The sequence below is a fragment of the Saccopteryx bilineata genome, chromosome 1, assembly GCF_036850765.1.
Source record: "Saccopteryx bilineata isolate mSacBil1 chromosome 1, mSacBil1_pri_phased_curated, whole genome shotgun sequence".
Lineage (NCBI taxonomy): Eukaryota > Metazoa > Chordata > Mammalia > Chiroptera > Emballonuridae > Saccopteryx > Saccopteryx bilineata.
In genome coordinates, this window is record NC_089490.1 from 69,797,907 (window position 1) to 70,086,264 (window position 288,358).

At 36.5% G+C, this 288,358-nt stretch overlaps 1 protein-coding gene across 1 annotated transcript; it reads left to right on the top strand.

The window, feature by feature from the left end:
• The first annotated feature begins 5,232 nt into the window (after positions 1–5,232).
• On the top strand, positions 5,233–208,873 carry FUT9 (fucosyltransferase 9). The gene is made up of 3 exons (XM_066254336.1): positions 5,233–5,413; positions 107,389–107,477; positions 204,888–208,873. Exon 3 carries the CDS (start codon positions 204,896–204,898, stop codon positions 205,973–205,975), a length of 1,080 nt encoding a protein of 359 aa, XP_066110433.1. The 5' UTR covers positions 5,233–5,413; positions 107,389–107,477; positions 204,888–204,895; the 3' UTR covers positions 205,976–208,873.
• The last annotated feature ends 79,485 nt before the right edge of the window (positions 208,874–288,358 follow it).

Below are 288,358 nucleotides of genomic sequence, written 5' to 3' on the forward strand. Positions count from 1 at the left end.
ATAACTTATCTTCTTTTGTACTCATTAAAATTTTATTTAGATATATAATTTTCATATTGTCAAAGTCTATAAGATTTACATTTTATTATTTTGCTCTAATTCTAACTTCACATTTCAGATTAACAGTTATATACACTCAATATTTACAATCAGCCCTTGATCTAAGACATCTCTTCCTTTTATCTCTTACTAAATTTCATTCTTTATTCTGATTTCCTGAAAATGGGTTTGTGAGAATAATATTTCATTAGTTCCAGCATGTTCAAAACTATTTGTTTATAGTTGATAAACTTGAAAGACTGGCTAAATTAAAAAATATAACACTTACCTCACTTTATTTTCTTTGGTATCATTTGGGCTTTCCTCCACTGGTATTAAATGACTATCCTGAAATGAATGTTATATTAAAGAATTATGAGGCCAATCTCAGTATTTTCCTTATTAATTTACTGATTGGTTTTGCCTGCATGCCCCCAAAATTCTTTATAATATTTACTGTACTAGGAGCTAATGATTACTAGAACATAACTTGATGATGATAATTCTGTGGCAATTTTCCCTAGAAATCATGTCCTTTAAAAATAAATATTCAAGTCTTCATTCATTTCAAAAATGTTTCTTCTTAAATATTTAATACTATGTTTAATTCTTTATTCTTTTTTATTATTTTTTTTCCTTCGGGTTCTCTAATTATGTATGCTAGATTAACACTATCTCCTCCATCTTTTATGTTCTTTCTAATCTTGTTTACCTCTTTATTTCCACTTCATTTTGCTAGCCTTTCTCATTTCTACCTTCTTTCCCTTACTGTGTTTACTTCAGTGTGTATTTTAACTTGTAATTCTCCAGTATTTATTCTTAATTTAGGATGGTTTTAATTTTTCTTTCACTTTTTTCTTGAGTTTTGCCAGCTTTGGAACATCAGCTCCTACTGTTTCATTAAACCACTCCCAAGTTCTTGCATTTGTGCCTAGCAGTTCTCATTCATAGAAGCAATTCTTTCATTGTGTTGTTGGGAAAATTCCTGGCAGAATGTTAGACAAAATTTTCAACTTCTACATAGTAACATTGTTATGGTATGTGTTCTCTAACAATTGGTAGAGTTGCTGCTCTTCTCTCTTTCCCTATATTATTTTTGTATTGATACTGTAACTATTCTTTATTACTCATAATTAACCAAGTCAGATTTTTCTCATATACAATACTGGGCAGAGGAGAGGCGGAAATAGTCACTTAGGATTTACAGAGTTTTGGTCTTATCTGCTACCACAGATAGACGGCTTTTTGCAAATCTCTCCTCTTTCTGTAGCCCACAATGACTTCTGAGAGGATATATCCAAAAGGCTTTTTGTCACCAGCTCTACTCACTTCAGTTCCTACACTGATTGCTGAAAATAACTGTATATGATTTGCAAATCAAGATGAGCAATTCAGCTGCAGGAAGCATATTTTTTGGGGGTTTGTGAGATTAGCCCCAACTGAGTCCTCTTTACACTTGCCAGGCTTCTTCCTCACCTCATTTTGCCTTTTATCTTCCAGTTTCAGTACCTTAATTTGCTGTTGTAACCAAGAGAAAGAACCTTTGCATTTCACAGTGAAACTTTCTTTTGAGAATTCCATTTGTATCAATGCTATGTTTGTGTATCATTGGGCACTTTATCCACTCTTCTCCTTACTTCCTCTTCTGTGACTTCTGGTTGGTCTCAGCAGTTTTGGCATCTTGTACACACACATTTTGAAAACCACAGGTTATCTTACCTCCTGATTTTACTGAAAATAGAATTTGCAAGTTGTTGTTCTTTTTAATTCTCCTTGTTGATTAGTTTATTCTTCACAAGGAGAAATGGAAAGACTAATTTTTCACCATCTTCAGTCCAGATTTTGTTCATGTATTCAGGACTACTAATCATATGTATTATATGGTATATTTGTAATATTTCCGAACTCTCTACAACCTCAAAGACATTTATTACTCTTTATTTCCCCCCCACTGATATGAGTAGATGTTAATTTTTAAAAGTGAAGACTCCTCAAAATTTTCACTTTCCCTAAGAAATTGCCATTGTTTCCTTTTACAATAAATGTTACTTTTTCCTAAATCCTCTTTCTCCTCTTTTCTTCAAGAACTTATAGAAAAATTGGCTATAAGTATATCCTACTCATCTGAGTTCTGATATCTTTAATTTAATTAATAGCCATTTCTTCATTGGGTTTCAAATTTATCAATATCATAACATCTTTCTTAGTGATAAAGCACTATTATTGGCTCATTAGACTCTAAGCTTCATAAGGGCACTGTTATCAATTTTCTTCACTGTGTTATCTTCTGGACCTAACATAGTACCTGTCCCCAAAGTGTGCTTATTAAAGCTGCTCAATAAATAGAAGAATGGTATTTCTTTTACTAACCACTCTCTGGCACCTGTGCAGTATTTGTTTAAAGATATGGTTTTTAATCTTTCCGAGTTCAGAAAATTTCAAGGTGAGAACCTATTTCCAACTCAGTAAATTCAAAGGGTCAGTGTTAAAAATGAAGTTTTGAATTTTATTTATTTGGCCTCCCACGTTTTAATGCTTAACACAGTTTGACACTAATGGAGATGTAGGGAAAAGAATATGAAAGGGAGAAAATGCTGTGGTACAGGTGACAGAAAAGTTTTCACCCAGCCTGAGAATCTAAATTGAAATTCAATTCCTTCAGCAGGAGAACTAGAATGCCTTTCCATCTTTTGTCACCCCATCGATTCTTGTCTCTGGTGGGCCAAGTGACTGGAGACTAGGAGTTAAAACCCATCTTTCTGTACTATAAATGTCATCTCTTTTCTTGGCTTTAAGGCATTTTAGTTAACATTTTTTCTCTAAATTTTTACAATCATAAAATGAGACTATACAAATCTTGCTGTTACAGTTTCATAATAAAACAGGAAGGAAAAAGCACATATTCTCAAAGACAAGTCATGTTAGCAAAAGAGGAATGAAGTATATCCTAAACTGGGATAAGAAAATGAAGATTGAATTCTTGATAACCACTTCTTGCACAAAGCAAAGAATCACTAGTATTAGGAAAAAAAATTACTGCTTCCTACTATAATATAGTCACAGCTGAGAAGACTAGAGTCAAATGAGCTGTATGTCTTCACCAACCATTTTCTCTCTATGGTCTTCTTTGAAAGAATAGCATATGGTGAATTTGCACGAAGCAGTGCTGAACATCTGGAGATAGCAACACATGCCTTTTTTTTATTATTATTATTGATTCTAGAGAGAAAGTGAGAGAGAGATATTAATGTGTTGTCCTCCCACCCATGCTTTTTTATTGGTTGATTTTTGTATGTGCCCAGAGAGGGGATGGGACACAACCCTGGCATACCAGGAGGACACTCCAACCAATTTAGCTACCAGCCAGGGCAGTAACACATGCCTTTTAAAGCTGAGGTGTATTAGAAGAGTTTGATATCTGTTCTCTTAATAAGGAAGTGCGTCTGTCATTCAGATTGTCAGGTAGATGTGAAACAAAATATTTTCATTGGCAGATATATTCCACAGGCAAGATTCTAGCAAGTTGAAAATACATAGAGCATCTAGTAATACTATATTCCCAATATTTTTTTCCTTGTGAATGTATATGGGCTTTTCATCAATGTTTGGATATGGTTTATTTCATTAAAAATGTTTCTCCATACTGCACCATTCTCAATAGTGCACCTATTTTAATATAAGCACATTTGTTATATAAGACATACTTAGTTAAAATAAAATGCCTAATTTATTTATTCTAAAGGTCAAGTTCTTTTCAATTTTTAAAAAGATGATTCAAGTAACTGAAAGACTACTAAACTTAAAACACACACTTAAACAAAATCGGAAACTCTTTCCCTCTAGGAAAGAGTTTCCTCTGCTCACAGGAAGTAATTTGATCACTTTATGTTATGTTATTTGAGAAGAGATTACTACTCCCCCCCCCCCACACACGCACCCGGTTGTATCTTTTACACAAATAACCTATTTGATTCCTACCTACCCTCAACTACCAAGTGAAGATTATGAAACAAAAATATGGTTCATGAAATTAGTCAATAATGTCCCGATTGCTTTTATATTTACCGAAAGTGTGGATGTACCTCCTTTATCTTGCGAGTGTTGAAGCTACATACAGTATCTATTTTCATGGGAGTCTTTGTAGTTTGCGAATAACCAGGGCTGATTCATACTCTAATAAAGCCAAGAAAATTCACAATAGGAAAGAGAAGCCAACCCTAGAAGAATTGGCACGAAGACGAAAAGCTTTGCAATAAAAAAGTTGAGTAATATTTCGATTAAACGTGTTTAGTCTTGTCCTGGTTTTCTAGGATGTTGTGAAAAGGAAGAGGGGAACCAAGGCATAAGGTGATTGTCTGCCCCTGTGCCATCCATGGTCCTAGGCAATAGGGTCACAGGACATTTTTTCTTCTTTTTTTTTCTTTCCGTTTTTATCTCTTTAGATGGTCAACCTAGCAACATGGCAACAAACAAGCATCGCCTCCTTTGCCCACGCAACAGCTCTAAGGGGCAGGCGATGGTGGCCTGCATAGAGCTTCCTGCCGACGCCTTCTGGCCGGACACTTTGTGCCAGAGAGCGCCCAGGAAAGCAAACAGCAATAAGGGGGACGCCACAGATGTCAATGAGGCACAGTCATGATTCTAATCTGACCAAAAAGCCGAGAGAAAGAGAGTAACGGCCCGCAGATACCTGCCCGGGAGCCGCCGCAGTGGAGCGGTCGGCAGTCTGTGCGCGCACAGGTGCCTCAGGCCCGTGGAGCCAAGAGCTGTCGCGGCCGCCTCCTGGGCTCCCAACCTTAGCAGCGCGCAGAAACCCAGGCTGCTGCCGAGCCTGGGTAACCCCCACAGCCCGAGCCTGGGGAGGAAGGGCCCATGGAAAGGGCGCGAAGGGAGAAAGGGGAGGGGAGGGGAAGTGGGGGAGGGGAAGAAACCCATCTCATCCAGAATTTCTCCTTCCCGAGCTCTACTGGTGAGAACCTTTGATGGGTTCGTGTGCGCCTCCCTCCCTCCCTTCTCTCAACTCTGGGTGATCAGCACCCTTCTCCGCACGCTCTCCCCCACCCTCCCTTCCCTCCCCTCCCTCCCTCCCTCCCAGCCGCGTGCCTCCTCCCCTCCCCCTCCAGCGGCAGCAGCAGTAGCGGCTTTAGCAGAGCCGGAGATGGGCAGAGAGCGCGCGCCGCGCAGCAGCTCGGGATCCACCGCCCTCCCCGCCCGCAGCTCCCGGCGCCCCCGCCGCGGCTACCGCCACCTCCGTGTCCCCCAGTTCCAGTCCCGCGCCTAGTACAGCGCCGCCGCCGCCGCCTCCCGGCCCTGCCTGCCGCCTGCGCCGCGCAGCCCTGGCGCGCGCCCGGATGGCGCTTTCCTCCCAGGACCGGTGAGTAGCCTGGAGGGCGCAGGGGGTCGAGCGCCGAAGCTGAGCGCGGAGAGGACCTCTTTGCTTTAGGAGGTACCCCCAAACCACCTGCTGTGGTTCCTCAACCTTCTGGCTGGGGGTCTCGTGAGGGCGCTACTCCGTGGTCCCTGAGGGGCTGTACGATTTCAACTCCACCTGCTGGCAATCGGAACCCCTCTCCCTCCCCGGCATCTCGCGGTCTCGCCTCATTCTCAGCTCTCACACTAGTAGCAGGGGTGGATGGTCCCGACCTCCTCTTACTCCAAACAGGGTCCCGTCTGTCCTCACCCGGCCCCGCGTTTCGCTCCTCTGATTTCCCGCTTCTGGAAACCCACAAATGCCCCATCTGCCGCTTCTCACCCGGTCTCGCACTGACAAAGCCTGCTCCACGAAGTCCGCCCCTGACCCACCTTCCTCCTTCTCCAAAGCCTAGATCGTGAGCCCCCAATGCCCCGCCGTATTCCTTCGCAAAATGAATGGTCCTTCCAGTGTATTCTGACCTTAATCCCTCGACACTACGGTGCCCCCTCCAGCTTTTCTGACAGTCCTCTCAGAAAATTGACACAGACACGCGGTGATCCTGGCTTGTGTACAGTTACTCTGAGTGCTTCTCGGCACCTGGGCTGTTGAGGGTATAATAACGCATAGGAAAGAAAAGACAGAAACAAACCTTTTGCAACTAAAGTTTTGTTACTGTTATTTTAAAAAGCACAGGCATTTACATCGCTCAGATTCGTTGTATTCGTTTTGAGGCATCTTAGCCAATAACAAAGAACGCCCCTATTTTTACCTGTTCTTCCGGAATCGGTCTTAGTTCCAGGTTGAGAACCGTGCCCCTAACTGGGTGGTGAATCTCCTTTACGAATTGCACTATCAAGAGCTCAGCAACTCTTACGGAGCTTTTTCTTGAAAGAGAATAGAGTAGCACCAAACTCACCCTTTGAGATCTTTAAATTTCCAGTAAGCCAAAGCTCTTCTTTTTCTCAGGTTTAGTGGCTAACAGAAACGTACAGTAGGGTCAGAAAACGTAGTGAGAAGCTCCTGTGCTGTCTGTCTGGGTGCTCCGGAGGTTGGGTAGCACCTTAGCATCCAGTCTTTCTGCAGAAGTTTTCTTTGGGCTGCAGCCCTTTGTTTGCAAACCACGTTTAACGTTTTAGTATTTTTAATTGGCCTGAGAGAGAAAAGGGAGTTGTGTTCAGTGAATGAATATGAGCAGGGGAGATGAAGGAACGAGTGAGCACAGGGAGAGAAAAATAAATACTAAAATTTATACTACTGATTCCCCATGGTATGGAAATCTTAAAAACAAAACTACCCTTACATATTTATGATTTCATTTATTTAAAGAAGTGATAAAATGGCATTAATTTCATCATATTTTATTCCATAGAATAATTGGTCATAGAGCTTCTGGTCTAAGCAATGCAGATGACAGTGTTCAGAAATAAATGTCAGAAACTTTTAAAAGGTGCCCCAGTAGTAGTGTGTGAATATCAATTTCCTGGTAATAATATTATTTTAAAGAATTTTAAGGAAATAGGAATTAAATTGTCATTCTTACTGTCCCAGTTGATGAAAGAGATGTATGCTTCCTCACCTTACATGAGAAAGTCTCTCTACCTATACAAGAACTAGAGAAGAAAAGTTAGACAATTATCTAGAGAATTTGTCTAGTGAGATTGCTTTAAAATCTTGCCTTCTCCAATGCCATGATTTTTTAAAACATTTGTTTTAACTCAAACGGTATTCGAGCCATTTTTTTTCTTCTATTTTCTTGTGTAGACACAGACAGAAAGGCAGTGAGCAAGTCACTGTCAAAAATGGTTTTGTAAATGTGGAAAACTGCATCTAAAGTCAGCAAGTGCTATAAGTAATGACTTTATTGTTGGTTTCCTATATTCAGAAATTTTAGTTGGTAAATTGTAGTGCTTGAGTAAGAAGAATATTTAAAACTAAGTATTTAACCTTGCAGTTACTATAAAGGGTCACATTGGTGATATCAGGTGAATAGATAATAGGTAAGTTATTAGCCAAATCAAAAGACCATTTTTTTTCTCTCTAAATGCTTTTATTCTTTGGACAATAGAGGAGTGTTTACTATCTGCAATATACCCAACAATAATGAACCTGTATTGGAAAAGATACATCCCAACTGAACAAAAGGGAAAGCAAGGGGCAGTACTGACTTTGCTCAATTATTGCACATAATTGTGTAAATATTTATTTCAAGACAATATATAGTCTCATGATTATAATTAATGTCAAATTCTAAACCATGTCAGAAATGTCTTGTTATTTTTTGTAAGGACGTATACTTGTACTATTAAAATAGTCTCAGAATTGTCTATCAGGATGTAAATGATTAATCTGCCATAAATTATGGCAGGCATTTTTGTTAAGAACTCTTGGTGAGCTGGAACTCAAGATCTGCCTAAATTTGATGTCATTGTCTTTATTAAGGCTATGCAAAACAGCTAAATATAAAACTTGGGGAAACAATATTTGAATAGCACATCTTTGAATATCATTAGGTTGTATCTTATAATGCTCATAACTATATGCCACCTAGAGGATGGGATAGGTCTAAATTAAATGTTTTTTAGTAAAGAGTAATTTTTTTTAGTCTTAATCATTTTTATTTGACTTGATGAATAAAATCACGGGAACAGTTGTGAAACTACTGGCAATATGGTAAACTTTAAAGCCTATCATTCATCTTCACTCACTTATTATATTTCTTAGAATGGGAATAAATACATTTTTTCACCAATAAGTACTTTAAATTTATAATTACCCTATTTTTAGAAATTTAAAAATCATGCCAATTAAATGAAATGTTTTTTTCTTACAATTTAAAATATATTCAAAATAACATTTTTACAGCAGCAAAAATCTTTAACCAGAAATTCAGAACTGTAGTTTTACGAGCTTAACAAAATGACACATTTAACTCAATTATTTTGCTTATCAGCCCTGAAAAAAATTACAGTGGCTCCTAAAATAAGGCAGGCTGGCAATTGGTACAGTTTTTCCTTTTAGGAATTCATAGATTTGTCCTTCATTATTATTTTTATTTCATCTGTTTAAACACAGACAACTACTCCAACATTAAAGAAAGTTTAAGTGAACTTTGGGCACTTAATATTGGTGATGCTTGCTAAGATTTAAGAATTCCAACAATGAGAATCAGAAAACGAGCTTAGTAAAGAGTAATTTAAATTGTCGAAATGATGTATATTATTTCTACCAATAGAGACTTCTGTTATTTGAACATTCATGTGAAATCACTTTTTGGCTTGTGTGTGGTGAAGGAGGTGGACCGAGGAAGGGAAATCAGACAAGAAGGGAGAAATAGAAAGGATAAAAACCGTGGATACTTGTTTAAATGATTTTCCTCAAGGAAAAGTAACTAAATACAAATTCCATTACTCTGGCATTTGGAATAACAGCTGTTTCCCAACTTTAATTTTAAGAACTGTCTTCTTTTTTTTTTAATTAATTTTTATTTTATTTTTTTTTATTCATTTTAGAGAGGAGAGGGAGAGGCAGAGGGAGAGAGAGAGAGGAGAGACAGAGAAGGGGGGAGGAGCTGGAAGCATCAACTCCCATATGTGCCTTGACCAGGCAAGCCCAGGGTTTCGAACTGGCGACCTCAGCATCCAGGTTGACACTTTATCCACTGCGCCACCACAGGTCGGCAAGAACTGTCTTCTTATTTACAGCAATAAAATACAATTTTCAAAATAAAGTGATGCATTTATTTTATTAAGGAAAACCCAAGCATTATAGGCAAACTATTTTATGTAAGTTAATTAATCTAAATAAAATTCTAGACAAATTTAAAAACAACATCTTGAAAGATGGAAACACACATGCGCACACTTAAAATACACTATTAAGTAAAGAACTACGTGACTTATTGTCTTATGAAGCCAGGAGAGTCAGTGGAATGATCACTAATATTTTCAAAGCTTTGGTATATAGCTCTCTTGTTTTCTTATTTACATTTGTTGATGTACTATTCAATTTTTATTGATTATTGCATTTTTGTATATTATAAAATTCTGCAAATTTTATGAATTCAAAATAATCTGCAAATTGTAGTTGTCAATATCATATTCCATAAATGTTTACAAATGGCTTTGTCATCTATCTTTATTCTGTAGTGAAAGGAATATTACAAAATCATTCTCAAGGAGCGCATACACAAATGAATATTTAAAAGCTAGCATGATAATTCAACCAAAGTTTTACAACAATGCTGTCATTCTCATAAGATCAAATCTCATGTACAATTAAAACTCCCACAGGAAAGAAGTATTTAGATTCTGCGGTTTTACAAGGAAGGGTATGAAAATAATTTTTATTTCTTTAGCTGCACACAGATTTTTGTTTCTGTAAGCAAAACAGTGAAAATAAACTTGTAGCTAGCTTCTTATAGTTTCATCTCTATGCATATTTAAACTTTTTGCTACCAAAAACAAAGTTTATGTATCCATTTTTTTTTTATTTTTGTCACCTTAGTCTGTGCATAGGGTCAGATAGTCAGGGAAGATAAATTTGTTTCACAAATTTCGAAGTCTGCAATTAAAAATCCTGACACTTTTAGCTTTCTCTTCACTGATGACCACACATGTCAGTGAAAAGGTGATTTAATCAGTGGGAAATCATCATTATTAACAGATAAAAAGTAAACTTGCAAATGTGTTCATGGTGATGGGGTTCATCTGTGTCATGTCATCTAAGAAGAGTAACATGGTTTATAGCAGGGGTTCCCAAACTTTTTACACAAGGGGCCAGTTCACTGTCCCTCAGACTGTTGGAGGGCTGGACTATAAAAAAAAGCTATGAACAAATTCCTGTGCACACTGCACATATCTTATTTTAAAGTAAAAAAACAAAACGGGAACAAATACAATATTTAAAATAAAGAACAAGTAAATTTAAATCAACAAACTAACCAGTATTTCAATGGGTACTATGGGCCTGCTTTTGGCTAATGAGACGGTCAATGTCCGGTTCCATATTAGTCACTGCTAGCCATAACAAGTGATATGACGCGCTTCCAGAGCCGTGAGGCATGCGTCCCGCGTCACCGGAAGTAGTACTGTACATCAGTGATGCAGCACTTTGCAGCGCCACCACATACAGTGCTCCTCTCACCACCAATGAAAGAGGTGCCCCTTCCAGAAGTGCAGCGGGAGCCGGATAAATGGCCTCAGCAGGCCATAGTTGGGGACCCCTGGTTTATAGATTGATATCTATATGGAAGAATACTTCATTGTTTAAGTGTGTCTGTGTCGATAGAGGTTAGGGGGCTCTGTGATCTTGGACTGCTGTGTGGCTGCTTCAGAAGCAGAAGAGAAAGCCTTGTCTTAGGAAATGCCCTTCTTAAACCAGTCTAGATGTAGACTTACTTGAAAGGAGAACTGCATCTAAGGCTTCCATAACCTAAATTCCTCAGAGTGTAATTCAGCTTCCACTGACTGAGGGCCTCCTACTTGTCAAGGTCTGAAGGCACAGAATGAGTATGATACATGTTCTGACCTCACACAACTTACAGTATAACTGGAGAGACAGGACAAACAGAAGGGAGTGATGGGACATCAGCTAGCATTAATCTAGGAGATATACCACATTACCGAACAAGATGTCTGGAGAAAAATAGGAAGGACCACAACTTACTCCTAACATGCCTTGCCAAAATGGATGGCAGTATGCCATGACAAATTTTTGCACAAAAATAATCTATTTCTTTAAAATATCATATCCTTACATTGCTTTCCATATTAATTTTAACTTTGACCAAAAAAAATTTTTTTGACAATGCAAGAACCTATTGTAGAATGTCCAACACTAATGAAACCAATGGTTATTCAGTTGTTGTAGGTGATAGGGTCATTTTTCAAGGAAATATAACTAATTTTACACTTTTAATATAAGTTCAAAGTATCCATTTTGTCTTTTAAGAAACCTAAATCTTTAAGATACATTCAAAGGAAATGTCCAGAAGAGGGAGCGACTGGAGGCAGCGAACAATATTTATAGTATCTATTTAACAATTCAACGTTTATAAACTGCTTTAACAAAATATATTTCCATTTAAACAGGTACTTTTAAATCTCTGTATTCCATTTGTGCTGAAAACAAATCTTGATTGAGTAGGTATGATTGTACGATACCAAAGGACATAGGGCGGTGCATGATAATAAGAATGATGTCCTCACGGCCTTGACCTGTGGGCGATGACTATCGCAATTGCTAATCCCTGCTGACTTACAAGACCCAGGAAAGGTCTTGAATAATTTATTTATTATTTAAGACCTCTAAGTTAAGCATGAAAAATTGATTTTAGTCCTTGTCTTGGAGGGTCTGCATTAGGGCAGTCAATCTAATTTATATTATTTGTCCATGTCAACAGCATGGTGGCATTTGTCTGTCTCACTAAATGGCTGAACAATGGATACAGAAATGGAGTTGGAAAGAGAGGCAGAGGTGTTCATAGGTATTTCACATGGGAAATGCAGGTGCTGGGACATCCCTGATGTTTCTGATACATTGCTCACTTAGATTAAGGGGAGAATAAATCAAATGTTCAGAGCTGTCTGGCAGGGAATGGCAGGTCCAGTAGAGAGTTAAAGTTAGGACTCTTGCAACAGTTAGGGAGAGCCATTTTTTTCCACATGCAAAACTGAGATGCCACAGGAGCCAGGCAAGCTGAGAACTTGAATATACCGTTTCTATTTGATAAGTGAGTCTGTAAGACTGTTTCTCACACTGTTAGTCACTGAGTCTGGGTTGACTCACCCCAAAATGAAAATGGTAGGTCAGAGAGTCATAAAACCTCCATGAGTAAGGAGCTTACTTTTGGCAAGAGCTCAGTATCAATAGGTTTTTCTCAAAAGACATATCACCCCTGTGTTAGGGAGATGACCAGTCCAAAATCCCAAAAGGAACCTTCCAGTGAAGGCTGTTTCCTTTTTACAGAGTTGAGTCACAGAGACTTGTATCTTGCAGTTCTATTAGGGATGCTGGGTTCCAGATGCAGAGAGCATGCTATTGCTTACAAGACAACTTCAAACAGTGTGTATTGGTTTGGGCTTCAGTCAAGGGAAGCTAATTTTTGGATTAGCTGAAATGAAAGTGTAATTAGAATATCCAAGTAAAGAACATACCGTCTTTAGTACCCAAAGATTCCTGGTCAGGTGCTGGTCATCTTTTTTGTTGGTTGGAGTTGAATAGACAGCAGTTTTCTTTGATTGCCAGAAAGCTTGAATATTGAAAATCTGCCTATATAGTCCCAGGAAAATTTATTTGACAAGCAAATCCCTGATTTTCCAGGGCCTATGAGCCTCCTTGGCTGGTTGAAATATGATCACATCACAGTCAAGGCATTGCTAATGGAAGCTTCTGACTTCATCATCAACAGGATATCACTATATATTTAAAGCTTCATTCAGAAGAGGGTAGAGCCATTCATGCTAACCACCTGATGGCAAATGACTGAGGAATTTAGCTATCTCTGGGGAAATCCTGCAGTAACTTGAGTTAATACAAATGTATATTGGTGGTGATGGAATGTGAATTGGTGTTTGTCCTCAGGATCCCATGAGATAGAAAATAAAACAGTAACATCATCCTAGATAGTATAGCAAATGTATAGTGTGTAATGGTTCAGTCATATGAGCTGCTGGGGATAATCCATTCTAAGCTTCTAGTCCTCAATATTTTTCACTGGTCATACTGGGTTATTGTAATAAAATACTGCATCTCTTGCTACCTATATTGTCTTCAAATCTGTAATCAAGGCTGTGGTTTCCTTTTATCCTCCCAGGATTGTATACTGTTTCTGTTGGACCATCTGGGAAGACACAGGGAGAAGACAACTAGCAAGTGATTTACATGTTTCATTAGCATTTCCCTCCCTACATGTGGCCTTTCCCAGTTATGATAATCTTCTCAGGCACTTAATGAATGATAAAATATAAGCATGTAACACATTGATTCCTATACTATACAATCAGATGTAGAAACAACAAAAATAGTACATTAAATTGGCCCAAAGTTGTACATCTAAAAGGTTATATTAACTTGCCTTTCCCACTGTGAATTCTACCTAAACCCTATCAGCTGAATCTGAGTGTTCTATAAATCCAGGTAAGAGAACAACTTCAGCATCCACATTCAATGTATTCATAAAGGTTTGATTCCTTTTTTTCCATGAAATTCTCCAGCATACTTAGATGGATGCATATGTCCTTTGATACCTGTTGGAGATAGAGCTACTTTGGCCTCTAATCATGTTTCTCTTTAAGTTATAGGTCAAGGTAAAGGGGCAGAGAGGAATCAGAGAAAGCAAAGAAAATGAGAGGTTTCATATGTACTTTCAGTTTTGGGTTAATATGGTGATGGCTCATGGAATAACCAAATGAGCTTTGAATATTTTTGTCCCACCCAATACTCTTTACTGAGGATCAGGGCCCTTGTGACTGATACCAACTATGTCAGCCTTGGAAATCCCTGGACACAAAAACCATAGCCACATTGCTTTTCTGCTAAGGCCTTGTAATTTGTGACCTTTGACTGAATCAAACTTGGCTCACAAGAGTGAGACCTTCTTTAAAGGCATTTACCTTCATCTGGGGTACTTGCTGTCCCATGGTCTAGATAGCATCTTTTAAGGTGATTTCAACATCAGGGCTGGGGGAGTTTTCTTGTGCAGTCATGGTGACCTAATAATTTATCTAGATTTCTTTGGGTTTCTTTGTCATTCTTTAGTCAGTCAACTTCACCAGAACTCTCAACTCAATCCAGGGCAGTAAGAGCTCATCTGGTAGCCAAGTTCTCATCCATGGTTTCCTATCACAGGAAAATCTCCCAGGGAACCAATGTTCCCATATAGCAGCCAGAATCCACTGTAAAAAATTCAGAGATTTTACCGTCACTTCCAAAAATGGGTCTGAGTTTGGCATGATAGAAAAGGAGAAGTTTAGCCATAGGACAACCTATTATTTGCTGTTATTCCTTAACAACCAATGTCCATCTTGGCTCCTTCTTTCCCATATGAACCAGTCCAACTTTTAATGATTCATCTGGTTTATGGTCATAGAGTTTCCCCTTTCACACTTACTGTATGTGCACATCTCTCCAACTGTTGTCAGAAATGAGGAGTGACCTTCTGCCTACCCAGTACAAATCTTAATACTAAGTTGTAACTGGTGCTGAAGATCAGAGGATGGCCCTCAGTTTGGCAAAGAAGTCCTTCACCTAGAAGAGAATGAGTAACAGAACAGCATTTTGGCATCTGTAGTTTATCCATTTCTTGTTACTTGGCCTGCAGTGACCTCCTCAATTCCTGTTCATTAAGCAAAAACATAGGGGTCCATTTATTTATTGCTCAGTTGACTGTGTAATTTGCTACTGATTCCTATAGACTTCCCTCATGTTCCATTAATGGACCAGTGTGGCCCTCATTCTCCCCTTTTCAGAAAGAAAGTCATGTCTCTGTCAGCATCCCATCTTCATCACAAACATTATCTCATATTCTGAAGGGCCTGAGATGTTATTCTGCTTTTAAGCCAACATGAAAGCCTGTCACAAATTCATGGATCCTAGAAGACATTAGACTTCTGGATTAGAGATGAAGGAGACTTAATTGTTCACAGCAATAGAGTAGCAAAAGTATCAACATTTTTTTGCACTGGTTCTCAATTTCCAAGGTAACATGGAGCAGACCAAATCATCCATAAACATGAAAAGAAAAGGATCCTCTGAATATAAAGAATACCAGTCTTTTATAATGGATGGTAAACATGCTTCCTCTTGCTCTGGAAAGATGCTATTTTTATCTTCCATGGTTGTTTGCTTTACAAATATCTTTTTTAAAAGTTTTCAGAACATAAGTAGCCAACACTTCTTTTATAAGATGTGCAGAAATGTGAGAGACTCCTGGGAAATTGTTTTCCAACAATGACAAAAGACTTCAATAAATGCTTGTTTTGGAAGACTCCTTATATATGGCATACTATATGTTCATCCTTGCTCCTTTCTAATGATGGAGTACTTTAAACATGTAATAACTGAGATTGATGAACCCCTCACTTGGAGACCAAGAAGAAAACTTTTAAAACAAATATAATGCATTTAAAGTACACCATTATACTCTTAAATAGTTATTCCTAACTATATAAATTGTAGTGTGAAGCAAATTAAAGAATTGAGAATTTTTTATGTGAGGAAGTTAAAACTTGAGCCTAAACCAGAGGATATAAGAAATGTCTATTTTGAGTAATTATACTAGATTATAAATAAAAATCATCAAAGATTGGATGGATATACTATATGCATGTTTCCCCTTGGAATTTCTCCAATACTTTATAGTTTGAAGTGTACCTAAACTTTTCCAAATTAAAAAAGAAAAAGAAAAAAGGTTCATCGCTATTTTATTTGCTTACTTGTAGGCTATTTCTTCAAGACTAAACATAGCTGTTATCTTCTCTAATAGACATTTAGACATTTCCTATATCCCAAGCTGGGATGCATGGCTTTTATTTGTATTGGTATAATATACAAGCTTATTTTTTTTTTGTATTTTTCTGAAGTGAGAAGCAGGGAGGCTGAGAGACAGATTCCTGTATGGAGCCATCCTTAGCGCCCTGGCCAACTTTACTCCAATGGAGACTTGGCTGTGGGAGGGGAAGAGAGAGAGAGAAAGGAGAGGGGGAAGGGTGGAGAAGTAGATGGGTACTTCTGTATGCCCCAGGACATTCACATGCCGGGCCGACGCTCTACCACTGAGACAACTTGCCAGGGCTGTACCATATTATAACCTTACAACATCACATTGGCTTGATATATTTATATTTATTTCCCCCACTGAATTAGTCTAAAAATCATTGCTTATTTTCATACTCCCAGTGCCTAGCTCCTCAACTAATGCTTGAAGGTTAGTCAGCAAATATTTTTAGGGGTGAACTGAAGGTAAGAATGTTCAGTAACATTGAGCTTACCATGAGATATTTTAGAAAATTTTGTCTCACAAGAAATAACTCAATGGAAGATGTGTAACATATTTGAGCTGAAATAATCTTTAATAGTTATTAATGACCTTTGTTTAGTTATAGCCATATAAATATCCAAATTCCAATGGCCTTTCCTAGTTTTGTGACATCCTAAAGCATTTAAAATTACTTCATATTTATAATGAAACCTCAAACTTTTATATAGTTTATATACTTTGAGAAGTTGAGGGGTGGGTCACAAAATTAAACACAAGGCTTTGGTTTAATCATCAAAGTCTGGGAGTCACATGTATACGGAGAGAAGTCTAGGGTAGACTTCTCTTTAAATCATAGGTTAGAAATGTCAAAGCTTCTGACTTTTCTCCTTTATCAAGAGGTAGACTGAAGATAAGCATTACCTTTTCCCCTTATGCACAAATGTTCTCACTTCATTTCTTTGTCATATTGTTTTTTCCCCTCTGATGTTCCGATGTCTGCTGCTTGTGCACGCCTGCCTATGCAGGTTCGGACACCACTGTGCCCTGATCATTATTGCTGTTATAACCAATGATGCTAACCCTGAGTCTGGGGAACATCTTTTCTTCCTCCCCCCCCCCCCAATTTGTCAATTTCTTTTGCCTCTTATTGCTTATCTGTGTTCTAGAAAGCAGTGAGAACATAAACAACAAGTCTTTTTCTAAATCAGGTTTCCCTTTCTATGCAGTGAACTTGAAGTGTCAGATGGAAGGCTGGGTTCTCTGACCCTTGCCCTGTGTGTGCTGCTTGTTCCGGGGCTGGCTGCATCTTCAATTCAAGGGCTGTGTTTTTCTGGTTTTATTCCAGAGACACTTTAGATATTTGAGAAATCTAAATTCTTGAATTTTGACTAATCGAATTTTTATTATTTTTCTCATAGTAGACAGGTCTTTGATGACCATTCTGTCTCTACATTGTCTTGTTGCTTTAATAGAAACATTAACAAAAGAATACTTTAAAACTTATAAAATATGTACGTTATTCAGGAGAATGAAAAGGTTTGAGTGGGTTAGATATAAAACAAAAATAAGGTTTTATGGGAGGCACGGAAGGTCAGAAAATGACTTAGGTTTATTTGGAACATGACGGTGACAAACTTGCACAGCAAAGGAAAGGGGGGAGGGGACAAAGCAGCAAGTGATAGGCTGATAAATACAAATATCTACCTATGTCGTGATAGGGCTCCAAGGAAACACCACATTATTTATTTTTTTTTTTTTTTGCAGTAAATTTTCAGACATTTCTTTTTTCTTTAATTTTTTTATTATTATTATTCATTTTTAGAGAGGAGAGAGAGAGACAGAGAGGAGAGACAGAGAGAGAGAAAGGGGGAGGAGCTGGAAGCATCAACTCCCATATGTGCCTTGACCAGGCAAGCCCAGGGTTTCGAACCAGCGACCTCAGCATTTCCAGGTCGACGCTTTATCCACTGCACCACCACAGGTCAGGCCACCACATTATTTTTGTGGAAGAAAAGCATAGAGCTCTGACTAGACATAACTGGCATAATAGTCCCATCTGACTGTGTAGTAGCTGAGAGACCAGAGTAAAACATCTTTTATGACTTCTTGTCCCATTATATAAAAATTTTTCATGATTGTTGTAAATGTGGGATTAGATGATATGTAGAAATCCTTACAACACTGACTGGCCCTATAAATTCTCATTCAGTAAATGTGTTTTCTCCATACTTCATAATTTGAAAAGCATAATCATTTCATTTTGTAACAATGAGTGTATTATCCAATTACATATTTATCAAGTAACATTTAATCTTCCATGACAACTAGGAAAATTTTAGACCTTTCAGAATATTACATAGTACCCTGGCCAGGCAGCTGAGTTGGTTAGCACATTGTCCAGATATGCCAAGGTTGGAGGTTCAATGCCCGGTCAGGGCACATACAAGAACCAACCAATGAATGCATAAATAAGTGGTACAACAAACAGATGTTTCTCTTTCTCTCAAATCAATTTTAAAAATTAAGAAGATGCCTGACCAAGCGGTGGTGCAGTGGATAGAACATCGTACTGGGACATGGAGGACCCAGGTTCGAAACCCCGAGGTTGCCAGCTTGAGCGTGGGCTCATCTGCTTTGAGCAAGGCTCACCTACTTGAGCAAGGTGTCACTCGGTCTGCTGTAGCCCCCCCGATCAAGGTACATATGAGAAAGCAATCAATGATCTAACGTGTCTCAGTGAAGAATTGATGCTTCTCATTTCTCTCCCTTCCTGTCTTTCTGTCCCTATCTGTCCCTCTCTCTGTCTCTCTCTCTGTCTCTGTCACAAAAAAAATTAAATTAAGAAGAAAATACTATTATACAGCAATGCCAGAATTGGATATAGTGAGTACAGAAAAACAAATAGGAGTCATACTATCCATTACAAAATTAAATAGAAACATGGGAGATACATTTTGTACTTTAATTATTATTAGGTTAGTGTGTTATAACATTTTCCCTCAGAATTAAAACTCATGTATTGAAGGATTCTTGTTTTACCTAAATGAAAAAGCTGGAAAGAATGTGTATTCCACCCTAACAATAAGAAAAAACCACCTTAAGTACAAAATCAAAATTTTACTAGAATCCGTCAGAAAACTAAGTTCCTAGGGAAAATAAATACCTAGAATTGCGAACCCATGGGTAGATCCCATGGTTCTAGAAAGAGAAAAGAGTCATGGGGATGGTGTCGCACAAGGGAGAGAACAGAACACCTGATCACCATACAAGTGTCTAAAAAAGAAATCAGCTAAAATTTTAACAAATTGCTAATGGCTGAATAAACTTGATAGAACCTCTGCAAACCTGTGATGCAAGGGTAATGTGAAGTCACTTTTTTTTTTTTTTTTTTTTTTTTTTTTTTTTTTTTTTACAGAGACAGAGAGTCAGAGAGAGGGATAGACAGACAGGAATGGAGAGATGAGAAGCATCAATCATTAGTTTTTCGTTGCGTATTGCAACACCTTAGTTGTTCATTGATTGCTTTCTCATATGTGCCTTGACCGCGGGCCTTCAGCAGACTGAGTAACCCCTTGCTGGAGCCAGCGACCTTGGGTCCAAGCTGGTGAGCTTTTGCTCAAACCAGATGAGCCCGCGCTCAAGCTGGTGATCTTGGGGTCTCTAACCTGGGTCCTCGGCATTCCAGTCCAACGCTCTATCTGCTGCGCCACCGCCTGGTCAGGCTGAAGTCACCAATGTCTTTATGTGAACCTGCATCAGTTACTTATGAGAAATACTGAAAGCAGGGTGAGAGACACAAGGGAACTTCCCTCAGTAATAGAAGTGCAGAGTAGGATTGGCCACCATGTAGGTAAAACAAAATCCCACTCTTTATCCTCAGTCCCATTCTAAGCACAAGGCAATTCTATAGGAATTTGGAGTCTTTGGTGCACTGAAGCTCTGCTTCTAACTGGACTAACTCAGTACCCCAACCTAATGGCCTTGAAGTAGACAAGGCCTGACCTATTTCCAGGCGTAAGTGATTTTCATGAGTCTCAATTGTTTTACACTTGATGTTTGGCATTTAATGAAAAATGACAAGCTATACAAAAATGTGAGGGAAAAACAGTCCATTGTCAAGAGTAAAAGCAATGGAGAAAACCAAACTCAGAGATGACCTAGTGTTAAAATTATCAGACAGGCACTTTAATATAACTATTATATTATTAATGTTAAGGGACCTAATGGAATAAGTGAACAATATGCATGACCAGATGGAGAATTTCAGCAGAAAAATGGAAACTACAGGAAAGATTTAAATAAAGATGCTAGAAATAAAAGGAAGTATTATAACAAATTCCTTCAAAGTGCTTATTAAAGTGTGCTGGAGCCAAGCCTAGAAATTTAATACAGAGGCATCTAACCTCCATGCAGAATTAGGGTGGTGCCCCCTAAGAATATAACACAGTGCAGCACTTGGACTATTAAAAGATTACCTATACCTTGGCAGGTGGTGCAGTGAACAGAGCCTCATCTTGGAGTACCATGGTCACTGGTTTGAGCCTGGGTGTTGCTGGCTCTATCCTGGGGTCTCAGGCTCAATTCTGAGGGTGTTGACTCTTTCCCAAGGGTGCAGGCTAGAGCTCAGGTCAGGGCACATATGAAAAGAGATTAATGAGGGCACAACTAAGTAGAATGGGTTAATGCTTTGCTTTCTTTCCCTTTCTCCCTTCCTCTCTCTAAAAATAAAACATTATCTGTTCCCACCAACTGCACTCTACTTTTATTAATATATGGTGTATCCTTAGGTGGTACTACAGAATTTTTGTACCGTAGTAACATGAAAGAAAGTAAAACTTTGGAAAAGTGAATATTGCTCTAGAAATTTGGTCCAAAATTTAGCTATTTCCAGTTGCCAAGCTTACAATCTAAATGGGTAAAGAGGGTCCAAAGTAAGACACTGGATCGTGGTAGGAAGTGGAGTAGTGGAAGTAATTGGACCCGTCGATATAAACATGCTACTGAAATCTGCATGCCCAGCTTTGTTGGCAAAGTGTTTCTTACAGGACCCGATAAATGTAGAAACTGAGAGGAAGCATCCAGAAAATTTTATAGGAAGTTGAAAATAATTTATGTTTCTTAAATCTAATAATGAAAAACATGGGCTTATATTTTTGTCTTTTTCATTTCTTTTTGTCTAATTTATCTGTAATTACATTTTAGAAAACTAGGGATTCATGAAGGATAGAACATTTAAAAATAAAACTAGTGCTTCACTGAAATTAGTTTGAGAAGCACTTACCCTAGGCGTGCAAACTAACTAAATAAAAGTAAGACAAGTGCAACAGATCTGTGACCAAACTTGGCCTATGGCTTTCCAATTTCCAAGCTTGCTTTTAGACACTCTAAAATTGAGACCTATGAAGGAGGAATACATTGTTCTCTCCTTGTTTCGGTCTACATTGAGCCCTATGGAATATTAGTGTTAAATGTAAAATAAGAATATTATGAAAAATCCAGTTCCTTATGTTATGTTATGCAGGGCCCCTTTATAATAATCTGCAGAAGTGTTTTCCACACTGTTTTTCAGAGGAGTCATCCTGATTTTATTACTGACCATACTAATGAGTACCGGTAATTCTCCCATTCAATTGCTTGAAGCCAAATTTCTGTCCCTAACAACTGTAAAGAGGCTTGTGATACATATTTTTAAAATATATAATTTAATTTGTGAATGATAGGCTTAATTTCATGCTCCTGCCCTATATAACCATCAATTTTTTTTTTTTTTACATTTGTAGCAAAGTGAGAAACAACTAGAAAGAAAGATGACAGGTAGTAGAAAAAAAAGGAAGGAAGAAGGGAGAACATACTCAAATATGCTTGTATATTGCTTATTAAATATCTGAATGAATCTGAAGTACATTAGTTCTTCATTACATGGTACTGTCACTGATGCATAGTTACAAAGGTTCTGTGGAAAATATAAGTTAGAAATGTCAATGTTAAAATATATGTGTTAAGGAGAAATATACCAGAATTTTCTGTACATAATAGTAGGCAGTAAAATTTGTCTCCTCCATTCAAAACTAGCTATTCTGAACCAGGTATGAATACTGGGAGTCATTTCATTATTATCTCCATTTTGTGCATTCTCACAATGTTTCAGGTTCCTGATTTCAGCCAGGCCCTGTGTGCAGGTAGGCTGTGTAACCTTAACAATAACAGCATCCCAACAAAATACTATGCTTTTATTCCTAATGGCAACCTGAGGAGTAGATGAACAGTGCATATTATTACAGCAATTGTATGAAAACTTCAGGCCAGATTTGTGTCCAGTTCAACTCGGTACAAGTTTGTGATTCCCAGAAAGAAGTTTATAGATGCTGCTAACCAGGAAAATAATCTAAGCTATTTAAAAAAATTACATGTGGTTCTTAGCCTTCTGTGGTGGGAGTTGAAATTTTGTATAATTAATTATAGCTCATGGTGATAAAAAGAAAAGTTTAAGAGCAAACTACTTTGCTGGTAAATGTATGAAAAATATTGAAAGGCCATTTATTATCAGTAGTTTTATAACCACTGCTAAGCTTTGTTCTAAGATTGTGAATATATTGGGTTGAATTTCAAAGAATAAAATTAATTGTACCTCATCTCTAAGACTCACTGAGAACTTCTTGATTACTAATTAAAACTGTGAAGAAGTTGGTGAACTTCTACTGAATAGGAGCATTTTCCTTGCTAGTGAGACAGAGCCACCTAACATGGGGTATAACAATCCATAGATAGAATAAAAATTGCTTATAAAAGAAAATGAATCCTCATTCAATGAGTCAACAGGGTCCAGAAAACATACAAGTCACAATTAACTACCTAGCTTGAAAATTGACCAAATCCTTGGAAACTGTCCAAGCTCAATTTTCTTTTATACTAAAATTATTCTCCTGAAGCACACAAAAATTTTATTGACATTGACCTGAATATAAATAGCCTAGAATGATTTACAAGTTCATTTTGAAACCAACAAATCATGCAGATGAGCTATGTTCTCAAAGTTGTCTTTCTGATATACCAAAATATAAACAGATATGCACACTCAAATAGACACACACATATACTGCTCCAAAAATTAGGGGATATTTAAAAATTAATATGAAGCGATAAAAGCATTTGAATATTTTTATTAAACAAGAACATCAGAAAGGCAAATGACACGTCAAAGAAAGTTATTTGATTATGCAAATGAGATGCAAAACCAGCTTTGTCAGCGAAAATGCACCATGCAAAAGGCTGAAAGTACTGGCCTATCTGCACGTTCCCTGATCCCCTAGATTTTGTGAGCGGTGTATATACACACGTAGACACATCCAAAAACAAACTGACAAATATATATACAAATACACATACAAATAAACTCATGTCCAAATGTAATATACATATGTACACTTCTATTTACACAGAACACACATCTATAAATATATATATGAACACATATACTCACATATGCATGTCTGGCTTATTTAAATATTCTAAATTCAGAAAATGTCAATTTCTAAATATTCTAGAGAAACATACGCAAAGACTTCCAACCTGTGAGGGAAACCATAGGACCAACAGGACAGGAGAGAGGTGAACCTGATGCAGAGCTGGTTGAGCGGATGAATCTGACTTCCCTTTGCTGTAGTTTTCCAGCATCCTCTTCTTATTTTGGTCTTAGTTCATGATCTTCTGTGGACTCTTTCTGCCCTTCTACCCCTTCCTGGAGCAATTCAGCCCTCAGCATGAAGTAGGCAGGAGCAGAGGCAATCTCTACATCTGCTCTGGAAGAGGTGGATATACATCATCATTATAACTGTTAGAAGGAGAGTATCATCATTAAAAGATAATTGTATGTGACATTATGGTTAGGCGCTATAAAACCCTATTACCCACTATGACAGTCCCTGCTTTACCTAGGAAATGATACCTACTATGAAGTCAAAGCTGCAGAGCAAAAGAAAAAAAAAATCAATGCCTAAATGGATTGTAAAGCATAAATCACATAGGAAATGGAATGGTGCCTATTCTTACATCATTTGCTTGAATTGTTGTTTTGATTCAACAAACATCTGGTAAATTTAGTAAACTAGTATGGAAAAGTGCAAAATAAATACTCTAGGTTAGCAAATGAATAAGCTGGCATGAATCAGTTTCAGGTGCAACAGAACAGAATGGTTCTTTATCAGACACTACTCACAGTGGTCGTTTAGTTCTGTGATTAGGAAACCATCATCTACATCCTATCACCTTTGCCTCCCTGGACCCAAACCTTGCCCCTGCCTTGAATGCAGGCAGTGTCCTTATTTAATCAGTGCAAAGAAAATTACCAAAACTTTTCACTGGAAGTGAAGAAGGAGAAATTAACCTTATTTTCTTGCTTTTTCAGCTTTTATGTTTGCAAGAAAAATCTGTTTGGGCAGTGACTGCCCATTGTTCACAGAGCAGAAGTATAAGATAAAAGGATTGGAAAACCAGAAGGTACCAGTGGCTTAGATAAGAGGAGATAAGCAAATGACTGAAATAAGTGAGCATAGGTAAATGAGCTCATAGGTTTTCTGAAAGTTCTTTTCAGAGCAGGATGAGTAACCATCAACTCAGTTAACTCACATGAGGTCATAGAGTTACTAACATAAGAAATCTTTATTGGAAATAAAATGATTCAGCCATCTTTAATATACTCTTTTTAGAATACCAAGAAGCACTACTACAATAACACAAAGAAAAGGGAAGGAGGAAAAAAGAGAGGGAGGTTATTTAACCTAATTATGAAGCATTATTGAGTGACTATTATTAGTATGACAAAAGGTGCGTGAATACTTTAAAAACATCTTATTTTCTCCCTTATTTTTTTTCTTGGCTCAGTTAATGTCACCTGTGAATTTATTCATGAAGATTCATACTCTGTTCATTTCATCTCTAACTCCTTTGTCATCCTTAACCTATGTCCTCTTTATCTTATTTGGTTTTCTTTTATCCCTTAACTCATACATCTCTCAAGCTTCTAACACATTTAGTTTCTCCCATTTTAAGAAGTCATTTTGGAAGTATAGGATTTCACAGTTTTGCAGACTAATGTGGCATCTACTTCAAAAGTTACCTTAATTTTAAGCAGATATAACACAAAAGTGTAAGTTTAAACCCTGCAAATAAATGCATATGGTTTTTAAGTCCTTTAATATAGTTTGAACCAAAAGATTTATACTTCAAAATGGAGATCCTATATATAATAAATACTAAATACCTTAACATAATAAACTAATTTTTATCTGCCTTTTTAATAATATTTACCCTAATTTGGAAAGTTTCTGGGCAGATTTCCATGCTGCAAGAATAACAAATTATGAAAACTAAATGTATCTGAGATTTGTTACTGTTATTAAACAAAACTTACAACACTGTTAATCTGATACATTGAGTCTGTTCTTGGGTTGCATAATCATTATCCTATATGGTTGTTAGGCATAAATGCTAAGTGGCTCATATAAGTGACTGTCATTAGAATTACTTTTACATAGTCAAACTAACATTTTTGTATCTCTCTTCCCATTTTGTGAGTGGGGCCATGAGTGGTGATAGCTTCCCCAAATAGCATGTGTATTTAATCAGGATTATTTTTAGTACCAACATCATAACAAAGTATAAAGAAATGCTTCTTCCGTGATTAAAACAAAATTCAGAATCTTCAATTTCTTTCATTGGATGGCTCTTTAGTTCATCCATGGACCTAAGTCCCGGATCAAAAACCCTTGCTGTGGTTTGTATTTTGGGACATCGTGGAGAAAGAGAAAAGAATAATCATCATTATCTCCCTTTCTGCTTTTGCAAGAAGTTTATTTAAACCAAACTTGATCACTGTGCTTCTCAAACTTTAAAACTCTTATGAGACTTCTGAAGATATTGTTAAATTGGAGATTCTTATTCAGTAGATTTGGGCCAGGGACTGAGATACCTAACAAAGTTTGAGACGAACTACACTTTTTATACTGTAGCAAGGTTCTATGAAACTCTAAAGATAGAGACCATCTAATCCAATGGTTCATAACTAGGAACCTACGAATCTCTAAGCATTTATATACGGGTTTTTGGATTTCACAAGTCCCAAGAAATCAATGCAAAATTGTATGTGTCTGTGGATGAGTATATTTTTACATTTCTGGAGAATGAGTTTATAGTTATCAGATTCTACAAGAGGCCTACGACATAATGAAGATAAAAAGTTCCTGCTTTAATTCATTCCATTATTGGATGAGTAAACTAAGTTTAAGGAAACTAAATTATCTGGCTCACAATTAATTATAAAGCTAGGACTTGCATCCAGGGCTCTGGTGCCTAATCCACAGAATTTTAATGGTACTAGTTTGTCTTTTAAACTTTGAAGGAAGTTTTAAGAATTTAGTAAGTAATGAAATAATGAAGAAATAAATAAATGAATATAAATCCATTCATGCAAATGAATTTTAAAAATGTACTTTTGCTTCTAGAGAAAAGCATAAGTGGCCTTGGCCAAGATTGGAGAAGAAACTGATTGTCTCCGTGGTATTCAATGGCTTTGATATGGAGGAAGGTAGGGAATCACAGAAAGCCAAACACTGCAGAAGGAGGGTAGAGACACAAACCCATACTTTAAAGATCAATCCCTCAATTTATCTTTATCTTTCTCTGAATAAACTCTGCAAATCCTCAATCGTTAGTCTTAGTGTGAAAATAATCAATTATTAAATGTTAACAAAAAATCCTAAAACTATATCATGTTTTCATTAGCCACTTATGCTGGATTAAAAATACACAATGTCAGAGGTACAGGTTCTTAAAAGAATTACTCCAGTGACAGGTGAGATGAATGGGACAATAGTTTAATAATGGGTTTATGTAAGTATTGGCCAAGACTAAGCTGGGCTATGATTTTGAAGGTAGTAGGAGTTTCCAGGCAATGGAGCTAAGTAGGGTCTCATACAGACACTTGAATGTACAGCTGAGACCTCCATCCTCACCATAAGTGAGTGCTGGCTTGAACTAAGAGCAGTGCTTCGTGACTTGCCCAAAGGTCAGTGGACTGTAAGGAAGATGTGTAAGCTGACAATGGACACACTCAGGTTAAATGCAGAAGGTATAATCATAGGATTTTTAAAAAGGTATGATTTCCCATTTAATTTCCAATTACTTAACCAAATCAGAAAAAGAATAAAATTTTTAAGAGGCAAGATGCAGAACAGTTGCAAATCCTCACAGAGAGGATTCCTGTCATATCTGGGTCAAGTGAATTCGCTGCTATCTTGGAATCTGAAACATGAGTCATATTAGAAATCTAAGGACATCTCAGGCTTCTGTCAGCAGAATGTATGACTAATAGGCGAACCACAAGTCATATTTTTATTTTGCCTCTTCAGCATCATGTTCCTAAATTATGAAGTTAATCTGTAACATTCTAAATTATGTAATTATAGAAATTTATAAATAAAAGAAAAATGTTGGAGTGTGTTGTTTTTAATGTTAGTATCCTATCACTAACTAAGTGATAAGGACAGAATAGATGTTCAGGAACTGTTGTTGTTTTTTTCAGCTTTTTTTGTGGTGTGATTGACAAATAAACTTGTAAGATAGTTAAAGTGTACATTGTGGTAATTTTTGTAAATTATGAAAGCATTGAAACTATATAATAAATTACCACATCCATCACATTTATTTATATATTTATTTGGTAAAAACACAAGTTCTACTGTCTTAGCAAATTTCAATTATATAATATAAAGTTACCAACTGTAGTCACTATGTTGCACATTAGATTCTCAGACCTTATTCATCTTATAACTGAAAATTTATATGCTTTTACCAAAATCTCCCTATTTCTCTATTCTATAACACCTGACAACCATTTAGCTACTTGCTGTTTGTATAAGTTTTATTTTTATTTTTTCAGATTCCACATATCGGTGATACCAGGCAGTATTTGTCTTTCTCTGTCTGGTTTATTTCACATAGATGTCATCAAGGTCCTTCCATGCTATCATCAATGACAAAATTTTCTTCTCCCTAATGGCTGAAGAATATTCCTGTGTGTGTATTACATCTTCATCAGCAGTTGTTTTCATATTTTGGCTACTGTGAATAATGCTGATAATGAGCATGGGAGTGAAGATATCTCTTCACTATCATGTACTCATTTCTTTTATATACACTCAGAAGTAGGATTGCTGAATCTTATGGTAGTTCTATTTTTAAACTTTTGAGGAACTTCTATGCTGTTTTACGTAATTGCCGCACCGATTTCCATTCCCACCAACAATGCCCAGGATTCCCTTTTTTTCCACAACATTGCCAACATTGGTTCTCTCTCTTGTCTTGTTGATGATGGTCATGCTAACAGGTGTGTGGTGATATCACATTGTGGTTTAGATTTGGATTTCTTTAAAGTTAGTGATGGTGAACACCTTTTTATATACCTGTTGACTAATTTTATGCCTTCTTTGAAAAAATAAATGTCTATTTAAATCCTCTGCCCATTTTTTTTAATGAGGCTTTTTTTTAAAGTTTTGCTGTCGAGTTATATTATTTCTTTATATATTTTGGATATTAACTCCTTATCATATATATGATTTGCAATTATTTTCTACCCTTCAATAAGCTGCCTTTTAATTTTTTTTGTGAGTTTTCTTTGTTGTGAAGAAGCTTTATAATTTGATGTAATCTCACTTGTTTATTTTTTATTTTGTTGCCTTTGCTTTGGAGTCAGATAAAAAAAAAATCATTGCCAACACAGATGTCAAGAGAAGAAATGTTTGCTTAATTAAACTGAGTATCACTCAATTATATATATCATTGGTGGAAACCATGGTGATGGAATTCAACTAGTGCCAATTATGTGAATTGCAGACATGAAACACGAGAGAAATTTCACAGTCCTCAAAGCATGTTTCTGGTGGTGGTCCACTGCGTCTTCAGTAGTAGTTATTTCCATGCTTACTATACTCTCCATTAGCTTTCCATCAATTCATGATTATGCTTCTAAGACTCTATATCCCTGGGCCTATTGACTTATCTTCATTATATACCAAGTATCCTCTCCCTTATTTTTATTCATTCTATATCTTGAACTTGACAACTTTGTTCCCACTACAGGGCCTGTGCTTATAATATTTTCTCTGTCTGGGTTCTTCTTTATTCATCTACATCTCAACTCTGGTATTGCCTCCTCACAAAGGCTGTCTCAGTCACCTTATTAAAAGTAGCCAAACTCCCAGTAAAGCTCTTTCAGTCACAATATCCTGTTTTGTCATTTTCATGTTATACCATTTGAAAATTTCTCATTATCTATCTTTACTCATAGAAGTGAAGCTCGAAGAAGACAGATCCTGTTCTTTGCTATTTCTCTGTCACCTAACACAGTCCAAACATGCAGAAAGCAATCAATAAGTATGTGTAAGCCTAATGGAATGGATAATAACTTTTCTTTACATATTGAGGTTTCTTATAAAATAGTATCTATATAGGAGTTTCTTGAATTAAAAATATGTGGGAAGATCATACCTTGGACTTTTAAATCCAAACTATTTCTTTCTTATTCTTTCTTTCTTTTTTTTTTTTTTGTATTTTTCTGAAGTTGGAAACAGGGAGGCAGTCAGACAGACTCTTACATGCGCCCAACTGGGATCCACCCGGCATGCCCACCAGGGGGGATGCTCTGCCCATCTGGGGCATTGCTCTGTTGCAACCAGAGCCATTCTAGCACCTGAGGCAGAGGCCATAGAGCCATCCTCAGCGCTGGGGCCAACTTTGCTCCAGTGGAGCCTTGGCTGTGGGAGGGGAAGAGAGAGACAGAGAGGAAGGAGAGGGGGAGGGGTGGAGAAGCAGATGGGCGCTTCTCCTGTGTGCCCTGGCCTGTGAACCTGGGACTCCTGCACGCCAGGCCGATGCTCTACCGCTGAGCCCTACCACTGAGCCAACCAGCCAGGGCTTATTCTTCCTTGCTTTTTTGTTTTCCTGCTTTCTTTCTTTCAGTTTTATATATATATATATATATATATATATATATATATATATATCAGGTTCCTATTACATGTCTACTAGGTACCAATAACTACTACATTATTCTATGTACTATACACTTAAATAAAGTATTTTTAATTTCTAACTTTTTCAGAATATTGTGTGCTATTTTGTTAGGCAGAGATTATAAATGATTCGGCCTTATTATTCAAGTGTCTAATATAATGCCAATACATAGTTGTTTAAATGGTCCATCTATTTAAAGTCCATTTAAGAGAACAGAACACACAATATTTGAGACTGAAAAATTCTAATCAAGAAGGAAAACAACAAATTTATTTATTTATTCATCAACTCACTAATGCAGTCTTGTGCTCTAAATAGAGCATTGCCTAGCAGCTGGTATTGCACAAGTGAAAAGACACAGCAGTGTGAAACCACGGCATGTTACTATAGTTATAAGTATTCAGTATTGTTCAAGTATTATTGAATACTATTGAATACTTGAATGATGCAATATGTGGGCTGAAGGTCAAGGAGCAATATATAATAATTCCCTGATTTTGGCTTGGTGGTAATGTTCAAAGACACTGGAAGGGTGTCAGGTTTGTTGAAGTTGATGTCACAGCAGTTTCTCTGTACTTGAACTTTATTTGTTTGTTTTCATTAATGCATAAAAAGTGTGGTAGGAAAGGAAGAGAAATCAATCTACCAGAATTCTCGGGTTTTAAACTGAACTGATTTTGGTTTCATTTGTGCCTACCACTCCCTGCTCACTCCCCCATCATCAGAGGCCTCGTCCCTTAGTTTTTCCTATGCTCGGTCCTAGACTTGCTCCTTTCCAGAGAGAGGACACAGGGGATATCATGGGATGCACATTGTGGAGGGTGTTGTATTGAGTGGGACACTTGAATCCATGTTAACACAATAGATTTAAAAATTTAATAAGAAAATAAATTTAAAAATAAAGATGAAGTAATATCTTCATCTGTGCTGTTACCCAGGACAGAAAATAAAGGCCAGTTTTATTAAAAAACAACAACAATATTTTATATAAAAAATATGTATATATGTATTTTACAGTTCTACAGAACATTTAGGAGTCTAGTATATAAATATATACATAGATATGTGTGTATATACACAGGCACAAACACCCATAAAATTTTTAGAACAGAACCTGTCTCATAAAATATATATTTAAATATATAGTTACATATAAAATATATAATTATATATATTTAAAATAAAATATATATTTTAAACAGGAATAAAGCCATACCAGGTGTTTGTTATTAGTTATGAAATTGACTCATATTTATTGTCTTTCATGTTTTTGCAGTTAATGCACTATTTCTCCAGGACATTGCCATCAAATTTCAAATTTGCTACTTTCCAGAACTTGATCCTGACTAGAGACTGACTTACAACCTTCAGTCATTCCCAGACCCTTCTCACACTTACCCACCCCTTCCATACCCCTATGTCTAACCCGGTCAAGTAAGTCAGAGCTAGATGTCAAATTTTGCATATAGGCACCAGGGTCACCCACAGCCTCTGATGCATGGTTAAAATGAGAGTCAGGGCAAACACAGCTAGACTTACAGGGGCACCATTACAACTAGTAATTTTGGACCTGGAGACTAGCAGGAGAAATTCTGCCCTTAAATATAGTTATGGACTCCCAAATAGATTTAGTAACAATGTCGTCATCTGGTAGCTTTTTTTAACTAATAAGAGCTAGAATTTTTAAGATTATTTCTTTAAAATTTTGCACACTTTAATTGTTTTTCTATTTTTTATGAAAATGTGTGAAACATGAAAATTTGAAAAAATATTCTATATACCTTCTACCTAGATTCCTCAATAAGTGTTATATTTGCTTTGTGCTTGGATATCCATCTGTTTATCCCTCTGTCAGTTCATCTTTTTCTGTGCAAAGTAAATTGCAGACATTAGTACCCTTCACCTTTACGCTTCAACATGTATATCATAGAATACAATATCTGTTTATAATTTTTTTCCTTTTGAGTTATTTTGTGTGGATTTGAGAGACGAATAGTTTAGAAATGAATCAAATCTTAGATTATTGAGGTCACTAATTCTACTTTAACAGTAAAAACAATAGCTAATATTTATTGAGCACTCACCCTGTGGGACAGATTTGGTTTTAAAGATTTTCAATATGTTAACTCATTGGATTTTCACTACATCTCTCTAAGATAGAGCCTATTTTTATGCCCATTTTCTATATAAGAAAATTAGGGCCTATGAGAGATAATAATTAGGATTAGTTTTTTAACCTCTGTTTGAGCAAATAAAATATGCACTCAGCACTTTAGAAGCCTTCATAATAGTGGTTGTCAGACATGAGTCTGGACCACTGTGATTCTTGACTAAATTTTTATGGTTGTGGCAAAATAAAATACAGTTTTAAAATAGTGAGTTTCGCCTGACCAGGTGGTGGCACAATAGATAGAGCATCGGACTGGGATGCCGAGGACCCAGGTTCGAGACCCCGAGGTCGCCAGCTTGAGCGCGGACTCATCTGGTTTGAGCAAAAGCTCACCAGCTTGGACCCAAGGTCGCTGGCTCAAGCATGGGGTTACTTGGTCTGCTGAAGACCCGTGGTCAAGGCACATATGAGAAAGCAATCAATGAACAACTAAGGTGTCGCAATGCGCAACGAAAAACTAATGATTGATGCTTCTCATCTCTCCATTCCTGTCTGTCTATCCCTCTTTCTGACTCTCTCTCTGTCTCTGTGGAAAAAAAAAAAAAAATTAGTGAGTTTCCATAAACATAATTTTGATCAATTCATAAGATTGTAAGATTATAACTCATAATTGATGTCTAATGGTACTGATTTTTAAAATTATAATAACAATAGATAACAGGTTTATTTTGTATGGTTGGTTGTTTTGTTCTATTGCTCTTACTGGAAAGAAAATATCAATATTAATTTATTTGAACAATTTCTGGTCTTTAAAAGTCCTCAAATCTGGGGACTTGATTTTTAACACAACTAAATAATTAAAGAAATTTTATATATTTCACTTTTTTATTTCATTATTATTTTTTATTATTAAGTGAGAGGAGAAGAGGTGGGGAGGCGGAGAGACAGACTCCCACGTGCACCCCTACCAGGATCCACCTGACAAGCCCTCTACAAGGTGATGCTCTGCCCATCTGGGGCCACTGCTGTGTTGTTCAGCAACTGAGCTATTTTAGTGCCTGAGGCAAGGTCATGGAGCCATCCTTAGTGCCCAGGGCCAACTTGCTTGAACCATCTGAGCCATGGCTGCGGAAAGGGAAGAGAGAAAGAGAGAAAGGGGAGGAATGAAGAAGCAGATGATCACTTCTCCTGTGTGCCCTGACAGTAATCAAACCCAGGACTTCCACATGCCAGACCGATGCTCTACTGCTGAGCCAACCGGCCAGGGCCACTCTTTATTTTTAAAAAATTAGATTATAATTATTAATTAATAAAGAACAGAGTTTCTATGAAAGATTAAAAATTTTGCTTGAATAGCATATTCTCTCCTAACAGTGAGAAAGAATGCTCCCACCATGTCTTTTTATAATGTCACACAGCTCAAATCAAATGGTTTCTAAGTTTTCTTTCTGATAGTTGACTCTTATATCCAAGGGATGTTTCTCCTTTATAAGAGCATAAAATAGAGAAACTATAAACGCATTTTTAAGTGACAAAGATAATAAGGATATCAGTATCATTTAAAAAATAATTTTTAAAAAAAGAGTACTCCTGTTGCTATCTGTAAATCTGATCAAGAGTTATCAACCACTTTATATAGCTTCAGGTTTCAAACACCTTGAAATAAATCTTGTTGTCTTTTGCTCAATTTGATTTTGTCTACTTTAATGTCACTTGAGTTCAAACATGCACCATTCAAAACTAATGTTTGATTTAAAAAAAATAACAGTAATTCTGTTTATATACCTCTGTGGGAAGGTGGATATGGGGAAGAGGGAGGAACAAACAGTATCAAAGGCATTATAACTTACAAACATTTTGTACATGTCTGCATTCAAAAGAAAATGAATACAGATATGTAAAAAAGTTATTATCCATGGTGATTCTTCCATTATCTACAATTTGCCTCTAAACTAAAAGAATGCTTCCATGAGCAAAGAACAAGTTAAGACAGCATGACCTAAATAGCTGTTCTTAAACTTGACTGATTCCTCATCGAGTTTTCTGAATTTAGTCATTTAACTTTTTTGGCACAGGCAGAAAGAAGACCTTATTTAACAGGCCCTTTTGCATTTATGGTTACTCAAATTTGGATAGAGATATTCTAAAAATCCATGTAGACTGAATAAAAAGCTCAATCATGCTTGATAAACTAAAATTAAAACCAAATATACTTTATTTTCCAATAGTGCTGCTGAGTCCTATATGTGACATTGTTTCTTCTTACATTGTTTGATATTTGCATTGAGACAGAATCTCTCAACTAGCACACAGACATTATTACATAACATACTCTCGGATTAGGCATGAGAATCTTAGGTCAGTATTTTTTTTTTCAGTTTCTTTTTCTGGCTTAAACACAGCTACAGTCACATTTCTAGAACTGCAATCTGCTAGATCTTCAGGATAAAAATTTTATTTAGAAATACTTTTAAAACTTCTCTCATTACCATATTAATGAGTCATATGAATTTTAAGTACTGCTTTTCTTATTTTCAATATGAAAATACTGTGTAAATTACCTATTTAATAATTACAATCTTAGTATAAGTAAATTTACCCTGTTTATTTTATTTAACGTGAACTGCTGCTATGTACAGTCTTATAGTTTCTCCCTGTCATATGAATATTTCAAAATGCTTGATATGCCAGGTGACTCATATCATTTGATAAACAAAGAGAAGCTAATTTGGGTGATATGAAAGGGGTGAGATGGGTCAGGCTCATTGGAGGGGAAGTGTTGGGACTCAGGAGTGAGACATATGGCAGATGGATCTTTCAGCATTGGCCAAATTGATCAATCAACCGTCATGGCTAGGGGGGCAACAAAAAAGTGGAAAATGGAGAGTAAGGGCAAATTATGCTGGAACAAAATGACCAGTGTAAATGTCAAAGCAAAGCTTAGCAATCATGAACAGTCAAACTGGATGAAAGAACAGTGGATATTAGGGAAAAGAAGGAGCAGAAATCAAGTAAAGTAAGCTGAAACCAGTGGGCTCAGGATCTTCCAGAGCACCAGAAAGAACTTGGCCTGACTTTTAGATGTTTTTCAGCTGTCCTGTATTTTAGGCTGTTCCATGTGCAACTTACAGGTCTAGATTTCTGACATCACCATATATATTCATTTTGTTGACTCCTGCTAGTTAATTCTTTAATTAGTTGCTTCATTTTTAGCATAATTTTAAACCAGACCCTATATATATACTGATAGTGACTAAAAATCCCAAGGAATAATAAGTGAACAATTACCATGCAAGATAGACAATACTGTTGGAATTTGACTGATAAGGCACCCAACAGAAGAGATTCAGGGGATGCCCAGGAACCCTGCATGTGGTTGTAGTCCTGCAGGGAAAAGGGTACTTACTGGTCATTTCTTTTGCAACCTGACCTTTTCAAGGGAGCATCTTGTTTGCAGTTTGCTCATGGCAGCTTAATGGGTGCCTACAGGAAGAGGATCTTTAGTTAAACCACTAAAAAGCCACCCGGCTATAAAATGCACCATGACCTGGGGTCTGATTTCTCAGCTTTTTGAATACTTAAATATGATCTCACCAGAGAAATGAGAGTGAATCAATAGATCTAGCTGTAGAACAGCTCACATTGTTTCTTGTAGTTCTCCAGCTGACTGGGAACTTCTAGTGTTACAGGGAAAGACTGCTCAAGACACAAACTGTTGTCAAGAGAAGAGGGAGAGGCAGTCAAGAGAGACTAACCTCCTAAGTCTCCTTCTCCCAGAGCTTTTATTGATCAGAACCAAAACAAAGGTAGCAGGATTGCAAGGGAGGGAGAACAGGTGAATAAGGGGAAAGAATGACTACTGTACTACTTGTTGATATGGAAAAAGGGCTAGTTTTAGTCAGTACATTAATTTTCTTTTGCTAATTAATAAGCACAAAGGGAAGGACAATCTATAAACCTCTAGGCTAATTTCCTTAAGCCTGTTCACATACATTACTTTGTGTTTGCACAAAGGTCACTCATTCACACAGTTTCCTGGTGTTTGCATCCAAGAAACCTATTTCCCTGTGTTTGCAGCAGGAGATTACATTCACATCGTCAACACTTAGCTTTTTAACTGAAGTTTCTTAATCCAAGTTATAGAGGGTCCAAGATCAGATAGGCGATTCTCCATACTTTCCTTGTATGTACATGTATGGCTTAAATCATTCCATCAGTGTCTTATTACATATGGAGTAGTATTCAGATCACTTGGTAAGCTCTCTGGTAGTATCTGTCAAATGTTTACTGGGAATCATAGGAAGAAAAATCATTTTGTATCGATTTATATATGCATACACACATGCATACAATCACACACATATGAAGCAATCATTTTGCAAAAACTACACTTTTGATGTATGCAATGAACTCTCATTTTTATATTTTATTCTTATCTGATTATGAAAAGGCATGATGGAAACATTCCTTCCAACTATTTCAAGACTATAAAAAAAAATTGTTGCAACTCACTGAGTTGATTTCAAGACCCACAAATTGGTTACAAACCACAATTTGAAAAACATTGATCTATAGTTCCCTATAACTTAACTCTAAGACTTTTTCCCTTTGCCTTAAATACCTCATCCAGAAATCTCAGTGGGAATGGCTTCTTCTTTTCTTTTAAATTTTCACTCAAATGTTACTGCTTCAGAGGAAACTGCCTTTATCAGCCAATCTAAAGTAAACTTTTATCTCAGCTCTATGGACAACAGTCTCATTCATGTATTTAACTGTTTATTTTTTTCCTCTCTCCCACAATGAATATACAAGCTCTGAGAGAGAAGAGAGTCCATTTTCTCCCATGAATCCTGGCATGTGGCAAGTGATTAATAAATATAAATGCTTCATCTGTTATATATGTGTATCTGTTCTAAAATTCCCAAAGATTATTTTACAATGAGAAATATCATTTAGTGTCAACCTGGAAAGCATTATCAGCCAATCACTGTGTCCTTCCTCTAAGGGCATGCCACATAACACACCAAGTTATTATCAGAATGAGGGGGAATTAGTCATGTATTTTGACTTTAGTGACATCAAAAATAGCATCTTGATAATGCTTTTCCTCCCCTAGTGACTAGAAAACCTTGTCCCTGGAATAACACATTTGCTTCTTTTTACTGTGCTTTAATGGCACATTTAAAAATCTATGTGGTATTCACTTTTCTCGAAGTGGAGAAAGATCCATGTTTTCAATGGCCTGAAGCTTATACAATTTAGAGGACCTCTTTAAGAATAGAAAATTACAAGTGCAACATGTTCCTCCAATGTCACCCAACAGAAAGTAAAATGTGATGGGAAAATGCTAAGAACAGTAGTCTTAACTGATTGCAGTAGAAATATTTTACTTATGCAAATTTACCAGACTGTATGATCCTTTCATGCTTCTCTTGGATATTAGAAGGGACATGCAAGTGTGGAGGCCAACATGTTGAGTTACATTCACTTATAAACTATATACCCATCTGCTTTTTGGTGCACATTTAGTCACACATCTTTTTTTTCTACAGGAAATTAATACTAGTACAATTTCCACTTACTGAATAGCAATCTCATTTTTTTTCTTCCTGCCTGAGACTATTAATAGGGATCTTTGTAGAGAATTGTTGGTATTTCCAAAATTGCTCATCATACTTTTTTTTTTAAGCAATAGAGAGAGGTAGACAAGGATGGACAGGCAAGAAGGAAGACAGAAACATCAATGCCTTGTTGTAGCCCCTTAATTGTTCACTGATTGCTTTCTCATATGTGCCTTGATGGGGGGGGGGGGCTCCAGCAGAATGAGTAACCTTTTGCTCAATCCAGTGACTTTGGACTCAAGCCAATGACCTTGGGCTTTAAGCCAGCAACCTTTGGGCTCAAACCAGCAACCATGGGATTATATCTGACTCAAGCTAGAGACCCCCACACTCAAGCTGGTGAGCCTGTGTGCAAGTGGGATGAGCCTGCACTCAAGCCGGTGACCTCAGGGTTTCAAACCTGGGTCCTCAGCATCCCAGACCAATGTTCTATCCACTGCTTCACCACTTGGTCAGGCGCTCATCATACCCTTAACTCCTCAAATTTTGTTTATTCCCTGAGATAGCTAATTACATTCACTGAGTGTGCATTTTGTGATTTTAATATCAGAAAGAAAATGTATTTCTCACAAGTAGGTAGGAGCCCTTTCTGCCACTCCCACACCAGTATGAAATAGAATAAGAAATATAATAGGAAACCACAGTAGGTACCATGTGAGAAAATACAATGGGAACCAAGCCAGACACCAAGCATTAAGAAAGAAATCCCTGGCCGGTTGGCTCAGTGGTAGAGCATCAACCTGGCGTGCAGGAGTCCTGGGTTCAATTCCCGGCCAGGGCACATAGGAGAAGCGCCCATCTGCTTCTCCACCCCTCCCCCTCTCCTGCCTCTCTGTCTCTCTCTTCCCCTCCCGCAGCCAAGGCTCCATTGGAGCAAAGTTTGGCCGGGCGCTGAGGATGGCTCTGTGGCCTCTGCCTCAGGTGCTAGAATAGCTCTGGTTGCAACAGAGCGACGCCCCAGATGGGCAGAGCATCACCCCCTGGTGAGCGCGCTGGGTAGATCCCAGTCGGGTGCATGCGGGAGTCTGTCTGACTGCCTCCCTGTTTCCAACTTCAGAAAAATACAAACAAAACAAAACAAAACAAAAAAACCTGAACAAACTGCTTCATTAAGCCAAGTTTCATGTGAGGTGGGAGAAAAATGATCCTGTCTTGATCAACTACAGGTTCATTCACAATATTTTGCATCCCTACTTCTAGAGCTTCATGTTTTGGCCACTCCTTCTGTGTCCAGTGTTTCTCCCGAGCTTGGCTGTCCCACAAACACAGAAAGCAAGGATACTTCATAAAACCTCTCTGTTGTCCTAGCAGGAAATTTACCATTTTAAGATCCACACAAATGATCCAGTTATGCTCCTCATACTTCAGAAAGTCGAGGACAATTTTTATGTCATTCTTACTAAGTCATTCAATTGGGGTTGGCTAAACTGCTGAGGGGTTAATGACTGCTTTGCATCAGAAGAAGACCCTTCAGATTCTACAACCATTTCCTCATGCATCTTATCAAAATACACTTGATCACCATGTTCATTTTCTTTGTTCTTAGAAGAAATAAAACCATTGAAAACTGGGACTGGGAGTGTCTCAGAGTGTAGGATAGGTCACATTGCTGAAGGAATATTAGGATATGCAATCATATGCCTTTTTTCTTGCCGATGCCCTTTGTATGGATCAGACAGAAATAACAGTCACTGCTGTGGTCCTTAGGTTCACACCAAACCATGGGAATACCAAAAGGCATTCCTTTGCATTTTCCTTTTGTCCAGTCACAAAGCATTTCCTCACAATTATGACACATAATATGAGGAGCCCAATTCTTGTCTTGATCACCAAGGGGAACTTGAAAATAGGCAATATATGCACGTGTCACAAATTATGAAATATTGCGCCTTTGACATTGAAGTGTGTAACAGCCACATATATAACAGAAGGTGTCAGGACTATTCTTACACTTACGCCTACTCAAAGAAGCCATGATTCAATCTTAAAACAAAACAAGAGGGTGTTTTTATCAGATAATAGTTTTTTACATTTAAAAACAACTACAATTATGTAAAAGTGATGTTTGTAAAACATTAATTGCCTTGTGGTTAGGTTCAATCCAAGAGCAGTTGTCCTTTAACTCCAATTTAAAAACAATGCATGCCATTAACTGTAACAAAAAGAAATTAAAATTGCATAAAAACTAGAGTATGCACCATAAAAATGGATTTCAGCTTTGTAATCAGTGATGCAGAAATATATAGAAACAGCTCTAAAACCTCATGCAACAGAAAATGAAAAAAAATTGTTCCCCAGTGTTATTCATTCTACTATAGAGTTATCAGAGGTTTAGAAGGATAAATCTGACAAAGATGTGACAGTAAGCTTGGAAGCTATTGAAGGGTTCCCACCATTACTCAAGAAATAAAAGACAAATTCTTTAATGGATATGCTGGTGGTTTGAGAAGAAAGGTTTGCTATGTCATATATTTAAAAAAGGCTGACAATGAGGAATAGAAAGAAGAAAAAAGCTACTGCAAGTTTTACAATTTAGGCAGAGAGTTCCATGGTAGTTCCATTCAGGAAGATGGAGACTAGGAGAGAGGATAATGGATAGTAAATTTATATCATTATGATGGCCTAGAGTTCCAGTGATAGTTGTGCTACATTCAGGTGAAGAAGCGTATTCTCATGGGAAAAGCTCAAATGAAAAGATCTGCACTGAAGATTTTGATTTGCACATGTTCACTCACTTAGCAAATATTTCAAAATACCTTCTACATGCCTAAGTGTGGAAAATAGGAAGGAGGAACTGACTCAGTACAGTTGGAGCCCATCCAGTGTATGGAATGGTTTCTGGTGGATTTGGTGCAGGGGTAGCAAAGCCAAGTGATGAAGAGCTAGGACCCTGATGTTGAATTGTGTGCGACTGAATCCTGATTCTTCTACCTCCTACTAGGGTCACCTCTAGCAAATTACTTAATTTTACTATGTTTCAGTTTCTTTTCCTCTGAGATGGACATAATAATATAAGTGTCTTCATCATGAGTTAATACATGTAAAGTTCTTAGAACAGTGCTTGACATATATTAACTTTTAAATAAATACTAATTATAATTATGTAAAGGAAAGGAGGCAGTTATAAAGGGTAGTTGTGTGTGTGTGTGACAGAGACAGAGAGACAGGTAGGGACAGAAACACAGGGAGGGAGAGAGATGAGAAGCATCAACTCTTTGTTGCAGCACCTTAGTTGTTCAGTGATTGCTTTCATATGTGCCTTGACTAGGGGGCTACAGCAGAACGAGTGACACCTTGTTCAAGCCAGCGACCTTAGGCTCAAGCTGGTGAGCCTTGCTCAAACCAGATGAGCCTGCACTCAAGCTGGCGACCTCAGGGTTTTGAACCTGGGCCCTCTGCATCCCAGTTCAATGCTCTATCCACTGCACCACTGCCTGTTCAGGCTATAAAGGTTTAAGCTCAAAAGTAATGGAAAAGAAGTAGAAGAGAACATAAAGCATCTTAAAATAATCTTTTTCACAAGAGTATGGCCTTCTCACGGTGGTCCTCTGGAATCCTAGTTCCCAAGTTGCTATTCTGAAGCCTTTTTCTAAGAATTACACAGCTAGTAACACTCAATTTCTGGAATGCCAATCATCAATATATCGAAACACATGCTACTTATTGACAACATTTAGTATTTACATTGTATAATAAAACACTTATTTACTCCCAATTTATGTATCTGGGTCTAATAAAAGAAATATTTTTTATTCCTATCATTAGTTCAGTGAAAAACTAATCTCTCTTTTATGTCTAACAGGAGGCCATTCTCTTCTAAAATCAATATCCAAAAGAAACTATCAGAGTTTTCAGAAAGGGGTGATCTACCAGTCTTCTGGCCCAAGTTTTACAAATTCTGAAGCAAAAAGCACAAATAAAAAATAGTTTTAACTTTTTTTTCAAATCTGTGATACTGTTTTTTACTATTTACTTGCATTATGAATTCTTGGAGCATCTATTTTTACTTACAGAACAAAGAGACCCAAAGACTTGAATAGTAGTAAAATCTTGGTAAAGAGGTGAAAATCCTCAACATTTTGTCATAGTTAAAATAGACGGAAGAATTATGTGTCAAGCACTGTATGAAAAGGCTATATCTCATTTATTTCTCATAATAATTATGCAAGATAGAGGTGATCTTTATTTTGCAAATGAGGAAGGTGAGAAATAAAGAAATTTGACTAATAGAAGAAGCCAAGATATGAATATAGTTGTACTTGAGATATTCTTTATTTTGGTTTTTGATTATTTTCTTAATTCATTGTTTCCATGTTTATTGAGCATATGGTATATGCCAAGCCATTATGAGTAACAGTTTATATTCCTATAAAGTGTTCTGTGTTTTATTTTTGTTACTCCATGGCAAGCAAGATCTCCCAAAATTTCTAAAGAAAATAATTCATGATGGGAAACTAATTATGTTGTTCCAACAGAAAAACCTCTCCATATATAATTGATATCTGGAAAAAATGCAGTAGTAAAAGTAAGTATGCATTAGATGCTGGGCATATGCTAAAAGATTTAATCTTTATAATAAACATTAAGTTAAGCATTCTATTTGCAGGAGAAACTGACATCCAAAGAAAGTAGGTAACTTTTGGAGCTACTGAGTGGGGCTGCCAGATTGCTCAATATGGCCAAAGGAAGATTTGTCTCCGGAAATACTAGAAAACAGTTTGGGGCTGAAATCAGGGAGGTCATGCTGCTTACTCTATGCCTTTCTTAAATCTTCACAGCATATATTGACCTGTTAAAGGTTTTAAGCAACTTTTGTGGCACAGAAACCTGTTTCAGATTGTTGAAGTTATCATCCCTGAACTTACATGACCGTAGAGGCTGGCACCGTTTAATCCAAGCATCATAATTCTGTTTAACCAGGGTCAGAATCATAACTTATGGGACCGGTGCAGAATGAAAGAGTGGAGGCCCTTGTCAAAAGCAGGGAAAAAGTGTCTCTTTCAAGATATTAAATATAAAATCTTTTCTTTTGTAGTCTCTCTCATAGCATGTCATGGCATTTTTCATTCGCTATTCAGTGTTGTTCTAAGTAAAAAACAAACATTTTTTTCATTAGAAGCATGAATTTTACTGTTCATCTTTATAGTGTGTAATTATAGTCTTTAATGCAAATATTAGATCATTTAATTCACATGCAAAATTACCAAAAATTATAATTCACATTTCATAGCTGATATATGAACGTGTATTTTATTCTTACTACAACAATGCAAAGTCTGCACAAAACTCTCTGTGTTATGATTTCATTTCTTGATATGTACACATTCTACAACCACTCTACTTTTGGCTTACTCGTGAATAAGAAAGAACTAAAAAGGAAAGGAACTGTCATTTGCCTTCTCTTGACCTTTCCTTCTAGCTCATCATTTTTAGTGTAAATGGTTGGCTAATACAGAGAAGGGACAGGAATAAGAAGAAATAGGATAAGATTACTCGGTTGTTTGTTTTTCTTAGAATAATATTGCTTCTGTCTGCATTCAAAGCATATCTGGTTCAAATGGAAAACACGGCCTCCTGGTGTGGTCAGTGCCATCCCTTCCCTGACTCCTTCATGGACTAAACACTTACCTGGAGCTCACTTTCCCTGAGTTGTGTTGAAGGTTCTGTGCTGATGAGCCATCAGGAAGGCTCTGTGCAAACAGGACAGCAAGGAGTGGTGGCCACGCGTACTGGCTGTGTCTGCTCTGCTCATATACATGCTCCATTGGCACATTAGATTCCACTTACAAAACAGAAGTTCAAAGATAAAGTTATTAAAAATTTCAAGAGCAGAACATTAAACCAAGGCTGGGGAGCTCTGACAGCAAAACCCCGTGTGACTGCATGGGACATTTTCCCATGATGCTGTCTCAGTGTTTAACCCAACCTCATTTGAGATACAATTTATTATTTTTAAATGATTAAAACACCAATTTTTATTTCTAACAAACAATTCTGTTTAACCACCATTTCTCTCACTTAAAAGTGTGACCCACGTTCACACTTGTGGTTTAGTGTTCTAGTTATGAGCAACTAGACTCTTCACTCCTAACCCAGTGCTTTTTCAAGCTGCCTTAAGAGTGGGAGTTTTACTTTCCAGCTTATCACCAGCTGATAACTTTATAAAACAGAAAGGCACACATGTGAATATCTTTGTCTTATTAAATTGCTATAAAAATACTTACATGCCTGTTTCCTCTGTCTTGATTTATTTCAGATGCTTGGGAACAACTAGTCTGCAATGCAAACCATACCACACTTTGAGTAGCACTGATCTAAGGGATATCCCATTAATTGCATTTTAATTATGAAGACTATTGTTTTATGTTAGTCCCTAGTAATGAACTGACTAAATATATTATCTCTCTTTTAATCCACTCACAGATGGTAAAGAGATACAGAACTGTCATGTCTCTTGTAAATTTCTATCTTGTGAAATAGTATTAAAGGGTTTTTAAAAAATTAATTCTTGCTAATCCAAAACAGTTACCTATCTTACTTGAAATTTTCTTTTATAAGCAAGAAAATAAAACAAAATTAGTTCATTAAAAGTTTGCAGATCAGTTTTATAGATTGAATATACATGTTTTTCTTTGACTAGAACGCTCATGGAAAAAAAGTGAACATCCGACCCACTGAGTGTCTCTGGAAGAACGTTGGTGGTTTTCCAGGACCCTGTGGGATGTGCAGCTGTGCTGCCTTTCTTTTTCCCAATGATATTCATTCTCTGCAGTGTTCTCTGCTGGTTCTTCCTTCATTCTTTTACTCCTGAGACTTTCAGGAGTTGTATCCCAAGCTTCCAAGTTTTTAGCTCCTAATGCTCTTAAACACAATTCATTTTCTTCCATTTCCAGTAGGATGAGTAAATACAGAAACGACACGAAGCTGGCGGCTAAATCTCACGTGCTCTGTCACGTGGCCATGCTGCCGCAGGCAAGAGATAGGAGCAGGAAAGAGACCATTACAAGGTTTTCCCAATGGAACCAGCTTGACTTTCCTATGCCACTCAGATGCTAAGTATCCGAAAGTGTTGGGGAGCTGATCACTTCCTTTTCCTAACACTGTATTTAAAATGAGATATTTTTGCTTTTTTAATGCTTAAGATATGTCTTGAAACATCAAGAAGGAATCTCTGAAAAGGAAAATACTTGTCACTTTCCTTATTAGAGTAGTGAGGAGAGAGGGATATAGGGGGGAAATTAGAAAACAAGTTAATATTTAATGAGATTGAAAAAGATTAAAACTATAAAAATAAAGTCTTGAAAATAATCTCCACTCCACCAAGCACACCTTCAAACGCAGACATTACTGAAAATTTAGAAGAGTGAAGCAATGTAGACAAATTTTGAAACCATCTACCCAATGAGATTAATTAGCAAGCTCTCTACTTGGTGCACGAAAGGATCATTTCTACATAAATCTAAAACATATCAATATGACTCAGCAGTTTCTATTTCCATAAAATTAGTTTCTTGTATACTCCATCTTCAGGATTATCCTAGATTTTAGAGCTTTCACATATCTCAGAAATATTAAAGCAATGCATTTTATCCAACCACTTGTTAATTTCAGTTACTGTTGTAGTTTAGAAACTTCAAAATTATTATATCCAAACTACTACTAAGGCTATGACTATATTAAATGGAAAAAGAATTTTTTCTATTCTCTAATTTAAAAACAGAAGGAAATTTCGAACCATTTAAATTGAAGTAAATATATTTAACAGACACATTTACATACATAAAGAATCACTTCAACGCCTGCCAAAATATCATATGTTGCATATATACTATCAATTTTTCAAGGTTCTCTTGGAAAGCTATTCAATAGTTGATTGGATACACCAGAAGCATATTTTATACATATTTATTCATCTCTAATATTAAATTATGGTTCTAGGGAAATTGTGAAGCTATATTATTTGTGAATATAATATGATATGAGTTATAGAATTAATAAATCAAACTAACCAGGTTTATTTCTAATTTTTAGATACATTTAACAGTGCTACATAAAGCACAAGATATCATAAAATTTCACAATATAATGATGCTTTAGAGCAGGGATCTCAAACTCTCGGCCCGCGGGCCGCATGCGGCCCGCCGAACAATTTTGTGTGGCCCGCAGACTAATCCACGGGTTTACTTAATTTTATCCAAAATATTTTGAACTTCGTGGATTAGTCTGGGGGCCGCACAAAATTGTTCAGCGGGCCGCGAGTTTGAGACCCCTGCTTCAGAGAGTGCTGCAGCTAGAATAAACTCTTTTTGGGTCTACTTCACCCAGTAGTCATAGCTGACAAGACCTTTTTGGCCTAGAAGTCTTGTCCTTATTTAAGAGGATGAACGGAAAAACTCATCCACTCATTCACTCAATCAGCTCTTCTTTACTAAACCCTTACTCTGGAGTAGGTACTGTGCTCAGTGCTGGGGCTATAACAAATAAGAAATAGATATGGATCTATTTAATGGACTACACAATCTAGCAGCTACTTACAGTTTACCAGATACCATAACCCAAGCCCAAGTCTGCGTGCTAGTATACAATATGAGATGTACCTTCCAGAATGCATTCATTCACTCATTCATTTAGTCAACAAGTTCTGAGTAACTATTATGATTCAAGTCCTCTCTTGGATCATTGGACTGCAAAGATTAAAAAGAAAATTCCTTTTGCTCTTGCAGGATTTACAATCTAATAAAAAATAATAATAAAAAACCCCTCAAACTATCAGCCTTTTAAATAAAAGATATATATAATACAATGAATAATGCAGGAAAATGGGCCCTGGCTAGGTAGCTCAGTTGGTTAGAGCAGTGGTCCCCAAACCCCGGACTGCGGACTGGTACCGGTCCGCAGAGAAAGAATAAATAACTGACATTATTTTCATTTTATTTATATTTAAGTCTGAATAATTTTTTATTTTTAAAAAATGAAAAATGACCAGATTCCCTCTGTTACATCCGTCTAAGACTCAATCTTGACGCTTGTCTTGGTCACATGATACATTTATCCATCCCTCCCTAAAGGCTGGTCCGTGAAAATATTTTCTGACATTAAACCGGTCCATGGCCCAAAAAAGGTTGGGGACCACTGGGTTAGAGAATTGTCCAGATAAGCCCAAGTTATGAGTTTGAACCCCAGTCAGAGCACATACAAAAATCAACCAATGAATGCCTAAATAAGTGGAACAACAAACTGATGTTTCTCTCTCCCTCTCTCTAAAGTCAATTTTTAAAAGTTTAATTAAAAAATAATTCAGGAAAATGTCTAAAAACCTAATCCTCTAGATGAATCATTTAATACAGTAATTATCTCACATAGTGACCATATGCATCTTGATTATCTATGGCAATAATGACATAAAGAGAGCTTGGCTAGATGAAAGCTGTTGCAGTCCATTTTTTATTATCAATCTATTCATTTTCTAATGATTTAAAAGTTAGGGGAATGGCAAACTATTTTAGTTTGTGTCCACTTCTTTCGTTTTATATCTACCATTAGGAAATGCTAACAATCAGTAAACCAGACTGTCTGGAAGGCAAAGGGAAAAGAGAAAGTCCCAGTAAACCCCAATGCTCTCCACACATGCTCCCTGAATCATACAGAAACAGTAAGAAAAATAAAAACTGAATTGCTAAAGCCATGATATTGCCACTCATGTCTAAGAAACTCAACTTAATCAGCCATAATCATGGGCAGAATTTACATTTGTTGATTTTATAAATTTATACTTTATATAGCTCTAAATTATTCTCTCTCAACCCAGACTACTGAGTTAAACCCTCTTGCTTTCAAATGTTAAATTGGGGGAATTCTTTGCAGCCTTTTTTTGTTCCAGAAAATTAAGGTTAGCACAGGATAAAAAACAATGTATAAATGGGAAGCAACTGGGAGAATGAGATATTGACATAGGCAACAATACTGCACAAAGATGTTTCAAGGCATCCAGAGAAAACTTGCAAAACCTCCCTTCCCTTACATTTCATGCTATCTGTACAGAAGATGTAATTACAATGTATGCCAGTGACTTTAAAAGAGGAAAGTTTAAGACAGAGAGGGAGAGAAAAGAGACTACGATAAATACAAATAATTAAACATAAAAAGAAGCATGGGGAATTTCTAAAGTTAAGGTTTCACCCTTCTCCTCTTTCTGTGAATGTACTGTAGATGTCCATATATGAAGTAATCAGATAATATTCTCCTTTTCAAGGCATAGAACTAACTAAAAAGTAGCTTCTTTTGGTTCAGGTTTATAGAAACATGCACTGGGAGTCTATTCAACACCTGTCCAAAAAATTTGGTATGTTTATGCTCTAAATAGAAAAGAGCCTGACATTGCATAGTCGTGGCTTTACCACTTATTAACAGCAGGGTCCTGACACGTCAGCACCAGAAGGATTCTAAGGTCTTCCATTCATTCTAAAACTTCCTGAGGCTCTTCTTTCTCTATATATCTCCCCTTCAGCCTTACATATGTCTGCTGCCACCTTTCTCCCCTGCATTTCTTTGATCTACCTTCATTTTTTTAATTTATTGATTGATTTTAGAGAGAGAGGAAGGGATAGAGAGAACAAGGGGGAGAGGAAGAAACATCATTTTTTTGTCTTATTTACTTATGCAGTCATTGGTTGATTCTTGTATGTGCTCTGAAGAAATTGAACCCACAACCTTGGCGTATTTGGGTAATGCTTTAACCAACCAAGTTCTCTTGCTAGGCCTGGTTCTTCCTTTGTAAGTTAATGTAAGGTCTCTGTAGCTATCATGGAAACCCCAGCTGTGCAGCAATGAGCTAGAAAGAAAAAAAGGGAGAGAAGCAAACAAGATAGCCCACGAAGTGAAAGCACCCCAAACCTATCGACTTCTCCATGCCCTGCTTCCTCTTTCCCACCAATAATATCAAGAATCAAATCAAGAAATCGAAGGAATGCCTGACCTGTGGTGGCGAGTGGGTAAAGCTTCGACCTGGAACGCTGAGAGGTAGCTGGCCCAGAACCCCAGGCTTACCTGGTCAAGGCACATACTGGAGTTGAAGATTCTTGCTCCCCGCCGCTCTCTCTCTAAAAATGAATAAATAAAATTTTAAAAAATAGAAGTGGAAATATTTTCTCATCTAAACACAAACCAGTAGCCACGGTGGCTCAAGGTTCAAATGAGAAAAATAAAGTAAAACATATTTAATTTTTTTCTAATTTGTTTAGGTGCTTTGTAGAATGAGAGTGGCTAATAAAATATTGGGAGTGCTTGACACAGACAGTATTCACTAGGTTCACATTCCTGCCAGAGGCCTTCAACAGTCTTGTGACCTAAATGATATAACATAAACCTACATTTTGAAGTAACTGATAAATCTATTTACACAGACTAGACAGTTTTCTCAAGATTTATTCTTTCTATTTCTCAGACTCTCATGATACCTCTATCATCAAGTGTTAATTCACTCACGTAGAGAAGCCTCCAGCCCCTCCCAACTTTCCTAAATTCTGTAAACCAAAGACATTTAAAAAGAATTCACATGATCTCAGCTGGACTCTGCTTGATTTTTTTTGCTATTCTTCAGCATTCTTCTTATAATGGGTCAATAGCGTAGGGGCTGTAACTGATCACCTTATTTCAGCGCTGGAAACATGAGGCACTTTGCTTTGGGTTCAGTTCTGTTATGTTATGCTACCCCCATTTGTAAGTAGGTAAAAACTTTCCCCGTTCCCCAGAAGGCAGTACCTCCTGTGAATAGTTGCTTTAGACAAGCATTCATTGTTTAGAGGGTTTGATTCCTTGCTGAGCAAAAAGCAAAAGCATTATAAAGATGCCAGTTTACATTTTTTTTAGGCTTGAATTTTTAAAAGCGAGAAAGGAGCCCTCACTGCTGAGGGAATCATGAAAGAAAACCTCTTTTCACAACCCCTGGAACAAGTGGATGAAGAGGGTAAGAATGAAAGTGCAAAGACTGTGAACTTGGCTCTTCTCCAAGAAACAGAAAAGGCCACAGTTAGGAGTAATTGAACACTTTGGAAATCTCTTTGAAGACCTAATGCAGTGGAACTTTTAAAGTGAATTAAAAGCTAACTGCATAATAATTTTGTGTAAGAAAATATAAATGAATATTTGAAGTACTAAGTAGTGAACTGATAAATGTTGAAAGTAGACGGACCTAGCGGTGGCATCCTTCGATAATATGTGTTTAGCATGGGCAACGTTGTTACTTAGAGGAGACAAATGAAAACCCTGGCCAAGATTTACCTCTGGTTATTTCATATCTTGAGTGCTTTGCTCGATTTCTGGTCATAATATTAGCTGTATTCATCACTCTTATTCAGTAGAATGGTGTGTACTTTCAAACTGAATTTTGAACATAGGCCAGAAAAGGTGAAATAACTAGAAACTATAGAAATTGTTCAGTCATTCATACTGTGATTAATGATACATTAAACAATCTTACATTTCACGTATAGTAACAGGAAAGGCAGTTGTATTTACCATGAAAAACGTTGGAATAGATATTACCTCTGTTAAGAGAAGATACGATATGAGATTTTTAAAATATGTTGCTACATGTGGTATTTTGTGATGAAAATCATTGATACTTGAAGAACTTTAATATAAAATCAAATATGTGTAGAGGACAGTGATGGCTGAAACCAGCCTTAAGAGTATTTATCACTGGGAAGGACAATGTGTTTTCTCTAACTGTGGTATAAGATGTTATGCATTTAATAGACAAGATAGGGTACCGGCAATCCTCCCTAAATATCCATGGTTTCTTTGTGCCTGATTTCCCCAGATTCATTTTTCCATATCCATTTGAAGTGACTGTAGCCACAGGTAGCCAGAGAATAGTGTGAGGCTTACCGCCTTCACACATGCACACACTTGCACATTTGCACACATGTACACTTACACACATGTACATTTGCACATACACATAACAGGCCATACCAATCATTCTATTTTGGAGCAATGATTTTACACTCACCATATAGATGCTGCAGAAGAGTAATGGCCATCTAGCACACAGGCGTTTATAGAGAAGAGATAACTGATCTAGTGGAACATGACAGAACCTTGAGTCAAAAAAATATCAAATAAAAATAATAGAATTTTTGCATTGGAAATGATTTGAAAAATCATCTGTGCCCTATTTCTGAGTGCCACTACCATAGAAGACCACTAATTTCTAGCTTTTGTTTTGAATTTAGTATGTGGAAGGATTTTCCAGCTGGCCCCACAATATGTTTACTGTATGGAAAAATGTTAGTTTTTTTTTTAGCATAAAAGTGAAGATAAAGCAATGAGACTTATTTTCTTTTGTGAGTCATATCCACTCTCTAAAAACAGTTCCTAAAATGGAGTTGCTAAAATATTCTATAGCATGAAGCATGGTTAGAATAGGCTAATTGAGGTGAATATTCTGAATGTTATCTTAGTACTCATTTTATAGTCTTGTATCTCTGTATTCACAAGCTGTACATTAATACTAAACTTTAGTAGCTTCTGCACTGTGGGTGGGAATGCAGACTGGTGCAACCACTGTGGAAAGCAATATGGAGTTTCCACAAAAAGTTAAAAATGGAACTGCCTTATGACCCAGCAATTTCACTTCTGGGAATATATTCAAAGAAACCCAAAACACTAATTCAAAACATTATATTCATTGCAGTATCCAATAGCCAAGATCAGGAAGCAACCCAAGTGCCCATCAGTAGATGTGTGGATAAAAAAAGTTGTGGTATATTTACACAATGGAATACTACTCAGCTGTAAAAAAGAAGGAACTCATACCTTTTGCAACAGCATGGATGGACCTGGAGAGAATTATGCCAAGTGAAATAAGCCAGTCAGAGAAAGTTAGTACCACATAATTTTACTTATATGTGGAATATAATGAACAAAATAAACTGACAAAAAATACCATAGGAAATACATAAAAACATGTTGTTATTGCTTGCCTAGAACAATAGCATAATTTCTTTATTAGTATATATCACATTGTGAAAGCAGTTTTACAAAATTTTATCTTGCTCTCACTCAATTATCCAAACACAAGGAATGGTTCTGATATGACTTAAAACTGTTTAGTGTCAAATAGAACAGATACAAACTCGCTTATAAAAAGCCTCCCCTTGGGAAAAGCTCTTTAATTCGATAACTGTCTAATATCAGAATATTCCAGAGAATATGAGCACTTGGTTAAAGTCATTTCCAGTGCCAAAGAATATTTCAGTAATAATATTTATATAATAATTTAAATTTAATTATACATCATAAAACAGAACCATTAAACACATGAAGTTTATGTTAAATGAAGTGCTTCTAACATTCACATATTAATATAATATTTAATAATAAGGAATTACATTTTAAGTAAACCCCTATTATTTTATTCTTAAAAGTTATTTGGAACATGCAGCACACCCAGCATCTACAAAGACATTACTAGCTGAACATTTGTTGCACCTAAATTATGGAATTCAATTAATTAAAAAAAAGACCTTTCGAGATGACGTCAGAGTAATGGCGGAGTAGGAAGCGATACCGATAAATCTCCCCCAAAACTCAACAAGATCTTCAACCAGAAACAGAAAAACCTATACTTGGAGCTTCCAGATTCTTCGCAATACACCCAAAGGTATGATTGAGTGAAAAATTGGCTAAATATATAACCAAACCCCGAAGGAAAATAGGGAGTAAGAAATGCTCCGCCTTCCTCACTAACCTAAACAGGGCGGCTTTTTCTGGTAACTGTGAATATAGAAACTGAGGCGGGCAAAGGGGGTGAATAGATCCAGGCCGCCGCAGCAAAAACGGCCGAACCAGGCTGTGGCTCAGAGATCCAAGCCGAGGAAAATCTGATCCTGTGGCAACCCGGGCAATACAAGCTAACATTCGCGCCAAACCCAAAGAAAGACAAGCGGAGCGGCCATTTTACCCGGTCTCCTGGTCGGTGCGCAGTTAGTGGAAGAGAGATTTCTTCCTAAGCCGCGGAAGTGGGTGCCTGTGTTGCCCCAAGGAGAGGCAGGGTGAGAGGCCTTTCTGTGGGCTGAGGGCAGAGTCTCTGGGCAGCCCCAGCGCCCTGGGAAAGCCACGCACGGGAGGGAGTGAGAACTAATCCCAACGGTGGAGATTTTCCGTGCTGGAGGCTGTTTCACTCAGAGGGAACCGCGGCTGGCCTCATATCCTGGTTTGCGCGCGCAGATAAGGAGTGAGCGATTCCTCCGAGTGCCTCGGCAGTGCGCGCCCGTGTTATCGCACAGAGGGGCAGAGTCAGGGGCCTTTGTGTGGGCCAAAGCGGAATCTCGGGCCGCCCCAGCGCCTTGCAAAAGCCGCACACGGGGACAGAGCGAGACTCAATTCCAACGCTGCAACTTTTCCCTGCGGTTGGGGGTTTCACTCAGAGCGTGAGACTGCTGGCCGGATATCCTGGTTGCAGACAGTGAGTGAAAGTTTCCTCCAAGCGCCCCGGAAGTGGGCGCCCGCTTGTGTTACCGGATAGAGTGGCAGAGCCAGAGGTCTTCGAGTGGGCGGAAAGCCCGCCTGATTATGCTAGCAGCTCTGACTGACTGAGCCTTACCCAGAGCCCTGTGCTGAGTGGAAATAGAGTGGGGAGTTGCCAGCAATTTGAGCCTCTTACTATCCAGGCAGAGGCAGCAGCAACCCCATACCTGGACTATCAGGCTACTAATTGAGGAAGGAAAGACTAAGAGAAAGGCTCCAGGAACACGGACTCTCTCACTGTCGGAGCCTATAAATGCTAATGAGCCTCGACTCCCAACGAGAATAAAGCACAATACATGACATTGCCATAGAGACTTATCAACTGCAAACCTCTACCTGAGCGTGCCAAAGGGGCAGAACCCGGGGTACAGAGTCACCGACCAGGAAGAGGGAGAGAAAAGAAAAAGCAAGAAGATAACCTCTCAAAATCAAGAATAATCTGCAGACTTTATAACCTATCCCATTTTATTATATTTGTTCGTTTGTTTCTCTTATCTTCATTCTTGAGACTTTTTTTTCCTCCTCCAATTTGGCCGATTAACTCTCTACCGGTCTTACTCTCTCCTCTCCCTGAACTACACTACCCATAAGTGTTACATCTCCCATTATCATTTCTCTTCTCTTCCTTTCTCTCTATGAGGGTTGCACTCCAAAACCCTTAACTCTCTCTCTCTCTCTCCTTTCTTTTTTCTTCTTTTAGTGGTTCCCTCTTTTTTTCTCTCTCTCTCTTTCTTTTCTCCCTCTATATTAGTTTCTTCCTTTCTCCTTTACATCTCCTCTCATTCAAACCTCAATAACAAACAAATTATCTTATCTGGGACTCAAACCTATGTTTGTGGCATTTTGGGGGGTTTTTACTTCACCTTTTTAACTCACTAGCAGTGCTCTCATCCCTGGCTCTCCATATTATCTAGTTCTTGTTCCACTAAATACAATAGTAAGTTTTTAATTTGTCCCCCCATTTTTCCATTTTCCTCTTATTCCTCTCATCATAACTCTTAGAAAACCAACAACTAAAAGCAAATCATTTTATTCTTGACCCAAATTTTTTCCTTATTTGCTTTTTGTGGGTCCATACGCTCTTTTTTTTCCCTTTTTTCTTTTTTCCTTTTTTTTTTTTTTTTCTTTCTCTCTTTTTTGCCCCTTTATTACTTTTCCCCAATTCAGGCCCTCCATCACAGGCATTGTTTGTTATAACTCACAGTCCACCACAAGATTTTCTCAAGAAAGAGGGGAGAGGAGAGGAGAGGAAAAAAAGAGGGGGGGAATAATTTCCTTTTTTAAAAAATTTTTATTTTATTTTATTTTTCTTTATTTCATTATTAATTTTTTTTTAAAAAAACAACTCTTTTCGATTTGTTATTTTTTTATTTTTTTTAACTTTTTATTCTTTATTAAATCTCATTAATACTATCAACAAAACCACCCTCAGATGCCATTAAGGAAGAGAAAATCGAATATCATGGATACAAAAGAAAGAGAGGTAACACAGCTAGATGAGGAAAAATCTATGGAGAAAAAATTTAATATATTGGAAACCTTGGAGCTAAATGACAGAGAATTCAAGATAGAAATCCTAAAAATCCTCCGAGATATACAAGAAAACACAGAAAGGCAATATAGGGAGCTCAGAAAACAACTCCATGAACACAAAGAATATATGTCCAAGGAAATTGAAACTATAAAAACAAATCAAACAGAGATGAAAAACTCAATTCACGAGCTGAAAAACGAAGTAACAAGCTTAGCTAATAGAACAGGTCAGATAGAAGAGAGGATTAGTGAAATAGAAGACAAGCAACTTGAGGCACAACAGAGAGAAGAAGAAAGAGACTCAAAAATTAAAAAAAATGAGATAGCCCTACAAGAATTATCTGACTCCATCAAAAAGAATAACATAAGAATAATAGGTATATCAGAGGGAGAAGAGAGAGAAAATGGAATGGAGAACATACTTAAAGAAATAATTGATGAGAACTTCCCAAGGCTGTGGAAAGAACTAAAGCCTCAAGTTCAAGAAGCAAACAGAACTTCAAGTTTTCTTAACCCCAACAAACCTACTCCAAGGCATATCATAATGAAATTGACACAAACCAACAGCAAAGAAAAAATTCTCAAGGCAGCCAGGGAAAAGAAGAATACAACATATAAAGGAAGGCCCATTAGATTATCATCAGATTTCTCAGCAGAAACTCTACAAGCTAGAAGAGAGTGGACCCCAATATTTAAAGTCCTGAAAGAGAGGAACTTTCAGCCACGAATACTATACCCATCAAAGCTATCCTTCAAATACGAAGGAGAAATAAAAACATTCACAGATACAGAAAAGATGAGGGAATTTATCATCAGAAAACCCCCACTCCAGGAATTACTAAAGGGGGTTCTCCAATCAGATACAAAGAACAAAAAAAAACAGCCACAAGTAAAAGCTCCAAGAAGAACACAATAAAACCAAATTTAAACTGTGACAACAACAAAAAGAAAGAGGGGGAGAAGACGGAGATTAACAGTAGCAAAGGACGATGGAGTGCAAAAGTACTCACAAAATAGTTCGCTACAATGAACAGGGTAGGGACCCTTTTCATTACTCAAAGGTAACCACCATTGAAAAAACCACCACAGAAGCACATGAGATAAAAAAGATAGCAACAGAGGAAAGATGTATGGAATACAACCAAATAAAAACAAAAGATAGAAAAACGAAAGAGAAGGATCAAACAAGACACAAAACTAACAGAAAGCAAGATATAAAATGGCAATAGGGAACTCACAAGTATCAATAATTACACTAAATGTAAATGGATTAAACTCACCAATAAAAAGGCACAGAGTAGAAGAATGGATTAAAAAAGAAAATCCAACTGTATGCTGCCTACAGGAAACTCATCTAAGTTACAAGGATAAAAACAAATTCAAAGTGAAAGGCTGGAAAACAATACTCCAAGCAAATAACATCCAAAAAAAAGCAGGTGTAGCAATACTCATATCGGATAATGCTGACTACAAGACAGGAAAAGTACTTAGAGACAAAAATGGCCATTTCATAAGGGCTAAGGGGACACTGAATCAAGAAGACATAACAATTCTTAATATATATGCACCAAACCAAGGAGCACCAAAATATATAAGACAGCTACTTATTGATCTTAAAACAAAAACTGACAAAAATACAATCATACTTGGAGACCTCAATACACTGCTGACGGCTCTAGATCGGTCATCCAAACAGAGAATCAACAAAGACATAGTGGCCTTAAACAAAACACTAGAGCACCTGGATATGATAGACATCTACAGGACATTTCATCCCAAAGTGACTGAGTATACATTTTTCTCCAGTGTACATGGATCATTCTCAAGAATTGACCATATGTTGGGCCACAAAAACAATATCAGCAAATTCAGAAAAATTGAAGTTGTACCAAGCATATTTTCTGATCATAAAGCCTTGAAACTAGAATTCAACTGCAAAAAAGAGGAAAAAAATCCCACAAAAATGTGGAAACTAAACAACATACTTTTAAAAAATGAATGGGTCAAAGAAGAAATAAGTGCAGAGATCAAAAGATATATACAGACTAATGAAAATGACAATACGACATATCAGAATCTATGGGATGCAGCAAAAGCAGTGATAAGAGGGAAGTTCATATCGCTTCAGGCATATATGAACAAACAAGAGAGAGCCCAAGTGAACCACTTAACTTCCCACCTTAAGGAACTAGAAAAAGAAGAACAAAGACAACCCAAAACCAGCCGAAGAAAGGAGATAATAAAAATCAGAGCAGAAATAAATGAATTAGAGAACAGAAAAACTATAGAAAAAATTAATAGAACAAGGAGCTGGTTCTTTGAAAAGATCAACAAAATTGACAAACCCTTGGCAAGACTTACCAAGGAAAAAAGAGAAAGAACTCATATAAACAAAATCCAAAATGAAAGAGGAGAAATCACCACGGACACCGTAGATATACAAAGAATTATTGTAGAATACTATGAAAAACTTTATGCCACTAAATTCAACAACCTAGAAGAAATGGATAAATTCCTAGAACAATACAACCTTCCTAGACTGAGTCAAGAAGAAGCAGAAAGCCTAAACAGACCTATCAGTAAAGAAGAAATAGAAAAAACCATTAAAAACCTCCCCAAAAATAAAAGTCCAGGCCCTGACGGCTATACCAGCGAATTTTATCAAACATTCAAAGAAGACTTGGTTCCTATTCTACTCAAAGTCTTCCAAAAAATTGAAGAAGAAGCAATATTTCCAAACACATTTTATGAGGCCAACATAACCCTCATACCAAAACCAGGCAAGGATGGCACAAAAAAAGAAAACTACAGACCAATATCTCTAATGAATACAGATGCTAAAATACTAAACAAAATACTAGCAAATCGAATACAACAACATATTAAAAAAATAATACATCATGATCAAGTGGGATTCATCCCAGAATCTCAAGGATGGTTCAACATACGTAAAACGGTTAATGTAATACACCATATCAACAAAACAAAGAACAAAAACCACATGATCTTATCAATAGACGCAGAAAAGGCTTTCGATAAAATACAACACAATTTTATGTTTAAGACTCTCAACAAAATGGGTATAGAAGGAAAATATCTCAACATGATAAAGGCCATATATGATAAACCATCAGCTAACATCATATTAAATGGCACTAAACTGAAGGCTTTCCCCCTTAAATCAGGAACAAGACAGAGTTGTCCACTCTCTCCACTCTTATTTAATGTGGTACTAGAGGTTCTAGCCAGAGCAATCAGACAAGACAAAGAAATAAAAGGCATCCATATCGGAAAAGAAGAAGTAAAGGTATCACTTTTTGCAGATGATATGATCCTATACATCGAAAACCCCAAAGAATCCACAAAAAGACTACTAGAAACAATAAGCCAATACAGTAAGGTCGCAGGATACAAAATTAACATACAGAAGTCAATAGCCTTTCTATATGCCAACAATGAAACAACTGAGAAGGAACTCAAAAGAATAATCCCCTTCACGATTGCAACAAAAAAAATAAAATACTTAGGAATAAACATAACAAAGAATGTAAAGGACTTATATAATGAAAACTATAAACCATTGTTAAGGGAAATCGAAAAAGATATAATGAGATGGAAGAATATACCTTGTTCTTGGCTAGGAAGAATAAATATAATCAAGATGGCTATATTACCCAAAGCAATATACAAATTTAATGCAATTCCCATCAAAATTCCAATGACATTTTTTAAAGAAATAGAGCAAAAAATCATCAGATTTATATGGAACTATAAAAAACCCCGAATAGCCAAAGCAATCCTAAAGAAAAAGAATGAAGCTGGGGGCATAACAATACCTGACTTCAAACTCTATTATAGGGCCACGACAATCAAAACAGCATGGTATTGGCAGAAAAATAGACACTCAGACCAATGGAACAGAATAGAAAGTCCAGAAATAAAACCACATATATATAGTCAAATAATTTTTGATAAAGGGGCCAACAACACACAATGGAGAAAAGAAAGCCTCTTCAATAAATGGTGCTGGGAAAACTGGAAAGCCACATGCAAAAGAATGAAACTGGACTACAGTCTCTCCCCCTGTACAAAAATTAACTCAAAATGGATCAAAGATCTAAACATAAGACCTGAAACAATTAAGTACATAGAAGAAGACATAGGTACTCAACTCATGGACCTGGGTTTTAAAGAGCATTTTATGAATTTGACTCCCCAGGCAAGAGAAGTGAAGGCAAAAATTAATGAATGGGACTACATCAGACTAAGAAGTTTTTGCTCAGCAAGGGAAACTGATAACAAAATAAACAGAAAGCCAACTAAATGGGAAATGATATTTTCAAACAACAGCTCAGATAAGGGCCTAATATCCAAAATATACAAAGAACTCATAAAACTCAACAACAAACAAACAAACAATCCAATAAAAAAATGGGAAGAGGATATGAATAGACACTTCTCCCAGGAAGAAATATAAATGGCCAACAGATATATGAAAAGATGCTCATCTTCTTTAGCTATTAGAGAAATGCAAATCAAAACGGCAATGAGATACCACCTCACACCTGTTCGATTAGCTGTTATTAGCAAGTCAGGTAATAGCAAATGTTGGAGAGGCTGTGGAGAAAAAGGAACCCTCATCCACTGTTGGTGGGAATGTAAAGTAGTACAACCATTATGGAAGAAAGTATGGTGGTTCCTCAAAAAACTGAAAATAGAACTACCTTATGACCCAGCAATCCCTCTACTGGGTATATATCCCCAAAACTCAGAAACATTGATACGTAAAGACACATGCAGCCCCATGTTTATTGCAGCATTGTTCACAGTGGCCAGGACATGGAAACAACCAAAAAGCCCATCAATAGATGACTGGATAAAGAAGATGTGGCACATATACACTATGGAATACTACTCAGCCATAATAAATGATGACATCGGAACATTTACAGCAAAATGGTGGGATCTTGATAACATGATATGAAGCGAAATAAGTAAATCAGAAAAAAACAGGAACTGTATTATTCCATACGTAGGTGGGACATAATAGTGAAACTAAGAGACATTGATAAGAGTGTGGTGGTTACGGGGGGGAGGGGGGAATGGGAGAGGGATAGGGGGTGGGAGGGGCACAAAGAAAACAAACTAGAAGGTGACAGAGGACAATCTGACTTTGGGTGGTGGGTATGCAACATAATTGAACGACAAGATAACCTGGACTTGTTATCTTCGAATATATGTATCCTGATTTATTGATGTCACCCCATTAAAAAAATAAAATTATAAAATAAAAAAAAAAAAAGACCTTTCATTAAGATTTAACCTTAAAATAAGTTTTGTTTTGCTTTGATTTTTTTCTTTTGCAAAGGTGTTATAAAAAGCCACAAATATGGGGGGATGGGTACACAGTACAATGTATAAGGTCTACCGGAAAGTTCTGTCCGTAACATGTGCTTATGTGTCAAAACTTTGTTGTGATAGAAACAGACAGAACTTTCTGGTAGACCTTATATTTTATATCTAATAAGTCTTATGAGCATTAAACCAGAAGTTCACTAATAATCCAAGAGGATATTATTGTAGCATTACAGAAATAGGAGAGGACATATAGCTTTTTCTGTTTCATTTTTGAATTTACCTATTACAGTACATGAACATAAATCTAGTTTGCAATAGTGTCATTGAAACAGATTCTACAACACATTTTCACAGATCATTACAGTGTTTAACATTTTTCTGTTAAGAATGATTTAATCATCTATTTTTTAGTGGTCTCATGACATTTCTTAAGCTCTATTCTCTTTGGAGACTGTTACAGTCTAATAACCATACACTATATCATTATGTTAGAACTCATAAAATCTTTTCTTATCTAAATATATTTAACATACCTAGTTTTTCATGGATCTAGTTTTACAAATTACTTCACTCTTTCATTACTTTTTATTTTATATTTGCATAGACCAAAGCAGCATCTGTATCTTTCCTGCTTAAAATTACCTGTTTCCTGCCTGACCAGGAAGTAGTGCAATAGATAGAGCATCAGACTGGGACACAGAAGACCCAGGTTTGAAACAACCAGGTTGCCGGCTTGAGTGCCGGCTCACCAGCTTAAGCGTAGATCACTGGCTTGAGCATAGGATCATAGACATGACCCCATGGTTGCTGCTTGAGCCCAAAGGTCACTGGCTTGAGCAAGGGGTCACTGGTTTGGCTGGAGCCTGCAAGTCAGGGCACATATAGGAAAGCAATCAATGAACAACTAAGGTGCCGCAATGAAGAATTGATGCTTCTCATCTTTCTCCCTTCCTGTCTGTCCCTATCTGTCCCCCTCTCTCTATCTCTCTCTCTGTCTCTGTCACACACACACACACACACAATATATATATATTATATATAATATATATAATTTTATATATAATTGTATATATAAAATATTATATATATTATATATATTATATATATATTACCTGTTTCCTATCACCTTAAAATCCTGCCAAGACTGGCCCTGGCCAGTTGGCTCAGTGGTAGAGCGTCGGCCTAGCGTGCGGAGGACCCGGGTTCGATTCCTGGCCAGGGCACAGAGGAGAAGCACCCATTTGCTTCTCCACCCCTCTGCCGCGCTTTCCTCTCTATCTCTCTCTTCCCCTCCCGCAGCCAAGGCTCCATTGGAGCAAAGATGGCCCGGGCGCTGGGGATGGCTCTGTGGCCTCTGTCTCAGGTGCTAGAGTGGCTCTGGTTGCAACATGGCAACGCCCAGGATGGGCAGAGCATCGTCCCCTGGTGGGCAGAGCGTTGCCCCATGGTGGGCGTGCCGGGTGGATCCGGTCCGGCGCATGCGGGAGTCTGTCTGGCTGTCTCTCCCTGTTTCCAGCTTCAGGAAAATGAAAAAAAAAAAAAAATTCTGCCAAGACTCATGACACATTCTATGCCTCTATGTATTATTCTTTTTTCTCATTTTATTTCATGAAAGTGGCTCACATTTTGTTTCTGAGATCTTCTCTCATGCTATGCAGTTACTTACCTATGCTTTGTGTTCCTGTTCCTTCTAATGGTGTCTAGCTTCTCTGCATGGCTAATGTTATTTACATTGTAATCTTCTTAGATGCTGATGATCTAACTATATTTAATCATCAGCAAACTCAGAAAGCTCTTATCTCCCCTGATTTATTAGAAATGCTCTTTCAGAATAGTACTTCTCAGGACACTAGAAAGAAAAAGTGAACCAATGCCACTTTTGAGTTACATAAAACACAGCACTATGGATTTTCTAGTAGCCAGAGATATCATTGTCATCTATATATATGCTGGATGTCAAGTTGCTCTTTATCATTGCCATGGAATGGCTGAATTAATTTAATAATTTTAAATGATAAATATGTTACAGTTACAATAGTGTTAGGATAGTGTTTAAAGTAACTCTAGTTACATGGTCTCTTTTAATACTGGGAGGAAGGAGCCCTGGCCGGTTGGCTCAGTGGTAGAGCGTTGGCCTGGTGTGCAGGAGTCCCAGTTTGATTCCTGGCCAGGGCACACAGGAAAAGCGCCCATCTGCTTCTCCACCCTTCCCCCTCTCCTTCCTCTCTGTCTCTCTCTTCCTCTCCCGCAGTTAAGGCTCCATTGGAGCAAAGTTTGCTGGGGCGCTGGGGATGGCTCTGTGGCCTCTGCCTCAGGCACTAGAATGGCTCTGGTTGCAGCAGAGCGACGCCCCAAGATGGGAAGAGCATCACCCCCTGGTGGGCATGCCGGGTGGATCCCGCTCGGGCGCATGCAGGAGTCTGTCTAACTGCCTCCCTGTTTCCAGCTCTGGAAAAATACAATAAATAAATAAATAAATAAATAAATAAATAAATAAATAAATAAATAAAAATACTGGGAGGAAGGAGATACAGCAGCTGGCCTATGAACCATTCACTATTTTTGTGAATGGAGCAGAATCAGAATGCTGCTGGGGGACAGGGAACAGGTAATTCAGTATAATCTCTTTGGAAAAAGCTGAAAACTGGACCTCTTGGTAAATGAACTAATGCTATTCATGAGAATAAAGTAAACTTATCTATGGAATGCTTTTAGCATGATATTCCTGGTTTAGGATTGCTTATGGTAAATAAACCCAGAATTTATGGATTTACAGAGCATGAGAAATATGAAAATTTTATGACTATCAGGAGTATCAAGGAGATGACTCCTGACCTAAATGCCCGACTGCTGTGTAAGACAAGTAAAGGTAATGAAGTGTTACAGGGTTGTAGATGGGAAATGTTATAGATCCCACAGGCATACACAGTGGGAAGCAATCAATCTTCCCTGTGGAGAGAGAATTTGGGGAAGAATCCTGCAGACACCGTGAATATTCAGTGCACTAGGCAGATGCACCAAAAGGCCCCCGCCAGTATCATGGAGAGCAGGATAGAAAAACGGTGCATGTACATTTAGACCGGAAAGCAAAGCATAGGGGTTAGGGGACTGTTTAAAGTGACTCCAGTTACATGATCTCTTTCAATCCTGGGGAGGAAGGACATAGGGTTGCCGGCCTATGAACCAGTGAGTGAGCAGAATGAGGATGCTGCCCTGGGGACAGGGAACCGGTAATTCAGTATAAAGCAATCTGTACCCTTAAGCTAAAAATGAAGTAACTTTTTTTCTGTGACTTACACTCACTGGAAAAGCCTCAAAATGAGATAGTGGTATCACTGCCTTGTTTGAACCCCAAACTCCCTGTTACATTATCAGGATTGCCACATATCTGGATCCATTTAAAGCTAATAAGGGCACAATTGTTGCAAAGTGCACAGGAGATTTGGGGTGAGAGATTCAGAAATACTGGCATTGAAATAGAACAATTACTGTATTTTTGTTAGCTCAGGTTTACCATGAGTGAAGAAGTTGCGTGTCCATACTGGCTGTCCGTAATAGGGAATTCATCCTACACCTTACTGTTAATGCGATTATCATGGCATTTGAACTTGAGAAACAGGTTGTCTATGAGCTGACTACGGCAGCCCGGCTTGTCTGCTGAGAAGGAAGACTGAGTGGAGGTCACAGAGATCATGTGGAATGTGACTTTGAGGATTGATTGTAATTGGCAGTGCCTGAATAGGATGGAACTGACATGCAAATGAATGGCGATGACAGCAATGACAATAGGAGAGGGTGGATGACATTGTTAGAACAAGGAGATCTTTGCAGAATCTTCTCATTTCTTATGCTAGAAGGCCTCCTTTTTGAAGTAATTGTTCTTTGGTTTCGAACACACACACACTCACCCACATTACAAAAAATACATACGTAAAAGTAGTTCTAATAGATACAAATGGCTGGGTACTACATCAGTTTGATATATTCTTTACATTGCTCTTGGTTTTGTGTATGACCAAGGTCCTACCCAAACCATTGTCCACTTTTAACTTTCATGGTAACACACAAATACACACACACACACACACACACACCACTCCTTCCCCTCCCCACTTCAGTCTGCATTAGATATCTCTAAAGCTGAATGGCTAGGTATTCCCACTATTAAAACCAGTGTGCAGCTAAACCAATGAGGAAGATTATCTTAAAGAAAGATGGTATAGAACAGTATTTCTCAAAATATGTTCTTAGATTGACTATATCAGAATTTCCTAGTATTGAGAATCACCTAGACTCTAAAACTGTTGATTCCTTGAACTCAACACATATTTAGAGCAGGGGTCAAGAAAACTTTATTTTTAGCAAAGGTTCCCATGTGACTTCTTTTTTTTTTTTTTTTTTTTTTTAATATTTTTTTTTTTTTTTACTTTATTTATTTTTAGAGAGGAGAGAGACAGAGAGGGAGAGAGAGGAGAGAGAGACAGAGAGAGAGAAGGGGGGAGTAGCTGGAAGCACCAACTCTCATATGTGCCTTGACCAGGCAAGCCCAGGGTTTTGAACCGGCGACCTCAGCATTTCCAGGTCGACGCTTTATCCACTGCGCCACCACAGGTCAGGCCCCCATGTGACTTCTAAGAATGATTATTACAACACTGGATTAGGTGTTTCTGGAAAAGTTGTTAGTTTCACATAAATACTTTCCCTTCTTCCTAAGTAGCCTGGGTGACTTATAAAAATCTTCTGAGCCTTCGTTTCTTTAACTGTAAAGTAGAGCAATTAAATTGGATGGTCATGGAGGGCTAGTCCGGGTCTTATTAGTATGATACAATTCATTGTCTAGTTGTTCAGTTTAAGTGTTTTAAAATGAGCTATTTAAACAAGCACTGTTCTCTTAGAGGGTTTTTACCTGCAGTTCTGTCATTTCTAGTGTGCTTTCGGGAGACTTCTATAGACACAAAAGCAACAACACTTGGGAAAGAAAAAAAAAACATGTAGTGAGGGGAATGTCAATGGTTACAAATTCCTGGCAACTTGCTCAGTTCTCTAAGGAACTGGCAATGTGACGATTCCGTAATACAATGGGATGTGATTAGTATGTTAATAAGCAAAATAATGTGTGTCTCTTTGAGCTGCAGGTCTATGATTTTCTCAGGGATTTATATGCAGTTTAAAGAATTTTGAATTTTAAAAACTTGCTTTGCTTTCTGCAACATTTCTCCTCTAGAAGATATGTATGTAACAAATAGTTACAAAACTGCTATAGGTTTATTATTTTAAAATTTTAGTTATAAGCCATATACCTAAAATAATCTAGTTGACAGTTTAGCCTCCTATCTGTCATAAATTACAAAACTGATAGAAAATCTTTAGTGAGAAGACTTAACAATTATGAGCTGCAAGATAACAAAAAGATAGATTGTTGTCACAAGATAATGACCACTGACTGTAAGATAAATATTAAGGCAAAGTCATGGCAAAGTCTGGCCATTTATCAAATGTAAACATTGAAGAAAAGTAGAATACATTTATCAGGCAACTGTTCTAGCCCAAAATTTTTATTTTTCTCATCCTAGCTAATCTATGATTTAGATGCTGTCATTTCACCACCCAGATGTTTGTACAGATAAATGACTTGGGTCATTACTGCATTATCTAGGGTAACATAACCTTGATTTTTGAGTGATCATTTTGTTTAGACCAATAAACATCTTATAGTAAGAAAATAATTAAGAAAGTAATTGATTTGGCTTTAGTTTCTTTATTTTCTACTTAGAATTTATTATGCTCTCAAATATTTCCTGAACATGAATTAATATGGTTCACATTAAAATGCATATTCAATAGATTAGTAGGATAGAAATTTAAATAAAAAGCTAAGTCTAGAGAGAATTAAACTTAAAATTATTTTAATATAGGTATAACAATTTTAATAAGTACACTAATTGCTTCCACCGTGCTTACTCCCTGACAGGTGTGTCCTATTGAACCATAGGTCTGATATTATCATTTTAATACCTGACAACTCTATTGTCATACATAGTCATTTACACCTATTACCACTCCTAAATTACAATACAAAAAAGCCACCGTTCTCCTAATTTAACATGTTATACATTCTAACCATGATGGTGAATTTGGAAGTCATTCAACTTCTTGAGAGAATGGGCTTTATAGGCCAGCTTTCTCAAATGGAGAGCAAATCCCAGTAATTCATGAGCTGAGAACACAAGAAAATCTTTGTATAACTGAGACAAGTGTACATATATAAACTTTGTTTCTAGATTTACTTGAGAATGGAATTACTTACAGACATTGCAAAGGTTTTTTTGTACTCTAATCTCTTAACTATACAAGATACTCAAGTATTGTATACTCTTGTCTGATTCCTGCCCTTACATACTTTTCCTCTCTCAGTATGAGAGATATGAAACCAAATTAATGAAAATCATGAACCATAAAATATGGTGACCTAAAATTTTTTATTTCATTCTTTCCTTACTACTTCTTTTATTCTTTTATATGTTCAACCAAAACTTATTGAATAAATGCCATGTGTGGGGTATTATATATTATTAAGATAAAAAAGAAATAGATGAATAAAGCATGATCTCTCTACTGAAGAATTCCTATATATGTTCACTAGTCTGTGAATATATGTGTCTACATATATGGATATATATAGCCATACATATATGTGTGCATATATATACATAAACACACACATATACATATAAATGTATATGTTTAGGTAAGGACAATAGTTTCATATGACAGAGAGCATATTTTGGGTATAAGGTAAGGTTAAGGAGTAAGTGGAAAATATATAGAAACAGACAATTTTAGGATACAAAAGATCCTGTATACTTTGCTGAAGAGTTTGAATTTCATGCTATAAGGAATAAAAAGTCATGAAAATATTTACAACACAGGAATAATAGAATCATGTCTGACTATATTGAAGGCATCATGCAAGCAATAAATATTGGAGATGGTAACTCTTTGCCATACCTTAAATAAAAATTGGTGGTTACACTCTGGCCGGATAGTTCAGTTGGTTAGATTGTTGTCCTGATACACAGAAGTTGTGGGTTCAGTCCCCAGTAAGGGTAGACACAAGAACAGATAGATGTTTCTGTCTCTTTCTCTCTTCCTATCTCTCTAAAATAAAATAAATTAATTTAAAAAGAAGATTTGATGGTTGCTTGAAAAAACAAATGTGGAGTAGAGGTGATAGGAAGGGCACTGGCTAAGGATATATGGGAGACCAAACTGACAGGGCTTGGTAAATTATTTAGGGATAGGAGAGGGAGGAATGACTCAGGATAGACTCTGTTTTTAGCTTGGAAGCATAGAATTGTGGTTTAAATAAAAACAGACATTGTGGCGAGACAATAAAACTATTTTTACTATTTTTCATTTTATCAGTGTGACCTTGGGTAATTTGCTCAAATATTTATGCCTAAATTTTCTTACTTATATAATAATTATTTTTACCTCATAGAATTGTTATGAAGATTAATAAATTAATACATTCAATGATATTAAAATGGTGCCGGGAGTATAGTAAGTGTTGAATAAATGTTCTTCATATTATTATCATATTATCATCATTACTATCAACTGATGTCATGATGCTATTGACCAAAATAAAGAATTCCAAAAATGGTTTTGAAGAAAACATTGCAAATCTCATTTTGGACTGATCGAATATTGTAGTCAAACATTTAGGGAGAAGTGATCAGTAGGTAATTAGAAATACAATTCTAGAAAGAGATGATATAACTAATGTATAAACTTGGCAGTCAACTGTGTACAGGTCACAGTTGAAGTTATAAAATAGTTTGAATTGCTTAAGGAAAAGTATAAGAAAAGAAAGGAAGGAAGGAATAACAACAGACTAATCAGCTCTCATGGAAATATCAATATTTAATTGGGTGGAAGATGAGCCATCATAGCAGATTGAAGATAAGTCAAAGATGTAATGAAAGAACGTGAAAAAATGGGTCAGATAACCAAAGAGCTAGACAGCTAGATCTCCATAAGGAAGAAGATGAAGAAAACTGCATTGTCAAGTTCAAAAATAGGGTTATTTTTGAACTTGACAATAAATAGTAATCCTGAAATTCAACAAATTATTATTGTGAATAAAGTAGTTCTTTAATATGATAATTGAGAAATCACTAGTGACATAGAAAGTTATTTTCATGCTGTTTCTATCACTTTAATTAACATGTGAATACATTAAAATAATTATTAAAGACAGCAGTTTAAGCAATTTTAGGTATGCAATTCAGACTTCATTAGGTTAAGTTATTAATAAGGAAATGAAGAAAGCTATGCTTTAATAAAAATATAATTGTAGACATACTTTCTACTAAAGTGAATTATATGCCATGTAAATTTGTTCCCATACTATTATTCACAACATTGTGAGTGTAGGTGAGTCAGCAAATTTTATCCACAGGTTGAGGAACAAAAACACCATTTATGAAGAACCTAAGAAAAATAACAAGAGGGAAAAAAGAAGTAAAAATTTTGAGTCAAGTAAACTGTCTGGATACAAGCGTGCTAAATGCCAAAGAGTTCTTGAACACGAATAATAACCAGTTAGAAATTATAGTGGTAAAATGATTCTATTTACAGGAGTAAATGTTAAGTATGGTAGCTAAGCTTCACCTTAATAGGAAATGAATGAAACCTATAGTATTTTTGTGTGCCTTAATGGAATGAATGAACAAATTTCTGAATGGAAAGATAGGAAAAAATGTTTACTTCTAAATCTGTTCATATATTTAATTAAATTTTAATCAATTCCCAATAGGATACTCTTAAGAAATTTAAAAATCAATTCTAAAATCCATCTGAATAAACAAGCTTTGGTAACATAACTTGGAGAAAGATGAGTAAAAACAAATTTGTAAAGCACACTTAAACAATAATTAAAACTTCAAACTCGCCTGACCAGGCGGTGGCGCAGTGGATCGAGTGTTGGACTGGGATGCTGAGGGCTCAGGTTTGAAACCCCGAGGTTGCCAGCTTGAGCGCGGGCTCATCTGGTTTGAGCAAAGCTCACCAGCTTGGACCCAAGGTTGCTGGCTCGAGCAAGAGGTTACTTGGTCTGCTATAGCCCCACGGTCAAGGCACGTATGAGAAAGCAATCAATGAACAACTAAGGTGTTACAATGAAAAACTGATTAATGCTTCTCTCTCCGTTTCTGTCTGTCTATCCCTCTCTCTGACTCTCTCTCTGTCTATAAAAAAAAAAGAAAAAAACACAACAAAACTTCAAACTCAAAGAGTAATAAAAATATCTCAATGGACACAATTCATGAGTAAATTATAAATTATTCAATCATTTATAAACATATCTTCTAGCGAAATAAGGAATATTTAACTTTATTAATAAATATATGCAAATTAAAAACACATTAAGTAATATTTTTACTGTTTTGATTAGCTGATACATGAGGGGTATTTTTTATATTTAACAAAAATAATAATATGCTTTAAATGTTTATAATCCTTTCTATAATAACATTTCTGTGAAAGTATTTTAAATAAATTAAAATATAAAAAGACTGTTTTAGATATAGTTATTAGAACATATTCATAAAATAGCAAAATATTAGAAGCAAACTAAATGTCACACAAAACAAGAAGAGTTAATTATAATAGTCCATATTATGTAATATTATGCCACCATTAAAATTATTATAATACAAGTTTGAGTTAAAATTTAGATGCAAAAATATATGTGCAATTTGATTTAAACCAGAATATATGTAATGTATCCCAGAGATTCTTTAAATCATTTTTCTCCTGGATCTAAATTTTTTCATTGATTTTCTAAAGATACAGTCATCTAAATAGAAAAATTGAACTGTATGTAATTAGAGGCATATCAGGTAACTATTACTCTGCTCACTTAAATTCAGTACCTACATTTAATATTATTCTACACACTAAAATAAATATGAGCACTTTCTAAAATTAATTGACAAAAATATATTAAAACAATATTGGCCAATTAAAGTAGCTCATGCATATAGATTAAAATTTATTGAAATCTAATTTTGCATTATATGGGCCAATTGAAAGTAAATAAAAAATTCAAAAGGAAGCAGAGGAGTTTCTAAAAGCAGAGCAAGTGGCCCAGATCTGACAGCTGATGTGTCTACAGATGGAAGTTCCTAGTTTGAGGATTGTCCTTGAGGAACAAGCATCAGTAAGGATCCTTAGATGAGGATTTGTGTGGACTTATCTTTGGGAGCAAATGACCTCAGATAGGATTTGTTCTATTTGTCTGGCAAGAGGTAGCGTGTTCTGCAAGGTGAGTACTATGAGAAGGATGACTATGAAAAACATGATGTGAAATAAAGAATTAAAAACAATTTTCAAACATCTGCCCACATATCATGATTATTAACTTCCTGACACTTCATTTAAATAAATGATCCTAAGAAAATAATTATAGAAGTAGAAAATGATATTTTTTATAGTAGATTTATTATGTAGAAAATAAGGTTTGTCATTTTAACGAAGAGAATGAAGAGAACAGGCTGTAATTTCAGACATCTAGAAGTTGTCTCAGTTTAACCGTTACCACATAAACAAACTTAAGTAAGATTTATAGTCGTTCTTTTTTTTTTTTTTTAAGTGAGTGGAGGAGAGATAGAGAGACAGACTCCCACATGCACCCGGATTGGGATCCACCTGTAAATCCCATTTTGGGCTGATGCTCGAATAAATCAAGCTATTCTCAGCACCTGAGGCTAACAGAGCAATTGAATCACTGACTGAGAGAGAGAAAAAGAGAGAGAAGGGGGAAAGGTAGGGGAAGAGAAGCAGATGATTGCTTCTAATGTGTGCCCTGACTGGGGATGGAAACTGGGACATCTGCATGCTGGGGCAATGCTCTATCCACTGAGCCAACCGGCCGGGGCCTACAGTTCTAAACTTTACTGTCCTCAACTATAAAATAAGGGATTTGTTTTTAATTATCACTAAGGTTCCTGCTATTCTTTTTCTTTTCTTTTTTTTTTAGCAAGGGGGAGGGACAGACAGGGATAGAGGGACAAGAAGGAAGAGAGATGAGAAGCATCAATGCTTTGTTGCACCACCGTAATTGATCATTAATTGCTTTCTCATACATGCCTTGACTAGGAGACTCCAGCAGAGCCAGTGACTTCATGCTCAACCCAGCGACCTTGGGCTTCAAGCCAGCAACTTTTGGGCTCAAGACATGGGGTCATGTCTATAACACCACACTCAAGCTGGTGAGCCTGTGCTCAAGCTGAATGAGCCCACGCTCAAGCCGGCAACCTCGGGTTTGAACCTAGGTCTTCAGTGTCCAAGGCCAAAAATTAGTAGTCTGCTATGCCACCACCTGGTCAGACTCCTGCTATTCTTAAATTTCTGTGACCATAATTCCAATAACAGCCACTCCACAGTTACAATTATAATAATAGTTAATTTTATTTATTGTTACTATTTAGCTAAGTGTGGTACAAAATATTTCCTATGCATTATTCTATTTAATCATTGTAATGATGTTATAAAATAAGTTCTATTGTTAGCTCAATTTTTAATGAGAAACTAGGAATTTAAAGAGGTTAATTAACTTGTCCAAGATCACATAACTGCAACTGGCAAAGTAAGGATTCAAATCCAATTTACTACAAATCCCAAACTCAAAACGATTACTCAATACCTCCTCTCTATTTCTATCAGTATCTTATATATTATATTTATGCAAACAGAGTATATTAACATCTAGCTGCAAACGTGAGATGTTCATTAAATTCATTTGATTTAAGAAATTTTCTTATTCTTGCTGTTTTCCACAGCATCTGTAGATTGCTCTATAGATATATATCTTTGCTGAATACACTGAAAGAGAGCAATTTTCTCTCCTTATACTCAATTGTTGTGATATTTAAAAAAACAATGAGGACAAGTATGTTAAAAATTAGTAGTCCATAATGGTTTGACACAAGCAATTTGCTACATATTTGGGGTAAAATTTCAACATTGTATTACCATAGTTATTTTTATAGTGTTTTTGCCATATTTTTTAATAAAAGGACCACATTTTTCTCTCTAACGAAGTTCTTTGTTTAACTTATTAGTGGAAGACAAGGTTTTCTGAAGCCATCATTTTGTACTATATATTTTAACTGAAGTATTTTTATGTTAAGAAATGCACAAATATAGTTAAGTAGTTTATGGCTACTTTAAAGATAAGAAAAAAATGGATAACAGATACTTTTATTATTTTGATCTAATCAAACTATACACCATCAATAAGACTTTATTTTGTGGGCACATTGAGGTCTGCACTATCTAAGCACTGGAGTTGCAAAGAGGAATCAGGCACTCTCCTACCCTTAAGATTCTCTCAGTCTAATGGAGAGATACGCATGAACAATCAATCAAAAAAGAAGGCACCTGCTAAAGCTTGTAGCATAAGCACAGGGGACAGCACATCATTTCTATGTGGACATGGTGGGAGGATGGAAGTTAGACCACGTTTCATAGAAGATGAGATATGCATTGTTCCCTGAAGGAGCAATGAAAAGAGGGAGAATGGTATTACTAGTTAAGGCTCAGGTAAAGTAAAGGCGGCTGTGAGTTCGAAGTATTCAGTAAGCACTAAGAAATAAAGGTTTGAATCTCAAGGGTGAGGTTGTGGTAGAGAAATGAGTTGAGCATCATCAATATCCAGCTATTAAAAATCTTTGCACTGCATGAGCAACAGAGCTAGACAAATTGAAGCGTGAAAGGACAGTGAAGACCACAAGTATTCAAGGGGGCATGCCCAGAAAGAACTGCTAGTGAGCGGTCAGAGACGGTGCTTTCTCAAGTCTATGCCCCCTTTATAGTGCTACCTCTCCTTGGCTGTGCAACCTTGAGCCTCATGTAGTATATCCTGGAACAATTCCTGTCATCTGTAGAGCGAGGGAATAAGACTCATTCATTCCCAACCTGGGCCCCCAAAGGGAGTGTCGAGTACTTTAAACTAAATTGAAATATTCATTGCATTGTGTGCCCATCACTCAAAGTTAAAACACCATGTATATGATCTCATTTACTCCCCCCACCCCCAGTTAAGTATACATTGCAGCTCTTGTCCACTGATTTTAAATCCTTCAAAAATTAGGATCTGTAGGTAAAATAATAAAAGAATCCTTACTGGTTAAAATATTGCAGACTGTCCAGATGGTTATTAGAGGTCCTTATAGCACTGAAAATCTCAATATATTTGCAGTGGCTGATTTTTCACTTAAATTTATACTGCACCAAACAATATTCACATGGTTTCTAGCCCTAAGAATGTAGCCTGCCTGGCAGCTGCACATGGCCATTATCTCTGCAGTTTACATAAAATGCAATAATATCTGTTTTCTTTGGTTTGTGAAAATCCAAAACATAGCCTTTAAAATCAGTCATTTCCAGGGAGGAAGGCAAATGAAATAATGAAAGGAAGTTGTTAACACGAATTTGGCAAAAGGTCTAGTTTATTGACATCTAGTTAGGAGTTAGATTTTTGTTTAATTAAAAGGCTCTTGGAAGAGACTAAAATTAGCTTTCTGGCATATTGCTTTTCTTTGTAAAAAGGGATAGGATCATAATTGCTCTCACCTAATATTTCACAAATACCTCATAAGAACATTTCAGAAAGAGCCTTTTTGTTCTTTTGAACATTGGAGGTTAAAAATGAGGTTATTTAAAAATAGAAGTCACTGACATAACCGTATTTTTTATAAGAAAATTATTTTCACTACTAAAAACTTGCTCTTGAAATTATATAAAATATAGTAGCTTTATGAAATACAACTAATAGATGGGCCTGGCCTGTTGGCTCAGTAGTAGAGCATCAGCCTGGCATATGGATGTCCCAGGTTTGATTCCCAGTCAGGGCACACAGGAGAAGCACCCATCTTCTTTCCACCCCTCCCCCTCTCACTTTTCTCTCTCTCTTCCTCTCCTGCAGCCATGGCTAGATTAGAGCCAGTTGGCCCTGGGCACTGAGGATGGCTCCATGGCCTCCATGTCAGGCACTAAGAAGAGCTTGGTTGCAGAGCAATGGAGATACACCCCAGATGGGCAGAGCATCACCCCCTAGTGGGCTTGCCAAGTGGATCCCAGTTGGCATGCATGCAGGAGTCTGTCTCTCAGTGCCCCCTCCTCACAATGAGTAAAAAGAAAAGAAAAGAAATATAACCAATAGATAATTAGATTTTAGTATTTAGACAGTGTGTGTGTGTGTATGTATGTATGTGTGTATGTGTGTGTGTGTGTATATATATATATATATATATATGGTGCATTTATATAATAAATGTGTGTTATACCTGCCTTATTAAGAAGACTCAGATACTAGCAGAAAATTCCAAAATCACATAAATCAAAAACACAGCCTGACCTGTGGTAGCGCAGTGGATAAAACATCGACCTGGAAATGCTGAGGTCGCTGGTTCGAAACTCTGGGCTTGCCTGGTCAAGGCACATATGGGAGTTGATGCTTCCAGCTCCTCCCCCCTGTCTCTGTCTCTCTCTGTCTCTCTCTGTCCCTCTCTGTCTCCTCTCTAAAATGAATAAATAAAATAAAATTTAAATAAATAAAATATTAAAAACACAACAGGGCCTTGGTCAGTTGGCTCAGTGGTAGAGTTTCAGTGGTATGTGGAAGTCCCAGGTTTGATTTCTGGTCAGGGCACACAAGAGAAGTGCTCATATGCTTATCCACCTCCCTCTACCCCTCCCACAGCCAGTGGCTCGATTGGAGCAAGCTGGCCCTGGCTCTGAGGATGGCTCATGGCCTCTGCCTCAGATGCTAAGAAGGGCTCAGTTGCTGAGCAATGAAGCAACACCCCAGATGGGCAGAGCATCGCCCCCTAGTGGGCTTGCCAGGTGGATCCCAGTCAGGGCACATGCATGAGTCTGTCTCTGTCTCCCTTCCACTCACTGAATAATAATAAAAAAATACACAACAGATGGTTGTGAAAGGAGCCAAGTTTGAAACTAATGATGGTGAAAATTTTGAACAGTGGAAAAAATAATCGAGGTTGCATGTTCTCCTTGGATACACCAGTAACCAAGTCATTGACCAGGATGTGATGCAAAGAAAAGCTGAGAAAGCACAGAGTCCCAAAATATTAACTTTTTACCATTTCATGTTTAATATTGAGAGGAAAATGTGGGAAATTTTGTTTCAGAGAGAGAAGCCCTTTTTAAAAAAAAACACAAATGTACAATTTTTTTTTTCTTGTAGAAACAAGTTTGGCAAAAATAAAAAGTCAAATCATGTAGAATGTTTGTCTTATTAACCTTTAGTAATTCATTCCTTTCCATATATATATATATATATATTATTTATTTATTTATTTATTTATTTATTTATTTTTTACAGAGACAGAGAGAGTCAGAGAGAGGGATAGATAGGGACAGACAGGAATAGTGAGAGATGAGAAGCATCAATCATCAGTTTTTTGTTGCGACACCTTAGTTGTTCATTGATTGCTTTCTCATCTGTGCTTGACCATGGGCCTTCAGCAGACCGAGTAACCCCTTGCTCGAGCCAGCGACCTTGGGTCCAAGCTGGTGAGCTTTTTTTTTTTTTTTTTGCTCAAGCCAGATGAGCCCGCGCTCAAGCTGGCGACCTCAGGGTCTTGAACCTGGGTCTTCTGCATCCCAGTTTGATGCTCTATCCACTGCACCACCACCTGGTCAGGCCCTTTTCTTATATTTTGAAAGAATTAATGAGCCAAATATAAAGAGACTAGGATATTCTTGTAATATGAATGTATAAGAGAATATAATGGAAATTAAAACACATTTTAAATTAGATTTTTCAATTGGTTGCTTCATCAGTTGAATATTAATATCAGTAAGCTGATTCTTTGAATTTCTTTCCAACTTAAGTCTAGCACCTGATTTGACAGTAGCTCAATGAAAGAGCTTTGTGAGATTCTAAAAGTTTAATATGTACATTAAGTTAATTAACAAAATGACATTTCTTTTCTCCTACTGCATGTTTTGTTGTGGGTATTAACAAATATTGATAGCCTCAAATAGCCTGTTGTTAGAGCAGCTTTTGTTCTTCTACCTCTTAAAACACGCCAGGAAAAGGATACTGACACAAGCTTTGCTCTTCACACTGTGTCACCCAGCCTATTATTTACTATAAATAATGAAATGGCTGGGCGAGTGGTCTGAAGTGACCTGTGACGCAGGGTGGCCAGTCTGCTGGTCGTTAACACTTCCATGGGATTCAAAAATAGCTCAGAGTTCAGTATCTTTTATTAGGAGCACGTACGAACCAAAGGATGCTTATATTTTCTCCACCAAATGGCGTTTTTTAAAATTGATGTTGACTATTTTCTTTTGAGGTGGGGTCTAAAGGAAAAATTAATGGGGATTATGTGGATATCAGCAAAATGTCAGGGATGGCGAGTTCATTTAATACATAGTCTTATAGGTAATCAAGAAATCCACTGAGAGTTTCAAGTGCCTACTGAATCATTTTATCCTATTCTTTGAATATAAATTGCAGTTTTTTGTCATCCCTGCAGACAAATATCCACATACTTTTAGAGTTTTTACCTAAAATTTTTTTATTTTTAGTTAGACCCATCAGAAGAATGATATATTTCTCGTTTCACTATATGGGATAGAATTGGCAAAATGATCTATTGTTTTTTTTTTCATTTGAAAATTGAACTGCTGAGACATATCAATATATCCTTCACACTGGCTTTATAACTGTAAAATAATTATTAACAATGCATTGTACTGTTTATATAAATACAAAAAGAATGAAACCTTATCATTTACAACAATGTAGATGGATCTAGAGAGCATTATGCTAAGTGAAATAAACCATATGATTTCACTTAACATGTGGAATCTTAAAAAACAAAACAACTGAATAAACAAAACAGAAACAGACCCATAGATTGAACAAGGTGATGGTAGAGGCCTGGGGATGGGAAAAAGTATAAATACATGCCTAACTCCCAATAAAGTGAACATTAAAATAAGTACGTTATAACATTGCTTTGTGTTGGTGTTATTTTCTGTTAGTAGTTATTTTGTCTTAAGATGTATGACATGAAGTGTTTGGCAGTAAATATCATTTACCTTGCTTCACACATTGGAACGTTTAGTCAGGTTTATATTCATCTAAATAAATATACCATAATAATAGTTTAAAGAACTTTGTTAGTTCACTGATGACTCTCTTCATCAGTTTAATTTGATGAAAATTTTGTAAAATCTTGATCCAACAGCTTAAAACCATTAAATAGTACAAAAAGTCTAGTAAAGAAGAACTACAGTCCCTTCCCCAGGGCTTTCCTTCCCCCAGATTGACAAGCCAGAGACATAATACTCCCAAATATACGACAGCAACCATAGCTCTGCGCCATTTTATGTTGCTATGAGTCAGTTAATCAATGTTTATGTTAATTTTTGACTTGAGTTATGGATCCTTACAGCGCCCATACATACACACGTACACACACAAATCCCTTTTCTCTAACCTCCCAAACTACTAATATTATAAACTTTCATTCATTAGTTGTTAGTTTTTATGTTGTTATCTTTATGTACATATTCATGCTCTAAATTATACACTATAATTTCTTGTACAACTTTTTATTACTCTTGGAGTTAATTTTTTATCAATATGCATGGTTTTCTATGTAACTATTCCTTACTTTTCTAGTTGATCACAGTTACCGAGGTCTTTTAAAATAATATTTTTAAATAGAAAATGATCACATAATCTATCAACTTTCCCCTGCTGTCCCCCATTGTATCTTTCCTCTTGAAATACTCTTTTTTTACCTCCTTACACTTAACTAATAATTTGATTAATTGTAGAATTCCCTGATGACAATAATTATACCTCAGATTTCAGTGTCTCTTGATATCCAGTGTCTTCTCCTTAGAATTCAGAAGCTCGTACTTTTTTTTTGTTCCTTTTTATGCGTTCTGCCTTCACACTCTCTTTGTAGTTTTGATCATTTACTTTTTATCCCTGGAGTCCTGAAATTTCAAGGATATGCACATTGGTGTGAATCTCTTTAAAACAGTATTGTCTTATTCAATGAAAACTTGCAATCTTGACCTTAGTTATTTCCTTGTGTTAAAAATGATTTCAATTATTTCTCTTTTTGTTCTTTTACTGGAATGTTTGTGAATCAGATAGTGGACCTTCAAAGTTGACTCTAACCATCTTATTTCTTTTTTATTCCATTTTTTTCTCTTTCATCATCATTCTTTATTTTTAAAGTTTCCTACAACTCTGTGTTCCAAATTTTCTGTTGGAAATTTATTTTGGTAATATTTGCAGATATATTTTCTTTAATAATTCCAAGATATTCACTATATTTTTTCTCTCACGATCCTTTTTCCAATGTACTTGCTTAGATCTCTTTTTTTTTCAGATAGATGCTAACCAAATGTCCCTTGATCTTTAGTTATGCATTCATATTTAGAGAGTAAGGCCAACCAAGAATACTGAAGCTTTTAGTGTAGGAATAGAACTCATTTACAGTAAGTTGGTCTTTTCATTGAGAGACATCAATATTTATACTACTTCTCTCTTTTCTTAAGCCATGAAATTTCTGTAAAAAAGACTCCTCAATCTCCTCTCTGGGATGTATATACCTATGCCTGAAGGTCTGAGATCAAAAGGTCCAATTACTGTGTTCTCACACTCTCATCATATCCTTCATTTAGCCCTGATCTTCACCTCATTTCTTTACTTCTCTATGTCCCTATGTTAAGAGCCACTGTGGTTTAATTTCTATTGAATATAGATATTGGTTTGTTTTTCCTGGTGGTAGACACCTTGTTTTCAAAGAGGATGAAGTAGGACTAAAAAATTACAGATTCACATGCATTCTTTCAACTAACCCTCCACTTATTTAAATAACTTCAAACAATACTTGGTGTCTCCTAACACTGAGCTTTCTATTGTAGGATACCATGAATACGTATTGATCAACTACTTACTGTTCTTCCTCTGTTTGGGCATTTAGATGGAAGCTTTCTCCATGAAGTTAATTCAGTTATTACTCTTTCATTTTGTCTCTCTTAAAACTGTTCCTCCTGAATCTCAGTTGCTGATGTTCCTCTGTTTCCCATTCTCTTTGAACGCTTAAAAACTTTTTTTCTTTTGCTGTTATGTTGGATAGGTTATTGGAACTAGAGAAAATAAATTCATGAGATCAATGCACCATTTCTAATGGTATATTCTTTATTAATTTTCCAGATATTGACACCACCAACTTGCTTTTTAATATACAGACAAATGTTACTGAGGACACTTAAGATGAAAAATTCCATCATGCCAGAGTCTATTTCTTGTGCAACAATACGACTTCAGTATGAAAAAGGAAAATAAACAGATATGGAATATTAGTTCATAATATATATGAAAGGAATAAGGACTCTCCTACAATAAGAAGTTACCATGGAAGTCCTTTGGCATAAAGAGGATGGCAATGATGTATTTGAATAATTTGGAAAAAACTAATTGTAAATTTAATGAACTCTGAGAAAATGATAGGTCATTGTGGCAAAATAAAAATAGATCCAATTTATTTAACAATAAAAAAAAAATACTGATTCTCACCAAAGAGAAAGTTCTCACCTTTACAAAAATGTGTTAATGTTATTGCTATACTTTAGAATGTAGATTAAATCCAAGCCATTAAAAATAATTTTTAAAAAATCAGAAATTCACATGTATTCATGTTCTTAATGTGTTTTCAGAATTCTATTTAAAAGAACCATGGTGATTAAAATATTCATTAAATAAATATTTAAAATTTTATTATAATGGCTGCTGTAATTTATTTCTCAGTAATTCTCACAAAGAAAACTTGATTTTGCTTCTAAAACAATAGCCAGAAAGAATGACATAACAGTTTTTGAAAAACCATTTGTAAGGGGTTTTATAAATATAGCTATGGATAATGTCTTTAATATTTATCTAGAATCTAGAACAATTAATTTAGTCTGTTTGTTTGTTTTTACCGGGACAGAGAGAGAGTCAGAGAGAGGGATAGATAGGGACAGACAGACAGAAATGGAGAGAGATGAGAAGCATCAATTATCAGTTTTTCTTTGAGACACCTTAGTTGTTCATTGATTGCTTTCTCATATGTGCCTTGACCATGGGCCTTCAGCAGACTGAGTAACCCCTTGCTCCAGCCAGTGACCTTGGGTCCAAGATGGTGAGCTTTTTGCTCAAGCCAGATGAGCCTGCACTCAAGCTGGCGACCTTGGGGTCTCGAACCTGGGTCTTTCACATCCCAGTCCGATGCTCTATCCACTGCGCCACCGCCTGGTCAGGCAAGAACAATTAAATTTGAAGGTTCATTTTTCTATGTCTAAGGCAATTTAGTGAAAGAATAAAGAATTGAAGAGAAACAAAAACAAAACAATTTTCCTATTTATTAAATGTATGTATATTTTGCCTATTTCAAAAACTAATTAAAATTATTGCCAGAATTACTATATTGAGAAAATTATTATTGACCAAAATAAGGAATTTAATTATTCAAATGAATATTAAAATCAACATATCTTACTTATTTAACCATTAGAAGTTGAAAAATCACATCTTGACCATACACCCTTTACACTTTAATATCCCCAATATTCCTTGAAGTGATCACATCCAATTCCATGGTTTAATTATAAATGCCAACTATATGCCTTTGACTCTTAAATATGTACCACCAGGCCTAATGTATCTCCTTATGTCAAAGTTCCTATATCAAACTTAATATTTTGAGGGTTTGTCTATTTCACATCTCAAAATGGCATGTCCTCATCAGAAATCTTGTTTCTCTAGCTAAACATTTCTTCCCATTCTTTTTTTTTTCTTTTTTTGTATTTTTCTGAAGTTGGAAATGGGGATGCAGTCAGACAGACTCCCCATGCGCCCATCCGGGATCCACCCAGCATGCCCACCAGGGGGTGATGCTTTGCCCATCTGGGGCGTCACTCTGTTGCAACCAGAGCCATTCTAGTGCCTGAGGCAGAGGCCACAGAGCCATCCTCAGTGCCCGAGCCAACTTTGCTCCAATGGAGCCTTGGCTGCGGGAAGGGAAGAGAGAGATAGAGAGGAAGGAGAGGGTGAGGTGTGGAGAAGCAGATGGGCGCTTCTCCTGTATGCCCTGGCCAGGAATCGAACCTGGGACTCCTGCACACCAGGCCAACGCTCTACCACTGAGCCAACCAGCCAGGGCCTTTTTTCCATTCAAATATGGTAATATGAACCCTGTTGTTTTTTTTCAAGCTCCAAACCTAAAATTAATTCTGAATACCATTTTTTAGTTCATTTTGACATGCAACCCATCAAAATTATTATCAGCAATAACAATGAAACATTTATCAAATCTGTTCATTTTCTTCATCCTCAATGGTTAAATCCTAATAAAAGTACAGCCATCTATTTTTATTTTAACATCTGTGAAATATTATATAAAAGAAATATATAAAATGTCTATGTACACTATAAGGGATATTTTTCAATTAACATTCTTCTTCAGAAATAGAACAATAGCTTGAATGTTATCACTAATCAAATTGCCCTCCATTTTCCCCAGAAGTAACCAGTATCCTAAATCATATATTCATAATTTCTTATACTTTAAAAAGTTTTCCTTTCCATATATGTATCCTAGATGATACATTTAGTTCAGATTGTTTTTGAATTTTTCATAAATTAAATTGTATGGCATATATTCTTCTGTAATTTGCTGTTTTCTCTCAAAGTCTTGTTAGTGACATTTGTCTGTGTTGTATGAATAGTTCATTCACTTTCCTTGCCTTATTTTAGGCAATCATTTTATTATGTCACAATTGACAAGTTGGTTATAATTTGTGTAAAGATTTAGATAGTTTTCAATTTTCTTTGATGTTTCATTATAGTTTGAGATTAAAGACAATGCTGTTACAAACATGCTTGTGATTAGTCTACTGTGCATATGTGCCTGCAAAGTACATATCCAGAGTGTAACAACTACATCAGGAGGTTTTTAAATGTTCAGATGCAATGAATTATATCAAACTATTAAATATTTGGGCTGATATACACTCCTGTTAACAGTGGATGTGAGAATTGCCTTTTCAATATGTGTTATTAGCTCTAATTTTTAAAATTTTACCCATCTAGCCTGAACTGTGTTGGCACAGTAGATGAAGCGTTGACCTGGAATGCTGAGGTTGCCAGTTTGAAACCCTGGACTTGCCTGGTCAAGGCACATATGGGAGTTGATGCTTCCTGCTTCTCCCCACTTCTCTCTCTCTCTCTCTCTCTCTCTCATTCTCTCTCTCTCCCTCCCTTCTCTAAAATGAATAAAGATAAATCTTAAAAATAATAATAAATGTTTTTCCTATATGAAGAATGTAATGAGGCACCTCTGTGATATAAAATTTGCAATTTCTGCCCTAGCCACAGAGTTTGGTTGGTTAGAACATTGTCCAGCAGCACAGAGGTTGTTGGTTCAATTCCAGTCAGGGAATATACAGGAACAGATCCATGTTACTGTCTCTGTCTTGCTCTGTCTCTCTATCTCACCCTCACTCTCCTTTCCTCTCTCTCTAAAATAAATGAAAATTAAATCAATAAATAAATTCTTTAAAATTTGCGTTTTCTGAATTACTAATGTAATTGAGCATTGTTGGGCAAACAAGTGTGTTAGGCTTGCTTGCTTGTACTTTGCCTGATTGGTGCAAAAGCACGAGACAGCACCACGTGTACATAGTCTATGTAAGGCTACAGGCACTTGCCCTCAGGGCATCAAATTGTAAATTGCTGATTGCCTGCTGCCATTGGGAGGGGCCGTTGTTTGCGATTGTTTGCTGCAGAAGGGGTTCCCCCTGCAGCCTGTTTTGTTTGTGATCCCTGAAAGAAAGAGAGAAGTGGTTTTCCTTGCCTGCTTGCCCTTCTGCCCTTGCATTGCAGGACTCTAATAAACAGAATGGCCCACCGTCCCCCAGCTCCACAGTTCCTTTACTGTCTGCCTGAGTCCAGTTTGAACCTGCATGGCCATGGCACCCAGCCTTATAAGCATTTTTCCCTATATATAATATAATAAGAATATTAAAGTTACCTTTTCTCTGAAATGCATATTTGGTCATTTACACATATTTTTAGTGATTGTTTTCTTAATTACTGATTTGAAGAAGTTTTATATTTTCACCACTATGATCTTTTGTCCAATATAATTGTGTAAATATTTTATTTCAGTTTCTATCTTGTACTTTTACTATTTCTATGGAATTTTTTAATAATACCATAAATAAAATTATGTTTTAACATGATTTTAACTGAGTCAAATTTGTCAATATTTACCTTATGAAGTCTGAAAAATTTGAATTTTCTTTAAGAGAATCTTACCAAACCTTGAGTCATGAGGCTATTTTCCTAAATTATCTGTTATCTAACGTTTTTAAAGTTTTTCCTTTCACATTTATATATTTTAAATCCCTTAATACAAGTTTTGTGCACGGCACATGCAGGGATTTAATTTTAGTTTTTCTTTTGAACAGATATCCAGCTTCCAGCACCATTCCTTAAATGATCTACTTTTCCCCAGGGACTGGTGGTATAGCCAATTAAGTCTCCACACATGTGCAACTCTATTTTTTTTACCTATTTTCTTCCATTGGCTATTTCTTAGCCCAAATACCACACAGTCTTAATTATATAACTATAGCTTTATAATAATATATCTAGAAAGTCTTGGTTATTATTGTCCTTTTATTATTCTATGTAAATTTTAATTAGTTTATTTTTTTTTATTTTTTTTAGTTTTAAATCTTCTTACAATTTTTTTTAAAATTGCATTGAATCTATAAGCCAGTTTTGGGAAAGTTGAAGCTTTAATATACTCAGCCTTCCAACACAGCAATATAATCCTCTCCACTTATAAAAGATTTCTCTCATGTATTTTAATAATGCTTTATGCTTTTTTCCCAAGGACTTCTACATATTTTCTTTACCTGCTTATTTGTTTGTTTGTATCTAGGTACTCTTTGTTCTTGGTTGCTTTAACTAGGAGGGTTTTTGTGTCTGGTTATCTGGTCTGCCAAAGTGCTAAGAGTTCTTCCAAAATTTCTTAACGGGAATGTTGCAGCAGCTGCTTACCTGGCTTCTCTGCTTCCAGTTTTGTCTCCTTACAGGTCATTCTCCTCATTTATTACATTCTGGAATTTTTCTGTTTTTTTATTACTTGATATGTTTGTTACCTGTTCTCCTTCACCAGAACTCAGCAGAAATTTTATCTTTTCTGATCAACACTATATCACCAGTGTCTCAATAAAAGTGATGTCTTAAAACATTGTTGGATAAATGAATAGATGAGTCACATATTGTTAGTATTTCAGAATGCACACATCTATATAAGGGTTTGCTTTTTTTTTTAAATAAATAAATAGATTGTCGTGGCTATTTAATAACCAGCATAAGCCAAAATCATGGAGTCGCAGACCTAAAGATGAGATCTATGGGTAGCAGGTAATATAAAATAAACATTGATAACCATTTGTTTATTCTCTTTTGTTCTGTGGAAGCATTTACTACAATTTATCTTTGTACTGTCATCTACTTCCCTGCCATTAGTGTACGAGCATCTCGATTGCATCTTTGTTGAATGATCACATGACTTCTACTTAAATTCCTTCAGTAACAGGCAGCATATGCTTCCCTCAGGTTCCCATTCCATTTTCAAATAGCTCTAATTATGTTAGAGTTCATTATACTGAATTACATTCTGCTTCTCCCGCATCACCATCATTGATCTGACCTCTGACTGCCAGATCTACAAAAAAACAAATTTAATCTCTTTTAGCAAGATATTGTTTCAGATATTTAAAGTAAGCAATTAGTTACACTAATTTTCCTCTTATTAGCCTAAATATCACTTTAGTCTCATACATGTATTTTCTCAACTACTATTTCTTGAGTGGTGACCATGTGCTAAACATAGCAGATGTGAGCAATAGTAATTGGAGAAATCATTTTTCCTTATATGTCATTATATAGCTCTTCAAAATAAGCTTTAACCTTTCAGAGTGTGTTGTTAAATGAATAGATATTTAGTTGGGGTTTATAGCTTCATCTTAATTCTAGTTACAAAGAGGGGTCTGTTTTTATAAAAAATTGCATAGCAACCCTGCAAAATTTTTAAAAGAGAGACTTAACAAAAATAGTGTTTAATCACACCAAACATTAGGTCATATGGAAGAGAATATCGTCCCGTTTTCTTTTAACATTTAAATAACTTTGGATTGATTAGCCAAAGAATTCTGTCAAAAACAATCCTAAATTTCCAGGAAAAATCATCTGGTATATTTCATAAGTATTATGTATTTTTTAGGCTGTAGATTTATCTCTCTTACTAAGAAGATAAGAAAAACATTCCTGACCTGTGGTGGCACAGTGGGTAAGGCTTGACCTGGAACGCTGAGGTTGCCGGTTCCGAACTGTGGACTTGCCTGGTCAAGGCACATATAGGAGTTGATACTTCCTGCTTCTCCCTCCTTCTCTCTCTCTCTTTCCTCCCTAAAATGAATAAATAAAATTGAACAAAAAAAATTAGATAAGAGCAAATTTTTGGTTATAGAACTAAAACCAAAAATTATACCACAAGTCTGTCTTTAATTTTGTCCCCAATCATTCTTATCATTTGAAATTACTTATTTAAATTTCCCAGAATTATTGCTAAACTTATCAAAGCTTGACCCTAGCTGACTTTAAAGTTATTATTCAGAGAGCAAAACTAATTTTATCACCTACCCATTTGGAACTCATTGCTCTAATACTCAGCTATTAGCAAATTAGATTTAACAGATGCAAACACATGTCTTAAATCTCGTAGACATACACCTATTGGAGAGGATTATGACCTGCAAATAGGCATTACCTTGGGGGCCTAAGACTGCAAGATGTTTCACCCAGACATGTAAGCACATTATGGTTTTTAATCTGCAAAATTCAGATCACTGATCCCCATTTGCTTCTTCCCGCTCCCCACAGACTTTCACTGTAATGTTTGACATATGACATATGTTCCTGGTTATATATGTATCCTTGTAAAAGTTACAGTTTTGTGTTTATACATATTTTTATTAATTTATATGGGAGATATTATGATATATAGCATAGTATCTTGTACAGTTTCTTGTTTTACTAAACAGGATACATCTAGCCTGACCAGGCAGTGGCGCCGTGGATAGAGTGTCAGACTGGGATGTAGAGGACCCAGGTTCAAAACCCTGAGGTCACCAGCTTGAGCGCGGGTTCATCTGGTCTGAGCACACCTCACCAGCTTGAGCCCAAGGTCACTGGTTTGAGCAAGGGGTTACTCGGTCTGCTATAGTCCCATGGTCAAGGCACATATTAGAAAGTATTCAGGCCCTGGCCGGTTGGCTCAGTGGTAGAGCGTCGGCCTGGCGTGCAGGAGTCCCGGGTTCGATTCCCGGCCAGGGCACACAGGAGAGGCACCCATTTGCTTCTCCACCCCTCCCCTTTTCCTTCCTCTCTGTCTCTCTCTTCCCCTTCCGCAGCAAGGCTCCATTGGAGCAAAGATGGCCCAGGCGCTGAGGATGGCTCTGTGGCCTCTGCCTCAGGCGCTAACATGGCTCTGGATGCAACAGAGCGATGCCCCAGAGGGGCAAAGCATCGCCCCCTGGTGGGCATGCTGGGTGGATCCCGGTCAGGTGCATGCAGGAGTCTGTCTGACTGCTTCCCCATTTCCAGCTTCGGAAAAATGAAAAAAAAAAAAAAAAGAAAGTATTCAATAAACAACCAAAGTGCCACACAAAAAATTGAGCCTTCTCATCTCTCTCCCTTCCTGTCTGTCTGTCTTTATCTATACCTCTCTCTGACTCTCTCTTTGTCTCTGTCAAAAAAAAAAAAAAATATATATATATATATACAGTGTGTCCGTAAAGTCATGGTACACTTTTGACTGTCACAGGAAAGCAACAAAAGACGATAGAAATGTGAAATCTGCATCAAATAAAAGGAAAACTCTCCCAGTTTCATACCTATTCAGTGCAGTTCGATGTGGGCTCACGCACAGATTTTTAGGGCTCCTTAGGTAGCTATCCCGTATAGCCTCTACAGACTCGTCACTGACTGATGGCCTATCAGAATGGGGATTATCCACCAAACTGCTGGTTTCCTTGAACTGCTTATCCCACCGAGTAATGTTATTCCTATGTGGTGGTGCTTCATTGTAAACACGCTGATATTCACATTGCACTTTGGTCATGGATTCGAATTTAGCAAGCCACAGAACACACTGAACTTTCCTCTGTACCGTCCACATCTCGACTGGCATGGCCATGGGCTGCTCTGCTGTATACACGGTGTTACATCATCATCTGCGCATGCGCACATGCTGCCACATCATCTTACAGAAACTGGGAGGGTTTTCCTTTTATTTGGTGCAAATTTCACATTTCTATCGTCTTTTGTTGCTTTCCTGTGACCTGTCAAAAGTGCACCATGACTTTACAAACACACTGTATATATATATATATATATAGCTAAATGTATGTAAAGATTTTCTGAGTTTGTCAATTTTTTTTTTTTTGCAGTTTTCTGAAGTTGGAAACAGGGAGGCAGTCAGACAGACTCCCGCATACGCCCGACCCGGATCCACCCGGCATGCCCACCAGTGGGTGATGTTCCACCCATCTGGGGCGCCGCTCTGTTACAACCAGAGCCATTCTAGCGCCTAAGGCAGAGGCCACAGAGCCATCCTCAGTGCCCGGGCCAACTTTGCTCCAATGGAGCCTTGGCTGCGGGAGGAGAAGAGAGAGACAGAGAGGAAGGAGAGGGGGAGGGGTGGAGAAGCAGATGGGCGCCTCTCCTGTGTGCCCTGGCCGGGAATCGAACCCGGGACTCCTGCACGCCAGGCCGACACTCTACCACTGAACCAACTGGCCAGGGCTGAGTTTGTAAATTTGAAAGGACTAAGCAGACTTCACAGAGGATACTCAACTAAGGTTTTTATTTAAATGAAAAATATACTGGTACAAAAAAAAATGATAGTGCAGGCGAGCACTGAAGGTTAAAGAGATATGTCAGTGCAAGATGCTGTTATTGGTCAAACTCAAAGGAGAAGAACCTCGGGGAGCCATTTTATGGTCCTTTGGCCATATAAACAAGCCTGGCTTTTCAGACCTTAGTAGACCAATTTCAACCACATCAGTAAAGACCCTCATCTTGAGGGTCCCCAACACATCATAAATCCCACTGCTCTTATCTTGGCCAATAGTAAGAACCAGATATGCAGGTCCTTGAAATAAATATAGAGACTCTAAGTATAGCTATAAATTCACTGTACCTCTGCATGTATTTAGTTTGTTGTTTCTAACCATTTGATAGGATTTTTCATGTCTTGCTTTCTTTAACTGTTATTTAGTCATTTCCCTAGGGATGGACATTCAAGTTGTCTCCAGTTTCTAACTACCACAAACAGCACTGTGATACACATATTTATACATATCCTCTGAAAGACCTGTATAAGAAACTGAGGGGTAGAATTGCTGGGTCAATAGTAAGGCAGTCATTTAACTTATCATCCACACTGAAATAATTTTTAAAATGGAAGAGAGCATTATTAACAATTATACTGGAGCAACAGTATAACCAGAAACTGGGCAAACCAAGATACATAGTCCTCTAAATCATAGGTTGCGTGTGTATGCTTATATTCATTCTCTAGATAACAAGGTACCTGCTAATACTTAGTATTTTCAAATTTCTAATTTAACAATTTGATATGGTCTGTATTCCTGTCATTTGCATTTATCTCCACACATTTGTTATAGTCTTTTCAACCTTTTAATTTCAAATTTACAGCTTTAATTTTTTTCTACTTTAAATATGCATTTGGTTTCAAATTTAGACTTAGATATTATTTGCTTTCAATTTGTCACCTATCCATTAACTTTGTCTTTGAATTCATATTCTAAATTTGATGTAATAAATTTGTTAGCTTTTTTATCTTTTTCAAGTAAAAAAGCAAAACACAATTTAGTTGTGCTATATGTAATTTGTTCAAGAAATTTCACTATCTTTAGGACATGAAAATGTTTGGCTATCTCTTTTTTCCTTATCTATATTGTTTGGTGTTTCATAATGAGGATTATAATCCATCTGAACTTTAATTTCTAATTAACATACAGCAGGATCTCAACATTTTCTCTATATGCAAAGCCCAGTTGTTTTTGCTAAGTAAAATAAGCCAGACAGAGAAAAACAAGTACTGTATGATGTCACTTATATTTGGATACTAATGAACAAAATGAATGAGCAGGCAAAATAGACTCAGACTCATACATAGAGAGCTGGCTGGCAACTATGGAGGGAGATGGGACTGGGTAAAGGGAGTGGAGAGAGTTAGCAAAAAAGGACAGACCTGCCCCCTAAAACTCATGGACCCAAATACCAGTGTGGTGATTGCCAAGATGGGGGTGAAGCAGAGTGGAAGAGGGGATAAACACTTGATGGACAAACACTTGACTTGGGGATATGAACACACTGTACAGCAATCGTGGTCAACCTGGGCCCCACCGCTCACTAGTGGGCATTCCAGCTTTCATGGTGGGCGGTAGCGGAGCAACCAAAGTATAAATAAAAAGATAGATTTAACTATAGTAAGTTGTTTTATAAAGATTTTTTCTGCCAAACTTAGCAAAAATCTGACATAAAGTACTTGGTAACTAATTATTATTATGTGTTTTAAATTGCTGTAACTCTGCTTTATAAATTTTATCAAGTAAAGTTACTTCCCTTTATAAATACTTTATAAATCACTATTACTGTGAAACTGGTGGGTGGTTAGAAAATTTTATTACTAACAGAGGTACAAAAGTGGGCAGTAGGTATAAAAAGGTTGACTACCCCTGCTATACAGTATACAGAGATGTATTGTAGAATTGAGTACCTGTAACCTGTATTATTATGTTAACCAGTCTCACCCCCATAAATTCAAATAAGTTAAAAAGCTCAGTTTTAGCCTTCTGAGGCGGTGGCGCAGTGGATAGAGCAGGGGTCCCCAAACTACGGCCCACGGGCCGCATGTGGCCCCCTGAGGCTATTTATCTGGCCCCCGCCGCACTTCCGGAAGGGGCACCTCTTTCATTGGTGGTCAGTGAGAGGAGCACAGGATGCACATGCTCCTGGAGTTCTGTATGTGGTGATGCCGCAAAGTGTGGTGTCGCTCATGTACAGTACTACTTTCATTTTGTTTTTTTTTACTTTAAAATAAGATATGTGCAGTGTGCATAGAGATTTGTTCATAGTTTTTTTTATAGTCCAGCCCTCCAGTGGTCTGAGGGACAGTGAACTGGCCCCCTGTGTAAAAAGTTTGGAGACCCCTGGGATATAGCGTCGGACTAGGATGCGTAGGATCAATGTTCGGGACCCTGAGGTCGCCAGCTTGAGTGTGGGCTCATCTGGTTTGAGCAAAGCTCACCAGCTTGGACACAAAGTCGCTGGCTAGAGCAAGGGGTTTCTCAGTGCTGAAGGCCCATGGTCAAAGCACATATGAGAAAGCAATCAATGAACAACTAAGGTGTCGCGATGCGCAACAAAAAACTAATGATTGATGCTTCTCATCTCTCCGTTCCTGTCTGTCTATCCCTCTCTCTGACTCTCTCTGTAAAAAAAAAAAAAAAAAAAGCTGTTTTGACCTCAGAGATTTCACTTTGTATACTTTAATATCAACTAAGAAATATTTATCTACCAAGTACACTTGTATTTTCTCAGTTAATTAATAGTGTCCACTACTTGGTGTCTCTTTTTAGACCTCACAGAAAAAGACACTGTGCGCACCCAGGTATTAAAGACATGCGGTGACAGCAGGATTCAGCTGCCATAGTGAATTGGTTCCCTGCAATTCAGGAATGTACAGCCTGCCAATATTTGGTTAGTACCTGTGCCTCCAATATTACTGGCAGGGGGACAAATGACATTTTAACACATGGCAGTCAGAGAGGAACCAAATAATTATTCATGTGGGTGAAGATCAATGCTTGGCTTTGTTTCTTCCTATAATACCAGTATTTGAAAACCTAGCTCTCATTCTTAGAAAGAGAAAAGTGCCAGGCTCACAGATCCAGAACATAAACTTGAAAGTTTGCCTTCATTTGAATTACTTGAATATTTTTGTCTATTTTATCTTGGCTTATTAGCAAACTTTTTAGTTGCCTCAGAATTTAAGGAATATGATTTTTAACTTGTCACAGTCTAGCTTCAAGTAATGTTAGACCAATATGAAAACATTGCAACAGTCAGCGTCTGTTGTTTGTGCTGTTATTGTCATCTTCTAGCTCTGTGTGCCCACCCTTACCTGGCTTCTCTCACACACCTGAATGTGTCATCTTCATGCTACAACTCACTATGGGTTTTTATACTTGTCATTTCCTCCTTCTGAGATATTCTACCTTTTCCCCTCCTCCCACATAATTTCTACTTTTCCTTTCGCTCTCGTTTGCTTGCTCAGTTACACAGGAGACACAGTTTGATTTAGTCATTTTACTCATAACATTTTTTACTGTTCTTTCTTTCAGGGACTCTTTACCAGTTGGTATTTATCACTATTTATGAAGCCGTATGATTAATAAACACAGAGACCATATCTGCTTGCTAACCAGTGTGTTGCCAACACCTAGTACATTTCTTGCACATTGTGTTATCAAATATTTATTAATTGGATGAATGAATTGACAAAGTCACTTTGTTTCATAGTTTTGTTTATTTTTATTTTAATCACTTGAAAATGTTCTTCTTTTTCTGGATCATTCTGTGCTCTCATTTATCTTTCCCCTGTGACTAATGCAGTTGGATGTCTCTGCTGGAGGAGAGGAATGGATGCCATGTTTGACAGCAATCTAGAATCTTGGGGATTGAATGGAGCACTTCCCAGACAAGTGGAAAGAATATGCTCATCTTGGCTTTATATATAAAGAAATTGCATAGAAGAGTAAATAAATTAAGTGGTATTATGAACTAGAGTATATCACAGAAAAAAATCTCAAACCAAAATTGGAACTGGAATTTGCCTTTTTTCATAACTATATTGTATGAATGTATAATTATGACTTTTCCTGAGGCAAGAGTAAAAATGATTTTGAGATAGTAAACAGTGGTGGAATTCAGCCGGTTTGCACTGGTTCAGCAGAAACAATACCTAATTTTTTGTTGAGTTCGGTGAACTGGTTGTAAAATGGCACTTGTAATCAGGGCTCTCTCTAAGGTGGGCACCTGGGCAGCTGCCAATTGTGGAAATCACAAATTTACATTCCTTTCCTTTTTTTTTTTTTTTTTTTTTTGTATTTTTCTGAAGTGAGAAGGGGAAAGCAGAGAGACAGACTCCTACATGTGCCCAACTGGATCCACCCGGCATGCCCACCACGGGGAGATGCTCTGCCCATCTGGGATGTAGCTCTGTTGCAACCAGAGCCATTCTAGCACCTGAGGTGGAGGCCATGGAGCCATCCTCAGCACCCGGGTCAACTTTGCTCCAATGGAGTCTTGTTGTGGGAGAGGAAGAGAGAGACAGAGATAGAGAGAAAGGAGAAGGGCAGGGGTAGAGAAGCAGATGGTCGCTTCTCCTGTGCGTCCTGGCTGGAAATTGAACCCAGGACTTCCATACACCAGGCCGATGCTCTACCACTGAGCCAACCGACCAGGGCATTCCTTACTCTTTTGAAACGTTCATCTGTGCACCAGCATATTCTAAGTGCCTACAGTAATGTTTATTCTGTTCATAGCTGAAAAGAATTACAAGTGAGGATGCCAATCAAGAAGCAATATGAAAATATCTTAATTAGCAGTTTTATTGGTTTTTTTGTCAGGTATTATTTAATATTTTTTCATTAATATTTTAAAACTCTTATAATCTAGTTTTGTGTAACTTATTGTTCATATTTAAGTATTAAATGCATGAAATAATAAGCTACATTTTGCTATATCTTTTTTTTTTTACTTAAAGCAGTCATTATGGCAGAGAACCAGTTATTAAATTACTTGAAACCCACCACTGGTAGTAAAAACACAGAAAAGTGAATTTTTAAAATATTATTTTAACATCTATTAAGTGAGGAGTGAATAAAAATATGAACAAGAGTTCCTTTCAGCATTTTCATCTTTACAACTCAACAACTGTTTATTTATTGAGAATCATGTATGAGCAGACAGGAACACGTGCATGAAACATATGATAAATAACAACCCAACTTGAACATCAGAGAGCTTTTCACATGGAGGGAAGGAACTTTGCCAACACAGCTACAGCGCAAAGCACAGGATAACAATGTTGACTTCCATGAACTGAAATGATCAGTTGTATACCTTACCTTAAAGCAGTGGTTCTCAACCTTTCTAATGCCGTGACTCCGCAATACAGTTCCTCATGTTGCGGTGACCCCAAACCAAAAAATAATTTTGGTGGCTACTTCATAACTGTAATTTTGCTACAGTTATGATTCAGAATGTAAATACCTGATATGCATTATGTATTTTCCGATGGCTTTAGGCGACCCCGGTGGGGTTGCGACCCACAGGTTGAGAACCGCTGCCTTAAAGTGTATAATAGTCATTCAGAGGAAGATATACATTAGCAATTCAACATCTATAAATAAATTAAGGGACAGAGGAATTAAGAAATTTCCTTATCTGTACTCTGTGGCAGAGCTAGAATGAAAATCCAGGTCTTAAGACTCCTAAACCATAGTATGTAAAAGTTTTAGATGTTAATAAGCCTGGAAAAGAGTATGTCTCCTTACTCTCAGTAAATGTTTTGTCACATGTGATGCTGCCCCATGAAAGACCCCGAGGTCTACCAAGTTTTGAAAATGCTACATGTTTATATTCAAAAAGCTCTGAAGAAGCTTTTATTCAAGAAGCAGCTTTTTCATTGCTAAACTCAAAACTTCCCCAAAATTTTGAACAGGGAATTCATCTTTTATGTAACACATTCCAGGAAACTTTCCAGGCAAGAAAGAGCGATAAAATCTTTTTCCCTACTATTGCAGATCTGTGTTGTAGGAAGACTACTTTGGTAGTGAGACTTGTCATTTCTCACTCCATGCATCTGCTCAGGCTGTTCCCTTTGCCTGGAACACCCATGTCCCTTTTGTGCTATGTGGTGAATTCTTACTTATATATTAGTTCAAAAATCAGATTATCTGTGATGTCTTCTGTTAACCCTTTACCAATGTACAGGCAGGCGTGTACACACACATACAGAATAAGCACTGAAACTGATATAAAGTCATAACATAATACACTAGTTCTTTCTTATCTGCAGTTTTGCTTTCCACAGTTTCAATTACCTGTGGTCAACTCTGGTTTGAAAATATTAAATGAAAAAATTCCAGAAATAAACAGTTCCTAAGTTTTAAATCGTATGATGCTCTGAGTACCTCTTCTCATTTCATCACGTGGGCATTGTAATCATCTCACATCATCACAGGAAGTAAGATGAATATAGTGAAATAAGATATTCTGAGAGCAAGAGAGCACATTCACATCACTTTGATTACAGTATATTATAATTTTTTAATTTCTTTATTAGTTATTGCTGTTAATCTCTAGCTGTGCTTAACATATAAATTAAACTTTGTCATAGGTATATATGTATAGCATTATCACAGGATATGTGTGATAGTATATATGGGCTTAATATTATCTGCAGATTCAGGCATTCACTGGGAGTTTGTAACATATCCCTTGCAGATAATGGGGTAGGACTCTATTAAAAAGCACTAAACTGGCCCTGGCCGGTTGGCTCAGCGGTAGAGTGTCGGCCTGGCGTGCGGGGGACCCGGGTTTGATTCCCGGCCAGGGCACATAGGAGAAGCGCCCATTTGCTTCTCCACGCCCCCTCCTTCCTCTCTGTCTCTCTCTTCCCCTCCCGCAGCCAAGGCTCCATTGGAGCAAAGATGGCCCAGGCGCTGGTGATGGCTCCTTGGCCTCTGCCCCAGGCGCTAGAGTGGCTCTGGTCGCCGCAGAGCGACGCCCCAAAGGGGCAGAGCATCGCCCCCTGGTGGGCAGAGCGTCGCCCCTGGTGGGCGTGCCGGGTGGATCCCAGTCGGGCGCATGCGGGAGTCTGTCTGACTGTCTCTCCCTGTTTCCAGCTTCAGAAAAATACAAAAAAAAAACCAAAACCCACTAAACTTTAATGAGCATTTGCTATGTTTAGAACTGTCTCAGGACATCACAGATCTTATTTAATGCTCGCAATGATTATTATTATCCTTTCCATCTCGCTCCAGCTCCCATATCGTTGTTCTGATCCTCCTTACAGAAGGCTCCTCTAATGAGGTATCTGCAGTGCCTGACTCTGAGTCCTTTCTTTTTCCCTTGAATACAACCCAACCAGGCTTGTCTCACCGTTTGCTGTAGTTTGTGTCAACTGTACCAATAAGTGATACATTGATGAATCTAGGCAAAGTGTCAGGCCTCCTTTTACTTGAATTATCAGCAGCATTTGACAAAGTTGATCTCTCTCTTTTTTTTATTTAGGAACTTAAGTTTAACAAGGTGACATTGATCAACAAGAGTACATAGATTTTGGGTAAACATCTCCACATCATTTGACAGTCGACTATGATGTATATCCATCACCCAAAGTCAAATCATCCATATCTCTCTTTTCAAATTTAAACTTTTCTTCTCTTGCCTTCCAGAACACTGCATTTCTGGCTTTTCTTGTACAACACTGGTCACTCCTTCATGGTCTACTTTGCTGGTTCTCCTCATCTCTGGGGTCTTTAAGTGTTAGCCTTCCCTGACATTTTGCAGTCAGTCCATTGCTGATTGAGCATTGTAGCTAAGAGCACAGACCTTTGGGCTAGGCAGTCTGGCTTTGAATCTCAGTTCAACTACTTTGTTAAATGTTAACCTTAGTCTACTGCACCATCCTATCTAATCTGCAATCATTGGGGTTATAGCAGTACTTATGCCATAGAATTGTTGAAGCATTAAATGAGTTCATATTTGTAAAAGTGCTTTGAATAATGGCTGGCACTATATATGGAGAGAGAGAGAGAGAGAGAGAGAGAGAGGCAGGAAGGGAGAGAGATGAGAAGCATCAATTCTTCATTGCGGGACCTTAGTGGTTCACTGATTGCTTTCTCATGTGTTCCTTGACCAGGGGGCTCCAGCAGAATGAGGGACCCCTTGCTCATCCAGTAATTTTGGGCTCAAGCCAGCAACCATGGGTTTATGTCTATGATCCCACCCTAAAGCCAGCAACCCCATGCTCAGGCTGGTGAGCCCATGCAGAAGCCCAATGAGCCTGAGCTCAAGCCAGCGACCTCAGGGTTTTGAACCTGGGTTCTCTGCATCCCAGTCCAATGCTCTATCCATTGTACCACCGCCTGATCAGGCTGTTTGCTGATATTATTATCTATACCCTAATGACTGAATCTTACTAATTTATTCATATATTTGTGTGTATTGTTTTATTAAAAGAACTTCAAGAATACTTTTTGAAAGAACACAAAATAAATGAAAAATTTTAAGGTCATAGAAACACAGATTTTATTACTTGTCTAGTCATTTTATTAAGGAAATTACAGTTTCTGTCTTGATTTGGGGAGAAGAGAAACAGTCTTATCCTTAGTCATTTTCTTTTTTATCTGGAACGGTCACCAGGAACTCATATTTTTTTAGCATGTGATGAATAAAAGTATGTATAGCAAGATAACTGACTAATTCATAATTATTTCAGTGCATTTGATATAGTATCTGTATGTTGTGTGCGTGTGTGTATGTGTGTGTGAATATGTGTATATAAGACCTCAAAAAGTAGTGGGTGGATATTTCAGTGAAACACAATGAAACTTTTATAATTCATCATGCCAATTATATATAGATAAAAGCTTCCTAATATTACATCATTACTTATAAGTAGGTAATTGTGTTCTTGCCTGAATCACTGTTTATTATTTAAAAGATGTATGCAAATGATTAGTATATTATAATCATTCATTACAATGACAAAGTAAAGACTATATAGCAGAAATTTTACATAAGAATAAAACACTAAATCTTTCTTTTAAAGGTTTATTTAAAAAAATGTAACTAGAGGTCATAACCATTTATCAGACACTGTGAAAATTATTCTGTTTTCTAGAGAATATGATATGATGTTATACTTCTTAATAGAATAATTTTCTAATGTTTGCTTCTCTTTCCTTTAATACAAATTTTGGGACATATTATTGCTTTGGGTTATTTTTTTCCAATAAGATTTTTGTAGTCAGGTAATTCTCTCAAAACTACCCCAAATGGGCTATGAGTCTGCTTTTGAGAAACACTTAACTAAAGTGGTTACCTTTTATTTAGCCTTATAGGTTATCAGCCTTAAATTTATAACTTATAATCACATATAACTCACTGCATTTGAAATCGAGGACCATTAAATCTTAAACTATAGATGTGGTTGGGTTTGATACTAAATCAAATAGCACATAAAAAATTGTATGTGTATTATCTCAGTACACCAAATTTGAAGGGAAAATGTCTTCATATTATACCAGGGAGAATAGTTTAAGTTTATATTTCTCCCACACATCCACCTACACTAGAATGTGGGACACGCTACCGAAGCCAATAAAAATTACATACAGGATGGAGCAAAAGTAGGTTTAGAGCTGTTCATATGGAAAAGAATACAAGAAATAATAATACAAAAATAAACTGAGTTTTACATACTTCCAACTGTAAGCCTACTTTTGCCCCTTCCTTATTGCGATAGAAAAGCACTTTGAGAACTGACAAAAGGCTAGAGTGACTAGAACAAAAAGAAAAGGCTAAGAGAGTAGCAGGCAGGATCTAGCTTCCCTCTTGCTCCCCAAAGGCCCTGGGCTTTTGGAGACGATCAGCCAGGAAGAGACATATAGGCTGCCGGCTTTCATCCCTGCAACAGTAGCTGGAGTAGTAAACAAAGAATGACCTAAAAAAAACACTTGAACAGGGGGGGGTTAAGGGAAGAGCCCAGTGATCATTTTGGAAGTATTATCATGCATATTATAATAAATAACAGCATTATTTAAGAGGATTTTATATTCAGTTAGAAACTATATATATCTTTTTAGATACTTCCCTTCTTCCTCTCTACCCTCAATTTCCATCTCCCATGTGAACAGAATTCTGCTGCCTTCCTGTTATTCCAGAACTCATCACCACAGAATCTCACCATTATTAATTACCCCATCTTTACCCTCCTTACCCAAATCCAGATTAAACCGTTGAGGGATGTGTAAATGTGGTAGGCTGCTGTAACAAATTACCACAAACCAAGTGGCTTAAAACAACAGAAATTTATTCTAAAAAATTCTGGAGATTAGAGTTTTTCCATAGGATAATTCGGGCTTCTGGTGGTCGCCCACAATCCTCAACGTTTGTTGATCTGTGCCAGCAGAACTCCAAGCTCTGTCTCCGGCTTCACATGCCCCTCCTCCTGTGTGTCTCTGTCTCCAAATTTTTCTCTCGTTACGAAAACACCAGTCATTGGGTTCAGTACCCATCCTAATCCAGCTTGACCTCATCTTAACTTCATTAGGTCTCAAAGACTTTATATCCAAATAAGGTCCCATTCACAGATACTGGGGGGTAAAACTTCAACAAATTATTTGGGGACACAGCAAATCCACCACAGTGAGAGGAAGGAGGGTGCCTGACTTCAACTAGGTGTTTAGAAAGATTATCAGATCTATCTGATTAAGTCAATTTGTATAAAAATTAGAATACTTCTAGGGTTCATTTGAATTTTTAACAGTCTCGTAACACAAATGTATCAATCCCCAAAGAATGGTTAGGATCAGAGCATTTCTGGTCCCTGCTTTCTGTCCAGAGCTCCCAGCTTCTCCCTCTCTGCAACCAAGGCTGAGGGTCCCTGTCCCTCCCCACTCACCCAAGTGGACCAGCTGCAAAATGAAGAAAACTTAAGTTGTTTATCTTAATTATCTTTTCTTTAGTAGTGTTTTCACTGTTACATTAAATATTTAGATATTTTCTTTATATAAAATTATATGAATAATAGCCTTATATTTTATTTTAATTTACCATGTTAACATGGATTTAGATCTGCGTGTTTCCTATACATGGTCCATATATGAAGGACATATGTGAAAAATCTGAGGGACATTCGTGCAAAATTTTATCAACAGAAAATCACACAAGTGTACATGGTTTTATAGACATGGATTTCTTTTCTTTCAAAATACTTGCTATGTGTGAATGAGAAGAAAGAATAGGACACATTTAAGGAATCTGTGTAGAGTTTGAATCAAGTTATCTGAGTTCTTCTGTGCTTGCTTAATAGAGTCAATATCTAGTCATTATCATGGAGCACTCACCTCTAATTAGTGTAAAGACAGAAGAATGTGCTGCTACCTTTATTTAGGCCACTGAAATCTTGAAATTCAAATTTTAAAATGATTCAAAAGGAGATGAATGCATTTTAAACAAAATAGTTCTCCTTGTATGCAATGAATTAGAGTCCAGCTTTGTTATAAAATCACCTTATAATTTGAATGATATATGTATGTTACTTTTTGGAATAACTTGGTTTATTCATAAATTACATGCTATCAATACACAGCTCAAACTATTGTACTTAATGTAGCAATTTCAGCTAAAAATGGATTAGTTTATTTTCTTTCCCAGAATATCATTTATTTGAAGTTGAGACTTTTTAAGTCTTTCATCAGTTTAAGTGCAACTTTAGAAAACAGGAAATACATTATTTTAGCCCTGGTCATTTGGCTCAGTGGTAGAGTGTCACCCAGTGTGTGGATGTCCTGGGTTTGATTCCAGTCAGAGCACACAGGAGAAGTGACCGTCTGCTGTCCCACCCGTCCCCCTCTCCCTTCTCTCTCTTCCTCTCTCTTCTTCTCTCACAGCCATGGCTCAGGTGCTGAGGATGGCTATGTAGAGCCTCTGCCTCAAATTCTAAAAATAGTTCAGTTGTAAGCATGGCCCCAGATGGGCAGAGCATCGACCCGAGGGTTGCCTGGTGGATCCTGGTTAGGGTACATGCAGGAGTTCGTCTCTCAATCTTTCCTCCTCTCACATGGAAAAGACGTAAAAAAAAAAAAAAATACAAGATTCTAGATTAAGTTTTCATGGTCTAAAAATCTATTTACATGTTTGATTAACATTTATTCTTTATTGATTATAAAAATAAACATTTGCTAAATTTTATTATTTTGATTATTGATTTCTCAAAAGACTTTGGTCTGAATTACAAAATGATAGCTTAGCCCCAGCCAGAAGGCTAGGTTGATTGTTGATTAGAGCTTCATCTGTAAGCACAACAGATTTGATCCCAGATCAAGGCACATAGAGAAACAGATTGATGTATCTGTCTGTCTGTCTCTCTCTTCCTTCCTCCCTTTTTTTTAAACCTCTAGGTTTTTTTTTCATTTATTTATTTATTCATTCAATTTTAAAGAAAGGAGAGAGAGAGAGACTGAGAGAGAGAGAGAGAGAGAGAAAGGAGGAGCAGGAAGCATCAATTCCCATATGTGCCTTGACCGGGCAAGCCCAGGATTTCAAACTGGCAACCTCAGCATTCTACAGGTCAGGCCTAAGATAAAGTAAATTAAAAAAAAAAAATTGTAAACCAAAGTTATAGCTTAAACTTTATAATTAAAATCTATAGCAAAACATTTTTTAATAATTTATACTCAACAATGGTTTTTATAGTCATTTAAGTAATCATATGAGTTTTTATTGTCAGCTTTACTCAGCTATTTTGAACATTCTGGTACCTACCTAGTTGTTATATTTTATAGCATTGTCCCCAAACAACTGCAACAAATTCCACAAGGAGAAGAGGGTTACTATATATGGAAATTCTGGACCCTATCTCACACATATTTATCAGCACCACTTGGAAATATGGTTCATGGGTTTGTTTATAAAAAAAAGTGTCCAATTTCTTGATATTATTGTCATAGTCAAAAAAAGAAAAGAAATACTGTCACCAACCATCTGTTTTTTGGCCTGTTTTCCACCTTTGGTCTCAGTGGTCAGGGATCTCAATGCGAAGTAGGATGACTGATGATGGATATGAGTATCATACAGTCTTTATCTTGACTTTATTTTTTATCTCCCATTTTAGATCTTTGATCCAAGGAGGGTTTAAACAAGTAGGATCAGAAATCAAAACATCATCTGAACAAGCAAGAAAGACACTTTAAGAAAGCCGCTGGACCTCAGCCCAGTGCTCATCCTGTCCATCGAAGCCCCTGGGCTACTGACTGGCCTGTTGCTCATAAGTCAGGGCTTACTGTTCATTGAATTAACTACACCAACACTTCCTCAAAACTAGAGAAATGAGGGATGGAGTGCTTACACTTCATTGATTCAATATAAAGGTAGAAAAAAATCAAATAATTTTAAACCCACATTTCAGTGAAATTAAAAAAAAAAGAGAGAGAGATTCATATAGTCTAAGCCAGAAAGTAGCAAACTATAGTCTGTGAGCTAAATCTGACCCTCTAGATTTTGTAAATAAGTGTTTACCGGAACACAGTCATAGCATTTATTTAGGTCTGCTTTTACACACAATAGCAGAAGAGTCGTGACAGAAATATAATAGACGATTTCCTATAGAACCTCCTTGACTTAACTTCATGGCCAATAATGCTTAAAATGTGTACCATCTGGCTCTTTAGTGCACAGTTTACTAATCCCATTTCTAAACCAAAACAATCGTGATGTATTTTCTCTGGCTTCTGAAGGGAAAATACTCATAAATGGAATTCCATCAAAGATTTCCCATAGAAATAGAAAATTCAAGTAAACCAATTACTAGTTAAGAGATTGAATCAGTAATCTAAAATTATCCCACTGAAGAAAAGCCCAGAACCAGATGGCTTCACTGCTGAATTTTACTAAACATTTCAAGAAGGATTAAAGCCACTTATTCTCAAACTCTTCCAAAAAACAAACAAACAAAAAAAAAACTCAGAGAAGGAAAAACTCCTAAACTCATTTTATGAGGCCACCATTATCTGATACCAAAACCAGAAAAGGATACTACTGGAAAAGAAATTTTTCTAACAGTCCAATATAACCTTAAACATGTGAAAATAACTGCTTTAATCCCAATAACCAAAAGAGTGCCTATCATAGTAGGGAGTCAATAAGTAAATAAATCTTTAAAAATGTATGTACATTGTACATTTTATTTATAATGTATCTCTGTTTTAGAATAAATTTCTTTTCCCCAAATCCCTGAGTAAAGTGATACTCTAAAAAGAATGTACAATAAGTTTTTCAGTATTGTGTCAAGCCCCAGGTGGGAGAAGCTTAATAATTTTCCCTGAAGGGTTCTGAAGATTTTAAAAGAATAAATAAAAAAAAGTCCCTCCCTCAAAAAGTATGTGTTGTGACCTGGCCAGATAGCTTAGTTGGTTAGAGCACCATCTCAAAACACAGAGGTTGATGATTCAATCCCTGGTCAGGGAACATACAGGAATAGATGTTCCTGTCTCTCTCCTGCTCTCTCTCTTTTTCTTTCTAAATCAACAAAAGAAACATTTAAAAAAATTTAGTATGTGTGCTGAAGAGTATTTCTATGGATAAAATATATGTATAACTATAGGCAAATCAATTTCAAGCATCTTCTATTCTAAAAATAATGTGTATACCAAGCATAAGTCTATTTAAATTCCTCAATATATTGACATTTGTTAATGTTCTTAAATGCTAACAATCCTGTCTCCTATTGCAGCTCAGCAAGTAGTAGAGTAGAGTCTGCATCAGTCAGGAAGAGTTCACTGCTTCAGCCCCAACACTGTTCTCTGAGTTCACAATGGTCTGTCATACACTTGTGAGGAATCAAGGTTAGTTAGGACACACCATCCAAATCAGTTGCAGAAGAGGGAGTTAAGAAGAAAGCCCAATCTAGCTGATGAAAATAACCAAGGAGCCTTAGAAAAATGCACAAATCACAAGCTTCTCCCATATCCGCTTTTGTCTTAGCTTCTGCAGAGATGTGGACCAAGGAAGACGGCCATCAAACCATCTAAACTAGAAAATGCTCATGAAACATTCATTATTTCTATTCCTCTTCCCTTTCTTTGTGTTTTTAGTTTCAAGATTCTTATTCCCATTTTTACCTAATATAGAGAACAAATCTACATTTTGTACTGTGAGAGAAAAATATTCCTCTTTCATGTACATTATTCAAAAGGAGTTTCTTATGTCTAAATCATCCTATGTTGATCCCATGAAGCAGACTTATGGGACCAAGAATGAAGCTCTGAAATCAGTCTCTCTGGGTTCCACCTTAGCTGCACCATTTACAAGCTGGGTGACCTAGAACAAATCGTTTAAGCTGTGAGTGCTTCATACTCTTCCTCTCTAAAATAATATCTTATAGGCTTGTTAACAGAATTGAATGAAAACATGTATGTGAAATTCTTAAAATTGTGGCTGGTATATAGTGAGCACTCTGTATTATTATCAGTGTTAATGATCCGGCTTTCTCATGAGCGAAGAGCCCTCCCATGACCGGCCCCTCTTTCCTCTGCTGCTTCCTGCCCAGGCTGAGTCACACTGAGCATCTCTCTGCTCCACTAAAGCCAGCTTAGCTTTTACTCCCAAACTATTTTATTTCTGTCCTCCTTTATCATTGCTCACACCGCACTGCCTAGCTTAATTCAACATTCTCTTTACACAATCTATGTATTTTCTATTAAGTGTCAGCTACGTAAAATTGAACACTGCTATGTCTGTTGCCCTTGACCAGAAATTTTGTACCAGTTTCTTTATTTCTCTTTCTTCTCTTTTTCCTTTGGACTATGAACTTTTCAAGGGCAGGAGAATGTTTTGGTCACCTCTTTAGCCATACAACCTAGCAGCTGTTATGTAGAACACATTTAGGGAAATGTATGTTGAATTAGAGAAGGCTTAAGGGTCCACTTTAGTAATTCTGAAGTCATAAAATTCTGGTTAAAGTACAGCCACAGGAGTTGGTTCAGTGACCTCTTCTGGCAGCAAATCTCCTTTATTGCTGTAAACTGCACAGAGTAATTGTTTTCATTTGTTCAAAATTCAATGTCCTCTAATCACATCTGGTGAACTGAATTAAGGAACTTATTTTTATTAATGGGATTCAACTTTTAATATATCTGAAATATTTCTTACAACATTATTCAGACTCTTATAAAGTTTTCTTCTTGGTAAATAAATCTCCATCTTTCTATTTCCCTATTCTTTTATTTATAAATAACATTTAGTGTTTTGTAATCAATTACACTATATTTAATCAATTGGTTCAACAATAATTAAAACCAATTACAAAATATAAATGTGTTTTCACAGTTTTCCTCTTCGTTGAATTTTACCCAAATCAACTGAAGTATTTTATATTAACAACTTTGTAATTTATATTTTTCAAATGGATTTTTTTTGCTAAAGAAAAATATATAGTATTCCACATGATGTCTCAAAAATGCTTTCATTTGTGAAATGAATAGATATAAATTTTATACTTTATTGAAATATATAAGAAATCCAAACATTTCTGGCCATTCTCATTGCCCCAAATTAACACCCATCATCATCTCCCAACTCAACTGTTGCAATAGTTTTTGGACTGGCTACCACTTCCAGGCTTCCTTCTCTAATAACCACAAACATTTGAAGTGATCCTTTAAAATTTTAATCAATTACCCTGAGATATTAATCAGCAAAACCTTGAGAATTCCCTCAACTTAATTAGGAATATCTGAAGTTCCTCCCACCAGACATTTGACCTCAAGAAGCTGAGAGGAGAAAACCAGAGCTGTAGAAGCCACGTTCCTCTGCCAATGTGGTCTTCTTTCTCTCCACACCTGTTATATCTCCGAAGAGTACACAATGAAGGCTCCCTTCTTCTTGCCCTCTTCATGATTTGAAACTTTTTTATATGAAAACTTAGTCATTTGTGCTCTCTGAATAACATTAAGCTGAAAAGTAAAATCAGTTACTGAATCATCTTAGTGTTTTATGCTTACATTACTAAGCCTTGGGATCTTGGCCAAACATTCAAATTATAGACTAATCCACCAAGTCTAGACTTTATATGTGAGAGAGGACTAAAGATGTTTAGAAATCTTTATTTCTCATGACTCACTGACTTGAAACTATCTATCAAATGAGTGACAGAAACAGAGAGGCTTGGATGGTCTCTGCCACATGTCAGGCAGGTGCCTTGACTGCTCTAGAAAGGGACAATATATAGGAAGTCAGAAGAGAAAAGTGTATTATCATCATTTAGGCAGAGTTAGATACAAATGCACTGAATGAAATGAAACAATTTTTTCCTACCTATAATACAAAAAGCAAGAGAGAGATAATCATAGTCAGATAAAGCTTTATTAAAAAGTAATAGCAGTGCCTGACCTGTGATGGTGCAGTGGATAAAGCATTGACCTGAAACACTGAGGTCAGTGGTTTGAAACCTTGGGTTTGCCTGGTCAAGGCACATATGGGAATTGATGCTTCCTGCTTCTTCCTCCCTCTTTTTCTCTCTTTCCTCTCTAAAATGAATAAATTAAGTCTTTAAAAAAGGTAATAGCAATATAAGAATAACTCCATAACTTAAGTGTTATTTATTCTGCGTGCAGAGCCATTAAATCATAGCCATGATTTAGAAAATCCACAAACATGTGTGCATGCGTACACACACACACACACACAAATCTGAGTTGCCAAATAGATAACAGGACTCAGGCCACTTGCTGGCCCTAATTATTTGCTCTCATTCTAGATAGAACCGTAAATGCTTGATTTTCTGACTTGCCAGCAAAAAAACCCCAGAACATTTTGAAAGCATTAAATCAAATGTTGTATTTTAAAAACAGAGCAAGAATGGCATTTGATGCTGAAGCAGAGTATTATTGTTAAAAAATTAACAGATGCTCAAATATAATAGTCTCTACCTAGTTGAGATGGATGTGCATGTCCCTTTGCTATTTTTAGTAATATTAAATATTTTAATCTTTCCATCAAGGTATACAACCAATACATTATATATGTTAATGTGCAAAAATTGTGTTTGTAGTTTTGCTCATTTAAGAATTTCAAGCACAAGATATGTACTGTTTTAACAGAGATACTTTACCATATAAAACACTAATTTTTTTAAATTGGTAGCTCAAATAGTATTAAAAGTAAATATTTAGGCAAGATTACATAATAAAAACAGTGCCTAAAAGGTTATGCTGCAAATGAAGATTTTTCTGAGTAGACACTTGAAGTTAAAGCTGAATTGATTTTACCTCCCTAGTGATAATTCTAGATCAGAAACCTATAAAATGGGGATAATAAAACACACCTTTCAGTACTGCTAGCTGTGATGATTAAATGACAATTAGACACATCAAAAAAACATTCAACAGTTAATAAAAAATATGGACATGTTTTTCACCTGTTATACTTACCTTTGAGAAAAGATTAGGTAGGATTTGTTTTAAAAGACAAGACAGAATTGCCTCACCTATCCTCTATGTTTTGATTATCTTTAAGTGTGTTTAAATACAGTATGTAAGGTAAAATAAGAAAAATACTACTAAATTAGGGGAAAAATTAAATTATCTTCTTCTAAAACCCCCACCTTTGAATACCATTATTAGGTAACCAAATAGCATTAGGATGGAATATACAAATTTGGCTAGGGGAGGAGCACAACTATTTCCTACCATAGCAACTGACATACATTAACATGAAAATTAAAGATGTTTAAACAATTATCTAATTATTTGCTCTTTACTTTGTTAAACATTCAAATACTTATAAAAATCCAGATGATTCATAAATTCTTTGTTTTATATTTTATTTTTGTGAGTTTTTTTTGTATTATGAATTTAATTTATTCTGTAAGTAGAAAACATAAAAAAGAGAAACCATGTAATATATTTAGTTAACATGATTTATTATACTGATTTCCTTAGAGTTTCAATTACATAATTCAAACTCATAAATAATATTTATTGAGTCAATATCATTTTCTTAAAAATTAAAAGAAATTATAAATTAATATAAATAAAGGACACAATAAACATACAGGAAGATCTATGGTTGTAAAATGAGTAATTTCTTTTAGCTTTCTTTGGTTAATTAGTTACTTGTATAGTACACCCAACACATTTAACTAATGTAATTTTTTCTCTTTCCCAACAGGTTAAGAATGTACTAATTCAAGAATTTTATAATACAGTGGAATAGCTTAACAACTGTCTATGTGCTTCCCATGATATGTTCTCTGTATTGTAAGTATATATATTTACATTCTCAAGCTAGCTTGATTATGAGAGAAATATCAATATATTCAGTTAGAACTTATATATAACTTAGATTGTTTCATAAAAATATAAGCTATAACTTACCTAAACTGTAGAATAGTTTTAGAAAGTTATTTAAAGAAATGATCTGCAAATTTAGGTTAAACATTGTATCAAAGTTAAAGTTTAATGTAATTGTTTATTGTGGTAGAATAATATATTCATTATGTTATATTTTTAATAAGTATTATGCTCAGTATCCTTAAGATTTTTATATTATTTAGTTTTTTAGAAATTGCAAACTATATATATTGGACATACAGATTTTTATGCTAAAGTATTAAAATTTATTGAAATCTCTTAAACTATAATGTTTACTATTTCAAGGTCAAGATACTTTTTCTTATATTATCTTTTTGAAAAATTGTTTAGTTCTGGCAAGATAATATCTATAACACTAAATCATTCATATATATATGAATGTGTATGTATATGTATATATATGTATACACATACACAATTTATTTTACAAACTAAATAAAAAGAACAAATGTTCTTCGTTCAGTAATAAAAACTTCTATTAATTTCACATTGCTTAAAAGTAAGTAGATAAATGAAAGGCTGGAATACTATGCTTTGTTTTTGAGTTAAGCAGTACCAAGCACTAAGAACTAACTCATAGCAATGGGAAGGAAAGGAGACAGCTCAATCTCTTTCTCTTCAAAGTGAACCAGGACTGGAGCCCTTATTAGTCAGGGTTGTTCCCAAAATTTAGGACACATTTAGGGCATCAGAAGTTGCTATTCTTGAACAACACTTGATTCTACCAGACATACAATGCCCATTTTAAGCATTACTCTCCATTTTCTTAGCCCTTTTCTTGCTGGAAACCCTGCCTGAGGATAAATATATATATATTTATATATATATATATATATATATAAATATATATATATATATATATATATATATATATATATATATATATATATCACAAGAGACCTGAAATTTAGTGAGCCTTGGTCCTTCTTCACAAAGGAAGAGAATGAAGTATGCCTATTTATGCTGTGGGAGTTGGAGTCCTGGTGGATAGATAGGTCATTAGCATGCCATTTTAGAACACTGAATGAATGCTGACTGAAATACATAAATGAATAAATTGTTAATAACGGAAGTTACAAATAAGCAAAATGAAGTAACTAAAATTAACCTGATAGTGCTATTTTAGAGATGAAGACATCAATATGAAGTCATTTTTATTTTAGTATACATGCAGATAGATACAAAATAAAGATAGGTATGTGTGCATAGATGGGTATATAGGCATAATATATAGTAGCTTTACCTCCTGAAAGGTCCTAGAAGTAGTATTCCCACTGTAGCAATGAATACAACTTATTCTCAGATTTATTTTCTAACTATTTTCTAATAAAAAAAGAATCAGGGCCCTCAGGAAGAATGGCTGATTCTAGATCTAGGGTCAGAAAAATACAAGATGAGCCTAAAGCATCTTGCAGTGCCAGAAAATGAAATAGTGACAAAAATAAATTATTGGGGCATGTCAAAAGGACACAGGAGCCAACCAGAAAGAATTCCACATGACCAAAGCTAAAATGCTTTAAGCAACAAAATACTAATCTTATTATATTACAACCTAATAAATAAAATAAATGTCAATGAAAGTAAATGATTGAATAGATAAATGACAGACAAGAGAAAATTTTCCTTCCAGAAAAATTCTAAGTAATGTATGTAAACACAACTTACTCACTTCCCAGGGCGTGAATCTTAAACTCTGTCTGACCTCTGGAGTATGGGCTGGTCTTTGTGACTCAGCAAGCATAGAAATAAGAAGCGCTACCTTCAACAAAATAAGTCATGTTGACCCCAGGTACCCTGGTATGATGTGAGGACACCTCACTTGTGTGATATTCTCCCCCAAAACTCAGATCTTTAATATTGAGGAAAACATAAAATCTTTTAATACATATTATGACATTTCAAACTTACACTGAGCCGGTCATGTAGGAAATTCACATACCAGTCTTTATTTATAAAAAAGGGGGAAAAAAATCTCTTAAGTGGCAAGGAAGCAGGAAGCTTGTAAAGGTTAAGCACCTATAAAAAACACACCTGACTTCCCTTAATCCCTTGACTTTTGTGCCACATCATGAAGTCCACATTATATGGAAATATTCTTACTTCGTAGAATATGTTCTTGTTTTTCTTAACTTCCACAGGTGTGCAAGCTCTTTCCCCTTAATTTAAATAAAATTGTAGCGAGTTGCATATCATTGTTTAAAAACTATTATTCACATTTAAAGCCAAAATTTTCTGTTTTCTGAAATGTCTTAAATATTAATTTTGTTGAACTTAAAAATCTAATCAAGGCTACTAGATTAGAAATCACTGTTGCTAATCAATTATGACATTTGAGACACAGATATGTTTTCACTCTAAGGAAACCTACTGTATAAGAACTCCCCCACAAAATCACAAAATATATCAACTGAGAAATGATTTTTTTAAATTATAGAAGGACTATTTGTCTCACAAAAGTATTTATCATATCTTTTCTCAACAATCTTTCCTGGTGCCATTTCATTAGATTTATATATTGGTATTTCAAAAGAAATAGATTTTTTTTACAAAGTAGAGCATACCTACGCTTAAACATTGTGACTTTTTTTCCTTCAGTACTTGCATTACTACCCTTATCTGCTGCAATTTCTCTAAATTAGAGTGATCTCATAATCTAGAGATACTTTCAGTATGGACAAAATTCATAGAATATTCTCACTTATCATTAAATCAAACCTCTTTATTGCTTTCCAATCACAATGTCAACTGGTAGGGGAACTTATTAGGTATTTGAAAATACTTTAATAGGCTATTTGAAAACCTTCTTATATGAGAAGGTGATAAAAAAATAAAGACACACCAATAGAAAAACAAGTTGTATACCTTCAAATAATAGTATAGGAGGGGACAATTGCAAGATCAGTCTGGTCAGTTCCATGTTTAAATACTATTTTATATCTGTCGTAATGAATAAAGATGCATTGATAAGAAGACCCCCAAATCTACCTGTCTGCTATATTGGAATGTTTAGAGTTTTCACTATTTTCTTGTTTCTAATAAAAACCCTTTCTACCATAATTAAAACCTAGTTTGTTTTTGGTTTTTGTTGTTTATTTATCATAAGTTTATTTAGAAGAGTTCCTTTTTATAAGATGTGTCTCTTTTTTATTTTATCTATTTATTTACTTATTTTGTATTTTTCTGAAGTGAGAAACAGGGAGACAGAGAGACAGATTCCCACATACACCCGACTGGGATCCACCCGGCATGCCTACGAGGGGGTGATGCTCTGCCCATCTGGACCATTGCTCTGTTGCAACTGGAGCCATTCTAGAGCCTGAGACTAAGGCCACAGAGCCATCCTCAGTGCCTAGGCAAACTTTGCTCCAATGGAGCCTTGGCCTGCAGGAGGGGAAGAGAGAGACAGAGAAGAAGGAGAGGGGGGAAGGGTGGAGAAGCAGATGGTTGCTTCTCCATTGTGCTCTGGCCAGGAATAGAACCCAGGACTTTCACACATCAGGCCGACACTCTACTGCGGAGTCAACTGGCCAGGGCAAGATGTATCTCTTTTTTTATTAAACTTTAGTACATGATAGGTACTAGAAATACTTACAGTATTGAATTTCTAAATAAAATAACATTGTGCACATTTTCAGTTAAGGAATTATATATATATATGTATATAAAGTAATTCTAGATATCTCCAAGTTTGTTCCCTCCCCAGGAGATGTAGGTGGAATATAGGTGGGTAGATGGATGTATGCACGAGTAGATGGAAGAGGGTGGATGAATGCAAAGACAGGTAACTTGTTCTTCCATTATTGCTCCCTGATAATTTTTATACAATCAATAATATTTTATCCAAATATGGAACACTAGTTTAAAGAAATTGTGGATGAGAACTAGCTTTAACTCAGCAGTTCTTCGAGTCCAGCCCATTCGCTGTCAACCACTCCTGCTTGCAAAGATGGTTCAAAATCCATAGGGTGCTCTTCAGTCCTTTACAAATAAGTTTTTTAAAAAAGAAATTGGGGCCTGACCTGTGGTGGCACAGTGGATAAAGCATCGACCTGGAAATGCTGAGGTCGCCGGTTCGAAACCCTGGGCTTGCCTGGTCAAGGCACATATGGGAGTTGATGCTTCCAGCTCCTCCCCCCTTCTCTCTCTCCTCTCTCTCCCTCTCTGTCTCTCTCCTCTCTAAAAATGAATAAATAAAACAAAAACAAAATTTAAAAAAAAATTTTTTAAAAAAAAAATTAAAAAAAAAAAAAAAAGAAATTGGGAAATACAATTGGTGATAGAGAATCCCATGGAATTAGAATAATTTAGGAGAAAGTCATAAATACAACATTTTTATCATTTTTGGAGAACTTTGTTTTGGTAACCTAATAAATGTCAGTTTTTCGTTACTTTGAGAGTAGAGTCAAAATCAATGCTAATGGAAGACTATATCTATAATGATGACTACTTTAGATTCTTTTCTCTTTTTACTCCTTTAACAATATATATTTATTTTTAATATACAGATATAAGCAGCTCTAAGTTTATGCTTCAAATTATATACTCTAGGGAAAGAATAAGTAATAAATATATCTTGAATATCCCTATTTTTTATGTTCAAGTTGTTAAATTTATTTTTAGAGACTCTGATTTCCATGTAGTTACACTATAAAGGAGAAAGAAAACACTTTATAGGAAACCAGTTCCTGTAGGAAAAACACTGTAGTGTCAATATTTATGTGTCAAGTAGTTAGAATAAGAAGAAACAAATAAATATACCTTAAAATTTTATTTAAAATTATGTATATTAGTCCTATAGGATCTCTAGCTATCCTTATTAAGTAAATGATTATTGTACATATTTTTGAACTTTTTAACTATCTCTGTTTTGGTTTTCTTTCCTTTTAAATTTATATTTTTATTTAAAAAATTAACTTTTCTTCCTTTTTTTTTATGTCTCAACTAATCTTTTTAAAATTTATATTTCTGTACTCGAAATACATTAGGATGTTAATTTAAATTTTGTAACTCTAGGCCCTGGCTGGTTTGTTCAGTGGTAGAGTGTTGGCCTGGCGTGTGGATGTCCCGGGTTCGATTCTCTGTCAGGGAACACAGGCGAAGCGCCCATCTGCTTCTCCACCCTTCTCTCTCTCCTTTCTCTCTATCTCTCTCTTCCGCTCCCGCAGCCAAGGCTCCCCTGGAGCAAAGTTGGCCTGGGTGCTGAGGATGGCTTCATGGCCTCTGCCTCAGGTGCTCAAATGACTCTGGTTGCAATGGAGCAATGCCCCAGATGGGCAGAGCATTGCCCCCTAGTGGGTTTGCCAAGTGGATCTTGGTCGGGTGCATGTGGGAGTTTTTCTGCCTCCCTGCTTCTCACTTAAGAAAAATACCAAAAAAAAAAATTGTAACTCTAAATTAATGTTATTTTTATTAATAAATAAATATAACAATTTTCATTCTTATGTTTGGAATTTCATAATCTATCTCAAATAAGTCTCTATGATACTAAAGGGAGAAGTCTGGCATATGTCCTCTTGGTTTTTTAGATGTACAATTTCAAATCTTGATTATGCTCAGGATAGAGGTAGAAGATGGAGAGCTGTCTTACATGACAAAGTCAGGGGAACTTGCCAGTAAATCTTAAGGTGCTGTGCATGTTCTGGATAGCCAAGGAAGTTTTAGAAAAGTGTGGATCGTGTTCAGTATTAACTTGTATACTATGTTGTGATACGTAACATATTTTCATCTAAAACTTCAGAAATACCTGCTAACTATGCCTTCTGTGAAGGGCCCAGGGGAAATTAAGAGGTTGATTCCCACACCCAGGTCAAAGTAACTAGAGGAAAGGAAAAATTTATGGTACAAGACACAACTGGAATTTGAAAATCTCCAGGGTAGGATTTCAGAGTACTAAATAATCAAGAGTTCATAAAATGTTTGAGACATTGTTATTTCCATAGAATGTGGGATAGTTCGCTAGGAACATCAAACACAGAGATTATAGTTATATTTAAGGTACTTTGTTATTACACAAACATTGAGGCAACATTTCTGTAAAAAAAAAACTCATTAAAAGTGTATTTTACTTGAAATCTAACCACCCTAGGCATTCACAATCATTTCTCCATGTTTTCTTTTATTTTAATTCATATATACACATAATTTACATCATGTAATTATAATTTTATATTTTGATTATAGGCTTAATCCCCAATTAAAAACACTTTAATGTATTCATTATTTTACAGGGATCCTTTTAATGACAATTTACTTAACTTTTTTCTAATCTTGGATATTTGGGAATTTGTGAGTTTTTGTATATATTAACTACACTTCGATTTAAATGTTTAACAAATAGGTTTTTTTGTACTATTTTGGATCATTTTCTTTTGCAAATAAAGTAGAATGTTGGTGTAAGAGTCAATCTTTAGATATTTAGAATGAACTAGTCCTAGTGTAAGTGGTTATCCTAACAGTTTTAAACTTTCTATCCCTTATTTTTATCAAATGCAAAATGGAAATAAAAATAAGACATACTGTAGAATTGTTGAAAAGATTAGATGCAAAGTGTATAACAAAGAGCTCAGGGTTTCTAGGGTGAGAGTGCCATTGGTTAATTGACTTTCAGAAGTTAGGATTGTTGCTAATCATTAATTTATAAATAAATTCATGCTTACCAGCGTATGTTGCCATTAGAGGAGCAAATGTGTAAAATTAGTTTTAAGACTGTCATTGAGCCTGACCAGGCGGTGGCGCAGTGGATAGAGCGTCAGACTGGGATGCAGAAGGACCCAGGTACAAGACCCCGAGGTCGCCAGCTTGAGCACAGGCTCATCTGGTTTGAGCAAAAAGCTCACCAGCTTGGACACAAGGTCGCTGGCTTGAGCAAGGGGTTACTCGGTCTGCTGAAGGCCTGTGGTCAAGGCACATATGAGAGCAATCAATGAACAACTAAGATGTCGCAACGAAAAACTGATGACTGATGCTTCTCATCTCTCTCCATTCCTGTCTGTTTGTCCCTATCTCTCTCTCTCTCTCTCTCTCTCTCTCTGACTCTCTCTCTGTCCCTGTAAAAAAAAAAAAAAAAAAGAAAAAGAAAAACCACACGCACAAAAAAAAGACTGTCATTAGTAAAACAGGTTTAACATTAGTCTGGTAACTACTACAGATAGAGAAAAAAAACAACATTTGTTTCCTACAAGTATAGGAACATTTTATTCTCAAGCTATATTTAAAACAACCATATGAGAATATTTTTCCTGGAGAAAATGATGGAAGATGCCAAGAAAAGGTCTCTATAAGAAAGACTAAAAAATAGTGTCAGCCAGGGGACAAAAGTTGCTGGTTCAATCCTTAGAGCACATACAGGAACAGATCATGGTTCCTGTCTCTCTCTCTCTCTCTAATATGAATAAATTTAAAAAATTAAAAAAGAAAAACTGGGAAACAACTAAAAGTTTGCTTTTAATGTAATGTCCTGATTAACAAATACTATGGTATATCAGAATCAAACAGTGAAACAGATGTGGAAAATTAGTACCCCTTGAAAAGAGCAGTGTCACTCGGATGGAAAGGTATGTTTTATGTAAGTTAACAAAGTTGTCAAAGAAAACATATTTCTTACATCACTATCAAAAAACCATAAAGTTTACATTTTGGTGTGATTGTAAATGTTATCTTTTCATTAAATGTTTTAGTCCACAGAGCTGTTTTTCTCTGAATTTATACTTACTTAGAGTAGCCAATGACTGTTTTTGTTTGTTTGTTTTTGGATTTGACTTTTGAATTTTTTTAATCTCTCTCTCTTTAATATAAATCATGTCTTTACCTGTTTGTATTTCATTCTAGAATGGTTTGCGACCTCCTCCTGGGGAGTTGTCCCTGAGATACAAAATTCTTTTTTGGTTCCCATCCCCCCAAATTCTGTTTTCTTCTATAATCAACAATTGTGAACCCCCCCTTTTATTAATGACATTCATTTTATAAAATAGTGGCTTCTCTTGTTTCTACTTCTATCCTTTCTGTTTTTCACCATCCAAAACTATCCTCTTCTTTTGCTTAACCTTCCCAAAAGATGTGTCATTTTCTTCTTTCTCCTTCTTTATGTTGAGAAATACGTCAGTAAGGTAGGTCTAGGTTAACTCGTTGTTGGGGTTGCTTGTGCCTTTCATTCAGTCACTTCTACAACCTGTTGCTGTGCCAGCAACGGGATCAGGCTTCATTTGGGCCTAATCTCAGGAGAAGAGGTTGTATCCTAGGAGCAGGCAGAATAGCAAGTGATTCCTATTTCTTTTATTTACCGGCTGATACAATCTTATGTGAGTAACTTAAGATCTAATGAGTCTCACTTTTATTACATGAAGTCTAGCACACTGGATGGTTATGATAATGTAATGAAATTATGTATGGGGAAACACTAGCACACTATCTCTATGCTGAAGGAAATACCTAAATAATGTATCTTCTTACTTGTGTTTACTTTTATTATCACATTGACTTTTCCTCAGAATTGCATAAGCAAAAGACTCGTGAGATCGAATTTCAAAAGGCCAAAGTCATTGTCTGGCAGGATGTTAGGCAAGTCAAATTATCTAATTTTTCTTATTTGGTAACAGTTGTAATTTCTTCTCTATGTTAATCTGATTGTGAGAATAACAAATCAGAATGTGATAATAGTTACAAAAGTACTTAAAAATATTCTAAAAATGACAATGTAAAATTTTTTTTCATTGTCTAAATGCAAGACACTTCATTGGCACTTAATGTATGTGAGCTCAGTATTTACAATTACTTATCAGAGAGTTAATATTATCCCTACTATTTATGTGGAATAAATATTATTCCTAAGATTTATCAGAGAACTGCAGCTCAGAAAAATGAAGTATTGAGCCAAAGGGGCCCAGCTAGAACTGAGGTCCTCTGACTCTCCAACGGTATCCTCAGAGCCCTGTGCATGTTCAAATAAATGGTCAGAGTTACATTCAATCAGTTTCTTTCACAAAATATAATCGTTGGCCATTACATGAACCATGTTCTCTCACTACCCTGTCCCCTTTAAAGGCTGCTGTTAATTCTCCTCTCCTGAAGGTATTTTAGGGGCAGATTTTGCTTTCCTTTACTTGAGGTTCAGCTGCTCCTGTGGCCTCGAGCATTAGCGAGTAAAGTTAGACAGACATAGTGTAGCGATGTCACCCTCCCCCAAACACACTCACACACACATGCCTTTAATCCAGATCACTGTTGAGCTTAGTCATAACTTTTTTATCTGAAAGGAAGAATCAGGCATTTGCTTCAAATTCTCATCTCTGAGGAGACAACTCCGTAAAAACAACTTATTTCTTACTCTCGCGCTTCTTGACCTTCAAAGAGGTTTGTGGTTGGTTAGTGAGCTCAGGATGCTTCAGGGAGTCCCACCTTCCACACTTCCACCCTCTGAGTCCTGTGAGAGTTACTCCCACAAATCCCCCAAAGAAATGGAGAATGGGGAAAGGTTTTCCATTACTTTTCAGATATGACAGAAGCCAAAAGAGTTCATCTTCCTCCTTCATCCTATCACACAGAAAATTGCTTACCTATTCCCATGTAAATGAAAATGGTTATTTTTCCAATATTACAGAAAAGAATTAGGGAAGGGGATAGACCTAAAATTTACTTGTTGCCTAAAACATGTCAGAAAATTACAAGAAGTATTTTTACAAGTGCTACAGTCCTAAAAGAGGGCATTATAGTCTCCATTTCTTATCTGAATGAGCCTCAGAGAGGTTATAGAATTGACTAAGTTTCAACATGAAATAGAGTAGAGGTGAATGATGTCATTTATCAATTAATTGAATTTCTCCCTTTCCTCCCTTAAAAAAATCCACAAGTTCCCTACAACATATTGTGTTATTCCCGCTTAACATTTGTATCACTTAATGTTGGAACAAATATGAAAGTTTTTTTCTATTAATTTGTTATATGTTTCTGCACAAATAAGTAATAAATTATTTGGAATAGGAATTTTTTGCCTCTTTATTAAGCTGTTTTTTTTTTATACTCAACACCATTTCAGGCAATTGAGCAAAAAACAAAGATTGTAAGAACTTGTGTATCTTCTGTTCTTTTCCTGACAAGCATTTATAAACTGCTTCTGAAAATGACCAAAAATGTTAGTTCTTGTGTCCCAGATAGACAGTGTGTCTTCCCCGGCTTTGGTCGTGATGCTACAGTCTGGTTATTGTGTATAGGCATTGCATGTCACAGCAGAGCCCTGGGTTAAGTAATGGAGAAAGATGGATTAGAGTGTAGAAAATATGTAATATGAAAGCGTATCTTAATATCTCTACAATAAAAAGCTGAAAATGGTCCTTGGACAGGTAGTGAAGAGGTGGGGGGCAGTTTGGGAGCTTGTCAACACTCTTCTTCAACACTTTTTGTTAGCCATTTATGCTTACTCAACCAGGTTATTTAAATTCTGCTTTTGGTGATTTGCACTGTTTTTTGATGTGATGAATGCTTTATAAGGTGTTTTGAGATACTCTAACAGAATTTGTGTTAAGCCAAGAGAAGCATGTATCAGTTCCTATAAGCTCTCTTAAAAACTTTATGAAACATAATCACAATGAAAAAGAAGTATTTACATAAGTCTCTTACTCTAAAAATGCTAGGCAAAAATACAAAATAAGCACATTAGTCTGTTTAGTTCAGTATACTTTTTTATTAATATTTTTGCATATTTATGGATAGTATCATTCTGTTTTGTGTGTGTTGTATGTTTGTGTGTATGTATATATGCTGGAAAATGACATAAAGTGTGTTTCTTACTATAGGTCATAGTTTAAAATTTTAAAAGCCACTATCCAAAAAAAAAATGCACTACAGAAGAGAACTCTGTTTTTTATTGAATTTATTGGGGTGACAAAACCATACAAGGTTCAAGTGTACAACTCAATTAAACATCATCTACACACCACATCATGCGCCCACTACTCCAAGCAAAGTTTCTTTTCATCCAAATCTTCCTCCCCCTTTGCCCACCTCCACTGACCGTCCACCCACTTTTCCCTCTATCACTACACTTGTCTGCATCTACGTGTTATGTATACATGTTATTGGCAAACTGGAATAGCTGGGTCAAAAGACAATTTTATTTTTAACTTTTGAGAAATCTCAAAAGCTACTGTTTTCCACAGTGACTACACCAGCCAGCATTTCCACCAACAGTGAACTAGGGTTCCCTTTTCTCCACACCCTCAACAGCACTTGTTCTTTCTCGATTTATTGATGATTGCCCTTCTGGCAGGTCTGAGGTGATATCTCATGGTGGTTTTAATTTTCATTTCTCTGATAATTAGTGATGTTGAGCCTTTTTTATATGTCTGTTGTCCATCTTCATGTCTTCTTTGGGGAAGTGTCTATTCAGCTTCTGTGCCATTTTTAATTGGATTATTTGTCTTCCTGGTGTGGAGTTGTATAAGTTCTTTATATGTTTTGGAAATTAACCCCAATATATCATTAGCAAAATTTTTTCACGTTCAGTAGGTTCCATTTTTATTTTGTTGATGGTTTCTTTAGTTGTATAAAACCATTTTAGCTTGATATAGTCTCATTTGTTTATTTTTTTGTTTTGTTTCCCTTACCCAAGGAAATATAGTGGCAAAAATATTACTATAATAGATGTCTGAGTTTTTTCTGCCTATGTTTTCTTTGAGGATTTTTATGGTTTTGTGACTGTCATTTAAGTTCTTTATCCATTTTGAGTTTATTTTTGTGTATGGTATAAGTTGGTGGTCTAGGTCTAATTTTCCCAACACCATTTGCTAAAGAGACTGTCTTGACTCCATTGTATATGCTCTTGTCTCCTTTGTCAAATATTTTTTTTTCCATTTTTCTGAAGCTGGAAACAGGGAGAGACAGTCAGACAGACTCCCGCATGCGCCCGACCGGGATCCACCTGGCACGCCCACCAGGGGCGACGCTCTGCCCATCCTGGGCGTCGCCATGTTGCCACTCTAGCGCCTGAGGCAGAGGCCACAGAGTCATCCCCAGCGCCCAGGCCATCTTTGCTCCAATGGAGCCTTGGCTGCGGGAGGGGAAGAGAAAGACAGAGAAGAAAGCGCGGCGGAGGGGTGGAGAAGCAAATGGGCGCTTCTCCTGTGTGCCCTGGCCGGGAATCGAACCCGGGTCCTCCACACGCTAGGCCGACGCTCTACCGCTGAGCCAACCAGCCAGGGCCTCCTTTGTCAAATATTAATTGATCATAAAGGTGTGGATTTATTTCTGGGCTCTCTGTTCTGTTCCACTGATCTGTATGCCTGTTCTTATGCCAGTACTGGGCTGATTTTATTCCATTGGCCTTGTTGTATACTTTGATATGAGGTATTGTGATACCACTACTTTGTTCTTTTTTTTTTCAAGATTGCTGAGGCTATGCAGGGCCTTTTTTGTTTCATATACATTTTTAGAATATTTGTTCTAGATCTCTGAAATATCTCATTGGTATTTTAATAGGAATTGTATTGAATCTATAGATTGCTTTGGGTGGTATGTATATTTAATGATGTTAATTTCTCCAATCTATCAACATGGTATATGCTACCACTTATATATATCTTCCTCAATTTAATTTTTCAATGTCTTATAATTTTCCAAGTACTGGTCTTTTATTTCTTTGGTTAAATTTGTTTCTAGGTACTTTGTTGTTGTTGTTGTTGTTGCAATAGTGAAGGGATTGTTTTCTTAATTTCTCTTCTGATAGTTCATTATTAGTAGAACTCTTGAAGAAGCTTTACTCATACCCAGAAGCCAATGCTTCACCTTAAATATTATCTTCGCTTCTGTGATGTTTTACTTAAATAACTAGTAGGAGAGTACAAGAATTAAGTAATACTCAGAAAAGAAAACTAATGAAGTCATTGCAAATATCTGAGAAGTTCATTTTTTAGAAAATGCAAATATACCTTAAAATTCAGTTAATAGATGGTAAATACAGACTAGTGGGTCTCAGACTTCAGCTCTACAACTTGCTGGTTGAGCGACCCTGGATAAAGTTATTTAACCACTACATCCTTATCTATGAAATGAAGATAAAATTACCTGCTGTCTCCTTTCTCCTCAGGCAGTTAGTAGAACTAAGTTATGTGTAGTTCATAGATTGAACTTAATACCTCACATGTAATACATTTTCAACAACTGTTAACTATAAGTTCTACAACTCTACAGGATTACAAAGTACTAATTTTTAGACTGACCTAAAATTATGTTTTACTTCATTTTGTATGCCTATATAATTTATAACCAGTTAAAAACTATTAGCATTTACAATAACATGGATGGACCTTGATAACATTATACTGAATGAAATAAGTAAATAAAAAAAAAACTAAGAACTATATGAATTCATACATAGATGGGACATAAAAATGAGACTCAGAGACATGGACAAGAATGTGATGATAACAGGGTGAGGAGAGGAGAGGGGGGATCGGGGGAGGGGAGGGGCACAAAGAAAACCAGATAGAAGGTGACAGAAGACAATTGACTTTGGATGAGGGGTATGCAACATACTCAAATGTCAAAATAATCTGGAGATGTTTTCTCTGAACATATGTACCCTGATTTATCAATGTCACTGAATTAAAATTAATAAATTAAAATTTTTTAAAAAAACCTATTAGCAAAATTAGTGTGCTTCTCAAGTAAAAAAATAAATAAATCTTGTTTTTTGATCTTTGAAGAGATATATTTTTAAGGCTCTATGAACCAATGTTAGATAATGATAGTTTCACTTTGTTTTTTTACTCTAGAAACTTAATAGTTGAACTAAATAGAAATGATTTACTTTTTTTCATTGATTTGAGAGAGGAGAGAGAGAGAGTAACATCTACTTGTTGTTGCACTTAGTTGTGCACTCATGGAGTGCTTCTAGTATGTGCCTTGATCAGGGATCAAACCTGAGACCTTTCTATGCCGGATGAAGCTCTACCCACAGAACAACCCAACCAGGGCTTACATAAGAGTGGTTTTTAAAGTTAGTTCAGATATGTTTAAGTACATCCCTTTTCATAATTTCCCAATACAGAAACCTATAAAATATGAGATTCACAAGTTTAAAAATATTAGGCACAGGAGTTTAGGGATAGAATTAAATGTGAAAACTAAAGATTTGAACAAAGAGAAAAAATGCACTTTTAAAATAAAATATTTTCTGATTATAAAATTAATATATGCTCATTATAAAAATATAGTTAGTACCAAGACATAAAAAGAACAATGTTAATATTTGGTGTATAAGTTTTAAAGAGATTTTCTGTGTGTATTTATAAAACCAATAATTTCTTTAATGGATCATGCCATACATAGAGTTCTGTAAATTTATTTTGCTTTTTATTACATCTTAAATGTGTTTTACAGTATTGTTTGAAGAACTGGGTAGCATTTTATTCTTTGGTTGGACCATAATTTTTTTTAACAATTACGTACTTACAAACATTTACCTTATATCTAATATTTAGAGCCTTTTATGCTTGTACAAAACTCTTAGTGTCGTTCTCCACATATTTCTCCTCTAGTTCCCAAATGTAGGCACCAATTATTGAGTATCAACAGTGTGAATAACATAGTGTTAAAAGTATTTTATATATACTGTAAAAAATATATGGTATGCTATTTCATATAATTATTACAATAACCCTGTAAGACAGGTACCATCATTGACTCTATTTAATCAAATAGGCAACTGAGGATTAATACAGTTATATAATTTGACAAAAGTCCACAGAAAAGTTAGAATTATAACCGGTACAAATTATTGCAAAACCCATGTGTGTAGCCATTACATTATACTATCTTTATCCTGTATTATATACATCCCAAATTTTAATTAGTATTGATTAATTTGTTTCCAGAAAACTTCAATTAATTTTGATGGTTAATCTAAATTCTGTTTTGTAGCAGAACGGAAATTCATTTGTCCCTAGTCTCTAGCGCATTGTCTTTTATGGAACCATGTCGAATAGCTGCGTGACATATTCAAAATTAATGGCATTTCCAAAAAGATATGTCACACAATTGCTGAGGATTTTATAACACCACTTGCAAAGTTAAGAACTAATAAGTTGTTTGGAAAGAAAACAGAACAAGTTATTGGCAAAATCACTTTAACAAATGACTTTCCTAATGTGAAATAATATGAATGGCAGACAATGTCAAAGAGAAACTATGATTATCTTAGTATTCTGGCTGATGGTTTTCTCAGCTGATAATTACATGAAGGCTCAGATGTGTATAGTATAATCAAGTGTTAGCATATGTATGATTCATATACATGAGGAACATTTTGTTCACTGAATATTTGTGCTAGTAGAGAAATTTCTGTAGTTACTGCCTACTATTCTTTTGAAAAATATTGTGACCTCAGACAATATTCTACTGGAATTTGAAGTTAATTAGTACCAGTTATTGTACCCGAGGTGGAGGGAGGGTGGTTGTTAATAAGCAAATGTCACTGGTTGCACCTTAGTGCCAATATTTAAACTCGCTTTAGGCCAGAGACCAGTTGGCAGCCAATCAAATTAATCCCAACCATGGCTCAGCATCAGAAAAGATAATAATGGCCTGGCCTGTGGTGGCGCAGTGAATAAAGCATGGACCTGAAATGCTGAGGTCGCTGATTTGAAACCCTGAGTTTGCCTGGTCAAAGCACATGTGGGAGTTGATGCTTCTTGCTCCTTCCCCCTTCTCTCTCTCTCTCTCTCTCTCTCTCTCTCTCTCTCCCCCCCCCTCTATAAAGTGAATAAATAAAATATTTTTTTAAAAAGATAATAATGAGCATTGGGAATATAAGATTATGGGCATTAAGTATACAGTGTAAAGATACGCACAGCAAATGTAAAACTGCTTTTCTCTTCTGGAGTATACTGGTTGTTGAAAGGAAAGACACTTTTGAAATGAGGTGGAGGAAATGAACTTTCTTCCCAAGACCAATACTGCCATATCTCTGATTTCAAGTCACTCCCTCAAGCAGCATATCTTAATGATACAGTCACTATCTAACACAGCCGAAACCCATTACTCATTGCCAGGAAAAAAAACTGACTTTTCTGAAATAAAGATAATAGGATCCCTTAACAAGACAAAAAAAATCATGCAAAAAACCCGATTATTTATAGATTGACTTTTTCTAATACTCGATGATTTCTTTTATCTCCTGGTTGCCTAAGAAATATATTGATGGAATACCATTTGAGCATATTTAAAAATTACATCCATATGCTGCATTAGATCATGAAGAAATCATTTTAGAATAAAATATATTTAAAGAGTAAATTAAAAAACCCTTTACACTTGGCTTTCTAATAGTTGAATGAGTTGAATCATTTAACCTTTTAACTTTTAGCATGATATGTTGACTTAATATCTGATGAAGAATCAGAAGTTGTATCTTTGTATTTAAAACTATGGAACAGAAACTAGAGACTCTGCATGCTTGTGGTAAATCTTAACACATATAATGAAAAGTATAGATTTAATTTTACTAAGAAACAAAATACATTAGAACCTTTTTATCTAAAAGTGGGTATAACCATGCTTATTTATTTATTTATTTATTTATTTATTTATTTATTTATTTTTTACTCAGTGAGAGGAGGGGAGGCAGAGAGACAGACTCTCGCATGCACTCCAACCAGGATCTACCTGGCAAGCTCACAAGGGACTGATGCTCTCTTGCCCATCTGGGATGTTGCTCTGTTGTTCGGCAACCAGTCTCTTCTTAGTGCCTCAGATGGAGACCATGGAGCCATCTTCAGCACCCAGAGCCAACTCACTCCAATTGAGCCATGGCTGTGGTGGAGGAAGGAGAGAGACAGAGAGAAAGAGAGAGAGAAAAGCAAGAGGGGGGTGTGTGGAGAAATAGATGGGCAAGAGAGCAAATCTTATTTCCAAGAAAATAAAGAATTCCTTAAGTGTGGCAGAGTCATGTGTGTAAGACCTCGGGGACATTTAGGTGTTTTAAAGCAATATGGAAAAAAAAATTTGGTGGTACTCTCAAACCGAAAATGATTCTCACATTTCACAAATAATAATCAACTTAATATGACTTTTAATATGACTTATGAATCAGACTTGTTCATTACAGCATAAAGACTTCATACTGGAAAAAATATAGAATAGGGTATGGGCACATAGAAAGTTAGGAGGGAGTTTATAAATTTTGATATTTACATTTTCTTGTTTTTCATATCCATCAAACCAAAATTTAGATTCATGATAATCCTCAATTATCAGCAAATATTTATGAAGAAGTTATTGATTAGAGGCATATTGTGAGGCACTGAAGGGAGGGAAACCATGAGACCTGACTCCTTTCCTCAAAGACTTAAAGTCATTTTATTTTTCCCTTTTTGAAATGCTAAATTCTTCCTTTCACATGTTTTTATTTAAAAGAGTAGAGCAATCTTAAATGTATTTCATGGTAGTTGTCAAACAGACCATTTGTAAAGAGACATAGGTCTTTTTGGTCAGTTGTATTCCTTGACAAAAATTAATCATGATTCTTGTATATTGCTGTAGATACAATGAATGCCTGTTTCATTCAAAATGTAAAGACATCCTAATATTATTCTATAATAAAAGGAAACAGGGCTCTTTGGGGGAATGGCTGAGTCCAAGGCTGGGGCAAGGAATACACAAGATGAGCCTGAAGAATCTCATTTGCTACAAATCAAGGAGGTGTTTTAAATAATATTGGGGGCCAAAGGAACAAAGAGGCTAACTCAAGGAGCATCTAATGGCCAATTCTGAGTAGAGTAAAACGGAAAATTTTATCAATTAGTACTTTAGTGTCACAATGTAATCTGGTGTATTAAATGAATATCTATGAAGGCATACTTACATGAATAACTGATTGAATAAATAAACAAGAGGCTAAAAGAAAGTTCTTTCCAGAATAATTCTAAATAACATGTAGATAATCCATTCTCAAGCAGAGGGAACATAACTCCCAGATCCTTAAGTGTGAGAGGCAGGTAGTGACTTCCTCCCAAAGAATACAATATTTAGATGGAGAAAAAGGGAACTTTAAGTGTTGAAACCTGTTAAGCACTACCTCAGCTAGGTAACATCAACAGTGGTAAGTCATGGTGGTAGCGTGTATCTTTGGCATGATGTGATAAGAATGGCACTTCCCCTCTTTGGTCTTCCTCCTCACACCCCATAACCTCAGTCTCATCAGAAAAATAATATCAAATTAAATGATGTCCTACAAAATATTTGACCACTACTCCTCAAAGTAATGAAAGTCTGAGGAAATTATCACAGCAAAGAATTGCCTAAGGAGACGTGTAACTAAATGTAATGTGGTACCTTGGATGGGATCTTTGAACAGAAAAAGTGCATTAGATAAAAACTATGGAAATCTTAAAAAGTACGAAGTTTAGTGAATAATAATGCATCAGTATTGGTTCAGTGGGTGTCACAAATAAACCATAGTAAAAGAAGATGTTAACAATATTTTCTGTACTATATTTGCAACATTTTTTTAAATGTAAAACTATCTTGAAATTTTAATTTTTAAAAAAATGTTATCTATAAAAGGCTACCTGGAGTTGTAATCTAAGGACACCTGTAGAGCATCCCAGGGACAACTAAAAGAACAAGAAATTTGTCACTTTGTGACAGCTTGTTGGGCAAATCAGTTTGTAAAATTTGTGTTTCTTGAGTTTGCTCACTTTTATTGTTACAAAACGGTGCTGGAGAGCGCCAGGTATGTTGTCTGTGAAATTGCAAATGACCTTCCTGCTTGGGAAGGGCCATTGCCTTGCTAATGTTTGCTGGAGGAAAGATTTTCTGCCAGAAAAGTTTTAAAATGGAAGAAAAAGGAGAAGGAAGGAGAGAAGCCATTTTTGCAGAGTGAGAGCAGAGAGGATGCAGAGTGCTGAGAAAGAAGCGAAGATGGCAAGGAAAGAGAAAGAAGCCAGTTTTGCAGAGTGAGAAGCCATGTTGGCAGATGGGGAACCAGAGGTAAGGGGCTTTGGGACTGGTGAGGACTTTGATTCTAGGAGAAACTGGAGAAGATTCTCCTGGTTGTGGAACTGGATAATGTGTCAGTAGCTTTGTGAGCTCTGAATGAAGAGGGAGGTGTTTTCCCCTGTGTGTTTGCTCATCGGCCAGTATGAGACTTGAATAAAGGATTGCCCACCATTTTCTGGCTCCACTGTTTCTTTACTATCTTCCCAAATTCAATGGGAACCTGCATGTTAATGGCCATAATGGTGGCGACTACTGACCATACATCTCATTGGTTGAACGGCTGGACTATTCTTTCAGCTTCTCCTGCTGATAGATATTCTGCATATTTCACCATTCTTAGTGTATCTTTTAATGATAAAGTACTATCCTTATCACTTTTGAATTAGTCTTGTGCTCTCTTGATTAAAAAAATAAGGCAGCGATAGTTTTTAATATGTGCAAAATGGGGTATTAATATATCTTGGGGGAAAATAACTTTGTAGAGAAGGAAAGAGATATTTAAAATCTCAGATGAAGGAAAAAGAATAACCTTAGCAAAGAGGAAGTCTTAATTAATTTTTTTATTCTTTACTGTTTGTTTATCACACTTTCTTTTATTCCTTTATTACATTATAAAAATAGATCTGAATGCAGACAATGAAAAATGATAGTTTCTAAAGAAAGATATGTGAAAGAATATTCTTGGGTACAGAAGCCAAGCACTTAAGTCTTTTTTTTTTTTAACACTTTAGTTTTACAAGGAAAGTGAAATTTGAAAAAAGCAAAAACTATTAGCACAGATGGTTAGCAACAAAGTTCAGGACACAATTCACAGGCTAAAATTATATCAGCGTGAAGTCTATCAGAAATACAAAGGCTCTGGCTGCAGCAGTCAGAGCTGAGCTGACTACATTAATAAGGCATTCTTTCATTTCCTTTCTGTCTACCTTTTATTCATTTGTCTCTATAACGTAGAGATATTTTTAAGAATCTACAAATCAATTCCATTAATCAAGAAAGCTTATCCTTGGTGCAGCAAGTGTTACCTCTTTTAAAGTAGAAATTCCTTTTTCATGAATATTTAATCTTAATTTGAAGTGTTCAGGTAAAAGTTCATAGAAAAAGTGTCACAATAACTAGACAATTAAAACAGAGGTCATCCTCTCAGAAAAATTCATCAACCAGTTATTGATTGCCTTCAGTGCAGAAAATGCAAATCTCAATTTATTCTCTATGTTTAAAAAAATTGTCCATTTGTTAGAAATGAACATACGTGCTAGAAAACCAGACTTTTGGTGTTGTAAGCTGTTTTAACCAATAAGAATATTCATATTCTTCCATTTCAGTTTTCAAATACCTAAGGTATGCCATGCATTATATAACTAAAATCTTGACAGAAATGCAGTTGCATTTAAATGATAAAAGAAATGTTTTATGTCCTGTATTGAACTTAGAATCAGATATTAAAACACACATTTCAATTTCTGATAATAAAAAGGAGTTTTTGCAGATATCCCCACCTTGATTTTTTTTTTTGCCAAATCTAGACAAAAGATTGTTTTTATTTCCTTGATTAAAATTGAAAATGTTTTTTAAAATTATCCCAAAAGTACAATGTTAGTGACAGATTATCTCTAACACAATATGGAAAATATGACTTAATGATTGGTTTCTTCTGAAATGTGCTTTTTCTTATCTGTTGTCATACGTTAACAATATTTACCCTGATGATAAAATCTAAACAAAATATATATAGATGTATGGCCAGTAGTCGCGGCTGTCGTGGCACATGCAGGCTCTCATTGGATTCAGGCAGACGGTAAAGAAACAGTGGAGCCAAAACAGTGGTGGGCCATTCCTTTATTCAAGTCTTGCACCAGCCAATGAGTAAACACACAGGGAAACACTTCCCTCTGCATTCATTCAGAGCTCACAAAGCCCTGACTCATTCTCTGGTTCCACAACCAGGAGAATCTTCTCCTGTTTCTCCAAGAATCAAAGGCCTCACCAGTCTCATAGGAGCTCACTAAAGCCCCTCACCTCTGGTTCCCCATCCGCTCACCTTCTCCCTTCTCCTCTCCGCACAAACTGGCTTCTTCTTCAGCACTGTTCATTCTCTCTGCTCTCGCTCTGCAAACATGGCTTCTCTCTCTGCAAAACTTTCTCGCAAGAAAACCTCTCCTCCAGCAAACATTAGCAAGACAGTGGCCTTTCCAAAGCAAGAAGGTAATTTGCAATTTCACAGAATACATACCTGGTAGTGCCCAGCGCCATTTTTTTTAACACTAAAAGTGAGCAAACTCAAAAAATACAAATTTTAAAAACTCATTTTCCCAACAGTAGGCTAATGGATCATTTTCCCACTACTGGAAAACTACTAGTTTTAAGAGGTTTTTAAAAAAATTATTCTATGAAAAAAGAAAACGTGTTTCATGAGCATATAAGTTGCATCCCAGCCTCCTCTAAATTTCTTCCCAGCAGGATATGAAAGGTTCTAGTAAGTCCCGTGGAAAGGGTGTCTGTCAAAACTTTCCTAAGAGCAGTAGGAGTATGGCCGCAGAAGCAGGGCAAATAGCATGCTAATTGTGAAGGATCATTTATGTCAGCTGAAAAGTTTGAAATTTTTCTGAATTTTCCTTTTAGAATGACCACTTTGGTAGCAATGTGAAGACTGGATTAGAGGCCTAATTAGGAAGAGTTTTAGTAATCAAAAGAAAAAAAAACTTAGCAAAAGAAGTTACACTCATGTTGGAAAGAGGTAGAAAGATTAAAAATCTATTAGAGAGGAATAACAGATTTTGAAAATTGGATGAATGTTAGTGATTAGAATTCAAGAGTGAATCAAGTTTATGGTTTGTTTACTTTGTGGATGTTGGAGTTTACTTATGAAATATGAGGCATATAAAAAGAGCATCAGAAATTAGACTGGATAGCCTGACCAGGCAGTGGCTCAGTGGATAGCAATTGACTTGGGATGCTGAGGACCCAGGTTCGAAACTCTGAGGTCACTGGCTTGAGTGCGGGTTCACCAGCATGCATTCTGGGTCCCTGGCTTGAGCATGGGATCATAGATGTGACTCCATAGTCACTGGTTTGGGCCTAAAGGTTGCTGGCTTGAAGCCCAAGGTCGCTGGCTTGATAAGGGGCCACTGGCTCAGCTGGAGACTGCGGGTCAAGGCATATACAATCAATGAACAACTAAAGTGCGACAACCACGACTTGATGCTTCTTATTTCTCTCCTTTGGCTGTCTGTCTCTCTCCCTCTTCTTGCTAAAAAAAAAAAAAAAAAAGAAAAGTAATTAGACTAGATAAAATATAGAATCTGTCTTTATGTATGTTGACTTTGAGGTACTTGTAGAAAATCAAGGAGAAGATTTTCAGTATATACTTGGATAAAGAACCATGGAACTCTGGCCCTGGCCGGTATACTCAGTGGATAGAGCGTTAGACCAGCATGCAATATTCTGGGTTCCAGCCCTGGTCAGGGCACACAGGAGAAGTGACTATCTGCTTCTCTTCCCCTCCATCTCCCGTTTCTCTCTCTCTTCCCCTCCCACAGCCAGTGGCTCAATTAGTCCAAGCATCAGCCTCAGAGGCTGAGGATAGCTCAGTTGGTCAGAGCACTGAGGATAGCTGGGTTGATTTGAGCATTGGCCACAGACAGGGGTTGCCAGGTAGATTCCTGTTGGGGCACGTGTGGCTCTCTATGTCCCCTCCTCTCACTTAAAATGAAAATTAAAAAGAAAAGAACCATGAAATCCTAAGGAAAAAAAATTTAAAAACCTAGCCTCCAGACAGATACTAGCAAATAAGTGGTAAAGTTATTCAAAATGGATGGAGGCACTCAGAGACAGATGTGAAATAAAGAGAACACAAGAAGATCAATCAAGCAAGACTAATTTAACTAAGTACTCTACAGGTCAAAAATCAAAAGTCAGCCTGACCAGGTGGTGGCACAGTGGAATAGAGCATTGGACTGGGACGCAGAGGACCCAGGTTCGAAACCCCTAGGTCGCTGGCTTGAGCATGGGTTCATCTGGATTGGGCGCTGGCTCACCAGCTTGAGGGCAGGGTTGCTGGCTTGAGCATGATCATAGACATGAACCCATTGTTGCTGGCTTGAGCCTAAAGGTCGCTAGTTTGAAGCCCAAGGTCGCTGGCTTGAGCAAGGCGTCACTTGCTCTGCTATAGCCATCCCCTTGATGCTTCTCATCTCTCTCTCTTCCTGCCTGTCCCTCTCTCTGTCTCTCTCTCTGTTACAAAAAAAAATGAGTCATAGAACCTTAGGTCATAGAACCTAAGTGTAGAGACAGGGTCAAGAAAGGGGGAGTAATTATCAATACCAGAGAATAGCACAAGTAGGATATATATATAACAATGTGCATTGGATTTAATAATAAATCAATTGGCCAGCACAATTTCAGTAAAACAGCAAGGCAAAAACTGGACAAAGATTTGATGGGAGGTATGGAGAGGAAAGAACAAATGTAAGGAAATATTTATTTTTATAAGAACGAGATTGACAAGATAGTGAATAGGAAAGACACAGGTAGAGAATATTATTTTTTTGGCAGGAGAGATCCAGTAAAGAGGAAAAACACAATATACAAGCAAAAGAATTGTTTTTAGATTTTTGAAAAACCAGGAAAGGATGAGATCTGGAGAGATTCGTCCTTCTCAATGGCTAAAGGAAAATGATAATGATTAACAGACACACAGATAAATTTAAATAAGGAATATTGTGGGATTTCCCCTCTGCTGGAGCTTACGTTGTTTTTAAAGTAGAAGGCATTATTTTTCTGCTGAGAATTCAAAAAGTATGAATGATAAGGTCTCTAGCAAGTTCTGAAGAATGGTTGAGTGGGTAGGGGATTTTGTCAGGCTGTTGAGGACCCAGGTGAGTTAGAAAGAATGAATTTATAATTTTCTAAGTGATTGACATGCTGCCCTAATACAGGAAATAGGAAAAACAGTTGGATTGCCTAGGGTCAAGGTAATAAAGGAATTGACAGTTTGGGTGAAATGAAGTCTAAGTAAGACAATTGGAATAAATATAGATAGATGACTACAAAGGAATTAGAAGGTTTACAGATCGAGTGAATTCAATAGCACATAGAGTAGAGTGGAAGCAAGGAAGTGAGAAATGTGTCCATTTAAGACATTGTAGGATATTTGATGTAATATTTCAGAAGTAAAAGCATTGGTCATGGTGACTGGCCATGAGGATGATCTTTAAAGGAAGATACAGGTAGAGGTCATTGGAGATGGCATGGTTAAGTAACCAGTGGCTATAATGCTGCATGTCTTATCTCTAAGATCACTGTGGTTGCCCTCAATTAAGGCAAGATTAGTTTAAAGAAGAAAACTCAAAGTCAGACATCAAAGAATTTAGGATCTTTGGAAACACATAGGAAGCAGGAAAGTAGGTGGTAAAAGGAAAAAACTGTAATCTAACTGATTAGCCAGAGCATCAAAGATAAAAGATGATTTTCTTCAAAGGTAACAAATAAAAAAATAAGGAGATATTGAGGAGAAAGGACTCCAAGGCTGATGTGAGGAGCCTCGAGTGAGAGCCAGGAAATTAAGACAAAAAGGCAGAGCATTCCAGAGGTCACAGAGGAGAGAAGCAGGGGTTTGTGTCAAATGAGATCAAGGTGAGTAGCAGAGCAGTGTGGCATGAAGGGAAGGAGAGGGTGAATTTTCTTAGGGGCTTGAATTTTATGTAGGAATTCAGAATGGCAGAGATAGGACGGTGCGTGAATTAATTTGCTCCCAAGTTTTCACAGTTTTAGAATTATGTTACAAGCTAAGGACCCAGGAAATCTGAAGAACTTGACAGTGGTAGAACAGTCCACTGACACACTACTACTTCTTCAAGTTCTGCTTGCCTTCTCTGAGATGTAGCTGGCTATGATGTGGCTACTTTTCTTCATTACAATTCGTACACTTCCTCTTCCAGTCTCCCTCTTCAAATTCAAGTCTTAGCCCTTTTCCATTTTATGTCCCAAGGCTTCTGTAGAGATTAATTGGTCCAAACATATCTAAACACTGAATATATGGATGTCTGTGAAAAGACATTTCAATGGTACTATCAGGGTTAAAGCCAACAACACATATAAACATGAATATTCAGCTCATAATTTTGTCTTAACTCTAAAAACCTTTAAAAACTAGTAATTTCAGAAATGAAAAAGGTTGTAGAAAGATGAAAAAGAAAATTGATCTCATAAAATTTTCTAGTCCTAAGACAAATTACTAGTTCCTAAATTCATCTGTACAACTTCTTTTATATTAACAAGTAATGCTAAAGATAAGATTAGTAGTGCTTGTAGAAGTACTCAAATTATCTTGAGGGAAAATATTAGAAACGATAAAGTTATAAATAAGGGAAATCACCAGAAAAGGGCTAGGCTATGTTAGTATCTGATCTAAAGCCTTAGTTTGAGAGAGAAAGCTGGCTGCGTTTTGTCAAAAGTGAAAAAAAGACCAAATCCCAGAAGATCTACAAGGAAGAAAATGATCAGAACCAAAACAGACTTGTATTATTAGCATTTACTTTGGGGCTAATCGTACTGAGCAGAGAATACTAAATGAATCTGATTTTAGATCAGAGGCTGTTTGTCTTTTTACTCTCCTTTGTGTTTGTCTAACCCCCTCCACCTCAGCTGCAGAGTCTATTATGGAATAAATATTGCAGATCATTCAGAAAATTTTACAGAAAAAGATGGCTATGTTGAGGACGGTTGCTAATGTAGGTAGTTAGCTAGATATCATTAGGAAAGAAAGCAGAGGCTAAAGCATTCATAGGCTAATTAGTCCATTGTGCTATCAGAGTCCATTGTCCCTGAGCGCTCCAGACTCAATTTTAGTTTGGAAGGAACCTTCCCAAGGCACTGCCGGTGCTGGGGGGTGGGATGGGGAAAAGTATGCTTCTACTTTAAACCATACACAGTGAAAGCCAGAAGGATGATCACAGTCTAGCCTAGAAGATATGACTGGTTAATACGAGGAACCAACACAAACCCCCACAATTTTAAAGAAACGGATTGGTTGGTTTAAGAAAAGCTAATCCTTCACAGCTTAAAAATATAAACACAGTTTAGCAAAGCTCACTTTCTCTCTTCCTGGCTGGGGACAAGCTTGCCCTGCTTTTCATTCACAGGGTCTCCAAGCGGCAGCCATGCTGCCTGGGTTGGCAGCCAGACAGTTTTCCAAGTACAGGCTCTGGGCAGCACCTGGACTAGACTGAGCTTTGATATGAGCTAAACCATGGTGCAGAATATCTGTACTTTGATCTTTATGCTGAGCTTAATGAAGACAAGACTGGACTTTTCTCTTGGCAAGACAAGAAAATGAGACATTGAATAGCTGTGAGCAACTTTCTATTTCCATTTTGAATAAATCTCATGGCAACAACCTAAGCTTCTCCAAGTGTGGGTTCCATTAAATGCTTTTTATGTGGCACCACACCAGAACCACTGCAGAACTGGCATCACTATAAGATGTTATTTTGTTTATGCATCTCAAAAATCTCATTAAAATACACATACTATGTGCAGTATTCACGTAGTAGCACTCTCCATCTCCGTCATTTTGCTAATATGGGTTTCTCGTTCTTATTATTTTATTCTTAGTGGTATTTTTACTCAAGAAAGAGCATAGCTATAGGGAAGAATATTTAGAATTATTAAGTTTTTATCATAAAATTATAGCAACATGATTTTTTTAAAAATATTTTCTCATAGCTTATATAATGTGACTTTCATAAAAGTCTGTGATATTAACAAAACATATTTTGCTTGAATTTCAGAGAGAGGGAAATTGAACTTTAGTGAAATTTAGGGTCATTCCATAAATAGCATAAATAGTCAGTGTCACAGTTAGAAATGACACCAAGGCCATTCGAACTCTAAAGGCTGTGTTCTTATTTGCTATACTGCCTCCTGACCTAGTTTTCTGTGCTTTTTGTAGTTGTATGACTTTGGACAAGTGTTTGAATGTCCCTAAGCCTGAGTTCCTTATTGGGAAAATGCAAGGATCGATGCCATTTACCTCATTAGTTTGTTTGTTAGTTAAATGATGTACCGAGTGTATCTTCCAGCTCAGGTCGAGGAAAACAAATGCTACCTCTGCTAACGTTTTACCTATTAAATCGGAGAGAAATTTAGAGAAGTTGAGGGTCCCTTCACAGACATTAATTCAAGAAGCATTAAATATATATTGTATGCCAGACTACCACTAGCTATTGGACAAACAAAACCATAAAGTGATAGCTTCTTGCCTGGGGTGGATTCTTGCCCAAAGAAGGAAAGTATACATGCAAACTAACACTTGCCAAATGTATTTACATCATTAAAATAGAAAGAAGGGAGAAGAAGGTGTTATATCATTCAGCACAAAAGTGTCATCAAAAGTCTGGAGGTTTAGAAACGGGTTCCTAAAATGTGGCATTCCATGCAGAGAAAAGATAATGAGCCATGGCTATGCAGTAGGACCTGCTTCGGTGTGCTTGCAAAACTAAGCATTTTAGTATGGCTGGTTTAAGGACGATAAGGGTCCTAGTGAGACAGAAGCTAATGGTTAGACAAGGCAATCATTTCTTAAAAGCAGGTAAGTCGTGTTTTCACTTTCCTTTTTTCCTTCCTCCTTTCCTTCCTTCCACCTCCCTTTACCATTCCTTCCCCTCTCTTCTTCTCCCTCTCTTCCTTTCTCTTTCTTTCTTTCTTTCTTTCTTTCTTTCTTTCTTTCTTTCTTTCTTTCTCTCTCTCCTTCCTTCCTTCTTTCCTTCCTTCCTTCCTTCCTTCCTTCCTTCCTTCCTTCCTTCCTTCCTTCCTTCCTTCCTTCCTTCCCTCCTTCCCTCCCTCCCTCCCTCCTTTCTTCTTTCTTTCTTTCTTTCTTTCTTTCTTTCTTTCTTTCTTTCTTTTTCTTTCTTCTTGCTTTTATGTATATATATCCATTGCCATGCTTCAGCTTCCAGTCATCAGGCACACCATAACCTTAGAACACATCTATGATGAGCACAGGGTCATTAGCAGCTGTTGTACCAGCAGTATTTGTTCAACAAGATTATTTGAAACTATAGAGATATGAACCTGGTGAGTTGATTAAGATTTTAGACAGGTTGGCCCAGTCGTGTGTCTTTTTGAACAAAGAAGATAAGTGGGAACCATACAATTGTCCTGTTAGATGCTAGGAAGGGACCCGAATGACAGATGATAGTGAAAAGAGTTCAATAAAATTATGTAAACACATCCCTTCACCCCATCCTTCTCCAAATCCATCTGCTTTTGCCACTTGGAGATAGCTCATCCCCAACTTAGTGAGTGAGGAGGTGAGGTTTTTCAGATGAACGATGAACTGTACCTCCTAATCCATATGCTCTTCCTCTCCAAATCAAGTCTCCTGTTTACCCTTCTCTTCTTCAGTATTCTCACCTGGATATATTTTCCCAACATGGGGCGTTCTCACACACACACACACACACACACACACACGCACACACACGCACGCACACACACGCGCGCGCGCGCGCGGAACCTGTTTATTACATCATCTGTGATTCTTGGGGGTAGTTTCTAAATCCTCTTTCTTCCTCTGTAACTTTTTTTTCAATTTGTTGAAAGAATGATGGTATTTGTTTGTAGCTTCCATTGCATTTATTCATTTAGAAAAATTGCTTGATCAGTGTTATGCAAGGCTATTATATCTTTTTCTGCTGAGAGGAGAAAAGAGTGATATGTCAGATTGAAAGAAATGGGAAAACAGATTGCTGAATTAGAAGCGAAGATATCATTAGATGCACCCTGCAATAATTGGTTAGAATTGGAAACACTTAAGTCTCTACATAATCAAATATTGCCTGGAAATATTACAGCATCTTTATTTTATGCTAAATAGATTTTTATGGAAAGGCAATAAAGGAGGAAATTTGCCTTCTAATTTGATTAAAAACACAATGGATTTCTGTTATTTCAGCTATTAAAACTCCAAATAAGAAGAGACTGATTAGAAAAGAAAAAGAAGAAATTAATTCCATATTTGAGATCTATTATCAAGCATTGCTTATTTTAAAGTGGATTTATTCATAACAATTGAAGATGCATTTTCATAATTACCCTCAGAAAGAATAAATATATTTCTAGATTCTCTTCAAAATGGAAAGCAATCTAAAGAAAAAACAGCACCCTATCATCAGTATTATTGGGAAAGGGAAGGTAGCTTAGTAACCACATAAGCCCATTCACAGAAAATGCAAAAAAGATTGAAAGAATTCCACTTGCTAAAGGTCATTTCAAAACACAGATCTGTAGAGCCCTGTCATCTAAGGCCTGTAATCATTCTCTTCTTATACAATTTATTATTTCTTTATTATGTACTGGTTTTTAGCAAACACATCTTTTTCCCTTAATATCCATTAACCATTACACCGATATTTACTGAACACCTCTTTTGTGGCAGGCAGTATTTTAGGCACTAGAGACACAGTAGAGAATGTAGAAAACAAAACTTCTTACTATAAATAATCTTGTAATCTATTTGAAAGTGAGCATTATAAAAAAGTACAATATATAGTATGTTGGATAATAATAAATACTAGGAATGATAAAAATTAAGGAAAATATTAAGTGTGTGGATGAATTTTAACTTTAGACATAGTGGTCAAAAAAGGCCTCACTGAGAGAAATTTTGAGTGGATATTTAAATGACATAAAGGAGCTACCCATGTGACTTTGTGACCTTATGAGTATATGAAGAAGATATTTACACAGATGTGCAAAGGCCCTGAGGTAGGCAAAAATGCCTGATTTGTCAGGACAACAGTGAGAAATCTTGCCTTGAAAGCACATCAGAGAGGTGGCAAGGATGGGATGCTGGGGTTACTATTCTGTTAAGCCTTGTAGATTACAAAGTCACAGTAAGATTGAACTTTTAATCAAAGTGAGATGAGAAAGCGGCTAATTTTGCACAGAAGAGAAATGTTCTGCCTTACTTCATTAGATGTGAGCTTCTAAATGGCAGGGACACTGTACACCATGCAGTTTTGCACACTTTTTTAAGTGGCCTCTCATGATTCTTATATAGGTTCAGAATATATTTTAAGTAAAGTAAATCATAGTTTCAAAGACAATTCCAATGTCTTTTTTTTTTTTTTTTTTACAGAGACAGAGAGAGAGTCAGAGAGAGGGATAGACAGGGACAGACAGACAGAAGTGGAGAGATGAGAAGCATCAATCATTAGTTTTTCGTTGCTCGTTGCAACACCTTAGTTGTTCATTGATTGCTTTCTCATATGTGCCTTGACCGTGGGTCTTCAGCAGACCGAGTAAGCCCTTGCTTGAGCCAGCGACCTTGGGTTGAAGCTGGTGAGCTTTTGCTCAAACCAAATGAGCCCACGCTCAAGCTGGCTACCTCGGGGTCTCGAACCTGGGTCCTCTGCATCCCAGTCCGACGCTCTATCCACTGCGCCACCACCTGGTCGGGCCCAATGTCTTTTTTTAGTTGCATCCTATCACTCTACTGGTTTGTAGAAAGCTCAAAAACCTTTCTATCTATTTTAGTATTTAGTATGTAATCAACATTGGAAATGATTTATTAATGATGCTGGTTACCATTTACATGCCAAATCTAAAATAAAATGTGGCTCTAATTTAAACACAAAAAAGACAAATGTTTAAACTACAAATGAAAACATAAAGGAGCATATCCTTATAATCCAAATTATGCCTATACTTCTTGGCTAACTATAGCTAATTATGAGGCAAATGAAATACTAAAAGAGACTTCACCCCAACATACATTCATAAATACATACATACATGCATGCATGCACAAATGCCTGTCTATATAGTGCATCCTAAGAATAGGTTAATTTGATGAGAGAAAACAATTCTCTTGATGCATCATGCATATATGGTAATATTCCTTGCTTTTTCTCTGAAAGTACACACTTACAGAGGAATAAATTAATTCTGGAGTGCCACTTTGTCACAGAAAGAAGCTAAAGGGGTATCTCTAAATAACTATTGTTATGTGCCTTCTCGTTCTTTTTTGTTGTTGTTGTTGTTACCATAAAACAACATTTCTACTCGGTAAAAGTCTTGTTTTATTATAAAATGAGTTTAAAGTTTATTTCAAAATATGCATCCAGAAGCCAGCTAAATATACTCATGGGTCTGCTCCATCTATCCAGTTTTATTGCTGTTCATTGACAAGCCCTATTGTACTGAACTAAATTTGGAACAGAAAAGTCTCTCTTTGGATAACTATAATTTAATCAAGCTTGCTTTAGCTCTCTTATTACTTCATAATGAAATATAAAATACGACACAAGCAAATGCCTCTCTTACAGAAATTAAATAGAGGGCAAAGAATTCACAGGCCAAAGAGTAACTATCAGTGTAAATATAATTACGTTCTCACATATGAGATAATGCAAGTCTCCCTTTTTTATTTCTTATCAAATATCAGAGTAACACAATCTTTTCTCGCCGCTTGTATGAGAACCTATTATCCTCATCTTTATACTAAAGCAAAATAAGTAACCATGGGATTTAGAAATACTTGAAGTTTTGGTTCACTTTCTGGAAAAAAACAAATTTCGGGAATCATATCATTGTAAATCTTAAAGACAAGATGTAAGGCCGGTGGCCATGGACATGCAGGTTCACATTGGATTTGGGCAGATGGTAAAGAAACTGCAAAGCCAGAAAGTGGTGGGACAGTCTGTTTATTAGAGTCTCCTAATGGTGAATGAGCAAGCAGGCGGGGAAAACTACTTCTCATGGTTGACAGACAGGGAAAAAAAAAACCTTCTCCTGTAAACAATCGCAAATAATGGCCTCTCCCAATAGCAGCAGGCATTCTGCAATCTACAATCTGCTGGCCTGAGAGCAAGCACCTGCAGTCTTTCATAGACTATATACGTGAGGTGCTGCCCCATGCTCATGCACCATTCAGGCAAAGTACAAGTGAGCAAGCCTAACATGCTTGTTTTCCCAACATTCCACCTTTTTAGGGTTGCTTGCTTTACAATATACATGACAGGTATCTTCTGCAATGGTCCCTGTGCAAGGAGTGAGGTACATTATATAAACAAATAGACTATAGCAACAGCACAAGTTATACAATTACAATAATTACAAAGGTGCCCTTCACAATATCTTCCTGAGTACTTTACCCAAGGCTCTAACTGCAGGCCCATCTCTAGCCCTCTACCCCACGGTAGGTGGGAGGGCCTATAAAGTCCAGGGCTGTGTCCATGGAAAATTTAAAGTGTCCTTGGTGTGTCTCTGCCACTTTGTGAGAGCAGCTTCCTGATGCAGGAGGGCCTCCACGGAAGCTGGGCACCCCCATCAGCATCTCTTATACTGTTCAAAAGCAGCATGTCCATTCAACAAGGGAGCCAGTGCCCCCCCTCCCAGCTGCAGTCCAAGAGTTCATTACACCACTCAATGATCAGTCCACGATAGACAACCCAGCTGTCTGTGCAAATCACCAAGGTAAAGGTCCATTACAGGCAACTAGGCATACAGCTCTTCATTAACGGACCTCAGCAGCTTTCGATAAGCACTCTGTCCATTGCCACAAGTCCCATCCAGACCCCTCAGCAAGCTTACAGGGCCTGGTGGGGGGGGGGTGTCAGACACAGTCAAGGCCTGTGCCACCTTGATAGTTCTCTTACCTGTTGCTGCTGCCACTGCAAAAACAAACAAACAAACAAACAAACAAACAAAAAACAAAAAAAACACCTATTATCTTCCAATGCCAATACCTGCTGCACATTAGAGGTTGATCAATGGATTGTCAATTTCACATGGGGCCTCAGACCTCCTGCTCATCCCTGTTAAGTGGGTCTCTCAGCCTTCCTCCTATTCAAACTGGAACAATGGGTCTTGAGGAAGATCATCCTCTCCCTCAGCTGTAATCTTGCAATTGTGCAACCTAAACACCAGCCATTTTCTTGGCAGCTGGCAGGGCCAACTGCTTTTTCAGTGGCTGGAACTTCTGTTCTGGCTCAACCTGCCGTCAAAGCTCTAAAAGGACTTTATTAGACCTGCCATCCAACTTTTTTCTTATCTGTCCTAGGCACAAACAAGTCTATCCACATCAGTATTCGGGTAAACTTTATAGGCCCATATCTCTTGTTAGTCGAAGAAACAGCACGGGCAGCAGCCCTCACTGCTTTATGAACCCATGCTGCCTCCAGCTCCCCCAAATCTGCTACCATTGGCATAACTGTGTTGATGGGCTGCCCCACATAGAGGCCCGAAGTAGCCACTAGTGACCCAAAAAGGGATGATGGGACACTACAGAGAATAAGGTACCTCATCCCTGCCGTAAACATTTCCTCATCTGCTCCAGGGGACCTTGGGTTGAAAGCAGCATTCTTCATACTTAGCAGTGGTAGTCAACCTGGTCCCTAGCACCCACTAGTGGGTGTTCCAGCTTTCATGGAGGGCGGTAGTGGAGCAACAAAGGTATAAATAAAAAGATAGATTAGCAAAAATTCGACATAAAGTATTTGGTAAGTAATTATTATTATATGCTTTAACTTGCTATAACTCTGCTTTATAAATTTTATATAGTAAAGTTACTTCTCTACTTTATAAATCACCATTACTGTAGAACCGGTGGGCAGTTAAAATTTTTACTACTAACAGAGATACAAAAGTGGATAGTAGGTATAAAAAGGTTGACTACCCCGATACTTAGTTTCTGAAGGACCTTTACTAGCTCACTGTAGCAATACACCTACTCACTACTCTTGACAAGTCTCCAGCACTCTGGCAGACTGTACAAATGGAGGCCATCACCCATTCTAATAGGATCAGGTTTCCTGGGTTGTCATGGCAGTTCTGAAGATGCTGCCTTAAGGAGGAATGTGTGGTAATGGCAACCAATTTCTCCATCTCTATTCCAGAGTGTGATGCCATTCACCCCCAATGTCCCACAACTGCATCAACTGGGCTGCCAGGGGCCAAGTAGGGTTCTGTCTAAATTGTGTCCCCACTCCATCAACTCTGCCTGAGTGTAAGGACAGACCACAGAGTACTACACTGTGGGGGATGGGGGGTGCCTGTCCCTGAGGGACTCTTGGCTGCTGGGTTTTTAACCTTCTGGGGGACAACAGGCCAGGCTCTGTGTTTACAGACAGCAACTTAAGCCCAAACCTCCTCCTCCTCGGAAGAGTCAGAAACGTCTGCTCCCACTGGCTCAGAGCGACTCCACTGACTTGAATGCAGCTTTGTCTTCAGTGCCTGTTTTGGCTCCTGCTGCTGCCAGCTCTTGGCTTGAAGCTGAGATTCTAGCTCTTGAACCTGCAGTTGTTTCTCCACCAACTATTGATGCCAGTATTCCACTTCCAGGTAAAACTAGAACTTACGAACCTGTAACTCCTTCTCCAGAGATCACTCTAGTTCCAGGCACTGTTGATGTTTAGCCTGCATCTCACACTGCAGCTTTTGAGCGTGGCTGACCTCCTTCTCTAGCACTCACTCCAGTTCAAGCTATTTTTGCTCTTTGGTCTGTAGCTCATACTGGGGCTCTCGATCTCAGGCAGCCTCTTGCACAGAGCTCTTGGTTTCTTCTCACAGGGCTGTAAAAAATACCCAGCCCATGGTTCCCAACAGAAGAGCCACCAGAAACAGCCACTCTTCTATTTCACCCTTCAAGGGTGTCGACAGCTCCACACCGATCTGATCTAAATCCAGCCAGCTGCACCAGATGTAAGTTCAGTGGTTGTGGCCATACAGGTTCTTATTGAAATCTGACAGGTGGTAAAGAAGCAGTCAAAAAATGGTGGGCCATTCCTTTATTAAAGTCTTGCACTGGATGACAAGCAAACACACAGGGAAACTCTTTCCTTTCACTTATTCAGGGCTCCCAAAGCCCTGACTCATTCTCTGGTTCCACAACCAAGAGAATCTTCTTGGGTTTCTCCTAGAATCAAAGGCCTTACCAGTCTCAGCAGAGCTTGCAAAGTACCTCAGCTCTGGTTCCCCATCTGTACACCTTCTCTTTCCCTGCCAACGTGGCTTTTTTCTTCAACACTCTGTACTCTCTCTTTCTCTCTCTCTCACCCTGCAAACATGGCTTCTTTCTCTTTCCCTGCCAACAATGACTTCTTTCTGCCTCTTCTTTTTCCCTTCCATCTCTGCATACTCTGTGGCAAGAAAACCTCTCCTCCAGCAAACATTAGCCAAACAATGGCCCTTCCCAAGCAGGAAGGTAATTTGCAATTTCATAGACCACATATACCTGGCACTGCCCGGCCCCAATGCAAACTATAAGTGAGCAAACATAGAAATTATATTTTACAAACTTATTTGACCAACAGCTGACAAGCAAAAAGACCGGGCGAAAAAAAAAAGCCTTCTTCTGCAAACAATAGCAAAAAATGGCCTTTCCCAATGGCAGCAGACAATCCACAATCTATAGTCTGCCACCTTGAGGGCAAGTACCTGCAGCCCCATAAAGACTATACACACATGGTCCTGCCCCGTGCTAATGCACCAATCTAGCAAAGTAAAAGCAAGCAAGCCTAACACACTTGTTTGCCCAATACAGGAGTACATCTAAAAGCAATGTGAACATTTGCACTCAGAGTGAAGATTTCCTCATTCTCCATCTTTCCTTTTCTAAATAACGAAGACCCCAGGGAGGTGTTCATACAATCATCTCATACAAATTACTGAAGCATCATTTGATGGCCAGAAATGATGGTTTCAGGTTTGCATAGCTAATCTGCAGGAATTCTTTAAAGCCATCCCAGCCATGCTAGATAAAAGGTATTCATTGACTGAAATATAGCTAATATTTTAGGAAAAAAGAATACATTTGATATAGTTTCACAACCGAGATAAAGGTAAACCACCACTGGACATGAGATAAAGAACACTGAAGGGAAAATTAGTTTTAGAGAAAACTACAAAGCAAAGCCTTCAAAAGAAACATTTATGTCAGGGACAAGGTACTGAAGCAGGGCAGTGCATGTGCAATTAATTGAAGGCCAGTCCTGCTATAAAAACCATCTTTACCTCACCACATAACTCACAAAGCTGAAAGCTAGAATTATAACTTTATCATAGCAGACTAATCAGTCCCTAAAGTAAATATGTGATTATTTAGGTCCTAGTGACAGCAAATTACTAAATGATATTGGGCAATTAAGGTTCCCAATTGCAGGTCTTAGATTCTTATCTAGGGAATGGGAAATTAGGGCCAGATAGATTACTGAGTCCCCAAATGATTTCATTCCAAGAGTTCTATTAAGCACTAGTGAATTTGGAAGCTAAAAACCAGTCAGCAACCACCATCGAAAATCAAATAATCAAAAACATAAATAAATATTCATCAAACAGATCCCATCATTGAGGTAGGTAATATATAACTGCTCAGTACATCAAAAAGTGACTCAAGCCCTGGCCAGTTGGCTCAGTGGTAGAGCATCGGCCTGGTGTGTGGAAGTCCTGGGTTCGATTCCTGGCCAGGACACACAGGAGAAGCGCCCATCTGCTTCTCCACCCCTCCCCCTCTCCTTCCTCTCTGTCTCTCTCTTCCCCTCCCACAGCCAAGGCTCCATTGGAGCAAAGTTGGCCCGGGCGCTGAGGATGGCTCTGTGGCCTCTGCCTCAGGTGCTAGAATGGCTCTGGTCACAACAGAGCGACACCCCTGATGGGCAGAGTATCGCCCCCTGGTGGGCGTGCCGGATAGATCCTGGTCGGGCGCATGCGGGAGTCTATCTGACTGCCTACCCATTTCCAGCTTCAGAAAAATACAAAAAAAAAAAAAAAAAAAAGTGACTCAAACTACTGGCTTTCTCAAATTTTATACTTCTGTTTTTATAAAAATTATATGGCAGTCAAGTTATGGAAACTTGCTAGGGAGGCTTTTGTTCTTGGATTCTTGAAAACTTTGAGGACAATGAAATATTTCAAAGCCTGGAATGGCCTTGAGAAAGCTCAGGTTGTAACAATTTGTATTGCCCAAGATACTTATTGCTCTAGGTATATATAAAATATTTTGTAATAGGGTTGAAGAATTAAGTAAAGACTCCTATACTAGTATAAGTAAATAAAAACTTAAATCCAATGTCTTTTCTGACTCTTTACATACATGCAAATCCTGACAAAATGTTTTCCAACTGCTTTTATGTGACTGTGGCTAAAAGCTTAGGCCTTTGAACTATATACTCAAGCAAATAGACCACTTTCAATATATAATTCCCTACCATCATCTTACACAGTATATTCCATGTGCTTTTGCTAAATTGAATTTAACTCTTCTACCACTACCAGAGTTCATTTATTTTACTGAGGAACATGATTACTATTGGGCAAGAGAGTTTGTAAACTTGTATTTTTTGAGTTTGCTCACTTTTATTGTTAAAAAAAATGGTGCTGGGCAGCCACATGTGTGCTTGCCCTCAGAGCAGGGCAGTTGATTACAAATTGTGAATTGCATTCCTGCTTGGGAGGGGCCATTGTTTTGCTAATGTTTGCTGGAGGAGAGGTCTCTGTGGGCCCAGCCAGTTTTGCAGGGAGAGCAGAGAGAATGCAGAGCCCTGAGAAAGAATTCATTTGCAGAGAGGAGCAAAAGGGGAGGCAGAGTGTGGAGGGGGCTTTGGGAGCCCTACTGAGGCTTTGGGGGCCTTTGATTCGAGGAGGAACTAGAGAAGATTCTCCTGGTTGTGGAATCAGAGAATGTGTCAATGGCTTTGGGAGCCCTGAATGAAAAGGGAAGTGTCTTCCCTGTGTGTTTGCTCATCAGCCGGTGTGAGACTTTAACAAAGGAATAGCCCACCATTTTTTGGTTCCACTGTTTCTTTTCTGTCTGCCCAAATCCAATGAGAACCTGCATGGCCATGATGATGGTGGTCCCCGGCCTTACAACTACCAATTTAGACAACATGTAACTGACTTTAAGAGAGACAAAAACTCTGTGGGAAACCAAATGATACTTTTGGGGAAAAAATAGAAATAGTGACTTAAAATTAATCCTCCTTCATGTCTTGTAATCCAACCATAATGGGCACATATTTTAATGCCTAAAAGAAATGATTTATTAGTGTAGCCCTTCTTGAAAAAAAACACTCCCATTTTACTAAGTCATAGAAATATGGATATATCAGATCCATATTATCAACATCAAGCAAAATTCAATTATTCATACTCATCAGCCGAACCACGAATAAAACTTACAGAAATATGGACATTGCTTAAAAAAGAAAATACAGCTGCAAGTTGCATCAAAAATAAACGTTTTTCTGCCAGAATTTGTAATAATTATACTTGTACAGCAAAAGATAATCTCTGTCCACCTGGATCTTGGTTCTAAGTAACAGCAATCCTATAATACCCACATTATAGGAGAGAAAATGATAACTTGAGACTTTCCAATGACAAAGCACCATGAGAATTCAGGAGAAGAAAGTGATCAGGATCAAAAAGTCATTGTAAAAAAAGGTGCATTTTGGGTAAGCCTGGCTGTCAAAGTGTGGGAATTGATGGGCAGGTTCGGGGGATGGAGTCAGCCTTTCCAATAGGGAGAGCAATGTGAAGAAAGGCAGAAAAACTGGTGAGTGAGGGTGAGGCTTTGGCTAAATAAGTTTGTAAAATATGATTTGTATGTTTGCTCGCTTATAGTTTGCATTGGGGGCTGGGCAGCACCAGGTATATGTGATCTGTGAAATTGCAAATTACCTTTCTGCTTGGGAAGGGCCATTGTTTTGCTAATGTTTGCTGGAGGAGAGGTTTTTGTGCCAGAAAGTTTTGAAAAGAGAGAGTAGAAGGAGAATAGATATTCTGTCCCCACCACTGAGAGGTGTGGTAGGGTTTCTGCTTTTCCTTTGGCTTTCTTGTGGCTTGCTTGTCTTGGTGAGACACCAATAAACAGAATGGCCCACCATCCTCCAGCTCTACTGTTTCTTTAAGGTCTGCCCAAACTCAATGAGAACCTGCATGAGAATGGTCATGACAGTGGCCACAGCCCCTGGCCTCACAAAAGCACATACAAAAAAGTGTACTTCCTTTCACCCCAGCCCCTAAGTGTGTGCAAGCAGTGGGTGATCAGACACTAGATGGCGAAGCATTTTGGATGCCTGATGTAGACTGTAGTCATCAGGCTTGGATGAAGCGTGTAAGATTTTGAGGAGCAGAAACAAAACAAGAGCTGCTCTAGGAGTCTGGCTCTGGCGGCAGTGTATAGGGTGGATTGAAGGGTGTGATGCCAGCTCCACAGCTCAGCAGCAGAGCCTAATCCATGCACCACTGAAAATCCACCTGCAGTCACCAGCACCACACAATGGGAAAGCTGCCTGCCTTAACACCTCCTCATACTTAAACTGTTAGAGCTGGCCTGGTACAATAATGAAAACAAAAAACACAAGTAATTCCTTAGGACTGATAAGAAGCAAGATAATATTTGAACAACTCCCACTTTGTTCCTCTTTTAGATTTTGAAGTTTTATAATAGCAAGGTACTTAATTCATCTTGAGCTTTTAGCTATACCACTGATATCAGCCTCCTAATTATTTTTATCAACATGGCTCTATGCGAGGGAATAGTGTGATTCCATCATTTAGGTTTGCAGACAGCAAATAGAAGGCTAACTGATATTTTGGATATGTGATTTCCAAAGTCAGCAGACTGGGTAACAAAAAAAAATGTTTTAACCCAAAGTCATCTGAAGGCTAAAATTAGATGTTAAATTTAGCTTTTAAAAGAAAGTGAGCAGAGCTCTTCTGCCTTGAGGCTTAAATGCTTTGAAAAAAAGTTGATAGTGAGTTAGCCTTAGGGTAACTTCTACATCAATATAAGCCACATGCTATAGGTCAGGCCATTGTAGAGAATGTATAATAGAAATTGGGATTTTTTCCCCCAAAATATATTATTTTTATTAAGATATTACAATGTTACAAATACAAAAGATATTATAATGTCTAAAAATTATACTTTCATTTTAGTAGAGAAAAAGGAAAATCTCTCAGAGAGAAGAGGAGAATCTATCCCTTCCCATCTTGTCTTTGCTGTCTAACATAAAGTGAAATTGCTTGCTTGTTATCAGATTCAGTACAGATATACTTGAAGGAGACTAGCTTTCCTTAGAGAGTTTATCAGGTAAAGACATCACTCCTGCCTTCCTGCTTGATTCAGGGCTCTGTAAGTGGCCTCGGAGCACATCCATGTGCTAGTCCACTTGCCAAAGTTATGCAGAATGAAACTCACCTAAATTCTCAAGAGACCTGTCACACAAAGCTATGAGCAGAATTCTCTTGTAAACAGATTCACTATCCTCATTTCTCCTGAGCTTTGAGTTCCAAGTAGACTATTTTGAACCTAAAGGAGAATTCATTCTTTTTCTTTCTTGGGGAGCAACCATCCAATATAAAAAGAGTTACATAAAGAATACATAACTATGAGCTTCAAAACTATTTTTAATCACTAGAGCCTGCTCTTTATCATAACAGCATCTCTCCAGTTCCATAATTTGAATAGAAAACAATAGCAATCTTGAAGAAATAAATACTGTAGTAAGGTACCAAAAAGCTATAGTATTAATATTAATATTTTAGGAAACTCAAACAACATTTTATTAATTTGGGCTAGGCATGCAGAGAGATTTTGTAAATGTGATTTCTGGACTTGTGAGATTAGCACCAACTCAGAATGGCTGTAAGGCCAGTGGCCAGGGCCACCATCACAGCAGCCCCGGCCCATACAGGTTCGCATTGGATTCGGACAGTCGGTAAAGAAACAACGGAGTCAAAAACTGGTGGGCCATAGTCTTTAATCCTAGCTTGCACCCGGTGGGCAAGTAAAAACACACACTGGGCTCCAAACCCCACTCACATTCAGTGCTCACAAAGCTACTGACTTATCCAAGTTTCCTAGAATCAAAGGTTTCTAGCTCACCAGACTTATTCACATCTGTTCCCCATCTCCTTCCTTCTCCCTGCACAAACTCTGCACTAACTGGCTTCTCACTCAACACTCCGCCATCTTGGCTACCTCTCCTGGCCTTCGCCAACTGGCCTTTCTCTGCTCTCTGCTCTCTAATGCTAATCTCAGGAACCAGGAGCGCAAGCTCCCACTCTGCCCCTATTTTATAGTATAGAAATCCAAACCTTTAATCCAATATACAAAATAGGGAAGTCTCTAATACAAAGTCACTTTCTGAGGCATGATAGTATTGTACCACCCCACATCAAAAAGGGTGGGAAAGGCTTAGTCCTAAAACCAAGCCCCAGGCTTCAAGGATCCTGTCTGCCCACAGCCCGCCCCCAACACACATTAATATCACCTGGGCAATGGCTTCTGTGTGGGCAGCGCCATCTTTAACAAAGTGAGCATAATATATTTTATCTGCCCAACAATGGCCAATAGCATTGTATTGTAAATGAAGAGGGGAAGGAGATTTAAAGTCCTGTCCTTCCCCCCACACCTGTAAGGAAGCAGGTAAATAGCTAGCCAGGTGCAGGAAGAGAAGATTAAAATAAACCTTTCCTTTTATTGATGGGCAATTTACAGGCATTTTATCCCCTAGTGCCATGGAAACTACTCCTCCCCTCCAGAAAGCCTGTAGTTGATGTATATATCTCTAAACAAAGGAATGGCAAACGAACACTAGACATTTTAGGAATATCCTTTAATATGCAGAATGACATTTTTACTATTGTGTTACCTTAAAAGTTTTGATGTGTAAAAATACTTCTTATGAATCCTGTAGACAAATGTTGTAAACTTGCTAATGAATTGTGTCCCGTCCCCTTCATCCTTTTCCCCAAACCTGTATAGGTAAAAACAAAGCTTGTAAGTTTATGTCATGATGCCATGCTCTCCCCCGCCCATGTGTGATCAAGGGTATATAAACTGCCTCTAAAATATTTTACACACACATGATTTGGGCCTTCCAGATTGCCCCATTGTAAGCTATATGCAGCCGGCATATTTAATAAATCTCCTCCTTTAATAAAACTCTTCAAAATTCATCTGGACTTGGTGTTTCTACGTAAACCCGTGGAATTGAGGTTTGGGTACTTTATAACAATACAAACAGTGAATTAGAGAGGTGAAATTAAGAAATATTCAGAAAGTTATGCACGGGTCCAGTTAATGCCAGAACCTGTCCAAAAAAAATTTTTTTTGTAGAGATATATTTCGTGTAATTGATACTGTTCTCATCTTTACTTAGGGTGAGGTCAGTATTGTGTTTTGATAAACTGTGGAAAAGAGTCTGTATTTTAAAATCTGCCCTTTGGTAACTGGACCTCCTGTGGGTCATCTCTTCCTCTGCCAAGGTTTTAACTATTACAGAGTGTGAATGCTGGTGACAGCCATGTCCATAAAGTCAACCCAGATCTGATCCCTGGGATTCAGATTTTAAATATTGACTTTGATTTACACAGGGTTGTCCTTCCCACAGGCATCTGGTGTCCACTTCATCTTCCACAGCTCACTGTCACCCCTCATGACACTTCTCACATGCTGATTTTACTGCCTATTTTTCTCACTGAACCAAAAGTCATTGGAGGGCTGGGGCAATGTCTGTATTATTCATCTTTGGCAGTATGGGAGCTAAAAAAATAATAATACTTTTCTTCCCAGCTGTATGTCCAGTAGTCACCACCATCATGGCCATGCATATGCAGGTTCCCATTAGATTCGGGCAGATGGTAAAGAGACAGTGGAGCCAAAACTGGTGGGCCATTCCTTTATTCTAGCCTCGCAACCCGCTGACAAGCATCACACAGGGAAAACACTTTTCTTTCACTCATTCAGAGCTCATGAAGCTACTGACACATTCTCTGGTGCCACAACCAGGAGAATCTTCTCCGGTTTCTCCTAGAATCAAAGGCCCAACCAGTCGCAGCGAAGCTCGCAAAAATCTCCTCATCCCTCACCTCTGGTTCCCCATCCTCCCGTTCAGCACTCTGCCTTCTTTCTCCCTCTCTCCCTGCCATCTTGGCTTCCTTCTTCAGCACTGTGCCTTCCCTCTGTTCTCACTCTCCAAAAATGGCTTCTTTTTCTTTCTCTGCCATGATGGCTTCTCTCTCTGCATAAACTGGCTGCTTTCTCTCTGCTCTCACTATGCAAAAAATGGTTTCTCCTCCTTCTCCTCTTTCTCCTCTTTTTAAAACTTTCCTGGCAGGAAACCTCTCCTCCAGAAAACATTAGCAAGACAATGGCCTTTCCCAAGCAGGAAGGTAATCTGCAATTTCACAGATCACATACCCGGCGCTGCCCAGCGCCATTTTTAACAACAGAAGTGAACAAACTCATAAAACACAAATTTTACAAATTCATTTGCCCAACACTAGCTTCAAAGTTCTTCAACCTGGGCTAATAATAAATGAACAGAGGCAGATTAACAAGAGAAAATCGATGTCTAACACATGGGCATGGGGAATTCACATAAACATGAAAATTTCAAAGACAGTGAGATAAAAATTAGATATTGTATGTCACTTTAGACAAACGAGAAAAAAGAGGTAGGGGTCTAAAATTTCGAAGGAAGTAAGCAATTCACAGATAATTGAGGAGGAGTTGAACACACTTGGCAGGTAAATTTTTGCTAGGTGACTCAGAAACAATGAGACCCTGAAGGGAGAGGGAAGGTGATTCTAGTCAACAGGATGCTGCTTGAAACCCTCTCATCAACCATACTCCATGCAAATTAAGATGCTAATAGAAACATCCTAAAATTTCCTTTCTAGAGTAGGTCTATCCCTGAATCTCTTAGGCAAGTAAGGGGGGGAGAGTCAAAGGTTCTTTTTCAGTCTTGTTCCTTAATAACCAGCTTATAAATCAACCCCAAAAAGCAAAACGTTTGGTCCCCTTCAGAAGCTTAGCTCCTGGTACAAAGCAGCTGTTCAGTAAGTATTTCTTAAATAAATCAGTCAATGGAGTAGGGCTGAATAATTGTGGATAATTAGACCATCATAAAATGTCCTGAAGCAGTGTGCTCTTCTAACCATTGCTATTAAAGGATTCCATTAGGACTTGTCTATGTGCCTTTCTCATAGGATCACAGTACCCCAGGTCATTAAGTATTGTCATTTTCAACTATGATTTTCTGTGTGACTTTGCCTACCAATATTCTGCCAAATGCAAATAATTTAATATTACTATCCATTCAGTTGATCGAATTGTAAGTGGATAATTAGTGCCTTTCAGAATAATATTGCTAAACATGCATTCCAAGCAATACCCAAAAACGTAATACAATAAGTGCCTTATTGCCACATGTGTGCTTCTCTGAAAGCTAAGCTTCACCTCACTGGAGACAGGCAAACTGCATCCGGGCACCTTCTCAGGAAACTGTAATCTAATTAGGAAGAACACTAAGTAGACATAGAAATTTTAGGTATGAGTGCCTTAAATCAAGCCAATCATTTTCCCCAATCTATTTATTAGTAGATGTCAAACTAGAGTATGTACCTTTAACTATATTGTCTATTTGAAAGTTCCTAAGAGAGTAGATCATTAAAGTTCTCACTACAAAATATATTGGTACTCTATGAGGTGACTGATGTTTTAACTAACCCTTTTTTGGTAATCATTTTTAATACATACATACATTTCAAGTCATTGTGTTGTATGTCTAAAATTTACACAATGGTGTATGTAGATTATATATCAATAAAATGGGAGTATTAGCTGTTGTAGGTAATTGGTAGGATAGAATACAAATTCTGTAAATGTATGTAAATAGTTTTTGAAGGACAGTGAATCTGACCCTCTGAGACTCGATGCCTCACAGGTAATCCCGGATGTACCTTGTGCCTTCTCTCTCAGGGGACACTGCTTCACTCCTCCCTCCTGGCTTCTAAAACCACCAAAGGATATTAGGTATTGATTGATGCCTTGCATTAACCTCCATTTTGGGGATACTAGAAAAATTGATTTAGTATCCCTTTATTTTTCTTTAGATGGGGGTAGGGATAGATAGGGACAGACAGGAAGGGACAGAGATGAGAAGTATCAACTCATAGTTGCAGCACCTTAGTTGTTCATTGATTGCTTTCTTATACATGATTTGAATGGGGAGATTCCAGGTGAACCAGTAAACCCTTGCTCAAGCCAGCGACCTTTGGCCTCAAGCCAATGGCCATGGAGTTATGTCTATAATTCCACATTCAAGCCAGCGACCTCAGGATTTCAAACCTGGGTCTTCAGAGTTCCAGGTTGAAGCTCTGTTTACTGCCCCACCACCTGATCAGGCAGCATCACTTTTTTATAAGTGTGTTGGATTTCCTGTAAATAGATAATGTGAGAAAGTTATGAATAGTTTCCAAATGTTTATGTAGGTATGAAATTGAGAAATATCCTTTAAAATCAGAGAAATCAGACTGAACTAAGCTATGAAAACTCAGAGGCATGTTTCCACTAAAAAGCTGTCTGTGTACTGATAATTGCCACTATATCTCAGGTCTCTGCAAAAGTCTTCACTAAGACAAGGCAGAAATAATAACTTGTTAAATAGGAATGTGGGAAATACTACCTACTTCCTGAGCTCTCTCATTTATCACCTTGTCTCACATCTCACTTTTACATCATTTCTTTGGAGTTTTCCATTATGAATGCTAGAGTTATTGCTATCATTTAAAAAACAAAACAAAACATAGAATGTCTTTATTTCTATGTGCCATCGTTTTAATTTCCTGCCTCTTTCAGAAACATTTCTTTTGCCATTAATGGCCAGCAGCCATCTCAATGTGGATATAAAATGACTGAAATCTTACTTTTCCTGGAAGGGGAGCTATTACATGTATCTTTTGTTTCTGGATTTAATTATCGAACTGTATGTTTCTACCTCATTAACCTTATTTCATGACTGGTCTTCCACATTAGTAGTGGGAGAAAGTGGCATAGATGCTTTTGTTGGGCTGAGGAAACCTTCCCCTAGCCTTCTCATTCTTCTTGCTGGTTGAATAATTCAAACAGCATACAGCAGCTTAACAGGAGAGAATAAAATTTTAATACGTGTGCACAGGGAATTCGCATAAGCATGAAAATTCCAAAGATGGCTAGGTAAAATTGGGTAGCTATGTCATTTTATACAGAAGAGGAAAGTGGGAAATGGATCTTAGATTTGAGTGAAACACGGTGGGAGCAAGGACGGGCATCTAGCTAACAGGCCCTTCTTTGGATCCTTACTGTGTCATGTTCAGGTAAAAATGCTTAAAATGATTATGCTAGGGTACCTTTCCTGAAACAGGTTTTTCTGTCTAAATCTCCTTAAGAAGAAAAGGCAGAGGTTTAAAAAAAAATGTTTCTGAGTTTGTTGGTCTAAATCTGTATGCCAGGGATGTACATTCTGTGGATACTCTTTCCTAATCTCCACACTTTCAATCCAATGGTTAATCTTGCTGACACAATATTTCATTTCATATACTAATAATGTACTTTATATTACTTTCTATATCAGAGCTCAAAATACTTCATAGTTATTGCTTAATAATATTTATTATGCTTCTTAGAGTTAGATATTAGTAAAAGTGAAAGAAATACAAGAGCACAGAGTAGTGAAATCATTTTCCCTGATAGTGATCTACTGTTAGTTCTGAATTTCAGTTCTGGCCCTCTTACTTGTCTGTTTAGACCAGTGGTAGTCAATCTGGTCCCTACCGCCTACTAGTGGGTGTTCCAGTTTTCATGGTGGGCAGTAGCGGAGCAACAAAAGTATAAGTAAAAAGATAGATTTAACTATAGTAAGTTGTTTTATATTTATTCTGCCAAACTTAGCAAAAATCTGACATAAAGTACTTGGTAAGTAATTATTATTATATGCTTTAACTTGCTGCAACTTTGCTTTATAAATTTTATAAAGTAAAGTGACTTCCCTACTTTATAAATCACCATTACTGTGGAACCAGTGGGCGATTAGAAAACTTGACTACTAACAGAGATACAAAAGTGGGCGGTAGGTATAAAATGGTTGACTACCCCTGATTTAGACGTATTATCTAGCCAAATTTTGTTTCCAAATAGTATAGGGATTTTTGGAGTACAGCAGTAGTAAAAAAGGCAAACAAACAAATATTTAGGTTGTTAGTTGAAAATTTTAAAGTATAGATAGTTTCAGTTGTAAATCACAATGCAAATCTTAAGCTCTCTTTAAAAGTAAATTTATTGTCTTGGCTTGTAAGGTCAGCAGCTGCCGCCATCGTGGCCATTCACATGCAGGTTCCCATTAGATTCAGGCAGATGGTAAAGAAACAGTGGAGCCAAAAAATGGTGGACCGTTCCTTTATTCTACTCTCATAGCGGCAAATGAGCAAACACACAGGGCTCCAAAACCCTGACACATTCTCTGGTTCCACAACCAGGAGAATCTTCTCCAGTTTTTCCTAGAATCAAAGGCCCCCACCGGTCTTAGTCACCTCTGGTTCCCCATCTGCACGCTTTCTCACTTCTCCTCTCTGCACAGACTGGCTTCTTTTTTAACACTCTGCTATCTTGGCTTCTCCTTCCTCACTCTGCAAAAAATGGCTTCCTTCTTTTTCCTTCTTCTGTTCTTTTCTTTTTAAAACTTTTTGATGGGAAACCTCTCCTCCAGCAAATATTAGCATAACAATGGCCCTTCCTAAGCAGGAAGGTAAATTAACAATTTCACAGACCAGCGCCATTTTTAACAATAAAAATGAGCAAACTCATATTTTACAAACTCATTTGCCCAACATGGCTGGATGGCTTGGTTAGTTAGAACATCGTCCTGAAGTGCAGAGGTTGCCAGTTTGATTCCTGGTCAGGGCACACACAGGAACAGCTCAATGTTCCTCTCTCTTTCTCTCTCTTTTTTTCTCTCTCTCTCTCTGTTCTTTCCTCACCTTCTAAAATAATACAATAAATGCTTTTTAAAAAATTTTTTTAAAGTAAACTTATTAATTTGCATAAGTCAAGATGTGGGGGTTTGGGTATAGCCTGATAAAGTCTGACTCAATTTCTTTTTAATTCTATCAGCTCTTTATCCACGAAAAGCTTCATTCTTAGACTTATTTTATTCATGGTTGCAAAATGGCTACTGCAATTGCAGGTATCACTTCCATGCACCATACTATCTATATATCAAGAGAACTTCTCTTTTCTCAGTAATCAAAAATTCTGGGCTCACCCTTCTAATTGCTAAATGGGATGCTGCTTGATTCATGAATCACATAATATAATAAATCCAATTAGATCTTCAAAATAAAATTCTAGGCTTCATTCTGCTTGGACCAAATTATCATGTGTCTATTTTTGAAATAGTTACTATAACTAGACACACATCCTGTATATGCTCATTGGAAGATGGGTCAGCATTTGATTGGATCTTGTGAAAATTATCTCTTGGCTGGGGTCAGTTCTTCAAAGTGCTTGTCTGCTATGCAATACACAGTGGTGGTATGGTGCATGTTGAGGAGGCAATGACAGTTCTAGTACTTCCTTACACTTACTTTTCTTTAGGCTTTTTCTTAAATCACAGTTATTCTCTCTGTTGCAGAGAAAAATGGCCCCCAATCAGTAGAGCAAAGCAGCTCTCAAATCTACAGCTTTCTTATTGCATGCCTTTTTTTTTCTGATGCTCTTAGAAAGCTTATAAAGATTTTAAAAACTTATTTCTAGATTTCTTTTAAATCTAGAGAGTTACTAATTGGGAGTTAGAAATGGTGGGGGGAGAGTTAGTGTCAAATATGAGAAGTATCTTTACAAGAAGAGGGAGGGACACCAGGAGCACCCACAAATGACCATGTGAAGAAGCAGCAAGAGGTTGGCCATCTGCAAGCCAAGGAGAGGGGCCTCAGAAAAACCCAATCCTTCTAGTACCTTGGTCTTAGACTTCCAGTTTGTAGAACTGTGAGAAAATATATTTCTGTTGTTTAAGTCACCAACTCTGACTTTTTGTTTTGTGGCCATAGCAAACTTATACAGAAGGATTTTTTTTTAATTTGTATATATTGGCACTGGTCAAGTTGGCTCAGTGGTAGAGAGTGTCACTGAGCGTGTGGATGTTCAGGTGTGATTCTCGGTCAGGGCACACAGGAGAGGGAACCATCTACTTCTCCACCCCTCCGCCTCCCCTTTCTCTCTCACTCTCTCTCTTTGTTTCCTGCAGCCATGGCTCGATTGATTTGAGCATATTGGGCCCTGAGCACTGAGGATGGCTCTATGGAGCTTCTGCCTCAGGCACTAAAAAATAGCTCACTTGCAGCATGGCCCCAGATGGACAGAGCATAGGCCCCAAATGGAGGTTGCCTTGTGGATCCCCATCAGGGTACACCAGGGAGTCTGTCTCTATATCTCCCCTCCTCTCACTTGGAAAAAGAATAAGAAAGAAAATGTGTATTTATTGATTTGAGAGAGAGAGAGAGACATTGACTTGTTATTGCACTTATTTATGCATTCATTGGTTGATTCTTCTATGTGCCCTGACCAGGAGCCACAAACTTGGAATATTGGAACACTCTAGCCAACTGAACTACCCAGCCAGGACTGGAAGGATTGTTCTTTATGTACCATTAAATATCTGATTGTTAATATAATTGATTTCCAAGTTGTTCCTTAACATGCTTTTGTTAGGTGCATTATAACTGTTTCTGGTCTAGGACTTCCCTTGTGGCTGTTTACATTTTTTATATAGCTGTATCCCTTTGGAAACTATAAAACCAAGCTGTCTTTTTCAGCTTTTTAATTTAAGGTTTTGTGGTTTCAATAATGAGATCTGATTTCAAGGAGGGAAATAATTAATTTGCTGCTGTTCAAATCATACTTTTCATAGTTGGTGAAGCTGATGTATTTCTATTCATAAGTAGAGTATGAAATGCTATGGGAAAGTTTTTAAATTTTTGCACTGGTCTAGAATTGGTAATTTTCCTTTAGAGCTGCAAATACTTTGAGGATCAGACCTATGAACCAGCACACCTATCATAACTATCTCTTTCTAATTTTGTTATTATTAGCTCACCGTTTCCCCATGGGACCTTAGGAACTTTCTTAGTTTTGTTGTTATTGTTTGTTTTTATTAATTGATTTTAGAGAGACATAGAGAGAGGAAGGGATAGAGACAGAGAAGAAAGCATTCATTTGTTGTTCCACTTAGTTGTGCATGCAATAGTTGTTTCCCCTATACACTCAGACTAGGGATTGAACCTGCAACCTTGGAGTTTCTGGACAATGCTCTGAGTGAGCTCATCAGCCAGTGCTTGTTTGTTTTTGTTTTTATTTTTTTAATTTAAATTTTATCTCTTTATTTCATCTCACCATAAGCCTAGTTCTTATAAAATATCCTTTTCTTAGTATGTATTGAGATTTGGATTTTGAACGTATAAATTGTAATTGCCTATCTCTAAAAATAAAATGTTACCATTAAATAAAATTATGGTGAGAAATATTCATTGGAAATGTTCTTTTTTGTCCCCTCGGGTCTCAATAAATTTGGGTTCGTTTGTCGGTAGAGAAAGGAAACAGATAAATAAAAGACAAAGCTTCTGCCTGAACTGTGTCCCCAAAGTAACTGAGTTAATTTCACTTAGCCCAAAATAAAGATGTTATGAAATCAAAATTAGCTAGGAAAGTAAAAATCTTTACTTCTATTTACTATTCACTTTTTTTTTTTATTCATTTTAGAGAGGAGAGGGAGAGACAGAGAGAGAGAGGAGAGACAGAGAGAGAGAAGGGGGGAGGAGCAGGAAGCATAAACTCCCATATGTGCCTCCTTTACCAGGCAAGCCCTGGCTTTCGAACCGGCGACCTCAGCATTTCCAGGTCGACGCTTTATCCACTGCGCCACCACAGGTCAGGCTGCTATTCACTTTTTGATCCTGTATAATATAATCAATACTTTAACCTTCAAGTCTTCATGCAATTGGGGAAGGACTAACATAATTCGTCTATCTATAGTTACTCAGAAGTCTGTTACTAAAATCACTGGAAATATCAAAAGGGCCTTCAACTTCTCAGAATGTGTTAAATAAAAGCAAAATATGGTAAAATGTGAAACAGTTGGGTCTTTTCCTGAACTTTCCGTTATCCTGATGAATTTCTTTTAGTTTTTTTTTCTTTTAAGGGATTATGTAATGAAACTACTTGGAGAATGTACACTGAATTAGAGTGAACAATATTCCAAAGTGTGGGGTTGTTTACATTAGTGTGGGGAGGAAGAAATTTTCCTCTACCCTTCCTTGTTCTCCCTGCTGATCTAATAATCAAATATGCATGAGACAGACTGACAAGAGAAAATGATCGAATACAACTGCATACATATGTATGGAGACCCCACATACTGGAGAGAGCCAGTGACCCCATGTACATGAGAGGTTCGGAGACAGACAGGTAAAATGAGGTCGTAAGATATCCTGAGCTAAGGCATAAGGTAAGACACCCAGAGGCTTCAGAGGGGAGGACAGTGATTGTTAGGAAGATAAAAAGAGCAGATGTTCAATAATTAGAAGTTTTCCCTGCCCTTAAAAAGTTATTTTTTGTGATAACTCTTTATGGACAAGGCCCTTAGTTTAAATTTTTTAAGAGGCCTGACCGGGCGGTGGCACAGTGGATAGAGCATTGGATTGGGATATGGAAGACCAGGTTTGAGACCCCAAGGTCTCCAGTTTGAGCGAGGGCTCATCTGGTTTGAGCAAAAGCTCACCAGCTTGAGCCCAAGGTCGCTGGCTCGAGCAAGGGGTTACTCGGTCTGCTGAAGGCCCGCGGTCAAGGCACGTATGAGAAGGCAACCAATGAACAACTAAAGCGTTGCAGTGCGCAACGAAAAACAATGATTGATGCTTCTCATCTCTCCATTCCTGTCTGTCTGTCCCTGTCTATCCCTCTCTCTGACTCTCTCTCTGTCTCTGTAAAAAAAAAAAAAAAAAAAAAAACTTTAGAAAAGAGGTAAAAATTTCTAATAAGCCCACAAGGTCCCATTGGCTGTCAACTCAAAATAATTTACATGCCAAAGTAGCACATCTTACGGAGGCCTGTAATAAATCCCTTCATTAACTATAAAGGAAGTTCTAATTTAGAATTTATTCTAGACAAACAATTACACTTAAAAATCAACTAAGATCAAATAATTCTTTTTTTTTAATGTTTTTATTGATTTTAGTGAGAGAGGAAGGAGGAGAAAAAGAGAGAGAAAGACAGGAACATCAATCTGTTCCTGTATGTGCCCTGACCAAAGATCGAACCAACAACCTCTGTGCTTCAGGACAATGCTCTAAACAACTGAGCCATCCATCCAAGGCTTTAAATGAAGCAGAAACTATGTAGAATAATTAAAAACTTTAAACCTCAGAAATACCATGAGGACTGTAAAGCTACTTCAACTAATGATTTTAAAATATTATATAAACTATTTTAAATTTATATTTTCTAAAACAGGACATAAATCTACTTCTCGGTGAGAACTACTTAGCCCTACAATTATAATTTATATTAATAACATATAATTCATACCAATACCACCATTTATTATTGCCCTTTAGATAATACAAAGATCACTTGTCTACACATTTCCTATTGTCTTCTTAAAACAAACCTCATTAAATAGAGATTTTCCCATAGTATGTTGTAAATGAAAGAAATATATATATATATTTAACTTTTTAAAGACTTTATTTATTCATTTTAGAGAGGGAAAGAGAGAGAGAAAGAGAGAGTGAGAAGGAGAAGAGGATCAGGAAACATGATTTCTCATATGTGCCTAGACCACGCAAGCCTGGGGTTTTGAACCAGCGACCTCAGTGTTCCAGGTCAATGCTTTATCCACAGCCCCACCCCAGGTCAGATTGAAAGAAATATATTTATAATAAATATGATTTCCAACACTATTTATTTTTCTCTATGTCACAAATGTCATTTATATTAATTACATAATCTAGTCTCTAAGCATCACTAATATAACGAACATTAATAAAAAAGATAATTATACATGGCCTCAACAATGATGACTTTTAAATAGTACTTTTGCAATCTGATTTTCTGAAGAAAATATGATTAGTGTTTACCATAATTTCCACAATGCCTTTTGCCCTAACTTTATATTTCATTTGTCATATTTCAAAATCAGGAAGACAAAAAAGGTAGAAGAGAGAGAAAGAGAAAGTGAGAGAGAGAAAGGAAGAAAGGAAGGAAGGACACTCTTGCTGACTTCATTTCCAAATGTATTTTACTTAATGGCCTTTAATCATCCTCATATAATGCTTGAGAGAAGGATTTTCTCCACTATATAAGTGTATGATATTGAACCAGTACACACTGTATGATGTCAGTTAAACTTTTATAGATATTAAATATGAATCTATTTGAATTAATGACCTTGCAAGGGAAGTTATTAAGTTCTCACATGGAAACGATTTGTTATAGCGCAAAAGAGATTGGTCTCTAATTCTTTAATCACTCCTTCTGTGATGCCTGGGACCGGACCGGATACTCATTAACCAGCCTTCTCACAAAGAGCTTGCTCTGTTCTTTCTTTCTTTTTTTTTTTTCAATCTTTCCATTGATTTTGGAAAGAGAGAGAGGGAGGGAGAGAGAGAACCGTCAACTCCTTGTTCTACTTAGTTGTTCCATCTAGTTGAGCACTCATTGATTGCTTCTTGTATGTGCCCTGATCCAGAGTCCAACTTGTGACCTCTGGAGCATCAGACAGATGCTTTATCGACTGAGTTACCTGGCCAGGGCCTTGCTCTGTATTTCTGATGATCAAATATTCTGTAGAAACATAAAAAATTTTTAACCATTTTTGCTGCTAGTTGATCACCCTAACTGTCCATGACTTCATTCTGTACCATTAAAGACTAAAATTCAAGTTCTTTCCTTTATTTTGTGTCATCCAAGCAGGCTTGAATCTTCAGAATGTTAGCATCATTTGTTAAATTAATTGTTAAGCACTTGTTCATATAATATCTTCTGTGTCCCTGACTTTATACTCTGAATGATGTACTAACCATTAAGTTGAGCCAAAGGGGAGAAAAATAATTAAAAGCAGTTCTTCTCTCGAACTCCCTAACAAATATCATAGAATGGAGTATGACATGAAAAATTAGAGTATAAGTTATTAAAATGGGTTATATAAGACCAAATGCACTGGTAGACCTATATGTCTGTAAGATGATTTAAAAATGTATAATTTTTAGAAATGTCTCCCCAAACAGGCTTTCAGAGTCAGGCTAATTATACTCATTAAATCTTTTTTACTTGTTCTTTTTCACTCATATAAAGTCTATCCATTGTATTTCAATTCCATTTTGTGTTTTAAATTGTCTTCTACCAAAGCCAGGATCCAAGTTCCATTCATCTATTACCTCAATCCTTAGCATAGTACTTTAATTTAAGAGGGAATAAAAGGCCAGTACTTGTTGAATAAGTAGTTGAATCAAGAATTACAGCTTCATAAGTGAGTCATTTCAATAGGATTTCAAACATTTATTATTTTATCTTTAGAAGTAATTAATAGTCTTGATGAATTATCACTATTCATGCTTTCTTAGTGATAAAGGTAAATGTATACTTTTTGTTACTATCTCATCTACATTTTATTGTTTTACTTTATATTCACTGGTTATTCCTTGGATATATTTTTCATGGTTTTAATTTATATTATCTTAATAAGACAAAAATAAATTAGGTTGAATATTAGATAAAATTAGAAAAGGATAGAAGAATCTTTGGGATTCTTAATTGCATAGAAATAAAAGATGTATTTAGTTCTTTGTTCATATAGGCTTTCTGACTGATCTTTAAAAATACTTCCATACCATGTTCCCAATTTAAAATAAGGCTCAAAGCTTATAAATGGTGTGGATATCATTAACTTAGTTTTTGGCACAAGAATAAAAGTTGGGAATTCTAAAATGCGTGCCAATGATGAGACTGTGTCTCTGTGAAGAGCTGTAGGTAGGATTGGGTAAAGAACATTGAATAAAATTCTGTATTGTCCAATCCATGCAGCAACTAATTATTTGTGCTGATGAAAGGTATATAGTTATGCTGTCTGGGTTTGAAAAATAAATAACTTTAACTTCCATCACTGACTGTGTTTCTAGTTGAATAACAAAGGTTTTGTTTACCTGGTTTGGTTAACCGTCACTCGACTTGGATCAACCGAGTAAAATAATTTGTCATTGTAGTTGGAACAATGCATATGAAAACCTTCAAAAAACTATTAAATACTATAAACTTTTAAGGTGTTATTTATTAGATTGTTCATATGGAATGATAAAAATTTACTTAACTTCGTGACTCACTGAATTGTTCCAAATCAGTCAAAAATGTGGGAAAGTCAACCTAATAGTGTATACAGAAAATTTTTTAATAATTTCACCTCCCTAGATATTTTGCTTTTAATTATATATGGAAATGTGCTTTAGTGATAGCATGACAAAATAAAAATATAGAGATCTATCAACAAGATAAATATATCTGCATTATTATTCTTTTCCATGGCAAGTAATTATTACATTTGGATTTTTCTACTACTGCTTATTACTTACTTACTGTGGTAGAAATAATCATGAAGATGAGGTAATGATCATCATGAGTGTTTCTGTGTGTATATATGCATGTGTGAGAGAGAGAAGGAAAGAAGGAAGGAAGAAAGGAAGGAAGGAAGGAAGGAAGGAAGGAAGGAAGGAAGGAAGGAAAGAAAGAAAGAAAGAAAGAAAGAAAGAAAGAAAGAAAGAAAGAAAGAAAGAAAGAAAGAAAGAAAGAAGGAAGGAGAAGGGAAGGGAATAGGAGGGAGGGGAGGGGAGGAAAGAAGAAAGAAAGAAAGAAAGAAAGAAAGAAAGAAAGAAAGAAAGAAAGAAAGAAAGAAAGAAAGAAAGAAAGAAAGAAAGAAGGGAAGGGAATAGGAGGGAGGGGAGAGGAGGAAAGAAGAAAGAAAGAAAGAGAGAGAGAGAGAAAGAAAGAAAGAAAGAAAGAAAGAAAGGAAGGAAGGAAGGAAGGAAGGAAGGAAGGAAGGAAGGAAGGAAGGAAGGAAGGAAGGAAGGAAGGAAAAAAGAAAAGAAAGGAAGAAAGGATATTCCATTTCTAAATTATGATTATGAAAAGACAAATTACAATCACTGAATAACAACCATCTACTTCTATAGGGTAAATTAATTAAATTGGTTTACTTTAGTTTTATAACACCAGAGTATAACAATGATTGTCACAAGAAAGTCTAAGCTCAAGGAATAAGGTTTATAGCTATAGCTATATAGATATAGATATGAGTATAAATATATATAGATAAATATAGACATAGACAGATTGGCTTGAACTTATTTAGAAGGAATAGTAAATAGTTTCAGTATTGGAGTTACTGCCTGAATGTGGACCTGACTGCTCAAGAACCACAAATATTTATGATATCTAAAGACAACTTCATACATTTAGCAATATGCTATACTATGAATTTACATTTTCTATTAAAAAAAAGCCACATTGTATAGACTAAAAAAAAAAAGCAGTACTTACAACTTCTGTATTATTAGTAAAATGAATGTCAGATATCTCTAAGAAAGTGCACTCACTTCTCTATGCTTTTTGTCATTTATACAAAAGAGAGGCAATCACCACTCCTAATTTGTGCTAGTGGGTTTTTTTAGTTTTTTACCAAGAAGTGCTCCAAATTCAGTATACCCCTAAACAGATCAAATGAGTTCTTAATTTCAGACACTATATTTTCAGTTCTAGAATGTCCATTTGGTTCTTTTTAGACATTGTGAATGTTGAAATGCTGTACTTGTTAATTTAGTCTGTCAGTTTTTTAATTATAAAAGTGACAATTCTTTTGATACTCAAGATCACTAGATTCTCCAAGCTTTTCTTAATACTTGACATTAAACAAAATCCCAGGTACAAGAAATAGCTGAAGATTGTACCATTAATACTTTAATTTTTATATGTTGTCTGCAGAATATGTTACATTTCTCATTACATCTCTTTTGTAATAAAATTCTCTATAACATCCTATCCTCGGTCATACAGCAAGATGGTGAAGCCACTCAGAATATTAGAACTTTTTTACTCTTCTTTCGTTCTTTCTTTTCTTTCTTCCTTCCTTCCTTTCTTCCCTTCCTTCCTTCCTTCCTTCCTTCCTCCCTCCCTCCTTTCTTCCCTTCCTTCCTTCCTTCCTTCCTCCCTCCCTCCCTCCCTCCCTCCCTCCCTCCCTCCCTTCCTTCCTTCCTTCCTTCCTTCCTTCCTTCCTTCCTTCCTTCCTTCCTTCCTTCCTTCCTTCCTTCCTTCTCCTTCTTTCTTTCTTTCTTTCTTTCTTTCTTTCTTTCTTTCTTTCTTTCTTTCTTTCTTTCTTTCTTTCTTTCTTCTTTCTTTCTTTCTCTCTCTCTTTCTTTCTTTCTTTCTTTCTTTCTTTCTTTCTTTTAATATATATAGAGAGAGGAGATGGAGGAAGGGACAGACAGAAAGGGAGAAATATGAGAAGCACCAATCGTAGTTCACAGCACTTTAGTTGTTCATTGATTACTTTCTCATACATGCCTTGACCAAGTGAGTGCAACTGAGCCAGTGACCCTTTGCTCAAGCCAGTGACCTTGGGCTCAAACCAGCGATCAAGGGGCCATATCTCTGATCCTGTGCTCAAGCTGTTGAGCCTGTGCCCAACCCAGCAACCTTGGTATTTTAAACCTGGGTCCTCAATATCACAGGTAAACACTGTATCCATTACGCCACTACCTGGTCAGGATGGCACTGTCTCTTTCCTCAGAGCAAGCTTTCTAGTTGACTCAGCAGAAGAGTGGCCTAACCCAGTGAAAATAAGAGCATACCTACTGACTGAATCTTTTATTTGGAATATAAATAACTGGCAATTCCAATTAGAAAACAATGCCTATATCTTTCAAAGCATTTGCTTCTATTTGCTACACCTCACATAAAATATGCCAGAAAACCAGGATGAAATGTTTTCTGTCAATGTTTTCTTTGAAGGCAAAAAAACTGTTTGAATGTTCAACAAGTCAACCAGGTCTTTTACTGTTTAAATTTGCAATGGTTGAATTACATATCTTTACAAGGGTAGAATTTTTAAAGATTTCTTTTTTCCAGACTAAATTGTTTGGCATTATTCTGCTGATCAGGGGCATTGTATTTTGAAACATGTTCTACCTAAGAAGTCCTAATATCATTCTGTAGTACCATGATTTGCTGATGGTTTCTGCCAAGAACATCCAACAATCTAAATGAAGTCTCCATATAAAATATGAAAGCCATCAAGACCCTCCAGAATAGTATGGTTATTTGCTTATTAAAATCTTTGATCAAAATTGTGAGAGTACACAGAGAATAGATGCCATTTGATCTGTTCCCTGGGGAAAAAGCCAGAAACCCGCGGCATTGCTGGAGTCAGTTGGGCTTTGCTACGTGTGCAGGCACCGGGGCAGAGGGGGAACATTCTTCTTTTTTATTTTTAGAGGTTGTTCTATCAAGTGCAATTTAGTTCTTTTCTTCTCTTTACTATTTCTCCTTGTAGTTCAGTTTGGGAGCATTCTACTAACAGATCTTCAAACTCACTGATCCTTTTCCTGGGTCATGTCCAGCAAAAATACTGATAAGAAAGTAAGGAAAGCAAGATTAAGTAGAGGAAGAAAAGGCTCTGCCATGAAGCCACCCTGGGCGTCTCACATGATCAAAAGGTGTTCGGGACTTGAGATGACCCTTCAAAGAGGGCCTGTAATGAGACAAAAGGCCCAGACCTTAGTACTGTCACCTTGACAAAACAGTGAATCTAAGGACAAATTTGGCAGAGGAAACTCATTTATAGAAGAACTCAACTGTAAGCTACCAATAGCCAACAGGACTATAAACTGGTGAAATGAGTGAATGCCCAGTCCTGAAGGAAGGAGCTGAGTGGTAACTCACGGTGTCCACTACAGTGACTCAGCAAGTGCTGAATAACCCTTTGATGATGTGTAACTCAGTTTTACCCATGGAAATTTGACTGAATGTGTAGCAATATGATCATATCATTTCTAACTTCAAATTATACTGTGCTGATGGTTTGAGTTGATTTTTTTTTTGTATTTTTCTGAAGTTGGAAACGGGGAGGCAGTCAGACAGATTCCCGCATGTGCCCAACTGGATCTACCTGGCATGCCCACCAGGGGGCGATGCTCTGCCCATCTGGGGCATTGCTCTGTTGTAACCGGAGCCATTCTAGAGCCTAAGGCAGAGGCCATGGAGCCATCCTCAGTGCCCAGGCCAACTTTGCTCCAATGGAGCCTTGGCTGCGGGAGAGGAAGAGAGAGACAGAGAGGAAGGAGAGGGGGAGGGGTGGAGAAGCAGATGGGCGCTTCTCCTGTGTGCCCTGGCCGGGAATCAAACCCGGGACTCCTGCATGCCAGGCCGACGCTCTACCACTGAGCCAAACAGCCAGGGCAGTTTTAGTTGATTTTGAAAAGTCACCCTCACTTAAGCATAGTAAAATATGGTCATCCTGGAGAAGAGAATTATTTGAAGTTTCAATGAAATAGTATAAAAATAAGTACTCAGCATAGTTATGGGCACATAGTAAGTACTTGATAAATGCCAGCTAAGTTAAATAAATGAAACAAAATCATAGTTCTTAGAGTCTTCGTTTCTTTAATATTATCTGTAAAAGTATGTATAGTGGTTTTGTTGTTGCTTGTGTTTTGTTTTGTTCTTCCATTCCAGTTTAGAATTATACTTTTATTTCTAAGGAAGTTTTCTTTCACTGTAGAAGAGCACAATAACTTTAAAGTTAGTTCAGGTGTTTTTATTGAAGAACTATTTTAAATCTTTTTTAATATTTTAAAACTATTTGTTTTATATACCCCATATGAGCAAAATCCCATATATTTTTGTCCTTTCCATCTGACTTATTTCTCTTAGCACAAAATCTTTCCTCAAGGTGCATCTATGTTGTCACAAATGGCAATATTTCATATTTTTTATGTCTTAGTAAAATATGGTATATTTATAAAAAGTGTGTCAAAAATAAGTTACCAGTTGTTCATATAGAAAATAATACAATATTTGATAAATAATAAGACAAGAATAAACTCTTCATTTGTATACTCACAACTGTAAGCCTACTTTTACCCCACCCGGTGTGATGGAATACAACTCAAATCTCTTTTTTAATGCTGTATTTGCTCATCTTTTCCCCTTTGCTCTTTGAAACTGTTTCAGTTTGACTTCTTTAGGAAAATTCAAATCCACATTTTTATTGTGGAGAATTTCTGCTGGTAATGATGAGTGAGAGACTACTTTTCTTCTATCAGCCAAATAAATTTGGAATAAAGTTGAGTGATTTTTTTTTTTACATTAGTCTGTAAAAAGGCCATTTATTTCCACATGTAATTAGAAAACAAGTAATTCTAACTCAATGAAATAAAACCTACCTCAAAAACAAATAGGACTCATTTACAGTTTCAGCTAAATTAGATACTGAAAAATGCTTGTATTCTGATGTGTTTTGAGATGTCTAATAAAATTACAGGTATAATATTTCAAAAAACGAGGATAAAAGCTTTGATCAGAGAAGGAAATATATGCATAAGATGACATCTCGAGAAGCTCAAACCCTCCCATTTTAAGCTTTGTCTTATTTATAAATCAATGATATTAAATAATGCAAGAAAATTGAGTTTCCAGCCAAATCTCATGAAAATGCTAAATTTCATGGGAACTGAATATAAGCAGTTTACAATTTGCACAGTAGGTCGCATTGATATTGTAATTCATTAGAGTTAAATATTTTATTTAATAAATGTATGAAACCAAAATTGCCTCTGGCAGAAGTTTAATATAAGTTATAAATAAGATTTAATATTAACAACAGGGATTTACACTAACAGAAATCAACCCACATTAATACATTAGAATCATGAACTACATTAAATCAAAACTAGACTGTCTTTTATAAAAATAGGCAGTTTAAACCAGTTAAACTAGAACAAAATCTGTTTCTTTCATACACACACATACATACACACTGTTAAATAGGAACAAAATAAGAAAATATAATTATTGTCACATTGAATCATTGCCTTAGAGGTTGAAGATAATGGTTTTCCTATGGCTTCTGTTGTAAGTTAATAGAAGTCCATAAAATATGTGATAACGACAGAGCTACTGTCCTGGGATTAAAGGAAAATATTGCTCTAGCTCTCCATCCAGACAGCACAATTGAAACCCTAGAGAAGGAGACATTTGGGGATTGTGCTCTGAGTCAAGTAGAAACTAAAACAAAACAAAACAAAGAAAACCTCCCAATTTTTATAAACTTTACTTTTTCTAAATTCCTCATAGCCTTGATTTAGGGCATAAATCTATTAACAGGCTACTGTCTGGGCAACAATACGGGGTTTGCTCTTCCTGCTTTTCTTCTTCTTTCTTTTCCTAAACCCCCACTAGGCTAGTTTCAGTCCTGATAGCAGATCCTGAAGCAAAGGCTTCATTGCCAGGAATTTTCAAGAGCACCTGATTTTTAAGGAACATGGGCACAGGACAGACAAGTGAAAAGGAGAGATGAAAAGAAGCTTATTCCAAGATGCATTATTAAGTTGGTCACCAAACAGGTGACTGGCACTGAAGCTCCCAACACATTCTGGAAGACTTAGGTGTCTGAGCTATTTGTCTAGGAGATGAAAAACAAAAGCATTTTATGTCAGTTCCTACCCCAATTTGGACAAGGTTGACTCCTTAGATATTAGTTGTCTGGAACTTCTGAATGCTTTGCAGGTCTCAAGAATGTCATAATCTCGATGTATCAGAGAACTCTCAAGGCAGTCAGTGGTTGGTGCATGACCCAAGGAAAGGCACTGTTGAATTGCATCTTTCAGAGCTGGTGGAGGGCTGGCTAGAGAGGGCACCTCAATGCATCAGTGTGCCAGGTGGGCTCAGCATGCTGAGCTGGGCACAAGAGTTATCTGAGCCAACTCCCTTCTTCCTTATGCAGTCTAGGTTTTTAAAGCTCCCCATGTAGGGTTCCCAAACACCTCATTCTTTTTTTTTTTAATTTTATTTATTAATTTTTAGAGAAGAGAGAGAGACAGAGAGAGAGAGAAGGGGGGAGGAGCTGGAAGCATCAACTCCCATATGTGCCTTGACCAGGCAAGCCCAGGGTTTCGAACCGGTGACCTCAGCATTTCCAGGTCGACGCTTTATCCACTGCGCCACCACAGGTCAGGCCCCAAACACCTCATTCTTGTTGCCACTCTCCACATCCCAAGGTGATTTTATCTTCAATGTATGAGCCTTATTTTTCTGGAACCCGATAAAAACAAAATAGAGATATTTTTAACTTTTAATACTTAAAAAAACTAAGAGCTTAAAGAGGGCCCATGAAGCAAAATTTTTAATCCCTCTAAATTTTTCAAGGGCTCCTTTTAACTTAAGAAATGCCCATTCTTGGTTTTTCTTCATTTATCTAAACCCTAAAGTTAGGCAAGTGATCTGATACACCATCCTGAGATCTATCCTTAGACATCTAACAGAATGATTTTTCTAATACTTAAAAACATTTTGGTCAACTATCATTTGACAATTTTAAAGGTAGAATATATTTCCTCAAATCATCAGTGTGATCTAACTAGAATGAAAGATTACCTTTAATATATTCCTTGGGGATACTGCCATTTCCCACCATATATGTATTTTTATATGGATTGTCTTCCTATCAAAATGCTTGCTACTCAGCCATAAGAAATGATGACATCGGATCATTTACAGCAAAATGGTGGGATCTTGATAACATGATACGAAGCGAAATAAGTAAATCAGAAAAAACCAGGAACTGCATTATTCCATACGTATGTGGGACATAAAAATGAACCTAAGAGACATTGATAAGAGTGTGGTGGTTGGCGGGGGGAGAAAGGGAGAGGGAAAAGGGAGGGGGAGGGGCACAAAGAAAACTAGATAGAAGGTGACAGAGGACAATCTGACTTTGGGTGATGGGTATGCAACATAATTGAACGACAAGATAACCTGGACTTGTTATCTTTGAATATATGTATCCTGATTTATTGATGTCGCCCCATTAAAAAAATAAAATTATTTATTTAAAAAAAATGCTTCTTAGGGGCCCTGGCCAGTTGGCTCAGTGGTAGAGCGTCGGCCTGGCATGCAGAGGTCCCAGGTTCTATTCCCAGCCAGGGCACACAGGAGAAGTGCCCATCTGCTTCTCCACCCCTCCCCCTCTCCTTCCTCTCTGTCTCTCTCTTCCCCTCCCGCAGCCGAGGCTCCATTGGAGCAAAGATGGCCAGGGCGCTGGGGATGGCTCCTTGGCCTCTGCCCCAGGCGCTAGAGTGGCTCTGGTTGCAACAGAGTGATGCCCCGGAGGGGCAGAGCATCGCCCCTTGGTGGGCAGAGCGTCGCCCCTGGTGGGCTGCCGGGTGGATCCTGGTCAGGCACATGCGGGAGTCTGTCTGACTGTCTCTCCCTGTTTCCAGCTTCAGAAAAATACAAAAAAACAAACAAACAAAAAATGCTTGTTAGTGATTGTTTATGAGTTTGAATACAATTTTAAGTGATTGTCTTATCTCTATCTTTGGAAAACAACACATCACTGAGACATATTAAGATTATTAAGTATGTAATCAGTATAATCATTCCTCCTTTTTCTTAAAAATCAGAGTCTGAACAGTGTGGGTTCCTGCACCATAGTACCATTGTTTAGAATTTGCTGCCAAAAGTCAAGATAAGAAGGAAAGGAAACTTGTTATTGAAAAACAAAAAGGATGGCCCTGGCCAGTGAGCTCAGTCGGTTAGAACTACGTCCTGAAATGACAAGGCTGTGGGTTTCATCCCTGGTCAGGGCACACACGGGGAGCAGCCAGTGCGTGCACAACTAAGTGGAGCAACAAATGAATGCTTTCCTTTCCCCTCTCTTCTCTCTCCCTTTCTCTCTATGTCTCCCTAAATTAAACCCTGGTGGAATAGCTCAGTTGGTTGGAGTGTCATCCCGAAGCACAGTGGTTGCCATTTTGATCCCCAGTCAGGGCACACACAGAAACAGCTCAATGTTCCTGTCTCCCTGTCTCTCTCTCCCTGCTTCTTTCTTACAAAAAAAAAAAAAAAAAATCATTGAAAGTTGATGACTGAGAATGACAACTAGCAACCAAGAAGTATGCTTAAGTCCTTAAACAAAAGATGAAGTTTTTAGGATACATTGGTAAATGTGCCCAACCTAAGCAGCTTCAACTACTTTACTTTACTTAACATACTTTTGCTATAGCACTATTACTATATCACTATTACACTATATCACTAATATACTATTGCTATATCACTGTTACACTATACCACTAATATACTATTGCTATATCACAAGGTGCTGTGGTTATTACCCCCAGTGGCATTCCTCTTTTCTTTTTACAAAAACTGTTTTAGAGGTAGAAAATCTAATGAGTAAGTCATAATTTCAGGGTCAAATATCAAGTCCTGGTAAATCTTCAACAAACTTTAAATTTCTTATCTTGTCTATACCATTTATCCAAAAGTATTGTTACTATTAAAGGAAAATAAATACAGAGACACAATTCTCATTTTTTTGTGTGTGACAGAGACAGAGAGAGACAGATAGGGACAGATAGACAAAAAGGGAAAGATATGAAAAGTATCAAATCTTTGTTGCGGCACCTTAGTTGTTCATTGATTGCTTACTCATATGTGCCTTGACTGAGGGGCTACAGCAAAGTGAGTGACCCCTTGCTCAAGCCAATGACCTTGAGTTCAAGCCTTGGGCTTCAAGCCCGATACCTTTAGGCTTAAGCCAGCGGCCATGGGGTCATGTCTATGATCCCAAACTCAAGCCAGTGACCCTACGCTCAAGCCTGATGAGCCCACGCTCAAGCCAGCAACTTTGGGGTTTTGAACCTGGGTCCTCTGCATCGCAGTCTGATGATCTATCCACCATGCCACCACCGAGTCAGGCCACAATTCTCATTCTTAAAGATATAATTATACAAGACATAAGAGAGCTATGTACAAACATTTACATAATACATATTTAGGTGTGAAGTTACTCCAATATCATTAAAATATTAAAAACATTAATAATGGGAAACATTTTAGAGGGATAGAGTCAAAAGAGATAGTTTTATGGGTTTAGAAGACACAGAAAATGGAAGGTTTGGACTTGGATTGGTGAAGAGTGGCAGAAGTACTGTACATTCCCTGTAAAGAGTAATACAAAAACAGGCACACAGCATGCTGTTGGTAACAATGATGCTTCCCTAATTTCTGAAGTTCTTAGCTTTTTCTCCAGATCCCTGAAGAGCTGGTTCCCATTTGTCACTTAAGTCTCCCTTTATGTATCTTTCTATCATCTAATTGATACAGACACTAGTCACCCTCTAGTATCATATTTTATTTTCTTCAAAAAATGTGCCATAAATGATATTGTCTTAACTACTTCTTTATTTATCATATGACATCCCCTACTAAAATATGAGCTGCATGCAAGAAGAGAACTTGCCTATCTCCTTACCAGTTATATTAAGAGCAACTTGACTGTTGCTCATCATGAATTGATAACAAATCATATTTATTGAATGGACTGAAGAATTTACAACTCATAACACCATGCTTATCTTTTTCTTGGTGGGAAGTGGGATTTAAACATGTCTTTTTGACCCTGACCGGTTGGCTCAGCGGTAGAGCGTCAGCCTGGCGTGCGGGGGACCTGGGTTCAATTCCCGGCCAGGGCACATAGGAGAGGCGCCCATTTGCTTCTCCACCCCCCCCCCCCCTCCTCTCTGTCTCTCTCTTCCCCTCCTGCAGCCAAGGCTCCATTGGAGCAAAGATGGCCCGGGCGCTGGGGATGGCTCCTTGGCCTCTGCCCCAGGCGCTAGAGTGGCTCTGGTCGCAGCAGAGCGATGCCCCGGAGGGGCAGAGCATCGCCCCCTGGTGGGCAGAGCGTCGCCCCTGGTGGGCATGCCGGGTGGATCCCCGTCAGGCGCATGCGGGAGTCTGTCTGACTGTCTCTCCCCGTTTCCAGCTTCAGAAAAAAAAAAAAAAAAAGTCTTTTTCTCAGTCTTTGTATTCACTCATGGTTTCCTTGACTATGATTTTGCTTCATTAGAAACTAGTCAATAAAAACAAAAGAAAAAATGATGAATATTTTATAACAGAAAATACTGATGCATCTGTCTTATAAAAGAATGAATTTAGAAAGATGAAACACCTGGTCTTTTATATTTACAATATGATAATTTAACATGTGTTGTGGACATTTTAAAGAATCCTACAGATTTTCTTTCGTTTTCTCTAATAGTGTCTAATGAGATCTATCATTTTAAAGCATTGCTAAGAGTTTTAAACTTTAAATAAATGTGATTGCCACTTGTTATCATTAAAATTTCTTTTTAAGAAATCATTTGCATAACAAGATAGTTAATAATTTGTTTTGTTTTGATTGCTGTTTAGTTTTTCTAAAGTGGAATCTGAAATTTTATTCTGTGAATCAAGACTAAGAGAAACACAAGAAGTGTTTATTAGGACTTCTAAAATGAGGAATTTTTCTCACTTGTTGAGATAGGAAATATGAATCGTAGGGCCCAGTAATTCTCTCACATGCTTTGAAGTCACAGACCAGTACAGCTCCCCAGTCCCTTTAAGATGCACAAGAAGCCCTGAATGGCTAGCTCAGTTAGTTAGAGGTTGCCCCAGTGCTCAACAATTGCAGCTTCGATCTCTGGTCAAGGCACATAAAGGAACAGATCTATCTTTCTCTCTTTCTAAAATCAATAAATAAATTTAAAAGAAAAAAGATGCCCAAGCAACACATGAGGGATTGAAGTGAAAAATGCAATTGATTAATACAAACTTTTCATCACTCCATGAAACAACTCAAATTAATGTCTTAAAAATTACTGCTTTGTATTTAAAGAGCAGCACATTAAAAAGATGGTAAAGAAACTTAGAGTACTGTTAAAGAAAAGATAGCTGAGTATTGATGATTACTATTTTTAAGAATATAAAAGCCTGCCTGACCAGATGGTGGTGCAGTGGACAGAGAGTCAGACTGGATGCAGAGGATCCAGGTTTGAAACCCAAGGTTGCCAGCTTGAATGTGGGCTCACCAGTTTGAGCGTGGGGTCACTGGCTTGAGTGTGGGATTACAGACATGATCCCATGGTCTCTGGCTTGAGCCCAAGGTCACTGGCTTGAGCAAGGGGTCACTCACTCTGCTGTAACCCCCCACCCCGGTCAAGGCACATATGAGAAAGCAATCAACGAACAACTGAGGTGCCACAATGAAAATCGATGTTTTTCATCTCTCTCCCTTCCTCTGTCTGTCCCTCTTTGTCCCTGTCTCTGTCTCTCTCTCTGTCTCTTGTCACAAACACAAAAAAAGAACATAAAAACTGTGAAAGGTTTGATCAGTTGTTTTCCATCTGCATGGAGAGAGAACCAAATTAAATGGTGGCAAGTTACAAGAAAGATGTAATTTATTCCTAAAAAAGCTTCTTCACTGGAGAAAGCTATTGAAATGAAACAGTTATATTTCACCAGTTAGATATAGAATTACTCAGAGGCAGAGATTAAACAATATAGTTTTGGTCAGGGTTTTTCTCCTGGTAAGAAATAGACACAAAAGTCCCCAAAGAAAAGAGGCTAACCATTACCACACAATAACAAGATATACAAGCACATTATAATTCCATTTTCATCTTTCACCACAATGCTTTTATTTGGAACCCAGAAAGAAAATTATAAGGGAACACAGAAGGTATGAGTAGGTTACAGGGAGATTAAAGAAGATGGAAATAAATGGAGAAGATAACAATTCACAGAAAGTGATCTGTGAATAATAGCAAACCAAAGAACTTCTTCTGTCTGGCCCAGATCAGAAATCCTCTACAAATCATCTAGAAAACATCCGAAACAAAAGTTCCTTGAAGTTAATGTAAACCATTTCATAGGCATGGTTTTTTTTTTCTTTCTTTTTTTCTAGAGAGAGAGAGAGACAAAGAGAGAAAGGGAAACATCAATTTGTTCTACTTATGTATACATTTATTGGTTGATTCTTGTATGTGCCCTGACCTGGGATCAAACCCCCAACCTTGGCATTTTGGGACACCACTCTTGTCCATTGAGCTACATGGCCAGGACACTTTTGTCTTTCTTTTTCTTTTTCTCTTTCTTTCTTTCTTTCTTTCTTTCTTTCTTTCTTTCTTTCTTTCTTTCTTCTTTCTTTCTTTCTTCCTTTCTTTCTTTCTTTCTTTCTTCCTTCCTTTCTCTCTCTTTCTTTCCTTTTTTCTTTCTTTGTTCCTTCTTTCCTTCCTCTCACTCTCTCTTTCTTTCTTTCTCTCTTTATATTTTTCTTTATTTTTTAAAATAAGGATCTGAAGTGTTTATCTACTCCAAAGAAATAGTTGACTCCAGAATGTTTCAGACTCTTACACTGAATATTGCTGTGCTCTAATTGTGTTGCTATATACATCATGACTTTGCCTTAACAATTAGAAGTTAGCTAGATTGCAGGACTTTTCTTGAAGCTGGACTGAAAATAAACTGTCTCAATAAGGAATCAAGACATGTCCAGAGATAATTTAAAGCTAAAAGAATGCCCTTTTGGCTCCCATTTCCTTGAGGCCACAGTTTTAAGAGCTAAATCTTAGAGTTCATCAAAGAGAAAGAAACAGTGCCTCTCGGAGGCCATGGCCTCATCACCTTCCCAGCTAACACACTCAGCTCTGCTTTTATTGATTGAGTACAGCAAGCTACTCTATTTTTATTTACTGTCTGCCCACTTCCACCTTCTATCTCAACTAAGTATATCCCTAATATTACATTGTCTGTTAAGAAATATATATAAGAAGTATAGTCACTTCAAAAAAAGCAGAGAAAAATTAGTATAAATTTAGTCATCAACTGTTGTACCTATTCTGTAGCTAGCAGTGATGATTTTTATATAGAGATGTCATGGGCACCTAATTTAATGGAGATTTAAATAGCAGTAAAAAGAAAAATATAAAGTTTGTTGCTTAAAATTAGTCTGGTTTTCCACTTCAGCCATCAAATATCAGTAAAAATATATACATAAATAGATGCACTTTATGTTTTAATATATGTTCAACCTGATGCTTTAAAGTGGGGGTTGCAAACTTTTTCTGTCAAGAGCCAAATAATAAATATTTTAGCCTCTGTGGGCTACCCGGTCTCTGTCACAGCTACTAATTCTGTCACTGTAGCACAAATGCAGCCGCCGACAGTCCTTGAGTGGATGGTGTGGCTGTTGTCCTGTAAAATTTACTTACAATAACAGGCAGTGGCTATATTTGCCCACCAGGTATATAGTTTGCTAGCCCTTGATTGAAACTGACCCTTTTGGTCATTTAAAATTTTTTATTCTCTCAGATATTTTCTTCTTTCACCTGCTGTTCTTAAAACTTCACATAAATCCCAAGAAAAAGAGGAGCAGCGTCTTCCTGTAGGACATCTTCCAACCTCTGTGCCAGCCTTCTTGTCTACTTGCATCTTGCTTGCCCTGTTGGTTTAGGTTTGAGGCCAGAATAATTCTGATCTGTGACTTTCCAGTAAGGACACTCAGGGGAGCTGCCTGGCTGTTGTGGTTTCCCTTCAGTTTCTTTGGTGCTATGACCTTTAAAGGGACTGGCTGTGGCACCAGTCAAACCTGCAGACCCACAGGACTGCATCTTGGCTTTGCCCTCAGGCAAATTTCCCAGGTACATCTGCGTCCCACCTGCACCATATGTGAGCCCAGGGCAGCTTAGGGAAGCTGTTCCTCATGAGCTCAGGTGTCTGACTACACTTATCAAGTTGACTTTGAAGGCTCCTGTGTTTTTGAAGAGGCCTCCTTGCTTCCCTCTCTTTTTCATATTACCCTCAATTATCGCACACTCCCCACTTAGGCCAAAACCCAGAAAACTTCCTTCAGTTAGACCTTGATAAAAGGGAATATGGGCACTTGAAAAGTCCTCTCTCAAAGTAATTTGAATTTGCATCTCGTACTACTTGTCAGAAACCTAAAATCATGTTCTTTGTCTTTTTTATTCTCAAATCAATCTTACTTTACTTGCCCCACCTTCATGATAATTTAGGTAGACAAGACTGTTAAGATAAAGGTTGTACACTAGGGAGGGGAAATATATGCAGAGTTCTAAACTATGATTTTGTTATGTGTTACTTTACATTTCTTCACAACCAACCTCTTAGGGTCGGTATTGTTATTCTGGTTTAGAGATCAAAAACTGAGATGTGGAGAACATGCTAAAGCTTGCCCGGCTACTGTATAAGGAATAGGAGATATACCTCAGTCCCTGACTCCACTCCCACTGTTAATTCAGCTGCAGTTCCTGAAAGATGCGAGAAGCTAACTGGTGGGAAGAGCATGGTTCTGAGTTTTGGCCCCAAAGCCACCAGTATTAGTTCTAACCACGTGACAAATGAACAAATTCTCAAACTTTGCATAGGATCATTGGGATTAAATGAAATAAGTTGTTAACAGCTATCTTTCCTTTTTCTTTTCTTTTCTTTTTTTTTCATTTCTTTTCTTTTCTTTTCTTTTCTTTTCTTTTCTTTTCTTTTCTTTTCTTTTCTTTTCTTTTCTTTTCTTTTCTTTTCTAAGTGAGAGGAAGGGAGATAGAATGACAGATTCTCACATACGCCCTGACCTGGATCCACCTGGCAACCCCTCTCTGAGACGGGTGCTCAAATCAACCTAGCTATCCTTAGTGCCTTGGGCTGACACTCAAACCAATTGGGCCACTAGCTGCAGAAGGGGAAGAAGGAGAGGAGGAGAGAAATAGGGAGAGAAGCAGATGGTTGCTTCTCTAGTGTGCCTTGACCAGGAATTGAACCCAGGACATCCATACTCTGGGCTGATGCTCTATCTACTGAGCCAACTGGCCAGGGCCAACAGCTTCTTTCAACAAGAAAGATACGTCTATGGGCCAGGCAATTTCTAAAACAATTTCACTATATTTAATTTTCAAAATAATTCCATAAGGTAAAAATTAAATTATTCTTATCTATGGGCACTGTATAATAAAATCCATAGCACAGAATCTGCCACATAGCTAATTTTCAATAATACTAATTATCTATTTTGTTAGTGCTCTTCTGTTAGAATCTTATCCATCAAAAGTATTTTTACAGATATCTGTTCCCCCAAAGCAGAAACAATTCTTGACAGGTAAGTTTTGTCCGCTTATAGTGTAGAGGTAAGGGATCTCCCATTTTTAGAAGGATAAAAGTTTCAGATTGAAGAACAAAATTTGATGTCCACTTACACGGCCATTCTGCTCAGCTGGCATTGCTGGTGCCCTCTATGGGTGCAGGGGTTGGGACATAGTGGCAGTGTAATGAAAGAAAAGGAAGAAGCAAAAGGATGTATACCAGATGGCCCAGACAAGCTTCTTGGCTGATTCATTATCTAGGCAAGATTTTTTTGGTTTTCAATTTATTTTTCCATTTGAGTTATTTTCATTTTAATTCACCAGATGAGTTGAATTTGGATTTTATTTCATTTTGAATTTCTAGTATCACTACTATAGTTCTCTATGTCATGAGGACAAGAGATATTATACTATGGAAAGTGTCTTGGATCAAAAGTCAAAATATATTATTTGAAGTTCCTATTGTATCACTAAACATGTGATATGAGTAATAATTTAACTGTATCTATTTCATAATTTTATCAAGCTATAAAATGAGACTGTCAAATTAGATGATCACAAAACAAGCTTTTAGCTAAAAATTGTCTTAATTATTTTCTATTATCATCAATGCAAATGCTCAAACATATTTTTATCTTTAGTTGATGTGAGATTTGCAAATATTTCTATTGTCAACCACCTGTCAATACTTAATTAAGAAATTCTATCTCCAGACTTTGAATAATGTCATTATTTTTAGAAATATTTACTTACAAATCTCAATTTCTCATTTGATCTAGTAGTTAACAGAAATATAAAAGGAAGGAATATGAATTATAATATCTAAGGACTCCTTAGCCTTCTCAGTATGTTAATTACTAAATATTTAGTTAAAAAGCATCCATCTCTCTTATCACTGTATGTGAGTTGGCCTTTGAATTTAATGTTTGTTGGCCTCACATAAACATCTCCTGTTAGCAATTCATAAAATCACATTTTGAAAAAAATAGTATATTTCTTTGCTTTAAGGGTCTTACTTAAGTTTAGATTTCACAGTATTGTCATCTATATATAAACAAACAAGCAAACAAAGAATACTTTTCACTTTCTCTAGCTTTGGGGTTTCTAAAGGATCAGAGACTTACTTGGCACCACGAGTTGGAGAAACCCCACTCTCTCAGCTCATTGACATTATTATGGTTGGAAATGTCCAGATATTGGGAGTTTGGGTATTATCATTTCCATAGAACATTTGTTTCTCTCCACAGCATACAAAGAAAGAAAGAAAAAAACCCACAAAGTCAGAATGTTTGCTTGAAATTTTATTCTTTCATTTAGTTATTCATCTACTTAATCAGTAGATATTTATGTCTCCCCTGTACCGGAAACTGTGCTAGGTAGCTAGATTAGAAAGTCAAAATAAATTTGGTTAATGCCTCTCTGGAGCTTAGGGTATAATAGGGGACGCATACAGGCAAATTGACTATAGTCTCATTACAATGTAAGCACGTCAGAAAGACGCACAGCAACTATGAGAGCATGAAGGAGGAAAGGCTTTTTTAAGATCAAATCTTTAACAGTATGCATTACTCAACAAGACTTGAACCTTTAACACATTTTTACTTTTTTTTTACTTATGAGTTCTTTAAAGAAGCTTAGTTGTATTTGTGGTAATGCCAATGTATAACATCGTGTCACATAAATGCAGGAATTTAAAAATACTTAAATAACCTTTTGCTATATGCAAAGCTTTATATCAGTTAATTTGCCAGCTATAAGAAAAAAATAGAGTTTCAGTACACAAGTACAATGTAAATTAAGAAAATAGAAATGAGTGGAAATCACTTACTTCAAAAAAGAACACCTAAAAAATATGTTTTTAGGAATTGAAGGTCAAAGAGGGGCACAGCACATCAGAGAAAATGAGTTTCTTAATCTCATCCAGCCAGATTTGCCTAATGAGCATACAGTTTATGACAAAATAATTGTCTGGTAATTACTCTAAAAGATGAAACAAAATCAGAAATTTTTTTTTTATTTTTTTTTTTATTTATTTTTTTTTTTTTGTATTTTTCTGAAGCTGGAAATGAGAGAGACAGTCAGACTCCCCCATGCGCCCTACCGGGATCCACCCAGCACGCCCACCAGGGGCGAAGCTCTGCCCACCAGGGGGCGATGCTCTGCCCCTCCGGGGCGTCACTCTGTTGCGACCAGAGAGCCACTCTAGCGCCTGGGGCAGAGGCCAAGGAGCCATCCCCAGCACCCGGGCCATCCTTGCTCCAATGGAGCCTGGGCTGCGGGAGGGGAAGAGAGACAGAGAGGAAGGAAAGGGGGAGGGGTGGAGAAGCAGATGGGCGCTTCTCCTGTGTGCCCTGGCTAGGAATCAAACCTGGGACTTCAGCACGCCAGGCCGACGCTCTACCACTGAGCCAACCGGCCAGGGCCCAAAATCAAAATTTAAATGGTGCAAATTGCTTTTTGCATTGTGGCCAATGACAAGCAGTGACATTTTCATGCTGCAAAATAATGACTTACTTTTTGACTGATTGCTCAGTGTTTAACTGAATAGGTTACCCATGTAAAATCTCCTGCAACACTGTCCCTCAGAAGAAGTACAAAGTCTACTGTTGTTACTGCTATGTGTGATAATTTTATATGCAATAATAAAAAAATAAATCTCGAACCATATACATGTATGTGAAACAACTACTACGGTTCACAATTACTGAGTGCTTGTTATGTGCCAGGACCTGTTCTAGGTAATTTGCATGTGTCAATTTATTTTACATGCACAAATTTAGCACAGGAAACCAAAGGTAGATCTTGGATCAGAAACCACACATGCTGTGTCAAGAGCAGGTATTTTCAGTGACAAAACAATGTGCCATGTAGTCCCTATAGTTTAGAAGCCAGTGAATGGTCCTCCTTTTTGCATTTTTAATGATAATATCTAGCATGTATTTCACATAGCATAAAAGTAAAAAGTTTGAGTCATAATGAGCGCATAGGAAAACAGTTGTTATCCTTTTGTCTACTACTTGGAGATATTTTTTAAATTAAAAAGAAACAAATTAGCCTGAATAGGCAGTAGCACAGTGGATAGAGCATCAAACTGGAACGCAAAGGACCCAGGTTCGAAACCCCAAGGTCACTGGCTTGAGCGCAGGCTCATCCAGCTTGAGTGGAGGATCATCAGCTTTAGCGAGTGTTCTCTGGCTAGAGTGTGGGATCATAGACATGACCCCATGGTCACTGGCTTGAGCCAAAGGTCGCTGTCTTGAAGCTCAAAGTTGTAGGCTTGAGCTCAAGGTCACTGGTTTGAGCAACGGATCACTATTCTGCTTAGCCCCCATCCCCTGTCAAGGCACATATGAGAAAGCAATCACTGGACAACTGAGGAGCTGCAACAAAGAATTATGCTTCTCATCTCTCTCCCTTCCTGTCTGTCAGTCCCTATCTCTCTCTCTCTCTCTCCCTCTCTCTCTCTCTCTTTCTCTCTCTGTCAAAAAAAAAAAAAAAAAAAAAAGAAAGGAAACAAATTAATCAAATTGTAGAATACCTAGTGGGTCTCAGGCACCAAAGGAAAGACATTTGGGATTTGTTTCTCTGTTTTCCAAGCTCAGAAATAAGATGTTTTTGGTGCACCCAAAGATAATAATTCACATTAACATATACACACAGTTAACTGAATGGCAAGTGCATTCAGAAAGGAGGATATGATATTTTGTTTATTTTATTCATGGAATAATATTGAGCAATACAGTAAAGAAAGTACTATGACAGATATTTATTTATAGAATAATGGGTATGCAAATATAGAACAATTTGATAAGGAGGTATATTAGTCTGGTAGGGCTACCATCATAAAATACCACAGACCTTGTGGCTTAAACAACAGATATTTATTTTCTCATAGTTCTGGAAGCTGGAAATTCAAGATTAAGGTGTCGGCAGGGCTGGTGTCTGGTGAGACCTCTCTCCTTGGGTTGCAGATGGCCAATTCCCAGCTGTGTGCTAATGTGACCTCCCCTTTGTGGGTTTTGTGGGTCAGGGGAAGGGCATGAGCTCTCTGGTGTCTTTTCTTACAAAGACACTAATCTTATCTGTTCATGACCCCATCCTTACAACCTCATTTAACTATGATCGTTTCCTCAGAGACCCCATCTTCAAATACAGTCATCCTGAGGGGTTAAGACCTCAACATATGACTTTTGGGAAGACATAAACTTTCAGTCCATAAGAAGAGGTAATGGTACATCTGATTCCTTAAAGGATAAATAAAATTAGACCCATAAAAAATGACATAAGCCCTGGCCGGTTGGCTCAGCGGTAGAGCGTCGGCCTGGCGTGCGGGGGACCCGGGTTCGATTCCCGGCCAGGGCACATAGGAGAAGCGCCCATTTGCTTCTCCACCCCCCCTCCTTCCTCTCTGTCTCTCTCTTCCCCTCCTGCAGCCAAGGCTCCATTGGAGCGAGGATGGCCCGGGCGCTGGGGATGGCTCCTTGGCCTCTGCCTCAGGCGCTAGAGTGGCTCTGGTCGGGGCAGAGCGACCCCCCCCCCAGGGGCAGAGCATCGCCTCCTGGTGGGCAGAGCGTTGCCCCTGGTGGGCGTGCCGGATGGATCCCGGTCGGGCGCATGCGGGAGTCTGTCTGACTGTCTCTCCCCGTTTCCAGCTTCAGAAAAATACAAAAAAAAAAAAAAAAAGACATAAGAGGAAGTTAATATTTTTGTTGCTTTGTTGTTATATTTTAGAAGTACTATATGCACTGAGACACTAATATATTTTAAAATCTGTGTCATAGGCAATTCAGGAAAAAAGCATATGACCAAAATAAACTTAAGTAATAAAAAAATTAAATAAATAAAAGTAATTGGAAGAGTTATCAAAAAAAAAGTGGGGGATTAAAGTCTACTGGTTCAAACTGTCAAAGGAAGATGATCTTCATGCTACAAAAGCTTCTCAGTAATACTACCTGTTGCATTAAATAAGTACTAATAACAATGCTTAGCATTTATTTTGCACTTAAAATTGGTTAACAACAGTGCAGTACTTGTATTATTTTATCTAATCCTTTATGTAGATAATCAAGCCTTAACACCAAAACTTAATTAACACAGCCCATAATCGAAAATACATAATCTCTTCTGAAGATGTATGCATAACTACATAAAAAGTCAGCACTAATTTGTACAGAAGAATGGTGTTTTGTCAATAATATTTATATAAAGAAGATTTAAAGAAGAAAATAACACATTAAACAAATAAAAAAAATCATACTCTTAGTGGAAGAAAAGGATCTAATTAAAACAAATAAGGAAAAAAATAAAACCAATAATTGTTATAAAGTTGGATTAGAAAGCAACTTCTTTAACATGTGAACGATATCTCTATCTCACAAATTTAAAAGCACCAATAATACCAATCACCGTTCTTATATGTTAACATGATTTCAATAATTCTAAGCCACAAAAAGATATTTTTCCTATGAAAATTGCAAAAAATATACATATATTGTTTATAAAGACTATGCATATATATCTTAAAGGCTCAATAAGACCAACATAAAAGTTTTAAAACTAATAGTCCCAAAATATCTCAATAAAATATAAAATTGTAAAGTTATTGGTTGTACTCTATTTTAGAAATAATCAAGAAATATGAGGGTAAAAAAAAAAGATATTCTACATAACAGCAATAAGGACAACCAACACATGAAATACCTCATAAGATATAAATATTCTAGACATAAGACAGCACCAACTTCTACTCTGGGATACGAACAACTTTAATAGAACAGCATGTTTTCACTGAGAAGAACAAATACTTTAAATGTGTCACTGTTTTCAAATAATTTAAATAAAAATAATAAAATATTTCTTCATTCCTGGCTAGTTGGCTCAGTGGTAGAGCGTTGGCCTGGCATGTGGAAATCCCAGGTTTGATTCCCAGTCAGGGCACACAGGAGAAGTGCCCATCTGCTTCTCCACCCTTCCCCTTCTCCTTCCTTTTCTATCTCTCTCTTCCCCTGTCGCAGCCAAGGTTCTATTGGAGCAAAGTTGTTCCAGGTGATGAGGATGGCTCCATGGCCTCTCCCTCAGGCGCTAAAATAACTCAGGTTGCAACAGAACAACACCCCAGATGGGCAGAGCATCGCCCTGTAGTGGGAGAGCTAAGTGGATCCCAGTAGGGCACATGCAAGAGTCTCTCTCTCTGCTTCCCTGCTTCTCAATTCAGAAAAATACAAATAATAATAATAATAAAATAAAATATTTCTTCAAAATATAAACCATATCATTTTTTTCAAAGATGAACTTAACAAAAATAATTCTAGTGTATTTTGGAAGAATAAACAAGCTATATACATTTTTTTTAATTATCAAGGATAAATTAATATAAATAATGTAAAACATGATATAACACTATGATCAACAGATAAATCAATGGAATACAATATATATCCTTAAAATAAATCCACATACACTTGAAACTGATAAAGCATCATAAAACAATATACAAAGGAAAGATTATGCAATAACTATTGTTGGGAAGAATTGGTTATGTATTTAAAATATATTAAGTAGTTCTTTGCTATATATAAAGAATGAAAATAATTCTAAAGCTTTTGAAAGTAATGTAAAATCAACTACAATTAAAACAAACTAGCATATTGATTTACCTGATCTAGTTACAAAATAATTTCTAAGTATACACAAAAGGAAGCAAGGGCAGAGATATATATACTTAATTTTAATAACTTTTGTATACCCAAAATGCCAAAAAAAAATCAAAGGACAATTTACCAAAAACTTTCAAACAAATAAATTGAAAAATTGAAGTGATATTATCATTGATAAGTACAACAGATAAAATGTTCCTTCAATTCAGCAAATTAAACAGTAAAAGCAACTTGGAAAATGACAGTGGGCAATCCATTTATAAATAAATATGAATAATAAATAAATAAATAATTTTTTACTGGTTTTCAAAGAAAAGTCAATAAAACAAAACCTTAACATTACACATTTTTAAATCAAATTCAAAAGAAGCACATATGCCTTAAAAGATAATATTCAGTGTGTCTGGATTCTGATAAAAAGAGTTGTTTTCTTTTTTAAGAAAAGATATAAGTTCCTATATCTTTTTTTTTTAATATATATTTTTCTGAAGCTGGAAATGGGGAGAGACAGTCAGACAGACTCTCGCATGCGCCCGACCGGGATCCACCCGGCACGCCCACCAGGGGGTGACGCTCTGCCCACCAGGGGGCGATGCTCTGCCTGCCCCTCGCGTCTCTCTGCCGAAACCAGAGCCACTCTAGCTCCTGGGGCAGAGGCCAAGGAGCCATCCCCAGCGCCCGGGCCATCTTTGCTCCAATGGAGCCTTGGCTGCGGGAGGGGAAGAGAGAGACAGAGAGGAAGGAGGGGGAGGGGGGGTGTGGAGAAGCAAATGAGCGCTTCTCCTATGTGCTCTGGCCGGGAATCGAACCTGGGTCCCCCGCATGCCAGGCCAACGCTCTACCGCTGAGCCAACCGGCCAGGGCCAAGTTCCTATATCTTTTTAAAGGATATATATATATAGGCTTGAAATTTTTCATGATCTTTCATCTAATTTTCCCCTTTTTCTACCTAAATTCTAAGGAAATAATCAGAAATGTTGTCATAGATTGATTGTATATATGCATATTGTGATAATATTTACATTTAAAAAAGTGAAAACATCTTTATGACCAACAGTCAGTGAATGATGAATAAATTATAGTACAATTATATAATAGTGCATTCATATTGATACAATGAAAGGTGATCCTGCCATTAAAAATTAAGATTTTTCTTTATAATATGAGCAAATGTTCACAGCTTCAAGTTAAGTTAAAAATAAAAAAGCAAGACAAAAAAATGACAGCTATTGATTCTCACTATTGTTTTAAAAAATAGCATACATTGCCTGACCTGTGGTAGCACAGTGGATAAAGCGTCGACCCAGAATGCTAAGGTCGCTGGTTTGAAACCCTGGGCTTGCCCAGTCAAGGCACTTCTGACAAGCAATCAACAACTGAAGTAAAGCAACCAAGAGTTGATATTTCTCACTATACCCACCTCTCTCTCCCCTCTCTCTGTAAAATCAATAAATAAAATCTTTTTTAAAAATAGCATACACTTTTGGTATTGAATCTACATAGGTAAATAGTTAAGATTACTAAAAGCTCTATACAATAAAGACTGGAAAAAAAAGACATAACATATTAAAATTATCTCTATGACTGCATAAATTTATTATATTTACGCACTTTCAAAATGTAAACATTAAGCTGATACAAAGATTCAGATTGTCATGAGACCCCCTCATGTCCCTTAACACGTGCAGAGCAATTAAGTTATAAAACATCTCTATTTCCTACTTATAAGAGTTAATGCAGCTTATGTGATGTTCTCTAGGGAGCCATGCTTCATAAATCCATCCAAATTTAGATTTAGAAAATATTATTAATCTCTAGGCCTGGGAGTCAAGTTACCATGTTAATAAGGACATTAGATGGGGTCACCAGTCTCCCTTCCACCCAGTCCTCAGAAGCATCTCCCTGGTAGTCAGGAGGGATCGCAAGCTAGCTGCTTTCACAACTTCCTCCCCAACATACCTTTTGTAATAAAACTGTTTTTGGAAGATTAAAAAAAGAAAGAAAGAAAAGGAAACCCACTCAAGTCACAGTGTTTACTATGAATTGGAAGAAAGTAAGACCAATCAATGTCAGTGATAACAGTTAGTGGTTCGTTATAATAATCCAGGAAATAAGTGATGCAGGCTTAAAGAATGACGTGACAATAGTCAGGAGAAAGAAAGTGAGATGGAGTAAATACTACAGCATTTTAACTGACTAAACGCAATAACTGACTAGCTGTTAGGTTAAGGGAGTGGGAGGAATAATTAATGATTTCCAGTTGGAGGCTTATGCCGGTGTATGAATGATACGGCTATTTGGAGAAATAGGGAACCCAAGAGCAGTGTTTGGAAGACTGAAGGTTCTTTAACAGAAGATACAAGAACCATGATTATGTTTAAATTCTAATGGAAAACAACAATTAGAGACATAGAAATTGAAGATTTGGGGGAAGTCAGGAATAATAAGTGAATGTGTTTACTTACATATTTAGATTCCAGAATTAGGAGGAGGGATCAGCCTTCAGCGGGAAGACAGTTGTCTTTTCCATTGTGATGGGAGAGGAAGAAGCAAGTGTAGTATTCTCTTTTAATCTAGTCTCTACTGATGGCCTCCATCTTCTCTATCATGTTTGCCAAATATGGCTCTATTTTTTTGAGCATTCAGGTAATAATTTTCTAAATATTTAGAAAAGTATTTGTCACGCTGGCCAGATAGCTCAATTGGTTAGAGCTTTGTCCCAAAATGCAAAGGTTGCGGGTTCAATTCCCCATCAAGGCACATACAGGAATAGATGGATTCTTCTGTCTCTCCCCCTTTCTGTCCCCCTATAATAAATAAATTTAATTTAAAAAGGATAATAAATAAATTTCATTTATTAGGAATGAAATCAGAATGATAAAGCTAGATGACCCTTGAGGATGGGTCATTTAGGCTACGGAGAGAGATGTCAATAGGGCCAGTTTAATTGTGCAATACAATAGAAGTCCTCCCCTCTATGGGCTGGAGTATTTGTATCTTTAAAATAAAGGGTTTCTCACTCATGAATTTTTTTTTACTTCTAGATTCCTTCTTTCCACCTTTCTTCTAATATCTTCGCTAAGTATGTTAATCAATTAGTTCATTTTCAGATTATTCAGTAGCCAGTTGATTAAACTTGCATCTTTTCTACAATCTTTTTAGCCACACTTTTATCATATCTCTTAGACTGTTGTCTCCCTCAGGGCTCATCCTTGCTATTTTAATTCTTATTGGCCTATTCTTTTGTTGTAGATTTCACTTGAAGTTTCAGAAGCTCCTCATTAATTACAGAGATATGTTTTTATTTAATCTCTGTAAAGCTGGTGCTAATTAGTTTAACATGAGTTCAAAAGATGATCAGCCTGAAAAAATTGGGGCTGATCCAGAAACCGTTGTCATGGCAATGCCCCATCTAACACAATGTTTACTTCTACAGTCAGATTTCTTTTATTTCTGCAGTATTTTTCTTAGTATCTGTATCTGTTCATGCCCTCTGGTATGCATGACTTGTTTTGGTTCTGTTTTCACGACTGTATGAGGAAGAATTTTATGTTGAAGGTAAGGATGAAGGAAAGAGCCAAGGAAGGTAGAGCAGTTTGTTTCTCATGGATTCACTCCCTTGCCAGTGAAACTGGACTACAGGTTCTGCTGTTAGTAGATAGAGGACCAGAAATGGCAGGAAATGTTCTGGGAGAGATATAGTGTCTCAGCCCAGTCAAAGCAGCTGAAGAGACCAAGTTTGACTTAAACAGCCCATTTTCCAACTGCAATGTACGGTAAACCCCAAAACTCTGGCACCCTGTGGGTTGGAGTTCAGGGAGAGCTGGATTTAGGATTTGAGGCCCATGTATTCAATGGGTAGGAGCAGAGACGAGGCCACATCAAGTGGTTCTCAGACTTGTGGGAGTCAAAAGATGAAGAAAGCCAGACAGAGTGGAAGGGAACTGCTCCTGCCAGACAATCTGGGTGCAGGTGACTCCCACTGTCTTTTCCAGACATCACTGAGGGACACCTTGAAGGAGAGAAGTTTCCAGTAGCAAGACTGAATTATCATGATATGGTCATTAAAACTACATGACTTTATGTAGTGGTCTGGTGAAATCTAGGGAATTTGGCATATAAAATTTGTAGAGAAAAAATTATTTATTCTGTTTTTAGGCTAGAAGAGAAACTTGTAAATTCTTTAGAAATATTAACTGATGATATAATTAAACACACTCTAAGATATAACTGAAAGTTTATTTAAATTATATTTTTCTCTACTTTTATTGTTTTGGGACAACTTGGGCTATTGAGGCAAGTTCATTTTTAAAGCTGGCTTAATGAAGTAGCATATGAAGAATTCATCCGAATGAGAGTGTGGCTATCAGAAACACAGCTATCAGACGGGCTTGGATTAGCCATTGCAAATGTGTCAGTAATCTTTAGTATTTCTTGATTTGCGTTATAAACACCCCAATAATAAAAACAAAGCTAGACTTCCCCCCATTTTCATTCACCCCTCCCTCCATGCTCTCTTGATGACAGTAAGAGAATTATCTAAAACTTTTAGCATTCTGGACCCACTGTTCTTGGTCACTGATTTCCAGAATAAGAGCAGAGAGGAAGTATTAGTGAATCTAGTTTGTTCTAATAAACAACTTTCACAGTAATAGATATTATAATAAAAGAAATATTTATTCTGAATTCTTCACAACTGTAAGCTGGAATCTACTTTTCAACATGTATTTTATTTATTTATTTATTTATTTATTTATTTATTTATTTATTTATTTTTGTGGCCAGAGACAGAGAGAGTCAGAGAGAGGGACAGACAGGAAGGGAGAGAGATGAAAAACATCAATTTTTCATTGCAGTTCCTTAGTTGTTCATTGATTGATTTCTCATATGTACCTTGACCGAGGGGCTATAGACTGAGTAACCCCTTGCTTGAACCAGCAACCTTGGGCTCAAGCTGATGAGCCTTGCTCAAATCAGATGAACCGCACTCAAGCTGGCGACCTCGGGGTCTCGAACCTGGGTTCTCCACATCCCAGTCCAACACTCTATCCACTGCGCCACCGCCTAGTCAGGCTCAATGTGTATATTTAAAGCAACACATTTTGGAGGCTAGCTACTAATGTCCAGATCTTGATTGACCACTTCCTGTGTAACATAGGACAAATAGATGCACATTGGTTTCCACATGTGTAAAAATGAATATAATTGTAATATATGTTTCAACTGGTCATTGTACGGCCAGTAGTCATGGCCATCACAGCCGCCTGGCACATGCAAGTTCTCATTAGATTCGGACTGACAGTATAGAAACAGTGGAGCCGAAAACTGATGGGTTATTTTTTTTATTCTAGCCTCGTACCCGGCTGGTGAGTAAAAACACACAGGGCACCAAAACCCACTCATTCAGTGCTCACAAAGCTACTGACACATCCAGGTTTTCCTAGAATAAAAGGCCCCCAGTAGCTCAGTCACTTCTAGTTCCCCATCTCTTTCTTTCTGCACAAACTGGCTTCCCCTTCAGCACCCCTCCATCTTGGCTGCTTCTCTGCAAAAACATGGCTTCTTACTCTGCAAAACACATGGTCTCCTCCTTCCTCCTTCTTCCTTCTTAAAACTTTTTGGCATGAAAACCCTTCCTCCAGCACACATTAGCATAACAAAGCCCCTTCCCAAGCAGGAAGGTAATTAGTAGTATCACCTGGCAGTATTATTCACATGGGCTGCACTATTTTTAATAAAGTGAGCACAAAAATTACATGTTACAAACTTATTTGCCCAACATTTCACTTCTTTTGCTCACTTTGCAATCCACACTACAGGCATTCCTAAGTAGGGAATTAGGCACATCACACAAACAAATTATAGCAACAGCACAAGTCATACAATTTCAACAATTACAAAGGTGCCCTTCACCATGTCTCTCTGAGCACTTCTCCCAAAGCGCAAAATGTCCTCAGAGCTTCTCTCCAATGGGATGAAAAAGCTTCCCATTGCAGGGGGCTCCAACAGACCTGCCCCCTCCTCCATCACAGTGTCTCACATTTTCCAAAAGCCTCATGTCCATCCAACAAGGGAGCCAGTGCCCCCTCTGGTCGCAGCCCAGAAATCAGTTCACACACATGGGGCCTCAGGCCTCCCCCCTCATCCCTCCCGTCCTGTTCCAAAGAGGAACACGTGGCAATGGCTGCCAACATTTCCACATTTGCTCCAGAGAGCACACTGCCATCCACCTCTATGTCCCAAAATTGCAGCAAACCTACTAGGGGCACAGTAGGAACTCCTTGATGCTGGGCTATTACCTTCTAAAGTCTGAGGGCAGCAACTTCAGCCTGATTATCCTCATCCTCAGAAGAGGAGCTGGAAATGCCAGCTCCCACCGACTGAGATCCACTCCGCCGGCATGGCTCCATCTTAGGCTCCTGCGGCTGCTGTCTCTTGGCAACTTCCAGGGCAAATTGCAACTCACACACCTGTAATTCCTTCTCCAGAGACTGCTCCATTTCTAGGCAAAACTCTTGAACCTGGTTGGCCTCCTTCTCCAGCGCTTACTCCAGTTCCAGGATCTGCACATCTTTCTCCCGGAGCCATTTCAACTCCTTCCACTGCTCGGTTTGCAGGCCTCGGGCAGCATCTTCCATAGTGCTCTCGGTTTGTTCTCTAGCAAAAAACACTCAGCCCACGGCCCCTAAAAGGACAATTATGGGGAGCCATAACAGCAACCAGTCCTCTACCCCACCCCTCAAGGGTGGCAGCTCCATACCTATCTGATCCGAATCCTGCCACAAACTATGCCAAATGTATGGCTAGAGGCCACCGCCATCATGGCCATTCACATGCAGGTTCTTATTGAATTCGGACAGACAGAGAAACAGCAAAGCCAAAAACTGGTGGGCCATTCCTTTTATTCTAGCCTCGCACGTGGCCAGTGAGTAAAAACACACTGGGCACCAAAACCCACTCATTCAGCACTCACAAAGCTACTGATACATTTGGGTTTTCCTAGAATCAAAAACTCCAACTAGCTCAGTCACTTTTAGTTCCCCATCTCCTTCTCTCTGCACAAACTGGCTTCTCCTTCAGCACCCCACCATCTTGGCTGCTTCTCTGCAAAAAACATGGCTTCTTACTCTGCAAAACACATGGTCTCCTCCTTTCTCCTTCTTTCTTCTCAAAATGTTTTGGCACAAAAACCTTTCCTGCAGCACACATTAGCATAACAAAGCCCCTTCCCAAGCAGGAAGGTAATTAGCTGTATCACCTGGCAGCATCATTCATGTGGGCAGCGCCATTTTTAACAAAGTGAGCATAAAAATTACAATTTTTCAAACTAATTTGCCCAACAGTCATTATGGGATTTAAAGGAATTGGTATTTGTGAAGTGCTTAGAATCATGTTTGGCACATAGAATGTGATACATACCTATTTGTTATTTGAACAAAAATATTTCTTTTCTTAAGATTAAATGATAAAATCCATGTAAAAGTCTTAGCCTGGTGCCTGTTGAGCAAATGCTCAATGACTGTTAGCCACTGGGTCATTAAAAAGCATTTGTTTATTGCAAGGATATGCCAACCATGACTAGACACTAGGAATTAAATCTTGAGGAAGAATACACAATGTCTAATATATGTGCCTAGTTATAGCCTAACAGAGATGACATCATTAATCAAGTAATCACACAAATATAGGTAAACTTGTTACTTTGGTTAAGTGTTATGCAAAAATGACACATGGTACTAGGAGGCATGGACTTGGGACATTTGATTTAGTCGGGTAAGAGTGTTGGGAGGCTGCCAGGAACCCTCCATAAGCACTTGTCACTGGAGCTGAAATTAAAAAGTGAAAAGGAGAAAATCAACATAGAGAGGAGGGCATCTGATCCAGGGAACAGAGAGGGGAGAGCCGGGGCAGAGACACAGTGCACAAGGTCAAGCATGACAACACAAGGAATGCAAATGGGAGCTTGGCATGCACTCGGGCTGGGGGCAGAAGCAGGGTCTCCAGTATCCAGGGCTGTGGGACCCACATTAAGGCTTTTTTACTTTACTTTAAATGCAGTTGGAATTTATTGAAGGGCTTTGAACAGAAGCACAACGAGTGATCTATAGTTTGAAAAGATCACTCCTACCTAGTTCAGGGATTATTGAAATTGAATGCATGTCAGAATCACTTGAAAGATTCTTTAAACTAGATTCCTTCATTCCACAGTTTCTGATTCCATTTGTCTAGGTCTCCATGGGAGAATTTTCAGTCCTAACAAGATCCCTGTTGATGATGGTGCTGATGCTGTCATTCTGAGGACCACACTGAAAACCACTGGTGTACTATACTGTGACTAAACTAAAAGGATCAAACCTGAGTGCCAGGTGGACCAGTTAAAAAGAATGTCAACAGTCTATACAAGAGATGATAGATGTTTGACCTATGGAAATGGAGAACAGTCAATCATCTAAGGCAGGGGTCCCCAAACTACGGCCCGCGGGCCGCATGCGGCCCCCTGAGGCCATTTATCCGGCCCCCGCCACACTTCCGGAAGGGGCACCTCTTTCATTGGTGGTCAGTGAGAGGAGCATAGTTCCCATTGAAATACTGGTCAGTTTGTTGATTTAAATTTACTTGTTCTTTATTTTAAATATTGTATTTGTTCCCGTTTTGTTTTTTTACTTTAAAATAAGATATGTGCAGTGTGCATAGGGATTTGTTCATAGTTTTTTTATAGTACGGCCCTCCAACGGTCTGAGGGACAGTGAACTGGCCCCCTGTGTAAAAAGTTTGGGGACCCCTGATCTAAGGAATACTTAGGAGCAAAATTGGTAGGATTTGGGGCTGGGTCAGATACAGATTTGAAGGAAACGGTCATATCAAGGAGAATCCACTGGGTTAATTGCTCTAATTTGTATATGAAAGGAAGGAAGTCCCATCTTCAGAGTAAGGAATGCATAGTCAGGCCAAATTGAGAGGTTTTTTAAAAAGGCTTTAATTGATTGGCTGCTATGGGCTAAAACGTGACAATAATCACAGAAAGCACTGGTGCTGACTGCCAGATATGGAGAGTCTGTTAGCCTCCATGGAAGTCTGAAAGCAGATTCTGGGAAAATGCCATAAGAAGCAGTCCTTGGCTGTTTGTGGTATTCCCTACGGGCAGGCGGTGCTTGGGCCAAGTTACTCCTGGGCTCTCTGTCAGATCTGATTGTTCCAGGCTCAGCTGAAGCCCATAAATAGAGCTTCTGATTTGAATAAAGACAGTGATTAAGAAGTAGTGATTACAAGCAGAGAGAGATAAGAGAGCAGATAAAAGATCAAACTGAAAAGGTTAATCCCTAAATTGTAAAGGAAATTTCAAAGGCTATGAATATGTAAACTGCCCAAAATGTAGTTGGCAGTGCAGGGAACAAGCAGCTGGAGGCTTGTGCCCCAAAGGAAGCAAATGTCTGAAACAAAGTGAAACTGGAGGTGGGGGGGGATACAGACAGAGAGAGAGACTTTTTTTTTTTTTTATTTTTTTTAAGAAATTTAGAGGTAGTATTCCTAAAGATGAAACTGCTGCAGATATAAGGGAATTCTATTAAAGTGTCAAAGTGTGTTTGGAGGAATATTCAGGAAAAGGATTGGTGACTGAAACTGGCATATGTTGGTGGCAGCTTCTCCAGTGTTTGGAGGAAGTAAAACAGGCTTACCCCTGGAAAAACAAGAGACCTTTCCAAAGGTCTCTGAGAAAGTTTCACAAACACTAATGTGATAGCATTCCAGAGATCAGTGTGTTCTTGCCAAAATGTAAGTGGCACCTTTCCCAAAGCCAGGAGGCCTCTGGCTTAGCATCCAATGGGAGAATTGTGGGAACTCAGAGCAGGAATGCCCAGGAGAAAGGTATAGTGCAGAGAAAAGTAAAAGCAAAACAAAACAAAAAAATACTCCCCAAATAAATAAAACTGGGCAGTTTAAATTATAGTATCCAGAAGACTTTTGCAGAATCCCATACTAATATCCTGGCATAAAAACACTATAATAATGAGATGGGGAACAAATTGGTCTTGGAGCCAGCCTAAACAGAGGACCAATTGTTCATTTAGGTACACATACCACCAAACACCTAACCTCTGGGTGGAGTCTGTGGCTTAACATGCAGTGAAGAGAGCTGTTCGCTGTTTTGATAATCAATATAGAGTTAATTTTAATCCGAGTAATTATGGGGAAATATTCAAATCTATACTGCATATCCTGCAGAAAGAAAACAAAGAGGGGAGAGATGATCAGATTTTTTTAATTATTATTTTTGCTTAATTAAGGTTTTTATGTGTTCATTTCAAGCACTAAAAACAATTATGAAGCTTTTGGAACTGAAGGAATACCTGAAGGAATACCAAGCCCAGGAAAGCAAAGTTCTGAATAGCTCTTAGGACTCAGCAGAGTGTACAAAATTGCTTTCTTAGGGAACCCCACTGTGATTAATCAGATCCGACATTATTCCCTCTTACCCCTTCCACTTGAGGGTCAAAGTCCCAGAGAGAAGCGTTTAAATGACCGAGCTCCCTGCTCAGCACTGGTTAGGAATGGGGGAGACAGCATTCTCTGCATCCCAAGGACTGCACACAGGACAGGAGAGGTAGTGTTCCAATAGGAAATTGGATGTTATCATCGGAAGAAGAGAGAACAATGGACAGGCAGTAAAAGCCAACAAATACCTGTTATAGAATTTTTCTTTTTTTAATTTTTTGATTGATTTTAATTTATTGTGTTTACATAGATTCTAGTACTGCCCCGAATGCATCCCCTCTCCCCCGTATTCCCCTCAACATCTCCCTTGCCCCTCTCCCCATAGCGCCCTCCCCCTTCCCTTCAGGTTTATCCCATCCTATCATCCCCTTTCTCTCTGTCCTCTTTTCCTCTGGTCCCTTTGATCTCTCCTCTGTCTCTACGCCATTCCTCAGTTCACATTGTTCATTGGATTCCTCAAATGACTGAGGTCATATGATATTTTTCTTTCTCTGCCTGGCTTATTTCACTTAACATAATAGTCTCCAGGTTCATCCATGTTGTCGCCAAAGGTAAGATTTCCTTCTTTTTCATGCCCCCATAGTATTCTGTTGTATATATGTACCACTGCTTTTTAATCCACTCGTCCACTGATGGACACTTGGGCTGTTTCCAGATCTTTGCTATTGTGAACAATGCTGTTCTCCTTTTGAAACAGTTCTATGGTGTTCTTAGGGTATATTCCTAAAAGTGGGATAGCTGGGTCAAAAGGCAGTTTCATTTTTAATTTTTTAGGAATCTCCATACTGTTTTCCACAGTGGCTGCACCAGTCTGCATTCCCACCAGCAGTGCAGGAAGGTTCCCTTTTCTCCACATCTTTGCCAGCACTTATTCTGTGTTGTTTTGTTGATGAGCACCATTCTGACTGGTGTGAGGTGATATCTCATTGTGGATTTAATTTGCATTTCTGTAATGATTAGTGATGTGGAACATTGAGCATTTTTTCATATGCTTATTGGCCATCTGTATGTCCTCTTTGGAGAAGTGTCTATTTATTTCTTTTGCCCATTTTTTGATTGGATTGTTTGTCTTCCTGGTGTTGAGTTTTTAAAAATTTCTTTACAAGTTCTTTATAAATTTTGGTTATTAACCCCTTATCAGACGTATTGTTGAATATATTCTCCCATTGTGTAGTTTGTCTTTTTCTTTTGTTCTTATTGTCTTTAGCTGTGCAAAAGCTTTTTAGCTTGATATAGTCCCATTTGTTTATCCTGTCTTTTATTTCACTTGCCTGTGGAGATAAATCAGCAAATATATTGCTTCAAGAGATGTCAGAGAGCTTACTGTCTATGTTTTTTTCTAAGATGTTTATAGTTTCACAGCTTACATTTAAGTCTTTTATACATTTTAAGTTTATTTTTGTGAATGGTATAAGTTGGTGGTCTAGTTTCATTTTTTTGCAGGTAGCTGTCCAATTTTCCCAAAACCATTTATTAAAGAGGCTGTCTTCACTCCATTGTATGCTCTTACCTCCTTTGTCAAATATCAATTGTCCATAAAGGTATGGGTTTATTTCTGGGTTCTCTGTTCTGTTCCATTGATCTATATGCCTGTTCTTATGCCAGTACCAGGCTGTTTTGAGTACAATGGCTTTGTAGTATAACTTAATATCAGGAAGTGTGATACCTCCCACTTTATTCTTACTTTTCAAGATTGCTGAGGCTATTTGTGTTCTTTTTTGGTTCCATATAAATTTTTGGAGTATGTATTCTATATCTTTGAAGTATGTCATTGGTATTTTAATTGGTATTGCATTGAATTTATAAATTGCTTTGGGTAATATAGACATTTTAATGATGTTTATTCTTCCTAACCATGAGCACGGTATATGCTTCCACTTGGTTGTGTCTTCCTAGATTTCTTTTATCAATGTTTTATAATTTTCCAAGTACAAGTCTTTAATCTCCTTGGTTAAATTTACTCCTAGGTACTTTATTTTTTTTGGTTGCAATAGTGAAGGAGATTGTTTCCTTAATTTCTCTTTCAGAGAGTTCATTGTTGGTGTATAAAAATGCCTGATTTCTGAGTATTAATTTTATATCCTACCACCTTGCTGAATTCATTTATCAGGTCCAGTAGTTTTTTGACTGAGACTTTAGGGTTTTCTATATACAATATCATATCATCATCTGCAAATAATGATAGTTTTACTTCTTCTTTTCCAATTTGGATGCCTGTTATTTCTTCTTCTTATCTGATGGCTGTGGCTAGGACTTCCTAAACTATGTTGAATAGGAGTGGTGAAAGGGGGCACCCCTGCCTTGTTCCTGATCTTAAGGGGATTGCTTTTAATTTTTGCCCATTGAGTATGAAATTTTTGCCCATTGAGTATGATGTTGGCTGTGGGTTTGTCATAGATGGCCTTTACATGTTGAGGTATAGAATTCTTTAAGTATAATATGCTTATAATCTTTTCTAAAAAGACTGATCTCATGAACAACTGAAAGACCCTGACCCTTATATTCATATATAAATCTTATTATATATTTTGTCCAGAGATTATTAATAATAAGTTATGTTTTGAGTATAGAAGATATTGTATGTAATGAGTGTGTGGTTGCACATTAATAATTTGCCTAGAAATCAGAAGATATCTTTTACCTCAAGATAGTTTCAGGTATGATAAGAGCTCTGATTCTTGACCAATTAACAGGAAATAATAACATAATTACAAATACCTAATTAAGTGCATTCTATGGTCGAGGTACTCTCAGGAGCACTTTACAAATTTTATAATATATTTTATTTCACATGGAAAAAGTCACAATGTGGCATATGTGGTAATATATTTTTTTTTCTTTAATTATTTCTAATGTTAGTCCTCCTACCAATTGGTCAATAATCCATTTCGGTCTTGGGGGTTAGTCTGAGTTTATCTGAAGATCTGAAGATCCCCAAGTGGACCTAAAATTCTATTCGAATAGTCTATGACCTTAATCATTTTTACCAAGGATAAAATGTCTCACCCTATCAGAAATGGTTTGTGCACCTAAACAACAAATAGAAAACACGTGTACCACACAATGATTGTCAAACACATTGACACACGAACTCCTAAGGGCATAAGGGAAAATCTCTTCCAACCCCGCATGCCTGCTAGTGTGAGACAGAGAGGTGAGTTGAACAGGTAGGCGGTGGCTGCAATCTAGGAATAGTCCCTAGTGGCAAGTTACAAGCCCACTGTCCTGTTCTAGCTTACAGTTGAAGGCAAGTATTGGGTTCTATTCTATAGATACCATCGTTTTAAAATCTCAAACAAGGACTCAAAACACACACACCTACAACCAACAAAAATTTAAAATAGAATTACCATTTCTTGAAGAAGCCACCTATTCTTCTTGGTTTCACAGTTCTCTCCCTAATACCTTGAAGTATAATTATCGTTTGAGAAGCACAGGTCAATCTTTTGCTACTCCAAACTCTCTTCCATTCCTTAATGCTCAGAAGAGCATACTTAAAGTATGCCTAAAGGTCATCTTTTAATGGAAAATAGATACCAAGTCTTTTCAAATAGTACTTTTATTAAAGATTCTGTTATTTTTAATGCTGACGTCTTTAAATTACACATTTTCTTAGTATTTGAAACTATGAAAAATAATTTTAATAGTTTAATTATGCAATTTATTGTTACAATTTTCTTTACACTATACCTTGATTGCTGACCCTCCTGAGAGCTGGAGTGGCATGGCCATGGGTGTTTTAAAGATAGGTTCTATTAATGAATAGTTCAAGATATGTTGGATATCCAACTAAATTTTAATTATGAGGAGTAAGTGAAAAGGTTACTAAGTAACTGCCTTTACTGTTTAGTAGTTAACCCTGACAGCAGTAAAAAATTGAGGAGAGAATGTGTGTAGAGATTTAATAAGAAGAACCTCAAGTAATATAAAACGTTCAGGAAGCAAGAATACTGAAAGGCACAGAGTGGACAGAACATTGTTTCTGCCTGGTGACCAGTTCTTTTTCTTTTGACCAAAAGAGGGTCATGGGAGTAAAATGTATAGATTGATGTAGGTCCTGACTGATGGTTCAGTGGATAGAGTGTCGGTCCAGCATATGGACACCCAGGTCAATTCCCAATCAGGGCACACAAGAGAAGTGACCATCTGCATTTCTCCCTCTCTTTTCCCCTCCCATAGTCAGTGGCTCCATTGGTCCAAGCATGGCCTTGGGCACTGAGGATGACTCCCTTGGAGCACATCAGTCATAGGTGCTAAAAATTGCTTGGTATCTAAGCAACGACCCAAAATGAGGTTTCTAGGTGGATCCTGGTTGGGTTGTCCCCCATTCAGGGCACATGTAGAAGTCTGCCTCACTATCTCTCCTACTCTCATATAAAAATAAATAAATAAATAAATAATAAAAAATAGATTGATGTCTTTTTTATTATTATTATTAAGTGAGAGGCAGGGAGGTAGAGACAGACTCCTGCATGCACCCACACTGAGATCCACCCAGCAAGTCCCCTTCCCCAATAATGCTCTGCTTATTTGGGCCACTGTTCTATTGCTCGGCAACTGAGCTATTTTAGTGCCTAAGTGATCCATGGAGCCATCCTCAGTGCTTGGGGCCAACTCTGCTCAATCCATTCTAGCCACGGCTGTGGGAGGAGAAGAGAAAATGGGGGGGGGGCGGCAGGGGTGGAGAAGCAGATAGTCGCTTCTGTATGCCCTAACCAGGAGTTGAACTCTGCACTTCTATACACTGGGCTCTCAATCTACTGCTGAGCTAACCAGCCAAGGCCAATAAATATCATTTGAGACATGATAGAGAGGCAAAACTGAGAGATCTTGTTCATCTAGTGACAGAAATATCTGTATGTCAATCTTAATGGTAGTTATTTCGTAGAGAAAGAGATGTTAAATGTATCAAGAAAGCAACTAATTTTATACACACATACACACACATATTCACTCATTCATTTCGGTTTATACATATAGTTACCAAGCATTTTACCTTGCACATAAGTTGGGGACTCAACATTCATTTGTAAAGCATACAACATTCATTGAGCACCTCCCATACTTGGGTGAAGAGGATACAGAAGTGAAGACACAAAACCCCTCATGGAGCTTACATTTGGTATCTCCAAGAAAGACTGCAATCTTTTTTTCCTGCCACCTCAGGAATCAGTGAACATAAAGTATAGTTATCAAATGCCCAGATTCTGAAGCCTGATGGTTTGGGTTTTAATGTGCTCTGCTATTTACTAACTGTGTGAATTTGGGCAAGTTTCTTAACCATTCCAGGCCCCAGATTCTTCATCAATAAAACAGGAATATAATAAGGTAATACATGTGGTCAAACCTATGTGTATATATATCAATGTATCTGTATATTAATGTAAAATGCTCTGATCAATGTTTGGCACTAATAAATACCATATAAATATCAGGTATTTTTCTTGTTAAGGGAAAATAACCCAAATTTAACTCATAGGTAAATAGTTCTTTATTATAGAGAAAAGGGTACAAACCAGGACTATGAAGACAAGAAAACTTGAGGTGTCCAATGTACCTCAGTGGACTATTAGTGTTTATATTATTTGTTTAAAAAAGACCATGGAAGGTAAGAAAGAACATAACTTAATGGTTAAGCTAGTGGCATATCTCTGGCTCTCGCTTTCCTTACTCATGAAGAAGAAGTGATAAAAGATTTCCTTGACAAAAGTTCCATGAGAATTAAAGGAAATGAGGCATGCAAGGTACTTGGCCCAAGGCCTAGCTGAGAGTGAGCGTTTGTTAAATGGTAGTTATTAAAATCATAACCTGATTACATTAAATTAACATTATCTAGATAGTTTTGGCTCTTGCATTTCAATTCAAGAAGAATTTAAGAAAACCATCAGTGAGAGCACTTCTAAAAATCACAAATATTGGTCTGATAGGGGGGAAAAAGCCAATATTATGGGGCTTAGTCAAATCATATATACTAAAGATGAAAGTTACTCTATTAAAAAAAGATCCTCCCAGTAAATTTTTTTAATCTGTAGATCCCAGGATCTGGAAAAAACCTGAGATATTTTCAGTTAAATTTATAAAGTTGGGTCAAATGTAACTAAACTTCTTTTAACCTATTCTCAAATGGCATCATAATATATTTTTAATACTTTTATTGCTAAATTTTTGAATTTCTGTATCTGTGTTCATAAGTGAAATATAACTTTTTTAAGCTTTTTATATCTTCCTTGGTAATAAGATAATAATTGGCTTTATATAATAAGTGAAACTTCTTTACTTATTTTTTCATTTTCTAGAATAATTTTTTAAGTGACAGTAGTATTCTCTATACATTCAGTTATGGATATCATTCCTGCAAAACTGTCTAGGTCTAGTATTGTTTTTAGTTATCATTTATGAATTTCATTGTTATTTAATTACAGTTTCTAATTAAAACTGGCATTTTTCTATTTATGTAGAAATACAACCATTTATTTAATAATTTTTTCAAATTTATTACTGTAAAATTGTTTCTAATAGTTATTTTTAATTTTTTTGATAATCAATATTTACTTATTTTTTTGATATTAAAATTTATTTTTTATTATTCTTGCCTGAAGTTTACCTTAGTATTTTTCCAGTTTTTTGAATTATATAATTAACATAACATGGTATTAGTTTAAGGTGTACAAAAAATAATTTGTTATATGTATATATTGTGAAATTATTACCACAGTAAGTTTAGTTAATATCCATCACCTTACAAGTTATATGTGATATTATTTTTCTCAAATTTTTTATCTCAATTTCAGTGATCTCTAGCCATACTTTAATTTTTTATTTCTTATTTCTTTGTACCATTGTTCTTTGTCCAACTTATTGAGTGAAAATTTTGTTAATTAATTTCCTGAAAACTGTGGAAACTTATAAAATTTCTTAGAAGTACTGTTTTAACCACATATTATAAAATTTGATAAATAGATGAGATTTCCTTCATATTCCTTTATGATTTTCTTGATTGTTCAAGTGTTACTTAATAGTTCCTGACATAATTAGTATTTTCCTTTTTTTGTCCTTTGTTATTCACAGGTCTAAAGTTAATTCTGACAGTCTCAATCTTTGATTCTAATAATTCTCTTCTAGCTGTGTGTCCAGGATACAACATCTAGAAAATTTGGACTCAGAAAATCAAGCTTTCCTACATAGACAATAAGTTCTTGTTACTTAGTTAGTTAGTTAGTTAGTTTGTTTGTTTGTTTTAAGTGAGAGAAGGGGAGATAGTGAGACAGACTCCTGCATGTGCCCCAACCAGGAACCACCTGGCAAAGCCCATGTGGGCCAGTGCATGAATCAACCGGCTATTTTAAGCACCAGAGGCTAACACTGGGACCACCTGAGCCACTGGCTATGAGAGGGAAAGAGGGAGACAAGGGGAAGAAGGAGGGGGAGAGAAGTATATGCTTGCTTCTCTTGTGTGCTCTGACTAGTAATCAAACCCAGGATGTCCATACTCCAGGCCGATGCTCTATCTACTGAGCCAACCAGCCAAGGCCAAGAATAAAGCACCCGAACAGGGATTCATAAGTTTTAAGGAAAACTACATAACAAAAAATCAAATGTTTGAAATGTTCACATAAATTTAGATAGTTAAATGAAGAGTAGTTTCTTACTTTTTTAAATTAAAATGTCTAATCTACACTAGTTTTGATGAAGATTTCAAAAAATTTTAATGAATTTCATTTTGGGTAAGAATTTCAAAAAAATTTTTTTAATGAATCTGAAATTGCAAAACCATACTATTTTGTTGAAAATAATAAGTTTCAGAAGGTTTGTAAGAATTTGGTTGAGACGGTTTTGCAAACATAGTACGTATTTTATCGTGTTTTATTCATAAGAAGGCATGAATGGCACAGTGGAAGAACCTTAACAATACTTCTATTTTAAAAATTAAAAAGCCTTGGCTCACCATTTTTTAGCTGTAATCTGCTAAAATTCCTAAGATCAGTATTGTTCTCCATGTAATTTAATTCTTTTCTTTTGAAATTTTATTTATTGTTCTTTTTATATTATAATACTAATATTTTAATGTTAAAAAAATTATTTGTAATGCCCCAAAACTGCATAAGTGAGAATGTTGTTCTAATACCAATAGGGTATTTGATTATCACATCCTAGGAGATATTAGGTATATTATTAAAAGCAAGCAAAAGAATTGTAAGAAATAAAATTTTTAATTAAACAACGAGAGGTTTTTCTTCTTTTTTATATTTCATTTATTCATTTTTTAGAAAGAAAGGAGAGAGAGAGAGAGAGAGAGAGAAAGATCAAGGGGGGGGGGGAGCAGGAAGCATCAACTCCCATATGTGCCTTGACCAGGCAAGCCCAGGGTTTCGAACTTTGACCTCAGAGTTCCAGGTCTACGCTTTATCCACACTGCACCACCGCAGGTCAGGTGAGGGGTTTTTATTTATCCGATTTTTGCACTAGTACACTTACTAAAAAACAAAATCAAAACAAAAACAGATATCAAAATAAGAGTACCATTTTTTGCAGGATGTCTATCCTGTTGCATTTTTAACAGTGAATATAAAATTATACCAAAAAAACTAAAACATACTCCTTTCCTTTTAAAAGTTGATTTGTTATTGAATTTCATCTGAGCTACAAAGTTATATTGCAGTCTCAAAAAGTAACCTTAGCAAATAAGTGGTTATATTAACTAGGAAATATTCACAAGCCCTCTGTGGTTTCAGAAGACTAAAACTTTAGTCATAGCTTCAGTATGACAGTCTTTGTTGTGCAGTTCTCTACAAGCAAATAAAGATATAACAGGTAAGGATGGCATTGGAAAAAAAAAGACTGTAACTTGGCTTGAAGATAGCTGGTACATATATAACAAATCCTGGCTCCTTTGTAGTACTTCGGAAAAGCTTTCATTTAAAAGCAGTTTTCTTGGAGAAATGAAAGCTCTGTTTCTCTCAGTGGTTTGATAACAGTAAGCAAGAAAATTCAGTTGATTTTGTGAGTAGGTATATTTTAAGATTTACTACCTGCTTAGTTCAAAGTTTACTTATGATTAATTGTCTCCCTACCCCACTATCTTTCTCTTTCTGTTTCATAGAAAAAATTATGACATCAGCATCCAAAGGAATTCTCCGCCCATTTTTAATTGTCTGCATTATCCTGGGCTGCTTCATGGCATGTCTTCTCATTTACATCAAGCCCACCAACAGCTGGATCTTCAGTCCAATAGAGTCAACCAGCTCAGTGCTCAAAATGAAAAATTTCTTCACCGCCAAAACTGATTACTTTAATGAAACTACTATTCTGATTTGGGTGTGGCCATTTGGGCAAACCTTCGACCTTACCTCCTGCCAAGCAATGTTCAACATCCAAGGCTGCCATCTCACCACAGACCGTTCTCTGTATAACAAATCTCACGCGGTTCTGATCCATCACCGAGACATCAGTTGGGATCTGACTAATTTACCTCAGCAGGCTAGGCCACCCTTCCAGAAGTGGATTTGGATGAATTTGGAATCACCAACTCACACGCCCCAAAAGAGTGGCATTGAGCACCTATTCAATCTCACCCTGACTTACCGCCGTGACTCAGATATCCAAGTGCCTTATGGCTTCTTGACGGTGAGCACAAACTCCTTCGTGTTTGAAGTGCCAAGCAAAGAGAAGTTAGTGTGCTGGGTTGTAAGTAACTGGAACCCTGAGCACGCCAGAGTCAAGTATTATAATGAACTAAGCAAAAGCATCGAAATCCATACTTATGGCCAAGCGTTTGGAGAGTATGTGAATGATAAAAATTTGATTCCCACCATATCTACTTGCAAATTCTATCTTTCCTTTGAAAACTCAATCCACAAAGATTACATCACAGAAAAGCTTTACAATGCTTTTCTGGCTGGCTCTGTACCCATTGTTCTGGGGCCATCTAGGGAAAACTATGAAAATTATATTCCAGCAGATTCATTCATTCATGTAGAAGATTATAACTCTCCCAGTGAGCTAGCAAAGTATCTGAAGGAAGTTGACAAAAACAGTAAGTTATACCTTAGTTACTTTAACTGGAGGAAAGATTTCACAGTAAATCTTCCACGATTTTGGGAATCACATGCATGCTTGGCTTGTGATCATGTGAAAAGGCATCAAGAATATAAGTCTGTTGGTAATTTAGAGAAATGGTTTTGGAATTAGAGTTTTTTTAACATTTGCACACCTGGAAACCTGGCAAATTATTTTGATGAAATATCATTCAAGTTTTGAGGATGAAAAAAGAGAGATAACATTCCGCTTTTCTGTCACAATTTATTTTGATCAATCTCTCGGGTAACGTATGTTTAGATGAAGATTTTTAAGAGCTCAGCATTAGCAATCACTCCCTTTTGTTTTAAATTAACCTGTATATACTTAATTATGTGCACTGAAAAATAATTTATTCTTTGTTATAATTTGTAAACATTGTTTTTTCACATTTTTGTAGTTGTCTGGAATGTAAGTTTGTGATATGATTACTGTTTGTACATTGATCATGTTTAATCTACTTGGGAAATGAAGATGCACATCTTAAAATATGAAATAGTTTCACTAAATATTATAAGCTCTAGTTCCAACTTTGCATAAGGTAACAAGTGAAAAGTATTTGTATTTGAATTCTGACCTCTTTGACTTCAAAGTTGAACAAAGTACGTAACAGTCTCTATTTAATCTACTTTTACCTGTGTTTGTCAAGGCAGAAATGTTTATGTAGTGAATAAGAAAGACAGTGAAGCAGAACTGTTCTATTCAGGAAGCTATTAGACTTCCCGTTTATTTTCATTAAGCTGACTTGTAAATGCAACCACTTGTTCTCTTAAGTTAAATTATTCAAGCATTTTTAAATATCTAATGTGTTGGGATTTTTAGTGCCTAAGACATCTTAATGACACTTAAAAAATTTAAGATAGCTCTCTTTTTGATCCTGATAACACCATTATAATAAAAACATAATTTCCTTATATAATAAAAAGATAGTATAGATTAAATCACCTGTACAAATGGCACATAGATGTACAATTTTTAACATATCAATGTAAAATATTTTTCTCTAGCCCCAATATTTTAAAGTTTTATTTTACCATATAGACAAATAAATAGGCATAATACTTGAAAACCTTATGCCTATTGTCCTATCATTTAAAAGAGCCTAAATAAAATTATCATCAAGGAGTTAACTATAAAATGTGAAACATAATAAAGTGAGGATCTATAAACTCTCAATGCATATTTGTTGAATAAATTAATGAATGGCATTGAACATCATGGGAAAATTTGTTTGTTTCAATGAAGTGACAGTTTTAGCTTAGAGGTAGTCAATAGAGAGGATGTTTTGTATTCTACTTTAATAATTATTTGTATTATAACACATATAACCATGACCTTCAGGGCTTTACAGACCAAAATAATTTTGTCATTATAGTAAGTTTTTGGAGCATTCCCCTGTGAACTTAGTTGCTATATAGCATTTCTCCTTTTTAAGGTTAAGGGCTGGATATAAGCATAGAACGGCAAGTGAAAAGAGTCAGGATTCTAAGGGTTTTTCAAGAAAAGCATTTTCTAAAAAACACAAACAAACCTGTAACGACTTTATGCCATTCAGGGCAAAAACTCTCAAAAGAATTAGAATGTTTAGATGAGATCTATTTGGGTCTATTTGTGACTTATTTTATAGTCCTAGTATATGTCAACAGCAGTAGAGCTCAAATCTACAATCTTCTACATCAAATAACAGAGAGGCAAACTTCAATTTAGTAAGAAAGAGGTTCCAACTTTTTCGAATAAGACTGCCATTTGAGGGAATGAGCTCTCTAAAGCACTAGAAGAATTTGAGCAGAGGAAGATCCCTATATTGAATGGAGGATTGTTTGATCCTCAGAATCATTTCTTTACCCCTGATTGAACAGGCATGCTCTGTCAGGCAATGCCTTAAGCAGAGATAAAGGTGAATAAGGTATTATCACGCTTTTGAAGTAACTTACAATTAAGTGGAAAGATACAGAAAAGCTTCCTCTGAGTTCGTGTTTATGCATATCATATTCTCAATGCAGTTTGTACAAATGATTGCTAATTTAATCAAAATAAGAAAGCAAATTTCGCCAATTGTTTCTAAGCTGTGAATTTGTTTACTTATTTGACCCAATGTAGATTCCCTCCATATCATCACTTCCAACCACACTGACACAAGAAATAATGTGTCTGTGTGGATTCCCTCCAAAACAAGATCTCCACCCACACTTATTTTTTCATGTTAAAACAATCATATTGATTCATTGACCTTTACTTTGTTATCTTTTTGACCTATGGAAAGTATAGAGACAGAAAGTGGATTTCTTACAAACAAATTTAGAAAGTACCTGCTTTCTTCAAAAGCAGAAACACTGTAGTGAATACTCATGATTTTAATAAACTGAGAAACCCGAGTGCATTACCAATGATGAATTTGGACCCATTCTTAGACGGTTACTATAATCACACACTGATAATATGACCCAAGCCAAAACAATAATTCTAAGTGATTAACTAGCACATCTATATATTAAAAACCAATTACCAAGCCCTAGAATAAGTTTTCTGAATTTGAAGTGCCAAAATAAATGTCAACTGGACCCTTCAGTTCTGGATTCATTGATCTGTGATTTTTAGGGCTGAAAGGAATTATAGCAATGTTTACAAACCAATCATTTTATTCTACTTAGGAGTTAACTAGATCTAGAGGTAATATTTATTCAAGATATGCACACACACAAGCACAAGCACACATACACTACAGCTAATGACATATCCAAGATTACAACTTAAGGGCCTACATTTCTTAATTCTATGTTCTTTTTTCATAGTTTTATCACTTCATCATAAAAGTATGTCTCAATTTCTTAACATGTAAATACCTAGTTGGTATTATTAGGGCCTATAGAACAATACACTTTATATGGAAGCACTCTGATTTTTTTTTTAAAGTAAAATTTTATTAGCCGTGCAGTTCTTACTAAGATGGATAGGACTATTATCTTTTCAGTTAGTGTGTCCCACGTTAGAGCATCAATTTTATTCCTATTTTTCATTTTTTAAAAAGTGACCAACAAGAAAATTTCACAAAAGTAAAAGGATTGGAATGGAGAAAGCATTTTTAAAAAGCAATCTTGCCCTGGCTGGGTGGCTTGGTTGGTTAACATCGTTCCAGAGAAGCACTCTGATTTTTGAAAAAGTATACAGTAAATAAAACATTGAACTTCTTAGCATGCATTCTGGTTTAAATATTTCAGGAGTTGAGCTTTAGCAGAAAGAAGAGGGCTCTCACTACATTTTAAGTGACATGCAACCCTCCAGACAGTGTATGGTTCTCAGCCACTCTTAATAAAACATGTGGGTTACAAAATTCTATCTTAGGATATTTCATGGTGAATGATACTGATTTGACAAAATTAGCTTTCTGGTGATGGTTATAAAAACAATGCCAGGGTGGGGGAAAACAACAATGTCAGAGGATAAATTGTGGATATGAAGACAGAATGGACCATTTAAAAAGTTTTATTTCAAAATATCAAAAATCTATGTTCTGATTATTTAAATATTAATTCTTATAGGTCTTGCTAGCAAGAACATATAGTGTTAATTATTATAGGTCTTATTAGTAAGAACATCTGAAATCTCTATATCCATCAGTATTACCCTCTGAAAAAAAAAGACAATCATATTTTATGACAGTCGTAAATTTGACAATATCAAGTAGAAACTGGTACAAGTTATAATAATAGGAAACCAATGTCAGTTTAAAATTTTTATATTTACTGCATAAGTCCTGATAATCTTAGAATGTTCAGAAATATTTTCTGTTGTGAGGGCTGAGAAAGCTCCAAGCATTTGAGATGTAAAGTGACAGAATATTCAGGAATTATTTGCTGAGCCTTTAAAGTCTTGCCTCCATTTGGAGGTCAAATATAGAAAGAATAGAAAACAGTATTATTACAATGTTTTTGCTTGCCTGTTTCCAAACTAGATTCAATGAGTCTTAAGGTTATCACCTAGACAATGTCTTTGTATGAATTAATATTATCAAAACAAGGTTTAGATCCTTACATTATGATTTTATGCTTCAATATACCTTAAATTTCTCTGGACCACTAATCTCAGTTAGGGGAACTTTTAAATGAAATAATTCTAATCAAAATGCTAAATATAGCAAACTTCAGGATCTAAAAAATAAGCACAGTACCTAACACAGAGGAAGATCTCAACGAATACTGTTGAGTGAATAAAAATATTGCATTCATGTACAATATTTTTTAACATGATAATAGTTTCAGATTATTGTCACTGATTAGAGGGGATGTTTTACATTTTTTCATTGGTTTGATTGTTCTTCCAGCTCTAATGCATTCTAAGACCCTAAAAGAAGTAACATTTCAAAAAGACTATAAAGAATTTAGAACATGCAAACACTCTACTCAAATGTTAACATACCACTATTTCTAATAGGAAAGGCAATGAGTACTTCAAGCGAATATAAGTGCAAGCACTGTGAAAGGTGCATATTCATTACCAAACTGCACAGGAAGAACAAAAAGTTTCTTTTCTTCTTAACTGTATTGCTTTGTATTGCAAATATTAATCAATTAAGCTGATTTTTGTTGTTTGTCTCTCATCTAGAGATTTTGTAGCATTTTGCAAATGGGCAAGCTCCACTAATATCAAAGTGTTCTCTCTCTCAGTAATTCATATTGAATGCATCAATATTCATAAGCATTATGTAGAGCAGGTAACAGAACATAAGTGATAGCCTTATATTCAGATGTATGAATAATGCTAGGCTGGGTTACTGGTTCAGCAAGCTGTAGTTTTGAGAAATTCAGTGAGGTTCTCTGAACTTAGTTGTTCATAAGTTTCCTTCTAGCACAACTTCTCTCATCTAAAATCTAAACTGATCTATGCATGCATTTATTTGCAAGTGAAATTCCAATGACCATCTCAAAATAATTTTTTGGAAGTAAATAGGCAGTTTTTCCCCTTTTTCTCTGAATAGATATTTAGAGTATAAAACTGATTATTAAAAATAACCTGTAGAATGAATCTAGTCCAGTGCTTGGAAAATAGCAAGTGATGAATTAACTAGCCTTCCTCCTTTACCTCCTTCCTCCCCTTAGTTCTCTAAGCCCTTTGCAATTCATGTGTTCACTACTCACTGAGACCTGAATTGTCTGCAGAAAACCAATGTATGTTGGGCATTGTTTTAAAATACTTTAGATTTTTCTATACCATCCATATTTTATTTACAATAATCTAAAATTTTTATTGATGCAAAAATGTCTGAGATCAGAGTTGGAATCTAAATCTCTCTAGATAATTCTGATGTATTGTGAGGTTTGAGTTCAGTATCTTAGCCACCAGTACATGGAAAGGATTCTGTTGTCCAGTTGATATGAGCTATGGCCTTTCTTTAGTTCATGTGGACTCTTTCTGTATATGTCACTAATGTTTCTCTACTTCAGGAGCCAAGACATCCTCTACACCTAATAATTTCACGCACAAGCATGATACTGACTAATCTCCTGATTAGTGCATCAGGTTATTTGTAGTCTCCAGAGCCTCTTTTAAAATTGAGATAGCAGTCTATCTCAAGATTATATGCACATCTGAAACACTTGGAGAGGATTTTAAACTGGTGATGCCCAAATCCCACCTCCAGAGATCTGATCCAAATGGTTTGATATAAGATATAGACGGAAACAGTTGTGAAGTCTCCACAGGTGATAGTAATGTGGGGCCACCTCTGGGAATCACCAGTCTGCATAAAAGACTTGAGCAATTCTTGGCCTAGGGGATTTATTAGGAATAGAAAAGTTTAAATACCTTGAAAGAATACCTCTCCTTGTCTTTTTAGGCTCTAACTTCATGTTTGTATTTTATAAAATAAAAGACAATCCAGTTACTAAGATTATCCAATTACTAAGATTCTTTACAGCTATAAACTTTCATACTTCTGTGATCTGCTTATCCTCTGTGTGTGCTTGAGATCTCTTTTCCACATCCCAAAGTCCTTGTTTGATGTGTGGAAAAGTAATTTACAACTGGGATTTTTGATGACCACAGATTTAGAATTGAATCCCAGCTCTGCCACTCACGAACTGTGTGTTACTTGACTTCTCTTAGCCTCGGATCTTGCATCTGTAAAGTGAAGGTAGCATTTTCCTGATGCAGTTTTTTTGTGTGTGTGAAAGAAAACAAAATGATATTTAAGTGACTAATGTGTTTAATTAGTATCACTTACTATAATATAATTACTGTGAGGAATTCATATCTATTTCTACAATTTCAGTTCTAAAATTCTGAAAACATTAAGCAGACATCTTATAAGAATCATTGCAAATTTAAGTGAGCCAAAAGAATAATCTTCAGGAGAAGAGAAACACATAAATATAGTGTGGAAGTGTGCATTTATATTTTTTGTAATTACTAAGTAGTGGAAGGAGTCAAGGGAGCTGACAGTGAGGGGTTACATATAAGCATTACTAAACACATATACCATTTCTTAAAAATAATTGAAATCCAGGTAGGCCTAATATTTCCTCACTGTTATAAGCAATCAGTAAATTAATAGTCAATTTAGCATATTATCAGTTGTATAGCTCAAGTCACAGAATGCAATAGCAGGAAGAATATCAAAGATCATTTTCTGGTAAGAAAAAGGTCTAGAAATATTCAATAACTTGACTTAATCTATACCTTCAACTGGTCCACTAACTTAGCCCCAAAGCTAATTAATGATATATGTTAGAAAACAGAATCAAGTCTCTATCCACTTTTCCGAAATAAAAAAAGTGCTACAAGTTACTGTTTAAATGACAATATGCACATTCAATAAACAGGGATATATCTGTTTAGTGGTGCAAAAATAAAATAATTCTCAGCCAGATTGTGATTAAGACTACTCTAATTGGACTGACCTGTGGTAATGCAGTGGATAAAGCATCAACCTGGAATGCTGAAGTTGCAGGTTCAAAATCCGGGCTTGCCTAGTCAAGGCACATATGGGAGTTGATGCTTCCTGCTCCTCTCCCCTTTTCTCTCTCTCTCTCTCTCTCTCTCTCTCTCTCTCTCTCTCTCTCCTGTCTCTAAAAATGAATAAATCGTAAAAATCTAAAAAAAGGACTAATTGTTAACTGTATAATAAGAAGAATTTTGACATGAATAATCTCAACTATTCATGTACATAAGTTCTAAATTGTACTGTACTAAAACAAAAAAGCAAACTTAAGAAAGGAGTTTATACTTATGTGTAAAAAAATCAATGATATTCAAAATAATATTTTTAAGTTAGTTCCTACTTGTCTTGCTTAAAAAATATAAGGGATGTTTATTTCAGATACAACACTAGAAAATTTTAAGAATTAAATTATTTTTCTGCATTCTCTGGCAACCAAATTGCTCGGTTAGTTGTAAAAATGTAAAATATGTTAGCTTAGAGCTTGCTGAAACTTAATTGTAAAAAAGAAATGTATGATTTATCTGAAAAATTTTAAGAGTGACTTCTACAAAGAGGTATGTTAACTACAGTGACTTCTTATACACATGGCTGCATTCTATATTGATTAATGAGGGTGTAGGAGATAGAAAAGCAGGCTCGGCAGAAATTGTACCCAGACTAAATTAACAACCCAGTACTACTCATTATGCAGGAAATATGTGCCAGCAATCAAACTGCATCCCCAGATCTCAAATTGGCCTCATTAGCCACCTTCAGTCCTTTCAATGAGACAATTCAGAAGATGCCCTCCTCAGCTAAGGCAGTATTGCCAGAAGAGAGCTCTCTGTCACCCAGGGCAGGATATGTGCCTCCAGAGACTGTAATTAGATCAGGCCCTTTTCTTCTTTAAAAGCCCTTAAAAAGGCCCTGGCCGGTTGGCTCAGTGGTAGAGCATCGGCCTGGCGTGCAGGAGTCCTGGGTTCGATTCCCGGCCAGGGCACACAGGAGAAGCACCCATCTGCTTCTCCACCCCTCCCCTTCTCCTTCCTCTCTGTCTCTCTCTTCCCCTCCCACAGCCAAGGCTCCATTGGAGCAGAGTTGGCTCGGGCACTGAGGATGGCTCTGTGGCCTCTGCCTCAGGTGCTAGAATGACTCTGGTTGCAACAGAGCAACGCCCCAGATGGGCAGAGCATCCACCCCTGGTAGGCATGCCAGGTGGATCCCGGTCGGGCGCATGTGGGAATCTGACTGCCTCCCTGTTTCCAACTTTAGAAAGAAAAAAAAAAGCCCTTAAACAAACCAAACATATCTGGTTGTCTATATAAAACTGAGAGCAAGTCACTTTTTTTTAGAGTACAGATGACCTATCTGAAATATTTTATGTATTACTTTAAAATAGTGACAGCCTGGCCAGTTAGCTCAGTGGTAGAGCATTGGCCGAATGTGTGGATGTCCCAGGTTCAATTCCCAGCCAGGACACAGGAGAAGTGCCCATCTGCTTCTCCACCTTTCCACCCCCTCTCCTTTCTCTTGATCTCTCTCTTCCCCTTCCACAACCAAGGCTCCATTGGAGCAAAGTTGGCCCAGGCACTGAGGATGGCTCCATGGCCTCCATAACAAGTGCTAGAATGGCTCTGGTTGCAACCAGAGCAATGCTCCAGATGAGCAGAGCATCACCCCCTAGTAGGGTTACTGGGTGGATCCTAGTCAGGCACACGCGGGAGTCTGTCTCTCTGCCTCCCTGCTTCCACTTCAGAAAAATAAACAATAAATAAAAAAGAAAAGAATGACTCAAAGGACAAAGACTACCATACTTGAAACCAGAAGTTTACTTACAAAGAAAAAACTTTCAACATATAGATGTTCTACATTCAAATCAATAAGAGCTCTTGCCCTAAAGATTGACAGGCTATGGTACACTGGAAATAGCAATAGAAAAAACAAGTAGTGAAAAAATGGTACCTTTTTACTCTTTAATGAAAATTTAAATCTCTAGCTATCAGCATGATGGCAACCTTCAAAAACATTTTTACTCATGTGGGATTTTCTTCTTCCTTTCTCATTTCCTCTTTCTTAAAATGTTGGGTTTGGTAGACATCAGGGTCAGTGAAGTAACTGTGATAATATATAACATTTTTATAATTCATGTATAAGATAAAGGTAAGAAGGAATGTTTGCTGGAGGAAATTCAACTGGTGAAAATATTTTGGGTGAATTATTGGCTTTAATCATCTTCTTTGGAATAATGTGGTTTATTCTGAAACCACACAATCCATGTGTATCATAGAGGTTTTAAAGGGTAAAAGTAAAGAGCTAACAATTCTACAGGTGGATTCAGGTACAAAGTGGTGGCATGGAGAAAAATGGTGACCCGAAAGAAGGAAGGCAGCAGTAAACTAAAGATCAGAACCCAAGTTCTAGTTTGCACAATCTACTGTATAATCTCTAGCTTTTCTGAGCCACAGATCTTTCATCTGTTAATGGAATGTGGTGGACTTCAAATTAGAATCACCTGAAAAGCTCTTAATAAATTTTGATTGGTTGGTTAGACATTCTGGTTTAATTAGCCTGGCACAAGGCATGGCTGTCATATATTCTTGTAGAATTTTTCTTCTTTTCTTCCTTTTGTGTGACTGTGTCATTGCTCTGCAAACCATAAGGAAAGAAGAAAAGAAGTTACCATGCTATTTCCTTAGGAGCTCTAATTACAGGGTTGCTAAAGAAGAAAGCTGCAAGGGAGTTTTGCAAATAAAGAGTGGGAACTTCACATGCTTCCTCATCTCATTTCTTCAAGAACACACATATAGAGACACATATAGCTATACTTTTTAAAATGTAGTTTGATGTACTTATTTAACATTGAATAAAACAATGTACTCAAGTAAAGGAGGTCAAAACTATCATGATGAAATAAAATGTGCCAATTCTAGCCAAAATGTGAGCTATCAGGGTTCAGTAATCCATAAACTATTTGGATGGTAATTGAATGTTTTACTAACGTAATGTAGTTTTGCACTATTATATTGTCATATATAAGCAGACTCCTAAAAACACCCTGAAACATAAATGCCAAATGTACAGTTTATAGGTTCATGTTATTTCTGATAAGGATTTAATTGCATTGTGCTAATAGTTGTGTAATGCTATTAACTTTCTGTATGTGTTATTATTGTGATGCAGACCCATGAGATTGTTGTAAACACACTAATTGGTCATCTGGATTTTTATAGATAAAATCACACATTGATCAGAAATCACTTTTCTACTTATTTTTTTGTAGAGTATTTTTCCACACTTAAAAAAAAAAACATGATTATTTTATATCAAACATCAGCTTTTCTTTAAAATCTTATTTTAGTAGCCAGTGCATGTTTTAAATAAAATGTGTTAGAAATATATAATATTAAGGTTGTGCTATATTGGGGGGAAAACGCATGCTGTTGGTGAATCATGCAACATAGGAGGCATTTACACTGCCAACTCCCACACAGGCCTGTCATAGTCCCTGTGCATGATCCACATCCTTTCAAAAGTCCTTTCCAAATTAGTGAAAATGTTATTATTCTTAGTGCTGATGAGCCAATAAATAAAGCTGCTCTGCTTTTTTCCTAGTGTTACAACATATTGTAAATTTGCCTCCCCCCAATTTTCTTGTTGGCAATAAAACACAACAAATAAAATCATTTGTTGGCAAATGATACAATTTACTGTATAGTAACGTACTGTTATAAAGCATGAAAATACGGGAAAAAAATTCATCTTAATAGATCCCTACTATGAACACAATATTCTGGTAGCTTTTTCTACAATCAAGAATGACATCTTTTTTTTCTTTTTTTTTTTTTACACTGCCAAAATCAGTACTGCTACTGCCAGGGTGGGGGACAGTTGAGGCCAGATCTGCACAATACTTAATTGAGTAATAATGTAGAACACCCAAGAAGTGTGGACAGCCAATCCATGTAACTGTTAGAGGAGGAAAAAAAGTTAAGCCCAATCTTTTCTATGATTGCAAAGAAAATATAAATTTTGGATGCAGAGACCAAGCCTCTACATGCTGATAATTTGCAGTAGTCTTTAGGAAAAGAAGATATTCAGTGAATTTTGTTTTTGTGTTTGTTTTGTGTTCTTTTTTAGAAAATATACTTGTACTTTTGAAAGGGCTTAATCTCAAACAGATATTATTGTGGACCAATGACCACCACCCCAATGAAATAAGTCATTCATCATATTGTGGTAAGGTGTGAACACAGCAGTTGGTGAGTTAATACACCAATGTAAACATTTACATTGTTGGATGTTCACTACTATGTTATTAAAACAGTGGGGAATCCTGTTGTTACACTTATTTATTTATTTATTTACAGAAGTTTAGTTCATTCAAGTTCAATTTTAACAGCTTCAGTGAAGTTAAATGGTATAAAAAATTGACTCTAGCTACTACTCTAAGGAAAAATCATGCAACAGAGTCTTGCAATGTACTGGAGTAAAACATTAATCCAAATGATGTGTAGTCAGTTCAACTTCACCAACTAAGATGTTGTATGTGTATGACATTCAACAAATACTGATCTAGGCTCTTAGTTTGCTATCATATTTTTGTCCTTTCATAGATTCAACATGTAAATAACATAAAACATTGTGGCAGCTAAGGAAATATTTTAATAAGCCATGAAAGGCAAAATGCCATAAGGAATCTTTAAATTCAGCTATTTGGAAACCTTTTGTTTTTCCATAAATTAAATTGCAGATGTTATTTGAAATTTCCTTCCCTTGAAAATACCATCACAATGTAGATTCCTGTCCATTGATGTCTTTCTGGGCTTATACCTCTATGGTATGATTGCTACAATTATAATTGCGTGCATTTTGTTCAACAATTAATAGTGACTTCAGCAATCTGTGCCAAGATACCAAGGCAGAAATAAATGTTTAAAGGACATGAGCCTATATGTGTAAAAAGAAATCTCTTCAATCATATTTCCTGTGTTTAGTGTAAGTACTTCACTGATTTACCACTGGAGTTATTCCTTGGATATGTAAATAATGATGTTTTATTCAGGCCTAATGAATTCTTGTACTGTGAATATTTAAAATAAAATAATTCAATTTCAATGTGCAAAAGAGTAAGTGCTGGTTATTTATCACACTTACATTCAAAATCATTCACTTGAGAAGATTCATTTTCAGTAGCACTCAAATCTAGATTCCCTAGAATTAAAAATTAAAAACCAAATAAATGTATTTTACAGATTATACATTTAGTACAAAATCCAAATTAAAAAAACAATGACTGTACATATGTAAACTGTTCTATATTAGTCTGTTTCATTAATTTTGCATTATTGTAATGGACTTGGGGCTGCAATTAGATCTATTAATGATTTCAATTGGCAGGCGGGGTGGGGGATAGGAAAATCTATCCAACACTTTTTAATCAGTCTTGATCTCAGTTTGGAAGATGTCTCATCATACAGCCTCCACTTACTATTCTACATACTCTCTTGATTGTTTTTATTTGGGGCTATGGAATCAACAATTACTAGTAGGCTGAGATCCCAAATGTATGTATCTATTATGGACTTCTCTTTACAGCTAAAAACCTCACATTTCTAAGTGCCTGCTGTAATCTTAACTTCCTAATAGACCCCTTGACTTGGATAGCCCACTGTGAGAGGATTTCAACACCTTATTCTTCTCTAGTTTTTATTCATTTAATTGATACAAATTGTTGCCTAAAAACGTAGAAATTATTCTTGATTCTCTTCTTTTCTACCCATCCATTTGACCATGGTTTATCTCTTAAATATGTCCCCTTTCTTCCCATTTGACCCGTTTAGTCAATGAAGCCTCCAACATTTTTTACTTGGACTAAAGCAGTAACTTTTTAAAGGTTATTTCTTCATTTGGTAGTAAGTTATATATATATATATATATATATATATATATATATATATATATATATATATTTCTTTAAATTTGGCTTCTACCAATATTTCTAACCTCATGTTTGTTTCTCCCTTGTAAAGTTATGTTACATTTGCTCTTCCATGATAGCTCCCACACTCATCTAGAATTTAGGAAGTTTCTTTGCCCAGTACACCTTGAGCATCCTTAAGATTATACTCGAGCCTGATCAGGTGGTAATGCAGTGGATAGAGTGTCGGACTGGGATGCAGAAGACCCAGTTTCGAGACCCCAAGGTCGCCAGCTTGAGCGCAGGCTCATCTGGTTTGAGGAAAGCTCACCAGCTTGGACCCAAGGTTGCTGGCTCGAGCAAGGGGTTCTCGGTCTGCTGAAGGCCCACAGTCAAGGCACATATGAGAAAGCAATCAATGAACAACTAAGGTGTCGCAATGTGCAACGAAAAACTAATGATTGATGCTTCTCATCTCTCCATTCCTGTCTGTCTGTCCCTGTCTATCCCTCACTCTGACTTTCTCTCTCTGTCTCTGTTAAAAAAAAAAAAAGGTTATACTTAAGGCTCACATCCACTATGATACAAAATACATTTTATATTTAATATAAATAGGGTATAAAGGTCAAGACAGCAGGTAAAGTGGTCAGTATTTTCATGGAAGAAGTAAGTTCTGAAATAGTTCTTAAAGAAAAAATTTAGACAAGAGGATGTGTGGATAGACCTTACAATGGGAATATGAACAAAGTCTTAGAGATAGGATACATTGAACAAGCCTGGATGATGTTAGTGGTACGATCTTGAAGAATAAAGTTAAATAAGGTATTAGGGTGTTGAAAATAAAAACATTAGAATATGGAGAGCTTGACTCACAAACTTTTAACTGTAAACTACATTGATTGATTTGAACTTATTTATATTGCAGCATGATATAAAGTAATGGAAACTTTATAAGCAGATGCATAGTATGAGCAAAACCACAAAATATATCTTTCTAAAACAAAATCATTAAAAAAAATGGAAACTAGCATCATAACCTTTTATCCATCCTTGTGTCCAATACCAATGTGTTTTAATAAATAGTTTTTACTTTACCTGAAGAGAGGCACTGTGATCTGATGGCTTGAAGAGTCTGTTCTGGAGCAAGACTTCTCAGATTCAACTTTCATCTCTCTCAATGCCAGCTACGTGGCCTTGGGAAGGTCATGTCACCGTTTAGCACCTCAGTTTTCTCCCATAGAACACAGACATGATAATCCCTTTCTAATAGAACTATATGAAGACTAGATGAGTTAATACATGGGGAAGGATTTTAGTAGTCCCTAAAATCCTTCCTAAGCACTCAATAATTCTTAGCTATTATTTTTTAAGTGGCACAAATATTTTCCTACACATATTCTTTTCAGTTCTTCCAGTCTCTATTAAATCATCTTATCCTAAAAATATATGGCTTTTGTTAAAACCTTAGATCTCCAAATTATGCCTTTTTTGTTGAATAGACAGAGAAAGTGGTTTTTATCACAGAGTTAAAGAACATGACTGGATTTGTATACTAGAGATAAGAAAGATAATGGATTTTTGACAATTTACTGTCAGTAGTCAGAGACTCTGAAACAAAAAATTCAGTAAGTCCAGGCTGTTTTGGAAATTACCGTATCTACAGTAAACTGGTGATGTGGTAACTTAGAATTGGTCACATTGCAAGCAGTCAGGCACACTTCCTTGAGCATAGGACTGGTTTGAGGAAAACAAAACTTCAATTCTGTTCTACCCTCCTTTTATACTTAAAGAAAACTTTCTCCCCCCATTGTATACTTTAAAAAAACTTCTTAAAGTTTTTTTGAATACTTTTAACTTTATAGTGCCATAAACCACCAGTAAAATAAACTCAATTCCAAGAAGCCAGCAAAAACATGAATTTCTACAACACACAATATTAAAATAGGTGAATAGATTATTCTTGAAGGTTCAACATTTTCCTGGGATTGCCAGATTGTACATAATATTAAATATTGAGCACAAAAGTTATAGCCAGGCCTAAAACTCAGGATTTTAATTATACAAATTATAACTACTTCAGTAAAAACACTGTTTTTAGAGATTGAGTTTAGAAGCACAGGAACACATTTGCATGACCATTTGGTCATTCATTAAATTTGTTGACATTATGTTATTTATTTCAGTAAATGACCATGTTTGCAAATAACAACTCTGCCTCTGAACTCAGCATCAGTTGGGTCCCTTAAATCTGTGTCTCAAATTTGGCCAATATCTACCGTCATTCTTTGTGATATGCATTGAATAAAAATTGGGTCAGCAGTCAAAAACTTTTGAAAAATGCTTAGTAAAATACTCCTTTTCAGAGATTCATATTGCAAATTTGTATGTTAAAGTCCCAGTGGTGTTCTTCAATAAAAGAGTTTGCTTACTTTCATTTAACTCAAATAAATTTTATTGTAGAATAGAAGCTCTGTTTTCCTGTAATGCTAATCTGCATCCCATAAAAATAGTGGTCCAAATAACACTCTGAAAAATGCTGCTCAAAGGCCAGTTGTTTTTTGCTCTAATGTAACCTGGGTGCATTTGAATCTGAGTAGTCCTTGATGCTTGCTTTTGTTAATGGGTTGTGATAGACTCTTGTCTGACCTGCACCCAACAAACCAGAGTGGCTCTGTATTCATATTACATGCCCATCAAACAAATCAAAATTTGTCTCTAGAATTAAATTTCCAGAAGTTCTATTTGTTATTTGCCAAAACACCTAAGCCCATCCAATTCTCTCATTAGACTACCTAATAAAATTATTCCTAGTACATTATATGAAGTGACCAAAGAAATTAAAAGCTCATCTTCTATCTTGGAATTTGTGAAGGTTGAGAGAAAAAAATACACTAATCCTGAAATCAGTACAAAGCACACACTGACAATGAGTTATATGAAACAAAGTCTTTGAACCTGATCCCCTCTAATCACCTCCAGTCTCAAATGTCTTTCAGATATGATCTTGTTAAGTAGAATGATAAAGAGCAAACTGGGAGAATCTGAGAACTAGAAATAGTTCTGCCAACTGAATCAAGGCATGTACTAAGAGTTAAACACATTTTAGAAGACAAAGGTAAGTTTATGCCAGTAAGTTCAGTATTATGTAATATACATGGGTTAAAGCAACAGATAACAAATGATTAGAAAAATAAGTGATTGGAAAAGGTAGAGGGAGAAGCAAACACATGTAGACATATGTGAAACAGGGTACCTTATATATGAAATAGAAGCCAGGAGAATAGAAGGCTGGAAGAAGAGAGTGAGAGAAGGCTCATGAATTGCAGACTTGGATTCTTTGAAGACCAGGACTTCCATGACATGAGGGACTCAGGAGGAAACTGGAGCAAAGGAAGACTCAGAAGCTCAGTGATCAGAATAGAAACCAAAGCTGAGACCACCTTAAGCTGCCACTGAGTGTTTAACAGAGATTTTGAAGTGACCTGGTCTTAATTTGGACAAGTTTCTGAGTTTATAGATGATGCTCTAGAAGTTACTATATAAGAGAAGTTCAGGCTTGACCAAACAGCAGTACAGTGGATAAAGTTTCAGCCCGGGACAATGAGGACCCAGGTTTGAAACCTGGAAGTAACCAGCTTGAGTGTGGGCTCACCAACTTGAGAATGGGATTATAGACATGACACCATGGTAGCTGGCTGGAGCCCAAAGGCCGCTGGCTTGAAGCAAAGGTCGCTAGTTTGAAGCCCAAGGTTGCTGGTTTGAACATGAAGTCAACAGCTCAGTTGGAGCCCTCCAGTCAAGACACATATGATAAAGCAATCGATGAACAATTAACAACTATGAGTTGATGCTTCTCATCTCTCTCTCATCCTGTCTGTCTGTTCCTCTCTTTATATCCCCCCAAAAAGGAGAGAGAGAGTAGGTCAGGAACTCAGAATTTTCTAACATCTCAGAGCTTAGTGATCTGGTCAAACAGTTCATATTTCTTGGCTTTAAAGATGCTTATAGTCCAGAAACTTATTCCAGAAAAAAGTCATTCCAAATGATGGAGTGGTTTTGAAAACTATTGTCATCAGCTCTCTTCAGATGAACTCTTTCTCAAAGAAATGCAACGTTCTTAACTCTTGGAGGAGAATTCACTCTACTGGAGACACATGTACCCAGATAGTCATGTAATAGACATGCAGGAAAGCATTTATCAAAAACAAAATAATCTATAATATTGACCACATTTTTCTATTAAAAATTTAATAGAATTTTTCATTAAGTAAACTTCAGGATATCTAGTTTTTAAAAATATTCTCATCAAACTAAGCAAGAAGATAATATAAGAACACAAGTGTTTTCTTAACATCAAGAGTAGAAAAAAGTGAATAATGTCAATATAATAATTATCAATTTAATGTAAAATAATTTCAACTATGTTTTTCTTGCATGTACGTGTCTATGTGTACAGGATAATGTTAATTTCATAACCTTTAAAAATTATATTTTCAAATTTAAATTTTAGAGCAGGTTGGAAAGTGGCTATCCTAATCTTGTTTCTAAAATGCTCAATCATTAAGCAGATTATATCTTTCATAATATATAGACATAAAAATGCTAATAAATTTTTCCCTTAGGGTTTTAGAAAACTGCAGACTCAGTGTTTAGATTTTCCAGTGAATGAAGCCATAATAATATAATTTCCAATAAATCTGAAGCTTAAAATTTCCCAGTTTTGGAACTCTACACTCACATTAGTTATTGAACAATGGGAAATATGCTGGTGAAAAACCTTTATTCTTTTTAAAAATTAAAAGTAGCCCTTTATTTTATGCATCAGTATTTATTTCACCAGCGTTACTCAAAAACTTAATATAGCTTTTTGAAATTAATTGGCTATGGGTTTCTAAATACTGGATGATTTTATAAAGCTACTTTATAGTCATTATCATTTGATGGCAAAGTCATTTTCAGTTTGGCCCCAATTCTGGTGATTTTCTTTTTCTTTTTTTTTTCATTTTTCCGAAGTTCAAAACGGGGAGGCAGTCAGACAGACTCCCGCATGCGCCCTACCGGGATCCACCCGGCATGCCCACCAGGGGGCGATGCTTTGCCCATCTGGGGCGTCGCTCTTGCATCCAGAGCCATTCTAGCGCCTGAGGCAGAGGCCACAGAGCCATCCCCAGCGCCCGGGCCATCTTTGCTCCAATGGAGCCTTGGCTGCAGGAGGGGAAGAGAGAGACAGAGAGGAAGGAGAGGGGGAGGGGTGGAGAAGCAAATGGGCGCCTCTCCTGTGTGCCCTGGCCAGGAATCGAACCCGGGACTCCTGCACACCAGGCCGATGCTTTACCGCTGAGCCAACCGACCAGGGCTCTGGTGATTTTCTTAATTTACAAGATTTCCCTTAGAGTCTTAATATTTGTTTCAAGCAGATAAAACTTTCTAATCAAATCCTTATGGACCACACCTATACTTTAATTTATTAATTAAAGTTAAGGCAAAAAAAATTTTTTTTTAATTTACCTTTTAATTAAAATAGATTAAGTAAGTATGTCAATGATCTCTGTTGTCACTCTCTTTAGTTTTATTATTAAAGCTATTTTTTGATTTTCAACTTTAACCATAATGTGTAAGTGTATAATGTTTCCATCAAAAACTTTATATAAAAGGCAAAAAGTTTCAAAGCCTATAACTATTTGTCAAATATAGTTAAAATAAATCTCAAGTTTGGAATTTATGCTTTTGAAATATGAGCATTTGAGGCTTTTACCACATCTTTTGTTGCATTAAAATTTGTGATTTATTTCTGTAAAAATAAAAATGTTGGTCAGATAAAGGAACAGAAGCTAAAGTAAGCCAATAAGAAAACTCAATGAAAATTCTGAACAGTATGTTTCTGTGTGTTCATATGTGTGTGTGTACCTGTGTTGGGCAGGGAGGCTTCTTTCTGTCTTTTTGGTTTCATGCTTCGTCCTCCTCTCTGGGCAGATAGAACGGTTGTGCAGCTCAGCGTACCTGGAGGGAGATGGAAACTCCTCAGTCCAAAGTTTGCAGTTTGGTTCCAACTACAGACAGGCACTAACTGGCTGTTTCTTAGAAAGTTTAGCGATCCCTCGCCAGGTGTGTACTCAGAGTTCAAAACTAATCTAGCTGAACAGACTTCATTCAAATGGCTACTATATCAAAATTTTTTTAAATTAAAAATAAAGTCACTTAACAGTGATCCATAAGTTTGTAGTGTACAGTGATTCCAAAGCTTTTACTCTAAAATAAATCCTGTGGTCAAATAAAAATGATAATGGTAGTAAATATGAATTAAGGGTTTTTAATAAAGCCAGACAATATTTTAAGTGTTTCACATGCATTATTTTATTCAATCCTTACAACACTGTACAGTTCTGTCTTTACCTCTATTTTTTCCATCCATTTTGGGGGGACACGTGGGACACTCATCCATGGTTTCACAGTTAAAAAAAACGACAGAATTGGAATCTGAGTCTAAGCCATCTGGTTCCAGGGCCTTCATACTTAATCAGTAAGTTCTATTCTTTGGAAACACTGGGTTAAATGAAGTTAAACCAATGATTAAGTTTTTCTGTAAGATTTCTTACTACCTTTACTATGTTACTACGAATTAGGAATTACACAGAGCAGGATCTTTCATAAAGTTTCCAAAATGTATATACCCATCAACTTTCTATTTTCATAGAATACATAACAACACTAGTAGAACATACTTTGGGGAATGTTGCTGTCAGCTGATACTCATCTGGGTTAATGAAATAATATATAAGAAACAAACCATAAGGAAAATTGAACAAAAATTACTGTAAGTGTACTTATTTTTTATTTAATTAAAATTGGTTATAGAATTCTTTTCTTATAGGTTCTAAAATTAATGTATGTGTCTTGGCTGTAACAGAGAAGGTAATCTTCCCTTTTGTGACAACATGGATGGACCTGGAGAATATTATGCTAAGTGAAATAAGCCAAGTACCATATGCTTCCACTTATATGTGGACTCTAATAAACAAAATCAAAAGACTCATAGACACAGAAAACAGACTGACATCTGTGAGAGGGGAGGAGGTTGGAGGGGCTAGGTAAAGAAGATGAAGGTATTAAGCAAAAAGAAAAACTTAATGACATAGACAAGAGTATGGTGATTACGATGAAAAGGCGGTGGGAGGTGGGAGGCGGGAGGAAAGAGCAAAGGGGGATAAATGGTGGTGGAAGGGCACTTGACTCGGAATGGTGAACACAAAATACAATATACAGATGATGTATTACAGACTTGCACAATTGAAACCTATATAATTTTATTAACCAATATCACCCCAATAAATTCAATAAAAAATAAAATTAATGTGTCAATGTGGGTAGACAAACTCAGCTGTGTACATACAGCCAAACTCCATAAATTGCTTTTTAAAAATCAACAGTAAAGAAAGAAAGGAAGGAAGCAACTCATTTTCAGGCAAATAAGTGGAAGCAAATTGTTCTCTAGCAAGCCATCGACATATGAGACATAATGCTCCAAGAATTCATACATTCAAAGAAATAGAAACTTAGGAAGGGTATAATTTAGTTGATTCTTTTGTGATAAATTTATAATGTATTCAAAATGGAAGCAAAGAAAGCAGTTTCTTTCTGGAATTACTGCGTGAAAGACAATCACTATCTTCTCTCACAAAACAGTGATCTATTCATTCAAAACCCATTTACTTAGTGCCTACTAGAGACAGGAAGTTGTCCTTTGTTTTTAGAAGATAATAGATGGGTAAGATGTGAATTCTGTCTTCATCTCTCTTATGATTTATCCCCAGATGGATAGTACAGCCAGGGAAGCAATCATATCCAGAGGAGGGAGAAATGCATATAAGAAGATGAAGAAAGAACATGGCATTTGAACTGAACAGGACAGGAATTAATTAGGAAGAGAAGGGAAAGACTGAGGAGGAAAAGAAACATAATAACATCAGCACAGAGAAGGGGAAGTACAGAGAGGTAATAAATAATTCTGTTTATTGCATCCTTGTGTCTGAGAAAAGAGGACTAAGCAGTGAGCTATACAGGGTTAGTGAAACAAGAGCAAAATCCTGCCCCAGGGCAGAACTGACCCAAGTAGACAGTGTTGTGTGCTGGTTAGGAGCAGGGCTGTGGAGAAAGATTTCATCCAGAATTCAGTAGCATTGGCTCTCAACCAGGAGCGGTTCAGCTGCCAGGGGATATTTGGCAATATCTGAAGACATTTTTAGTTGTCATAATTATTTAAATTTTGTATTTAACATTGTAATAATTTAAAGGGTTTAAAGTAATACTATATTTAAGAGTTAAGACAGTGACATAGCTGTAGCACACCGCTTATTGATATTTTAAGGAAAAAATATCATGTCTTTCATTTCTGAAATCAGTAGACCAAATATTTCAGAGAAACGCTCTGATGAACATAACTGAAAAAGATGAATGAAATATAAAAATTATCTTCCAAAATTTATCATATAGTTGGGTAGTAAAAATATTAAAATGCCAAGTTATTTTAAAAAGTTGTGAATCCAGAGATTTTAACATAATTATTGTGAAAATTTTGCCTGGGTCATTATCAAAACAAAAATTGGTCACCACCAAAAGTTAAGTTACCTTTTATTTTATGGATTTTTATCACCACAAGTCTTGGAAGACAAAAATCAGCCTCTAGGACCTATGAAGTGTGTACTCCTGTTAAACTTTATCATCTGCTTAGAGTTGGGATCCAGAGAGCCACATCCCAAGATTAAAGGGGAAGAAGGAACCATCCTTGCATGGACTGCAGCCAGGTCATCTGGGTAGACCAAAAGATTTCAAACCCAAATCTCAGTGTTAAATTATGCAGACTAATAGTGACTCCAGAGACCCAGCAGAAGCAATGAAAATCATTTTTAGCTCAGTCAGTTTGAGTGTCGTCTGGAAATGACAAGGTTGCGAGTTTGGTCCTGGTCAGGGCTCACAGGGGGAAGCAACCAATGAATACACTGCTAAGCAGAACAACAAAGGAATGCCTCCCTTCCCCATCTCCTCTTTCTTTCCCTTCCTCTCTCTGTCTCTCTAAAAATTAACCAATTAAAAAGAAATAAGCTCTGGCCAGATAGCTTGTTTGGTTGAAGCGTCCTACCGAGGCACGGAGGTTGCAGGTTCAATACCCAGGCAGGGCACACACAGGAACAGTTGGATGTTCCTATCTCTCTGTCCCTCCTTGCCTCTCTCTCGAAGAAAAAAGACAAAGAAAAGAAAAACCGTTTTAAAGGAAGATAAACCATCCCGAATTGTCAATTATTTCCACAAATAATTTTCCTGAGACAAAGTTTATTACACAAAAATAAGCAAATGAGCAGACTAATCATGGATGCAAAGCAAGCAAAACCACTTGAAATTATATTAATTCTTTGGAAGAGCTTTCTATTAATGATAGCGAATTTGCACTAATTCACCTATCTGTTTTTCCCTCCTAATTTCATGAGGGATCTGAAGTGCAGACTACAGCCATAGAACAGTGTGAAGCCCTGAAGTAGAAGATAATCTCATTAACATGACATTTATCAGCTGAGCTAAGTGGGCATGAATATGAATGTAACAGAGAGACTGTGAGAAAGTTTCTGCTGTAATGATTGTATTCCTCACTGTGCATTAAAAAAAATAATAAAGTTTATGAAGAAAGTAGCAAAAACTTGCCCGACCTGTGGTGGCACAGTGGATAAAGCACCCATCTGAAATGCCAAGGTCGCCAGTTTGAAACCCCAGGCTTGCCTGGTCAAGGCATACATGGGAATTGATGCTTCCTGCTCCTCTCCCCCTTCTCTCTCTCTCTCTCCCTTACTCTTTCTCACTAAAATGAGTACATAAAATATTTTTTAAGTAGAAAAAGTAACAATAATATATAAAAAATTTTGTACAGTACAGTTACCCACATAAATTTGCATCCAGCATCTTGGTCAAATGATCCTAATTGGAGACATAGATTCTAGAATGTATTTTCTTTCAATAGAAAATTGTGTGATTAAAAGTAAAAATGGGACTTAAGATGCTGCTTCTTTTTCAGTTCTCTCAGTCTCTTTCTGTTTCTTTCAACACGAGGGAAATATCTTCACAGCTCTTCACTCATTAACAGCCAGCTTCACCACATAACTTTGTGATTCTGGAAACCACTAAGCCAGTGGTCCCCAACCTTTTTTGTGCCACGGACCAGTTTAATGTCAGAAAATATTTTCACGGACCGGCTTTTAGGGTGGGACGTATAAATGTATCATGTGACCGAGACAAGCATCAAGAATGAGTCTTAGACGGATGTAACAGAGGGAATCTGGTCATTTTTTAAAAACAAAACATCGTTCGGACTTAAATATAAATAAAACGGAAATAATGTAAGTTATTTATTCTTTCTCTGTGGACTGGTACCAAATGGCCCACAGACCGATAGCAGTCCGTGGCCCGAGGGTTGGGGACCACTGCACTAAGCCATCCACTACTTCTGCATATTGCTCCCATTTTCTGTCTAACTACATGAATCCTTGTTTTTGTATGCTTCAAACATGATTATACACTAGAAAAAATTACTCAGGAACCAACTTCACTTGCCCAGTTTATATTTACATAATTTCTTTATTTGCCAATCTCCTACAGACTAATTTGCATTAAAACACACACACACACACACACACACACACACATCATCTCACTTGAGCTATTGTAATAGGTTATTCATTTCAACATGAAACACCATGAATTCTTTTGTTGATTTTATGCAAGTTTATTAAATTTCCCTATTTGTAAATTTACCAAATGTTTATCATTTACTTAACAGGATTGCTATGAAAACTAAATGAGAACATGTGTTTATTATATTTAGAACAGTAAAATATTTACAGTTGTCCTTTGTCATATTGCGGTTCACTTTTCATGGTCTTGCTGTAACACAAATTTTTAGATTGTATAGGTCTAATTTTATATCATGGATTTTTCACTATATCATGGGACTTTGTGGTATATAGGTATTTTTATATATTTATTATTTTAATTATTTTTGCAGTAAAATAAGCATTTTCTAGCCTAAAAAATTTGAAAACAATATAAAAAATAGGCCCTGGCTGCTTGGCTCAGTGGTAGAGCATCAGCACAGCATATGGAGGTCCCAGGTTTGATTCCCAGTCAGGACACACAGAAGACCCATTCATCTGCTTCTACACCCTTCCCTTTATCCTTTCTCTCTGTCTCTCTCTTCTCCTCCTGCATCCAAGGCTCCATTGAAGCAAAGTTGACTAGGAGCTGAGGATGACTCCATGGCCTCTGCTTCAGGCACTAGAATGACTCCGGTTATAACAGTGCAATGCCTTAGATAGGAAGAGCATCACCCCCTAGTGGGGTTGCTTGCTGGGTGGATCCCGTCAGGCAAATGTGGGAGTCTCTCTGCCTCCCTGCTTCTCACTGCAAAAAAATATGATAATAATAATAATAATAAATATATATATACACACACATATATATTAAAAATATTAGTATTCACTGGTGAGTACCCATCTAGAATTTTATATGTTGTTAAAATTATGTACATTTAAGAGTGTAGAAAGTGTTTAAGAGCATAGTAAGTGTTTATAAGAATGTGGGAAAGGTTAATAGCAGTGTGGAAAAGGTTTATAAGAGTGTGGGGAGGGTTTATAAAGCCTTAAAATATATATAAATAATAAAACAAATATAAGGTCGGTAATTTGTGGGTTTTCATCTATCGCTGAGGGTTCTGGAACCTAACTCCCACGGTAGACAAGGGACCACTTGTATTATCACTACCATTAACTTCTGCAGATGAACATTGGGTAAACCAAATGTGGCAGAACTAACTAACTTTTTAAACATTACCATATTGGATTTGGATTGTTTTCACATTGCATCATGAAATTTAAGTTTTGGGATTATCAATATTACTAAATTTGCCTTTGTTGGAAATCTAAAGTTAAACAAAAACAGTTGGTTCCAGCATTTGGAAGAAAACTTTTAGAGAAATGTATAGATTCTAAGCTAATATTAAAATCACTATTATGCAAAGTTGCTATTCACATATTATTATAAAACTGAACTGAAACCTAACTGAAGGATACAAACAACTTAGAAAACATTGATTATTTTCAATTTAAAGTAAAAATAAAGCATTTTCTACAAATGGAATGTGAACAGAATCTTGATACATTTATAGAATACTATGCCAAATATATTTCACAAAGTAATCTCCTTTAAAAGTTATTAAGGAACAAGCATTCAATAGAAAAATTAGCAAATAACATAAAAGAGCAAATGGTCACAGTAAAACAAAATGCATAAAATAAAACAGTAGCTCAACTTTCGGTGGTGACTGCTTTATAAAGCTTGGAACAGGCCATTTTATCTAATTCCTTTATTTTACAAATAAATTAGAGTTCAGAGAAGTCAAGTGATTTTCTCAAGGTTACACAGTCCATGGTTGATATCATAAATACTAGTCTCTTAATTTCTAGTGTTGTGTATGTCCATATTTTGTAACAGCTTTTGTATCATATCAAATAAATGGAGGCAAAAAATGGAACATGCTATAAAACTTATATACCATGCTCAAGGTGAAATGTTAGCTGTAAGCCAAAGGGATTTTTTTTTTTCCATTGGTTCGGAAATCAGTTATATTCATAGGTAGCCAATAAGAAGCTAAAATACCTCGTGTATTACCTATTGACTATCATTCTTCTTCTTCTATTTCAAATCCAGTTTAGCCAAAATTTCCATGTAAATATAGTTGTAATGACAGAATAACACCTTAAGTAATTATTTTTAAATGCTTGCTATTTCAGTCACAACAACTAATTAATTTATTCATTTATCTTCCATGCTTTGGTCAGTAATCAACATTAGGTTTTATATTTAAATAATATATGAAAGTATGGGCAAAATTACAATGTTATTAAATTAGAAAATATTCATTTAATTCTTCACTACAAAAAATCTTTGTAGATTCTAAAACATAAAATTCAGAACATTAATCCAATTATGTTTTCTTTCAGAGGTAGATGAGACATTGGAAATTGAGTTCCAGCATTTTAATTTATTAATGAACAAACTATGACCTAGAGATTACTCACAGCTTTAGGGCTGTTGTGGCCAGAACAGAAATACAATTTTTAAAGCTTCCTTTTTCTTTCAGAGATTGTTCAATATATTTTAACACATGTATCTAAAATTTAGCACCCCAGGATTGGGTTCTCAAGTTGATAACTATTCACCATGAATCATTTTACTGAAGATGTGTTCAAAAGGCAAACACTTTAGTCTAACTTTAGAAAATGCAATATATAAAAGAGGATCTTAGACACTCTCAGTGCAGCTTATCTAAGCTTCCCACCTTAAGCTATGTTTACCGAACCTACTAATATGTGTCGCAGCCAGGTCCTGTCCTAGAAGAAAGAACGAGCATGGTGATTGAAATAAAACAAGGAGTGATAATGAAAACATGAGGATAAGTGAAAATGATTCTCTTAAAGAGAAGCTTGAAGTGTAAGAAATAAAAGTACCAGCTTTTTTGAAGGAATGTATTATGAAGGCGGGTGGTTACAATGGATTAAAGAGAAACTCAAGGAGCATAATGTACTAGAAACAAAAAGCAAAGAAAAATTTAACCACTGATGAAGTGACATTCTTCTTTCACGTATATATTAGCCCGGAGGTTCTGGTGGGACCGAGAAATGAGTATAAAAAGACATCATTAATAAAAGATAAAGAAATTCACATTTTATCCATACAGATGGCAAAATCAGTAAGCATGGGGCTTTGCCATGCACCTTGGATTCCCAGCACCACAGGTGGGACAAGATAAAAAATCCTCTACAAATGCCTTAAATTGTAAATGTACACACACGCACACTCACATGGGGTGGTGGATAGATCAACAGATGCGCATACATTCACTTTCCTAAAATAGAAGGCAGTTGCCTACAACACTCACTTCCTGTTACTAGAGCTCCTAACAGTCACCATTCATCTTCTCACCGGGTTCTTTTCCTCATTCCCTTTCAGTCTACCCTCACATGAACTAGTTTAAGTTTCTAAACAACTGCTCGTGTTTAGGTAAATTAGTTCAAACCTATCAGTGTCACAACAGTTTAAAAAAAAAATGAAGCACTTATCTTCATTAATGAGTCAGAATGATGAAACAATATCAACACTGACAGGTATCCATCCAAGTCTGCCAGTCTTCTTTCCAACCTCAAAAAAGGTAATGTCATAATTCAAGATTACTAAACTTGGAATAACTGGAAAATAATTCAGATATAAAAATAGTGGGTTATATTTTAAACAAAGTTAATTTAATCATTAGTATATAATTACTATATATATATTTTAGCCAAATGTTTATTGATATTATGATAAATTAAAATGTATTTACAGGCCTGATTTGTGGTGGCGCAGTGGATCAAGCGTCGACCTGAAACTCTGAGGTCGCCGGTTCAAAACCCCGGGCTTGCCTGGTCAAGGCACATATGGGAGTAGATAATTCCTGCTCTTCCCCTCCCTTCTCTCTCTCTCTCTCTCTTTGTGTGTATGTGTGTCTCTCTCTCTTCTAAAATGAATAAATAAATACAAATAATTTAAAATGTATTTACAAACTGTTTTCAAAAGTCGGCAACAGGATAAATAACACCAATACACACATATTCTATAGTCATGGAATTTTCTAGAATATGGAAACTAAAGCTTCTCTAGCTTCTCTAGCTCAGTATGGCTTAAGATACATAACTTCATTAGAAGTTATCATTACATCTCACTGAAAATGCAGACCAGTTTCTCATTTTATTAATTTTTGTAAATACTACCCTAGAGAGTAAATCCACACAACTTATTTTCAGATGAAGAAACTGAGGCAGTAACTGGAGATGGTCCTTAACCTCACAAGTCAGTAACAGAAAAGATTGACTATCTTACATTGCTTGACTCCTGATTATCTTACATTTCTTCTGAACTGATACACGCCTCATTCAATGGCTCACATTATCCAGTATGTGCTTAAGTTTACCCATCCATCTATAAGCTTGATATTTTATACCACTTAAGTTTTATCACCTGGAAATTACACCTGATTTACCTCCACAAATACATCAGAATCAAATAAATGTAATGTAAATCAGTAGTCGGGTGCCTTTCATTATACCTGGTAATTTGTCTAAGAAATATATCACTGTAAAATCAAATGAATGTATACAATTAATTATAAAGTGGCTCTTCTGCCATTGGGAGACTGTGAAGGATGCTCCACACCAAGTTGTATGAAAATTCTTTTTGTGCAGATTTTCTGCGATGAATCATTTTTCTCATTAGGAAGTTAACAAATAAAATAAGTTACATGCATGTTCTCCCTCTTGCATGGGTAACCCAATGCCACAGTATGACCAAATATTTCTCCTGTGGACTTTGAATTATGCCTTTTGCTCAAAACATTTTGCTCAGCCTGCAAGTCTTTCCGTTATTAAAAATTCTCATGGTCTTATTCATAAGCCATCTCAAAAGGCTTCTTTGTTGACCACATCAGCCCACCTGACAGAGATAATGATAGAAGTTGGCAGAAGGAGAAGATCGATCAATGGCTCCTTCTTGTCCAAGAGCTTTCAGTATAGAGACAAAAGTATCTCGTAAATTAATCCCTTCTAAGCACACGAAGCTTCATATACCTGCAAAAAAAGCAGGGTCATACAGAGAATGAGCTGGTCTGTCTTCAGCTCTCAAATAGGTTTGCAATCTGATTTGCATTCCTCAGAGGTATCTGTAATAAAGTGCAGTCAATGCTCGTGTCTTTCACCAAAAATTAATAACTCAGTTCTGTTCTTCAACTATTCTTTACCTCAAAATGTTTAAGATACCGTACTCTGCCAGCTTACTGTTGGTTCCACTGGTGGCTTTCTTTAAAGCATACTGCAGGGCTGCATTTTCTTGAATTAGATAAAAATGTCACTGCCCTATATTCAATTTTAGTAATTGTTAGTAGATCTTATTAACTTTGATATACAATGGAGCTTTTATATATAATATAGAATATTATCTTTTTAAAATATAATATTCTTTACCATTACTACTATTATTATTTCCTATATTTATTTTTTTAATATTGAAGTTACAGGGGTGACATTGGGTTAATAAAATTATACAGGTTTCAAGTGCACAATTCTACAATATATCACCTGTATATTGCATTGGGTGTTCACAACCCTAAGTCAAGTCTCTTTCCATCACCATCTATCCCCCTCTATCCTTCTCTACTTTCTCAGCCCTCTATTCTCCTGCAATCTCTACACTGCTGTCTGGGTCTACAGGTTTTATTTTCTTTGCTTAATCCCTTCCTCTTTTTCACCCAGCCCCACAACCCTCATTCCCTCTGACAGCTCTATTATTTATAGTGTGCATACTCTCTGACACTCTATGTCAGGCTGTTCGTTTACACTATTCTACTTAATACAAAAGAAAATCCTATGGTGAATACTTTTGCCCCATTTTTAGATGTAGAAACTGAGCTTCAGAGAGGTTAAATTGCCTAAAAATAACTTGGCTAATTAACTGGCAGAACAGAACCCAGCTTTGTCTGACGTCAGTATTCTATCCAGCCAGGATGATCTCCACGAGGGCGTGGAAGCATCTTACGGTAGGATTGGATTTAAGAGCTCTGCGTTTCCACTTCATTCAGTTATAGATTTAACAAGTATTTTTTGAGACTCTGAAGTGCCAGACAAGATATAGAGACTTATGACACAATGGAGAGAAAAACGGACCTGAACCCTACACTCATGGAGATTGTAAACCCATAATCACACCAATTAGTAGAAATTGCCAAATGTGACAAGTGCTATGAAGAGAGTAGGGTTACAGGAAGACGGGTGTTTGCAACATCTCTGGGATAAGGAAGGTGGGGGTTGGAGAAGTAGGGGGATTTAAAAGGCATTTTTAAGAAACAGAAAGGGGCTCAATGACCAACGCTAGACTGGGGCAAAGTGAGGCTGAGTGACATCACCTCTGCGAACACGTAGAGAAGACACAGCCACGGGGAGGACGAGGAGTCCTGCTATCAGTCAGAAATCTGTTAGATTGCCCTCATCAACCTGCACAATTAACTCTCACAACAGTGTAGAAGGATAATTACCAGCCTCATTTTACCTGTGTGCAAATGATAATAATACGACTATTCAAGCACAGAGCCAGAAAGCACAGGGCTGAGAGCTGAATCCGGGTGTGCTTACCGGAAAATCAGCCCATTTCAAACCTGTTACGCTGCCCCAGACGGCCGGTGAGGCAGGTTGCTGCAGAAAAATACACAATTGAAGCTTTCCTGCAGATTAAGAACCGCTTCGTGACAGAGAGCATCAAAAAACCTTTCAAAATGACAGGAGCCAAAAAATGAGGGAAGCTACCAAAAATGACAATATTTTATTTTAAATTATCACTGACACACAAAAAAATGCTTGAATGAGAATTACAACGAAAATATAAATCCTTTCTTGTTCCCTCCTGACCTTTTTTTTTTTTTTCCATTCTAAGCTCCAATTCAATTCACACCTTTGAAAGGATTCATTCTAATCACCTCAGGGAATGCTGACAGTTTCTCTGACAGGTTCCCCCAAATTACTGCAGCCTAGGAACCTAAGCACATACAAAGTAATTGTGTCAGTAGGATAACTATAGCTTCAAAGATTTCCAAATGAGGTAATACAACTGTGTAGCTGCTGAAACAGATGTATTTCTCCTTGCAATACAAAAAAATTTGAATTAGAAAACATGGCTCACTTTTCTGGAGATTTTTCAGAATAGCTTAAAACTAAAATAAAATTGTTAACCAAGACCCATATCCTAAACTCATACAAAATTCCTTGTCAGAAATCCCGCGTTTGTTTGCACAATGTGTTCTAAAGTACGGCGCAAGCGTGTGGACATCATGGTCCAAGCTGCTTCAAACTCATTGTTTGAGTCCCTCTGGAGACTCTCCAACAGGCCTTCCAGTCTCTAGATTAGTGCTTTCAATAAACTAATTTTTCATATGATGGTCTTTTTTCTGAGAGCCTTCATTCCTCAAGATCCAGTGTAAATAATGGATATTTTAGAGAGTTTTCCAGATGTCCTACTCAAAATTATTTTCCCCTCCATATACTCTTATGAGACTGTTTTCTACCTCTACTATTATACCTATATTAAAAAAAATTCTTTTTTTCTTTTTTGTTTTTCAAGATTTTATTTATTCATTTTAGAGAGGAAAAATAGAGAGAGAAGAGAGAGAAGAACAGGAAACATCAACTCCCATATGTGCCTTGACCAGGCAAGCCTAAGGTTTCAAACTGGCAACCTCAGCGTTCCAGGTCAATGCTTTTATCCACTGCACCACCACAGGTCAGGCTTAAATAAATTTCTTAATTCATGGGTAAAATAAAAACTACAAAAGAAGTTACAAGGTAATTAGAACTATGCTAAAATAAAGATATTTATTTTAATCTATTGGGATATAGCCAAATTACTACTTAAGAGAATTATATCCTACCTGGCTGGGTGGTTCAGTGAATAAAGCATTGACCCAGTACACTAATGTTCACAGGTTCCACCCTGGGTTAGGACGTATATGAAAAGTAATGAGTGCAAAACTAAATGGAACAACTCAGTGAAACAACAAGTTGATGCTTCTCTTTCTCTCTAACTCTTCCTACCTTTCCTTTCCCCCTTCCTCTCTCTCTCTCAAATCAATGAAAAAAAATTTTTAAAGAAAATTTTACTCTTTAATATTAATTTGGGGAAAGAAATAAAGCTGAAGATTAATGAGAAATATAAAGAATTTGAAAAAAAAAGAATGTAAAACTAATGCATATGAGAAAAATAAAAGAAATAAAAATGTTTTAAATTACATTAAGGAGAATAATCAATAAATTTGGCTTTTGGTAAAATTGCCAAAGCTGTTGCAATATTGGCCAGGAAATATAAGGGAAAAGCACCAGTTAGACACTCATTAGAATTGAAAAGGGGAACAAATTCCAAATTCAAGAATGACTAAAACATAACAAAAGAGTACTATAAATAATTTATGTCAATACATAGGGAATTTAGGTAAAAAAAGAAATTCGACCTAAATATAATTGACAATACTGTCTTAAGAAAAAATAGAAAGTCTGAATTGTCATTGTAAGAAATTTAATCAGATAAAAATAATTTTACAAAGAAAATATGACTAAATAATCTTATAGTTAAATTTAATCAATTTAATCAGAAGGTACCTTATTTTAATTTACATACGACCTAAAGAAGATAAAAGAAGGAATACTCGGACTCATTAGAGAACACTCACTAACTCATTCCAGGAAACTGGCATGAACTTAACTTCAAAACCAAATAAAGACCTTTTTTTTTCTCAATCCCTCCAACGCCCTCACCCAGCAACACCCCTTTCCCCCAGATGTCAGCCTGCTCTCTATGTGTGAGTCCGTCTCTATTTTGCTTGTTAGTTCATTCTGTTTGTTAGACTCTTAGATTCCCCATATGAGTGAAATGATATGGTAATTGTCTTTCTCTGACTGGTTGATAAATTCAATTAAAGAAATAAGGATAATGAAAGAAAGAACTACTGTGGGTTAATAATTCTCATGACTGCTGATATAAAAATGAAAACAATCTTAACCTCAAAGACACATTTACAAAGTAATAAGTTTGTGCATTTTAATAATAGATCAATAATGGGAAGTCAAATAATTTATTTCACCAGATTAACAGATTGAAGAAAAAAATAAATAATCATTTGTATGAAAGTAGGGAAAACATTATTATAATTCAAATATATTTATAATTAAAAAACCCAAAGTCTTAGAAAACAGGAACATGAGGATCTCTGTCATTCTGATAAGTAATATCTAGAAAAAGAGATAGCACATCTATGTATTCAAAAATTAAAACATTCCTTTAAAATTAGATTATCCATCATTATAAATTCCATTTGACATGTTAATGAGTACATCTATGGAAAAAAGATATGAGGATTAAATAGAAAGAAAGACCTGTCATTATTGGGAGATGATATCTTCTTCTATGTAAAAAAAGTAAACTCAAAATATTTAAAGGCCAAGTACTAAATTTAATAAGAGAGTATTAAATTTTGGCTAAATTCAAGGATAAATTTTGCTAAGTTTAAGATTACATAAAAGAAGAGTTAAATTTTATTAACCAGAAAGAAGGATTACAAAATGCAATTTGCTGGGAATAAACCTACCAAAAGATATGTAAAATGTTATTAAGAGAACTATAAAATTAATTAAAACAAAAAGATTTAAAAGGAGAAATATACCATTTTATTGGTAGTAAATAAACATTTATGCCATTTTAACAAAAACCTAACTGGATTATTCATGGTACCTGACAAGCTGATTCTAAAATTTATGTGGGGCCCTGGTTGGTGGTTCAGTGGATAGAATATTGGCCTGGAGTATGAATGTCCTGGGTTCCATCCTGGTCAGGACACACAGGAGATGCAACCATCTGCTTCTCTGCCCATTCTTCCCCCTTCTATCTCTCTTCCCTTCCTGCAGCCAGTGGCTCAATTAGTTTGAGTGTCAGTTCCCAGCTGCTGAGGATAGCTCATTGGGTCTGAGCATAGAACTGAGACACTGAGGATGGCTCCATTGATTCTAGCATTGGCCCCAGACAGGTTGCTAGGTAGATTCTGGTTGGGGCATATGAAGGAGTCTGTTTCACTATCTCCCTTTCCCTCACATAAATAAATAAATAAATAAATAAATAAATAAATAAATAAATAAATAAGATTTATATGGAAGAATGAATGGCCAAGAATAGCCAAGACCCTAGAAAGAAGAACCAGAATAAGAGCTATATCTTATCATATTTCCAAGTTTCAAAACTTATTATAAAGCTGTAATAATTAAGAATCATTGTTATTGGCACAAAAGAAGACAACTCAAAAAAACAAACAAAATAAAAGTGGAGAACGCAGAGAGAACAAGTAAAGTATGCATATAGGCAAATTTGCCAAATAACAGTGATGACATTGAAAATTAGTGGGGAAAGGATAGCATACTCAAGAAATGGTGCAAGTTGAAAGTGTATATACCTGATAACTCAGCATTATGCCTAGAATATCAAACTTAGAAAAACTCTAAAATATGTACATCAAGAGGTATGTACAAGAATGTAGTCATTATTCTAGTAAAAAGTAGAGAAAACTGAAAAATAAGTAAAGGAGTGAATGAGTCTATGTGTAAATACAAACAACCAAAATGTCCACCAACATAGAATGTGTAAATGTTTTTTGGCATATTCTTACAATTGGATAATAAACAGAGTTAAAAAGTAATTTATAGTTGTAAATACCAATAAAAAAGAACTTGACAGTGTAATTTCAAACAATTTCAACATCACATAAAATAAAAAATACATTATGTAGAAATGTGAATATATGTGGCCAAATCATTAAGAAAAGTAAGAGAATTCTTTTTTGTGTGTGTGTGAGAGAAAGATAGACAGGAAGAGACAGACAGGAGAGATGAGAAGCATCAACTTCTTGTTGCGGCACTTTAGTTGTTCATTGATTGCTTTCTCATATGTACTTTTATGGGTCAGGGGGGCCTACCAAGTGAGCCAATGACCCCTTGCCAATGACCTTGGGCCCAAACCAGAGACCTTGGGCTTCAAGCCAGTAACCTTTGGGTTCAAGCCAATGAATTATGGGGTCATGTCTATGATCCCACACTCAAGCCAGCAACCTGGAGCTCAAGTTGGTGAGCCTGGCACTCAAGCTGGATGAGCTGGTGACTTTGAGGTTTTCAACCTGGATCTGCAGGGTTCCAGTTGACATTCCATCTCTCATGGAAAAGGGTAAGGCTGTCCAGAGGGGCACTCAGAAGATTTCAAATTTTACTAATATTTTATTTCTCAAATTAGTTGATGAACATAGGTGTGTTTATTATTGTTACTTAAAATATATATGTACTTCATATAAAATATACATTTTGTTCTATTTTATTTACTATTTTTATAATAAAATAATAGCAAAAATAAATGTGCCACTTTTACTGAGCTGTGGAAAATGAATTGGAGAGATGCCAGTAATCTTGGAAGACAATGATAACAGCTCAGGAAAGGATGTTAGAGGTGATGGAGTGAGGAGGATTAATTTGGGGAAATACTTTGAGGTCAAGTCAACAAGAACTGCTCATGGGCGATGGCATGTTAAAAGGGGAGTAAAAAATAGCATCGAAGTTTTTGGCTCTTCAAATAACTGGGTAAACTGTTGTGTTACTTAGATGGGAAGCATTAACTGACATTTGAAGTATTTAAAATTTTAATGATAAATGACAATATACAAAATGTAAAAATATAAGAAATCCATGGATAAAATAGTAGCTTACAGATTTAAAAAAGATTGCTTTTCACAATATACAATTAGATATCCCAGGGGTCTGGGACCTTTTTGGCTGAGAGAGCCATGAATGCCACATATTTTAAAATGTAATTCCGTGAGAGCCATATAATGACCCATGTACATTATGCATTATCCAATAAAAATTTGGTGTTGTCCTGGAGGACAGCAGTGATTGGCCCCAGCCACCTGCAACCATGAACATGAGCGGTAGGAAATGAATGGATTGTAATACATGAGAATGTTTTCTATTTTTAATGTTATTTTTTTTAATTAAAGATTTGTCTGTGAGCCAGATGCAGCCATCAAAAGAGCCACATCTGGCTCATGAGCCATAGGTTCCCAACCCCTGAGATATCCCAAAGAAAAAGAGAAAATATACAAAAGAGATGAGCTAAAGAGATGAGCAAGCAAGTCACAGAATAAGAAGTATAAATGACAGCTATATGGATGAGCCGGCAACCTTGGGGTTTCCAACCTGGGTCCTCCTCAGCATTGCAGGTTGACACTCTATATAATAACAATTAGAAAAATCTGAATTAAAAAAAAAATAATATTTCTAGTGTCAAAAGAAGTAGAATTTATTAGGATACCTTCTTATATTCATTTAAATTGATATAAACCTTCTTGTAGGGTAATTTGTATGTACTTGATTCCATAATTTTGTTTTTAGAAATCTATTATACAGAACTACCTTTTTTGTATTTAAAAAAGGACCTGTAAAATATATTTATTGCAGAATTATTGATATTTTATAGTCAAAAACAGAAAATAAGAAAACTTTCCAATGATAGGAAAATAGCTAAATATACTACTAGAGGGATCATTAAAAAATGTCCCCCAAGGCTCTGAAATCTTCATATAATCAACATGTTATAATATTTTTTTCTTCTTATGAAAAGAGCATTTTGTCTTCATTGTTTTAGGTAAACCTGACAAAGTCATTTTTTCTCTATGGGATGTTTATATATTTGCACCAAGGAGGGATAAATAACATGAAAATTCTTTTGGTTTATTTTCTTAGGGGCTTTGCTGACTCAACCTATTGACTATAAATTTCCTTAATCTACTTATAAAACATGAATACAGTAACTTGGGACTTGACTCTGAAAATTTTTCATGTTGTAGTTATTCACTGCTTTTCAAATCTACTGTCTGACCTTCTCTGTTCTGAGGAATTATCTCTACTAAAGTTTATAATTTTTCTTTACTGTATTTTATCATAAGCTTTGCCATTTTTCATACTATCCCTTTATGACAGTTTATACTACATATTCAGATTTATAGTCGCTACCCTTTAATTTGTTTTATTAAACCACATGAATCATCTTGTATAATAAGCAGAACAATAGATATGGAAGCTATTTTAGTTGGGATTGCTAAGCTATCCTACCTGGGGTAATATCTGAGTAGAGACCTGAGTATTAAGAACTGTGCAGTGCTGGGAAAAGAGGGAACAGCAAGTGCAAAAGACTCGAGGTGAGAGTCATCTTTCTCTCTCTCCTTTCTCTCTAAAATCAATAAATAAAAATGTTTTAGCCTGACCTGTGGTGGCACAGTGGATAAAGTGTCAACCTGGAATGCTGAGGTCGCCGGTTCAAAACCCTGGGTTTGCCTGGTCAAGGCATATATGGGATTTGATGCTTCCTGCTCCTCCCCCCTTTCTCTCTCTCTCTCTCTCTCTCTCTCTCTCTCTCTCCCCTCTAAAATGAATAAATAAATAAAAATAAAAATTAAAAAAAATGTTTTAACTTTTTAAAAAAGATAAAAAAGAAAGCATTGCAGATGTCTTCTTAAAAGAAGTGTCTTATTTTCCCCAGCAGCACACACTAAGCCATTTTTAAAAGAAAATAATACTGTCTTTCAGTCTCTGCAACCTGACAAATAGGTATCGTGTTGTAGATTCATATTGGAAAAGAAATAATGGTTTCACTTTTTGCAGATGATATGATCCTATACATCAAAAACCCCAAAGACTCCCCCAAAAGATTACTAGAAACTATAAACCAATACAGTAAGGTCGCAGGATACAAAATTAATATACAAAAGTCCATTGCCTTCCTATATGCCAACAATGAAACATCAGAAAACAAACTCAAAAAAATAATCTCCTTTATGGTTGCAACAACAACAAAAAATACCTAGAAATAAACATAACAAAGAATTTAAAGGACCTATATAATGAAAATGACAAAGCATTGTTAAGGGAAATCGAAAAAGATACAATGAAATGAAAAAATATTCCTTGTTCTTGGATAGGAAGAATAAATATAGTCAAAATGATTATATTACCCAAAGCAATATACAAATTCAATGCAATTCCCATCAAAATTCCAATGGCATTTTTTAAAGAAATGGAACAAAAAAAGCATCAGATTTATATGGAACTATAAAAAATCCCGAATAACCAAAGCAATCCTAAAGAAAAAGAACAAAGCTGGGGGCATTACAATACCTGCCTTCAAATTATATTATAGAGCCACGACAATCAAAACAACATGGTATTGGCAGAAAAACAGACACTCAGACCATTGGAACAGAATAGAATGCCCAGAAATAAAACCACATTTATATGGTCAAATAATTTTTGGTAAAAGGGCCAACAACACACAATAGAGAAAAGAAAGCCTCTTCAACAAATGGTGCTGGGAAAACTGGAAAGCCACATGCAAAAAAATGAAACTCGACTACAGTTTGTCCCCTTGTACTAAAATTAATTCAAAATAGATCAAAGACCTAAATATAAGACCTGAAACAATGAAGTACATAGAAGAAAACATAGGTACTAAACTCATGGACCTTGGTTATAAAAAACACTTTATAAATTTGACTCCAAAGGCAAGGGAAGTGAAGGCAAAGATAAATGAAGGGGACAACATCAGACTAAGAAGTTTTTGCTCAGCAAGAGAAACTGACAACAAAATAAACAGACAGCCAACTAAATGGGAAATGATATTTTTAAACAACAGCTCAGATAAGGGCCTAATATCCAAAATATAGAAAGAACTCATAAAACTCAACAACAAACAAACAATCCAATTAAAAAATGGGAAGAGGACATGAACAGACACTTCTCCCAGAAAGAAATACAAATGGCCAACAGATATATGAAAAGATACTCATCTTCATTAGCTATTAGAGAAATGCAAGTCAAAAGTACAATGAGATACCACCTCATACCTGTTAGATTAGCTATTATCAATAAGACAGGTAATAACAAGTGTTGGAGAGGCTGTGGAGAAAAAGGAACCCTCATCCACTGTTGGTGGGAATGTAAAGTAGTACAACCATTATGGAAGAAAGTATGGTGGTTCCTCAAAAAATTAAAAATAGAACTACCATATGACCCAGCAATCCCTCTATTGGTTATCTACCCCCAAAACTCAAAAACATTGCTATGTAAAGACACATGCAGCCCCATGTTCATTGCAGCACTGTTCACAGTGGCCAAGACATGGAAACAACCAAAAAGTCCTTCAATAGATGACTGGATAAAGAAGATGTGGTACATATATACTATAAAATGCTACTCAGCCATAAGAAATGATGACATCGGATCATTTACAACATGGATGCACCTTGATAACATTATATTGAATGAAATAAGTAAATCAGAAAAAACTAAGAACTATATGATTCCATACATAGATGGGACATAAAAATGAGACTCAGAGACACGGACAAGAGTGTGGTGGTTGGGGGGGGGAGAGGAAGGGGGTGGGAGAGGAGGAGAGGGGCACAAAGAAAACCAGATAGAAGGTGACAGAAGGCAATTTGACTTTGGATGATGGGTATGCAACATAATTAAATGTCAAAATAACCTGGAGATGTTTTCTCTGAACATATGTACCCTGATTTATTAATGCCACCCCATTAAAATTAATAATAAAATAAAATAAAATAATCCTGTGAAGTAGATATATCAGGTATAGCTTACAGCATTGTTCAGATGAGTAAGCGGAAGTGAAAAGTTTATTATTAGCATAAGGTCAATGTGACCCAGGTGGTTGAGTGGCATAGCTGTAAAGCCAGAGTACTTGCATAACCACATATCTATCTATGTGGTTTGCACGGTATTGTCCTTCTGCACCCTTGCTCAGGCCTATTGGCCTAGCCAAAGGCATTTCAACCATAATTAATGCCCCATTTCTGTTTTACCATTAGCTTTTTTCTAAGAAGCTGACTAAGCCCTATTATCTACTTCTGTGCAAGCTTAACAAACATGGATTGCACCGCAGTCTGAATATTCGTTCATTTGAAGGGATATGAGAAATTAATACAGTAGCTATATTTTCAACTCTATACTTTCCCAGGACCACATTCTAAGTGTCTTTACAAAGAAAAAGAAACTTGCCAGCATGTCACAGAAACAGAAAAAGAAAAACATTTTTTCTTGCTTTTCATTTTAATATTATAATTTAACAAAAGTAAGGCCATAATAGGTAGATATCAGAAGTAAGTGGAAAAGGAAGGCTGGTGTTTCTCCCGAAAATTATTAGAATCTTTTCTTGTTCGCTTTCTTACAAGAGATTTGAGTATCTGCGGAACCGAAGTCCACATGGTACAAGAAGACAATGTTACAGATTCCTAGACAGGGCGTGACTGCCTTTCACTCAGGCACACAAGCTTTTGTGTGTGCTTTTTAAACATAAATAACACATAAACGTACATTTAAATTACTCAGTGAGCAATGTAAATCATTTTCATTTTAAGCTTCAGTGTATTTATTTCTGACAAATATAATGCAGTAAATCAACCAATAAAGAAAAGTCATATATTCAAAAAGATTACTTAAGATCTGTGCCATGTTACATCTCCTGTGAGGTTAATAATTACTTCCTCTGCTTTTTGGCTAAAATCTCAGCCCCTTTTCTAATATCCTCTATAAATTTTCTTCACTTTTTCCCCAAGAGAGCACTACATTTTTCTGATCCACAATACGCTCTTACACTTTTATAAAGACTATCATCCCAGACACTTAACTCCCTTCTCAGAAAATCATTGATAACAGAGTAGAAAAAGGCTGCTGATTGTCCTTTTTTGGTGACAATAGCAATTTTTCCCCATTAAGTAGGAGTGATACAAAGAACAAAATTTAGGTAGTCCCAGCCAGGCAAATGAAACCACAGGAAACTACACAGTAAATTATACCTTAACATCTAAGCTTTGTGTGTTTACATATGAAAAGGACAAAAAACTAAGTGAATTCAGATGGGTTGTCATCAAGACATTTTCTTTATTTAAAAATACTACTTGCTGAAATTGAAAAGCATAACATTCTTATAAAGATAAAATTTTCCGTTTTTACTGATTAAGTCATTTTTTTGGTGTTAACGTTAGCAGTTGTTATGGAATGAGATTAGTGGGTCCTTCACTTTCAGCTCAGGCTTTTTAATGTAAGATTCGCTTACCCGATCTTTTATTATGAAAATCACATTTAGATATTATGACCAGACTTAAAACTTCCACATACTTTTAAATTCAGAAGTCAAAAAGAAATTGTTATTTCCAGTGTCTTTTGTCATATTGACTGGGATTTGAATTCCTCCGTTTCTTCTGGAAATGTTGGGAAATTGGATAGGAAAGAATACTTACTGTTCATTTCTTTACTGTCGCTCTGTCTTACATCAATTGAGAATAGAATACTCTCTAGGTCCTGAAGGAAATACTGATTTGCTTCCTATTTCCCATATTTTACCTTCAGGACATGATGAAGATAGTGCTGAAAGACAACTTATGGATGGAACTTTACTCAGTGACCTCTAGAATGAAATAACTCTGACTTGTGGTAATTAGTTTGAAAATTATGAGTCTTTGCATGAAAGTCAGGGTTTTTTTTTCTTTAGATTTGCTTTAATAGTATTAGTTCCGGGGATTTTGCTTTATGCTGAGGTCAAACCAAGGCCAAGCAAATTAAAAATAAGCACCCTGACTGGTTAGTTCAGTCCATTGGAACATGGTCCAGGTCCCTGGCTGGTGGTTCAGTGGATAGAGAGTTGGTCTGGTGCATAGATGTCCCAGGTTTGACTTCTGGTCAAGGTGCACAAGAGAAGCTGCCATCTGCTTCTCTCCCCTCTCTCTCCCCTTGTCTCCTTCTTCCCCTTCCACAGCCAGTGGCTCATTGGTTTGAGCATTGGCTTCAGGTTCTGAGGATAGCTCAGTTGATTTGAGAATCAGCCCAGATGAGGGTTGCTGGGTGGATTCTTGTCAGGGCACATGCAGTAGTCTGTTTCCCTATCTCTCCTCTCCTCACTTAAAAAAAAAAAAAAAGAACATGATCCAGAAATGCCAATGGGTTTGATCCCCAGTATGAGAAGCAACAATGAATGTCCAAGTAGAACAAAAATGAATGCTTCTCTCTCTCTCTCTCTCTCTCTCTCTCTCTCTCTCTGTCTTTGTCTCCCTCCCATCCTCACTATCTGTCGCTCTGAAATTAATCAAAAAATAAATAAAACTAAAAAGTAGAAAAAAAGAATAAATAAATAATTTTAAATGTTGTTATCAATAGATTGCCCAAACTCATTTCTGACTATCATCCTGTTCCTTAGCCTCAGTCTTCTCATACATCACTGCTCTCAGCAGTATACAGCGAGGTGACAAAACATGCATGCCTGGAATGGAAGGATGCTCAGGACAGAAGGGAATCAGGGTAGGTGTAATATTACAGAAGCAATTCAATAGCAATTTTAAAATGGTCAAAATTCAATGAGTTAATGTTTGTGGAAATGAAATAAATGAAAATGAAAAAAAATTCTTTTGTATGAAAGTGGCACAAAAATATTACGTTTTGGAATGCTGTGCATTCATCTACAGAGAATCTGTAAATAAATGGTTGCAATTGATTCTGATACAGCAGAGAAAATAAATGAATTGCATCTAAATACAATAACATGAATGGATCCTAAGAAAATAATTTTGAGTAGCAAAACAATTGTAGGATAATATATACAGTGTGATACAATGGGATCAAAAAAGGTTCAAATAATTATTAATCTAAACAACAGATTGTTTGGAATACAATCATAAAATTAAACCACATAGAAAAATAAGGAAATAATAAATACAAATTCAAGATGCTGGTTATATCTGTGGTTGAAGGAAATGGAACAAGGACTCAGAGAGGAATACCTCAAAAGAATGCATTTCTTACTAAGTTATGTGATGGATACACAAGTCCTCATTATAAATTGCTTTTTATTTTTTTATTATTTATTTATTTTTATTATTTTTTTTACAGAGACAGAGAGAGAGTCAGAGAGAGGGATAGACAGGGACAGACAGACAAGAACGGTGAGAGATGAGAAGCATCATTAGTTTTTCGTTGCGACACCTTAATTGTTCATTGATTGCTTTCTTATATGTGCCTTGACCGAGGGCCTTCAACAGACTGAGTAACCCCTTGCTCGAGCCAGCAACGTTGGGTCCAAGCTGGTGAGCTTTTGCTCAAACCGGATGAGCCTGCGCTCAAGCTGGCGACCTCGGGGTTTCGAACCTGGGTCCTCCGCATCCCAGTCCGATGCTCTATCCACTGCGCCTTGCCTGGTCAGCCTATACATTGCTTTTTAAAATCTTTGCATGCATAGAAAAATATCCAGATAGCTTTTTGATTTTATCTATATTTAATTTTAAAAGACAATTTTCACTAGTACCATCACCTTAATGGTGATTCTGTTGAATAAACGCTGACCTTCTAAAGATCCTAAAACTACTACTTAAACTGAAAAGCCAGGCTTTGGGTCCTGCTTGTAGAGTTGGCTATTAAGGGAAGGTTCTTAAAAGTATTGGCTGAGGTGCTGTCCAGCACAAAGAGAAAAGCCAGAAATGAATTCTGTTGAATCCTCAAAAAATCAGGAATTCCCAGGAAGAAAGTCAAGTCCCAATTTAGAGTGCTATTTTTAGCAGTTTGTTTTTAATAGAAACTATTGCTTGTTATTTATAGTGAATATATTTTAAGAAATCTATGTTTTCTAAAAGGATTTACCCCATATCTTGACCTATATAAAGCCAGGAATTTATGAGAAAACCTCTATTCCCTAGAGCTCATCATAAACCATGGTTATATAATGTAGACTTAAACAAATGATTTAGAACTGACAAACAATAATGCATATGTTTGTTTTTGTTTCTTTGGAATCAATTTCTAGATAAAGTGGGGGTTTTTGTTTGGTTTCACTGAATCTGAGTTGCTTCTGATGGAAGGTGATTTTAATTTGTCTTAATTTCAGGTGACTTTTCCTGTGACTGCTATGAGACTTCCTTCTAGTATTCAACATTATTTTAGAAGAATTTAATCTTTTAGATATTGGGGAAAAAACCTACCAATAAAAAAAGTAACATGAGATGACGTCAGAGTAATGGCGGGGTAGGAAGCGATACTGATAAATCTCCCCCAAAACTCAACAAGATCTTCAACCAGAAACAGAAAAACCTATACTTGGAGACTCCAGATGCTTCACAATACACCCAAAGGTATGGTCGAGTGAAAAATTGGCTAAATATATAACCAAACCCCGAAGGAAATAGGGAGTAAGAAATGCCCCGCCTTCCTCACTAACCTAAACAGGATGGCTTTCTCTGGTAACTGTGAATATAGAAACTGAGGCGGGCAAAGGGGGTGAATAGATCCAGGCTGGGCACAAACGGCCGAACCAGGCTGTGGCACGGAGATCCAAGCCGAGGAAAAACTGATCCTGTGGCAACCCGGGCAATACAAGCTAACACTCGCGCCAAACCCAAACAAAGAAAGACAAGTGGCGCGGCCATTTTACCCGGTCTCCTGGTCGGTGCGCAGTTAGTGGGCGAGAGATTTCTTCCTAGGCCCCAAAAGTGGGTGCCCGTGTTGCCCCATGGAGAGGCAGGGTCAGAGGCCTTTCTGTGGGCCGAGGGCAGAGTCTCTGGGCAGCCCCAGCACCCTGGAAAAGCCACGCATGGGAGGGAGTGAGAATTAATTCCAACGGTGGAGATTTTCCGTGCTGGAGGGCGTTTCACTCAGAGGGAAACGCGGCCGGCCTCATATCCTGGTTTGCGCGTGCAGATAGTGAATGAGAGATTCCTCCGAGTGCCTCGGCACTGCACGCCCGTGTTATCGCAAAGAGGGGCAGAGTCAGGGGCCTTTGTGTGGGCCAAAGCAGAATCTCAGGCCGCCCCAGCGCCTTGCAAAAGCCGCGCACGGGGACGGAGCGAGACTCAATTCCAACGCTGCAACTTTTCCCTGCGGTTGGGGGTTTCACTCAGAGCGTGAGACTGCTGGCCGGATATCCTGGTCTGCACGAGCACAGACAGTGAGTGAGAGTTTCCTCCAAGCACCCAGGAAGTGGGCGCCCGCCTGTGTTACCGGACAGAGTGGCAGAGCCAGAGGTCTTTGAGTGGGCGGAAAGCCCGCCTGATTATGCTAGCAGCTCTGACTGACTGAGCCTTACCCAGAGCCCTGTGCTGAGTGGAAATAGAGTGGGGAGTTGCCAGCTCTTTGAGCCTCTTACTATCCAGGCAGAGGCAGCAGCAACCCCATAGCTGGATTATCAGGCTACTAATTGAGGAAGGAAAGACTAGGAGAAAGGCTCCAGGAACACGGACTCTCTCACTGTCGGAGCCTATAAATGCTAATGAGCCTCAACTGCCAACGAGACTAAAGCACAATACATGACATTGCCATAGAGACTTATCAACTGCAAACCTCTACCTGAGCGTGCCAAAGGGGCAGAACCCGGGGTACAGAGTCACCGACCAGGAAGAGGGAGAGAAAAGAAAAGAGCAAGAAGATAACCTCTCAAAATCAAGAATAATCTGCAGACTTTATAACCTATCCCATTTTATTATATTTGTTCGTTTGTTTCTCTTATCTTCATTCTTGATACTTTTTTTCCTCCTCCAATTTGGCCGATTAACTCTTTGCCGGTCTTAATCTCTCCTCTCCTTGAACTACACTACCCATAAGTGTTACATCTCCCATTATCTTTTCTCTTCTCTTCCTTTCTCTCTATGAGGGTTGCACTCCAAAACCCTTAACTCTCTCTCTCTCTCTCTCCTCTCTTTTTTCTTCTTTTAGTGGTTCCCTCTTTTTTTTCTCTCTCTCTTTCTTTTCTCCCTCTATATTAGTTTCTTCCTTTCTCCTTTACATCTCCTCTCATTCAAACCTCAATAACAAACAAATTATCTTATCTGGGACTCAAACTTATGTTTGTGGCATTTTGGGGGGTTGTTACTTCACCTTTTTAACTCACTAGCAGTGCTCCCATCCCTGGCTCTTCATATTCTCTAGTTCTTGTTCCACTAAATACAATAGTAATTTTTAATTTGTCCCCCCATTTTTCCGTTTTCCTCTTATTCCTCTCATCATAACCCTTAGAAAACGAACACCTAAGAGCAAATCATTTTATTCTTGACCCAAATTTTTTCCTTATTTGCTTTTTGTGGGTCCATATGCTCTTTTTTTTTTCTTTTTTCTTTTTTCATTTCTTTTTTTTTTTTTTTTTTTTTTTTTGCCCCTTTATTACTTTTCCCCAATTCAGGCCCTCCATCACAGGCATTGTTTGTTATAATTCACAGTTCACCACAAGATTTTCCCAAGAAAGAGAGGAGAGGAGAGGAGAGGAAAAAAGGAGAGGGGGAATAATTTCCTTTTTTTAAAATTTTTATTTTATTTTATTTTTCTTTATTTCATTATTAATTTTTTTTTAAAAAAAAACAACTCTTTTCGATTTTTTTTTTACTATTTTTTTATTTTTTTAATTTTTTATTCTTTATTAATTATCATTAATACTATCAACAAAACCACCCTCAGATGCCATTAAGGAAGAGAAAATCGAATATCATGGATACAAAAGAAAGAGAGGTAACACAGCTAGATGAAGAAAAATCTATGGAGAAAAATTTAATATATTGGAAACCTTGGAGCTAAATGACAGAGAATTCAAGATAGAAATCCGAAAAATCCTCCGAGATATACAAGAAAACACAGAAAGGCAATTTAGGGAGCTCAGAAAACAACTCAATGAACACAAAGAATATATGTCCAAGGAAATTGAAACTATAAAAACAAATCAAACAGAGATGAAAAACTCAATTCAAGAGCTGAAAAATGAAGTAACAAGCTTAGCTAATAGAACAGGTCAGATAGAAGAGAGGATTAGTGAAATAGAAGACAAGCAACTTGAGGCACAACAGAGAGAAGAAGAAAGAGACTCAAAAATTAAAAAAAATGAGATAGCCCTACAAGAATTATCTGACTCCATCAAAAAGAATAACATAAGAATAATAGGTATATCAGAGGGAAAAGAGAGAGAAAATGGAATGGAGAACATACTCAAACAAATAATAGATGAGAACTTCCCAAGCCTGTGGAAAGAACTAAAGCCTCAAGTTCAAGAAGCAAACAGAACTCCGAGTTTTCTTAACCCCAACAAACCTACTCCAAGGCATATCATAATGAAATTGACACAAAACAACAGCAAAGAAAAAATTCTCAAGGCAGGCAGGGAAAAGAAGAATACAACATATAAAGGAAGGCCCATTAGATTATCATCAGATTTCTCAGCAGAAACTCTACAAGCTAGAAGAGAGTGGACCCCAATATTTAAAGTCCTGAAAGAGAGGAATTTTCAGCCACGAATACTATACCCATCAAAGCTATCTTTCAAATATAAAGGAGAAATAAAAGCATTCACAGATACAGAAAAGATGAGGGAATTTATCATCAGAAAACCCCCACTCCAGGAATTACTAAAGGGGGTTCTCCAATCAGATACAAAGAATAAAAAAAAACAGAGCCACAAGTAAAAGCTCCAAGAAGAACACAATAAAACCAAATTTAAACTGTGACAACAACAAAAAGAAAGAGGGGGAGAAGATGGAGATTAACAGTAGGAAAGGACGATGGAGTGCAAAAGTACTCACAAAATAGTTCGCTACAATGAACAGGGTAGGGACCCTTTTCATTACTCAAAGGTAACCACCATTGAAAAAACCACCACAGAAGCACATGAGATAAAAAAAGATAGCAACAGAGGAAAGATGTATGGAATACAACCAAATAAAAACAAAAGATAGAAAAACGAAAGAGAAGGATCAAACAAGACACAAAACTAACAGAAAGCAAGATATAAAATGGCAATAGGGAACTCACAAGTATCAATAATTACACTCAATGTAAACGGATTAAACTCACCAATAAAAAGGCATAGAGTAGCAGAATGGATTAAAAAAGAAAATCCAACTGTATGCTGCCTACAGGAAACTCATCTAAGTAACAAGGATAAAAACAAATTCAAAGTGAAAGGCTGGAAAACAATACTCCAAGCAAATAACATCCAAAAAGAAGCAGGTGTAGCAATACTCATATCGGATAATGCTGACTACAAGACAGCAAAAGTACTCAGAGACAAAAATGGCCATTTCATAATGGCTAAGGGGACACTGAATCAAGAAGACATAACAATTCTTAATATATATGCACCAAACCAAGGAGCACCAAAATATATAAGACAGCTACTTATTGATCTTAAAACAAAAACTGACAAAAATACAATCATACTTGGAGACCTCAATACACCGCTGACGGCTCTAGATCGGTCATCCAAACAGAGAATCAACAAAGACATAGTGGCCTTAAACAAAACACTAGAGCACCTGGATATGATAGACATCTACAGGACATTTCATCCCAAAGTGACTGAGTATACATTTTTCTCCAGTGTACATGGATCATTCTCAAGAATTGACCATATGTTGGGCCACAAAAACAACATCAGCAAATTCAGAAAATTGAAGTTGTACCAAGCATATTTTCTGATCATAAAGCCTTGAAACTAGAATTCAACTGCAAAAAAGAGGAAAAAAATCCCACAAAAATGTGGAAACTAAACAACATACTTTTAAAAAATGAATGGGTCAAAGAAGAAATAAGTGCAGAGATCAAAAGATATATACAGACTAATGAAAATGACAATACGACATATCAGAATCTATGGGATGCAGCAAAAGCAGTGATAAGAGGGAAGTTCATATCACTTCAGGCATATATGAACAAACAAGAGAGAGCCCAAGTGAACCACTTAACTTCATACCTTAAGGAACTAGAAAAAGAACAAAGACAACCCAAAACCAGCCGAAGAAAGGAGATAATAAAAATCAGAGCAGAAATAAATGAACTAGAGAACAGAAAAACTATAGAAAAAATTAATAGAACAAGGAGCTGGTTCTTTGAAAAGATCAACAAAATTGACAAACCCTTGGCAAGACTTACCAAGGAAAAAAGAGAAAGAACTCATATAAACAAAATCCAAAATGAAAGAGGAGAAATCACCACGGACACCGTAGATATACAAAGAATTATTGTACAATACTATGAAAAACTTTATGCCACTAAATTCAACAACCTAGAAGAAATGGATAAGTTCCTAGAACAATACAACCTTCCTAGACTGAGTCAAGAAGAAGCAGAAAGCCTAAACAAACCTATCAGTAGAGAAGAAATAGAAAAACCATTAAAAACCTCCCCAAAAATAAAAGTCCAGGCCCTGACGGCTATACCAGCGAATTTTATCAAACATTCAAAGATTTGGTTCCTATTCTACTCAAAGTCTTCCAAAAAATTGAAGAAGAAGCAATACTTCCAAACACATTTTATGAGGCCAACATAACCCTCATACCAAAACCAGGCAAGGATGGCACAAAAAAAGAAAACTACAGACCAATATCTCTAATGAATACAGATGCTAAAATACTAAACAAAATACTAGCAAATCGAATACAACAACATATTAAAAAAATAATACATCATGATCAAGTGGGATTCATCCCAGAATCTCAAGGATGGTTCAACATACGTAAAACGGTTAACGTAATACACCATATCAACAAAACAAAGAACAAAAACCACATGATCTTATCAATAGACGCAGAAAAGGCTTTCGATAAAATACAACACAATTTTATGTTTAAGACTCTCAACAAAATGGGTATAGAAGGAAAATATCTCAACAGGATCAAGGCCATATATGATAAACCATCAGCTAACATCATATTAAATGGCACTAAACTGAAGGCTTTCTCCCTTAAATCAGGAATAAGACAGGGTTGTCCACTCTCTCCACTCTTATTTAATGTGGTACTAGAGGTTCTAGCCAGAGCAATCAGACAAGACAAAGAAATAAAAGGCATCCATATCGGAAAAGAAGAAGTAAAGGTATCACTTTTTGCAGATGATATGATCCTATACATCAAAAACCCCAAAGAATCCACAAAAAGACTACTAGAAACAATAAGCCAATACAGTAAGGTCGCAGGATACAAAATTAACATACAGAAGTCAATAGCCTTTCTGTATGCCAACAATGAAACAACTGAGAAGGAACTCAAAAGAATAATCCCCTTCACAATTGCAACAAAAAAAAATAAAATACTTAGGAATAAACATAACAAAGAATGCAAAGGACTTATATAAAGAAAACTATAAACTATTGTTAAGGGAAATCGAAAAAGATATAATGAGATGGAAGAATATACCTTGTTCTTGGTTAGGAAGAATAAATATAATCAAGATGGCTATATTACCCAAAGCATTATACAAATTTAATGCAATTCCCATCAAACTTCCAATGACGTTTTTTAAAGAAATAGAGCAAAAAATCATCAGATTTATATGGAACTATAAAAAACCCCGAATAGCCAAAGCAATCCTAAAGAAAAAGAATGAAGCTGGGGCATTACAATACCTGACTTCAAACTCTATTATAGGGCCACGACAATCAAAACAGCATGGTATTGGCAGAAAAATAGACACTCAGACCAATGGAACAGAATAGAAAGTCCAGAAATAAAACCACATATATATAGTCAAATAATTTTTGATAAAGGGGCCAACAACACACAATGGAGAAAAGAAAGCCTCTTCAATAAATGGTGCTGGGAAAACTGGAAAGCTACATGCAAAAGAATGAAACTGGACTACAGTCTCTCCCCCTGTACAAAAATTAACTCAAAATGGATCAAAGATCTAAACATAAGACTTGAAACAAGTACATAGAAGAAGACATAGGTACTCAACTCATGGACCTGGGTTTTAAAGAGCATTTTATGAATTTGACTCCACAGGCAAGAGAAGTGAAGGCAAAAATTAATGAATGGGACTACATCAGACTAAGAAGTTTTTGCTCAGCAGGAGAAACTGATAACAAAATAAACAGAAAGCCAACTAAATGGGAAATGATATTTTCAAACAACAGCTCAGATAAGGGCCTAATATCCAAAATATACAAAGAACTCATAAAACTCAACAACAAACAAACAAACAATCCAATAAAAAAATGGGAAGAGGATATGAATAGACACTTCTCCCAGGAAGAAATACAAATGGCCAACTGATATTTGAAAAGATGCTCATCTTCTTTAGCTATTAGAGAAATGCAAATCAAAACGGCAATGAGATACCACCTCACACCTGTTCGATTAGCTGTTATTAGCAAGACAGGTAATAGCAAATGTTGGAGAGGCTGTGGAGAAAAAGGAACCCTCATCCACTGTTGGTAGGAATGTAAAGTAGTACAACCATTATGGAAGAAAGTATGGTGGTTCCTCAAAAAATTGAAAATAGAACTACCTTATGACCCAGCAATCCCTCTACTGGGTATATATCCCAAAAACTCAGAACCATTGATACGTAAAGACACATGCAGCCCCATGTTTATTGCAGAATTGTTCACAGTGGCCAGGACATGGAAACAACCAAAAAGCCCATCAATGGATGACTGGATAAAAACGATGTGGCACATATACACTATGGAATACTACTCAGCCATAAGAAATGATGACATCGGAACATTTATAGCAAAATGGTGGGATCTTGATAACATGATACGAAGCGAAATAAGTAAATCAGAAAAAACCAGGAACTGTATTATTCCATACGTAGGTGGGACATAATAGTGAAACTTAGAGACATTGATAAGAGTGTGGTGGTTACGGGGGGAGGGGGGAATGGGAGAGGGAAAGAGGGTGGGGAGGGGCACAAAGAAAACAAGATAGAAGGTGACAGAGGACAATCTGACTTTGGGTGGTGGGTATGCAACATAATTGAACGACAAGATAACCTGGACTTGTTATCTTTGAATATATGTATCCTGATTTATTGATGTCACCCCATTAAAAAATAAAATTATTATAAAACAAACAAACAAACAAAAAAGTAACACACATTTTAAAAAATATATAATGTCTACCTCAGAAAAGAATTTTTATAAATTCTCAGAACAGTCTTTTTAAATTTAAAAAGAAAAGATAAAATAGAATTTTATGTTGGTTGATTTACTGTATATAGTTATAGTTGAGGAGAGATTTCTGGAAAATATCTTTTTTATCTTCAGTAATTTACATATTGTATATGTATACATAATATATATGTATAGATACAGTTATAAAAATATATGTATACACATATATATTTTACACACACTCACACACACACACACATATATATTATATAATATATAAAGGCACCATAAAATTGAAAAATCAGAAAGAAAACCCACAGAACCATAAGGGAAGATAATAAGCCAAAATATTATCACTAGGCATATAATATTTTACTTACAATAAATGAGGTGGTAGAATGATTAGAATAAAGGAATCTATTAAATATATATATAATATATATGTAACACATAATATACATTTATATATTATATACATTTGCAATACTAAAACATATAACAAAATGTTTTTGCCTTTACAGAGCCAACATAGTATCAATCACAATTGACCTTTATTTTTTTCTGATGGACAATTCACAAACTCACCTGGACACCAATCATTGCTGTTGGTCTATGCCACCCCCATTCTTCAGGCCTGAGCACCTTCTAAGCATCCTTTAAACTCATAGGCCAAGTCCTGTGTATAAAACCCTTTCTCTTTCAAAGAAGTACATTTTATATGAGAATAGTGACCGACTGGGATAAGGAACAAATGGATGTATTTTCACCACAAATATTCTATTTAAATACTTTATTATAAATGGTGCCCCAGAAGTCTAGGGGAAGAGAATTCTGATCTAATATCTTAGCATGCTTCCTAGGGTCAATTCAAGTCCCTGATGAATGGTATGGTCAGCCCAGATATCGGGGACTATAAAAGAAAAGTTCTAGACAGAAATTAAGATTCTGAACCTAAAAGAAATACATATTTACATATTGGGGTCCTAATTCTGCTGGCATCCATATCTCCTAAACTTCTGGTTTTTCTTTAAACAGTGAAATCCTTAAAAATAATGAGGTCGGACTGAGGCCATTTTGAAGGTCCTCCAGATAAATCTGCTTTCTGCTCTCAGAGCTGGTTCATTAAATAGTCAGTTCTTGAAATGTAAGGATGGTTAAAACTAGGAATATCAATGATGCCCAGACAGGGTTTATTGCAAACATAACAACACTCTTTTCTTTGTATTGTGTTCATTATTTGTATGAAAGTAATCCACAAATATTTTTCTCTCAATAAAAGATACAATTTAAAACTTTTTTGTAAGATATAATATTTTTTAATTTTGCAAAAAGTATCTGTTTTTCCAGTTTAAAAAAAACATTAACTATACCCATCATCGTATTAAACAACCTGTTTTTGTTAATATAATATTTGACTAAAGAATTATGCATCTATATATTTATTTCTCTAAATGTCAAAGCAGAGATTTCTAGACTTTCCAAAAAAATATTGTTATATAGTCCAAATACCACTCTCTTTTAGACAAAGATTCTTTAACAATTACACATTAACTAACATGAAAACAGAGGGTAAAGATGAAATAGAATGCATATTTTAATTCTAACCTTAGTCACCAGCTCAGGTCCACAGTTTTCTCTAAAAGGACATTTTAAGCAGAGAAAAGGTAGAGGTGCAATGCCAACAAAAATCTGGGTGTGTAGAAAGAGTAAAACTCACTCCAAAAACTTCCAGGGATGTAGGCTCTGTAATACCACAGCCATATTTTAAGTTTCACAGTCCTGTCAACTGAAAGTTGAATGTTAAAGGCATAATAATGTCTTCAAAAGCATTGTACTTGACTACCCTCAGATCTCATGTCTCATAAAACTAAAATGTTTTTTCACCAACAGCTATCATGAGGTAATTTCAAAATGTACATAAGGAGAAAGTAAAAGTGCTTGGTAAGCACAAGTGTCCAACAAGTGTGTAAGTGTCTATGTCTAAGAATGAATGACCGGCCTCTAATGGTGTGGCTGGGAATGTATAGATAACACAGGCAGTTGAGGCATACCTCTGGAACTTTGTTACATTCAACGTCTTTTGGGTAGAATTAGAACAGGATCAGAAAATGATTTCTATGGGAATGTAAAGTACAACATAGGGAACATAGTCAATAATAATATAATAACTATGCATGTTGCCAGGTGGATGCTAGATTTATTGGGGGATCATTCCATGAATTATGTAAGTATCTAACCATTATATATTTGATACTATATACTTGAAACTAATGTGAACTAATATTGAATGTCAACTGTATTTGAAAAAGAAATTTCAAAATCTTAAAATATAGAAAAGTAGAAAGAATAATGTAAAAAATAATCATGTATCTACCATATAGAAGTAATAAATGTTAAACATTAAAAAAAAAGAAAATGATGAGCTAATGCACCTGTCTTTATTCACAGCCTAATAAGGCACATGCGCAATGTATCTCTTTTTTAATTTATTGATAGAAATTAAATTTTCACTGGCCGGTTGGCTCAGCAGTAGAGTGTTGGTCTGGCTTGTGGAAGTCCTGGGCTCTATTCCTAGTCAGGGCAAACAAGAGAAGTGACCATATGCTTCTCTACCCCTCCCTCTCCTCCCTTCTTTTTTTCTCTCTCTTCCCCTCCTGCAGCTAAGGCTCAAATGATTTGAAGAAATTGGCCCCAGGCACTGATGATAGCTCTAAGGCCTAAACCTCAGGCTCTAAATTAGCTCGGTTGTTGAGTAACAGTGAAGCAGCCCCAGATGGGCAGTCCAATAGGGGGCTTGCCTGGTGGATCTTCGTCGAGGCACCTATAGAAGTCTGTCTCTCTGCCTCCCCACCTCTCATTTAATAAATAAATAAATAAATAAAATTAACAGAATGAGATTGATTCATTAGAACACATAGGTTTCAGGTAAATATGTGTATAAAATTTGAACTTTTGATTGTATTGTGTACCCATCACCCAAAGTCAAATCATTTTCCATATATTCGTCCCTCTTTACTGCCTTCCCCTGACCCCTTCTCTCTGGGGTCACTTAACTTTATCTTTTTTGGCAGTAACAGTCAGGTTGCTATGAATTAGGTTAAGTGCCTTTGAAAATAAAATGGAAAAGAATAAAATTGCTGGTTTTATATTATAGATATCTTAAAAAGTGTTTATATCATAATATCCATGAAAAGGATCTGAAACAAAAATTCTATAGAGTTAGCATGTATTTGAAACTTAACTATGAAGTAATTCTGTTGTACATAGAAAGGTAACTTAAAAGAAAAAATGTATTTTGTTTCATCTTTTTCTAAAATTACCTTAAATATTTGGCTTATCCCATTACAGAAAGTAGTCATTGGGAATGCATAAGCAACTATTTAATAGATACATAATTTTACTATAAGTTCCAGCCATCAGCTCCCCCTTTTAATTATGAAATCAAGGACAGAATTCACTATACGTTGTACAACAGTCTACAAATGAAACAAAATGGAAAGGATTTAAGTATTATGTACAGATTCTTTCTAAAATGTTCCTTTTCAAGATAATACAGTTTTCAGACCCAAAACACAAATCATGGGAATTATTTACTCATCTTTGAAAAATAGCAAATGCTTCTACAAAAAAAGAAATTGGTAAAAAGCTACTAAGTGAATCCGGGTTTTCAATCTCTAATTCAGAAAACATACTTGTACTACAAAGGTGCGTGACTCTACACTTGATTTAAATGTTATTTTCAGTTGTATTTTATTATTTTCCCTTTTCTTTTGTTAAGGGAGCCAGGATGCCAGAAACTCTTTTCTATTTGTTTCACACTATTTCCCAGTGTAAAATTGACAAGAAGTAGTAGAAAGCTACTGACAGGGAAAGATGGAAATTAATAACACAAGAAGAGTATTTTTGAGCTTTTATTTTGACTAAGATAAATATTTACTACTATTGTCTTAGCTTTCATTTGTCACAGAGATGATACAGCTCATACTATAAACTCTCACATGAAGGATTTATCATCTTTAATAAAGTGAGATAGCAATTCATACATATATACCTTCAAGATCTTCTTCTGCTTATTGAGGGAACAGCTGATAAATAAAAGCAAAGCTTCATGGGACAAACTAAAGAGAATGGCTTTACTTTTTTATAGGCAACATTAGAAATAGGTTTAGTCGGATAATTCCCAAAATAGTACAGCATTCGTTATACACTTGTAGTGCCATACCAGAACTTTATCATACTTCATTTTCTCCACATTTCAATCAATCAGAATCCCATTTATAAAATGGGATAGGCAAGAAGAATCAAGGCTAACAAGGGAGTTAAAAGTCCTCCATTCCGTCCTCCATTCCTCTAGATGTTTTGTCACAGAACACAAGAAAGTTAAGTAGATATTTTTCTAGTGTCACGTGCTGCGAGCCCAAGTTTTTCATCAGACATGGCCTCCACTGTGCCCTCTAACCACAGAGCCTACCGTGCACTTTGTAAGTGCAGCTTCCTTGGCGGAGCCCAGGATCAGTCCAGCACGGTTCTAACAGGGATGCTGTTGATTCTTTTTGGGGGCACACACTCTCAGTGGTAAGTATAAATCTCCCTAACTTCTTGTTAGAAAAGTAAACAGATTAAAAAATACATTCCATGGAAAATAAACTTAAGAGGCAACAAGAAACAAGGTGTTTTTCATTTTGTTCTGACTGTGAGACAGAATAAGGAGTGTAGCGTCTTCAAACTTTTTCTTGTTTATCACAAGGAGTCAAAAAGAAACATCATTTAAACAATGCATTGAAGAATTTTGTAAATATGAAAATAATGACTGTAAAAAGAGTGTGGCAGGAAAGGGTAATTGAAACAGGCACAGCCATGGCTGGTGGAGGAGCCCACGGGTCCATTTTTTTCTGATAGCAGCTTAGCAATATGAATAAAGACAGTGGTGGGATTCAAATAATTTAACAACCAGTTCTCTGTCCTAATGATTGTTTTAAGTATAAAAAAAGATATACCTAAAGATAGTTCATTATTTCATGCATTTCATGTTTAAATAAGAACAATAAGAGGTACACAAACTAGATTATGTCATAAGAAAGAGTTTTAAAATATTAACGAAAAAGTATTAAGTAATACTTGACAAAGAACAATAAAACTGTTCACAGTGGCCAAGACATGGAAACAACCAAAAAGCCCTTTAATAGATGACTGGATAAAGAAGATGTGGCACATATACACTATAGAATATTACTCAGCCATAAGAAATGATGACATCAGATCATTTACAACAAAATGGTGGGATCTTGATAACATTATACAGAGTGAAATAAGTAAATCAGAAAAAAACAAGAACTGCATTATTCCATACGTAGGTGGGACATAAAAACGAGACTAAGAGACATGGACAAGAGTGTGGTGGTTACTGGGGGAGTGGGGAGGAGAGGGAGAGGGGAAGGGGAGGGGGAGGGGCACAAAGAAAACTAGATAGACGGTGACAGAGGACAATCTGACTTTGGGTGATGGGTATGCAACATAATTGAATGACAAAATAACCTGGACATGTTTTCTTTGAATATATGTACCCTGATTTATTGATGTCATCCATTAAAATTAATAAAAAATTTAAAAAGACAAAAAGAAGATATTTCCTTATTGCTTCTTGATTGGCAGTCTCACTTGCCATTTTTTTTTAACCTATGTACAGGTGCTTAAAATATGCTGTTGCGCACATGAACTTTAAAACAGAGTAAAGATTATAAATTTGTAATTTCCATATTGGGTGGCTGCCAAGGCACCTACCTTAGAGAGAACACTGATTACAAGTGCCATTTTAAGAACTGGTTTGCCAAACTCAACAAAAAATTAGGTATTGGTCAGCTGAACTGGTGTGAACCGGCTAAATCCCACCACTGAATCAAGAGCCTTTTAATAAATGTAGTTGTCTTTGACTCAGTAATTCCACTTTGAAGACTGTCTTAAAGGGGAATAAAATCTGATGTTTAACAGATATATGTATTATAGAAAATGCTGGAAACCATATAAGTATTCAACAAAGTGAGTGACAAAGTGCATTATGGAGTATTCTTACGCACAATGTTATGTAGCCAGTAAAGTAACATTTTTCAAAGTTATTAAGGACTTTTATATGCACATCAAAATATTAAGTTGAAAAAATGGTATACAAAACTGTGTGCCACATAGTTATATATATATTCCCATATATAATGTTTTTTAAAGATATAGGAAACTAATAAATATAAACATTTACCTATATAGATATGTTAAATTATATCTATTGCAATATATATGTCTACTTATATTTGAGGTAGTTAGAAATATCTCAAATATTATTACCTTTTATTTCTGGCTGTTAGTATTCTAAATATAGGTGGATTTTATTTTCTTCTTAGTCTTTTTTGTATATCATCTTATATTTTTATAATTAGGTCACATTTTTCAAAAGGATTTTATTTATTTTAGAAAGAAAGAGGGAGAAAGAGAGGAGGAGTGAGATACCAAGGACCCAGGTTTAAGACCCCAAGGTTGCCAGTTTGAGTGCGGGCTCATCTGGCTTGAGCAAAAAGCTCACTAGCTTGAACCCAAGATCACTGGCTCGAGAAAGGGGTTACTTGGTCTGCTGAAAGCCCACGGTCAAGACACATATGAGAAAGCAATCAGTGAAAAACTAAGGTATCACAATGCGCTGCAATGAAAAACTAATGATGGATGCTTCTCATCTCTCCATTCCTATCTGTCTGACCCTGTCTATCCTTCTCTCTGACTCTCTCTCTGTCTCTGTAAAAAAAAAAAAATTTTTTTAATTAAAAAAATATATATATATAAAAGAAATCCTCAAGTGTCAATAATTATACAAAATGTAAATGAACTGAACTCACCAATAAAGAAGCACAAAATAGCAGATTGGATAAAAAAACAAAACCCAACCATATGCTGTCTTCAAGAGACGCTTCTAAGCTACAAGGACAAAAGTAGATTCAAAGTGAAAGGTTGGAAAATTATTCTCGAAGCATATAATATTCACAGAAAAGCAGGTGTAAGCATGCTCATATCTGACAACACTGACTTTAAGACAAAAACAATAACCAGAGACAAAGATGGACATTTCATAATGATAAAGGAGACATTGTATGAAGAAGACATAACACTTCTTACTATATATGCACCAAACCAGGGAGCACCAAAATATGAGACATCTACTAACTGATCTAAAAATAGAAACAGACAAAAACACAATCATACTTGGAGATTTCAACACACAATTGACTGCTTTAAATAGGTCATCAAAATAGGAAGTCAATAAAGAAATATCAGCCTTAAATGACATTGTGAACCAAATATACATAATTGACATTTATAATGCATTTCATCCCAAAACATCAGATTATACATTCTTCTCCAGTGTGCATGGACAGATTATATGTTGGGTCACAAAACTAACATAAACAAATTCAGAAAGATTGAAATTATTCCAAGCATATGTTCTGATTATAAGGCTTTGAAATTTGAATTCAACAGTGAATGAAAGTAAAAAAAAAAAAAAACCCACAAAAAATGTGGAAGTTAAACAATATACTTTAAAAAAAAAAGACTGGGTCAAGGAAGAAATAAAAGCAGCAATTGAAAGATATATACAGACAAATGAAAATGACAACACAACATACCAGAATTTCTGGAATGCAGCAAAAGCAGTAATAAGAGGAAGGTTTATATTGTTACAGGCTTGTATAAAGAAATAAGAGATAGCCCAAGTAAACAACATAACATCACACCTCAAGGAACTTAAAAAAAAAGAACAAAGGCAACCCAAAGTCAGCAGAAGAAAGGAAATAGTAAAAATTAAAGTGGAACTAAAAAAAATAGAGAACAAAAAAACTAAAAAACAACAAACCCCAGTTAGTTCTTTGAAAAGCTCAATAAAATCGACAAACCACTGGCTAGACTCACTAAGGAAAAAAGAGGAAGGACTTATATAAACAAAATCTATTATGAAGAAAAGTAGAAATTACCACAGACATCATAGATACACAAAAGATCATAGTAGAATATTATGAAAGATTATATGCCACTAAATTCAACAACCTAGAAGAAATGGACAAATTTCCAGAACTATACAATCTTCCTAGACTGAGCACAAAGAAATGGAAAACCTAAATAGACCTATAAACAGGGAGAAAATAAAAACAACTATAAAAAAACTCCCCAAAAACAAAAGTCCAGGACCAGATGGTTACACTATTAAATTCTATCAAAAATTCAAAAGATTTGATACCTATTTTTCTCAAAGTCTTCCAAAATACAGAAGAAAAAGCAATACTCCCCAACACATTATATGAGGACAACATAACCCTCATACCAAAACCTGGCAAAAACAACACAAAAAAACTACAGACCAATATAAATACAGATGCAAAAATCCTAAACAAAATACTAGCAAATAGTATACAACAACATATAAAAAATAATATATCACAGTCAAGTGGGATTCATTCCAGAAGCGCAAGGATGGTTCAATATATGAAAATCAATCAACATAATGCACCAAATCAACAAAACAAAGAAAAAAATCATATGATCCTATCAATAGATGCAGAAAAGGCACTCAATAAAACACAACATCTCTTTATGTTTAAAACACTCAATTAAATTGGAATAGAAGGAAAGTCCCTCAACATAATAAAGGTCATATATGATAAACCATCAGCTAATATCATACTAAATGGTGAAAAAATGAAAGCTTTTCCTCTAAAACAGGAACAGAACAAGGCTACCCACTCTCTCCACTCTTATTCAGCATAGTTCTGGAAGTTTGAGCTGGAGCACTCAGGCAAGAGAAAGAAAGAAAAAGCATTCATATTAGAAAAGAAGAAGTAAAGTTATCACTTTTTGCAGAGACATGATGCTGTATATAGAAAACTCCACCAAAAACTATTAGAAACAATAAACTAATACAGTAAAGTTGCGGGGTACAAAATTAATATACAAAAGATTACTGCTTTTCTATATGCCAACAATGAAACTTTGGAAAATGAACTAAAAAAAACCAAACAATTACTTTTGCAATTGCAACAACAAACAAAATAATAAAGTATGTATGAATAAACTTAACAAAGGATGTGAAGGACCTATATACTGAAGACTACAAAACACTATTGAAAGAAATTCGGAAAGACACAATAAAATGAAAAAATATTCCATGCTTATATCTAGATTAGAAAAATCAATGTAGTTAATATAACCATTTTACCCAAATTAATATACAAATTTAATGCAATCCCTATCACAATCCCAATGTTATTTTTAAAGAAATAAAACAAAAAATTACCAGGTTTGTATGAAACCATAAAAATCTCCTAATAACCAAAGCAATCCTGAAGAAAAAGAATAAAGCCAGAGATATCATACTACTTGACTTCAAATTATACTATAGAGCTATGATAATCAAAGCAGCATGGTATTGGCAGAAAAACATATATATAGACCAATGGAACAGAATGGAAAGCCCAGAAATAAAACCACATCTATATGACAAATTATCTTTGACAAAGGAGCCAAAAATATAAAATGAAGAAAAGAAAGCTTCTTTCATGAATGGTGCTGTGAAAATTGGAAAACTGCATGCAAACTACTGAAACTTGACTACAGTTTTTCCCCCTGCACAAAAATTAATGCAAAAAGGATCAAAGACCCAAATATAAGACCTAACACTATAAATTACATAGAAGAAAACATAGCTGCTAAGCTCATGAACCTTGGCCATAGAGAATAATTTATGAATTTGACTCCAAAGGCAAGGGAAGTAATGCAAAAATAAATGAATAGGACTATATCAAATTAAAAAGCTTCTGCACAGCAAAACAAACTACCAACAAAATAAATAGACAGCCAAGTAAATGGGAGATGATATTTGCAAACAACAGCTCTGATAAGGGGTTAATATCCAAAATATACAAAGAACTCACAAAGCTCAGCAACAAACAAGAAACAATCCAATTTAAAAATAGGGAGAGGACCTGAACAGACACTTCTCCTAAGAGGACATACAAATGGCCAACAGGTATATGAAAAGATGCTCATCTTCTCTAGCTATTTGAGAAATGCAAATCAAAACGGCAATGAGATACCACCTCACACCTGTTCGATTAGCTATTATTAACAAGATAGGCAATAACAAGTGTTGCAGAGGCTGTGGAGAAAAAGGAACCCTCATTCACTGCTGGTGGGAATGCAAATTACTACAACCTTTATGGAAGAAAGTATGGTGGTTCCTCAAAAAATTATGTCTTATTGTGAGCAACCAAAGGATAACGTCCCATATGAGATATATTCTCAATATAAATACCTTGAAAAAAGCTAACTACTTTTGTTTTATGGACAAAAAGACTATTTTTTGTGTGGGCAAAGTGTATACAAAGTATAACCACTGGTGCAACTCCTTTGTTTGAAATTGTAAACAAGGTTCCTGGTTGTGGTTTAAAGATATCTTCACACCTGAAATTCTTTCGTTTATTATTTATAGACTTAAAAAAATGAAATAGCACTATTTTCAAATATTATGAATATAGTTTTGTAATTCTTTCTGACCTGTATCTTAGTTTCACGATTCTAATTTCAAGACTATATTCCATTTCTACCTTAATGTTGAGATTCAGTCTCTACTTTAAAGCACACCTCTTGAAATTTAATGCCTTATATTGTTTCTGATGCCCATTTTATTTTGCTTTTCTTGTTACCCATATCCTGTCCTAGTGGCTGGAACATGGCAACCAGCTGACAGTCTTCTGAACAGCCTTCGTCCATCTGGTGTGCTTGGGTCTCTGAAGAGATGATGTGTCCTTCCTGCTTTGGCTTTTTGGGGGGACATTTTCTGGGTGGCATTTTCCCAATGCTGACCGTCTGTCTGGGCGCCCTCTTGTGGCTAATGTTAGTCTCTAGATACAGTGTTCCATTGGCTAAACTAGGTTTTCTTTCTCTGAACTTCTTTCTGAATCTGCACTCCCTAATGCCTGCTTTAGTCACTCCTGCAAGCTAATCTAGCTCTTGGTGTTAGTTTTTCCCAGTTGGAGGATTTAACTGGGTTGTACAAAGATATGGAACTACTGTGATCTATACTATGAAAGATGACTTCTTAACTCTAGTTTACTAAGCTAGACAGTTTCTTTTTTTATTATTTTTATTTAGAAAATTAACTTTAACAGGGTCACATTGATCAGAGTACATAGGTTTCAGGTGATCATTTCTATAGCATTTGAACTGTTGATGACAGTATGTTCTATACCCATTACTTAAAGTCAAGTCATTTTTGATCACCTTATATTTTTCCCTCTTTACACTTTTCCCCTCACCTCTTTCCTCTCCCCATTCACTGAAGAGTCCTTCCCCATTCCCCATGTTCCCCTCCCCCTGGTAACCACTTCACTTTTATCTATGTCCATGAGTCTCAGTTTTATATCACACCTATGTGTGGGATAATCTGTCCCCATATTAATTTTGATACAATATTTCAATTTTTTTAACCAGGTCAAGAACAAATGTTTCTTTAATAGTCCATGTCATTTTACTCTTCACTATTAAGAAACCTAAAATTTTTTATTAGCATTAATTGTAAGTTATTAAATTTTATAAAGTGCTGAATTATCATATGACTCCTGAAGAAATGGTCATCTTCTTTCACCTACTTAAGTTTTTCAATGTCCTGCTTCTCATGATGGTATAATTATGGTATCTCAAAGCTAAATAAAGTTAGGACAAATTTTATTCTTAATGTCACCAAATGTATAAATTTCAAATACTCTTCTTAATCATTTCAATTGTTTTTTATCAAAATCTAAATATTATTTTATTGTGTTTAGCTCATAATGTGTCTGAAAAACAGCCAGTATTAGTTTTAGAAGTGAGGACTCTGCAATTTTTTTATTGTTTATTTGCATTTGTGTCATTAGCAATATATTCAAACTTATGATGTCTTTCCGGGAATCTTTTTTAAACTATTTATTCATTCTGAGAGGTTTAGTTTCATCAAAATTAATTAATATAACCTGAAAATATCCCATGTTCAGGCACAAATCAAGTGCACTCACTAATCAAAATATGCTGAAATCAAATGAATGGAAAAAAGACTTGTGTCAGCACCGCTGTTTTGACACTTAAACTTTCCTCAGGTAGTTCCTAATAGGTGAGTTATGACACACATACCTTCTGAGGGTGCCAGTGTCATCCTTAAATCAATATTAGCAAATCCTAATGAATAAGTTTAGTTACTCATATTGGGGACCATTGGTATAAATAGCCTTTTGAATGCCATCTTATCAAAATGACTGTGCCTGACCTGTGGTGCAGTGGAGCCTGGTCAAGGCATATATGGGAATTGATGCTTCCTGCTCCTCCTCCCCTTCTGTCTCTATTCTCTCTCTAAAAAATGAATAAATAAAATCTAAAAAAAAAATTTATCAAAGTGACTGCATTTGTAAGGATGTCACAATGGCTCACCTACAGCCAAGGTTCTACTAAGACCAAGTGCTTTTGAAAAACTCTTAATCACAAGTACTTTTATTGGTAACTGAGTGATTTGTAATAGGTTCAGTTAGAATTTTTTATGTACATAAAGATAAATTCAGTATTTTGAACAGTATACAAATCATATATTTTTTATGATTTGCATCCCACTTTTAGGAATATATCCTGAGACTACCAAATCACTGATTCAAAAAAAGAAATGCACCCCCATATTTATTGCAGCATTGTTCACAATAGCCAAGATCTGGAAACAGCCCAAGTGTCAATCCATGGACGAGTGGATTAAAAAGCAGTGGTACATATACACAATGGAATAATTCACAGCCATGAAAAAGAAGGAAATCTTACCTTTTGTGACAACATGGATGAACCTGGAAACTATTATGCTAAGTGAAATAATCCAGGCAGATAAAGAAAAGTATCATATGACCTCACTCATTTAAGGAACAATGTGAACTGAGGAATGGAACAGAGGCAGAGGTGGGATCAAAGGGACCAGAGGGAAAGCAGACAGAGGAAAGGGGATGAGAGAATGGGATCAGAGAAGAAAAAAATATTGGTGAAATTATATATACATTACACAGCTTTAGAGAGCAGAAAGCAAATCCTGGAGGGAAGGGGGAGAGCATTGGGGAGAGGCAAACAATGGCAATTTTGAGAGGAACACGGGGAGGGGGAAATGTATTCCGTGGGACACTTGATTCTATGTAAACACAATAGATTAAAGTCAATACAATAAAAAAAGAAAAAGAAAAGTATAATAAAAGTAGGTGTTGATTGTGGAAGTAATTTTTCTGCTAATGTGATTCTGATATTGCTTTCCCCAAATTTGGAGCTGTTTCTCTTGTATGCAAAATATCTCTTATTTTATTTTTAAGGTTTTTTTTTTATTCATTTTTTTTAAGAGAGAGAGAGAGAGAGAGGAGAGACAGAGAGAGAAGGGGGGGAGGAGCTGGAAGCATCAACTCCCATATGTGCCTTGACCAGGCAAGCCCAGGGTTTCGAACCAGCGATTTCAGCATTTCCAGGTCGATGCTTTATCCACTGCGCCACCACAGGTCAGGCATATCTCTTATTAACAATAAATTCCTAAAAGTGGGATGGCTGCGTCAAAAGGCAGTTCCATTTTTAATTTTTTTGAGGAATCTCCATACTGTTTTCCACAGTGGCTGCACCAGTCTGCATTCCCACCTGCAGTGCAGGAGGGTTCCCTCTTCTCCACACCCTCTCCGGCACTTATTATGTGTTGTTTTGTTAATGAGGGCAATTCTGACTGGTGTGAGGTGATATCTCATTGTGGTTTAAATTTGCATTTCTCTAATGATTAGTGATGTAGAACATTTTTTCATCTGCCTATTGGTCATCTGTATGTCCTCTTTGGAGAAGTGTCTATTCATTTCTTTTGCCCATTTTTTGATTGGATTGTTTGTCTTCCTGGTGTTGAGTTTTACAAGTTCTTTATAAATTTGGGTTATTAACCCCTTATCAGATTGTCAAATATGTTCTCCCATTGTGTGGTTCGTCGTTTTCTTTTGTTCATAGTCTTTAGCTGTGCAAAAGCTTTTTAGTTTGATATAGTCTCATTGGTTCACCCTATCCTTTATTTCACTTGCCCATGGAGATAAATCAGCAAATATATTGTTATGAGAGATGTCAGAGAATTACTGCCTATGTTTTCTTCTAAGATGATTATGGTTTCATGACTTACATTTAAGTCTTTTATACATTTTGAGTTTATTTTTGTGACTGGTGTAAGTTGGTGGTCTAGTTTCATTTTTTTTGCAGATAGCAGCTGTCCAATTTTCCCAAAACCATTTGTTAAAGAGGCTGTCTTTACTCCATTGTATTCTATTATCTCCTTTGTCAAATATCAATTGTCCTAAAGGTGTGGGTTTATTTCTGGGTTCTCTGTTCTGTTCCATTGATCTATATGCCTGTTCTTATGCCAGTATCAGGCTGTTTTGAGTACAATAAACTTGTAGTATATCTTGATATCAGAAAGTGTGATACCATCCACTTTATTCTTCTTTTTCAAGATTGCTGAGACTATTTGTGGTTTGTTTGTTTGTTGTTGTTTTTTTTGGTTCCATATAAATTTTTGGAATATTTGTTCTATATCTTTGAAGTATGTCATTAGTATTTTAATAGGAATTGCATTGAATTTATAGATTGCTTTGGGTAATATAGACATTTTAATGATGTTTATTCTTCCTATCTATGAACACAATATATGCTTCCACTTGTTTGTATCTTCCTTGATTTCTTTTCTCAATGTTTTATAATTCCAAGTACAAGTCTTTAACCTCCTCGGTTAAATTTACTCCTAGGTACTTTTTTGTTGTTGTTGTTGCAATAGTAAAGGGCATTGTCTTCTTAATTTCTCTTTCAGAGAGTTCATTGTTGGTGTATAAAAATGCCTCTGATTTCTGAATATTAATTCTTTATCCAGCCACCTTGCTGAATTCATTTAGCAGGTTCGATAGTTTTTTGACTGAGACTTTAGGGTTTTCTATGTACAGTATCATATCATCAGCAAATAATAATAGTTCTATTTCTTCTTTTCCAATTTGGATGCCTTTTATTTATTCTTGTCTGATTGCTGTGGCTAGGACTTCCAGAATTATGTTGATTGAGAGTGGTGAAAGGGGGCACCCCTGTCTTATTTCTGATCTTAAGATCTTAAGAGGATTTTAATTTTTATACATTGATTATAATGTTGGCTGTGGGTTTTTCATAGATGGCCTTTATCATGTGGAGATGTGTTCCTTGTATTACCACTTCGCTGTGAGTTTTATTCACAAATTGGTGCTGGATTTTATCAATGCTTTTTCTACATCTATTGATATTATCATGTGATTTTTCTCCTTCCTTTTGTTTATATGATGAATCACATTGATTGATTTGTAAATACTGTATCAGCCTTGCTTCCCCAGAATAAATTCCACTTGATCATGATGTATGTTTTTTTTCATTTATTGCTGGATCTGATTTGTGAATATTTTGTTGATAATTTTAGCATCTAAATTCATCAGAGATATTAGTCTATAATTTTCTTTCTTTGTGTTATTTTTGCCAGGTTTTGGAATGAGAATTATGCTCACCTCATAAAAGGAGCTTGGAAGTCTTACCTCCTCCTGAATTTTTTGAAATAATTTGAGAAAGATAGGAGTTAGTTCTCCATTGAATATTTGGTAGAATTCACCTGTGAAGCCATCTGGCCCAGAACTTTTGTTTGTTGGGAGTTTTTTGACAACTGTTTCTATCTCATCTGTTGTAATTGATCTGTTTAGGTTTTCTGATTTTTCCAGATTAATTTTTGAAAGATTATATGCTTCAAGAAATTTGCCCATTTCATCTAGGTTGTCTAATTTGGGGGCATACAGTTCTTCATAGTATTTTCTTACAATCCTTTGTATTTCTGCTGTGTCCGTTGTTACTTCTCCACTCTCATTTTTAATATTTTTTATTTGAGTCCTCTCTCTTTTTTTCTTGGTGAGTCTGGTTAAAGGTTCATTGATCTTGTTTACCTTTTCAAAGAACCAGATCTTAGTTTTATTGATCCTCTGTATTTTTTTTAGTCTCTATGTCATTTATTTCTGCTCTGATTTTTATTATTCCTTCCTTCTACTTCCTCTGGGCTTTACTTGCTGTTCTTCTTCTAGTTCTTTTAGATGCAGGGTTAAGTTGTTTATTTGAGCTTTTTCTTGCTTCTTAACATATGCATGTAATGTTATGAATTTCCCTCTCAAGACTGCTTTTGCAGTGTCCCATAAATTTTAAGTTGTTGTATTTTCATTTTCATTTGTTTCAAGAAAATTTTTTATTTCATCCTTGATCTCACTGTTGACCCCTCATTATTTAATAACATGCTATTTAGTTTTTTAGTGTTTGAATATTTTTTAGTCTTTCTATTTTAGTTGGTTTCTAGTTTCATGCCATTGTGATCAGAGAATATGCTTGATATGATTTCAATCTTCTTAAATTTATTGAGGTTCATTTTGTGTCCTAACATGTTGTCTATCCTAGAGAATGTACCATGAGCACTTGAAAAGAATGTATTTTCTGCTGCTTTAAGGTTCTGAAGATATCTACTAAATCCAGTTGATTTAGTATGTCCTTTAAGGGTGCTATTTCTTTGTTAATTTTTTTCTTAAGATTCTATCCAGTGATGTTAGTGGGGTATTGAAATCCTGTTCTATTATAGTATTGCTGTTGATCTTGCCCCTTATGTCCATTAAAATCTGCTTTATATATTTAGGTGCTTCTAAATTAGGTGCATAGATGTTTATAATGGTTCTATCTTCCTGTTGGATTGCTCCCTTTATCATTATGTAGTGTACCATGTGTATCATTATTATGTATCATTTATCCCTTACTATAGCCTTTGTTTTAAAGTCTATTTTGTCAGATATAAGTATTGCTACCCCAGCTTTTTCTTCAATTCCCATTTGCATGAAATATTTTTTTTCATCCCTTTACTTTCAATCTATGTGTATCTTTTGTTTTGAGGTGGGTCTGTTGTAGACAGCATATATACAGGTCCTGTTTTCTTATCCATGCAGCTACCCTATGTCTTTTGATTGCAACATTTAATCCATTTACTTTAAGGTTATTATTGATATGTAGTTTTTTATTGCCATTTTATTCTTCAAACCTACATTCCCCTTTTACTAAATATTTTCCCCTTTGTTCTGTTTACAACAGAACAAAAGCCCCTTGACATTTCTTGCAGCATTGGTTTGGTTGTAATGAATTCCTTGAGTTTGTTTTTGCTTTTTTTGGGGGGGGGGCTGGAGGGGGGTCTGGGAAGCTTTTTATTTCTCCTTCAATTTTAAATGATAGCCTTAGCTGGATAAAGAAGTCTTGGCTGTACCCTCTTGTTTTGCATCACATTGAATGTTTTTTGCCATTCACTTCTGGCCTCAAGTGTTTTTGTTGAAAAGGTGAATTTCATCCTTATGGGGGCTCCTTTGTTGGTGATTGACTGCTTTTCTCTTACAGATTTCAGATTTTAGTATTTTTTTTTTTTATCTCTTAGCTTTGGTATTTTAATTATGATGTATCTTGGTGTAGGTCCCTTCAGTTTCCTCTTTAATGGAATTCTCTGAGCTTCTTGAACTTGTGTGACTTTTTACCTCATCAATTTAGGGAAGTTTTCAGCTATGACATGTTTTCTATCCCGTGTTCTTTCTCTTCTCCTTCAGGAACCCTATTATGCAGATGTTGTTTCTCTTCATGTTGTCACAGAGCTCTCTGAGAGTTTCCTCAGACTTTTTGATTCTCATTTCTTTTTGCTGTTATGCTTCCATGCTTTTGCTTATCTTGTCTGCTAAATTGCTGATTTCTCTGCTTCATTCAGCCTGCTTTTAATTCCTTCTAGTGTAGTCTTCATTTTTTATATTGTGTTTGTCATTTCTGTCTGATTTTTTTTTATGATTTCAATGTCCTTTTTGATACTTGTTTTCTCTTTGTTTAGGAGCTCATTATGTCCATCTATTGTTGCTCTAAGAATTTTAAACATCCTAATAATCATTATTCTAAACTCCTCATCTGGTATCTTGGTTATTTCCATCTCATGCAGTTCTATTTTGGGGGATTTCTCTTGTTGATTTATTTGAATTGCATTTCTCTGTCTTCCCATTTTGCCTCTGTATAGACTGCTCCTTTGGATGTGTTGTTTGTGTAGCTAGCTGAGTATAGGGTTGGTGTTGTCTGTCTCCAGCTTTCAGTTGTGTTGTTTCTAGATCTTCTTGGGCTGCCTCAGCTTTTGTTTCTAATTCACTGTGGGCTACTTGTCTGCTGCTACTGCTGTTTTTGCTATTTGTGTAAGCATTTTCTTTGCTTTAGCTGGGTCATGTGTGAGGAGATTTTCCTTAAGATACCACTGTAACTAGGGTGTTAGGTCCTAAGCTGATGCTCTCCATATCTGACCACTAGATGCACCAGCCCTAGACCTCCCTGGCTAGAACCAGCTCAGACCATTGGGGATCACTGCCTATGACTGGCCCTTAGCAACCTTTTTGGAACGTTAGGGGATCCAGAATTTGTGGCTGCCTCTGCTGAGCCCTTATGCTGTTGTAAATATCAGCTGCTATCCTAGGCTGTCTTTTATCTACTCTTGCCAGTGTGTATGTGGCCTCTCTATTCCTGAGGTGTGGTCTTTCCATCAGCCCCCCACCTCCGCTACCTCCTCAGGTACTCAGACACCAGCACTGCTGGGCACATAGGCTTGCAGGCTGCTGTTTGGGATGCCCCACAGGGGTGGTGGAGTCTTCGCATTGTTGGGCTCTGCCCCTGAGGGCATGTGTGCTGCCTCTTCCAGTTCTGCCTCTCACAGTCACCAGCAGGTCACTGGGTTCTGCCCCCTGTGGGCACATGGGAGCCTCTCAAGGCTCTGCCCCTCAACGTGGTCATGCAGGCCACTGGACTCTGTCCCCTGCAGATGCAGGACCCCTTGCGGGGCTCTGCCCCCGCAAGCACATGAGCTGCCTCTCTGGGCTCTGCCCCCAGTGCCACAGCAGGGGCCAATTGCTGCTCTGGTAACCGGGCCCTCCCACCCTTCAGAGGGTACTCAGCAGTTTGGGCAGGCAGTGTAGCCCAGACCTCAGATTTCAAAGCCTGTGTCCCTGATGTACCCCTGCTTCTAAGTGTCTCTTTTAACTGACTGGAGCAGAAGAGCCTCTGGTGAGCAGGGTAATTGCTTCCCTTTGCTGGCTTGGTTATTCCAGGAAAAATTGTCACTTTAGGTTTGGGGAGTGTCCCAGTACAGTGATCAGGGTGGCTATCCCCCACAGTCTCTCCATGTGCCCCCGAGACTACACTCTCCTCTCACTACTCCAGTCCTCTCTGTGCTCCCCGCTCTCAGAGCTCCGGATAAGTGGCTGTGAACGAGGTTTTCTGTGGGGTCCCTTTAAGACAAAGCCTGGGTCTAAGAGTTCTGTCTCCCTCTCACAAACATTAGCTGGGCTCTTTTTTCAACTAAATACTGTCTATACGCCTCCTCTAGTCTCTGGGGCTCCAGGCTGGGGTTCCGTTCCTGAGGCTGAGGACCCACAACTCTCCCGGCAACCCACCCCACCGTGAAAGACCCTCCAGGCTGTCTCTTGCCCCTGGGAGCCGGGCAGCCCTTTCCACATCCCCACCCTTCCTACCAGCTCAGTGTGGTTTCTTTGGTGATGTTTGGTTATAGATTCCTCTTAGTTTAGGTCAAAGTTGGTTTTTCAATATGATTGTTCCTAAGCTAAGTTGTAATGCACTTTGGTTCTGGGAGGTGGGAATTGTAATGTCCGCCTACTCCGTCGCTATTTTTGCTCCTCCCTCTTTTCATTTTCTTTTACATTACTGTTCACCTTAAATGATTGAATGATATAATTGGCTATGTTTTTTGTTCTTTATTTGAAGTAGATATTTGTCAATTATTAAAAAATAAAAAGTTAATACAGAAAACAGCAAATAATATTGATGAATTTTATTTTGATGGTGTATTTTTTCTTTTTTAAGTGTAAGTAACCTAAATTAGGATGAAAGTAGATAATTTATTGTGACTTGTTATCATTTCATAAATTGAATACTAAATGTCATTCAATTTTCAGTGTAATGATGACATCTATCCCATTTCACAGTTGTTTTCTATCTCACTAATCCTAACCATTGTTTATGCCTTTTTCTTCCAAAAGAACAATGAAAAAAATATCATTTAATGTGTCCCCCATTAGTTCTCTTTTCACGGTTCTTTGCATACATTCTAATTGCAGCATGTAAATATATACCTTATTTCATTAGATAGGAATGATGTCAGTCTCCCCACTATTATAGTCCTTTTCTCCAAGGCAAAACAACACAATTTATTTTAAAATTCCAACATCTGGTATAATATCTGGCATACAATATCTAAACAACAATATGTGTTAAAGATGCCATTATAAATTTGTCCAAATCAATAAAAAGTACAATACCAAGACTGAACACTAATCTAATTATAGACTCTGGGTGATAATGATGTGTTAATATATGGTCATCATTTGTAACAAATATGTCACTTTACTGGGGGATTTTTATAATGGGGTAGGCCAATCACATGTGGAAGCAGGGGCATATGGGAAATCTTTGTACATTATGCTCTACTTTACTATGATCTTAAACCTGCTCTTAAAAAAATAAACTCTATAAAAAATTAACCACAAAGTTTTCTTGCCATATTGAAGAATTCTGCTATCATATAAAAGTGTCACTTGATTTCAAGCAAAGTCTTTAATAATAAAAAATTGATTTTAAAAGAGTTTGTAAAATAAGTTCACTCCACAATAACTCCTACACTATTTCTCAAAATCATACCCTTGCTTGAAATAGAATCCTCTTGGAAATCAACTATGTCATCAGGAAAACCTGTCTAAACACTCAGGTTAAATTTGTGCTGTCTCAGAAATAGCTGTCAGTCTTCATAAAAAGTGCTGCCAACATGTATAATAGATGTAACAAACTTCAGATGGATGGCTTTTAACAAAGAAATTAATTGAATGCACCTCTGTTTTCTCCCTGATTCACTGCATAGAGCTAACAACTTACAAGAAAACCTATGGCCAAAGAAAAAAAAAGGAGCCCCAGTTACTGAAGCTTCTAGTAAAAGTCCTGTTACGTGAAGAGGAAATGCATGTGGAACAGTGAAGAATATAAAATAAGATTAATCTCTTCAGAGTAACTTTAAAAAATAGTTTAAAAAATTTACAAGTTTTCTTCATAAAACTTACTCAGACATCAACCTCTACTTCAAATATTTCATGCTTTGGATTGAAGCTGATCAAACCTGTCAAAAAATTATCCCCAGAGATCTTACTGTTTTTCCTCAAAGTGATAGAATTGTTTGAAGAAACCCAAAAGACCTTCAAATCAGATGCCTCGAGGACAGGAAAAGAAGAGAACGTATATATAATACACGCAGGAAAAGTGAGTATCTATCTTGCCCCCAAACAAAGCGATCACAGAAGTCTGTGGCACAGATGGCCCTAGTATACTTTTTCTGCATTTCCAGATATTAGGCATTGGGTTAGAACTGAATATTTGTAATCTCTAAACTAAAGGTTGTGTATTTTAGGATGTAAGGCAAAGAAGGAATTCTTGTGGATATAATTTTTACTTACTTCTCTTTTTGTTCATTTTCCTGCGATCGGTGCCTTTTTACATTCACTCTGCTTTAGGCCCCTCCTTTTCCCACCAAACCTCTACCTTTCAATGGCCCATTCAGCAAGCAGTTACTGAATACAAACTATAGAACTCTAATATTTGAAGATAAGATGTGAACAACTTGTTTCTTGTCACCTGAAATCTTGTTACTCAAAGCAGTCATGCCAAAGAATACAAGAAATGAAGAAATTCATGTTAGATTGTAAAAGAAAATTTTAAGAATTTTATAAACTAAACAAACCAGTAGATACTGTAATTAAAAAAAAGAGAGAACACAGAAAAAAACCTCATATTTAAATACAAAAAAGGAAATTGTCAAAAAAGGAAGTTAGAAAGAATATATTAGGCACAATTCCATGTTAATAAATTACAAATCTTCAATAAATCATTTCCTGGAAAAGAAAATTGACTAGAAATAGGTGAATTGTAATCCAAACAATAATACTGGAGAATTTTGAAAAAGTTATCAGAAGTTGAATTCTATGAATATTGTTATAACCAAGCAATTCAAATGGCCAATATTTTAAACTTCTTTGGAGTGATTTTTGAAAATCATTCCCTCATTAAGTAAAATGGTATTGGGGAAAAAAAGAAAAAAAGGAATGATTCCTAATTGACTTAAAAATGCATAGTCTTAATATGAAAAAAGCTCTAAATATAAACACAACAGAAAGCACAAAGACAAAATGTGATAGTTGACTACAAGAAGTGAAATATCTTAGAAATACTACTTATACAGTTAATACACAAAACAAACAATAATGAATATATGAGACATCTAGCGAATATATAAATAAGTTGACACATCAAAATGAAAACAGCAAATATTATTAATAGACAGTATCAAAAATGTCAAGAAGAGTAAATATAAATTAATATTGGGAATATATTCAGCCTTATTAATTATCAACTATATTAAAATTAAGATAAGATTAATTTTTTATTTATTATATAAGAAAAGATAGTTTTAAAATATTACTGTGTAATAAATACCATGGAAAAGTTGCTAGGAAAAAAATACTTTTATCCTATTGTTGAAATCATAAATTGTATATCCATATCCACATTATTTATTTATTTATTTATTTATTATTATTTTTTTTTGTATTTTTCTGAAGTTGGAAACAGGGAGGCAGTCAGACAGACTCCTGCATGCGCCCGACTAGGATCCACCCGGCATGCCCACCAGGGGCGATGCTCTGCCCATCTGGGCCGTTGCTCTGTTGCAACCAGGGCCATTCTAGTGACTGAGGCAGAGGCCATGGAGCCATCCTCAGCGCCCGGGCCAACTTTGCTTCAATGGAGCCTTGGCTGCGGGAGGGGAAGAGAGAGATAGAGAGGAAGGAGAGGGGGAGGGGTGGAGAAGCAGATGGGCGCTTCTCCTGTGTGCCCTGGCCAGGAATCGAACCCAGGACTTCTGCACACCAGGCCAACGCTCTACCACTGAGCCAACCGGCCAGGGCCATATATCCACATTTTTTAATGATAATTTTGCAGCACACATTAAAATTTAAGTGTATACCACTTGGCATAACAATTCAATTTCTAGATAATTGACTTAAATTAATAATTTGAGAAATCCACAATTACAGCTAAAATGATATTTTTCCAATATTATTTACAATAAAATATAAAGCAAGCAAAAGGTATAAAAAATTAATCAGGCACATTATGGAAACTATAAATATCCTGCTTAAGAAGACAGTGTTTATAATGTGATCATAAGTTTTGCAACCAGAGTATATATACAAATTTCAAAGAAATGATATGTGCCATGTATATATTTGTCTGCATAGAAATAAATCTTGCAAAATATATAAAAAATGTTAACACTATCTCAGTTTTGGATGGTATAATGTACTCTCTTATTTTTCTTTATTTTTTACATTTTCTCCAAAGAAAGTATGTGACTTCTATATTAGGTATGATAGTAACAGTATAATAATAATAATAATAATAATAATAATGTATTAAATTTAAGAAGTGAAATAGGGAGAAAATCTTAATTGTAATATTTGAAAGAATTTGATATATCTTCTGCCAACTCATATGTAAAGGTAGACTGCTAGCTTTCAGGAGTAATTGAGAAACAGTTTTAAACTAGAGCCCAGGGAGTTAACCAGATTCCTTGTACAAAGACGTTTCTGCTCCACTGCTCTGAGATGAGAACTTTTACTCTGGTAGCAATTCATCAATAAAGGAGTCTACTGACATCTATTATGAAATACTTAGTAGATGGTTGTTTGAAAAAAAGTAACAGAACAGGGTGTTAAGGAAGGACAGAGCTCTCTCATTTAAAGATTCTCTAATTTTTTAAAGGCTAAACCAGGCCCTGCCCAATTAGCTCAGCCCGTTAAGAGCATCCTCCCAAAACGACAATGTTGAGGATTCAAGTCTGGTCAGGGAGCACATGGGAAGCAACCAATGAATGCATGACTGGGTGGAACAACAAATGAATGCTTCCCCTCCTTCCCCCTCTTCTTTCTCTCTCTGTCTCTCTAAAAACTCAATGAAGGTTAAGCCCTAGCTGGATAGCTCTGTTGGTTGAAGCATCCTCCCAAAGCATGGCTGTTGCCAGAGGTTGCTATTTCAATTCCCCGGTCATGATACATACAAGAGCAGCTCCATGTTCCTGTCTCTCTCTCGCTGTTTATTAATAAGTAAATAAGTAAATAAAAATAAAAGCTAATTCAAATAAATTTTTGTTTCAAATTTTGTCATTCAACACTAATATTTCAGACTTGTATAAAAAGGAAAATGCAAGGAGACAAAAAAAAAAGTTAAATTCAACCTAATTTGCCACGAATACAAAGAAATGTAGAAGTGGCTTACCAGTGAATAAGATTTCCTAGAGACATTATGAGCAGGTCTGTCATTAACAGATCTGAAGAGAGAGCGGATGTTAATCCTGTGGGTCAGTCAAGTTCTCATTTTCTCTGTGTGTCTTTTTTCTTCCACTGTTAAGTCTTCTCTAATTCTGAAGGGAGAAAGAAAGAAAACCAATTACCAAGCGAAAATAAGAATAGTGCTAAGAATGTTTTTCTCCTTTGATTTTTGATTAGTGGCTTTATACAATTCAGTTATTTTTTTATGTATTAGCTGAAAAATGCTCCCTTCACTTCCATAATTCTCATTAAATGTATTTTTCTTTCTTTCTTTCTTTCTTTTTTTTGTATTTTTCTGAAGCTGGTAACGGGGAGAGACAGTCAGACAGACTCCCACATGCGCCCTACCAGGATCCACCCAGCACGCCCACCAGGGGCGAAGCTCTGCCCACCAAGGGGCGATGCTCCGCCCCTCCGGGGCGTCGCCATGTTGCGACCAGAGCCACTCTAGCGCCGGGGGCAGAGGCCAAGGAGCCATCCCCAGCACCCGGGCCATCTTTGCTCCAATGGAGCCTCGGCTGCGGGAGGGGAAGAGAGAGAAAGAGAGGAAGGAGAGGGGGACGGGTGGAGAAGCAAATGGGCGCTTCTCCTGTGTGCGCGTTCTCCTGTGTGCCCTGGCCGGGAATCGAACCCAGGTCCCCCGCACGCCAGGCTGACACTCTGCCACTGAGCCAACCGGCCAGGGCTATTTTTCTTTTTTTAATGATGCTTTAAACATAGCATATAATATATACCATGATAGCATATTTTGGAAAATTAATATAATAGCGAATATTGATTTTATATATAAAATAAGCAAGCTTAAATAAGTCAAAAGTTGTCTTATGATGACTGAGTTATACCTGATGATTTAAACTACAAAATAATGATGTCAGTTCATTCTTAAAACTGGCTTGTTATTGATCAAAATGAGGATTTTTTAAAACAAACACAATTTCTACTTTTTGCATAACTAGTATAAATGTTATTTTGGAAGCTAGTGAATTTTATTGGCTTATCTATTATGTCATTTTTTTATTGCCAGCTACAGCTAACCATGTCTTGATTATGATTTTCTATGATAAATATAAATAAAAGGGGCTATGCAAATGATATGCAAATGATAACCTTAATAAACATTTATTCAAAAACAATTTTTCATTGACAATAGTACAAATTCAATTTAATTTTAAAAGGAAATAAGCAGATAAAAATTAAAATAAAGCCTGTGCCCCTATTTCAGATAAAACCTATTACTACATTTACAGCTAGGAAAAACACAACAGCAAAAATAAAAGGCATTTTCAGGAAACATTTCTGGTTTCACTATTATTAGAGTATTTGCAAATTATTTAGCTCAACCTATTGGAAAACAATCTTTTTTTTCCCCTATATTTGCACCCTTGAGAAAAAAAGACACACAATGTTATTGTGTCTTGCACAGCATGGTGACAAACCTTAGGCTGTCAAAATCAAGAATGCACACGGCAAATAAAAAGGAGCATCTTGGAATGGAGCCCAAGAGATTAAAATCAGAAACCTCTACACCTGAGTACGTTGCTGTGAGGGACAACTGTGATTTCCTTCTGGCTTGAATAGGTTTTAAAATGATCTATTCTGGACAAACTTCTTCCCCATGGGGCTCAGAAAAACAGTGAAATTCAGTTAAAGCCATACAGTAATCTTTTGTTATTTATTACAAAGTATTTGAACCAGACTTTAAGAACAGAAAATCTCAGCAACTAGCTGATCTGTATTCATCATTTACCTGAGCATCAGGAGTCTACTGAGAGGAACTTCTACAGGAACACCGACATATGAAACTGGGAAGAGTATAGTAAAATGGAAAATATGGTTCTTGAAAATTTGATGTGCTCACTCACTAAAATCTTGCATCTGGGAGTAATATTTGACAAATTAGTTATGGCCAGGGGGCATGGAGGTTTTTTACCATCTTTTTCCCCCTTTCTTCCATATACTTCTCCGAACCTGGGAGTTACAAAGATACACTCAAAGAAGCAGGAACCCTAAGGGCAGTCACAATGTCAAAGAACATTTCAGGAAGTTTTAAAAAAACATTTGGACATTGGGATAAGAAAACTAAGCTGACCTTCTATTTCTAACATGATTATGGAGTTCATATTGCCTACTGCTTTTTAAATATGTGTAGTAATAAAAAGAAAATATGTCTCACATATGTTTGCAGGCGAGTTTTCTATACCATTTTTATAAAGAAAAGATGTAGAGAAAGGGTTACTTCGTATGGAAAGAAAACAGGTCAGGTGTTTTCAAGGTCAGATTTGATTTTGACAACTCCAGAGGAACCTCAACCACATAAAAGACTAATTGCAAGGGAATGTTTTATGCTGTTAGAATCATAGTAAATTGTTTTTAGGTGTTTTTTTTTTAGATTTTATTTATTCATTTTAGAGAGAGGAGAATCAGAGAGAGAGAGAGAGACAGAGAGAGAGAGAGAGAGAAAAAGAAAGGAGAGGAGCAGGAAACATTAACTCTCATATGTGCCTTGACCAGGGAAGCCGGAGTTTCAAACCGGCAACCTGAGCATTTCAGGTTGATGTTTTACCCACTGCGCCACCACAGGTCAGGCCCATAGTAATTCTATATTCAGAAGAAAACAAAACATTATTGGTTCCATATCAATGCTTTTCAAAGTAGAGGTCATCTACGTATTTCAGGTATGCGATTCAATAATATTTTTAAAAACAAAGATATTCTTAAGCACCTGAATGAGCACCTTATAAGTGCCATGCAGTTGGGAAATATTAATTTACAATTGTGTTTACAATCATGTAAATGTCAAAACTATAATTTTAAGCCAACAAGAGAGCTATGTCAGTCTATGTAATGGCCAAAGCATCAAGATGCCTCACAGTTCTGATTTGACAAATAAGTTACTACACAGTATAAATAAGAAAAAATGAAAGAATTCCTGTTTTATTATCAGTACCATATTTGTGTTGCTTACAGCAACTTAGTGTCAGCAACAATATATCATTTATCTTGCTAAGAGGTCAGAAAAACCAAGAAAACCTTGAAGGGGTCCCATTACATGCCTGAGAATTTACTGAGAAGGAGAGAAGATTCTCTGAATTAAATGTGTAGGAGTACAGAAGAGTATGGTATTTGCTCTCCACTCTATCCCATTTTCCCAGCCCAAAGAAGAAGGGAATAAGGATGCCCTGCTATCATATTTGGGGCAATATTTCCAGAATGCAATACGGGCCTCTTCCTATTAGATGTTTGATTAGCCACAAAAAGCCAAACCCTGTTTAAGGGTATAGCAGAGCACTAGAGATTTCCCTAAAGTTTAAGAGGGAGGTAGATGCTTGGCACCAGTTTGGATGAATCCAATGGTTAGAGTCTTGTTGGAGTACCCCTGATGGCTAAGTAGGAATGGACAACATAATTGAGAAAAGCTTCGAAATTCAGAGTTTGACAGAGTGACAGTGGCCAATTCTCCCATGGATCATGTAGACACTCAGAAGCTAGGATGATATAGAACAGAGGTGGGGAATCTATGGCTCATGAGCCAGATGTGGCTCTTTTGATGGCTGCATCTGGCTAGCAAACAAATCTTTAATAAAAAAATAATGACGTTAAAAATATAAAACATTCTCATGTATTACAATCCATTCATTTCCTACCACTCATGTTCATGGTTGCGGATGGCTGGAGCCAATCACAGGTGTCCTCTAGGAGAACACCAAATTTTTATTGGATAATGCGTAAGGTACACGGGTCATTGTATGGAATTACATTTTAAAATATGTGGTGTTCATGGCTCTCTCAGCCAAAAAGGTTCCTGACCCCTGATATAGAACAAACACTGTTAAAACACACCAGGAGTATTGAAGAGCTTAGGAGTTGGGAATTCTTTGGAGCACGCACTATCAGGATCAGGGAATGGTACAGTGTGCAGCAGTCAGGTGGGACTGTGTCTTTTCCTTCTACACACCATTTTCATGTCTTATACCTCAAGGAAATAAGAGCAGCAGGGTGGAGGAACAGGCCATGAAACAGTGTAATATAGAAAACAGAACACTCTCTTCTCTTGGTGTCAACAGTACTCCAGTTTAGGACTGTATTGAAGGAGGAGGCAAAAATAATTTGTTTAATTAAACATCAGTTAATATTTAATCAATCTACATTAAATTATATTATTTAATTTAATTAATATCAATTTATTTAATTAATATTGAATTAAATAAGAGGCTGAAGTTTTTATTTAGCTTTGAATTAGACATATACATAACTCCATTTCCTTTAGGCTCATTGAAAAACATTTTAAGTAACTTTTAAATAATTTTAATATTATAACAAAATTGCAAGTACAAATAATTTTTTTTTCTTTTACAGAGACACAGAGAGAGAGTCAGAGAGAGGGATAGACAGGGACAGACAGATAGGGACAGAGAGATGAGAAACATCAATCATTAGTTTTTCGTTGCACATTGTGACACCTTAGTTGTTCACTGATTGCTTTCTCATATATGCCTTGACCAGGGGCCTTCAGCAGACTGAGTAACCCCTTGCTCGAGCCAGTGACCTTGGGTCCAAGCTGGTGAGCTTTGCTCAAACCAGATGAGCCCGCGCTCAAGCTGGCAACCTCAGGGTCTCGAACCTGAGTCCTCAGCATCCCAGTCCTACGCTCTGTCCACTGCACCACCGCCTGGTCAGGCAGTACAAATAACTTTTTCATGAATCATTTGAAAGCAAGCTATTGATGCAATGCCTCATATCTTCATGCAATTTCTCCAAACAAGAGCTTTTTCTACATAACTATAATACAATGATCAAAATAAGGAGCTCAATACTGATAGCTCTATGGGTGTGTCTCATGATTCCTCACAATAAAAATCAGGTTATATATATTGTCTGGCAGAAATATCACGGAGGCGATGCTCTCATCTTCACAGCACACCAAATTTTGCAGTATAAAATTTAAAATTGTCCCATTACTATAATGTTACCTTTGGTAATTTAATTAAAATTGAATTGTACTTTCTAGTACCTTAAAACCATATCATATTAACGCCAGAAAGTGACCAGAAAATTGTGCCCTATATGCCATCAAAGGCTAAGAAAAAAAAAAGTTCATATAGTCTGCTTAAGACGATAGTGAAAGCTAGAATAAAGACATTATCTCTTTATGCTCTATAGACTCAAACAAAACAAAAAGGCAAATCACAGCATTTAACCCAAAACCAGAAGATATTTGTTTTTGTTTTAATTGATAGTTTTATAGGTATTAAAGATTTATATCTTACATATTTTGTTTATGGGTATACTTATTTAAATAATATTAACAACATAATAAAATTAATTTTAAATATAAAGATCTTTAAAAACATTTCTACTAGGGTCTATACATAGCCTAAGTTTAGAAAAAAATAAAAACAATGAACTATTAAAATATATTTATGTTACATTCAGTTTAGTTTCAGAAAGGTAGAGTGACTACAGCTTTCTAGTGGCAGGTCCAGAAACCAAACCAAATCTCACAGCTCAAACTTTGTTCTTAATTACCCAAAGAGCAATCTGCCACTTGTGCCAAATGCCCTCTTTTCTCTCCTTACCAAGGGCAGGGTAAGTAATAATAATAATCATAATCTTAATAACAACGTGCATTGACTACACACTACGTGCCAGGAATTAGCCTAAGTGACTTATATGTATCATTTTCCGTTCTTCTCATAACACTCAGCTGAAGAAAGTCTTCTAGGTATCTCAATGTAGATGAGATTGGTAGCATTCAGGGTGGGGTGGCTGGAGACAGTATCTCCATTTAAAATGTAAGGAAATTGATACATACAAAAACATGTACTCAAGGTTACATAATTTCCCAGTGATGAAATCAGTATAAGAATGCTGGAGTTCTTAACTGTCGTGCCAGGTTGCCCCTCTGCCTGCCTTCTTGAATTCTGCTCAAATCGTTCTTACTGCTAAGAGTTGAAATTACATGCGTGTATGTTCACTTTTCCCTCTCACTTGAGTATAAACTTCTTAAGGATAATATTTGTCGTTTTCATTTTTTGACACGAGTCTAACATGATGTTGGACACAAAGGAGTCGGTAAATATTGTACCTGAATTAATTAATTTGCAATTATTGAAGGAAGAAGAAGAGGAAAGAATGCTAAGTAGAGAAATCAAGATGAAGCTGGGGATTAGAAGTAGGAAAATCTGACCACAGTAACAAAAATTTTTGGTGTGTGAAAAAATCCAAGGTCCAAATGAAGTTTGGATTTTCTAAATTCCCTGTGGGAGATTGGTCAGGGCCTGAATCAGAGGGTGGAAATGTTAAACTTTATAAAGCAGAAACATATGAATGAAATAGGAGATGATGAAATGACAGCAGGATTTAGAATTAAGTAATAATGGTTGGTTTTTCATTGCTCTGCATCAACTTGGAGGAAGGCTGAAGAGCTGGCTGCAAGGACTTGTGGCCATAATTCATGTGCA

Excerpts from the sequence above, each read along its gene's own strand:
- FUT9 (XM_066254336.1), top strand. The coding sequence starts at position 204,896 with ATGACATCAGCATCCAAAGGAATTCTCCGCCCATTTTTAATTGTCTGC.